Source organism: Scatophagus argus, chromosome 17 (assembly GCF_020382885.2).
Source record: "Scatophagus argus isolate fScaArg1 chromosome 17, fScaArg1.pri, whole genome shotgun sequence".
Taxonomy (NCBI): domain Eukaryota; kingdom Metazoa; phylum Chordata; class Actinopteri; family Scatophagidae; genus Scatophagus; species Scatophagus argus.
This window is the reverse complement of record NC_058509.1, coordinates 14,497,044-14,740,836: the sequence shown is the minus strand read 5'-3', so window position 1 is coordinate 14,740,836 and position 243,793 is coordinate 14,497,044. Positions and strand designations below refer to the sequence as shown.

At 40.7% G+C, this 243,793-nt stretch overlaps 3 protein-coding genes and 1 long non-coding RNA gene across 17 annotated transcripts; 2 read left to right on the top strand and 2 right to left on the bottom strand.

Annotated features, from left to right (window-relative positions):
* Positions 1–1,066: 1,066 nt before the first annotated feature.
* col9a2 (procollagen, type IX, alpha 2) lies at positions 1,067–126,836 on the top strand. Of its 6 annotated transcripts, XM_046416768.1 has the most exons (35): positions 1,307–1,531; positions 88,698–88,940; positions 102,945–103,032; positions 109,154–109,445; positions 110,956–111,030; positions 112,282–112,317; positions 112,432–112,494; positions 114,500–114,553; positions 114,845–114,880; positions 116,424–116,447; positions 116,584–116,637; positions 116,765–116,818; positions 117,933–117,983; positions 118,069–118,125; positions 118,247–118,300; positions 120,176–120,229; positions 120,373–120,426; positions 120,896–120,949; positions 121,032–121,085; positions 121,224–121,277; positions 121,379–121,432; positions 121,521–121,574; positions 122,408–122,452; positions 122,543–122,596; positions 122,713–122,766; positions 122,849–122,902; positions 122,984–123,055; positions 123,430–123,465; positions 123,615–123,659; positions 124,088–124,120; positions 124,293–124,439; positions 124,572–124,626; positions 124,773–124,961; positions 125,265–125,342; positions 126,077–126,836. In XM_046416768.1, the coding sequence occupies exons 4-35, from the start codon at positions 109,374–109,376 to the stop codon at positions 126,280–126,282; spliced, it is 2,076 nt and encodes a 691-aa protein (XP_046272724.1). In that variant the 5' UTR covers positions 1,307–1,531; positions 88,698–88,940; positions 102,945–103,032; positions 109,154–109,373; the 3' UTR covers positions 126,283–126,836. The 6 variants fall into 6 exon arrangements, with proteins under 6 accessions (XP_046272729.1, XP_046272727.1, XP_046272724.1 ...); XM_046416769.1 differs by lacking the exon at positions 88,698–88,940; XM_046416773.1 differs by lacking the exons at positions 88,698–88,940; positions 102,945–103,032; positions 109,154–109,445 and adding an exon at positions 1,067–1,294 and having other exon boundaries at positions 1,388–1,531.
* Positions 68,297–89,642, bottom strand: angpt2b (angiopoietin 2b). The gene is made up of 9 exons (XM_046416806.1): positions 88,656–89,642; positions 83,510–83,665; positions 82,673–82,794; positions 80,078–80,310; positions 79,437–79,561; positions 76,634–76,735; positions 73,761–73,927; positions 70,789–70,919; positions 68,297–70,555 (listed from the first exon to the last, which is right to left on the bottom strand). Exons 1-9 carry the CDS (start codon positions 88,971–88,973, stop codon positions 70,395–70,397), a joined length of 1,515 nt encoding a protein of 504 aa, XP_046272762.1. The 5' UTR covers positions 88,974–89,642; the 3' UTR covers positions 68,297–70,394.
* A 1,282-nt stretch (positions 126,837–128,118) lies between the features above and the next one.
* col16a1 (collagen, type XVI, alpha 1) lies at positions 128,119–195,993 on the bottom strand. 7 transcript variants are annotated; one of them, XM_046416726.1, is made up of 73 exons: positions 195,648–195,993; positions 194,581–194,606; positions 192,983–193,123; positions 190,108–190,237; positions 179,656–179,724; positions 179,448–179,565; positions 173,424–173,547; positions 172,395–172,676; positions 171,700–171,780; positions 169,172–169,240; positions 164,573–164,605; positions 160,743–160,778; positions 160,591–160,641; positions 160,284–160,316; positions 160,075–160,119; positions 159,478–159,516; positions 159,263–159,325; positions 158,260–158,304; positions 158,061–158,156; positions 157,736–157,774; positions 157,191–157,235; positions 157,032–157,067; positions 156,815–156,937; positions 156,103–156,138; positions 155,636–155,671; positions 155,236–155,364; positions 154,901–154,945; positions 154,493–154,528; positions 154,349–154,402; positions 153,856–153,906; positions 153,626–153,769; positions 152,541–152,576; positions 151,490–151,597; positions 151,014–151,136; positions 150,861–150,914; positions 150,708–150,749; positions 150,275–150,310; positions 150,140–150,193; positions 149,973–150,041; positions 149,825–149,878; positions 149,381–149,407; positions 148,376–148,432; positions 148,047–148,091; positions 147,813–147,884; positions 147,008–147,061; positions 143,853–143,906; positions 143,614–143,733; positions 143,330–143,371; positions 143,173–143,241; positions 142,990–143,034; positions 142,275–142,319; positions 140,205–140,258; positions 140,057–140,110; positions 139,879–139,932; positions 139,742–139,786; positions 139,584–139,637; positions 139,472–139,507; positions 139,323–139,385; positions 139,168–139,239; positions 139,027–139,080; positions 138,877–138,921; positions 136,875–136,919; positions 136,589–136,642; positions 136,425–136,478; positions 136,272–136,322; positions 135,955–136,044; positions 135,796–135,831; positions 135,631–135,675; positions 134,206–134,400; positions 133,910–133,973; positions 133,623–133,799; positions 133,074–133,151; positions 128,119–129,656 (listed from the first exon to the last, which is right to left on the bottom strand). In XM_046416726.1, exons 4-73 carry the CDS (start codon positions 190,181–190,183, stop codon positions 129,463–129,465), a joined length of 4,854 nt encoding a protein of 1,617 aa, XP_046272682.1. In that variant the 5' UTR covers positions 190,184–190,237; positions 192,983–193,123; positions 194,581–194,606; positions 195,648–195,993; the 3' UTR covers positions 128,119–129,462. The 7 variants fall into 7 exon arrangements, with proteins under 7 accessions (XP_046272682.1, XP_046272679.1, XP_046272680.1 ...); XM_046416723.1 differs by lacking the exon at positions 192,983–193,123; XM_046416724.1 differs by lacking the exon at positions 194,581–194,606.
* On the top strand, positions 130,300–131,657 carry LOC124074203. Of its 3 annotated transcripts, none has more exons than XR_006845807.1 (3): positions 130,300–130,418; positions 130,982–131,125; positions 131,521–131,657. It is a non-coding gene; the product is annotated as an uncharacterized LOC124074203 (long non-coding RNA). The 3 variants fall into 3 exon arrangements; XR_006845805.1 differs by having other exon boundaries at positions 130,322–130,644; XR_006845806.1 differs by having other exon boundaries at positions 130,328–130,470.
* Positions 195,994–243,793: the final 47,800 nt, after the last annotated feature.

Below are 243,793 nucleotides of genomic sequence, written 5' to 3'. Positions count from 1 at the left end.
AGATGCGCAGTGCAGTCCAAGGCACAACTTTGTCAGTGTTTCACTAAATTACTGTTGATATTTGTGAGTAAACCCTTAATTTTCATATATTATTCTTCCATGATTTAGTTATTATAAGAAAAATCATTAAAAAATTTGTAGTTAAAGAAAAAGTAGTTGTTTAGTAAGGTGTACTGATTAGGTGCAACTAAACTGAAAAGAGATATCTGCAGCCAGGTTATTGCAGAGAACTGCCAAATGATATCAGTAGGCAACCCTACAATTACTGATGTCCCTCCAGATGTTTTTGTCAGCACTGAATGAGAGGAAAAAAAAAAAACATGCAGGGAAATTACACACAGACTGATCTGCAGAACAACAAAGGCGAGAGTGTGAAGTAGACTGCTGTATGGGTTACAGATGGATGGTGGCCAGCCTGAGAGAAGAAAAGAGAAGGTGGTAAGTAGAAGGGAGAAGGAGTTGGGTAGATGTGTTGTGCATCAGTGAGGTGAGAAATTGCAAGAGCTGCACAGATGGCGTGCTCTGCACCTCCATCAACCCTCCCCTCGATCACTCTTCTTTGTGCCGGCACCAATGCCACATGACATGACCTACAGAATGCCCCCCCCCCTTCATGTTAACATTTATCATTGCTAATCCTTTACATTCTGCTATAAACATCTGCATGCACTGTGACCTTAGTATGGATTGAAAAAACTGGGTTTGAGTAGTGACAAAAACAGTGCAGCCACAACTCAAAATTCAAAAGAAAATCCTAGAAAAATTATTACAGTTAAGGCTACTTGCTTTTTGTTCTGAATAATTTTCACAGATAATATTAACTGTTTTTCACCCATCCTAATTTCCTTTTGTCAAGATGAAGACAGCTCGTAACATGAAGAAAATATACACAATGATGATATTTGCTTTTAATTGGATTTTCATTTTTCATGTTTTCAACTGTCACCCTAACAAACAGTCTAAACCCCTTATTTTGTCCTCTGTCTATTGTATTTACATTGCGTTGTGCAATTACAGTTTTCGTTTATTTGTTATTTTTTTAATTGGAGAAACAGCGCCCCTCTGGTCGTTTTTGGTAAATGTCTATCAGCTTGTTTGGCAAAATACGATAGTAAGCTAAGTAAGGAATAATCTACTTGAGGAAGTCATCACAACCAGTGAAACCAGGTGTAACCGGTCCTTGATTAGCCTCTGAACTTACTAAGACAGTTGGAAATGTGAAAGGAACTTAGCATCTTTTTTGCCAGTGAAACCATGGAAGGACCTAGCAACGTCAATCCAGTGAAACCTTCCGGTGAGTTAGCCAGCAAGTTTTAGTATTGCTGATAATGTTAGCTATCGCATCCTGGGATCTGCAGAGCTAACGTTACACTGGACTTGTACCCAGGTAAAAAAAGATGACGAAGTCTGGAAACAAGTGGAGAAAAGAGATGGACACTTGCGGTGCAAGACCTGAATTGCAGTGGAAAATCATACAGTGATTACTGAACATTTTGCCACCATGAAGGACGATGGTTGTCTTCAAATACTGGTAAGTGAAGCTAACATGCGCTCCCTCTTGTGGGTTTCCTGGCCCGCTGTGGCTCCTTATGCATACCGAGATACCGTGCTCATGTGGTACTTTGTATTGAGTAAAACCTAATGTACCTTGCCTGTTGTAATAGCTTGGTCTTTGCATGCTAGCCACACTTAAACTCAGCACCACGGAGAGGGGCTGGCGAACTAATTCGCTAGATTTACATGAAGTTGTTGTCAAGTCACCTTGCGTGGTGTGTCATTGTTGTAGCTTGTGCAGAGGTGGTGTTGTTGCTTGTTGGATGTTTTTGAGTCGTGCTTTGGGTGTAAGTTGTAGTCACATGATGAAGAGTAGCAGTAGTGGTCTCATCATCCCCGCTTTAAATTGACATACAGAAAAAAAAACCTTATTGCGCAAACCACTATGATTTAGTAACATTTATACACATAGTGAAATAACTGCCGTATCTGTCATACAGTATAGAAATGAGATAACTCATTGGGTATGAGTTGTACTGTACTGTACTGTATGAGCATTGTTAAGTCACATGAGGAAGAATAGTGTTCATAGGTGCTATTTTAGTATCTAGTATAGATAGGAGGGATTTGTCAGCCAGATATGTACTATTAGTAGTACTAGTATATTTGATACACTGCATGAACTGCCATACTTTGATGTCAGCTTGCAGCCTACAATGCCTTGCATAAGTTCCTTATTTGACAGCGGTACACCTTGGAATGCAATTTGATTTTATTTTTATATTCACCATTTGATTACCACAACGTGCACAGTGCTTTGAAGATAAACAAACAATAATAACGACAAAAAAAAAGCAGACACATGTTGGATGAGTTTCTCAGTAATTGCCGATGAAAAGCACTGCTGTAGCATGATGCTGCCGTCACCATGTTTCGGTGTTGAGATGGTGTGCGCAGGGCGATGTGCAGTGTTTTGATTTGAGTACGTTCTTCCATGTGTGCTCTGCCCTCAGGGCTTTCTTTCAGCAATGGCTTCCTTCTCATTACTCTTCCATAAAGGCCAGATTTGTGGAGTCCACGACTAATAGTCTTTATGTGGTGAGATTCTCCTTCTTTTCCATCTCCTTCAGAGTAATGGCGTCTTTGCTTGTTGCTCTGATTATGCCTGCCTGGCCTGTCATTTTAGTTGGACCCTAGATTATGTTCTCTCTGTAGATTTGCTGTTGTGCCATATTCTTTCCATTTTTTTCATGGTGGATGTAATGGTAGCTAATGTTATGAGGAATATAGAAAAAGGGAATCACTGAATGAATTGCATGGTGCAAAATGCATAGTGATGAGAATGAACAATATCATGAGCTATTTCTTATGGTTTGTCAACAACTCAAGGAACCCTTAAATGATTCTGTTTCCCATGTTATACTGGTGATAAAATCCATACAGGTTTAACAAAAAGCAATCAAAAAAAAAAAAAAAGCTACAAAAAACTCCCTCGTCATGCCGCCTGTCCAAACGATCATGCAGCCAATAACAGTAGGCAGTATCTACTACAATGCGGAGGAAGGTATAGATTACCCAACCTCACTTTCCCTCCTCTCTTTCTTCACACTTCCTTTCTCCCCAGGAGAAGAACAGATGCGTAGGCAGCACTAAAGCAGCAGCTGATTGTGTTTGTGATGTTTATCGCTCCCCTAGCTGCTGAAGATTTACAGTAAATATCTCTTTTATTGCTCGCACAGGGCCCTACATTTACACTAGTGCACCGATTCTCTTCCCACATACCTCTGGCCACCCACAGTTGACACGAGGCCCGTAACCACAGCTTGTATCTAATGCCACATGCAGCCCTGGCTTTAAACGAGGCCTTATGTTATATTATTAATTGCAGAATCTCACAATGACTCATTGTAAATGTACCCAGCTACAGTTGTGACAATGTTGCAATTGTACCGGTTGTTCCATGAAACACTGTTCCCAAGAGCTCCGTTACAGCTGCTTTCTTTTTGAAGTTTGAACAAATGCATGTGTAGCTTGCCCCAGAGATTCATGGGTGCTCATGAATGTGGACTGCAAACGGCCAGCTACAAGGCCTAATGCTTGCAGTGTTAACAAAAGAGAAAAATAATTTGCATATCAGCCCCATGACTTACATCTGTTCCAAAAGGTAATTGATTCTTTCTTGACCCATGCAACTTTATTAACAGAACCTTTTTGAAAGTTACCAAGGACTTTGCACAGTTGAACCTGGATTAAAGAATTTTAGGACTCGGACAAATAAAATCAGACAATTATAAAATAGTACCCACATGAAATGAAGTAAAATACCCAACAATAAACATAAGGGTACCAACATCAATAATAACGGATAGGACATGAGTGGTAGAATTTAATAAAAGGCTTTTTTGAAAGAATAAGTTTTGAGAAGAGAATTTAGCAAAGTTACTGATTCTTAAGTCTCGGGTCTCAGGCAGGGCTTCCAGAGCTGAGGAGCCCCTTACTGAAAAACCATTTAATCTTTAGCGAGCACTTAGCTAACAGAATCCTGCTGGAGGATCGATGACCGCACTCTAGCTCATAGCTAGGAGCAGCAGTTGAGCAATATAACTGGAAGGTTAGATTATTCTTCATAGTGACTGTTGGATGGAGGATGATATTGCAGAACAAAAGGAGACCATTGCCTTAGTTGTTACCAGCATTCATCCCACTCCATAAATAATGTCTTTAAAATCCTGTTGTCTGTATTTAGGGTAGGAATGAACTTGTATTGCAATTTTCACGTATAAAATCCGATGGAAAAAGTTATGAAAGATGCAGTATATAAGAGTGTTCAGTCCTGGTCTGGTGTACTGAGAGGCTGCTGAGCCCAGTAGCATTGCCCACTCATCCAGCTCCAGTCATGGTGCCCGTTTCTAAACACGTCCCTGCCAGCATTTTGCGCTGAGCTCCTCTGTCCTGGGCCTGAAAAACTCCCCCTTTCAGTGTTGACAATAATGTGACACCAAAACACCCCCTGTGCTCTGCACTTCTAGTCTTCACCACTAGCTGCATGGCTAACTGAGCTATTTTTTTATTCTTTACTAAGCCCTGAGTGTTTATGTTCTAACTGTGTGAGCAAATATTTATATTTTTTATTTTTTATTCTATTCTATTCTATTCTATTTTTTTTTTTACTTTTATCTTTTATCTTATTATTTGTGTATATTTGTACATGTCAATTGTATTTTTGCACAGTCGTTAAAAGGAGTGTTGTTTTTTTCATTTCACTGTGGATGCACATCCACATGTGACAAATAAAGAATTCTGATTCTGAAAAAAAAAAAAAAATGCAGTTACTGAACTATCATATTGTTTAAACCATTTCAGTACAGTGCATTTAGCAACATCTGTAGAATGTAATACACATTTGCCAATGTACCAGCTATGGAAATACAGTATCTTACAATGCTATCTGGTAGAAAAAGGAGCCACTGAGGATTATGTGGTGAAATCAAGGCGCTCATCTTCCTCTTGGCATCAGTTCAAGATAGATTTCTTTTCGTGGATCACCCATGTTTTCATTTCATGCTTGTGGCCATGCTCCCACTTCATCACTACCCCCTCAACCAGTCGGCTGTCGTACCTGGCGAAGCACAGGGGGATGAGTTGGGCTGTGGTGGTGGTGGGGGTGTTCACATAAAGGTGAATGATACGGAAACTATCTGTGCCAAGTGGAAGAGAAATGGTAGGATTTGTTGATGGAGAAAAGGATGTAAGGTGATGGAGGTGTGATGGAGGGATGAAGTGATAAAAGAATGTAAGTTGGACGAAGGGGGATGTGATGGAATGGCGGCCTCCTGGAGTCCAGGTCAACTACTGAACTCTAAAAGCACCCATTTGATCATGTCATGTCAAGGATGTGAGTAGAGCGAGAGAAGGAGGGAAGGAGAGCTGGGGAGAAAGATGGCACAACAGCCAGAAAAAATGCTCATCGTTTGGCACCGGATTGAGTGATCTGTTTCAGGAACTGGTGAGCACATAAGTGCGTGTGTGTGTGTGTGTGTGAGAGTGAGTGTGTGAGTGTGTGTATGTTTGTTACCTCCATTTCATGCACTGTCTCGCGCCCATAACTCCTTATGGGTAGGTGGTGTATTGCTAAGCCCACGGATTTGACGGACGGCGCATCAGTGAGCCGCATCGATCTGGGAGGTTCGGTGGAGGGGGCTGGGGGCTGGGGGGGGGTGGGGTTTGGAGTTTGGTTGTCACAGACAGGGAGATGGAGGATGGTATCAGGCATGCAATCTCACAGCCAGGGACCCCAGCGAGGAGGGGTAGGTCGGGGCCATCCATCTCTCTGCATTACCCTCGGCCACAAGGACATTAAGCCAGAGGGATAAGGGTCTGTCTGGGGGTGTTTAGAGCTACGCCTGGTTATCTCTCTGTGGGGACCACAAGGCTAGAAGCCAGTGTTACACCCAGGCAGATGGGCAGTTTCACTGCTTTGAAGTCTGTCAAAGTATAGGAGGCGAGGGGGCCTGAATGCATGGTTACAAGGCCTTTACAGGCTTTTCTCAGTTTCTCTTTCTTTTCCCCACCTTTACATCCAAACAATTCAGTGGTATATAAGATTAATGTAGAAAGAGAGGATAACAAGTCATTCAGCTATGGAGCCATTGCCCTGTGAATGACAACACATATTTTATCAAAAAGATTTTAGAGAGGAAAAGGAGTGTTGCTCTTTTTAAATTCACATATCAGTGCCCCACATTCTCCACAGGCTGATTGCTATTTGATGAGAAAGCAAAGACAATCTAGTCAAAAGCTGGAGTTCTTGGCAGAACAGGGAGCGGGGGAAAAAATACAGTATAATGAAGAAAGAAGCTGAGAAGTTTAAAAAATTTAGACACAGTCTGCAGTGACACATTTAATCATAAAGAAGTCTTTTAGTTCGTGCTTCTGACAGGATTATGCTTTCCAGTGCTAATTTTCGTTTCACTTCCACGGAACAGTCAAGTGCTCTAATTTAAGGTCATGCAACACCAAGCATAAAAAGTAAAAATAAATAATTGTCTTAAAGTCCCAGCCTTGAGTTGTAGCTGGCCGTTTGCCCAGATTGAAATATAACTTACTCTAAAGTTAAGTAAGAGTAGAGTTTTAAATTAAAAGTCACATGAGCAGGTTTGACTTTGAGGTCTGTCTGTGGGGAACGGCTTAAAACTAACGAGTCCCTCAAATACTTCAGCTGACAACAGAAGAGCTGGATGAATATTCAACTTAATGGACTTACAGTAGGGACAACTGCTGATTCATATAGGCTTCAACATTTTGTTCACAATGAAGATTCTTACTGCATGTAGCAGGAAAGTTATGACTTCTATCATACAAGTCCCAAGTGCAGTTTCAAACTATAAAACTGCTGCCGACGTGCAGCTTTTTCCAGACTGTGCAGACAAATGAGTAAGCGAGGAAGACCACATGGTGTCCCTGTCGCTATTGAGTCTGAGGCCAGTCTGGTGTGATAAGAGAGAGATAAAAGGAGAGCTGATGGGGCCTTGAGGACCATCTAAATGAGACGGGGATACAAGTGTGATTTGCACAGTGTTTTTCACTCTGAAAGGCTGTCTGGCGGTCCTCTCTGCCTGGCTGGACACTCCCCTGGTGCCATTGTGTGAGACTCATCCGATCAATATTTCATGCTATCAGGCTCAGTCATTACTGATTAGAGGACATACACACACACACACACATACAGCTACCTGTAACCCAATCCACAGACGTATCAGGGAGAAAGGCAGAAATATGAGTATTTAATAACAGTTTTCTGAGTATCAAAAGCCAACTAGCTCATTCGTTATTGACCCTGTGAAGTTTAGATATTTAACATAAGATATAATGTAGATCTAATGATGTACATGGTCTACCAGTGTTTTTCACAAAATAACTCAAAGAAATAATATAACTAAGATTTGTTTGATTTTTTTTTTCCTCAGCATCACATTACATCACAATGGTTTGTTGAGTTATAGCACTTTGCTGTACTTGATAATTAAACATGAATCATTCTGCCAATCAACAACTATTTCTACAATGGGAAAAAGGTATTACTAAATACAGGCAAAATAGACGCAGATTCATTTTAATTTGCATGTTGCTGTTTGTCAGACAGACTCTAAAACATCACTGTGATAAACCTCTCAATACAACTGCTTATTGAGTTTGCTGGGACATGCATAATAAGCAACAGATGCTGAGTCTGTGTTAATTGTGATTATAAAATTAATAATAGGACAGAGGCAACAGATGACTCTTTTTTTATTTAGCTAACAAAAACAAAGCAAACATCAGGATCAGTCCAGCATCATGTGGTTTGGTTGGGTTGTTGTTGAGATGTTGTCAAGTTTCAGCAACCTGAATTTCTTTTAAAGGCCCAGCTGGTGACAGATGTGTTGAGGAGGCCATCAGGGAAATGTCGGCTTCCTTTTTATTACTCTGCTTCTCTGTAGGTTTGTATGCATTCCAAAGAGTTTTTTTTTCCCCTCCACAAATTCAAAGTGGAGTTATTTGACATGACTTGGTGCTGAACTTTCATTTTGTCGGTTGCTTCTACAGCGACACAGGGGCTCACGCAGCAGTTTAAAAAATACTTGTTTTATGGTTTGGTCACATCTTACCTATCAATGGTGGATTACGTTATTTTCACCGTATCACCCACACCCAATGAGGACGACAGCCTCTCTGCTGAGTCTGCCTGATACACAAGCAAGCACTCAGACAAATGCACACTTACTTCACATTCATTCATACACACGAGATACACGCACACACTGTGAGACTGAGTGGAACAGTGGCCCATCCATTCCTTTTTCATGGTGAATTCCACTGGCTGTGAAGGGACTGTGTGTGTGTGTGTGTGTTCATGGTGGGAAGTACTTTATGTGCAGTTTTTTTTTTTGTTTGTTTTGTTATGTTTTTTTTGTCCTTGTAGCAAGCTTGTGTGTGTGCCTGCTGGGTGTATTTACTTACCTCACAGTGTCTCAGTATGCATATGTACACACAGCTGCCTCCGTAACACAGCTTGGGTCTGTGTGATCCAAAGGCAGTTTCAGAGCTTTGATTTCATAGAAACACAAGGGGATACTGGGCAGTCAGGAGACCCCAGCAAAGCCAACACCAGACCGCCTTGGTAGGTAGATATGTTGTTTGGATAGAGCTGAGGCCACTGTTGAAATCACCAAACACAGTCCTTAAAACTGTGTGCGTGCATATTCATGCTCAAGTTCTACTGTTTGCCCTCACAGAATCAAGGATATCTGCCATGTCAATAAGAATTTGAGCAGCCAAGTTTTTAATGGGAATGTAATCTTCTGCCTATTTGTTCATTCTTTTTGCACTCAATATTTAGCTTGCCTGCTGTGATTCAGTAAGGAGAGGAGCAAAGGATGAAGAAGAATGTTGTATTTGATCACCTGAAGGACAGTTTATTAGTAGGAAAGAGGTAATGCAATAAGGAAGGAGAAAAGTAAGGAAAAAGGGATGGAGGAAAGAGGATGAAGGAGGTAACGATACAATGGAGATGAGCAAAAGGAGGGAAAAAAAACTCACACAGTTCACAGTTCTTCAGTGCCTCTCTTGACATTGTATTTCATCCTATTCCAGACCTTCCACCCTTACCTTTTCATTAATGCTTTTATCATGGCATTGCATCCCTCTCTTTCAAGCACTTCTATGACACTCAGACACACACACACACTCACAACCAGAAGCAATGATCCTTTCCTTGGCCTCTGCGAGACCAAAGACCTCACTGCTAGGAGATAACGAGTTCCCCTAGAAGAGCGCGCGAGACAGGGTTGAAGTGAGATACACAGAGATGAGGCCACTGATAGGGGGGAGAGAAATAACACTCAACAGTGCATGACTCCCCAGTGTTCCTGTGACTAATAATGTTGTCCTTAAGGGGATAGTCCTCCTTTAGTTTGTCTTTCTCCCTCCCTCTCAAGGATACACCCAGCTCTCTCTCTCGCTCTCTCTCTCTCTCTCTGTGTGTGTGTGTGTGTGTGTGTGTGTGTGTGTGTCATTTTTGCACTCCTATTTAACTCCTGTTTCTACTCACTGAAATAATAGTAATAATTTCCAGATTACTTTGAGAAACTTGGACTCACTTGCTTTGGGGAACACTGTGTTTGGAGAAAAGAGATTCGGTATTCAGAAAAATTGTTTTGCGATACTGTATTGATTCTCAAAAACACTGCTCAATTGTAATTAAAGGTTTACATGCAGGGCAGCATGGTGGTGCAGTGGTTGGCACTGTGGCCTCATAGCAAGAGGGTTTCAGGTTCGAATCCTGGTCTGGGCTGCACACAGCCTGACTATTGCCTCGCAGAAAGCACTGAAATTGCCATAAGCGAATCAGCAGGATCATATGTGTCCCACCCTTTTTCAGATCCAGCACCATAGCAAGCCACCAGCTAAAACAAAAACAAGACCTTCTCAAGCTACAAAAACACAGGTTGATCACCAACAGTGTCACAAGGGGGAATGATAGATTTTCAGAAGGATAACCAGCCATCTCTGCAGCACTCTTTTCACTAGAGGTCAAGAAAGAGTGAAAAGGATATCGTCACACTGAGCGAGATTGACATCATGCCGAGGAAGTGCTCAAGGCACTTAAGCCAAGGAAGGAGGCCACCTTAGTAATGTCAGAGGAGAGCATACTCGTTCTGCTCGAGATTGCACCACTTCATGCCAAGCTTGTCATGGGCACAGAAGAAAGCCTGGATGACACACAGAAGGTGACGGACATCAAAGCTGCTATAACACTAGATCTGGGATAGAGATATGCTAATGAGAGGAAGACACTGTGCTTGGCATCAGCTCTTGATCCTTGATGTTTAGAAAGTAGAAAGAAAAAGTAGAAAGTGACATATTTTGTCATTGGAGGGAACTCACTCCAACGAAATTCATGCTCTGCATTTAACCCACCCAAGTGACGTGCACACACACAACAAACCCGGGGCAGTGGGCGACCGTGTGCAGCGCCCGGGGAGCAGTGGGGGTTAGGTACCTTGCTCAAGGGTACCTCAGCCATGGACACTGGTACGGGGAATCAAACCAGCGACCCACCGGTTACGAGTCCGATACCCTAACCGCTGATCCACGACTGCCCCGATGTTTAAGGATTTTCCCTTTCTCTCTGAAGCCGAGGCCAATGAGACCTACTCCAGAATTCTTGATGTTGTGGTGGTTGCCTTAAAGAAGCAACATTTAGTGAGTTAAATATAATTAAATAAACACATTTGGCTTTTTTTTTTCATTGTATACCGGATTATGAATAAATAAAGATGACTAAGATTCTGGTGACGATATAGTTTTAATAGTTGGCCTTTTACACACTGATCAGCCGCAACATTAAAACCACCTGCTTGATATATTGTAGGTCCCCCTTATGCTGCCAGAACAGCTCTGACCTGTCAGGGCAGTAGACACAGGACCTCTGAGAGTATTTTGTGGTCACCAGCATCAGAATGTTGAGAGAATGCTGTGCATTGAGGGTGGGAGGTTGGATTCAGCTTATTCTGGTACATCCCACAGATACTCGAGCAGGTTGGGATCTGGGGAGTCTGCAGGCTTTTGTTGTGATTCTTGAGACATTCCTTGGCTATTTTCAAAATGTGACGGGGTGCATTGTCCAGCTGGAGGGAGGCTGCTGCTGCTGACATGAAAAGCCGCTGCCACGAGGGGAGTTGTGTTTGGTCTGCAATGTTTGGGTGGGTGGTGTGTGTCAAAGGACATTCACATGATTTCCAGAACATTGCATTGTAAACATATGATTAATGTTATTCATTCCACCTCAGTCAGAGGTGTTAATGTTGTGGCTGATTGTTGTTTGTGTTGTATGTTGTGTGGTGTTTTTCAGCTGAAAGAAGAGGTAGACAGTCTGGTGTTCAGACTTTGTGAAAAAGGATGAGAGGATATACTTTGCTATGTTTGAATTTATGTTGGGTATTACAGTGTTCGAGCATGAGTCTGAGTGGAATGGATAAATTTGTTGTCCATTTCCCAACATAAAGCATGCAGTCAAGATGCACATAAGTGAGAAATTTGTTTTAGCATTTTTACCACAGTTTTTCTCTGCAAGGTGCTACACATTTAAGGATTCAGGGTTGTTTATTTGTCCTTGTGCGACACAAGATTGCACAACGAAATGAAAGTTTGTAGTCTGTAATCCCCTTCATGCTACACACACAGTACCTATAAACAGATGTTTCAATTTAGAATAAAATAGGATCAAATCTAACAAAATATGCAGGTATTTATATAAACACATACACCAGTCTTTCCTCTCATCTCAGCACCGTCCTGATGAATGGTCAAAAGGTGTTGTGGGTAGTGACTGTCACAAAAGGTCCACTGGTCTCAAATGTCCTCTCCAATGCAAATGAGTGAATTGGTCTCATAAGTAATACATAAGATACTCAAAGAAAACTGCGTTGTGTACATCTGTCTTGTTGGTTTTCAATCATTGTGAGATTCTAGTGCAAGTGAAGACATTCATGCTTTGACTTGGATCCCAGCCTGATGAAGAATCTGTGGGATTGACCGGAATAAGCTGAATCCACCCTCCCACCTTCAGTGTACAGGACCCAAAGGATTCAACATTCTGATGCCGGTGAGCACAAAATACCCCCAGAGGTCCTGTGTATCTTCCCCAGACAGGTCATGGTTAAATTCATCTGTCGCTTTGTTTATAGTGTGTTTTGTCTCTTTTTTTTTTTTTTTTTTTTTTTTACACTCCAAATAGGAGTGTCGGGAGGTGGAGAGATCTGTAACAATAACCATACAAAATATACTTTATTCCTTCTTATTTCATCTGTACCTTATATTTTTACCGGTTGGTGACAGAATAACTACACACTGAGAGATAAGGTTTATATCCTCTGTCCCTCTGGGAAGCCACGGTGAGTGCAATCACCGCAGCTCGGTCAGCTGTCCGAGTTGACGATGACACCTCAGACACCCACTGATTTTGCAGTATATACACGCAGATGACAATATTGATAACTTCAGATTTTATAACATGTTGTCAGAATTAAAACAAACTTTTTATGAGCCATAGACCTCTGCAGAGGAAATACAGCTTTACAGAGCACAGTTTCATAGTGATATAGTATATAGCTGGCACTGTGATGTATCATTTGCTGTGGTTGTGATTGATAAATGTTACTAGTATGCTCGCTAAAAAGACAGTTTTTCAGTTGTCTCGTATACTATCTTATGACTTGTTATATTGATCAACAAATAGCACGTTTACAAGGCTGGTCTGTTCTTAATCCTGCTATTGTTTATCTCCCGTGTCCTGCAAACATTTCTCTGAGAGAATGGGGGGGTTAAGGTAAACTTTACAGCTTGAGTTGTATTAGATTCCATCAGATTTTATAGTTGTACCTAATAAGAGTTTCCACTGAGCAAATGTGTAGGAGTGTAGTGCAAAATGGAAGACAACACTTTTATGGTGCTGTTTTTGGCTGAGAAGCTATTTCTGGCACCAAAGAATTCCAGCTCCGGTCTGGTCAAAAGTGTCTCCCGCTTTACAAATACTCTTTCAACAGATTTTGGTCACAACTGTTTATTGTCTCATTCGGTCAGTTCAGTGTGAAGTGAGTCATTTTGGAAATTGCTGCTCTGTGACGTATATTGTTTGGATGCTGAAAGATGTGATTAATTGTTGGCTCACCTGCTGCCGTTCCCGGCTGGATTTGCACTCAGTTGGAGTTCTGATTCTTCTGTTTATAGAACACACAGTACATTTCTCCAGACAGACTCTTCTGCTTGTTTGTGGTTAAGGAATTAGTTCTTAAATTGTTGGACTATTTTTTCCATGCAGTTTTCTCTGCCACAAATAAAAGTAAAAGTAAATGCATGGGAAACCCTGACAGAAATTCTTATGGTACTGCTTTACATAATTGTGTAAATTTGGATACATTAGAGCTTAAGTTGTGTTTAATGTAGAAATGTTAATACCTTATCAAACGTTCTTTATTATTCATGAAGGGTCAATGAAAAGGTATCATTTTTTCTCTAACTACTTGGCATAAAATATATTGGTTGTTCAGGATCGAGACATGCTTAGCGATGTTATGCATGTACCATGTTCCATTTGCATGTGGAGATCTGACAACGTGAAGAGGAGCTTATCAATACTGGATTCTCCAACTAATGAAAAATGTAATCAGCCAAATTTATTTGAATATATTTGTTTTTGCCCAGGTCATTGGCAATTACTGGACCATGTATATATTTTTAATATAATTGAAATTAAGGACACTTATGTACAACCCCAGTATATTTTAGTATTTGGAAAATGAAGGCATGCTCCGCACTGTGGTATTTCTTGTGTTAACCAAGACTTCTTGTTTTAAGGAGGAATTTTCTGTGTAAACAAAAAAAGGGAAATTACATGTGAGTAGAAAGTACACACTTTTTTTTGCTACTTAAAGCATACTGTTATGTTTTAGTTAGAGCACAAGTGTTTTCAATCTTAAATTACTGTGCGGAAAAGCAGAGCGTGGTCTGAAGAGACTTTTCTCCTGAAGAGAATGTATGAATGTGAGAGATCCACAGTGGAGTATGGCTTGTACAGCCCGTTACGTTAACAGGTGTATCATCCTCTTTTAGGAAGAACAATGGTCGACATCTGGTTTTCTGACTTTGTGACACGAGAGCTCAGTCAATAGATGCAACTGGAAATTATAAAGGGGTTGCAGTTGTAATTTTCCACTTACTGCTGAGACAGGATTAAATATGTACTATTGCTTTAAATATTAATATGTGGCTGGAACAAGCAGTGTGGGACTGTGTGATACAGAATCAGAAAAGACCCCTGCGAGAGTGTACGCTTAAGAAAGGGTATAGGAATTTTCAGTTCTTTCTGTGTTTAAAATTGTATATGCTCATGCTGTGCTTTAGATCAATCACAACCAGATGATAAGCTAAGCTGTGATTTTTAAAATAATAAAAAAACGGAGCCTTTTCTTTGATTGCACTAAGGAGTCTGGCAGAGTAAAACCTTGATTTGAGCTGCATTTGAGGCTATGTCCTTTCACTCTCTTTTTGAAGCATCTGCTGTATTTGAGGAGTAAATGGTTATGTCTACAATTGGTCCATGAGGGAGAATAAACTTAGTTACTTACTCCACCAATATTAATTTTCTTCCCTCGTCCTTTAGTTTGATTTTATATAAACCTGTTTTTAGTGTCTCAGTCATACACTTGTTGTCGTCAGGGGGTCAAGCCTTTGGCTGAGCGGTTAAGAAAAGAGTTTTCCTTTTGTCTTGGTTAAGTGTGGGGTTTTATTTTATTTATTTATTTTTGGTCTAAAATGATCTGAACCTCTGAGGCAGCAGGTCCAAGGGAAATCACATTCTGTGGATTAGTTTCAAATTTCCCCCAGTCCTCCGGCAATAAAAATTACATAGATCAAACAGATGGTAGCACAAAAGAAAAAGTGGCTAAAAACTAGGCAAGGTGACTTTTTTATATTGCATTAAAACACCCTATCATTGACATTGGCCAACTTTCTATGTCACTCTTAAGCTTTGGAGTGTTGTTGAGAGACTTGGGGTCAAAGTCACAGATGCCTCGAGGCATTAATTTACACTTCTGCCAATTTAAGGTGTTCCTGATAGTGGGCTCAGCTTTAACTTCTTATAGAGCTCAGAGACTTCTCAGGCCGAGAAACAACCAAAATGAGCAGCATCAGGTGGCTGGTTGTTTATACGATTAGGTCCATATATATTGGGACAAGTAGAAATGTTTTGGCATTTGGCTTCTACACGCCACCACGTTGAATTTGAAATGAAGCACTGAAGATGTGAGTGAAGTGAAGACTTTGAGCTTTAATTCAAGGGGTTTCACAAAGTGTGGCATTGGCCATTTAGTAATTGCAGCCGTTTTTATACATACACTTCCTTTCTGGTGGCTCATAAATGATGGGACAAATGGCTGACAAACAGTTCATGGCCAGGTATGACAAAGTAGCATAATTACAAATATAAAGATTATTTTTAATACTTGAATGAAAATCCTTTGGACCCAATGACTGCCTGATGTCTGGAACCCATGGACATGACCAAATGCTGAGTTTCCACCGTTGTGATGCTTTGCCAGGCCTTTACTGCCTTTTTAAATTCAGGTGTTGCTTGTCGTTCTTTCTGCCTTCAGTCTTGTCTTCAGTAAGTGAAAAGCATGCTCGGTTGGGCTGAGATCAGGTGACTGACTTGGCCAGTGACGAATGTACCATTTGAGAAACCTTGAGAAACTTTGGTGGCCTTTGCTGTATGTTTTGGGTTATTATCCATCTGCAGTATGAAGCGGCATCCTATCAGTTCTCATCATTCGGCAGAATCTGTTTAGCCCAAACGCTTTGGAAATCATTCTGCTACTTTTAATAACAGTCAGGTCATCCATAAACGCCAGTGATCCAGTTCCATTGGCAGCCACACATGCCCATGCCATAGCACTACCTCCACCATGTCTGACAGAATATGTGGTGTGCTTCAGATCACGATCTGTTCCTTTCCTTCTCCATACTTTTCTCTTCCCATCATTCTGGTACAAGTTAATCTTGGTTTCAGCAGTCCAAAGAATCTTATTCCACAAGTGGGCAGGCTTTCCTAGGTGCGTTCTGGCAAAGTCTAATCTGGCCTTTCTGTTCTTGAGTGAACCAGTGGTTTCCACCTTGTCGTGAAGCATCTGCATTTACATTCATGAAACCTTCTCTTGACTGTAGACTTTGACAATGACAGTCCTACCTCCTCAAGAGTGTTCTTGACTTGATGTTTTGAAAGGGTTTTTCTTTGCCAGTGGTAGAATGCTGCTGTCATCCACTTTAGCTGTCTTCCAATTGTCTTCCATACCTTTTGCTGGTGTTGTGCTTGCCAGTTAATTAATTCTGTCTAAGAATATTACAAATTCTTGTTTTGTCCACTCTGATGGGTTTATTTTGTGTTTTTTTTTTTTTTTTTTTTTCCAGCCTAATAATGCGAAATGTTACACTCTGAACCAACTCCAGACCTTTTCTCTGCTTTATTTGTCATGGACTAACGACGGAACGGGCCATACCTGGCCATGAACTGTTTGTCAGCCATTTGTCCCATCAAGGAGGTGGGTGTATAAAACGGCTGTAACTTCGGAAAGATTAATTCCACACTTTTGTCAAACCTTTGAATTAAAGCTGAAAGTCTCTGGAGGTGTACTGTTGAGTGAGTGGTTAGGTGATGGGAAGGCAAAACAGCATGGACTACGAGCTCACCGTATTATTTTGGACTGCTAGGTGTAAACAGGAAAACAGAGAAATCTGATTACCAACATGGACCTTAAATCCACACATCAACAGCTTCATGTGCTTAAAGGAGAGCTGTTTTCTGGCTTTTCTTAAAGAAGAAGTGGAGGAATAAATTTACTGTATGATGTGTTTTATTTTTAATTAAATGTTTAAATATCCTCAGGAACAGAGCTCATACATCCTTTCCATACAGTTGTTAAACTCAATGCCATGATGAACTGTAGCACCACAGGGGAACTCATTGCTCTGTGAGAACCTCTGGTAATGATATACTTGCATTTAGCTCACTTATTGCATCTAAATTAAATTTGGGAAGTGTGAAAGAGTGCAGGAAACTGAGAATATAAACTGTGTTTATGGAGCTCTGAGTGGTGTACATAGTTCTTAATGGTATTTCCTCCAGCAATCATTCATTTTAATTGGGTAACTATAGGGCCTTAATGAGCTTTAATGTTGTGAATGGCTCTGCTGGCGCTGGAGTACCTCTCAGCTGTCATGTGAGCGTGGGGCAAGTTTTATCTCCTGCTTCAAACTGTTTATGTCACCTTCAGAGAGCTTTCGTATTTGTATGTTAATTTCATAATGTCCTTAAAGGGCAAAGCAGCACAGAGTCACAGTGGGCAGAAAATGCAGCTGTGCTTCGTTCTATGTGTTCGATTCTCTCTCAAACACATCGGATGCTGTCAATGGAGACATTTTGCTTTTGACTGCTAATAGGAAGGGGCATCTGAAGTAACATCACTTAAAGGGATATTGCCACAGAAAAACGGTGCAGCGTTGGAGATTTTCTATGAGGTCAGGATGCGGAAGTCTTTTCCAGAATCTTCTTGGCTAGTAGGAAGCTGATGTGCTATCGTAATACTGTATGATATACAGTTTAAGTGTCTTACTGCTGCAGACTACAATACCCTCCGTGCCATTTAAAGCCAAACGCTACCTGATAAAGGTTGAATTCAAGATTCAAGATTCAAGAGTCTTTATTGTCATTATGCAAGCATAACGAAATTTTGTGCAGATTCTCAGCTTCAAAACACACTTATAAATAGAAAAAATTAAAATTGCACACCTTAGAAAAAAAATATAAAAATATAAAATGCAAAGTACAAAATACAGAGTGAGGTAGATAATACAGAGTGAGGTAGAATATTTCTGTACTTAAGATTTCTTGGTCATTACAAAAATTGAGGTTAAAACACCAAATAAAATAATGTGCCCGCTTCCATTTAATTTAAATAGCTGTCATCACAAGACTTTAATGTGAAATGCAGATGCTCTTATAGTTGTATAATGTCATTACTTACCTCAGAATAAGTGTGTAACTTGTGGCAGGTGACAGTGAGCAGCCAGGGACCAGAGTGCATGCTGCTGCTCATGAATCTTTACAGGCTGCGCTGCAATTTTCCACCAGCGCTGTATGTCATGCTTTAGAGAGCTGTTTCTGTTTTAAACTGTAATGGTCCCTGTCCTCATCTGAGCTGTTGCAGCACCACAGAAGATTTCATTTACTCAACGTTTGTGGCTATTTAAAGAGGTGACATTTTAACAGTCTCCATGTTCAGCTTAAAGTAGTTTTGCACCTCCTGCTGCTCATTCCTGTTTCTTTGGTTCAGTGTATCCTGATTGGTCTGCTCCTTTCTCTTTTACAATTGAATCTAACACTGTCTCAATTATCTTGGATGCTCTGTAATGTGAACCACTGCAGGGCTTTTATTGGGAAGACAAGTTACTGACTGTAAACTCTTAATCAGAAATAACCTGACTACATACAAGTTTAAGCTATGTTAGCATATTTTTGTCAGCAGAGCAGTTTTAAATGCGCAAGGTACGTCACAAGTGAGATGGTGAGGTTGCCTATGTGATGGAAATTCAACATGACGTGACTGAAATGAGGTGAAGTTTTGCAGGGGTAGTTTTATTCATATGCAGAATGTGCTTTCATTGAAAGACCACTTTCAAAGCTTTATGGGAGATTGTAGCACTTAAGATATTTTTATATACAATTTTCAGACTTGAAATGAGGCCCAGTTGCAAGATTCAAGATAGTTTTGTCATACACACAAATGTACAGTATTTACATCTAGTGCAAGTGGGAGTAGGATTGTCCAGTTTAATGCTCACTGACGGATGGCCTGGGGGAAGAAACTTTTCCTCATCCTCTCAGTGTTGGTTCTCAGGCAGTGGAACCGACGGCCTGATGGCAGCAGGGAGAAGAGTGAGTGTTCGGGGTGATGGGGCTGCCTGAGGATCTTCTCAGCTCTCGACCTGCATCGTTTGGTATAAATGTCCTGCAGGTCGGGTAGAGTTGTTCTGATCGTCCACTCAGCTGAGCGGACTACCCTCCTAAGGGCCAAGAGGTCTTGCTTTGTGCAGCTGCCCATCCATGTGGTGATGCTCCCACTCAATATGCTCTCAATGGTGCAGGTTTAAAAGTTCCTGAGCACCTTGAGGGGGAGCCCGAAGTCTCTGAGGTGTCTGAGGTGGAACAGACGCTGCCTGGCCTTCTTAACAGTCCTGTTAATGTGCAGTGACCAGGACAGGTCCTGTGTGATGGTTACACTGAGGTATTTAAAACTGCAATTCAGAGAACAATTTTTGCTCCATGTGACTTAAGATTTTGGCAAAAAAACACACAGTGCGCTGCTCTGGCTGTGGTTATTCCAAAAAGTAATTTTTCCACACAAAATAAAATGTCCTCGTGGTCATTTGACAGACAAAAACCAGACCATTTTTACACAGTGCATAGACATGTCCTCACAGAAGTCTGTCCTGAATCTGTTTCACGTAAATGGGCGCATATTCAATATAAACCTCAGATACAGTTAGCATTTTTCCTCATAATTTAAATGTGTTTCTTTCAACATGACAAATAATTTAAGCTGACCAATAAATAAATGAAAGGAAATATAAAAATTAATTTTCCCCTTATGTATACCTTTGCATAAAAACATGTATCCAGTAATTACTCTGCAACTAATCTTAAGTGACACAATACAGGGTAAACCAACTATGACTGCAACCATGACTATATGCTCTTTCTGTTTTTGTCTGAGAATTTCATTATTTAAACTGAGGACAAATGCAAAACTCATATGAGCTACAGGACAGCAGAACCTTTGCAATATGAGAATATGTTTTTCACATCCTGTATGCACAAAACATGTAAATTCAGGTCTAATGTGGACAAGATTTATTTCACATACTGGTTTGACTACTGCCACACCTTGTTTGGATATACACACACCCACACATTATTATTCTCTTGTAAATATTTCCACCATCACCATCGTCTGATGTCCACCTTATGGAAGTGAAATAGGGGACATTAAACAAATCTAACTCTTAATAGGAGGGTACTAGGGGGAATAAAAGACTCAGACCCATAATGATTTAATGGAGGCATTGAAACTTTCCCTCCCTCCCACATTTTTTGAGGCATGTTCTTCACACTCTGTATGTGATGTGCACTCTCGATGCGGGAGTCACTCTGTTAATAAAGGACAAAGTGCTGCGTTTGCACGGGCCTTTGATACTAGCTGAAGGCAGCTCCCTCTCCTGGGTGAGGCATTAATAATACAGAGGAGAAGATCCAAGTGGCGATAGCAGACTTGTCACTGTTTAAGCTCTGAGGAGGTCTGCGGTGCTGCCACCCACTGCAAGGCAACCTACTGTCACCAAGCAGCCGCAGTCCACTTCTCTCTCTCTCGGTCTGTTCTCGGAGCAGTTCGAAGTTAGAAACTCCATCGTCTCATTAAACAGTTTTATGTGGAAAATGCTAATTTACTTTTGGAATTTTGGAGACAGATGTGCATTGTCTCTGTTGTTTTCCCCATACAACTTTTTCGGTAAAATATAAAAGAAACTTTGTTGTTTACACATGTTCCTGTGTATGTCCATGTTGCATGATTTGCAAATATCTGAAAACCATTTTGCAAGTCCACAACTCAAACCAGCATTAGTTAAAAGTATTCTAAATAGTGATATTTATCCTGAAGCACCTGTCATTCTGTGTTATTATAATAAGGTGTTATTGACTTTAGCATGCTGTAGCTATTATTTACATGCCTTATACTGTGTTTATAATAGGATGCAAGAGGGAAAAGTCATTTTAATTAGGCTGATGAGCTCTTAGACATCACTCTGTGCGTACATCACCACTGTGGGAGATTTAAACTACTTTCAGTAAGACTCTGGATTATGTACCGCTTCTCTAAACGGTGTGACAAGACACCCCTAAAGTTTAGATTTCATTTAGCAGCATGTGGTCCCTTTTGCCTCCAGAAACATACCTCCCATCCTGCTACATCCCACAGTTTTTACATCTAAAATCAAAGGCACACGCAAGATGCTTCCAGGTTACCTTCTTAAATTTTTTTCTCCACTTCATTTGTTTTAATTGTGGGTGATGAGCTAACCTCATGGAAGTCAAAGAGTGGAACTTGTGATGCATTTGATTAAGGCTGAGAGTCAGATTTAGGGTCTGGCAGGAATGTGACTAAAGTTTCCAATGTCTTGTTAGTTCAAATATGAAGGCAGATTATTCTTACTATGGAGAAATCAGAAGATGGTCTGGGAAAGCATTTACTGTTTTCTCAGGGAGAGGTAGCTCCCTTTGTAGCTTTGTAGAGGTGCAATGAACGGAGGTATACTGAACCATGGAAAATTCTGTTTTTGATGGACTGTTATTGTTTCTTATTTCCTTGGAAGGTCCATTTCATTTTTATGCTTGTGTAGAATATGGTTAAAAAAAAAATCCTTAGTTTGTGAATGCGAATCAACCCCTTACCTCCAGTGAAGGGAAATCTCAATGCTTCAGCACACGAAAACATTTTGGACAATGCTGTCCTTCCTTCTTTGTGGCAACAGTTTGGGGAAGACCCTTTTCTGTCCCATCATGACTGTGTCCCAGTGCACAAAGCACGGTCCTTATTTAATGTGAGGTCATTAAAGTAATGGTCAGGTGCCCCAGTATGTTTGTCTGTATGGTATATGTGAGGATGAGCTTTTTTCTGCCTCCTTTGAAGATGTGCTGTGCGTCTCCTCGAGTCTTGTTACTTTGCTGAAAAATTAGTAACTGAAACATGCAGAAGAATTTTGTGGGCGAGGCTTTGCAAAACCAGAAGCTGAGAATGTCAAACACTCCTTCAGTGTCTAGAACCCGAGTTTGCATGTTTTTCATCTGTGTGTATCTGTGAGTGTGCAGGTGCACACCTTTCCTCGTGCACACTTTCATGTTTTTTGATATTGGTGCATGCTGAATCACACAGCGTTGTACCAGTGCCCCTCTGTTGTACAGGCTCTCTGATATGCCAGTCATGGATGAGATAGTTAGAGACTTCAAAGTGGCTGAAAGTAGCTCAGAGTCAGCCTCAGTCTTTAGGCAGGCAGGTTCAGGTTTACCTGACAAGCCTCTTAAAACACTTAATCCTGTTAATTCACAATGTAAGTCTGTTTGCCACACAGTTCTCATCCACAACTAGGAGCTCAGCCACTGCAGAGTTTGTCTGAGACAAGTTAAGCTGGAACGTCTTCACAAGGAACATTACCGGCGTGTCTGTGTGAGTTTGTGCGTACGAAAACACAGGAACATCGAAGATTATTTTCGGACAGGGATATTTTTGGATATGGCTCTGTGGGCTTTTTAATTAGGGTGCGGGATGACACAGCGACAAAGGTTAAAGTGTGAACTTACAGCTTTGTTATGAGTCTTTTAAGCCTTGTTTGATGAATAATTAAAAAAGAAAAAAACTATAGCTATTCTTCATAGCTGCTTTTTTTTCCACATAGAGTTCCACATAGACACACATAATTAAGTTAAATGTTAGCAAAGGGGAAAAAAAAACAGCTTTTTTGTTTTGTTGCTTTTCTTATCAAAAAATTATTGTTCCTCTGAACGTGTGGAGAAAATAAGTCTCTGAATACATTACCTTTGGGTTCATAATAGCAGGCAGTGATGTTGATAACAGTCCATTTTTACTTTTTACATTTTTTTTTTCTCTCATGTCTTCATTCACATTTATTTTGGTGGTGGTCCTTGGCAATTAACAATCAGGAGTGAGCTTTAAGTCATAGCAGGACAACTAACCCTGTTCTAAAGTGGTGTGGCAAATACAACAGGATCAACTTTTTATCTGTTCTCCTCCCATTCTTATTAAATTGTAACAAATCATATGTGTGTCTGTTTCGGTATCACAAATTGGTTCGGGAAAATGATTTATATAAGAAACAAATGCAGGTGTGTGTGCTTGTGTTTCATATGTCCCTTCCAACATGTTTTCTTTACTCCCTTCCGCCCAAGATGCAGCTCGCCTCTCCACCAAGGGTATTTTTAACTGTATCACAGCTGCCCCGGCCATGAGTTATGGCGCTCTGTGATTCATTGAGCGATTCTGATGAGGTTATGAGCGAGCCAAGGACAAAGTTATCTCTCCTCTGCCCAACAGAAACATAGAGTTTATTAGCCTTCCAAGCAATGGACTTTTTTTTTTTTTTTTTATCTAATCCTTCGTTCCTGCACATCACAATGCCACTTCATACACTACATGCATTGCTTGGCAGAATACATAACGTTCTAGTGAGGCAGGAAAAAAAAATGCAAAGAGGAAAAATCCATTACACTGCTGCCTTGACTCGTGGAGCCTATATAGTGTAATTCATCCTGAAGCTTGTTCAACTCAAAATGGCCTTATTTACAGAGTTCCATTACAACAATGAGAGCAAAAGTGAGAGAGGGAGACTGTGTGTGTGTGTGTGTGTGTGTGTGTGCATGTGCATGTATGCTTGCCGTTCATAGGTAATCATGTCCAGGGTGTGTAATTGAATGACTGGAATGGCGTGTTGCTCCTTCCTCTATTATCCCAGCTGAACCAGGGGCAGAGAGCAAGAGAGAGTGGAAGAATCGAACAAGGGAACCTGGGGCTGGTGGGTAGATGCATGCAATTGAATGATAATTTGTCTGTCCGGAGAAGCAGATCAGTATCCTAATTCAGCTGTATAATATAGTAGCTGCAATTTAAACTCTGCTGTCTTCGACAAGCCGTCATAGCTAAAAACCCTGTTTGTGGTAGGTTCTGCTTAAGTCTTACTATCCTACATCAAGGCTCCCTAACACGATTCCCCTTGTCAGCCTATGTCTGGAGGGTCATGGTTACCACGTATTGACCAGTCTCAGCAGAGTCACATCTGCTATGTTGATATATTTTCAACTAGCCTTCTGTGGCCAGGGCTGCAGGTTGAGCAGTAGAGGGAGTGAGGAACCTGAACTGGAATGAATATGAACTGTGAGAGCTTTGTACAGTGTCAGAGTTCATTATAACAGGAAGATGAATATTAACTTACTGAAACAGAGGGATCCAGGGACATACTGCCCCAGGAGAAGATTTTCAGTTTATAATTAAGTGCATCAATCTGGTGATTTTGAGAGTAAGATTAAGAGGCTGGATCATAAATAAAAGATGAATATAGATAAGAAATTGCATAAAATACAAAATGTAGAAAATAAAATCTAACTTTGGCTCTGCTGCCTGGTAATTAATAGCTGTACTGTTACTTTGGCTATACGATTTAAAGACAAGTCCATTACTTTCCATCTTGATTAAGTCCAGAGTTGTAACTAGGTCAGCATACAAAGCAGCACTCCAAGTAAGTTATTAACATTTTGTTGTTTGTTTTGTTTTGTTTTTATGTGAGAGAGAAACAGAGCGAGAGTTCATGTCTTTAATGAAGGGGTACTTGTTTTGCTGCAGTTTAAATACTTTTTGGAGCAATTCATCTGTTATTTACCTTTAGATGTCCCACTACTGTGGGCAGACGAGAAATAAAAGAAAAGCAAAAGGAGATCTCTGATCTGCTTCCAGGGTATGGGTATCAAAAATCCTCAAAATCATAACTACATTGTTTGATTGCTCTTGGAAAGTCTATCTATCTGTCTGTCTATAAAAAATAGTTGAAACTATGCCATTCACTTTTAAACTATGAAATGTGTTTATGAACTACACTGTCAGTGCGCTGACCATGAGCATAAGATGATGGGAAGATGTAAATGTCTCAACAGACTGGTTAGACCACAGTATAACGTCCCACCGGACGGGCAGGAAAAAATTGAGTGTGGGGGGGTGCTCCCCCCATTAACCAGCTGATGTGCCCTTGAGCAAGGCCCTTAACCCTTGTATGTTGCATGTGTGTGTGTTTCATAAATAAAGTAACTTAAAAATATTGAGACAAAACTACTGTACCATGAGTGAGTGTCGTGTATATGGGTTCATGTGCATGCATACAAGCACACATATACGCACCAACCTAACTTATGAAGCAGAGGTAACTTGTAATTCATCTGTTCCATCACTGTGATGCATTTAGACTGCATACAAATCTCACACACACATGCATGTGGATACAAGTTGTCACGCACATACACTTGTTTGCCCCAGGAAACAGACCGTCCTCCACTGTCTGTTTATGAACTCATCTGTTTGCTGCAGACAGGCTGTAGACGAGGACATTTACAGCGTGTTGCGGTATGGCCACATATTCAACATAATTAATCTGCTGTCTAATTTGCCCTCAGCACTTCTGATGCATCTTGGCCCCTTGAACAACAGTTTCATAACGTATCATAAAGCTCTCCATCGTTCACAGCCATCGTGCTTCATTTGTAACCTTTGAAGCTCTTTTTGTTGTTGTTGTTGTTGTGAGGATTTTCAGAGCACCTACACAGTGCTGAGTGTCAGCTGCTATTTGTTTCAAAATTGATTGAAATAGAGCCTTATTAAGCAGAATTATGTAGAGGAGTTGTATCAGAGAATAACAATCTGAATGTGTCACACATATCCTGAAATAATGGAACAGGAGACAGACAACCCTTGCGGGCTTCTTTATGTGCAAGCTGCATGCAAGAGCATAAACAGACTTGTGTGGATGTGTATTTGTGTGTTGTTGTATCAGTATGTAGGGTCCGCGTGACTCCACCCTCAGAAACCTTCACTTTTCACCCTGATGGGAGTCCGAGATCAATAATGCATCAGCCAACAGATGGGTGACTGTCCCTCCTATCATTTGTTGCCTCTCCTCATCATTTCCCCAGCCAAAGTATTAGAAAACAAAGGTGAAAGAGGGAGATGGAGACAGACAAAGACAGGATGACAAGAGAGAAATAAAAGGAGGGGGGGAGGGTGTTCATGAGTACTTCATCAGTTCTCCAGGGGTACTTCTTCTACTGCTCGGAAAGGACTGAAAAGTTTGACTTTTTGTTTTTGCATCATGATCAATGCATGGTGGTATTTGTGATTGGAGAACTAAATCAGTTACTAAACAGTATAAATGACTTCCAAGGTCTTGTTCTTGCTTCATGTTTGTCTGATTGGATCGATTTCCCTTTGGCTATTTTGTTGAGGATTATGTTAGCAGAGCCAGATACCAAAAAGATATTCTCAGTGAGTGTAAAGATCAAATGACGGTTTTACAAGGACAGCTCAAACTTGCAATAGAAGTTAAGTGGGAATTCACTAAACTATAATTCTGGAGACGTTTTAGAGGATTCCAACTCTGGCCAGCAAAGAAAAGCGCTTTGCTGTGCAGAGCAGGCCTCTCTTGAGGATGGTGAAATCTTCCCAGTACATCATGTGGTTTTCATACTTCAGCCCATCCACAATGTCAACCACTAGTCATCCCTCAGGATATCATGACACAGCTTCAAACATCCCAGATATGCCAGCTGCAGCATTAATGCAGGCAGATTAGAAAGGAATGTGAAGGTAGACATCAAGCTCAAGTTTCAGCTTTAGCCAAGTCTTGAAGATCTCTGCAATCCTCACTGGGTCTTATTTATTTGCTTCTCTGCATTCCCATGCAAGAAAAGCAAAATATTTCATATCATTTATTGATCTGGTTGATGCATGGACGACAGTTCGTAAGTTTGTTGCTCCCATTTTAAACTGTCAAAGCTTTACAGTTAGGTTTATTGTGGGTTTTGCTGCAGTTCACTGTTAAACAAAGACATAATTGATAAAATGTGTTGATGTGTGCTGTGTTGTTCCTTAGGCTCTGTGGGCCTTCTCCTCCCCTGTGTTATTCACTGGTGAGTCAACCACAGTCCATCTGGGTACACAAAGACTGAGGAGCCGCACTTCTACACCTTTGTGACCTTAAAGACACCCAGAGTGTACTTTTGTCAGCACTTAGTTAATAGCTGTTTTGTATGCTGTTGTCAGGTGTCACAAAGGTTTTGTGTCTTAACAGCTGCCTACCCTCTGCTAAGTGCATTTACGAAGTACTGTGCTTAAGTACAATTTTGAGTTGCACAATATGGACAAAAGTAATGGGATGGGACTGTTTTTCAGGGGTTGGGTTAGGCTCCTTACTTCCAGTGAAAGAGAATCTTAATGCCTCACCATACCAAGACATTTTGGACAATGTTATCCTTCCAACTTTGTGCCAGCAGTTTAGTGAAGGTCCTTTTCTATTCCAGCATGACTGTGTCCCAGTGCACAAAGCAAAGTCCATAAAGATGTGGTTGGATGAGTTTGGTGTGGAACAACCTGACTGGCCCACACAGAGTCCTGACCTCAACCCCACTGAACACTTTTGGGACAAACTGGAACAGAGCTTGCAAGCCAGGCCTTTTGGTTCAACATCAGTGTCTGACCTCACCGTTTTTCTGCTGCATGAATGGCCGAAATTCCCACAGAAACACTCCAAAATCTTGTGGAAAGCCTTTTTAGTAGAGAGGAAGCTGTTATAGCTGTAAAGGTATCTCTGTCTTTAGAATGTGATGTCGTCAATGTCCCTGTTGGTGTAATGGTCAGGTGTCCCAATACTCTATATGGTGTACTTGTATTTCTCTGCAGTGACTTTAATGTTCATTTTAGGCAGCTTTATTCCTATACTTCACTATATCTCCTAGGTAAATATTGTACTTTTTACTGCATTTGGGCGTGGTGGAGTGATTAATGCGACAAATGCTCCCCCTCCTCCACTTAGCTGGCTGATGTGCCCTTGAGCAAGGCACTTAACCCCCTCTTTGCTCCCTGGGTGCTTGATGCAGCCCACTGCTGTGTGTGTTTCACTGCATGTAATTTGCCGGGTGTTGCATGTGTGTTCAACTAAGGATGGGTCAAGTGCAGGAGACGAATTCAGTGTTTGTATGTAAAATATATATATGATTCTTCTTCATTATCGTTTTTGATATAACGAAACATGAAGTGTTCCTTTATTGGTTGAGAAAGATATTTTTATACATTAATTATATTTGTTGATAGTAATGTTTTGCTGTGCTAAATTGCCATATCTTTTATAAACCATACCCCACTTTCTGACCTCGGTGTCACAATCAGTGAAGTGACCCCCCCACTCAATTTACCTGTAATCAGGTATGATTAGTGTAATAGGTTAACATGAAACACACTTCTATTTGAGTTAAATATGGGAAGTGCAGCATAAACAAACTCTACTACTCCCTGCACTAATTAGCAGTCATCATCCTTAGATTTCCCAAAATGTATAAACATAATCAAAAAGCTCAAATTTGAGTATGTTGGTGAATGCATCAATCAGTGTAATTTTGAGGATGATTTCCCTATATATTTGTTGATATAGCTGAACACAGGCACATTTTAGTATCTATTTACAAAGTTAGTTATCAGAATTTTTTTTTTTTTTTTTTTTGACTCTTTTTTCATTGTATTTCTTTTGTGGCCAAGTGTGTGCTGCCATGAAAATGTTTCCCTGTAGTCCTCAAGAGGCATTTTGGAAAGATGAGAAAGAAATGGGAGAGAGAGATGCAGGATGAGAGTCTCACACTTAGTCGCACCTCTTCAAATAAAGGAAATTCTCATCAGAAAACCTTGAACAACTCGAGTTTTCTGAGCCATGAGCAACAAGCTGATTGGTTCCAAGTTTGAGATTGAATTCTCAATACACGCCCCTGGCACCAGCACCTCTGGCTTCATATTCGGCCTGGATATAGTAAATGTATATGGCTATCCAAGATTAGACATTATTTGAATTTATGTAAATGCAGGCTGCTCTCTTATGCAGAATGGGGATAAAAAATGGAAGTGCTCAGGCAGGGGTCAAGCTTTTGTGCTTTGTTTCACCGGAGCAGGAGAGGTCCACTTGTATGATATGAACTCACGTAATATTTTACTGGGTGAGTATGATCTTAATGTAACCTCTCCAAACACTCACCCAGAGGGAGTTCCTCTGCTATGCTGTCCTTAGGGGATTTGTAGCCCTTCAAATGTGTTTCCAATTCAATGGCACTGTCAGACATCCATGAATGAATCTGAATGAGTATGTAACTATGTTGCACTCCCCCGTACTGTCCCTACCTCATCCATTTCCCTCTGCTGGGGTCAGATAAACCAGTTTCATTTTTACATCTTGCCCCCCCTCAACCCACACCTTGCTCTGTTGATCTTTCTCCCTCACTTTCCCTTTCATTTATAAAAGGGAAAAGGTGCGTCAGATGTCAAACTTTTTCACCATTTTTGAATTTATCTTTTTCAGTGAATACCTGGGGCACATGGACTCCTTAATACTTCAGTTTTGGAACACCCTTGATGTGCACATTTGTGACTTTGTCCTTTTCTCGTTGATTTCTATGCCTTTTTATCTATTCGCCCACATCTTGCACTGGCTTGAAACACTGCTTGAACTTTCTGTGTTTCTTGTGACTTTTTCTCCCTGCCTGTCTGTGCCTTTGTGTTGTCTGTCTGTCTCTCTCTCTCTCCCTCCCTCTGTGTGTGTGTGTGTGTGTGTGTGTGCGCGCACGCATGTGTCGTGATTCATTAGGGTTTGGTGCAAGCTTTTTTTTTCTGGGCTTTTGAGAGCTGTGGAAAAATATCTATAATTTTTTAGATAAACGCTGGTTTATTAAAGGTCACACAAATGAACAAGAATGTGGCTTGACATTGCAGCAAACAGAATATTTTATTTATGATTACAATAATATCACACACACAAGAACTCATTTTTGCACAAGCACGGTACACTCACAGATGCACATGGCCATGGGTGAACATATTCTCTTTTAGCAGACTAATTACAACTGGCATGGTATCAGTATTTTCACCTTCACAGAGGTCTAATTTAGTCATTGTGTCTAATTGACTCCATGCTAGTTAATGTAATCTTGTTCATAACTATGCCAGGGGGGGCTGTACTGGTCACATTACACTCAGTGGGACATGACCTGAAGTTATGTGTGGCTCTGTGTGTCTATGTGGGCTAACAACCACAGGGCAGCTATATAGCAATGTAAATTACACCCCCAATCACAAAGTCATGCTGCGATGTGCACACAAACCCAGACACCCTTCTCTTTCCCCACAGGCCATGCCACATGTTAACATGAGTAAACCACCAAGAAATCCACAGCTGAGGTGTCTGGTAACGCAACAGGAAGCCAATTAGATGGCAAGTTTTGCATATGCCCCTCCCCCACCATCTGACCACTTTTTGAAACAGACAGAGCGATGGTATGGTAAAATGTAAACTACAAGAGAAATAGTGGGAAAGGGGTAAAAACACAAGGATAGAGAGATGACAGATAATGCAGCAGCACCCATAAATGAGAAGGGCTTGAAGGACAACAAAAGACAAATGCTTGGATTAAATTTAGCTGTTTATCATATAAATGAAGGGCCGTATTCAACTGAGCCAGGGGATAACAATCAATCGTTAGACATGCAGATCTGTCTCCATTTCCTTGCAAGTGCCAGCCATCCACATAATTCCACTGTGTGTCACATGCAACTCTGCCTGCATCTGTTTGCTCTGCTATCTAATGTCCCGCGTTTCATTTCATCACATCTGACATGCTCAATAAGAAGGTAGAGGTGTTTTACTTTCACCAAACTCTGCTTTTGAAAACACATTTTCCTCTTGTTTATATATTTTACTGGATAGGATCCAGTATGACTCAAAGGCTTGTTCCTGTCCAGGACCTATATAGCCCCAGCAAATGTGATTTGTGGGACTATGATTGTAATTGTAATATACAGTGGTGACACCTCTGGAGACATGGTAGCTGTGCGCAGCAGAATCATCAGTCCATTTACTACGAGCAAGCAAAGCAAAGTATCCCAGCTGCCCTCCCCATCCACACTTTCCACTACTTCATGTAAGATCCCAGGGCATTATCAGGTTAGATGCAGTATGTAGTGTTGTATTCTAGTTTAACGTGCTTGGAATATGTTCAAAACGAAGGGTCAGTACAGGTTTTCATGGGTCCAAGATGTTTGACCCGACCTGTCCTGTTTAAAACCTGAACCTGACGTGCATAAATATTCTAAAAGCTAATTTATGTCAGTTATAGAAAGATAGTCCAAAGATGATTTTCTAACCAATTTAATATATATGAATCAGATTTCAGAAAAGTATAGATTTTCTTTACTAAGGAAACTGATTTCCTAACATATTCAGCTATTCAATCTGATCCGCTGAAGTATTTGACATATTGACACACCTTACCTGCAATTTAAATGAAGCCCTGACCTGCTCAATTAGACAATAAGACCTATGACCTGAGTCAGGTGTAGTTTGATACAACCTCGCCTGACTCAGGTCATAGGTCAGGTCTCGGTTCCTCTAAACAAAACCTCATCTCAACTTTGACTACTTGTAAGCACAATCTAATTTTTTTTGGCCACCAGCCAAAGCTCGTGATCATTGGAAAAGACTGGAATATGAATTGATAAATCAAGAGCTCCACTTCCTTCTTCCTCACAGCCATTAGTTTTCACAAACCCCACTCGTAACATTTACAAGCACCCTCAGTAGTTATGAAGCTCCAGAGTCGACGGATCATATTGGTTACTGCGTTTGTGAGATGAAAAACCTAGTCTCGCTGAAGTCTTTGTAAAGCCACCAATCCCAAATATTCTCTGACGGTGGTGAACCTGCTTCATTGCACAGGAGACTAGTGCTGACTGAGGTGTCAGCTTAGACACATACAGAGAAACACTGTCTGATCAATAGCTATTCACCGTTTCATTGCTTGGCAGGCAAAAACAAAGGTGGATGGAATAACAAGTTTCATTGTTTTGAGTGCGCACACGGGGCGGCAGTATCTTCCCACCTGACTTGCATCATCAAATATCCCTAAAAGAATAAAGGCCCAAGTGCCTCTGCTATTCTTGCTTGAACCAGCTCCAGTTCCAGCTCCTGAAGTGACAGAACAGACCCTCCATTTTGCATTTTAGAACTTACTTATCCACTGTATTCCACTAGTTTACAGCAAACCTCATCTTCCCTGCTGCTCATCCCGTTCATGTCTCTTGTCTGCCTGAACTGTTCCAACATACCTTTTCTCCAAGCCTGCGCACTGTTACTTCAGTGGCTTAACAATTACAAATCATACTCAAAGTGCCACGAAGGGGATATTATTGAGGATGAATGAAAGAGTGCTGCCTTAGAAGTCTGCTTTAAACTTCACTAATGCAAGGATAAGGGATTAGTAACAATTCATGCTAATGATGCACGACAGGGACAGGTGATATGTGACCTCCGCAGTACTTGATTATGGGTGAGATTTTATGAATTGTGTTCTTTAACAAAATATCCAGGTGTTAAAAAGAGTACATACCACACTCACACAGCATGTGTTTTGATAAAAATAGTAATGTCAGCTTTACAGCAATACTGCTCTGTGTGATTGATGGGTGCTGTACCTGCACACTCAGAAATGTGAATGCTGAGACATACTCTCTAACCTGCAACGCTACCCCTCCCGCTTCCCATTTCCTTCAGATGCATCAACTCTGAACTCCCAAAAAACTTCTTTTTTTGTGACTTTGCTGTCTGCTGAATACAAAGTGAAGTGATTACACGGAGACCTCCCACTGCTCTCAGCAAACTGCTGCTTCTGTAACTCTCACTGGCATGGAGGCTTGGCACCAGCTCTGCCTGGGTATCGTGCCCCCACCCCCTCCACCCCCTCGTGCTGTCATTAGCACACAGGCCATGTCTCACTGACTGCCAACCTTTAGGCAGTGATTCCATCTTGTCCTGATACGCAGTGAGGGAGTGCAGTAAAACTGCCATGCTGCCAGGCTCTGACGGCTACAAAATTGCAGGAAGGCTGTGAAAGGGAAAAAGGGGAACAAAAAAATTACAACCTGCCTGGCACAACGTCAAGAACGACGGGGGACTGAACTCACAGAGGAACTACTTCACCTTATTTTCTTGTGTTGGTGTTGTTGTTGGGAGTTATTGATGTAATTGGCCAGCCTAAGGACAAGGGGAAAATCTATAGTGGAGGAAGATTTTCTTTCTCTCCAAAATGGAGGCATCAGTGACGGCAGCCAAGTTGCACTCATGTGTTGTAGGTCATCTTATTGATTGTAAGTTAACGATAATTGGACGAGACTGCTCTCTGTTGTTAAGAAGAGACATGGCCCTTAGGTCTCGCTTGTCCCTCAGGTAGTCCTGCTCCACTGGTTTATGGCCATCAGAGCTACAAAAATCCAAACATGTTTCTATCCAATGCTGGCCGAATCATCTCTCTCTCTCTCTCTCTCTCTTGCTTTGCTCTCAGCTGATTTATATTTTAACCTTGTGTCCTCATTTTCTTTTTCAAGAAGCAGACAATATTTAGCAAACTGATCACCAGCAACCTCTATTTGAAGTCTTTAACTCTGCCTGAGGGCAAGCTGTGTTACATTTATAAAAAACAAGTTTTCTAGTCAGATAAGCCTTGATCATCAAGAACACTTTCAACCTGCAATGCTTAAATGCACTAATTATATGACCACATGTTGTGGAGAAGAAAAAACCTGTGTGAGGGTTCAGGCAGCCTCTGAACTTAGCACCAAAATCTTTTTTTCTCAGATAATTTGCATATGTTTGCAACTGTAAGATACCATAACCTCCAAAAGACAGTGAACAAATGCAGAATAGGAAATCCACAATCTTTCTTCTTCTGAAGCACTTACCCCACTTAGCATACACCAGAACAAGAGTTTCAGCAGACCAGCAGCTCCTGCATTTAACATGATCTTTTTATTATTTTCCCGTCTCCACTGTTGTCATGTAGAAACAGAACTAATTCTGACTGTGCACTTTTAGGATAAGAATGAAACAAGGCAAAATGCTTAAACATTTTTTACGCTTGGCTACGGTAGAACTTTGGTGTAACCATCAAAGCGAAATGGAACCAAGTGCAATGTAAACAGACTTCGTGAATAAATAATGATGTACATGGAGACAAAAAAATAATGGAGATAAAACCATGGAATCTTTGTGGACCAGTGATACGACTGCAGGCTGTTGTTTATCAATTCAAATGCATAAAACAAGTGTAAGTGCCATATTTACATTAGCAAATTAAGTACACACATTTGGATTTCAACACTCATTCAGTGTACAGATTAATTGCAGTTTCTTTACTAATAGATATAAAAGTAAATGAGACAGTTAACAGTCAATCTTTTATCACCTTTTTTCTCACAGTATTAGCATGTGTTGTTGTGATGCCACCAATGCTGATGATATTGGCCAACTCATTATAAAAGTGGTGACTGGAGATCTCTTTTGTAGAAAGAGAAAGCAAGCTACCACTGTGGCGAACGACAACCACACACATCTGCAAAGCGCCAACAAGGTGACCTAGAGGCTACTACTGACAGTGGTGTTTACGATTGTGCCACTAATCTTAACCCCTCATGTTTACTTGGGTAGTGGATGGAAACGTGCGCCAAGCTGCACTTTCATTGGACGGTTTCTGTTCACATCCGTGTTGTATTTGGATGGAAACATGACTACTGTGCGATGCTCACTGCACTATGGTGCTAAGGTGATAAGCACGAGAAGGAAATGTTGTTTTGGGGATCAAAACCTTTGATGCGTGACATGTACATCTCAGCCACAGTGGACACCATGATAGACTACAGAAGGGCATACTGTAAACAATCCTCCAGTTTGTCTTCACAGTACTGCCCTCTCATGCGTCCTGCTTGAGTAATAAAGGCATTTTTCATGTTATTTCGTTAAATACAGTGAAATGCTGATTCATAATTACTAATGTCATGGCCTCCACTGACAAAATGGCAAAGCCAGTTTTGGCCTTACGTATCCTTTTCACATATTACTAATTTGATCTCCCATTTTCCTTGTGTGAAAAGTACTGGTCTACACTTTTCCTCCGTGCTATGAATTGTGCCAAACTTTGATCAAACACGACTGCCACCAAGTCAAATTAGCAACTGTAAAATGATAGGACTTGGCCTCGTTTCACTAACTGATAAAAAGGCAGCTTCATTCGGATCCCAATCCCTCTGTCAAAAGTAATTCCTGTTCTCATTCCATCCCTGAATTTAGAAATAGGATGACTCACCTTCTTCTTTCCGACAACTAAAATCTGTTCACGTCTGTACACGTGCCCGCGCACACACACACAAACACACTCACACACACACAAACAGGGCTGTAATGGGGGATAAATGCAAGTAAATACTTTTTTTAAATATCTTTACAAACACAAAAGATCTCTTGATCACCTTTTTATCCTATTTTACTGACTATTTTTAGAAGGGAGTCAAATTCAACTCTGTTTCACTGAGCACTACGTGACGGTTCTGAACGCAGCCTCACCTGCTCCCCCTCTGAAGTGTTGCATGGCACTTGCTCTCGCCCTCTGCTTAGCGGACAGCGTGGCCTCAGTGCTTGCAGGCTGATCAAATCAAAGTAGTGTGGCGTGCGCACACACCAACCAACATGAACATCTGTCAGCTTTTAAGACGACCTCAAAGAATAAAAGACAAACTGAGCTAGAGGCTGCTAAGGGTAAACAGCGCTTGCTTGTTTATCGGTTAGTAAGATGAACACACGCGTACAGAATGCCCAGCACTCGTTGAAATTATTGAGTGTGAAGCTTAATGAGCCCAATCAGGCTGTTTATTTGCATGCTGCTGTTGCTGGCTAGTGTTAATCAGCGCTGATGGAGGCTACCTGTCTGAACGCTATTGTTCACATTTGGAGGTTGAACAGTTATGTAAATGATTTTAGCAGTTGACATTTGAAATCCAGCGAATGTAAATGTAAAATTGGATATTGATTGTTGAGTAAATAACCATGGTGTTATACCCCATATACCCCGTTAATATAGATGTCAAAAGAACCGCCCTGCTCTGCCTTTGATTAGTGTAAACAGGCATTTGCATGTGAATCCAGTGTAGGTGAAACCATGATGATCTGTAACTAAACTGTTTATCAGCTGAGTTAGTAGTAAAGGTTAATGCTGAACATCTATGAGCTAACAGCATAGCCCAGAGGTGCTACAGCTGCGAAGAGTGGCTTGGGAGGAGGAGGAGGAGGAGTAAACTGGAGAGGAACAGCAGCAGGCCAGGTAGGAGACAGCTGAAGAGCTCGGAGTGTTTACCAGGCAGCTACACCTCACAGTCCTCCATATCAGGAAAGGCACTGGATGTTTGTTATACAAAATTTTTGCAAGAAAAACACAGATACAACTGCTACACCTAATATGTGTATTTGGAATATTTAGCTTTAGTAGTTCTAGTCTTGTAGACCAACATGGCCAATTGAAGTTCATAGTCAATCCACCTTTCTTATAACTGTGAGACAGCTGCCGCGGACATTTAATAACAACAACAACAATAGTAATAATAATAGGCCTGTGGCGGCGTTAACGCGTTAACGTATTAGGGCTGGGCAAGTCGAGTAATTTGTAATGGATGGATATGTGATTGGAAGCCAGTGGAGTCGCTGTAGGACAGGTGTGATGTGGTAGGTGGATGGGGTTCTGGTGATGATATGTGCTGCTGATATTCTGTACAAGTTGGAGCTTGTGGAGGGTTTCCTGGGGGAGACCAAACAGAAGGGAGTTGCAGTAGTCCAGCCGGGAAGTGACAAGACTGTATACCAGTACAGCAGCGGTGTGAGGGAAGGACGCAGACGGTGGATTATTGTGGAGATGGAAACTTATTTAAAATTTATTTACAGTTTGCTCATCCATGTTTCTTTTTACCACTGTCTCTCTATGCGTTTCAATGGATTAGAGCAGCAAGGACTGGACTTCCCACTCTTCTTTTCGATAATACAAAAAGTTCTCTTAAGTCTCCACATGACCTCTTATGGAGCACTTAGAGAGATAATCTGCTGTGGAATTACAGCCTGTGCACAGAAAAGAGGGAAAAATAATGTCTCGTAACCTTATATTATTTTCTGTCTCCATTCTCTCTTTATTATTGCTTTGTTGCCAGCCCCCTTACCTTAAGTATCTCTTGTGGTCTCGTCTTTCTTCACCCATATCTTCATGCCTCCCCAGACGTGTACCACACTGGTAATATACTGTAGAACAGACCTGGGCACAAAGGGCCGGTGTGGCTGCGGGTTTTTGCTCCAACCAACCAAGAGCACACAGTTTGACCAATCAACTGTCTGAAGACTGAGATCAGTTGATTAAATGAGTCAAGTCTGGTGTGCTGCTGCTTGGTTGGAAAGAAAACCTGCAGCCACACCGGCCCTTTGTGGAACAGTTTGCCCAGGTCTGCTGTAGAAGGAGATCAAAAGAAGAGTTATTTATGTTCCAGTGCATATATTATTACTGGATATTGTGTTTCTCAAAGGGCTTTACAGGGACAGGAAAAAAACAACTCACTGACTGTACACACACTAATTAAACTGGATGATCAACAAGTGATTGATAACAAACATGTCACAAATAATAACCAGTCTGCTTAATCCATAGGTTGGCTTTTGTTAGGTCAAATGTTTGGTTGTTTGTTTTTATAGCGCTTTACATAACAACACACACACCAAAAATGTTTTGTCTGTTCAAAATGTGCTTTCTTCCTTGGCTTCAGAATTCTGCTAAGCCAAACTGTGGACAGCATAGCAATAGCTGACCGTGTAGCTTCAGTTTGTGTTCACACACTGTTGATGGTATGTAACTGTATTTCTGCAATTTCTTTCCAAGGTACAACACAAGTAACCATTTAGGTTGTCAAGATGTCAAAGTTTTAAACTTAGATTTTATACAGAATGTAATTTTTTTGTTTTTTTTTTAATTAGCAACCTGCACACAGTGCTGGTACATAAAATGTCACTGCATACAACTCATATCTGCACAGCCTTTGGTTGAAAATCTGATTGGAGATTTGTTTTTTTTTTTTTTGTTTGTTTTTTAAGCTTTGGTACTCCTGAAACTATCAAATGCAGGCTATAGTATTGTTTTACTTTCCTGTCGTCCAACACCACCACTGAGGTACCCTTTAGCAAGGATTTCAGTTGTTTCAGTTGGAATGCTCAGTGAGCGATGGATAAGACAGTGGTTGTACTGGGCAGGTGTAAACATGTAACTGTGTGAATGTGATCAAACTAACAGCATTGTTAGTTTGTTCAGCATTGTTACACCCCCAAAGCGCCAAATGAAGGTAGATTTTCCTTTTGACAACTGCATACATTTTGGATTTTTTTCATCTACTAGTGAAGTTGGCCAGTGAGTGAAAAAGCTGATTTTGGACACTAGCTGTCAGTCAGACTCCACTGAATACTTGAAGGTACTTTTTTTAAAAAATGTTCTTCTAGTGAACAAGGCCATAGTGTCCTGATTCTGTTTCTCCAGTGGTGAAACTGCTCAAGGCTGTTTAGCTGTGACTCCCAGCACCTCCTGTGTCCTGACATTCAGTTGTTTATACTCACACATCACACTGTTCTATTGTTTTTTTGTTTTTTTTTTAATATGGTGAGAGGGAGAGAGAGAGAGAGAGAGAGAGAGAGAGAGAGAGACCGGATTATTGCAGAATTTCTCTTCATCGAGAATGAATTGTACTATAAAGGTAAAAGTATTGGGGCACCTGACCATTACACAAACAGGGTTTTTGTTGACATTGCATTCAAAATACATAGACAGCTTTGCAGCTGTAACAGCTTGGAATGTCTCTGTAGAGCATTTGTGAGGTCAGACACTGATGTGTGATGAAGAGGTCTGGCTCACAGTCTCTGTTCCAGTTTATCCCAAAGGTGTTCTGTGTGGTTGAGATCAGAGCTCTGAGTGGGCCAGTCAAGTTCTTCCACACCAAACTCATCCAACCATGTCTTTATGGACTTTGCTTTGTGAACTGGGACACGGTCATACTGGAATAGAAAAGGACCTTCACTAAAGTTGGAAGTTGGAAGCACAGCATTGTCCAGAATGTGTTGATATGCTGAAGCACTAAGATTTCCCTTCACTGGAAGTAAGGGGCTAACCCAACCCCTAAACAAAAAAAAACTAAAAAGCCCTATTAAGAGGTGTGGCTGGATACTTTTGTCCATATAGTGTATGTGCATTTATGTTGTGTGACGGACAGTATGCTGGTGCAGCCAGTATTTGGTTTTGCTCAAGATAGATGCGGTTTTAGAAATCAGTTACTAATTTATGAAACCTTCGTTATTTGTGTGAGGGTTTGGGTTATAATTTCATTAAGGCCTGGCTGGTTGCACACAACATCCTCAGTTTTTTCCTTAAGTGTGACACAAAGAGCTCCTTGGCTGAAACTTTTGTAAGTTAGAGAAAAACTTCAAGGCATTCACTGTATCTGGTATTTTGCAGCAGTAAACTTCTACAGTTTCTATGGTGAGCATTTGTGTGGCAGAAGCAAAAAAAAAAAAAAAATCTAATTGGTCAGTGGAGGTAAAAGATCTGGAGGAATACAACAGAAATGAACTGAAGAGGTCCACCCCAGAGGTCAGAAAACATCAACAACAACAAAATGACAACTTGTAACAATAACTTTTAGAATTAATTTAAAGTTAAGTTATAGCTTATCTGAAGTAACAGTAAAGGTTAACTGACTGGCTGATGGTGAAAGAAATCTTTGCTGGAAGTTGTTTGGAATAAAGATGCAGTCTTTTTCCTAGCAAGTTATTCATTTCCTGGTGTTCCTGTTTGTGGAACAATGTTCTCTTGAATTAATTTTTTCATGTCTAGCACAAATGCCCAATTGAACTCAAGGATGAACTGATTAGAATTTGGTGGTCAAAAGTTAAGGTTGCTGTGTCCTCACAGTTTTTAGATTTTAGACAGATTCATGTCTCAGTAGGGCTAAAGGGAAATATTGTATTTTCATGTCAAAAATGCTTCATGACTCACCTCTCCTCCCCCTCCCGTCCTGTGAACACACCATACATTTCATCTCTGTCATTGTCTGACCTGAGATCAGAGGTCTTTCTTTTATGCCACACATCGTCATCCTCAGCTCTCTTTCTTTTCACATCTGACCCAGCCGTCTGGGTGCTGCTAGCAGGATGTGAGCTGTGGCGGAGGTGCTCAGAAGAGCTGCTTTGCCGATCAGTTTGAACATGGAGAGTGTGGGTCGAGTGTTTGCTGCTGCTGCAGGTGGTCTTACCTGCATAGCCTTGTCTGACCCTCTTCCTTACATCAGTACCTCTTATAGTAGTCAGCGTCATCATCACAAGCCATGTTACTCTTAACCCTTGATGAGACGCAGCTCTGAGTGCAGATGTTCCTACATAGCTGCATACCTTCTCTGGAACCTCCTTCTGTCATTGTGTGACTTTTGATAGCCCTCATCTTCACCATCAGCAGCCTTTCTCTTAATCCCTGAGCTGAAGGGATGTGTGCTGACATTGTGTTGGAGGAGCTGGGTTGTTCGTCTCCTCACAGCAGTGCTGGTCAATTTGTAATTAGTTGGATCCTGGCTGCTGCTGGTGTGGATGTACATGCAAAGCGTTTCCAGTTGTAAACCTAGTTTGACATGTAGAACAAAGTTGGAGTAAATATTGTGATGTTATGTATGTCATTTTTGCCTGTAAGTACAAACCATTCTGGAATACTCATATGAAAAGGCAATGATGCTGTGGGTTCAGGTTAAAGTAGTGGAGATTTGAAGTACGTAGTAAGTAAGTAGTAGATTTACCAAGGTGACTGTTTTTAACAGCTATTTTACACATATGTGTACAGTAAATATCTTGGAGCTATTTTAAAAGCCTCCAATTACACAATTATGGCTCATTGACCTGAGATTTAATTTCAGTTGCACTAAGAGCAGCAAAAATGTCAAGTGATGTACAAGAGCTGAAATGGTTGAACTGTGGAAGAAATCCAGCACAACAGTTTCATTTGCAGTTTGCAAGTGCAATTTCACACAGTACAGAAATGTCAGAAAGTGTCGGTGTAACATCAGTGTCAATGTGACACACTTACTTGGAGTTTGCACACATACACGCACACACATGGTTTATGTTTTCATGCCCTATGGAGACATTAGATAGACTTACATTATTTCCCTGAACAAACATATTCTAACCATAACCATTACTTGCCTAAGCCTAATCTTAACCCTAAACTTAACCTAAATCCTCAAAATCAGCCTAACCTTAAAGGAATAAGGAAGGTGACTCCCAGCATGTAACTGTGTAAACAGATTTTTGTCTCCACAAGATAAGTAAAACATATCCACATACACACACACACACACACTACACAGCCCATATCTGTAATCCACTTGAAATTGCAAAATACTCACTACAGGTTAATGACATGAGACTGAGTCTGGAATTATTTTTGCCGTTATCTACCTCTGGCTACCTTTGGCAGTGTAATTATTTTTCTGAACACTAGGAGGATCCATGTAATTTTGGCAATGTGACTGGGCCATTCAGACTATTTAAGATTGCAGGTCTGCTTATTAAAAGTCACTTTTTCTCACATACCCACTCCCTCACTTTGCGTGCTCTACTTTGAGAATAGTAAATGTACTTCAACTTCAGATGGAATATTGTAAAGTGTATGAGACCTTTGACAAAACTAATGTACCCTTTGATTTCTATTTAATGACTCAAAGAAATATCATTTTGTAATATCACTTATCCGTGTTTAGATATAGTTGGACAAATATGCTATCTCGGCTTGATACAGTCTCACAAAAATGACAATATGAAGTCTTGATAGAATGTCTGACTTGGAAAGATAATTCCTTTAGCAGTTTGGCTTTCACACTTTCACATGTTTCCAGGGACACTGAGACAAGTTTTTCATGGCCCATTGGCCTGATCTAATTTGGTGGAAGCGAACACTCTATGTCTAAATTTGTCACTGCGGCCACCAAGGTTGGCTCCAAAGGATGGATCAGTGAGCAGCGCCCCTGTCTCCCATATCAATTTCAAACCAAACCCTAAAAATACACCCAATTATATAGAGGAGAAGGAAGTGGCTATTGTCGCTTTCTATAGATTCTGACCCCTAGGTGTCACTTGGATTAGATTGTGTCGAATATAGAATGTCCTGGAGGGCTGGAACGCATGGAGAAACGCTTGATTAAATGTCACTAGCTATAGTGTACGTCTAACATATTGCATAATTCGCATAAGAATCCAACACGTGAGTCATCATCAGAGCTTAAACAAGCAGTCAATTATCCTTTAGCCTTTTTATTTCCAGTCCACCACTATTAAATCAACCAGGAGCCTTGGGAACTCGCACAAGAGCGATGCCACTTCCTTCTCGTCGTGCAAGTGTGCAAGCTGTGTACTTCAAAAAATAAAGACCAATTATGTCAGCACCTCCAAGCGCCTGTTGATGCCCCATCCTCTCTTCTGTCAACTGACTGCCTTTCAGGGCTGTCAAATCCACCCGCTAATCAGCTAATAACACCAACAATTGGTAATTAGGCATCCCCAGAGTAAGCAATTAATTATCGGTTCACAATGTGCCTTCGCCTTGCTAATAGTTTGGTAAAAAGACATCCTGCTTGATGTTATGTTTAATAGTCATAAACTTTTATTGCCTCTCAAACACTAAGAGTCAATTACGTAGGCGAGTGAAGATGCCTGCTACAGACCCTGCTGGGGAGAGAGGTTGATTAAGGGTGTTAAAGGCCCTGCAGATTTAAAGGGAGGGATGGAGAGTAAATAAACAGAGAGATAATTAAGGATTGGCAGAAAACAACAAGTGTTATTTTCTGTCTCTGTCTCAATATTTCCATATGTGTTTTCTCTTAACATCATTCTCTCTCTTTCCCTCTTTAATGGCTGTTTATTTATTATCTGTACATTTTTGGAGAAGATGGACTATTTTCTTGACTGTCATATTTTTTATTACTTCCCAGTGACTGAGAGCTGAAAATCGTTGTGAGGTTTACTGGCTACTGCTAATGGTCTGGTTGATGGCTACATTAGAGCCCCATTTGTCTTCTTAGCGTTTTAATGTACTTCTTATGCAGTTTCAGAAACTCTTTACTTCGTGATTCCCAGAATTACATTCACTGTTACTGTGGTTGCCGGTTGCCAATGCCTTTGCAAAACTATAGACAATACTGCTTATAATGTTTGGATAATTTTCTTTTTTGTAGGTCACGATCAGCAGGTGAAATAAGAAGTAGTTTAGCTTTTGAAATCATCCTAAAATCACATATTTACCATCACAAAATCATGTGGTTGGTTTGTTTTCCTTACGTTGCTACAACACTAACTGCAGCAGAGTTGGCTTTGCAATGGATCGAAACCCCTTACAGTCTGATTTCATGGTCACACCAGGGTGAGATTTTTGTCTTTGTCTGAACAATCAGCACAGTAAACACAGTAAAAAATAAACAACAACAATGATGAGAGAACAAGGATGTTTTACAAATCATGAGCCTCAGTGGTGTAACAGTTGTTTATTGAACAAAGGATGACTTTGTTGTAAAAAGCCTGTTAATACTTACTTGCAAATAGCTGCAACCTACTAATAAAAAGTAAAAGTAAAGTATAATATAACATTTTATTCAAGTTAAATAAAAAATAAATAATTCTCCCTAACAAATGCAAAATAAATAAATAAAAATCCATTAAGTTGCAGGGTTTAGAAAATTACTTGTACTTGAAGTGTACTCTGCATGGATTCCATGTTTGCACCCCACTGTTTCTTTCCTTGTATCTCTGATTTTACGTGTTTAGGTGACACCATTGCAAATTAGTTATTTGCAGTTAATTTACTTTAATGTAAATGTGCGTATACTCCTAATAAGCAGTGCAGCAGTATGTGAGCAAAAGTTGACATGACTTGACATGACATGATCTCCTAGCATGGGGAGAGTTTAGTGCTGTTTGTTCGTTATGCTGATTGCACGTGGTACAAAGGACTGGTTGTACATACATGTTGGTTACCAAAGGTGAAGGCTTTGAAAGACAGACACAAAGTTTCTGATGTTACTGTGTTGTACAGAGTATCTTGCAGCTTCTATAATCATCCGCTACTTGCGTTTTATTTGCTTTCCCCTTATATTAAAGAATTACATGGTCATGCACCATGGACAAGTACATTAATAAGTTTGGAGTTGATAAATTTAAAGCATACATAATGTACATGTATATTGCTGTTATTACAGAATCAACTGGAGATACAGCCTTTGGCCATAAATTGACAATCAGCACGTGCATAGTTGAGAGTCTCCAGTTGTACAGCAAACAAAAATACACACACACACACATCTGACCTGTCTGTGTTACAGGTCAACATTCCTCGGTCCCACTTGCGCTCAGGCCTGAAGCAGATGAAAGTGTTGGAAAAGGGGACTAGCAGAGTGTTGCTGCACTACTCAGCACCATTAGTGGTCTGTGGCTGTGCTGTGATTCTTCCCCTGCTCGCATTGAGTTATCCACCTCCTCCATCACCCCCTGTCTCAGCAGCATAATGTGGTCTGGGCTTGTTGTGGCATGCAGCACAGCGGCCTGCCTGGTCAGCCATTAATACTGACCCATTTCCAGGCAGCTCTCTGGAATTAAAAGATGGGAAAGCACGTGGAGAATTCTTTTCGAATTGATTTTTGATTTGTTTTGAGGCTGCAACATAATCAGTGTTTCACAGTGTTAAATTTTCATCTGTGGATTTTCTGTAGGAGAGTACTTGAAGGCTTTAAAGTCAGCAGTACAGGTGTGTGCACGTGCAAATGCGTGGGTGTGTCTCCCTCTCTCTATGTTAAGTTTGTAGTTTTTGTCAGTGTACTTACTTTCAAAACATTTTTCCTCCTGGCGCTCTGCAGGCTGTAGAAACTCTTCTAGAGATTAGTCCTGTGAGTTTCATAATGCTTTTGTTGCCTTTAGCCCCTTTTCCCCCTTTGGAAAAGATGCTATTTGAGCCTTTCTTACTTTTGTTGCAAGGTATTACTTTCAGTAGTGTATCAAAGTTCATCTAATTTGTCGTCCCAGTTTCCCTTGCAGCCGTCGGTCAATCATTGGGAAAATGTTTCTGAAGAGCTTCAAACATGAGAGAGGAAATGAGCCGAGACGGATGTGCCCAAAAAACACACTGTGGGAGATGGAAGCAAATGAGACAAAAGCAGAAATCAGGTTGGAAAGATGTGAGAGAGCAGAGAGGGAGACGGAGGAAAAGAGATGAGAATGCAGGTGAGCTACAAGCATACTGACCTTCCCCCTCGCTGTCAGAATAAAATAAACCCAGCACTCTCTGCCCCTCTAGCTGGATCAGACTGCCGGTCCATCAGCTGTCCCATTAACATGTCAGAACAAACAAACTAAACAAAAAACACAAAGCGCCAGTGAACAAGAGGGTGGATGGATGGATGCCTTAGCTTGGAGGAGGATGGCTCTGTAGTGAGAGATGTACTGCTGAGCATTGTGGATCTGTCATCTGTCATTTCTCTATTTCTTGCTTTTGTTTTTCTCTCTCTGTCTGCAAACAATAACACAGCCGTGCACCAGCACCCAGAACCAAACCACGGAGGGGTTAGGTGGATGGGATGCTATTCAAGAGTTATGAAGAAATGTCTCCTGAAATGTTATTAGAATCTTGCGTCTTTCAGTCGACGCGACACTGAAGTGGGTCACGTTTTTGTGATCTTATAAGCAGCCCTAAATTATGCTCCAGCACTCTTCCCCCGTCTCATCTGCAGTTCACAAGGTGCAGAGGAAGATGGAGGGAGGGAGCTGGGCTTGATGACTGAGCTTCTGCAAGCCAGGATGCAGATTGTCTATTTGTTTATATGTTTGGACTTTTAATCTTGTCAAGTGGGTTATAGAGCACAGCTGTCGGTACACAAAACCAGTGGGGTGGCTGATCTAATACATTGAGCGCTTTTTACCTCCCTACATGCCCCCCACTCTTTTTTCCTCTGTCTGCCTGGTTCTGTAACACACATGGATCTACAGTGACTCTTGGTGGAACTGTGGGGTACTGTTGCAGAAAGATCAGGGATGCAGTGGAAATGTGAAATCCTTGACCTAGTTCTTCTTACTTGCCTACATCGCATGTCTCTTCTTAGTGAAATCAATGTTTGGTAAACTGGTAGACCTTTTTTCAAAATGAATTGCGGGCGAATGAGACTAGAGCAGCCTCCTCAGTTTGAAAGATTAGCCCAGATCCATCGATCCTGAGTAAGAGAATATTGCAGTAAGCTGGCACTGAGCACAACTGCTTTCATGGATTCTGGCAACTGGGTGAGGGTTACGTCATATGAGAAAAACTCTAACATACTGCGCTGTAGATGCAGGAAAAAAGAACGTTTTTTTTTAAAAGAAATCCATCCAGAAGGATTCTTTCCTTGTAGGCTGGCCTACATGAAACAAACACTGTGCACACCAGTTTTTTGTTTGTATTTAATTCCATCTCCTGGGGACAGCTGTGGGAGATGTATTGTTCGTATAATAAGTCCACAGTGAATGCAGTCCTGGTGAGAGATTTCTTTTACTCCCATACAGTATTGATCAAGTCAGTGCACAGGCAAAATTCCTGCACTGAACATTCGGTCCTTTAAGGCATGAGGTAAGTAAAGCTTTTGGTACATTCCAGGGAGAGGGGGCACAGAAACTCATTGTGTTTCTGCAGCTCAGAAGTAGTTCACTCTCTCCTCTATCTCTGTTGGCCAGAGGTGGTCTGGGGAATTTTGCACTGCCCTGTGGTAAGGTGCACGTCACAGTCTGAGAATTATTTAACTGGACAAACATAAGGTCATTGTTTATGCTCTTGGTATTTGGCCCATTGTTTGGACTCGGGTTTACTTGTCTTATCTTGCAACTGTTTTTCTGCTGGCATTCCACATAAATTTGTCCTTGTCATATGAATTAGCTCCAATCTTCAGGATCTTCCATGAATATTTGTTTCTCAGGAGTCAGACTGTATATAGAGAGTTTAGAAACATTCTGGTTCAGTGCGTCGTGCTGCTTATGTTAAGGCTTTGACATTTTGGGTAGTTAGCTTATGTGCTTCTGTGAGTCAGAAGAGAGGATCAATACTACTCTAATGTCTATTCTGTAGATATGAGGCAACTGCTCATGTCAGGTTCATTTATCTTAGCATAAACAGGGAGGCTCTTGACTAGGCTGGCTCTGTTCAAAAGTAACAAATTCCAACTACCAGACCCACTGAAGCCCAGTAATTAACATGTTATACCTTGTTTATTTTATTTCTACTAAAACAAAAGTATAAAAGGAGACTATTTCATGGTAATTCACTGAAGTCATTGGAGAGAGTTGCACTCGTAAAAGCCTGTGTTGTTTTAACACCTGGGTTTCTGTATGGATGAAACTACATGATACAGTGCGTTAATTAGTGATTTAATGGTGTGTTCGGACAGAAAGTAAACAAATTTCACACGGCAAAATACTAATTCAGTGCAAACAAGCAAATTTGCAACTAATCGCACAAGTTGAAATTGTTCAGGAAAAATGTACACATTGGAAACATAACCACTGCTCAGCTGCTGAGGGCTGGCGAGCTCTGGAGGAGCAGTTCCAGGGGCATTCTAGGAATTAACATTTCTAGTACTGTTAGAGCTCAGGGACTATTCTTAAACTTTTGAGATTAAAAAGTAGATTTATCTTCAGTCTTGCTTATAAGCCTATCTGCAACAGTGGGCCGCAAATGTACCTACTGTCAGATATTTACGTTCTTTAATCTTCACTTGAGGGAAAATGTGCTTTTCTTCATGAATGAGGACACAAAACTTGTGTTAGTAACTTGAGGTGAAAATTAGCTTCGCTTTGTCGGCTCACACTATTAGAGGTGCTCGTAATTGTTGTACCAGCACATTTAGCATCCAGGTATAAGGGTGGTATCAATCTTGTCCTTTAACTCCTTGCAAGAAAATGAACAAACATATTTCCCATGTCAAACTACTCTGTTAAAAACTCGTGTTGTATATGGAGCTATATAATTAAACTCATGATTCTATAGACTGTACACTTATCTCTCAGAGCATCTTTTTTAACCCCAAGAACAACTGTAACCCAATTCCTTATGTCACAGAGAACAAAAAGTATACATTAATAAATAAAAACTTGAAATGTAATTTCAGCATGCTGAAGATAAAACACCCTGCTGATATGGCGTCGGGAGGGGTCAAGGCAGTGCCACACACGGCAGGGAGGTTGATGAAGGGCCTGCAGCTCTCTGACAACTTATTTCGGTGGGTTTATCCGTCAACCATGTTGATTCCATTAGCTAGGGCCTGACAGCGAGTGGCTGTGCTCCAAGCTCTATCAGTCTCACATCAGAAGCTAGTGGGAGAAAGAGAGACGAAGAAATACGGGGAAAGAGACAGAAACAGAGGTAAATAACGGCTTGTCCTTTTACTGTATGGCTCTTTAAAACGCCCCTCCTGAAGCCATAGCAGTATCAAACGCCCAGATTCAGCATGGGAATCAACAACATGCATAAACAGTCATAAGATTAATAGGAGCCTAAATCATCTTGGGGCAAAATTTCACTCATGAATATGATAACAATGACGGTCAGAATAAAGTTGACAAGGATGATGACAACAACCATTATGGCAGCATTAGAGACCAGCAGCATTAGCCCGGTCCTTCTTGAAGTGGGTCAGAGCTCTAATGCCTTCTTTGTGAATGTGACAAAGTGTAAAGCGACTGCTGCTGCTGCCTTGTTATAGCCTTTTCCCACGCACAGCCACATAAATCTCCTCCTCATTTACTGCCCACACGATTGAAATTCAATTCCCCGGAAACTGGTTCCAAAAAGACACTTCAGGTCTGGCAATTTATCGGTTTAGGCGATACCCATCCCCCATTTAGGCTGAGCTGAATGAGATCTGGGGAAAAGGGAAAGGGGTCAGATGGACATATTTCATCTTTAAACCAATGCTCATATTTTTGTCTGAGCTTCCCCACTGCCTTGCTGTCTTCATGAGGCACTGGATGTCTGAATTTACTCCAAGTTCCAAATTACCTTCCATCTGTGTCGCCTCTTTTCCTGCTCTCAGTCCATCAGCCTCGACTTGTTATTACAGTTTCCCCTCAAAATGTGCTGGGGCTGGATCTATCCACTGTAATGATGATGGAGGCCACACTAAACAGGTCTGTGTTGTCTGTCACAGGCAGAGGGGCAGCTTTAACTACGAATAAGGGGGCAAGATGACTGAGGACAATGAAACATTACTCATTTGGGAGGTAATGAATTTGAACATGATTAAAGGTCCTTTTTTCTGTCGAGCTCACACCCAAACAGTTCAAGCTGGCAAGAACTGTCTCAAAGTCAGGGTTTGACAGAACAATTTGTATGATGCCTGAGAACTCATTATCTTGAGAAAGCTAATTAAAGCTTTCTGAATGGTTCCTTGACCTGTGAAATCTGCAGGCCAGGCAACCGTGAGAGGAGACAGAACAAAGTAGAAATCTTGATTAAAACTCAATAGAAACTCACTACTGGGATTGATTGTTTAAGCTCATTCCACTGGGCATTGTAAGACCTAACTGTAGTTTGAGCAGCAGCTATTCAGAGAGGTCTTTATGAACAACACGTTACATCTGTGAGCCTGGCTTTATCGATTATTCAAAATTAGAGTGCCTGGAGAAGAGCACATCGCAGGCTACTAGGATGGAAACTGTTTGATTTAAAGTCAAAAATCAAAGGCGCAGTCAAAGCACATTCAACTCTTTAACTGTCATAGACAGAAAAAACAATGGAAACTCTTTTTTGTATTTCTTTTCTTTGCTGCATTTTCTCAGTTCAAGACAAAAATAAGATTTTGTTTTTGTTTCTGATCTCTTTCGTTGTGTAAGTGTTGAGGGGTAAAATATATTTTATAAAAACTTTTTTAAAAAGAAAAATCATGTGCAGTTCAGTCTTTGTTGAACCTGGTCAGGCTTAACTGTGTGGTGTACCACCACAGCAGCAGTTTTCTTTGGGTGATGGAGCTTCTTGTTGTGGTTTCCTACAAACCATCGGTGACTTGTTCTCCTGTGAGTATTCATGATACACTTCAGCATTGACAAATAAAATGTAGCAGTTAAGCTGCACCTAGTGATCAGAGTGGTCAGTGTCCACAACTGTTTGTGTGGTTAAATTTGGCTTTGCATAATCATTATTGTCAACCTCTGAAAACTCTGTGTCACATGCCAATAACAATACTTCCTTTACTATTAATTTACATTTAAACTGGAAAGAAGAGCGTGTTTTTGAAAAGTTGTGCTGATTGTTGGACTTCTGTCGGGTATTAATTTGCACCATTCTCTTCAGTGAGCCCACTGAACTAATCAGAAAAAAAAACCTCACAAAGAGAATATATGCTAAGAGTGATTTTTCTGGAGCTAATCTCTGGTTCTGATAACTGCAGGGCAACCTGGAAAGATTTTTTTGGCCCAATGTATTTGAACTGAATGCATGTTGAGTCAGGCACAACTAATTCTGCAAAAAGGTATCACAAAATATGAGCTAACAGATTTGTAAGAAGTCCAAAAGCAGCTTGAGGTGTGTGATCTGTAAATATCATCTCTTAGCTGCACTGTTGCTGTGCACTATAGGCGTTTCTGTGATTTAATACACTTGAAACTGCTAGAAGGGTCAGTCATTCTTTGAGCTGATGTGTCATGAGAATTTCACTTCATAGAGTTCATTCCAAGGTAAATCCTTCCCAAGTGAGAGACAGATGATGTTTTATTCAGAGACAGCCTGCTCTGACATTTTAAAAACAGTGGATGTATGAGTGTGGATGTATGAAGCAGCATAAATGCAGTGATGGACCTTGCCAGAATGTCCATACTTTCAATTTCTGCATTACGATTTGTCTTGAGACACGAGATCACAGCCAGCAGGAGCGACTGGGAAAGGGCAGTGACGGCAATACTCTCCTTGACCTTGGTTAAATAGGGGTAGAAAGGAGGGACAAAGGAAGCGAAGAATGAGAAAGTAAAAAAAGATTTTTATTTTTATTTTTTTCCTCAAATGTTGAATCCCACAGGTGTTCCTCTTGTCTGACCTCAACAAAATGAAAGAAAATGGGCTAAACTCATCTCGGTGCCTTTAGGAAATTTAAGTCGAAGAAAGAGAGCAGAAGGGAAAACGAGGTTAGCGCCCTCCCCGGAATTAGAGGCAGTGTTCCCCTGGCTGAGGGCTTTGGAAGACGCAGACGTTCACTCAGGGGATTGTCTGGCAAAAACACTGGGATCATGATCTGAGATACAGTGATGCATAAAAGATTCCATCTGCTGCTGTGTGCTATCGTTTCAATTTACGCTGCCTTAGTTGCAGAACTTTTGTTGTCAGCCAAGTAGAAGCTAAGTAAGATACTTCTACCAGGTATATTTCATATTCAGGCCTGAATGCCTTGAAAGCAGAATCAATAACTGTTAAAACTGGGGAGTAAACTGCAGGAAAGCTGTTTGTCTGTTAAAATTGCGGACTGTGAAATCCATTGAATGAAGGATGGAAACATACCCAGAAAAATTTCATAGCCTGGAGACTCAGGGGACTGTGTTGAATACATTACTCTTTTTTGCACACTCAGCCTTCTTTATTCGATTTTCGCATCTTTTCTTATCGTATTTATACTGTTTTTATCCTCTCTCTGTCTCTCATCCTCTCTGCCACACACAAACACACACGTTTCTCTGTGTGACGAGTTCGAGATTCATCCAGGCCGGCGGCTGAGCTTTATGTGGTCCTGGGCTCCTGAGTTCCCTTCAAATGAGTTTTTCGATTATGCTTCTCCTCTCCATCCACTGCAGGGCTACTCCCTCACAGCCGTGTGGTCATGTGTGAATACTAAAGCTGTCTGGAGTGTGTGTCGACGTCAGTATGTGAGTGTGTAAGAGAGAAAAAGAGGAAGGGGCTTTGCTGCAGGCTTGCATGCTACAGTAAAACAAATAATTTGGTAGGTTCTTTTGTTCTCTAGGACTATACATCTTTTACTGTGCTTGTTGCCACTTTTTCTATCTAAGAACCCGGCATGAGGACTGGAATGCCCCCTGAAGAGTAAAGATGAATCCCCTAATACGGAACTTTGGCACAAATCACACTCACACATTGATCATCGTTCTTCTTCATCTTCTTTCTCTGATCGTGTGTTCTGATCCCTGTCCTGTTATACGACTTATTAGCATCTCTGCTACAAACGCTGCACATAACTGAGCTCAGTACCATGGCATTAATCATGGGGCTACATTTGCAGACACAGAAACTTACCTTGAACATCTTCTCTTCAGGCATTGAGGAATGCTAATGAACCCAATTTTTCTCTTCCTCTTCTTCTGTTTGACATGCCGTTGTTTCGAGATCAGTAACTGGACAATTGAATGAAAAAATAGAGAAACATTAATATCTTTTTAAATGAATTCCCAAAACGACGGTGATCGCTGCAAAGCATTGTCTTAAAGTTCTCCAACATGGCAGATATTCTGGATGAGGGCAAATCATCTACGCGCGAACAAGCTGCTTCACAAATCTTACTCATAGTATTGAAGAGTTCTGAAATATGTCATCACAGATAAATTTAAAGTTCATCAGCCTATATTTGGCAAGATTTTCTCTGATCATTATTGTCTTATGATCCCCCTCATAGTATTTTTGTTATTATGCAATCACAGATAGTGTGACACAGACAGAATAACTAAGCAGGAGTAGACTGTGGCGATTGGTGTCTGTGTGCACACGTGTACGCGTGAGAGAGCATTACAGAGGGGTAAAAAGATATGCCAAGTGTTGAATAATGGTTTGGCATGTGTGAAAATGAACACAGTGATTGGGATTAATGACCTTATGGGAGCCTAAAGTGGGCATAATGAGCTGGAAAAGGCATATTCTAGATAAACCCGCTGGAATGGTAATGGAACAAACTGCTGGAGTCGGGGCCCAGTGTTGAGAGATATCGATGCTAGATTTAGACCTGATGGATTTCATTTCTGCACACCTTAGGGTAGTGAAACTCTCTGATACTGCATTACATCCAGCTTTTCTTATACTCTTGAGCAGCTCAAGTGTTATGTTGTTAGGCAGTGACGGCTGGTATAAATGGACTAGTGGGGCTAAGCCCTCCCTACGTTATGGAAAGATGATAAAGATGAGAAAGTCATTGTCTAAATAACATACAAAAGATTGTTATACGTTTAAGGTTTAGTTTTAGTGAAACCTAAAGTGGCAACAGAACCAAATAGCTAAAAGAATAACACAAGATATCTCTAAATGGGCTAATTTTATGCAGCGCAAGCGCATCAAATCTGCTCTTACTTATTTTCAGGGTGTAAATGACTGGCAGGTATCATGTTCCGCCCTCGTTATTACTGACCATTTGGGCTGTCTTCATGTAGCCCACAGGCCGATTCTGACCAATCAGCAGTGAACCGGCGCCGGTTAAATGATTGACAGGTGTTGTTTCACGCCCCGTGATTTACTTGTCATTTGGGCTGATTTCATTTAGCCCAACACCGCTGTAAGAAGAAGAAGAAAATGGTGGGCACTAACATGAATGAGGCGGATCATCTTCTTAATAATCTGTTTTCTTCAATGTCCTATGAAGAAAAAAATTGCCAAAATGGTGCATGTGTGTGTACGTTTTTTGTTCTTAATCAAAGATCATTACTTTCATCCACAACCCTTCACTTACAACACAGTCTCCCAAAAAATATATACTTAAAACGTATAAATTTGTTAGCAGTCAGGCACAAATAGGTTTTGCAGCAAACATGAAGCCACCAGAATTACAAATGTTTAAATGTTCAAATGTTTAAATTGAACATGTGGAAATCAGAATTAAACCTAACATTTGGAAAATAAGAGGCAAACCCACACTCATCCTCTGACAGCAGCCTGTTGACTTTCTGTGTAAAATATTCATACAGAATGTATCTATATACATTCTGTATGTGGCAACTAAAGCATTATTTATATTTTTTATGGTTACTATAATCAGAGCAATTTAAGGTTAGGATTGTGGTTGAATGTTGACAGTTAGTGCTAACTTGAAACACCAGATTGTATTGATTTTTTTTTTCTTTTTTCAGCATTTAACCACAACCACCATTTAGATTTAGTCTTAGTCTTTAGATGAAAATGTTTAACAGTTTTAGGCACATTTTTAGTCATTTTTTTCTTTTTTCTTTTTTTTTTCAACTAATTCAGTTAGGCTAATAAAGGTTTTCAGATATCAATGGCTAACCAGACTGTGAGTGCAGCCAGTGTTGCACAGAGGTCTGATCGTACCTTCTGAAAAGGAAACGAGAAGGCAGTGAGCACATTTCAGTCACAGACGGAAAACTTGCCACATGTTGAAATACCCAACTGCCCAGTATTATTGACTAAGACTTGCAAATTTACATGCTTAGTTAACATTAGGACTTACAGTTAGCGAACTTACTGATGCATTAACAGCAGGTTGGTGCATCTTGAAGTGTACTACTGTTTTGATTTGAAAAATCCATTTTGATGTAAAGTTATTGCCTTGTTGACGATTTTTAGATCAGTTGTTTAGTTGTTAAATTGTACAGAATACATAGGGAGCAGGTCAAGAAAGCAGAGGACTTTGAAACCAGAGATTAGAGTTTGTTTCTTGCATACCAGAGGTTGGAGATTTAAACTGGATTTATACTTTACTGTGCACTATTAGGTTATGGCCAGGCTAATGGATGCTACTGCTCAAGGTTCCATCAGTGTGTGAAATCCACTGCTGAACTGCAAATCTAAAACCATAGGTATCAATGGCGGGAGTCCTTTCAACCACATGCACCTAGCATACATGTAGCTTTAGGATGTGAATCTATTTTGTATAGGTTTCACTGAGAAGATGACTTAGGATTATTTTCAATGCATTGTGGTTTTTATATTTGGCAGCACGCTGTACAATGCTGTCAAAGTTGTTTGATGGATAAGATTTGAAAAGCTGCCCTTTGGCTTCTTTTCACTGTCTTTCTCCGAGTTTGGACCTTTCTATGAGGTGTCTTCCTTGGTTTGTGCTGCCGGCTCTTGGGACAGATGTCTCTGGTTGTCGCTCACAACGGGTTTCCGTGGGGGTTCAGAGAGCCGGAGGAGGAAGCAGCATGGAGAGTAAGTCAAGGGTTTCAAAACTGGCCCTCTGGGGGGGATCGCCTGTTTCAATCCGAGTGGTGGTGGTGGGGAGACCAAAGGAGAAAAGGAAAGGATGGACTGGAAGAGGAGGAGTGAAATGAAGGGTGAGGAGGAGTGAAATGAAGCAAAGAGAGGGATTTTTGGTGAACATGTGTCATGCACAGCTGCTGTCTTGGTGCCTGCCGGCATTGCTTCAGGCTTTAGGCCTCAACTCTGGACAACACAATCCGCAGGGGGTCACGTTAGGAAGGAAGGCGAAGATTCTGTGAGGTTGGTGGCACAGAACAGATTGAAGCCATGAGACAATAATGAGGCTACAGGGTGATGAAGAAACAGAGTAATAAAGAAAGAACATAGTGATCAAGTCACACACGGAAAAATGTACCGTACTAAACAGAATCCCTGTCCCGACATTCTGATCATACACATCTTCATCTAGTCCCCCGAGAATATTAGTATATGATAACTTTTGCTCCTTGAGTTCCGTCATCAGTATGAGCCCACAGGGACCCAGCCAGTGAATTTATTCGGCCAGGTTAGACAGTGGTAAAGGAGATGACTCTGGAAATAAGTAGAAGGCTGTTTAGGTAAAGCTTCAGTTGCTCTCCCAAAGGTCCTCTTGATCATCACACTAGCCTTCTGGGGGTTATGAGTCAGTTCAGTGCTCCCTTGCTCCCTTCACATGCTCATCATGTCACCAAGAGACATGTGGGTGCCAGAGACACACACACTCTGTTCCTCTGCTTAGATGTGATTTTCCTTGACATCTGAGTCTGTCCTCATCATTCATGTGTTTGCGCAATGGTGGTAAAAGACTCAAGTGTTTGTGTATGTGTGTGCACATGTGAGCAGCTATGTGTTTAAGTGCCATATGTCTTACAATGTTGGTAAATGGTTCCTCCAGCTCTCCAGGGCCTCATTCGACTCTGACAGAGAAACGACCATCCCGACCGTGAGGATAAACCAATAGTCCTTACAGATGGATGTCCATACTCTTGGTGATGAAAGGACTTTTCGACCTACATCTAAACCAACAGTGCATGTGGGGGTTGGGGAGTCAACGCTGTTTGAAGAGGGTTTTGTTCCTTTCACACAACTGTGAGGCCATAAATATACTTTAAAACCTTAAGACATTTCAAGTGGGACAATATGTGCTTAATGCATAACCAAAATGGAATACATTTGCTTACTGATAAGTGATCTGTCCTCATGTTAAAAGCAATAAAATCAAAACAAGAAGAATCACTGTTGTTTTAAGCAGATTTACGGCATACACATTCATTGTAAAAAGTGGTTAAACACATCTTGTGATTCTCCATAGTTTGTTGGAGAAATAAAAACATACAGATTTTCTTAAGGATCCTGGATTGACTCATGCAAATGGTGTGTGTGCTGCTTTACAGCTGCTTTTACGTGAGATGGAAGGAAACTTAATGCTTCAGCATACCAAGACATTTTGGACAATGCTATGCTTCCTACTTTGTGGCAACAGTTTGGTGAAGGCCCTTTTCTATTCCAGCATGACTGTGTCCCAGTGCACAAAGCAAAGTCCATAAAGGCATGGTTGGATGAGTTTGGTGTGGAAGAACCTGACTGGCCCACACAGAGCCCTGACCTCAGCCCCATCCAACACCTTTGGGATGAACTGTAATGGACACTGTGAGCCAGGCCTTTTGGTCCAACATCAGTCCCTGACCTCACAAATGCTCTATTCTATTGCATGAATGGGCCAAAATTTAGACAGAAACACTCCAAAATATTGTGGAAAGTTTTTTTTTTTAGTAGAGTGGAAGCTGTTATAGCTGCAAAGCTCTCTGTGTATTTAGAATATGATGTCAAGTCCCTGTGGGTGTAATGGTGAGGTGGCTTAGTACTTTTGTCTATTTAGTGTATTATTAGCTTTTTACTAGTTTAAGTCATTGTCATTAAGCTGCTCACTCTCCTCCTGCTCCAGCATGACAGAGCACACAGTTTTCTGTTTACATTTTTTCTCAGATACTCGCATGAAACCACCTGGAGGAAAAAGTGTTTAAATTGTGCAGCACGGAAAGTGTTATTGCACTAATGTAATGTAAAATAAATCTAATTAAATCTACAATCCAATTCTAGCTGATGTTTTCTCAAAAACCTCTGCATCCAAAACGAAATCAGACAATCAAACATGGTCATATATTTGACCCAGTCTGGCCCTCTGCCCCCTGTAAGATAGAAAGAATGACTACATTTGATACTTCTGGATCCAATTTTGTGTTTGTTTAACTTGAAATAACATCTCTTCATAAAAGGAATAATGTGCATTGACCACTGATTCACCCCAAGTACTGCCAAAGAAAGCTTTTGCTGGTTTTTCAAGTTGTCCTTTATGACTAAATTGATTACAGAATATAGTATTTTTATACAGCCTGTGCTTTGTTTCTCCCAACATTTTGGTGTTTCTTTTGTGCCCTAGACTACACAGCATATATTTATACAGTTTATTTTTACATACAGGTTGAGTTTTCCTAACAAAATGTTAATTATAGTGTTACTATTGGTATGTTTAGAAAAACAACCACTCAAGAATCTATATTATTGTAATTTTTTAACCATGATGGGTTCTTTGAGATTTTACTTACATTCAGTGTATTTATTCTCATTTCTTCATAGATTTACCCAAAATACGGTCTCATATGCTCAGTTCTGAAAGCCCATGAATAAGAGAATTATCAGAAATTTGACATAGTCATCACCAAAAAAGGCTTTGAAATCTGATTGACTGTAAAAATGTAATAAATCAACGTCCTTTTTGAAGGACAGCACCTAAGATATTGGTTTATGGTTTTTATTTCAGGACACTGAGACTGTTGATTTCTTTCCAAAAATAGGTGTACAGCCCAGTGTGGTGAAATTAAATTCATCAAATATGCTCATGCAGAGTTTGTTGACAAACTTGATTATATTTACTGTGGATGCACATCTCAGAGGTGTTAGGCAATCCATGTCAAACACATCATGTTTGTCTTTTCTTCTCTGTTCGTCTTCATGTGCCCTTGGAGAAACCCCAGATTTCTTCAAGACCCCACCTCACCAAGTGCTCTATCCCAGCACACACAAGCAGAACTGAGCAGCTTGGAAAATGACTGATACTGTGTGTGTGTGTGTGTGTGAGAAAGAGCGAGAGAGACTCGTTGTGTTTGTTGACCCACTTTCATACATTGCGAGAGAGAGAGAGAGAGAGGTAGAGCTGTAAAAGTTTCCCCCTCCCTTCCTTCCTCTGCTCTGCCTCCTCTAACTTACTCTGCCCTGGCATCCTAAGGATGCAGCGGTGGCTATGGCAACACTGCAGCAGTGAGTAAAAAAGAGGAGGCTTCTTCTTCTTCTTCTTCTTCTTCTAATTTGCTGCTTTTTCCCTTTCCTTGCTATCTATCTTTTTTTCTTTTTGTCAGCTCAAGGCTGTGTCACGGCTATGCATCTAGATGTTGTCTTTATAATGACAAAGATTCCTATCTTCTGATTTATTTAGCATGCCCGCAATGGGATTTCTTCCAGCAGTAAGCTTCTCATTTGGCCTAATTTGGATCAAATCAATTTTCTACACAATTTTAAAGGGGGCTTGTGATATAAAGGCCAATGGTAAAATCATTAAAACGTAATTTCAGCAAACAATATCTTTTAGGAGACAAACACATTGCATCACACTGCTCACTTAACTGTATTTGTCATAGCTGCCCCTAGAACAGGATGCTATTAGGATGCTGCCCTGTGCACCCTGTTGATGTTAAAGAATCCTGTTGTTGTGCTGTTGACTTTCTTTTCAGCTTACTCCCAGTGCCTAGATAACACCTCCTCTGGCCCTGTTCTTCCATTTCATTCTTACGTGTGCGTGTGCGAAAGTGTGTGAGTGTTTGCCTACCATCTCTTTGGCACAGTCCCACCGCCCCTGCCCAGCAGTTTGAAGCCGAGGACTCCTGGCAAAGACAGAAGGGCTTTTGGGACCGGCAGCCGTATGAATTTTTCATTCACTTCCCTCCGCCAGCTCTCACCCCCTCTTCTCCCTTTTCTCTCGCTCTCACTAGACCTCTCCCTCTCTCCCTGACAAGCATTGTCTCTTGCCCAGTCTGCGATAGCACACCTGGTACCCGTACAGGCGGGGGGAGTAAACACGAAAGCGCACACACACTCTCACTTGCTCAAACACAGCATGTAGCCTGCAGACAGAGTAAACAGCTCCTAGACAACAGCGCTTGGTATTCTACTTTCCAGTGAGTTTTTTTTTTTCTTTGCTTTCCTTTTTTCCCCCCTTTTTCCCGATCCTCCACTTCTTGTCGAGGTCCCTGAGGCTGCCCATGTGGAGAGAGGGCAGAGGAATGCAGAGGCATCCTCTCTGCAGCAGAGTGCACACACAAGGCCCTACAGAGGAGAGCGAAGATGAACACTCAGCACCACTGCGTCAGCTTTCGCGCAGCCTAGCTGAGCAGCTACTCACAAATCTGTCATTTGTAGCTTAGTGTTTACTTTGTGGTCATTCGAAAGGGGTTGAGGGATATTTAAAGGAGGAAGCCATAAAAGATTTAGTAATTGAATCCTAAGCTAAGCTGCACAGATAAGATGGACAGATGAATGAGTAAACAAGAAGTAAAGAATCAGAAAGGTTTTTCACTTCTGTCATCTACCTCACACATAACTTCTGCATCTGCGCACATACAGCAGAGAAAGAATGACTGTGTAAGGCAACCTGACATGTCCTTTTCATGGGCTAGAAAATGGAGCTGTCAAGTGGCGGTGGCACAACCTAGCCATTGAACCCGGACAGATTTCTCAAGCGGAATTGCCTATCAGAAAGCGGTGGAACCCTGAGGCCATGACATTTTAGATCTCAGCTCCCGAGACATTTAAGATCTCAGCAGGTGACATGTTACCTTGGTCTGCTGTCTGGTGCTTGGATGTATATGATTTGGCAGGTCCTAGAGCTCCAGGTAATGTCAGACATGCACAGATGTTGTGTTATGTTATTGTGAAATGAGTTTGCGTCGGGTGCTTCTGCGAAGGCTGCGGAGCTCTGATGGCGGGGCTCCTGTTTGCGTCAATCTTAGGAGAAAGTGAAAATGGTTGCCTCCACATGCTCCTTACGCTCTTTGAACAGTCAGAAGATTCCCTTGATCAATTATTGATCAAAGCCATTACAAAGCTTTGAGAAAAGTCACAAGTGTGTGGTGATTTGCAGCGTCCGTGTGTATGCGAGTGTGTTGCTGTTAGTGGGGCAGGGAAAGGCTGGTAGAAAGTGAGGGGCATACAGAGACAAAAAGATGAAGAAACAAAGCTATGAGAAAAAGAAAGAAGTGAGGCACATGTTTCTATGGCTTCAGAGACAAAAATGAACTACATTTGAGCTATTCTGAGGTGTTTTCAGATATGAGGAAAGGAATTGCATGAGTTCTTTTGGGGAAAGTAAATGTTTCAAAGCTTTCTGTTTTTTTTTATTTATATATTGTGCTACACTGTTTACTGAAACTTTAAAACTCAAGGTCAGTATTAACATGGAAGTCCACCCTGAAACACATCTTAATTTGAACTTTTTAGGTTTAACAACCTCCATCACAGATTGCTGTTCTCTTAAAACTGGATATCAGAGCAAGAACTGGTAGTAATAACATCGGGCACTTTTGTCATTGGTACATTGACACAGAATTTGTGACTGACTCCTTGTTCCTCCAGAATTTTAAGACATATTTCACCTAAATGAGTTTTATTTGAATGTAGGGCTGAACCGGAACATGTTCTTATATTGCAGTAAATCACAATGGGTGCTGTCATACTGTTGTTGGATTTTTTCTGTTATTAACAGCATGAGCAGCTCCTGTACTTGTAAATCAGATACTGCAGCGGTATCTCTCTGCTGGCCAGCTCGAGGAGACACATGCTCAAGTTTTAAAATTTGAAATGAAAAACTTAGTGTCATGGATCTAGTAATCATGAGTTTTCCTATTAATTCAATAGGAATTTGACAATATATAGTGGTGGAACTGACACATACTTTCTTCAGTGGTGGGGAAAACCAAACAGTCCTGACTTAGAGTAACAGTATCATCAGTACATGGGCCATGAAGGTGGGTTAGGCAGATAGACAGCATGTGTTTGGTGTTGTTTAATTAATAAGAATATGTCTTTACTCTATCTTAATTACTTCCTCATGATCTGTTTTTTTGTAAACAGATTGCTTTTCTGTTAAGCATAATTTACCCAATAAGTATGTTCTGATTGACAGGATTTTAATGGATCATGGCCTGTTATAGACTGTCTTGGGTAATTTAATTCTCAAATGCATATTGTCAACAGGTGCTCTGGTCCCAATTTTACCGAGAAATCTGTCTGAGTGGGACAGGGGCCAGACGTATCTGCCAGAGGAAATGAAACATAAGTTTGCAGATGTTTGTGCCGTACAGGCTGTGCCTATAAATGCCTTTGATATGTAAATGGTCTGTAGTGGAATTTATGTGTCATTAATATGCAAAATATTGTTGTCAAGCAAATGCTCATGTAAGGTACATGTAGCCTAATCTGATACATTAGGAATACAGAATATATAACAGTTCGGAAAAGAGAAAAGTAGCAATATCAGTTAATGAATACATGAATATACCATTAAGTAAAAATGCCAGAAAAACACTTGAAAAACACTCATCAGACACTTGCAGTCTCTCAGAAGTTGCTGGTTGACACCTGTTGGATTCAAACTGTAGATGTATAAATGCCTAAGCACGAAGACCATGCATATGGCAATTCCCACACCTACTGCAAGCCACTGCACAGGAAAGCAAAACGTTGAGGGAGGATGTATGCACCTCCCACATACTTCAGACCACAAGCAAACACGACTGTCTAGAGCCAGCCCCAGGTGATATGATAAAGTGGAGAAGAATTATAAGCCAAGAAACGTAATCTTAATAATACAGGCACTGTTTGTTGAGACCAGTATCACAGTTTGTGTGATTTATTTATGCATCTATGCATTTGGCCCCAGGCCTCATAAGGGATTGGGCTGCAGCTCTGCAGCTGAATGAAACTAGTTAGCCCTGGCTTTGAGTATTTTGCATCTTTAGAACTGTGTCCTTGTTTGTTGTTGTAGTATTCATGTTTTTAAAAAATTGCTGTACATATATGGTCTTCAGACAGAAATGTGAATTGGCAACACTGACTGAGTTGAGCTGCAAGTTGCTCCTTTGATTGTACAGATTTACAAATATGTGCTGTTTATGCCACTTTATATTTATCTTACATTTTTCCTTTCTTTATCATGTCAGTTTTTCAAAATATTGTCATTAGGGTTTGCTGTAATTGGCCAAGAATAGCTTTTTAATACCTCTTGTTTACAATTTTCAGAATGAATTAGCTTGACCAGCCATTGACTTCAGCTCAGCCAACGCCAATTGCACTTTCTTGGAACCTCCAGAGACAAAAAATTAGATTCCAAGAAGTGAGCGCAGAAACAACTTAACAGCCTGTGAAGGTGGTTTTTAAGTTCTGGTCATGAACATCCAAAACAGAAAAGTCTGTTTGCTGCACATAATGAAATCAGAGCAGTTAGACATTAGTAACAACAAGTGATGATTGTCTCCTGGCCTGTTCAATTATGATTGGCAGTTGTAAACTCAGACACCCATTATGTCTGACCACCATCAACACACTGACACCCATTACAAGTATTAGATGTTATGAAGAGTGTCAGGGACTCATAATGACAATTGGCAGTTTGCAGAGAAGAATCAAAGAAAATAATTAACCTAGCAGAGCTGATGGTGGTAAATAAATTAGAATGCTGACAGATCAGTAAAAGTTTTTGTCATTACTGTGACTTATTCAGTATCTCATCCACACGTGTTTTGACATCCGACTATGTGATTGTTGTCAAGCCAATTAATTCATTTTGAAAACTGGATGAACATTTGCAAGAATCGAAGAAGCAAAACCTTTCGCACTGTTGAAAATTCTGCTCTTCAAAAGAGGAGAAACATGTCCTTTTAATTTCAGTCCCCGTGAAGTTTTTTTTTTTAACTTATTTTTTTTACTTTTTTAAAAAAAGCCATGCATTAGTGAGGGACTGGGGTTTTTTTTGATTGAATTCTCATCTGTCTAGTGATGTGTGTTTTGGACTCTGACTCAAGCTGAGTACTAATGGCCAACTCAAGCCAATTACGGCAGTAATTGCACAGCTCACGGCATTCGGGCTTATGAGCAGAGAAACGTGTTCTGATTGGCCTGGCTAGGTACTGAACAGAGAGGGACAAAAATAGACTAGTTTGGCAGGTATCCATTTGTGTTTGTGGTACTGGCTCAGTCTCAAAAGTCAGATTTGAATAGTTTCTACTCAAGAACAAAAGGGATGATTATTATATTCAGACATAAAAACTCTTCACCTAATGAAATAATTACCAGCCGCTTAAATCTAAATGAACAGCATTGTATCATACAAAGGCAGTGGCTTTAGCTGTATAAGATCCTTGTGAACCTTTGCTATAGGAAGGCTTATATCCTTCTGTAAAGATTTCTCTCACAGCGCCATATTTTCCGCAGTGACACTGTCAAGACTGTGATGGCTCCAGAAAGTAGCTTCTCTGTTTTCTACCCGCATACTAGAGAACCTGGCCAGACACTCTGCCTGAGAGACAAGCTGCCATTTCCACAGACCTGAGCACTGAGGTACACGCAAGGTCACCCACACAGAATGCTCTTAATGCACACATATACAGATTATATATCTCTGTATGTTTTTACTGTATGAAACACAGAAAGAAGCATACGGGGGTGCATGGTAGCATTTACATTTACCTTCATTGTGGTGATGTGACTACATGCGTAGCATTAAGATGGTGACCGCATCCATATACATGATTAAATTATTGCCTAAAGTTGGCATTTCTCCCTGCCTTGATTAATAAATCACAGTTGCACTCAGGTGTCAGGAGAGCACTTTTTTGTGGAATGCCTGATAAAGCTCACGTGAGAACCAAATAGAGACAATAGATTTCCCTTTATCTTCTAAAATAACACCGGCAGCGTTCTCTGTTGTTTGGCATTGTCAACAAATGGAATTAACAAAAAAATAATATAGAAAAATATGACATGTATGAATAGGTAATGTATGCACTGCTTCAACAGGAGGCAGTGGTCTAAAAGTTTTTTCCGTTCTAGTCCTTTGGGTGTAGGTGTTATGTTTAACTGTTGTTGAGTGCGGGTGCATCCTTGCGTTTGTATTTACTACAGCAGAACTGTGTATGTTGGGATTGATTCAAAGTAAATCACAGTGCCCGTGTTCATTGTAATGAAGAAACATGTTGATCAGTGCAACAGTGTGGCTCACTGATGGGATTTTTAACAGTGGAATGTAACTAATTAAATTTACTCAAACATTGTACTTTAATACAATTTCTTATACTTTCCTTGGGTATTTCCATTTAGTTATGCTTCATGACATTTTGATATTATTGATGAATATACCTGCAAGAAGCTTTGAGCTGCAGCATTAAACTGATGCTTACATATTGATGCATCAAGAGTTTTTATGCAGGGGTATAAATCATTTTGCAACTCTTCTGCATAAGGAGTACTTAAAGTATATTTTGATGCAGCTTTGGCTATAAGGACAGTACTTGTTAAAAATGATTAATATTTTGTTTTTTTACATGACATTTGTTTAAATTCTGCAAACTATAAATTCACTGGAAATGTTTCCTTTTAAAGACAGGACTGCCCTGTAAAACAACCTTCGAATTCCTTGAAGCGCTGGCTCAACCAGATTCTGGAAACTTTTTACAGGGCTCTTGGCCCATGCTGACTTGATAGCATCACACAGTTCCTGTAAATATTTCGGGGGGACATTAATGCGTCTGACTGCGCATTATCCCACTGGGAGCATCCATTTGAAAAAGAGTAGGCTGTACTGATAAATGGTTGAACTTGGGCCACTCCAGTCTGTGAGTACACCGTGGAGTTCAGTTGGTGCTCAGTCGGTGCTATATGATGGGATTTGTTGAGCAAGGTGACATTTTTCTTGTTTTAAGTTTCTGGTTATTTGAGCTCACATATTATATAGCTTTATCTTCTATTTCTTAGTGTATGTGCTTTATCCAAGTAGGCTGTTCTGAGACATCCCTGTGCATATCAATGTTGCAAGGTTACATTTCTGGCCTGTCAGCTAGCATGAAGACATCCTGCCACTTTCCTCTGACCTCTTTCGTATTATGATGCATTTTTGTACCCAGAATTGCTGTTGCTGTCAGAATGCCTCCTTTTTTTTTGTTTGTTTGTTTTGTTTTTTGCTGTTATCCCCGTCAGACTCTGTAAAGCGCAAATACCCCAGTGTGGCGGCTGTTTGTCAGATGCTGGAACCGGCGCCGTCTGTAATCATCATACCGTATTTAAAGTGACTTAAATCTCACATCTTGCCCATTCCAACATTTAGTCGAACAGCAACTGAGCCTATCAACTCTGTCTGCCTGCCTTATGTCTTATTTACACATCACTCAGTCTGGGAAGGCATGCTGTTTGCATAAAAAAGGGAGGTACGATGTGAGAGTATTTTTTTTCAGAAAGACAGAGATGAAGGGAGATGAAAACAGAGGGAGGGATAGCCTCTGAGCTGATGTGACAACAGAAGTGCTAGACAGCTTCACTGGTGTCAGTTTTTTCTACGTATAATTGGATCCCACCCTCAGTAAGAGTTACTGTACGCCTCATTATGCGGCAGTCAGCTTTGACTTTGATTCTCATGACTACACCAAGTTTCTTGATAGACAAATATCTTTATCGAACAGTGTATTTCCAACCTTTTCGCGTGAGCCACGGATTGATTAGAAGCGCTTTTCCTTTTGAGAGATTCTAATGTGATTTTCCTGCCTAATGTCCTCTGTAGCCTTCAGTCAACCATCTGCTGGGAAGGGAGCACATGGTAAAAGATGTGTTAATGAACGCGTAGTTATATAATCCAGACCTGTGGTGGAGGGAAAGACATAGAGACAGCGAGCGGCAACCAGATCCACATCTCTCGCACAAGAGTGAAAGGAAAAGAGATTCTTTGTGCCGCCAGTGCCCCCAAGTGGCCTAAGGTGGTAATTTTCCCTCCTTCCTTTCTTCATCTTTTCAAACATGACATGACAACTGCTGCTTCGCCTTTTCTCTTTCTATAAAGAAAAACTCAGGAGACATAGGAGCTGATGAATCGCACGTGACAGGCTGATGTACAGATGGTATTGCTTTTTCGATGACCACTATTAAATGGGCTGCATGCTGACACAGTAAACCACAAAGCAAGGATGACAATTACAAATCAGTCCCCAGCCCTCCCTCTTTTCCTCCTCCTGCCAAAATGCCATACCTGGCCCTTGCCCTGGCCAGCCATCATACCCCTTATGAATAAAAGACACTGGAGCAGGAGTAGGGAAAGACAAGGACTTATGGGAACTTGGCACTGCCTCCTCGTTTTCTCCTTTCTTTCTCTCCCTCTCCTGCAGTCTGTACATTTTTCTTTCCCCTCGACTGCATTTATCTGTCTGGCTGGGTTGGATGGTAAATCCTCAGGCGAGGTTTAAAGCACCAGTGGAGCAGAAACTGCCCAGGTTACACTCCATTCACATCAGTTAATATACAGCAGGTCAACATTTATGAGAATATGTGCATCCCCATCACGTCCTCTGCCCTTTCACCCTCCCATAAACACATTCCTGTTTCTCTGTCTCACTTTCAGTTCAGCTGAATTGAGATGCTGTACATACATAACTGTTTGATTAAAAAGATAATAATGCTGACATAGAATGCAAAAAGAAAAGGTAACAAAACAGCAGCTTAGCTTAACATTCAAATCATATTATTAAAAAACAAAAGTTTAAAAATATTTTTTTCACTTAGACACTCTGAATTCTAATTCCCACCTTAACAGGGTATTGGGAAGTAATCTTCTTTTCTTTCTTGAGAACAGTTGGATGAGAGGGTATACGCTTTTACATCTGTCCTCTAAATGTGAAGCTACAGCCAGCAGCCAGCGAGCTTAGCTAAGCACAAAAGCAAATTACTCCTACTGGTAGCTGTGAATTTCAGTACATTATGTTCCATACCTATGATATGTACGAAAACTGAATCTTTTCATTACTGCCACACACTCATGCACACACAGCGGATTGCTAGGTAGCTTACAGCTAACATCTGTACAGTTGGAACATTGGTGTTCAGGATGATTAAAACAGTGAGTACACAAACAGTCCAGCAGTCAGTATTAGCACAAACAATTCTCTTTTTTTGTCTGAACTCAAATTGGCTTAAACAAATTAGCTATAATGTGTTGCATAGTGAGCTTTAGAGTCCTGTTAGGTCATAGTCAGGCTGGCTATTAGCCCTGGCTTCCCGTCTTTATGCTGAGCTAATATAATTGCCTGCAAGCTCTATTTACCCTATACTTATCAAGTGGTATTGATCTGCTCATTTAACTGTCAGTAGGAAAGCAAGTGCTCTTTAATACAATTTCCCCATTGTTTGTCAGTTTCACATAATCATATTCACTGTATCGGATTGTTCCGCTACTTGATTCAAATCCTTAGACAGAGTAAAAAGTGAAACCTTAAACATTTTCACAGCAGAAGGAGAATTTTACATGTGTTTTGAATCAGTTTTTGTGTGTATGATTGGGATCCTACTAGAATCCTAAACTAAGTCTTTAGTTGGATTGAGCAATGCTTGTCCCAAAGACATGGAGTTGTAATGGTGGACCTGCCAAAAAAAGAGCTCAGGCATTATGTTATTTATATTGTGCATGAGGAGCTAATTAGAGAGTTAAGAGTCAAATCTCTCTCTCTAGTAAGAGTCTATTTTGGACGTTTCTTTTTTTGTAAAAATTGTAAAATAAACTATTACACCAAAAGGTAACCACTGTGAAAATTAGTATATTATATATGACATAGATAATTCAAGTCTCCTACCTTTTTTCCAGATCATGGCTTGCTCCATCTGCAATATGTAATTATAATTAAGGTCGTGCATGACAGACACACCTGTGTCCTGTCGGTTACCTAGTGTTTTAGCTTGTTTGTCCTTCAGTACCCCGAAGAAGACTGTCATGACCGTTATGTCAAAATACACCAGAACTGGTATACACAAAAATGCGGGTAACATTGCAATACAGTTCGAAAGTTACTACCTCCTTGTCTCAGCCTCTGTGCCTACAAAAAATCCATCTAATAAACAGGGACTGGGACAAGCAGAGACTCTCGTCTGCTTCACTGGACCTGAACACAACCATTTCATCTGTTGAGCCAGCAGGCCAAATCAAGTGGTCTTTATTAAAGTCGCTTTGATGGATTCACCCCTGGCCTCCCCTGCTGTGATCTATTGCCTGCCCGGCCCTTGGAGGTCGTAATAAACTTGTTTAGCAATGGGGTCACTGCATGCCAGCAGTGCATGCGAGTATGTATGTGTGGCTTTAGGCTTGTATAGTTTGTGGCTCAGGCATATCATCACTGCCAGAGTGTTATATATCCATGTAGCTGCTGGTGCTGGATCCACTTGTGATGATATTTGTAGTTATCTCACAGATTCTAGCATGATTGCATCATATATTTATACAGACACATTTAAGCAATGGTCAGGTGCAGTAGCAGCGCTGTTATCCCTGTGAGTAGTTTTACTATCATGAGCAGCTCCTGCATATTTCCTAATAGAGTAGTAAATCAAAGGTAGTTGAGCCTGGGAAAAGCCTTCAACGACTCAGTGAAGCTATGAAATTGTATTTTAAAAAAAATAATCACAATAATTTCCTGTTTTGTTTAGTGTTTTTTTCCATAATGATAAAGCAAATATGTTTCTCTTGCTTAAGTATCTCTGAACTGAGACTGACTTGAATGAACAGGACTTGTGATAACACCAAGGCATGGCTCACAGTTCATTTACGCTCAACATCTGCAGTTGTATAAAATTTGCAGTGAATGACACTGGGGAGATACGTCTTGCCAAGAAGATGAGATTTTTAATTGTTCTATCTGCCTTTCCTTCACTGAATGAAGCGCAACAATTAGCAGACTTTGTAGACGCGGCCAGTCCATGTCCTTGGGTGTCGTCTTCCAGTTAGCGTTGGCTGCGCTCCCGGCAAACACCAGGACATCCAGGTCGTTGTTAGCCGAGGTGAAACCCATCCGCTTCCTAATGGGCACCACAGGGACTGATGTTATTGGATGATTCATCAGATCAATGGCTGGGAGTTCTCATCCAGCATGTGTAGCTTGTTGCAGTTTATGTAGCTTACGTGGTAACAAGCACCTGGCACTGTGGATTAAAACCGATGCATGATTTTATTGTTTTAACAATGTATAAATTGAATTTACAACTTTGTTCCCAGATGTTTATACAAAATGTTTGATTCTGAAAGTAAATCACACCAGTGAAAGTGTATGATGTGCTTCTATGAGCAAAATCTCCCACAAATAAAATTTTATGAGAGGCGTGCCTGGAGAGAATTGGGTATATTTCATTGTGGAAAGCCCTTTGGAAGATTCAGCAAAAAGGGCAAAGTCTGTTATTGTTGCTGTTCCTTATGGTGTTGTTTTTATTACCAGTGGTAAACCATTGAAGTCACTGTGGGTTATCCTACCTTCTATTCTGTATGGATTGAGCTACAGTTTTAACCAGGCACTAATGTTTTATAGTCTGGTGAAGCTGCTGGAATAAAGGTACAGTCAGGGTAATGCGTAGGACATTTTTAACTTAGACATTACATGTGTCACACATACCAAGGTCCACTTTAATAAAGCATTTAGTGTGGGAATTAGGACTTCATAGAGAAGAGTTTAATTGGTTGACTTTCTGTAAGCCATAGGAAAGGCTGTGTCTGTGAATCACTGTAGTTTGGTCATATAGCTTTAGAAAATATATTTACAGAGAAAGACACGACACTTTCCATATTTTAATATTAAAGTAGGTACTGTGATAAAGTATCGGTAAAGGTTTATGAATTTGATTTAATGTGGGGCTTGAATAACTGGTCATGTGTAAGTGCAGAATTTGATGTGCTGAGTCATTTTTGTCTTAAGATAAACAAAGCTCATACCCTCTGCCTCCTCCCTCTATCGGCCGAACGAATATAGTCTGAATGCCTTTGTGTGGAATTTCTCACCCAGGAACTTACTGTGTCTCTGCACATGTCCACAGACAACTGCTTAACTGTCCCTCCAAGATCCGAGTCCAAAAGCCCGAACCACAACAGACTGATTTGAATGTCCTCCAAAAATATACACTTTCATGGATACTGTTCATTATATTCATCCCAGGTGACATTTCACCTGGGATGAATTCATCTTCAACTTCATCTAACATCATGCCATCAGAAGTTTGCCGGGCGCACCATCATAGTTGTCATGGTAGCCATCAGATTTGGACCCTTCCAATAGTACCACTTAATGCCATTGTAGCGGACCACACTGGATGAACCGGGGTAATATATGCCATTCAGGTTGGATGGACCACAGGCCTCAAACCACCAACCTGCAGAGGAAATGCGTCAGTGAGTTCAAGGGAAAAAGTCTGAATTAATTGAATTCGAGCTCGTGAAATGCAACACCCAAATGCACAGCTGTAAGTCAGCAGTAACTTTATATTGCCGCAGAGGGAAAATGAAATGCACTTCAGGACATTTACAAGGGGGTGGTTAGAAACATTTAACGAGATGGGTTATAAGGAAAGACAGATTGAGACGGGGGTTAGATGACGCTGCGTACCTCCAGATGCGAGCTGAGCGCACTTGCAGGTGCAGCGGTCGTTGTCTCTGTCCTTGGTGCTGAACGGGGTGCCGCCGTGGGTGAGGCTGCTGGTCCGTCCAGCTGTGCCACTGAAGCGCTCTGCATGAAGGCTTGATTTGAGAAAGCAGAAAAAAGCAATTCAGCCGCAGGCGTTCCTGTTCATAATTTAAACTTTGTTGGGCAACTTTGCTTGTTGGAAGCTCCAAATGGCAGCGAGTGGTTGCCGCCTGAGAACTGTTTGAACTTCACTTTCTCTGAAGTCAGCTAATGTTATGTCTGTAAACTGAACACAGCACAGTCGTGTTTACCAAATCGGCGGGTCTGTGATTCCTTAATACTGCAGGATAGCAAAGGGATGACAGAGGCATAATATCTAACTTTGTGAGTCCAACTTTCTTTGGTTGGAGCTGCTGTTTAGGAGACAATTTGCAGTTTACTTTTAATTTTTCACTCTTTATCTGATTTGCCTCTGGGCCCATCTGACATTAGACTTGAATTTTATCAAAGGCAGCAAACAGACAACATCTTATCAAGGGTAGCGTGCAATGCTCTTCTCCACCTTGTCATTTATTTTGTGTATAGGGGTGTAGTTTGGATAAAACTCTTGCGTATTCAGTGTTGAAAACCTGTATAAATAATCTCGAAGATAATAAAGATGAATAAAATAATCCAAGAATATAAAATTATACAAACCTGTAAACCAGTAGAGGAGATCATAGTCTTTTTAGTGCATGTACAATGCTTTTTAATACAAGGTACCATCTCCCCTAGGCTTCCACTGTTGCCAAACATCAATACAAAAACTAACCTAAAGAACTTCTCATTATTTTCCCACCACGCTGTGTTCTGTGAAACAGCCCAAACAGTCTGAAAGAAATCTTTGCCCAAGTTAAATTGATTTGCTCAATTATTTTCATACAGCGGCCCAGCAGAGGTTGTGTGTGTGTGTGTGTGTGTGTGTGTGTGTGTGTGTGTGTGTGTGTGTTTGTGTGTGTGTGTGTGTGTTTCTGTGTCTGTTTGTCCATCGGTGTGTGTGTCAGTTCTGGTTTGAAGAGAGTGGACAAAGGAGGTCATCCCTGCTGTCTGGCCTCTCCTCTGCCCTGTCATTCTGTCTAGTTAGTACCGGACTCTCCCCTGAGTTATGTGACCCCCCTCTGTAGTCCAGGGCACGCTGTCTGTGATGACTAAATGAAGAATCCTCCTCTTGAATTTGTAAGTTCACAGGGCAGGGCAACACATCATGAGGGCCGGTAAAAGGAGAGTTTGAAATGACAGTGCTGGGGACGGGAATAATGATGGCACAGCAGACAGGCTGGAATAATACATGAAGGGGATATTTTGTTAGACAACTTAACTTTTCTCTTCATGATGAGCTGGTGATGTGCAGCCTTTTTTTTTTTTTTTAATAAAACAAACAAATTAAACGGGATGGGATATCAACTACAGGTTACATGATATCCTGCCAACTCTTCCCCCTCACCAGGGCATTTGCATTAGCCGTGACTTCCAGATGTATTAGTTCAGCTGCTGCGCCAGTACCGCAGACCACAGGCTAATCCCTTTCAAGGTGACTGTCTTTTTATATTGTTATTGTATCTTTTAAGGACAAATATACTGTTACATTAAAAGAATCGACTGCTGTTGGTTTTACTCTAAAAATTGGCTATTCTTGGCTACCTCAAAGTGGAAAGTGGTCTGTCATGCTGATGATTAATGTGTGAATAATGTTACAGAGTTTTAGGTGAAGACCTCCATGTTGCTCTGGGGAGCACACTGGATGCAGCTGAGGACGAGGATTGCTTTGGCTGACTGTCTGCATAGCACCACATCCCCAGTTTGGGAGTTACAATATAAACGCCCAGCTGAAGCCAGTGTCTTCAGCATGCTAGTAAAGCTGGTACATATTGAACTAGTTACACAGTACATGATCTCAGAGGTAGCGAGCTGCAGAGTTGGTTATATTCTTCAGGTGCTTCACCTCACACGGTGTAGCCTGCAGCGAAGTTGTGAAACGTTCAGTTCATCGTGCTAATTATGTGGAACAAACTCAGGCAGATGCAATTTGCTGCACTATTAGGGATCTTGGAAGCCATACACCCACATATGATTATGATTTGTCATTTCTCAAAGCATCAGCCTCCATAAACTTACACAAAACAAGGGCAAATTCATATGAATTCAAGTGAACTCTAAACTATTTTATTTCTGTTTGCTTCAGCACACCCACACATAATCTTGTTAGTGATTGCAGGTTTACCGGGGAACTGTGTTTGAGTGGTCAGGTCCTGGCAGAGGCAGGTATTGCCATGCATTCCTGATAAACTCAAGTGGATGTGGTTTCCCTTTGGGGATTTTCAGGGGCAGCGGAAGCCTTGGTGATCGGGAAAGGAAAAATGGAACGAAACGAAAGTGGCTGCGTGCCCTCCGCTGAGCTCATCATTCTGAATGACATTCTTAAAAATGGTCCAAGTGGTTCCTTAACTTCAGGGCTCGAGGATAAGAAAGCTTAGAGAATGAGAAAATAGGAAGGAATTTGAACTGTTGATAATGGTTTCTAATCTGGTGATATTGAGAGCCTTACACCCAGAGGGAAGGCAATGACTTAAAGGGTGTTACTGATTTGCAATTATGCCCTTCACAATAGACAGCTCTAATAAAACACTTTACTGAAATTAAGCACCTTCTTTATAGTCCTTTTCATGTCTGATTTCTGACAAACTGAAAAAAATTAAATTGGAAAATTTAATTGGAGACCTGAGTGTATAAAAAGTGTTTAAGTTAAGTATTTTGTCCTATCATGTACTGATTACTAAACGCTTCTTGTAATGGGATTATTTAATTTATTTAATTCAAATGGTGCATTTGGATCTGAGCATTACACCATTACAAGCCAGATTAAAGCCTGGAAATTTAGTTCTAAATTTAAATTATATATCATACTGTCAGGTTACCTGTAGTTGTTGTCCTCTCCGTCTATGTAGAAGTGGCCGTAATGTGAGAAGGCTTCGTTCCCTTCCCTGTCTTTCAGCTGGACATGCAGGCTGTATTCCTGAGAGCTGGTCAGCTTGTGGATGATATCATTCCCCAGCCAGTGTTCCCCAGAAGGCTCTCCAAAGCCCTGGATTAGACATAAAGAGAAACAATAGAACAGCAAAATATTCTTATGAGGAGGTTGATTTTACCAGGTACCTTCCAAGTATGTTTTTTTTTTTCTTTTAAGTTAACATGAAAATGGACCTCATGATGAAGTTACATTTATCATTGTGATGGCCTAAGACAGCCCACTGAGTTTATGAAGTGAAATCCTCCACTCCCAGAGCAAAAGGGTCAGTCGGTTGAGATTTTGATTTGGCTTAATATCCTACCAATGGTCCATCTGTGCCTGAAACATTTACAGGAAAACTGGCTCTGTGGACTAATGCACTGTTTAAACTTCAGAGCTTGACAATGAATGTAAATATTCTGGTTCATTTATAGCAGTGGAAAACATTTTTGATTACTGATCATTAATGCAGAAATATAGGAAATATATTTAGGAAGATCTGTGCAGGTGAAACAAAACAAAGGCAGATTTGCTTCATCAGTATTTCTTTTCTTTTTTTTTTGTGAGTTTACCAGCTACAACAACAACATGAAGTACAATGCTCTTTTTCATTGGTTAGATATTTAAAAGAAATGCAAGGATTGCATGTTTTTGCTGTTCAGAATTGTCATAAAGTACGTCTCATCCATCCAACCATCCATTTTCTGTAACGCTTTATCCGTGCACCAGCTGACAGTGGGCAAGAGGCGAGGTACACCCTGGACTGGTCATCAGTTCGTCAGAGGGCTGACAATCACACACGCTTGCATAGGCACAATGTAGAGTAGCCAGTTAACCTAGAGTGCATGTTTTTGGGACTGTAGGAAGAAACTGGAGCACCCGGAGAAAACAAACGCAGGGACAGTGAGAACATGCAAACTCCACACCGTAGGGCCCAGACCTGAGTTCAAACCCAGAACACTCTTGTTCTGAGGCACCAGTGCTAACCACCACGCCATCATCCCACCTGTAGGTCAGAGTCCTTCATGTTATCATGAAGGGGGGTGGGGTTTATGATCTATGCTGGAGTCTGCCACCAGGGGGCATCCAAAATGTCTTGACTTCAATTTTGGTTAGCTCTCATGTTGTCTATCTTTATATACAGTCAATGATTATAACTTAAGCTACTTTAGGTTACTTACTTACTTAAAAGTTCCAACAAGCACTGAGGCTGTTCTGGCAGCCTGTGGTATCCCCACACGTTGCTGAGAAACGTTATGTTGGTTTCTTTTTGAATTTCTACGTTACAAGGAGGATGAATGTAAAGAAAGAAAAAGCAAGCATATAAACACAGCATTAAATAAAAACGGATACAGCGTGCTGTGTGGGTATGATGGGATGGCTTTGACGAGAAAGCGTCACTCCAAAGAAATGGCGGTAACATTCTATTCGGACAGACCCCTTTAAAGTAGGGAAAGTTGCTGATTAACTGGCAACCCCATGTGAGTGGTGCATTCACAGTGTGAAAAGACCACATGAATTTTAAGAGTGCATGTGTTTGCGAACTGAGTGAAAAAGCATTTGATGACTTAGATGATGATTTAGATGATTTAATTACAGTTACATGGCAGAGCAGTGAACACTGTAGATCCGCAGGTGTTAAGAATCCATTGTTCAGTCTAACAGGAGGACATTTTCTTCTTGTTTACCTGTGAATTTGAAGTCACTTTGTCTAGCTGTCAGACTCCCCGTTTGTTACTGGTCTTAAGTGAGAGCAAATATATAGTGAGAGCCTTGGTGCATTTATCATTTGACCTGCAGACCTAGGTGCAACATTTGATCAACAATGACCAGCATTCCTGAGAATATGGAGTGTGGACTGGGGCAGTGAAGCATTTTAGTACATATGTTATCTGCCATCTACAGATAGGCAGGCCCCTGCGCTCCCATGCCCCCACAGAAACCAAATATTTATCATTCACTTGTAAAAATATTGTTCTTGAAAGAGCTTTTTAGTCTTTTTCTTGCTCATTCCTGTTTGCAGTCCATGCATTTTATTTCCAATCCAAGCTGTGGAAATTGATTTGTTGGCATGGGTGAGAGACAAATTGCTGCTCTGCTCAATCCCAAACTAGCCTCACTCATTTGTTCTGTGTGTAATTGAACTCAGTCAAGAGGGCTTGCAAGCATATGTTTTTCTCTATTGCAGCAACAGGATATTGATTCTATTGAGAAAACGTTGTGATGAGATTAAGAAAAAAAAAAAAAAAAAAAAAAAAACTAAATTTAGGTCCAAACAAAACAAAAGCAAGAGGTGTTAAAACATGCGTGATTCAGCCAGTGGACTGGGGCAAGTCTCCAGTAATCCCTTGTGTGCAGTTGTATTATATCCAGTTTGTAATTGGAAATGATGTTGCTTTCATCACCACGCACTCATTTCCCTATGCAGGAAACCTATTGGGATCTAAAAGATAGATACAAACAGTAGTGCTTTGTGGATCAGTAAGTATATGGTGTGTGTGTGTGTGTGTGTGTGTGCGTTTGTGCATAAGCGTGTGGGAGTATGACAGGAGAGGGAGTGAGAGCAGGTGCAATAACAGGGGGGTGGTAGAAAACATGAGGGCGGCCAAATACAACAACCGCAGGTCACCTGGGATCACAAGCTAGCCAGTATCCCACGCCTCTCCGTGCCAAACCACCCGTGGATCGTTATTGGAACCTCCTGTCCAGTCCTGCAATGCTGATCCATACTACCTACCATACTACTGGTCATGATGGACCCTGACCTTCTGTAGGACTCACCATTTTGTAGTCCCTCCACCCGCGATGGAAGTCAACAGAACCATTTCTCCGATGCTGCAGCACCGTCCACCCTCCACCTCTCGTCTTCATATCACAGAACACCTTTGGAAATAAATGCAAATTACAAAATGCTTTTAGTTCTTAGGGCCACATGGGGTACAGAAATTAATGTGGTGGGAGAACTGAATGAAATGATGACATTTTTTATTTTTTTCACACACATGATAAACAGTTACTTCCTGCATTTAACAACATTGACTGATCTTTTTTGTCACAGTAGAACAATGGATAAACGCATTGATCTTTTTATATATTTATTAAATGGATCGAGTTAAAATGTGTTAAAATTCCCTGAACTGAGGTATAATTAAAAATTAAAATATTATTTCGAAGAAAGAACTGTATTGTTAGCTTTTCTTTTTCTTTTTTTCTTTTTTAAATAATCAATATATTATATTCACATTATTTGACACTGAAGACTAATCAATCCCAGCTGTTGTTCAATAAACAGAGATTTGTTTCAGGATGTCACACCTTACAGTATCGTAGTGTTTTACATCTGGAATTTGGAGAGAATAGTGGCAAGAAATGACAAAGTAATAAAACACACTGTAGCCTTTTTGTTATATGAAGGAGACCTTAGAAGCTTCAGGAATTGGGGGCGGTGGGGGCAGCATTTCAGGGTGTCATGCAATGATACGACCCAGGTGGGAAGGAAAAACTAATATATTTACATATTCTCCAGTGCCCTTGAGTGGGGGTTGAGGAGGAGGAGGAGACATCTGCGTTTTCGGTTACACATGTTGTTTTCTTTCATAGTTGACTGTACATTTTGCCATGTGTTAGATATGTTTGAACTAACAAATAGGAATGAATTGCACTCATTAATCTAGTGAGATGATTTAAAACATGTTAAGGCACTTGTTTTACATATTTGTTTTACATATTCGGGTTGTTAAAGTGGACATATTCCCCCTTCACTAATTGCCTTAACTGAAGTGTATTCAGTCTGCATACCTTTAGGTAATGGGGGGTGGGTGCATTGTCAGATTTCTCAGGCGCTATGTTTAATTGTCATCTTAGTTACCTTAAATTATAGGTATTGTCAGTGACATATCTAACCCAATAACAATAACCTACAATGGATAAAATATTGATGAAACAAAATTGATTGGCTTGGCCTGTTGCTTTAATGTTGTCCACCAAATGACCGCCTCGACCTGTCTCGGGGGGTCATGCAGTATAGACGCTGGTATGTGAACAGCATCCCAAGAGCTCTCTATTTCGACATCTCAACTGGCTGTTTTCTGCTACAAATGAAATGAGAGTTTCCAGCTCTTTCCCAGAATAGGAAAGCTAAATCAAGGTCAAAAGGCACTCAGGTCTTTTATCTCAGAAAAACAGAGTAGATTGGCAATATTCTGTGATTATCCTCAGGCACATTAAGCCAAAGCTCTGGCCTTAAAGGCATCAAACTGAAAATAGAATTTCTCAGTTCAAGTCATTTGCCAAATGTGGTCATTACTCTGATTCAGACCAGGTCCAGATTTAATACTTCAAATTCACTTACTGTTATTAGCCAGGAAGAATTCAGTTAGAGCCAAAGCCATTACAATAAAATGCAAAAAGCCAGAGATCTTAAGCATTATTATCATTTTTTAAATGATTGTGCTGTGTTTATTATTTGTAAAGGGCTTTCAGGGGACAAAATCATTATTTCACAATATGTGTCCAGAGAACAGCCCTAAAGTGTTTAATTTCATGAACCCTGCGCTCAAAAAGCATGCAAAACAGACTTAGGAAAAATTCTAAAAGAAACTGATCCAAACTATAAATTATTTGGTTTGTAAACACTATCATTATTCACAACCTTGGTGATTAAAAGTTAGCTGGAAGTATAGATCTCATACAGGAAAATCTGCATTCCGCACGTGTTTATGCTTTTTGTCTTTTGTCCAACTGAGAAAGCCCACTTGCTGCTTTGGAAATAGGGCAATTTGTATCTGCCCCACTTTTACGCAGCCGCCCAGATTGTCAGCCACATTGGAATTAGATGGCATAGATTGAAAGCAGCAATGAATTGGGGAGTACCAACTTCCATCAGTGGAAATGTACATTGGCCCCAGTTGGCAGGAAACACATGGCACTGTTGCCTAACACCTGGCTGTCTTGCCCACAGGAAATGAAGAGAAAGAACATGGGAAAACAGAGGCGATAGGAGAAAGTGCCAACCAGCAAACTAGACTGAAAGTAATGAATAACAAACAACAGTTTCACTGTTATCTGTTTTTTATTTCTGTGGAAAGCTCTGAGAGTGAAGATCTCAGCCAAGAATGCTAGCTATGATTCAGAGAAAGAATAGGCGTGCTTGACTTAGCAAGGACTAGCTATTTCAGGTCAGCAGTGCTACCTCCTAAGCTTTTCTGACTTTGCATTCAGCCGCGCACACTCACTCACCATGAAGCCTGCAGGGCATAATGCTCCTGTTACTTATTATTTTAGCTCTCAATAACCCAGCGTGGCATTTCCATCTACTGTGGTACAAAAAACTCTGCAAATTACCATTACATCAGACTAGTTTGTCCTCCCAGTGTTTACTGCGGTCCAAAAAATAATGATAACCTGTCTGAATGTCATTGCGTGGTGTGTGTGAGCAGTATATTATGCAGCCTGGTCAAAGTGAAACGATTCTGGTGTTAAATGTGGAGAAATGGATGAAATGTCTGATAAAAAAAAGTTTCGTGTCACAGTCAATCAGGTGATATTTGGAAGAAAAGGTCAAAGACCTTTAAAGCCTTGCTACCTTTACAGTCTGGGTGGAGTTAGGGAGGCGTATGCTATATATTCCACTCTCTGTCACTCCAGATTGCAGGATCTCCGCACAGTCCCTGAAAGTAAGTGGCTCCTCCTTGGGCACATTGGAGATTTCTGCAAAAAAACCAAAAAAAAAAACATGCAGGCATTTATCTGCAGATGGCAACCTTATGGGTTTTGCACACAAATCCCAAACCCATATGTGAGTTCTCTTGTTATGTTAAGCTCTGGCTTAAGCGTGCAATGTCTGCGGTGCATGCATAACAAGCTGCTGTAGGTGATGCGTCTCTTATAAAATGGTACTTTTCCAGACTAAACCACAAATCCCATGCTCATTAATTGAAATACAGTAGATGCCTGGTTTGGTTAAATGAAATTCTGGTGTTTATTGATGCTATTAGTCTTTTTTGGACTTAGTAAATGATGAATCACATTAACGCAAAAGATAATTGTGTACTGCATGCTAGTGTGTGAGTGCTCAGTCCTGTATTTCATGTTGACCTATATTAATTAATCTCTTAGGCCTACAGAAAATGTTTTCTCATGTAAATGTTTATGCACTATTGTCAAATAACTGATGTTGGCCAGTACAATTTGTTCTCTTAAAAACAGCAAACTCTTCAGCCTTACCATTGCAGTGGTTGACCATAGCCAGCAGCTGCTGAACAGTATCTGTTAGCACGGCCTGCTGTCTTTGTAGTAAGGTGCTGTTGAGCGTGGAGCTGCCCAGTTCGCCCTGGAGCTGACCGACCAGTCCACTCTGCCTCTCTAGAAGCTGTTGAAGCTGCTGCTTTTCACTCTCCAAGCCCTGCAGCTCCCTCCCATAGCGAGCCTCCAGGGCTAAGAGCCTCTCTTCCAGAAAACTACCAAAGCGACAAAAAAAAAAAAAAGCTGTTTTAAAGACATCTTCACAGTGCATTCTGAAGACATAATGTCATATCAAGTGGTAAAATACATTGAATGGTTTAAGAGAGTGGCTGCAGGTAGAAAATCCATTCATGCAGCATTCACCTTTCACAGCAGAGGGTGCACACACTTGCACATTTACATGAGGATGACTAATTGACATCAGGGCAACAGTCTCTTGGGCCAGCATCATATTAACACCTGTACTGCAGCAGCATTCACAGATGGGCCTGCATGCTAAGTCTCTCAATCATAGCCATGAGGCAACAATCTGTGTGTGTGTGTGTGTGTGCACAAGTGCCATGCCCCCACCTCCAAATGAAGATCATAAATCCCTGCAGCCTGATCTTTATGGCTTTGACTAACGATGCTGCAGCAGTAATTTATTGAAACAATCCCGCCACCCAGATTGAACAAGCTACTTGTCAGTCTTGTGCACATGCAGCCGCTGCGCTGAACATGTATCCTCAATGTCCCACTTCAGGCAAAGACTATGTGTATGTGGCCTGAAAGGAATGCCAGATCAATCCAAATCATTTTAAATGTCACTTTCATTTCATATTTGCTTTGTGGGGGTGGCGGGGGGCAGACTCAATAAAAGTGGCAAAGCTAGCTAATAAATTGCTCTCCATTGTGTGTATTTTACGTTGAGGAACAGTCAAAATGTGGAGCGTGACTGTAAACCAGCACAGTGATGTTTAAACAGTCTGAGAGTTTGACAGAACAAACATGGAATCTTGGATCACATTGCATCCTGGGCAATTAAACTGTTATGCTTATGATCTTGTGTTATTTAATATGATTTTAACATACATATATATTGCTATTAGACTGCTCTCACAGTATCTCCACAAAATGCTCTGCTTTTTGCCAATAGTATTTTACATATAAAGCCCGTGAAAACAAACATGTCTGTGTGCTCTTTATAGTTGGCTGCAGTTCAAATCCTGGCTGCCTGCCCTCAAGGATCAGCAGCAGTAGCCCCCTACCACCACTGCAGTCCTTTTTTTTCCCTTTAATTCCACAGTTGCCTCAACGCAAATCTACTGTAACATTTCTAATTTCACGCATCCCATCATGGTGTTTACCCTTGTAAAGATGTATTCATTTATTTTCATGTCATAGCCATGTCACCAACTTGAAGGACGAAGGCCAAAGGGTACAGAGGGGACAAGCAGGGCCAGATGTGTAACAGGTGTTGGAGCTGGGGTGCTGTGGTCTCTGAGTCACACCTGGTCCAGCGATGAACAATCAGATACAAAGAGAGAAAGCAACCAGTCTTTGTCACACTGCCAAGCACCCTGGTCTTAACCCCTGCTGGCCTCAGTTTGACCTTGTGTTCCTCGAGAGAAGAATGGGAGACTCCTCCTAACATGCACTGCTTATTCACTGGCTAACACACACACACATACACGCATTCTTACACAATACATGGTATATTGTTGTTAAGTGCCCCATTTTTTTGGAACTGCTGGAGTCATTCAGCATATTCTTTTCCAGGGCTACTTGCCTACATGTGCGTGTACATTTACAGTATAATACACTTTTGAAGGACTATTTATTTTGCCACTCGGTGTAGCAAAAAAAGTGGCTTCTCCTGAGAAAACATTTCTTTGTGAACAGGAAGAGATGCGTTTCCTAGAGCAGCCACACCTGGGGCATGTTTCTTTTGAACACCATGTGCTCCAATTTGCTGCGGTTTCAAGGTTGAATGACATGTTTCCTTGAAACAGTTTGAAACACCGTACAGTGGGTTTTTGTTTTCTCTCATTTGGTGTTTGTGTCAGAGCTTTTGTCCAATCAGTAGTTTGGCCAGATCCGTCTCCACAGACCTGTCCCCACAGCGCTGTGCCAGCAGTGGAGAATACACAATCAGCAGTGACATGTATAGACGGCACTGTATTGAAGGGCAGTGCGCTTGTGTAACGCAACAGGATGTTCGGTGCACCACCGTTTCTGTTTAAATACACACTTTGCTGCATTTGGCCCAGCTCATTCAGAGTTGGTAAAGTAAAAGCAGCAGCTAAATAAACAAGGAAAATAGTGCCATCTACAGTAAGTAAAGCCTCACTAACAAACAGTCCAAACTAAAAATTTAGCATTGCAGTAAGGACAGTACTTGACTGACAAGTGACCCCTGGGAAGGGAGAAGCAAAAACAACTGCAGAAATGAATGAATAACATTACCTTGTGATATCCATGAATGATGAAACAAAAAGAGGCTCTTGAATTACAGCTGAAACCAACGTCATGGAGACGATTTTTTTGAAGTGTGTGTGTGTGTGTGTGTGTGTGTGTGTGTGTGTGTGTGCACGCCACCTGTTTTTATCACTGAGGCGTGAGATCTCCTGAGTCTGCATGAGAATATGTTTCTCCAGCCTGTTAGTGAAGAGCGAGTATTCGAGCAGCTGGATCTCCAGGCGACTTGTCTGATTTAACACCTAGCAGTTGATTAAAAAAAAAAAAACAACAACAAAAAAAAAAACAACAGTATCACTTCATCGCAGTATGTACAAGTTGAAGGATGGATTGATGAAAAGATTAAAAAGTGGTGGTGAATAAAAAGGGCATTCATCGGGTGAATTCATTAAAAACTATGTTGAAGACAAAATGTCTCACTGCACATCACGAGACTCAGAAAGCTCCGATTGAAAGCTTTGATTTTACAATGAAAACTCAAGTAAGAATTATCTCATACACACCTGTGACATGTTTTGAAGTTGCAGACTGAAACAAAATCTTGAACAAAGTGACTCAGTTATTTGTACAGGTTGTGGCTTCGTATTGACTTTGATAAGAGTAAAGGAAAGCATGAGGACCAAAACAGCTCAATCTGTAATAACAGCTCTGTGGCATGATTGAAGACACATCTGTGTTGTGCTACTGAGTGTTATGTTTTAATTGGCTTGTTGTCAGACGCCGGGCTCAACTCATTGTGACAATCAGAGCTTGAAAAACGAAGTACCAGCTGTTTTAAAGCAGTCGCCACCACCTTTGGGCATGGTTTCTCAGCAGGTAGCCCATGATTTACATTTAATTAGCTAATCAACAAGTGACGTTATTCGTTTTTGCGCTCGTGTGACCTCTGCAGTCGTTCATTTGGATTGGCTGCACACAAGTTATCTCAGGTTCACTCATGCTTCCTGATGGACTCACCTGGGTCTCAACGTCTGTCAGTTTGCGGGTCTGCTCGGCTGACTGGCTGAGGAGGTTGGTTCCCATCTCCAGCATGGCGGCTGTCTGGGTGTGTACTGCAGTTCTCTTCATCTCCTCCATCCCAGAGCGCACATTCTCCTGGATGAAGTTCTCCAGCTGTGTGGAGAATAAGCAGACTGTGAGAATATTATCGAGGATGCCGGATTCCCTTGTTTCATTGTGGTGATAATCGTATTTCAGGAAGTTATGTCCCTGTTCACCGATAGCTTGATGCGGTGTGAAGGCAGCAAACTTTTTTCAGATCAGTCTTTTCAGGTACCCTGATGAAGTTATGGAATAAAGTATCCTGAGGGTACTTGCAGTGTCCCATCTATCCATCCATCTGTAAGTCTACCTCAGGCAAATACCAACCCTTACATTAATAAAAACAATTTGCTGTGTATATGCGCCTCAATAGGGTTTCAAACAAAGAGCAGTAATGATATACACCAAAAAGCTGAGATATTCAAGAGGAGATACTCATGTGCAGAGAAATAAGAATTTTGGGCAAAACCCAAACGTGTTGCAGCAGAAGTATAAATAGGACGGCATCCATCATGTTCCAATAAATAGATTTTTTTATTAATGTGGTAGGCCTGAGTAAACGACATCTGGAAGACAAATTCAGCTTTTCCTGAACATTGTTTGACGTTTAACGGGCAGTGGCCTGTGCCTTGCAATAAAGCAAATTAGAATATCGAATAATAATATTTATGACTTTTCTGCGGAGAGATCAGACTTTACTCGTTAAACCACATGACTGGAAAATGAAGTCTCAAAGGAGAAACCATGCAAAACAATCCAGCTAATGAGTGGGTATTCACAAAAATCGAAGAGAATTCAAATGAGACGATTGTTTTTTGGCTTTTTTTTTATTTCCCAATGCAACTGCACAGTTCAGAGAGGAATGGGATTATGATAATGCATTACCACAGGAGAGGGTTTGTTCTATTTTTTATCCAGTATAAAAATAAATAAATAAATACTGATCCAAGTGGGCAAATAGAGATGAATTGGCAATTAAATTGTTTTCTTCCTTGTAATCTTTCTCTCTTTGTCTCTCACTTCCTCTTGATCTCTCTAACTAACTCCCTCATTCATTCAAACGCTCCCATTTCCTCCCTCTTGCTTGGTAAATCCATCTCTCACATTTTGTTACTTTAGGACAACTGAGACAGCAGAAAAAAATCTCCTCATGACCAAAGTTATGAAGAGATTACCAAGCGGATTAAAGCCAACTCCAAAGAGGAACTAAAGAGTCCTGCATCCTAATCAGCCTCATGTATTGAAGCTGCTATCAGCTGCCAGGCCAGTGAGGTTCCTATTACAGCTTTCTGTGACAGAGCTCAATCCAGAGGTCTTGATACACTCCATCTCCCACTGCCAATTGCATTAATTGCAGCTCTGTCACATGTTGCACCATGTAGCCAGATAAATCACATTTGGATGTAGTGTAACTCTGCCTTATTGTGTCATAGAGTGACAGAGTAGAGACTGGTACTGAGAAAGTCACAGAAGTTGTAGCACTTGATATCTCAATTGTTGAGCCAATAGACACATTTATTCCCAGTTCCAGAGGAGAGCGGGAACATATCTTCTATCAATGTATAAATAGGCTCAGAAGGATGGCTATGATTGTGAGGAACAGTGATGCGTTTTGGCAAAAAGTGGGATTTGATTGGTGTGTCCGTGCAACCCATGTAAATGTATTTTTCAGAAGAGATAAATGCGTTCTTGGCCTTGGAGGTCACTTGACTAAAATGATATAAACATATTTTCCCACTTACTCAGATAGCTTTGGTTTTATTCAAGTTTTATGCACCCAAATACAATGGAAAATGAGATTGTGTTTGTGTTGCCAACATCATGAAAATTCAACAGGAATTTCATTTTCAGAAACTATAGATTCTATAGATTTTCAGAAATCTATAGATCTAATTGGGGACAGTTTTGTATCTAATTTCTCTTGAAGAATTTGTTCTAATGAAAATAATCTGGGGATTATCCAGAGTAACCAGGTAACTTTTTCTTTTGATTCTTTTAATTTTAGAATTGTTTTCATCTGGCGTTTCATCATGAATAGTGTCATGCATCGTAGCACCGTGCCAGAAGCGGTACAAAAAATATCAGTCAATCTGGGTGTCATGTCTCCACAACAGCCAGTCGGAGCTGGAACCTATAAGACCTACTCTGCCTTCTGCAGAGTCATTTGACCTGGGAATGAATGCCGATTGTACCTTACTCCACTGAAGACAAAAACCAGATGTTAGTGGGTGTTAGTGGCAATTTCTGTCCTCTGTGAAAGATATATTGGATGGGTAATATGGTAAAAGTATGCCAGCTAAACCTCAGCATGTTACGAATTGTCATTTTGAGCATGTCAACATGTAGACAGTATAGTTAGCTCAGTGCAGTTCTGCAGAGCCACTTGCATGGCTGTAGGTGCATAGTCTGATTTAAATACCATTTTTAAGTTCTGTGAGCACCAGAAATGAAATTCCAATCATCCCTGTCATATTAAATGCAGATATCTCAATTCCTTGTCCAGAAAAAAACAGTTTCTTGCCCCGATGCCCCTAGAATTAAGTAGGAACGTTTATTTTGTACTTTGGAACCAACTTACTTTTTACGCCGTGTCTCAGTCAAAGGTCTTAAATTGAGACTTCAAGATGAAGAAAATGGGTTAATGTTTATGGAAAGAAAAGAAAATAGAGAGAAATTGGGATAATATGATTAATGTGGGTGACATACTATAGTATTGGTTTAATGAAACATTACTGGACCAGGAGAGGGTAGTCAAGCCTTCTTGATCTCGATGCAATATCTCTGCATTAGCATAATCCACAGACTCCTTTAAAAGCACTAACAAAGGCAAGCTTACATCCCTTTTGCCAACCCTTCAGGGCAGCAGAAGGCAAAAGGGACTAGACGGGAGGTTACGTTGGGGGTTAGAACAAAAGAAAATAAATACTAGTTTCTTCTTGGAAACACCAAAGAAGGAATCTGGAACATTAGTCCAGTCTTGTACTCATGTATTTGGAGATTCCTCTGCGGAACATGTTGGATCAGTGTGTGTGTTCCCAAGTTTGTGTGTGTGTGTGCGCCAGTGTGTTTTTTTTCCAAGGGCTTTTGGTGGAAGGCTCACAGTGAGAGTCATGCCGTCCCAGGGGAGCTTTGAGTGAGATTGTATAAAGTTTCACAGACACACTGACATAGACACACACACTCACACACACGCTCACATTTGCCTCAAGCTTTTCCGCATTCACATCACCAATTTCTCTTCCAGCTTATGCAGATATTCTTAATGAGCTCCACAAGGTGCTGAAAAGTATTTGCCATCTGGGGTCAAAGGTCAGTATGCCCTCGTGCATGTCCAAAAGAGCTCTCAGGGTCGTGCTGTGTTTAGGAAATCCCACCTACAGCGCCATCATTTATGCATTACTATGGCCTTGTGGGGGTAACTTGTTGAAAGGTTGGATCTTTGTGTTCATTCCAGACGTGATATGGAGGAAGTTTGGCAACAGAGCAAGGTATGTGTCAGCAGGCTGTTTTCTGTAGGTGGAGGTGATTTAAAACTGGATCTCCTTCCTGACCACTCATATCACAGTCTGGCTGGAGAGAGAGAATGAAAGAGAGAGCCTGCATGCTGCCTAGAATATACCCATACTGTGTGCAATACGTGATGCTTTTGTATTCTACAATTTGGACTGTGCTCTGTAGAATGTATGCATGAACAATCTACTGCACGCCTGAAGTGAAGTGTGTGCACTCTTTCACTCTGTCTTCCCTGCACTGTCTCTCAAACACATATACACATACAGTGTGGCCTCATGGGATACTTCCCATGGAAGCTAGGTCTCCAGTTCATCGACTGAGCATCAGACAGAGTGTCCACAGGGGAATTGAGTGTGTGTGTGTGTGTGTTTTCCTATGTGCATTTCCGAATGTGTGTTAAGAGAGCGTGAGCAAGATAGACGAAGAGTTCGAGATCTGATGGTCGACAAGTCAAGGTGTGAGATGAGACACATTCATCATCCCAGAGGTGCAGAACAGTCCACATAGAAGCGAAGGGGATGGACAGAGAGGAATAGGATGTCAAAAGAAAAGAGGAGGCTGGGGAAAAGAAAGGAAGGGAAAATGCAGACAATTTAGTGGCGAGCGAGAATAAGGCTAGGAAGTGATAGCAGCACAGGAAGAGCTTTCGCAATCATAATACCCCATTTTCGAATTCTGAAATAAAATCAACATGTTTGCCCTCGGACGGCCAATCTAAACACTCAACACAAATGCTTATAATCTGCCTGAGGATTAGTGTATACCAGAAATGTTCTGTGGGTGATAGAGACAAGAATAGACAGACGGGTGGAGAGGGGTGGCGTGTCAGTCAGTCTCTCTCAGACGATGGCCCAACACTGATTCTGTGCCCCGATGACCTTAGCAACGAAAACACTATTGTGAAACCACTTTTAATCACATCGTTCATTTTCGGTCATAATCATAGCTGAATGGAATTGCAAAGGCCAACAGCCCAGAGAAGAGACTTACTGAAATGTGTCTCCAGCAGATAAACTTTTTTTTTTTTTTTTTTTTTTTTAAATCAGCTGAGTTTAGCAGGGTGAGTTTTTCAGTGGGCTAAAATATGAGTCAAGAGTGATGTTTTTGTGTACTTGTTGCCTGTGGAGAATAAAAATACGTAATTTAGCAGGTTTAACCATGTGGGATACATTTGGCGCTGTTCATTTTTAGCAAACTTATTTCATCTTGTCTTTCTCCTCTCGCATGCAACAGGGAGTTCTGGCATCCCAGTGGTCTTAAATACAGACACACACTCATACACTATGTGTTGTCACGGAGCCAGATATGCGTACAGCAAGCATCCCGGAAATCCCAGCTAAGCACTGACCTTATCAATGATGAAGGCTTTTCAACAATCGGATTGAATCAGATCAGTTTTTTTTTTTTTTTCTCCCCCAGCATTTTGCTTGAAGGACTGCAGGATAAAATGCGACGTGTGAAAAAGACAAGAAGAAGACAGTGTTACCCCAGGAGAGAGTAGAGAAACAGGAGAAAGTGGTTGTTTTAATCAACAGTTCAGACGCCATACCTTCTGTAACCACTGAGTGTTATTCTCCATTGCACTCTCCAGGCTCTCCAGCTTCCTCTCCTGCCAGGAAGGCCTCTCCTTTTGGGCCTTGCCCGGCTTGGATTGGCTCGTATCAGGCTCTGCCTCAGGCGGGGAGTCCCTCTGGAGGGTGTTGGTGACCTGGAAGTCCTTCAAAGGATGGCAGTTCTCCACCTCAGGGAGGATGAAGGTGTAGCTGCAGGGGCCGTGCTGCACGCGGTGCTGTTGGCGCTCTGAGCCAATCGCGGCAGCCAGCAGGTAGGCCAGGTAGGCGAGGGTCAGGGCCAGCAGGCGGCCCATGTCAGGGGGACAAAAGGGAAGGGGGAGGGAGGGAGGAAGTTTCTCCACTTGGCAGAGCAGAGAAGTGGGTCAGGTGAATTTCCCCTTTGGTCCTTTATCTCTTCTTTTTAACTTTGTCTGTCTCTCCTTTAAGTGTCCCTCAAGACTCTGTCTTCCTAGTGTGTACTCAGTCCAACCCCTGCTGCTCCTGTCTGTGTTTTATCACTTTCTCTACTCCTCTTTTGGCTGGTCCTCCTCTTTGCCGATGCTTCCAGTAGTCTTCTGCAGCCCAGTTCCGCTGTTCCTCGTGAGTGCAGACAGAAAACACACACAGGAAAAGGGGATTGCCTCCTATTGTAACTCCAACACTCCACAAGCCAGCGCACGCGGCTCAGTCCAGGAAACCAACAGCAGGCTTCCTTTTCAACATTTATCTCTCTTCTTAAAAGTTGCTTTCCTCACCGACTTCTTTTCAAGCTGCTGGAGTCCATGCGTTGGTCCGGGAGAGGAGGGGTGGAGTGGAGAGTGGCCTGCTTCAGGATGTTGGCTGAAGTGGTAAAGCTCTTAAAGTAAAGAGAGAGAGTGGCGTACCTCTCCACACACACATGCACCTCCTTAGCACATAATCACTCAACCACCCTTCCCTCTTTCACTTTCTCCCTCCCTCTTACCACACTCCTGTTTGCAGGGGTTAGGAGAGGAAGCTACAAAAATACACACTGCCACACTGCTGACAACAAGAGAAAGAACTAGGAACTTTTTGCTCCCTCCCATTATCTGTGTTTTTTTTTTCTCTCTGTCTCTCTGAAATCCAAATGTGCTTTGGCATGGCCATATTTTATTGAGTACTGCACAGACATGTTGTGTTACAATTTATGCATGAAGATAAAATAATAAAGCACACTATTCTGAATGAATGGAGGAAAGACATCAAAATGTTTGCAAAGAAATATTTTAATCTTCAGTTACCAGATTTTTCCAGACCTTTTGACCATGTTGTTCATAGGCTCAGGCTGTGCGATATGGTCGAAGGCGCAGTTGCATGTATTTTGTATAGTATACTGTATAGTCTACTATAATGTACACTCCTCCATGCAACTATCCTACATTACAAATACAACATCTATAGGCAAGTTTAAAAATTCAGTTTTTATTAAAAAATCAATATGAAATCAAAGTGTTAGTTTAGCGGGTAATTTATCACTTTAATGTAATGTAATGACAATGGTAAGAACCATAGAAGAAAGAAAGAGAGTTTGTTGAATTCTACGTATTTGGGGTTTTGTTTTGATGAAGAACCTCATGGCTCCAGCTGTGACTTCAGGTTTCCTTGTATTTTCTTGTTTTCCCTGTCTCCATTGTGTTGTCTCCTTCTACCCTACCTATACATGTGTGTGTATGTGTTGTGGGTGTTGTCCCTGGATTATTGGCACCTGATGGATCTCCACACCTGTCATCTATCAGCTCAGCAACTAAAGCTCATCTATCAGTTCAGAGACCAAACCAACAGTCTTCACCAGATGGAGTGGTAGCCACTCTCTCTGTGGACACGAGTTATTACTCGTGTAATGTGTTTGTACTTTTTTAACCAACGTCTATTATCCTGTGCCAGTGCCAGCTTCTACCACCCACGCCATTTCAAAATCGGATCCATCAGCCTCTGCCAGCCCTAGCCATTCTTCTCTTAGTCTCTCACTTGCTCTGCTCTGATTTCCATTTATATTATAATAAACTCTCCATTCACATCCACCTGTTCTGTCTGTGTCCGTGTCTGAGTTCAGTTAAAGCTCAGGCTGCAGTATAAAATGTCTCGCTCTGTCTTTCTACATATTGTTGTTGGCTGAACTGACTGTTTTCTCTGGTTTGCCAGATTTGTCCACAGGTGTCAATGGCCAAGTTGTGGTCATTCAGTCTGTATTTACTCAGTGTATCTCATCAAAGTCAAACCTAAATTTGAATTCCCCTCGTGTTTTGTGGAAGGAAATATTATTGTTACCGTCATGTGCGAGCCTGTGTAGTGTTGGCTGTTCTTTCAGCTGTAATTTAAACAGTCTCTAGAAAATTTGGCAATTTGTAGGAACCATTGTGCTGTTAAGTCTGTCTTCCAGTTGAATCGATGAAGCTAGCAAAGTGGGCGAATTAGCTCCCACTTGAAAAGCGGAAAGCCTAGCATGCTAACATTTGTACTAATTCCCGCTAGACATTACCTTGTGTTCATGTTAGTTCAAATGCTGAGTCACTGTCCAGCTGCTGCACACTGTGTTCTTGTGGTTGTCACACATCATCAAAAGGAGAGACATCTACCTGCCGTTATCCATGCTTCCACTGGCATTAAAGGTAGATGCAAACCTGTCAGCAACAGGTTGTCCCACAAGCTCAGCACTCCATGTTATGAACCATGACTCAATGTAGGGGATGATGAAATCAAAGATAGGTGTAAGTATGGGCTAATAATGTCACTAACCAGATAAATGTTTCTGTGGTAATTTAAATACCAGCAATATTACAAACCATCTTTGTTGTCGCCGCACACATTTATAGTGTCAGCCAAACCTGCCTGTCTGTCTCTTACCATTTCCTCCGTTTACACAATTATTGTTCTATTTATATCCCTCCTATTTTCTGATGCATCTTAAATGCCTTCCTGGCCTTATCTTCCTCTGTGCTATAAAATATTCAATAGACACTACAGCACAGACTGTTGGAATGGATGTAGTCACAGCAAAGCACCAAACTGTCTTTCAATACATCCTACTTCTTTTCAATACTCTCCTGTGACAGTGATCAAGTACCACTGACTCAAGCAAGCAAAAATAAAAATTCTCCACGGATAGCAAGAGAGGAAGTTGGCCTGTCACACATCTGACATGAAGGCCGTTTGCTTCCTGTGATCAATACTCCCAAAGAGAAGCAAACCAGTATTAGACTTTCAAATTCAACATTTTTTCTCTTCTTTGTTTTCATCTTTTTTCTTCTGTTTAGTTTTTTTGTTCTTTTGTCTTTTTTTTCCTCATGCTAGTGTTGCACAAAGAGATGTGTGTGCAGCAAAGAAGTCTTAATCTTGCATATGCTTTTCATGCAGTCTTAACCCTCATCTCCCAAGCATGATGAGCATTCCGCACTGCCACTGCTGTGTGGACGCTTAATGACCCAGCAGATTTAAAACCCAGTGTGTGGCCCCATCGGTCAGCATAGCAATGAGTTGGATCTATAGTGATATGCATCAACTCATATCCACCCCGCCCATGCAAGCACAGCACTCTCTTTGCAGATACGGCACGATAGATTGATTTTCATTAGTAAATTAAATTCATTGCATAGATGATGATGCTGATTTCACAAGCATAGCTGTCAGCGTGTGATGTTCTACTATGGAAAAAAAAAAAGAAAAAAGAAAAACAAAGAATGTTTTGCTTCAGCCTCAAACTACGATGTGGTTTTATTTTATTTCGCTCAGCATTTCCTTGTAGACATTGGTCAGACAAATTGACTTGTGTGTAGATAAAATAAATGACTTCCAGCTACTATTCACAGTCAGAAGTATCCCCTGTAGTGTCTATTCTTGCCATGGATAATAATCGAATGTCGCTTTATGCTCAGTGCTGTCCCACAGTTGCGATAAGCTGGAAACTTGGATATGAGCAACAACGTTTTCCCGCTGAGCTGATTTATGCACAAACAACACAGCATGCATGCTGCCTTTTTGTGTTTTGTGTTGATGATATTTATATGTGAGACTTGTGTAGGGTGATATAAAAGATGGATATAGCAAGTGTATTGGGTAACAGGACTCAACTAAGAAATGTTCTCGTGCAAACTCACTGACACTTCAACATCCAGAGGGAGAACTCTTAACATTGTTCCCCTTGTGGCCTCTTTCTGGAAAATAAAATAAGCACTCTCACATTTTATTGCACTTAGTTTTTCATAAAAAGACAGACTGAAGAGGAAGATGGGATTTGATCGTTTTGGCAGGAAACGGGACCAAGCAGAAATAAACTAAGCGGCAATCTAAGCAGGTCACGTTGGGAGAGCGATGTCTCGTTGATTAGTTAAAGAAATGGATTAAACAATCAAATTGCCCGAGGTCTGTTGTGTGTCCAGACATACAGTATGTATCACATGACTGTTTCCGGTGTTAAATCATAACATGAGAGTAAATATTAAACAGAGTCTGCTTTCGGTTACACAACTGAATTTGAGCGAAAGTGAAAAGTAGTTGTTGCTGGGTGCTGAGAGGAGTTTGACTACAGTCCAGAATTCTTTCATAAAACAAATAATCTGCTCGTGAACCAGGCCTACGTCCCATTCTAAAGCACTGTGTAGTCTCGCACATGATATGTATCTGTGCATGCAGGTAAGCTGAACAAATGGGGAACACAACCACTTCAGCATGCTCTCTTCTCTTTCTCACATGTATCACGTAAACAGTACATGCGTATCTTTAGCCATGCTTGCACCGTGGCCCCAGGGATGGCAATGTCATTCTGATCTGTTTGCTCCAGACTAAAATAAAACAACCTGATGCTGCCTTGTAATTTTGTACAGACATTCAGAGGATGAAGAGGATGAAGCCTTCTAATTTTGATCCAATGATTTTTTTATTTATTTATTTTTGATTTTTTTGGTGACGTGTCCTGACATGAATCCCAAAGATGTTGGTTTTGATAGTGTTGTTGAGTATAAATAAAAATCTCAACTGATGTATTGGCACCAAATTGTACAAACTTTGTGATCCACTGGCTTTTTCTCTATTGCACCATCATGAGGTTTTATGTGCAATATCTCCACAACTATTGGTGCTTACGTAAAGCCTGACAGAGCCTTTAGCATGGCTGTAGATACCAGGTTGCTCTGTTGCGGTCCATCATAGCGGATCATTGTAGCCGATGCTTGTGATTCCACAGATCTGCCGCAGTGCGTTTTAGACATGGCCCAGAAGCGTCTCTCCACTCTACATTACTGAAAATACACAGTTTATTTTTGACGGAAACAGATCAAGCTGGGCAGGAAGTCAGGCACAGAAATGGCAAAGAGAATCGAGCCAACACAAATTAAATTAAACACTATGTGCAGACTCCTGATTATATATCACATCAAAACAGACCAAAAAAAGAAACTTCAGCTTTGTAGCCTACTTATCCATGGTAGAAGCACAAAAATTAGGGAAAAAAAAAAAAAGACCAAATCCAAAATGTTTGAGTTGGTCAGGAAAATCAGGCATGCAAAACGCTTTTCTTATGAAAGGCTCGGTGGGATATGAAGCCCTGTGGAGGATTTAACAAAATCATCTCACAGTGGGAAGGTGACACAGCCGTCGGTGGTGAATTCAAGCTGCTAGTCTTGTTTGTTTATTTGATCATAAAAGCATAGAGCTGAAGGTTACACTGTATCAAAAAAGTGACTGTTACATACTTATTCATATGGTCAAAACGTGTACACATTAGTCAGGACACTGAAATGTCCTTCACGTGATGAAATGTGTGTTACAATAAAAATCTGTGTTGATATATTTTCACATCAGTCGTATGCACTATTTTAGGACTTGTCAGAGAAACTTAAAGGAAACAGCTCATCTGAGGTTAAGTGCTTTGTTTATTGAAATGTACATTTTAAAGATAAACACATTTCCTGCCACATAAAACAAAGTATGATGTAAAAAGAAATTTCCTGGGGCCCATAAGTCATACGGTGTTGCAGTTTAACACTTTCCCAGGGGGAACGCCGGTTGTTTAGTTTAGTGTCTCCTGTCAGGCCAAGGTATTTCCCGCTGCTCCCCGAAGGCCCTGAATCAGTCCGCCTGCTGGATTTGAAGGTGACATTCAGTCTCCCCTCCCTCCGGTCTGAGTGTAGCGACTGGGTTTCTTCCTCGTCTGCACAACTTGTCACCCAACCCTCTCCCCTGAGAAAAGAGCTGTGAAAGTGACCGAAACAACACAAATGATAGAGGAAAAAACAAGAGAAATGGAGAGCAGTTTGTTTATTAAAGGGGTTAATTGTTAAATAGGATCAAGGTCAAGTAGTTTATATTTTGAAGCCAAACTTGCTGAGAGTCTTCGCGATGCTGAACCCATCCCTAGCCTCTTGCAGTGGGACCCATCACTCCACACAGTAATCTAAACCTTCCTCCTGGGCAGGGTGGAAAGACCAGAGAGAGAGAACAGAACTGCTCCAGATTCCAGTGAAAAGTTCCTCCTTTAAAGGCCCTTCTGAAACACTTAACGCCCTCATCTACTCAGGCTGTCACTCACAAATGACCGTCTGCTTAAGACCTGTTTGTTCAGACCAGTAAAGGAGAGAAATGTGAGAGGTGCATATCCAGCTCAGGCAGCTCTGTTGCTATATGCAGTGGGTTAATAATGATTATGATAACAATGATGATGATGTTAGCATAGTTTTACTGCCTCGATCCCCTCATGCTGTTTCTGAGAGAAAGAGGCATCCAGGCAACAGAGAGCCCAGGGGAGCTGTTCTGAAGAGAAAACAAAAGCTTAGCTCCACTAATTTGAGCTGGAAATAAGATGATATTGAATGAACCGTATCTGACAAAACCAAAGAGTGAGACAAGTCCTGCCATAGTCAGTGTTCATTAGAGACATGCAGAGCAGCTTAATCTCCTGATGTGTGCACTCCTTTGTGGCACAAATCTCTTGGGCAAAGGTGCTTGAAGATGACATAATCACAAACTGACAGGTCCAGAGCAAACAAAGCTGCACATTCAGAGCTGGAGACTGAGTTGTTGCTCAAATGCCACGGAGAGTGATTCATCCGTGGACCCTTTTGATTGTGCACACAGTGATACGTACTCATTTCCATGGAGACTAAACAAATAGAACAGTTATTCCTCGTTCCTGATGAAGAACAACTTTACCTCACCTGACCCGTTTATCAAAGCAACACAGCTATTCCAGAGAGGAAATTCCTGCTTTGGCAAGAGAAATCCAATATTTGCCATAAAACCTAACCTTACAGCAATTAAAACATAAAATGTAACTGTGTGTAATTGATTGAGGCTGATGCAGACAGAAAAAAATATTGGCGCTGACAAATGGGCACTTGGGAAATAACAGATTCCAACTCCAGCATTCAGTCAAATGTTAAAGTAGACAGACAAGAGTTGTGAGAATGTAGCTCTCAGTGTATGTCTATGCCTGCCAACCACTTTACATAGACAATTTAACAGCCCTAATAAAAACAGGAACATTAAGCAAAGCGGCTCCAGATCCACGTCTGTCTCTCATTGACCTTCCTCATTTGATCCACTTCTCTTGAATGAAAAACGTTCTGAGTTGGCTTTCACTTTATATATTTCGCCATCTAAATTGCTATTCCTATTTGTCTGTGACACATACAGTCTGCTATGTGAGAGCTGCCTGTTACAGAGCCCAGAGACCATTATTCATAGCAAGCTGTCTCTTGTAAAAAAAAAAAAAAAAAAAAAAACAACCCGAAGGAAGCTGTTTGAAGCCTGGGCACAATTAATTAGAGAAATAGACAGATGAATCCTGTAATGTGGTGTTTTTTACTACTGTTGTTTCCTGCCCGACGACTAAACGACTTGTGCAGAATTTTAACAGAAGTGGTTTTGATGTTTAGTAAGGGTGTGATAATGGCAATGAATGAGGTAATGCATGTGTATTAACAGAATCAAAACTGTAAACCATTATGAAAATAATCTGCCTCGTGCAGTTGCAATTGCAGTTTTTGTCACCTTTATTCCTTGACTGTTTCATGACTGTTTCCATTTTTATCTTCCCTCTAGTTACAAAGGTTTTCAGTGGCTCCACATATATGATTTAACTACAAAGACCTGTAATGTGCTTCATATGTGATTTCAAACTGCAGTGTGTGTGTGTGTGTGTGTGCATGTTAGGAGGCACCTCTTCTGTTGTGCAGCGAGATTAGGTAATACAAAGCATTTTATGGATGAAATGTATATTGGAAGCAGCTGCTTTCCCCCAGCTGTTCTCGCATTGCTTTTGTTGAGTGTTGAATATCAAGAAGTCCGCACCGATAGCCAACCGTTGGTGCCTTCCAAGCCAGTGAAAAATATTGGCTTACAGGTATGCAGGCTTGAGTCTGTTTGCTTTTACTGAATGTCATTGAAGGTGAGTTGTTTTAGAGTGGCTGCACTGTCCAGATACTGTTGCTGTATCAGATTACAACTGGCGTGGAGGCACATGTGTCACTGCTTAGTAAAATTATAGGGCTATTAATGTCCTCTGTGTTTGAGAAAGAACATGTAAACAGCCTACACACTGTGTATGGCTTTGCATGCCTGTACTTACAATATGTAGCATGTGTTCCACATGCAACATGACCTCTGCACCCTCACACACTCAGTAGTCAGTTTCCTTTTCCTGACAGCAGCACCTGGGTGCAGTTTTCAACTTTGCACTTTTTCACCCCGGGGGGTATCCCTTGTTTGTGTGTCTTTGTGTACGTGTGTGTTTGTGTAGGCATGTGCATGTACGTTTTAGGCCCCTAGTGTCCGGTTCTGGGAGGTGGTAATATGGTCACTGATTGGACCTCATTAGTGTGCAGCCTGTTGGGGGACTTGAGTTCCTTGCCAGTGAGTAGTTCCTTGCCAGTGAGAGTTTGTCATTGTGAATTTATGTTTTGTTTCTGTTAGAGTTTTATTTATTATTATTATTTTTATTAATCGTTTTTTTTTACTTGCAAGTTTCTCCATTTATAGTGCTTTGCATAAAATGGCAAAGAGCTGTAACTCCAGAAACATTACAGTTAAGATATTTTTATGCTGGCTGTAAAACTGCATAACAGATGGAAACATTTAAGTTCTTTAATTTTGTGCCTTTTAATGCTGACTGTTTATTTAGCTTAAATAATGTTTAAAAAATGTACATAGATTATTTTGCGCTTGGATAATCTTTAGGAATGCAAAGGAAACATCGTGGAAAGACCTTTTGTTGTATGTATATACAAACAAATGCTGTTCTTTCAGCTCTCTAATCCTTCATTGTTACATGTTTTCCATGTCCATATTATTATAAGCCTATCTGTCTTTACTTTTAAATATGGAATTGTAGGTGCATGAATCCACTTCCGAGCCTGATCACAGTTAGCCTACCGTTAGTCTCTTTCTGTTAAGCTATTGAACCTAATTTTTAGCAGCACCTTTTCTTTTTTCTCCCTTGTGATTGGATGAGTGGGGTGCCTCATTTTGTTATGTGGAACAACAGACTGCTTCATCGAGATGCTGGTTTATTAAAATGGGTATTTTTCAATTAGAGATACAGTTAAGGAGAAAAGGAAATTTAGCTTTAGCCAAAGCTAGTCATGGCTTGACATGGCTCCTGTATTAAAGTTAAAATGCTTTGAGAGTTGAAAGTGTAACATGCAGCCTGTTAGCCATAGAAAACAGAACATAAATAATACTTCACTTTTCTGTATTTAAATGCATTGAGACATTCAATTCAGCTCAATTCAGTTTTATTTATATAGCACCTTTTACAATCAAAATTGTCTCTAGGGGCTGTACAGAAACCCAGAGCCTGAACCCCAGAGCAAGCAGACCACGGCAAAGAAAAACTCTCTTGGAAGGTGGTGGAAGGTAGAGGATGCCTTGTCCAGATAGCACATTTGCAGCTGTGCTGCATTTAAGTATGTTGTAGGCCTAAAACTCATCTCCATCTGATGACGCATGCACAAGTTGCATATGGGATATTTTACAATCTGACACAAACATACAGGATCATCCTGAGTGAATCTCACTGAAGTCTTCAGAATATTATGTCCCTCTAAATTATGGTTTTAAGGCTTCATCTGTTTCCATTAGACTATCCATCACACTGGGGCTCGCTTAGTCGTGGAGCAGTTTCATCAAGCTGGAGAAATGCAAATGATTGTTAGAGATAAAGCAAAGACTTGAGAGAGAGTAGAGAGAAATGGCAATGACAGTGAAGGGAAAAACCCATGCAGATAAGTGGTTGTAAACGAAGGAATTAAAGAGAGGGAACCAGCTAGAGAGAGAGATGCTGCTATGACCTGGGGGGAGATAAAATGTGTGGACAAAATGGGCGAGCAACAGGAGCAGTGGAGAGACCGGGCTGAGAGAGGAGTCATTTGGACAGATTGATGGTGATGAGGGAGGGCTTGAGATCCCTCCAATACTGATAACTACTCACGACTGCTATGACTCAGAAGATGGGCTGTGTGGGCTTCGGTGTGTGTTTGTTTTTTCTCATTTACTCATTTCACGGTCCCTTGCTACAATAGTAGCCCTGGAAAAGTGGCCTTGACATCAGGTGTAGTCCGAACAGTATTAAAACACAATGTCGGTCTGTTTAGACTTGCATGAGCTAAAACACCAATTTCAGCACCGTCTCGGAATTCAATTGTAGTCCCCGTGTTGTCTGCGTCAGTTTGAATTAGGTGGTAGTTGAAGGAAGGAGAGAACTGTGGTGAGGACAAAGTGTCCTAGAGATGCAAGTAATCATGGGTTGAAACACAGAATTACACACAAATGTGCCCTATAATGGAAGCTCATTATATTGACTTGTGCTATGAAATTGTCCCTGTCCCCTCTATCAAACATGTTATTAACCCCTCAGTTTCTTATCAACGCTGATTGAATATTGTCTTTTTAATTGCGTGTCTCTGTTGTATGAAACTATTTTTTGCTCTGTGACCAGTTCTTCTTTTGTAAGATCAGGGACATAGGAAATTCATCACTTAAGCAAACCGTAGACTTTGTAATTTTCTCGTTTATTGTGAAGAAAAGTAACCTCGCACCATTGTGTTTGTTTGTTTGTCCAGGCAGTCAAGAACACAAAGAAATTGTGTTTTCATGGCTTCTGCCTCTAATGTTCCAGCTGCTTTTCTCCATTTTTTTTTAAATTTAGAAAGCCTTTTTTTTTTACTTTGTTTTTATAAATGTTGCATCTATTATGCTGCTCAATCAATATTACTGAAACATGGTATATATGATAGCCCACTGACCCAGAAACCATTGCATGCCAGGCCACACAAGTACCAAACCAAATGGAGGTGTTGAAATAAAATGTTGTCAGCAATATGGATCACTGGTCACAGAGGTTTTAATCAAACACGCAGTGTAAGAGGAAAAGGTATGGAAACCCTGAGCAAAATGTCAGTGACACATGCACAGTGTGAGAGCTCTGAAGGTTGCATGTTATTGGGAGAAGAGGGAGGAATGACAAGGAATGAAAGAGTGGGAGATAAAGAGATGAATGGAGCTGGACACGAGACAGAAATGGGAACTGGTCAGAGATAACGCAAATGAAGACAAGTAGGAACGGAGAGAGAAAAAGTTCACAGAGTCCAAAGAAGGAAGAACTTTAAGAGAAAGCAAAGCCGCAGGTTGGGGGTTAAAGCTTGAAAGCAACGAGTCTTATCGTACAAGATCAGCCTGAGGGGCAATCCTCCACAGTGGAGTCTGGACAAGGAGAGGAGGAGGAATTGATGGGAATGTTACAGCTGGTCTGTTTCTTTGGAACAGAGAAGAGAAATAGAAAACAGAAGAGATGCAGCAAGTCTGATGCTCATTTTGGCTCACTGTGTTCCTCCCCAAGCACCTAAAGACAAACATCCAACAAGAAATGAAAACACTGATTCTTGTTCTTCTTGTGACTTTGCAGTATGTGTGAAGTCCTGACTGAACTAAGCCATTGCTCAGTGTAGAACACGTTCTAGCTTTCATTACCATACACCACGGGAAAAATCAGCATCAAAACCTAAATACTGTTTGATATTAAGCCAGTCGCTGTAGCATCTGGTGTTACTCAAGAAGTCTGAATGTGCTTGTGAATGTATGTCTGCTGTCTGGGCAATGTTGGTTATTATCCCTTTTTAATATGTTGTGGTTAGAAATGAAGTGTCAGACAATGGCAGCATGGGATCTCACTGAAAACGTGATGATCATTTTGTGATTGCTTGTAGCCAGGTGTGTTTGTATAAAGGCTTTTAAGTTTGATGCACAGTATTTTATATTTGAGTGTGATGGTTTCCAGCTGTGCCCTATTTGTGCTTTATATGATACATTACAAAGTAATCACTTCTAATTAAATAAGGTGGACCAAACACGGCAGAGTAGTTGCAGCAGGTCCAGATGACTAAACCAGAGTCTCCCGTCCCTCCTGTGCTAATGGAGACTGTATGCCATTGGCAGGCCTAACTGAAAATGTGCATTTTATTGGATTTTTTTTCGAGCCGTTTCAGGCATTAACATTAACAGAATCTAAGTCACATGGCAAAAAAAAAAAATAAATAAATAAAACATCTGACATTTACAGCGAAGTGCAAAAGTCTTGTTCACTTAATTACACCAATAAGCCCTGTGACTTGCTCCCTTTGTGTTCTAACTTTCCTAAAACTTCTGTGAAAAGTCTGGCATCCATCAATGCCACAAGTAGCTATATGCAGAGATGTCACTTTTATTTTGTGATCCACTATGTTCCTAAATGTGTACAACCCACTGTAACCTGCATTAATTGATTTTTGGTCACTTGGGAGCAGCACAACACGCTGTTCAAACAACCTTATAATTTTGTATGATCTTACAAAATGCATTGCAGACATGTTAATTAATATTTGCCTATAAGCACATCCAGCTGACAAAGTGTGACATTAGCATTCATTTTGGGTCGTGTTACTGACCACTAGCTCAGTCCAATATTCTCTTCTTTTAGCACTGTCCTGGCCTCTTCTAACTCCTGAGGGAAATGTCTGGCTCTGTAACTCCTGAATGGTAGATAGATAGATAGATAGATAGATAGATAGATAGATAGATAGATAGATAGATAGATAGATAGATAGAAAGATAGAAAGATAGATAGATACTTTATTGATCCCGAGGGAAATTCAAGTTCCATCCATTCATTAGGTTCACAAGCTGCCTGCTAACATTGTCTGTTTGTGTGTCTGCTGTTTGTTGCTGGGCAGAAAGCATACAGATCTTTTTCACTAAAAACAGCTGTAAATGAGGGTGATGTGGTCAGACCACAACAGGAACTGTAAAGTTTTAGGCCATAAAACTAAATCTGGGACCTGAAAAAAATGCTTAACAAAATGCTTCTTGGAGCTGAGAGGAAATGGAGAGGCTGGTGGTAATTATCTCTGGGTTTGTCATTATGGGCAACCCTTTCTCATTACACATAGTCAGTTCATTGGTAATAATTAGTGCAGCTCTAAATTTGATCTGATATATAGCTGAGATGGTGAACCCTTGTTGGAGCAAATATGTATGAATTTAGAGTGTGTGTGCTTGTCAGGGGTGCTGTTGGGGGACTGAAGGAGCCCTGAGCTTGACAGAAACGCTAAAACATGCCAGGGATTCGATATTTATTGCCTGGATTTGCAGTATTGATGTATATATTTTCTTGGCAACAGCTCTGTGTGTCCTTTAATTTACCTCATAGTATATTGGATTATATCTGTCACTGCAGGCTTAAGCATCCTCCCAGTCGACCGTCTTATTCATCGGAACAGTCGAACAATTAGCTGAACCGTCTTGGAGTCATTTGTTCTTTCGAAACGTGTATGACAAAGCTAGAAGATGAACAAGAGATTGTGTTTACCGCTTGTGAAAATGAATTAGGCGTTGCTTTATTCTTCCCTTAATCCAATTCTGAGCTGATGTTGTAATGTCACAGCAGGCGTTCAGATTTAATTACAGTTCTCTTTAACAGTTTAAATGTAGCATTGTTAACAGTTCATTTGTGCATGCCATCCAGATGTAATACAGTAATTATGCTATGTCTTTGCTATTTAACAAGTTTATATGTTAGAGCTATAAAGCAGAAATTGACAATATCTACGCATGAACCACGTATACTAAGGAACTTACAGCAGCCCATCTCTGATCCCTTCGGAGAGGATTGGAGAGGGTCCACAACAGATAAAGCTGTTTTAGAGAATATCTCTCTATGTTTATGTTAAGTCCTCTATTTTCTTTTTTCCTCTGTGTCAGACCAAATATGCAAATATTTTTATCTCATTATCTCTGTGTAGGTATCAGCTGCTTCCGTCTAAATGTGGCCACATACACAGTCTGGTGTTGGAGCAGCTTAAGTCCTTGTGATGGAAACACTAACATCAGGTAAATCTCAACTCACTGACTCATCACCAGTGGTATTATTTTCTGTGAAGCCATTCAGAAAACTGCCAGTCTGATTCTTCAGCTCTGTTTTACATTATCTCGCTCACAGCGGCTGTATCGCTATCATTTTTCACACACGTGTACAAGACGTACTTTATGTCCAACCCCATTTTAAAACTGTATCAGGCTCGACTTCACAACAAGCTAAGCATTATATGACAAACAGTTGCTTGTTTAAAAGTTTTGCAGATCACCTGTTTGAACTTGTTGAAACATGTCAACTTAAAATACGACGAGCCCCCTTTAAAGCCTAAATGCACAAAACAAAATTGATTAGAGCAAACCTGCGTGGAATTCTCCTGCCTTCTGTAATGCCACAGCACTGCCTCACCACAGTAAAATCATATTCATCTCCATTTGTACAGTGATGAATCCATCCATCCATTTTCTATACCGCTTATCCGTCAGGGTCGTGGGGGAGCTGGAGCCTATCCCAGCTGACTACGGGCGAGAGGCGGGGTTCACCCTGGACTGGTCACCAGTCAATCGCAGGGCCAACACACAAAGACAGAGAACCGTACACTCTCACACACACACACCTAGGGACAATGTAGAGTAGCCAATTAACCTAACGTGCATGTTTTTGGTATTGTTGGAGGAAGCCGGAGTACCCGGAGAAAACCCACGCAGGCACAGGGAGAACATGCAAACTCCACACAGAAGGGCCCAGACCGGGATTCGAACCTGGAACCCTCTTGCTATGAGGCGACAGTGCTAACCACTGCACCACCGTGCCGCCCACAGTGATAAATAAATGACATAATTAAAATAGCTTTGAGCAATATCAATGACAATAAAGATAATTAACAAAAAAGACACATCATCTTTGTGGGACAACATCCAGCATGGACAATACTCCTTTTCCTGTCCCAGTCTTGGCTTGTTTTGGATTCAAGGCTTTTTGAGACAGTTGGTCAGCAATACATCATGGATTTATTTTTTATTTATTTTACATTACTTAAATGAAGTTGACAGTTTCTGTGCTGCTCAGTTGTCAGACTGACAACATTTTTTCACTCATATTTCAAGAGGAGGGCACTGCAGGTCCAAAACAGCTTCTTTCCCTGGATTTATTTCCTGGCTGGATGTAGAAAACAGTGTAGACAGCAAACAGTGGGGCCCATTATGTTAGGGTGAGGGGAGTTTAAGTTTAACTTATTGGTTCTTACATGTATGGAATGGGAAAATGCCTGTCGCTTTATTGCAGATTTTAAGGTCTGGCTCATGAGAGAACAAGAGACATTATTTTGCACTATAGATCTTACATGTATGGTGATAGGAAACTATTTTCAAAAACAGATAAAGTGATTATCCTCAAACTCTATAATCAAAGCTACTATGACAGTAATTCTTTTCATGGATGTGCAGGAAAACAAACTTATTGCAACTTCCTCTGAAGTTGCAGAAGAAGATCAATAGGTTACCACCCTTTTATGTACAGGCTAAATATGCAGCCATGTAGCAGACAGTTAGCTTAGCTTAGTAAACCAGCAGGAGGCAGTAGGCCATAGCAAGCTTAGCTCTGTCCAAACATCAAAAGAATATGTAACAGCATCTCTAAAATATGTTAATTAGTGAGCTTTAGAGTGGTTGGCTTGTGGAATTTGTTACTTGCTCAGGCTCATGCTTTTCAGTGTTTAAGCTAACTGTTCGCTGGCTCTGGCTTCATATTTAGAGCAAATATGAAGGTGGTGTCAGCCTCCTCATCAAACCCTTAGAAGTAAAGTTATTGCTTCCCAAAACGTCAAATCATTCCTTCACGTGTGACATCAGGGTGCACTGGCCCAGCATGTGCAGTCTAACATATGGCAGCTTAGCCTCAGTCCCACTGAACATAATTTACATATAAATGTATATATTTCACTCAACATAATCTGCCAGTTTCCACTGTACATCTGCAACACATCTATTTTGATAACTTAGATTTAATGTGTCTTATTTATTATGTTTGAAGTTTGAAGAAATCTCACACTCAGTCTGCCTAGATAGGATTTAAAGCCCACAGCTCCATGCCAGACCACCACCACAGGCCAATATATTTCACAAATTATGTTTGCTGAAAACAGCATTTCATCACCCCAAAAACTTAAATCAAATTCAGGGGAGGCTGGGAAAACTTGTGAAGGGTACAACTAGAGTAGGGTATCTAGCTCCCATAACAATGTCAGAACATGAAATATTTTTACATATTAGTTAATACAAACATGTTCAAGGAATAGTAGCAATCTGCTGCTCCTTCAGCCCTCATCCCTTATTGGGCTTTGTTCCAGTATGTGAATGTGTGCCGTGCTTTGATGCTTAGAGACAGCTCACCTACATCACACTGGGGTCAGCGGCTGCTAAACGGTGTGTTTTTTCATCTCCGCAGCCGTCATCGCTTTGTCAGCCTGTTATTGTGGGCCAGTCCTCGCTGTGCAGCTGGGTCTCGCCACTACATCAGGTTCAGCTCAGGTGGCGGCCTTGGTGAGAAGTCGGATCTGACTCTCTCTGACTTTGTAAATGCGCTTCAAAGATTGGTGTCTTGAAAGTGGTCTTGCTGTGGGAGGCAGATGAAGATTTTCAACTGAGTCTTGTAGGAGTGAAATCGTTGAAGAAAGGGGAAAGAAAGTCTGAGGGAATGTGTGATTGCTTTGTGATCGACAACCAAATCACACCACAAATGGCCTCATTTCCATTTTACACATCAAAGAAGCTTTTGCCTCCGACTGACTGGAGACACTGAGAGAATAACCACAAAACACCCCAATGAATATGTTTCATACCAGACTAATATACTCTGCCTGTATATCATCAACCTGTCAGTGCATGTCTCTCCTCCCTGTGCTCTGACTGTAAACTTTTTCAATGGAAGGCCTGACACATTACGGGCCTCTGGGTCAGCCTTAAACCCTGCTGGGTTCTTAATGACCCCCTCTGTTATCGCTTTGCTGCTACCCCTCACACCTGCGCTCAAGAATAATATTTACCCTGTCTGTCATCATTGTACAGTGGGTGTGTGTGTTTGTATGTGTCTTCCTGTCTTTGCGTCAGACTTTAATGATGACTTCCATTCTCCCCTTCTCTCAGGTGTCTTATTACAGCGAGAATAGACTAGCCTGTCTGTGTGAAACAGATCTTTCTCAGGAGAAGTGAGAGCAGAGAGCTGAACACCAACGCAGAACCAAAACCTCCCTGGTCACTCATAATATTTCAATTAGGCGGTACTTAAACTGCATGAGCATGTGTATGTACGGGCTTGCTTTGTTCTGTTTTGTGCATTTGTGTGGAGGGCCAGATAATAAATGGGAGGTTATGCATGAGGTACGGATGTGTGATGATGACTTACAGGTTCGAATTTGGGTGGCATGTTGTTTCATGCATCTGTCAGTAAGCTGCGATGAGTATGGTATCCACTTGATTGCTTTCACTGAGAAAAAATAACAGCTAAGTCATTTTCCTCTGAGAATTTAAACATGAGCAGGGAGCAAGAGACAGGGAGAGAGGGATTCAGAGGGACAGAGGGAATGGGGAGAGGCCAGTGTTTTCTTTGTCTGTTTCTGAAGTTTGAGGAGGCTGGGGGATTCGTTTGTAATGAGAGAGACAACAACTGGATGATGATCCTTTTCAGCTTTCACCCGTGAGAAGATCAGAAGAGCAGGTTTTTGGAAACAGACGCGTTTTCAAGCATTTGATCTCTCAGTTTTTTCTGAAATTCGATTCGCCTGTGCTCTCACAGTGTTCTGAACAGTTTTTATGTGAGAGATTTTGCTGTGAAAATGCAAAATCAAGTAAGAAAGAATTGGTGCACTGTGGGAGATATTCGCCAGAGGATGTGTATCATGCAGTTGCCTTAAAGATTTAGTGGTTTATGTCCACTGAAGGTGACCTGATTGAGTTGTTTAAAGCCATAGTTTAACATTTTGGGAAATGATTTGCCACCTTCCAGAGAGATGAGAACATTGACATCGCTCATGTGTTTGTCTGTTTAGTGTGAAGACATAAGCAGGTCAGCTAAGCACAAAGACTGAACATAAAGTGCTCAGTTTGATGTAGTAATCACCATTTATATTCCTTTTTAGCAGTTATATACTGCTTTAAAGGGTTAATGAGATCCAAACTGAGCTCTTCCTTGATGTTGCAATTTTCATCTGCCTGAAGGAAGTGACTCATAAGCATTACAAGAAAATACAGTTTCATCATTTGGATTTGCAGAAGCCTGCTGACATTCTAACTTTTCAAACATACTTGGTGAAGAAGTGGCACCGAGGCAAACACTTCACCGTTCACTAGAGCGTAATGATTCAGAAGAACATTAACAACGCCTGCTTGCACAATGCAGATTTGGGGGACTCTTTGTGGATGTGACTACCAGCAGCACTAATCTTTTCATACACAATCAGCCTGATCCCGTGAATGCACAGGACATGGACATGAAGTTTATGGATAAAAAAAAAAAAAACATGAAAATGATGGCTTCAGAAATTAGTTCAACCAATAAATCCCCAACACATTTTAAACAAAAGGGGCACACAAAGACAGGCTTTTACAAGATGTCTGTCATCTGGTCCATCTCCATTCATTCCTGTAAGTTACAGTGCCTATTGTACTTCAGTGCCAATTTTAACTGTCAAAGATTGCAGCACTTTTCAAATATTTCTCAAATACTGTTGTATTATAAACAAAACTAATGGTGAAGTTGTTGTCAAACAGATTAAGTTCAGTTCAGACCTCCAAGGTGTTTTTTTCCATATTTCATTCTAATTATTCTATCTAATGACTATTTTTTTAAATAAATATAGCAAAAAAGAGTTCACTGAGCGGTTATTAATATTTAATCATTTTGTGCAAAGTATGAAAAATGCAATAAAAATTCTGAGTTCGAGTGTGATAAATGTGGTAAGTAAAAATGTGCAAAACAAATACACCATTGAGTTGGCTTCCTAATTTATTTAATGTGGTCTGTTGAGATTCCCCATGGCGTGCTATAAATCTCAATTTTCTAATAAAGGCATCTCTTTTCAGCATCCTCAGTACTGTCTTTGTCATCCCTGAGGACAACAAATGCATAATCCCCAGTTGTAACAGTGGAGGCCTCAAAAGCAAGCAAGCTGCTCTGCAAACTGACATCTGTTCATTTGTATTTGGTGCCATCTAGTGGGCACATATGTAATTGCTGTAATGTGATGTCTGTACAATAGGGGTCACTATAAGGTATGTTTCACATTTTCATGAGTTTTGTTTACTCAAGCCTGGCCGCTTTTGATTACTGTGGGAACTAACCTGCTGTTAGTAAAATGACCACTAGATGTCAGTAAAAGAGTTTGAATGGATCACCAGTGAGAGGTAATCAGAAACATTATTTGCTTTCTCTTAATTGTCCTTTTATGTCTACAGTTTACAGTCATGGCTTTTGTTGACAAAGTGAAAGTGCTATCCCCTTCCTGATCAAATACCTGTCATTTACATGCTATATCCTCCAAGTAGCTTCCAGTTCCTCTCCTCCAAGCATTGCAACACTCACCTGGGAAATATTAGGAGATTTTTATACCTCCATACAAATGATATCCTCAGGGTAAGAGGATATCACGTTTGTAGAAAGAGACAGAAGCGAAGGCAGAGAGAGAGAGACTTGTGTTTAGGTGTTTGGCACAGTTGGCTTTACATGCAGTTTTCATTCATTTGTCCACTCCCACGGTCTTGGGAGGAGCTTGATTGCTGCTCAGACCAACTGGCTCCAGAACTGTGTAGAAAATATGTTAATTATTCATTAAGCATCCAATCACTGTGCCAGAAGCTGCCTGTTCAGCGCATATTCAGAGAGTTTCCTCCCACCCCAAATCTGATGTGAAAACCTTAAGTGTGGAGATGCTGTGTGTGTTTAACTATACATAGGTGTGTGTGTGTGTTCTCCACAGAGTTGATGGGTGCATAGTGTATTTTTCATCTGCTTTCAGGAGTCGCCTGTGGGGCAGGATTACACCTTTCTCTCTCTCTCTCTGTCCCTCTCTCTCTCTCTCTCTCTCTCTCTCTCTCTCTCTCCCTCCCTCTCCCCCCCTCTCTCCTCTTCCCTCTGCACTCTCAGTTCTCTCCATCCTCTTGAGTGGATTTTTTCGGGGCAGTGCACATAGCCCCCGATCACCTCCACCACCAGCACCACCACCACCTCCCCCCTCCTTCCTCTCAGACAGCTTTGCTCCACCAGTTCTGCGCTGTGCTGGCCTGGAGAGGAGTAAAGGAGCGGAAAGAGGAGCGAGCAGAGAGGACTTGGTGAAGCGAGGAGAGACGGACAGGGGAGAGGGACCATGGCTGCTCTCTCTGCCTTGTTGAAGACCTGGGTAATACTCCAGACCTTGTGCCTGGCTCTGGCCCAAGTGGTGAGTGGACAGGGGAGGTTGAGACCTGCTTTATTCTGGGGTTCAGTGGGGATAAGGGCCCCTGGAGTGGGCCGATGAAAACTGGATATCATGAGGATATGTTGTAGGTTGTGTGGTGTCTTGGTGCTGGTTGAAGTGATCAAAATGCTGGAAGTTGAACCAACACAAATCTGTTTGTGGTGACCATCTGGCTTTATAGCATGCATGTAAAAGATGAGCTTGTGGAGACAAATTGAAACCGGACTATCGTCTGTGGATTATCATTCTGATCGTGTTTGGACACTCTTTATCCCTTTAATTAAACTGAGGAGTGAAGGCAACGATTTGTTATTCTATGGGTTACTTTTTTCAGCCAAGAAGATTTTTATCAATCAAAGAATGGAGGAAAACATTGAGGATTTTTTTTTCTTTTTTTAGTTTTTATGGGCAGCAGCCATGACAGAGATTGAAATCAATGGGTGCTGACACTCATAGAAACACACACACACACACACAAACACGCACACACTCAAGCTTTGTCCCCTGAGCGTGAAAGCCCCTATTCAAACACACACCTACATGTTATCTACTGGATGTCTGACAGTTGTCGCTCCTAAGGATTATTCCTGTTTTTTTTTGTACATTTTTCTTCAACACAAAATTCAAAGTTGGATTCAAAATTGTGTTTCTTTTTCTTTTCTTTCTTTCTTTTTTTTTTTTTGTTTTTTTTTTATCATCACCTAATGGACTGGCCGACCCACTGAGATGATTTTCAAGACAGGCTCAGGAGACACTTAGATGGGGAGAGGGGGTGAGGCGGGGGTGATGGGGGTAAACAGTGCCAGTCTCATGACCCCTCCTTCCACATTCCTCCTCAGTCCTTTGTTTTTACCTCTTACCTACAGCAACACTGTCCTAATTTTCCTTATTTCTGCCCTTTTTTTTAGCTTTGCTTTTTTTGTGATAATTTCATACCAGTTGATGTCAACAGATACAATGCAGTAACCCACCCAGAACTGACCAGTTTGATGCAGGTCTACCCTGCATCATATAACAAGCTAACAGATATTGTGTATGTGTCATTTAGTATTACTACGTTATTTGTTGTAATCTGTACAGCACATCTACACTTTTGTCTCAGGCTATATCAGAATCAGAATCAGAAAAACCTTTATTGCCAGATAGGTTCCACCTATGAGGAATTTGTTTTGGCATCAGCATGAATTCTTGGACAGTAGTTTTTCCAACACTGAGTTAATGAATTGAAGTTATGGCATGCATAGTTCTGTATTTCAAATTTGTTCATAAAAATTAGCTTTGATAAAACCTGATTTTCAAATGTTCTCTCTAAATTTCACTGAAAGAATTTTTTTTTTTTTTTTTTTTTGTCACTACCATCATCTGCAATTCATGTTGCCACTGGATATTACTGTTTATAGTATTTTTGTGATATCTTTACACTAGTTTAAGATTGCTTTGGATTTGCGGTTGTTATGGCTTTACTTGAAATGACCATCTGTCTGTATTTCAGAATGGTCCACCTGGACCTCAGGGCCCGCCCGGCCCACCAGGCCCTTCTGGCACTCCTGGGTCAGACGGCATTGATGTGAGTATCCACACAGGTTTGCCTGCCAGATTTGTCACAAAGACCATCATTGTGCTGGAGAAATACCAAATCTGTGTTGCTCTGCAGTACTGCAGGCTTACCAGCAGAGGGCACTGTGAATGAAAACACATTGGCACAAAAGAGCTCTGTTCCCAGCAGAGAGAGGGGTCTTTGAGAAGGGACCCTTGCTTCAGTCCAGAGTTTGTGTCTCAGTAATGTGATACATTTGAGATATTCTCAGGCTTAACTCCTCACAGGTTGTGTAAATATGTTGTATGTGGAGGCTGCTGAGCAAGTGGAGCCAGAAACAAACTGCCTGTAAAATCCTGACTGTGAAGGGGAAAACTTGGTGTCTATTCCACGATCCCAGACCAGATGTGATTAGATACATGTTAAATTCAAGTTCAGCTAATATGTTTGAACTATTAGTAAAAGTCTATGATCTTACATTTAGCTGTACAACCTTCATTATATGCATCTCCCAGACATACTCTGTGTGTATTTTGACTTGTCACTGATAGATTGCTGTGTTCCAGCATTTGGTTGCCACCAGCTGGGACAAATTAGTATATATAAGAAAAAAAGCAGTGCTTCTTGGTCCTCACTGGAAGGTGTAGCCTGCTCTTCAATTTTTACACTGTGGTTTTTCCCTTTTGGGTCTCTGCCACAGGTAAGGTGGGATGTCAGTGTGATGAAGAATCCAGCCTTTGTAGAAAAACTCTTGGCTTCATCTGAAGACTGTTTACTCCATAATGGAGCCTTTGAACATGTGCCTCTGGAAGAATATGATTTTAATGCTGCAATCTTTCATGAATGTTGCATTCAGTCTCTGCATTATTTATGCAGAGTTATTGACCATCTCAGTAGCAGTATAATTTTCTCAACTTATATCCTATCTAGACAAACACACAGGCTTTTTTTCTATTAACCTTGAATTAACAAGGCAGTTCACATGAGGTTGTAAACCTATTTTGCAAGGCCAGGTCATGCAGAATAACAAGTCTCAGACAAGGCATTAATTTAATTTATTTTTGTGATAATCTGCACAGTGAACCACAGGGCTTACAAGCATTGGATTTATTTATGGGTAGTGAAGAACATTGTTGTGATAATTAGACACAGGAATGAGTAAAGTCACTTAGATTTGTGAATGGGTTTATTAAGAGGTCATGTTTTGTACTATTTCATATGTTCAGATCCCATTTTCACCAAAATAAAAAGGTTTAACATCCCCCCTCTGTCTCTCTACAGGGAGATAAAGGACCTCCTGGGCCCCCTGGTCCACCTGTAAGTTTGTACTGTACTGTTTGTTAAAATTGATATCGCAAACGCTTAAATGTTTGAATCAAATCGATTTGGTTAATCCATGACAATAGTGTGTGTGTTTTCTTTTTAATGTAGGGACAAAAGGGAGAGCCAGGAGAGCCAGGTCCTGATGGAGCACCAGGAGAGAATGGCATCGATGTAAGTAAACTGACTGATAATTAGTTTTGTAGTGTGTGTTTGAGAGAGAATGAGACCCAGAGACACAGAGGGAGAGAGAGAGAGAGAGACAAAGAGAGCAAATAAAATAGAGAGGGGGCTTTGTAAATGCTAATGAAATGATACCAAAAAACTGTTTCCCAGAAGAAACATTCTGAGCAGCTAAATGTGAAAACAACTTAATAAGGAAGAGGAAAAACAAACTAACTGAGGCACCAAATGTTGTCTTAAAATCCCACAGGAATGGCAAGATGGGACCTAGTGACAATGTAAAAGAAACAGAATTTAACAAAACTGCCATTTTTCCAATGAAAACACATGGCAGAATAACAGCCAATTACATGCCTTCAGGAGCTATTCTTCAGTTTAAAGAAATGTTGATTGTAACTACAGAGGCTCAAGCTATTTTATTAAGTAAAAGTGAAGCTATGATATAAATAGTTTTTTTTTTCTTTAGGATATACATACATATCAAATTGAAGGTAAACAAAGGTTCAGGTATTTTATCTCAAATTACACAATAAAAAAAAAATCCCAGAAAGAATACTAGGATGATAAACAAGTACACTGTAATACTTTTGGTCCTTCATGTTTCTAACACTTGTGGTACATGCACAACAATGCATATAATAGAGTGACATGAAATTCATTTATGCTAACGGGAGAGGACTATTTAAAGACAGAAATTAACCACTTTGCGAGTTTGCTTTATGTTTTGAAACTGTCCCACTTTTGGGCCCCCACATTGCTGGCAGGAAGCCCTGCAATGAAGCACTTATGCGATGAGAGAGAAAAATTTTAGCGATTTCATTTGACATTAGCAAGGCAGCTAACTGAGAGCTATGGTAACAGATGGTTCAATACACAGAGCAACAAGCTTTTAACTCATATGGTGCTAAAAGCAAAACACTCACCAGCATTGTTCAGTGTCCGGCAGATCAGTTCCCACAATTTGGTGTTGTTTGACACTCAAAAATAAAATAAAATAAAATCAAATGTTGACATGGGATGAGAAATGTTGATTGTAAACAGAACAATTTATATATAATAAAAGCTCAACAGAGTGCCTTTAAATCATTATAAAGCCATTAGTATTCATCCTTTGTTTTTAGCTTTAATTTAATATTTAAAACATTATAAATATTTCCCATTTCTCTGTGCTTGTTCTTATTGTAATGTCTAATAGCTCATCTCTCCGATTTACGATTTTTAATGAAAACAAGGTCATTAAGCTACATTAGGCTATTCTACATTTATTTTCACATTACTTATACAGAATACCCTTCTGTGAGCTGAGTCTGTATTTTCCTCTGACAGAAATATTGTCATAACATTGCACCGCTGACCCTTGAACTCCTAACTAACAGTTTATTGTCTACACAGTGATTTAGTATTTAAAGTTTATTTCACCGTTTCAGTCAGATAAATGAGGTTAATTTACATTATGTCAAAGCAATTATCCCACGCTAATTACACCTATTCAATCTCTAGTAATTACAGGTAACGAGGAGTTTGAGATAAAGACAAGCAGATGAGTTTAAAATGATTTCATGGCTTTGGGGCACGTCAGTTATCGATTTACCTGATATTAATTATGGTGCAGCTTGTCTGGTTCCAGCCGCACTGATGCAAGTTGCTGCTTCAGTCTTCAGGCTGGAGGGCAGTTGAGTGTCAGTGCCTCTTGGTCACATGCTAACAGAAGCACACACACACACAAAGACACACACACATGCATTCCTCAGAGATTTAGCCAGTAATCCGCCCTGGAATCTCGATCTCAGGTTCGTTCACTAATTGCTTACAAGAACAGTGTCAGCTTCAATCAAATGTGTGATGAGCCCTATTGTAGCCGTGTTGTGTTGTATTGTTGAATTGAGATCACAAATAGCCTATAGAAAGTGCTAACTCATGACTTTCCGTCCTTGGCTTTTGATGTCTATATATGCGTCTGGCGTGCTGGCCAACATTTGTTTCTGTCTGTCTCCAGGGTTTGATTGGAGCAAAGGGCGATCGAGGTCCCGTTGGCAGTCCTGGCCCTAAGGCAAGTACCTAAACCTTTCTATCTGAGGACAGATTTTATATTTCACAACAGTCAGTTAGTTTTATAATCAGAAAATCTCAGGGTCACATTCCCATTATTTGAATGAATGGGACAAAACGTTGAACTCCCACATACAAAAGAATAAATAGAAGAATTGAATGTTGTTTTACCTTCAGTGTAACAGTGGACCTCATGTATGCTGATTCTGTGGCCTGAGGACCTTATCCTCCTCATTATTAACTTGTGTAAGGTTTTAGCTTTAGTTACATTATTGTTTTCTGCTCTCTGCAGGGTCAACCTGGACCAAGTGGTGAACCTGGACCTCCTGTAAGTAAATTATCTATCACATTTTTTGCCATTAGAAAGTAGGTATGATGAATAGATATGTAACTAAGCACTAAATTACCTACTTGGGATGGATTTGGCTTGAACAGGAAGTGGGTCGTGCTTAAACCTGAACAGAGTTGCGTCAGTCTGATGTCGCTTTAAGCCTGAAACTGATTTGGGTTCATCCAGAGCTGCTGTATTTATTATTTATAGAACAGCCTCAAAATTCAGATTCAGATCGATGTTTTTTATCATGAGAGTGAGAATACTATTATAGAATGAAATTTTAATCTTGACCAAAATTCAGCCACCCAGTGGGGATTTTCCTCCATCACAAGTACAGATATTTTACTCTGCTGATACTTGTACTCGTATTAATCTGCTGTACTAGATACTACACTAGGTCATCAGGAGAATTAAAAGAGTAAAGAACAAAATTCTACAAAATACTGTATAATTTTGCCTTTTTGAGCCCTGAGCAGTTATACAAACAAAAACTCTTTTTGATAGACCTGGTAACGTGTAAAATCTGGAAATTAAAAAGCAATTATAGATACCGGATATAGTACAATAGTATAAAGAACTGTATTTCCATCAGAAACATAGTGGAGTAGAAGTATAAAGAACCACACGACAGTACTTGAGTAAAGGCACTTACTGTGTATCTATATAAGGCACAGTACAACTAATTACAAAACCTTGTATCTCATGAGGCTGTCATGATAACTTATTAAAATGAGTTATGACGGGATGAATTAGACATTGTTTGAAGCCAAGTCGGTTTCCTAACAAACACATTGTAAGCCAGCTGGTCTCATAAGGCAACCTCCTGAGTCTTTTTCGCCATGCCCGAATGCCTGACCAGCTGTGCCCCCTTTTGGGTTTAGTGGCATATGCCTTGTACAGCTGACACCGCTCTGAATAAAGATGAAACATGCTATCCATGATCCACATTTTATGTACGTATTATCATAAAATGCAACTACTGACTTTATGCACACTAGACACGGGTCCAGTTGATTCAGAATTGCAATGTAAGCACACCAGCACATCATCTGTAATACACTCTAATACCACTAGATGGAGCCTAGTTTCCGTCTGTCAAACATAATGCAGTATGTTCAAACATTACCCTCAGTAAGAGTCATTGCGTCATGGGTGAATGCAACACTATAGGTTAAATCCTTTGTTTAGCATTAACATGCATCCTGTGTGGGGGCTGTTTGTACACTCAGCTGCCTCACGCTGCAGAGACAGGAGATCCTGTCCTGTGGGCTGCCCAGCATCCAAGCAGACTTACTTACTCAATTACTTTGTTTATAATTAATGCCAAGCAAAAGACACAGTAAACATAAACTGATTGCGTTCTGTGTCTTTGTTCTCCTTGAGCTCTGTTTACCCTGCGCTCTGACACTGTACACATGTGTTGCTGAGTTGCTGCTGCCATCATTAATTGTCTTTTGCAAACTTTAATTGTTACTTTGACAGAGTGGTTCCACTTGTTATACAGCAATTTAACCAATTGTCCTTTCTGTCCTCACAGGGACCTGGCCTTCCAGGATTGTCTGTAAGTAGCATGTATGGTGTAATAGAGCTGTGCCTTTATTATTTAATGCCTTTGTTTTGAGGCTTAGAAATAATTTTGTGGCGGGTGTGATGCGTACATATCGGTGTATCTCTTGCTCTTGTGTGTCTTTGTTTAGGGCACTCCAGGGCCGATTGGTCTTCCAGGTGAAATCGGACCAGTTGGACCAAAGGTAGGACACCAGCCTCAGTTTTATATTACTGCCCTCATGAATTACAAACGTCTTTTGAGCCAGTTATCAGCTGCCAAAACCTTCTACATTCTCAGCTCCTCTTCTTTACTTTCTCCTCATTGTTTAGGGTGTCGTGGGATCACCTGGAGCTCCGGGACTTCCTGGACCTCCTGGCAAACCAGTAAGTGTCCACACAAGACCGGTTGTCCATAAAATATCTAATCTGTCACCCTTCTCTCTGACTTTTTGATGGAACAAAGATGATCTTGGTGCTGAAATGCCAATGGAAAACCTGAGATTAATAGGTTGGAACATCCTGTGTACATATATAACATGCAATAACAACACACAACACAATCTACAAACAATAAAACTACCCCATGTTCTGTTCAGATATTCCTGTTATTTTGTTCACCCTCTGTGAATCTGTAAGCTCAGAATTTCTTGAGGCAGCACCAGAGATGCTGTACTACAAGAAGTGCCATTAACAACTAATCCTGATATTGATATTTGAAAAGGGAAAAATACTCTAGGTGTACTATGCAGCTGCGGCATTGCATCTAAATAACTTTAAACATGGCCAACAAATATCAATACATCTGCAATAAACTAATATTGACTGATATGCTTCTCAGCAAATGTATTGGTCACGGTGAATAATTTCATATGTGAACAGACTGTGAGATAAATGAACCATCAATCTAATTTTAGTTAATGTACTTATTGTTGAAGTAGACAAAGTCAACATCACACCTACGCATGCTATTTTGAAGGGTGCTTTGTTGTGCTAAACCAACAGCAACTAATGTGTTTTTAAAATGTACTGTATGGAAACAAAGCACAGTCAGAGCTCGCTGCAGATCGTACAGATCCCAACAGACGCTGAGTGGTGAAATAGCACAAACAGTTTTGAGCGGTACACTTTCAAGTCTATTTTCCAATGGTGTATGTATTCTCCTGTGTGCATCTCTGAGTGGTTCCAAGAAGGGGAGGTGTCTTCATTGAGAGTGATGCTCCCAGCCCAGGGGAGTGTATTTGTTTAGCTTTAGTGCTGTCCTAGGGTAAATAAACCCCCATTAGATCAGTGGGTTGTCTGATCTGACTGTTGCAGGAATACATCATCCCGTGTAGAGATACTTTACTTTCTAACTCAATCTATAAACAGAGAGAAGGAAAGATGGAGCGAGAAATAGATGGAGAGATAGTGCTGGCTCAGCTCGTGGCAGTAGAGGCAACTGTGACTGGGTGACTTTCTTAATCTATCTGTCTTTCTGTTCATCTATCTGTCCATCTAGGGTCCTCCAGGGAAGTTTATTGGTGGAGAAGAAGGCAGTGCAGACTTCCAGGTAAGATCTAGAGACATGCCCTTTCTTACAAATCTGTTTTGTCTTTACTTTTCATAATCCGTATATTTTCTTCCCTCCACAACAGTGTCCTCTTAACTGTCCAGCAGGACCTAAAGGCCCCCAGGGACTGCAGGGAGTCAAAGTGAGTAGTCTGTCTGGTTGGTTTAAGTTGCCCTGAAAGAATAAGCTTTTTTTCAGTGTCAGTAATTATGTTGCATTGTAGAATTGTTATGACACCCTACTGACTGATTGTTGCCCTCCAGGGACACAAAGGATGTGCTGGTGTTCTCGGAGACCCTGGAAGCATAGGAAAACTGGTAAGCTGCACAATCTTTGCTAGAATGGGCGCACCCACGTACATGTTGTACAATCTTGCAAACTCACCCACCATTCAGGACCAGCAGAGGCAAGGATTAGCTCTAATGAAGCCCCCTGAGGCACATGACTGGCACTAATCTGGCTGCGATTAGTCAGGCCTGGCCCTGGCCCTGCAGTCAGCATGCAGCAAGCCAGATGAAAAGGGTGGTGAAGAGCCAGGTACATGAAGGGGAGGATGAGAGAGTCAGGGTTCACTCAGCCCTCTCACCTCGATGTATTAAGCAGAGCTAATGAGAACACAGTGGGCTCCAAGGGAGCAGCTAGCCAGGCACCAGGAATTAGCCTCTGATCTTCCCACACAAGGAGCCTTAGATGCTCAAAATACTTAACGCACCAAGTTACCTCTCCCCTCATGCAGACCAGTAATTTAGACCTGCAGTGACGCAAGATTGCACTGTGCTGCTGCTCTCTCTTTTTTCTTCTTAATGACCGCCAGCATGAGCTGTTTACATCGCTACTGGCTGTTTAAACTAAAACACAGATGTATGTATGTGTGTGTTGTATTGTGATTATGTAATGTTAAAACAGGTCGAGTAGTGACCAAGACCAGTACCAGTAGAGTGTTAATAATAATGTGTTAATAATAATACCATAACACTAGACCATCTAAAGCTTTGTTTTGGACAGATTTTACTGGCCTTAACTGGACAGACATGACATGAGGCTTGTGAGGATGAGAAATGAGATTATAATGCCGGCAGACCAGTGACATTAGCTCATCATTTATTTTGGTTTATTTGGTTTTGCTTGAAGCAATACCACTTACTCGTCTCGAAGAATGTAGCCGGAGCCAGTCAGGAGGCATATAGCTTAGTTTGAAAGTTAAGACTGAAAGCAGTCTGGCTTTGTTCGAAGTGAGAAAAAAACAAAATCTCAACCAACACCTGGAAAGCTATCTAATACGTATTTCATTTGTTAAGTTGGTATACAAGCAGAAATGTTAAAATGATCCTACAGGGAGTTGTCGGTATATGTATGCTGTAATTATTTTGTAGCAAACAGTTGCACTGATTTTGGGGGGTCTTAACTCTTTGTTTGGCTGTCTTATTGTGACAAGTCTCCAGGAAGTCACTGGCCAAGCCAATGAATAGTTAAAATGTGTAACTTCCAACAAAACCACAGTTTGCCATTTTTAAGTAAGCTTTAGGTCTTTGGCCACAGCCAAGCTAGCTGTGAGCAGTAGGCTAATCGCCATCTGTCTCCTGCTTTTCATCTAAGTCTCAGAATGAAACAAAATAGTTGTATTTCTCAAAACGTCAAACTGTTCTTAATTCTTCATAACACAGATTAAGCTGTTCAAACTGCCCCAGCTTCAATAGCCATTTGATGATTGTCATGTAACTAGCTTATGAGAGGCTTTGTGTCAGTTTCAGACAGTTCAAGTTCAAGTGCCTTTAATCATTGCAGACTTGCACACAACGAAATGTTACCCCGCTGGTGCATTCAGCATAACAACACAAAACACAGGACATTCAATAAAGACACAGTAAGCATTTTGCTTCAGCTGGCTGCCTGATTTGAGCTAGATTTTTAACAAGCTTCACCAGCAACGTATCAGTATATGAACATTCCAGACCAGTTTAGACATCAAAAGCAACCAGCATGCAAACTGGCTTCAGCTGGCTTCTGGAATTTCTGTCCAGTTCAGAGTTTCTTGGATGAGACTTTATGAACCTGTACGCAAAATCATACCCTGTACAGCTTCATGAAAGTGTTTGAATGTGCCATAATTGGAAGCAGGCATCTGTGCAATAGAGAGCAGCACAGAATGAGAATAACTAATCAGCCTGTTCTTTTTTTCTTTCCTCCACCAGGGTCTCAGGGGAGACAGAGGTATCTCTGGGGAACAGGGTATCCCAGGACCCCCGGTATGTTGTGAATTCAACTTTTTTATTAATTGCTTGGCAAAGTTTGAAACATAGACTGATATTGTGTTGATTTTCACATGGTATTATCTTGATTTAACAGATCTTACTCTGTCTCATCATGTTTTTCATTGCTTCCCTTTAAGGGTCCAATGGGTCTGAGGGGTTACCCAGGAATGATGGGTCCTAAAGGAGAAGCAGTGAGTGCCACCATTTTTTTTTTCCCTTTGTCACCAATAACTTTTTTGTCCTCTTTCTCTTTGATTACAAGGCTGTTCTCATTCCTAGATGAGCACCAAGGAGGCACAGCCAAACCTGCCCCCACTATACAAACATCATCTATTACCAGCAATGGGGACATATGGAAATGATGCTAACACAAATCTCTCCCCTTCTCTAATGAGTTGGGGTTGTCTGGGTCCACGGTGCCTCCATCTGTAGTTAATGATCCGCTGTAGCCATCCGTCTTACTGTTAACATTAGCCGCGTTAGCCAAGTTAGCGGCCCGGCTTAGTGCCAAAGCAAGAGTGGCTGGCTCGCTGTGTAGCTCCCATTAGTGAAGTGAGTTAAGCGCTAATTACCCCTTTATCACAATGAATAGTAGGCTAGTGTGACTTAGCATCCTCCCAGATCTGAACTGACTGATGGCACTTTTTTGTTTTCCCGCAGGGGCCTCGTGGTTACAAGGGAATCAATGGGCCTGTAGGAATTCCTGGGCCCCCTGTAAGAAAACACACTAACATGCTCAAACAGACTTGATTACTCATAAAAACAGGTACTCTAAGCCTTTCTTTGTTGTTTGCAGGGTGAGGAAGGGCCCCAGGGACCACCCGGAGAGCCAGGAGAAAAGGGAGACAAAGTAAGTGACTCTCCTCATGTTTTCCCTTGAAGTTATTGTCAAAGCAGTGGTGCATGATGAAACATTTCTCAGAACTTGAATGGGGACAGTGATCTTGATGTGCATTGCAAATACACCAGTGCTGTTTATTTTCTGCAGGGCAGCCGAGGCATCCAGGGCCCACAGGGTGCGGTTGGCAAAAAGGGAGAGAATGTGAGTAGATGCACTTTTGTTTGTGCACTGCTGTTGTTTGTTGCGGCTGTGCTCAGAGTGTGCCAAATGAAGTCCACTGACTCATCTGCCTGCTTTTTCAGGGTCTGCCGGGTATTGATGGAAAAGATGGCACACCTGGTATTCCTGGAATAAAGGTAAGTGTTGCCAGCCATTATTACGATGAAAAAGATCAATCTTAGTATAAGATGGCAGTTTACTCTTCTTCTCTTCTCTTTTCTGCAGGGTGGCCCAGGCCAGGCTGGGATGCCTGGTCCTCCTGGTCCTCAGGGAACAGCGGTGAGTGATCCTTCAGTGTAGTGGGGCAGAAATATGTTTGTTTGAGGATTGTTCAGCAGTGCCACTGAAGGCACATGCAAATAAGCCCATCTGTAAATGCTTGTTGCCACTCAGACCACGTAGGGGGTCAATTTGTTCTCTCATTTCAACAAAGCGATAGCACAGACAGGGGAAACCAGCGTCAAGTCGCCTGTAGATCTTGGTATGTTTTGTTTTCTGGGATCTCGTCCAGGTTAAGAGTGACCCTGTGGTCCACGTTGTTTTAGAATTTAAACCACCTTGAAATAACATTTTCTCTCCCACCACGAGTGATTTATCACAATCAGACCAGTGTGAGTGTGTATGTCAGAGTGTGTGGTTATGTTTGTGTGCACGTCATTCTGACTAAAGGGTAATGGAGCATAAGATGCACACTTTGCTGTGTGGTCATTGCGGTGACTGCAAACTCAAACACCATAACTTACTCTATACGGTACTGTGATATACCATCTCTCTCTCTCTCTCACACACACACACACACACACATACACTCACAAAATCAAAGAAACCTGCTGCAAGCAATATGTCGCACTGCAGGTTGAACTATTTTCATTATTTGTATTTTTTTATAAGTATTTTTTCTTGAGGTATTAGCTCTACCAGCACCCAGTACCAGCACACACGATCTAATACTAATATCCACATTCATTACAACTTGCATTTTCAGGTTCACTCTCTGTATTTCAAACATATGAATTTGCATTCTACTGTCCTAATTCAAGATACAGATGCTTTCCCACAAGCTACTTCAGATAAAAAGCTTACATTTTTACTGCTGTTGATTCTGTCTGTAGGGATTGCCTGGCAGTCCTGGGACAAAGGGAGGACCTGGAGCTAAGGTAAGCCTTTTAAAAACTCTTAACATTATATTAGAGTCACTGCATTTTTCTGGTTTTAATTGTTTAAATTGTCATCTCCTCCCTTGTCAGGGTGAGCCTGGACCTAGGGGCCACATTGGCGTGGCCGGTGCCCCTGGACCTCTGGTAATTCGTAAACATATGCATAAAATATGGTTGTTTTGTAGACAAAGAAAGATTACAATTGTTTTCTTATATTGTGCAGTAGGATGAATAAATGTACGTTGACTGCAATCTTATAGGGTGAGCCTGGTCTTCCTGGTGAACCTGGTATGGAAGGAGTTCCTGGACCCAAGGTATAAAACCAGAATTGCTACATGAAAGTGCTTGAAACTGCAACAGTGATCCAAACATACTCACCTCACTTGATTTCTACAGGGTGACAGAGGCCAGCGGGGGGAAGCTGGGCCACAGGGAGTAGTCGGAAAGCCTGTGAGTTGCTTCTTTGCATTCTAAGAACTCAGTTTAGCTGCAGCTGTACGTTCCTGTGTGAATTCTAATGTCTTTTAACAGGGAGGCAAAGGAGAGAGAGGACCAATTGGTGTTCCAGGTGCCCAGGGCCTGAGTGGAACTAAGGGAGATAAGGTCTGTGTGTGTGTTTGTGTACATGAATAAAGACCTAAATGTGCATCATTCCCCAAATTCAAACACTGTTAAACATATTCATACAAGGTTCATAATAGTTTGTTACCCAAATGTGTCCATTGGGGGCAGTGTTTACCCATGAATCAAAGCCATGAATCCACACTAAATCACTGAATGAGACAAGCAATATAAATAACCAATATAAATGATAATCTAAGCATCCTCATCTTCCATGTTTCAGAGATGAAACATCTTTCTTACTTTGTGATCTGGTGTCACTGGCTTGAATCAATATTTAGTCTTTTTTTTTTTTGGAGGATATATAATCTAAATTTGACCACATTTATATGTACTCAGCCCATCTTTCTTTGCAGGGCTTCCAAGGAAAAGTTGGGCCAAAGGGAGACGTTGTGAGTAGCAATTTTACCCTTTTAAGCTGGATTATCATAAAACTGTATTATGTTGTTGTTTGTTGAACTTCAGCTCCATGCGTACACATATTTTCTATGATCACCCATCTATGTCCTCCTCTTGATCTTAATCTCTCTGTTGCTTTTAGGGTGACCCCGGTGTTGAAGGATTGGCTGGTGAGAAAGGTGAAAAGGTAAAATCATTACCACAAGGCATAAAGCTGTTTCAAACTTTTTTGTTATAAAGAACCACGTTTCTAAATAAAAAAAAACAAAAAAAAAAAAACACTGAAACATGCAGGCTTTGGATAAGGTTTAAACACTTGGCTCTGAAGGCATCAAAGCAAAGTGATACATAGCAGAAAATATCACTACCATATTGAAGTTAAGAAGAAGAAGAAGTCTGTCTTTGAATTTGCATACAAATCCCCATAATAATCCAGATGGCAAATGGGCTATTTACATGACAGTGAAGCAATGATGCACGTTGGCTCTTTGAAGCAGCATTTTTAGACGTTCATTTACACAATTCATTCTTGAATTATTGCTCAATGAGTGTCTCTGAGGCAGAAATGATAGATGGAAGTGATGAATGTGAAAATCTCTCTGTTTGTTCTCACAGGGTTTGTCTGGTGAACCTGGGCCTAAAGGACAGGTGAGGTTGTGTTGTGCTGAAAATTTCTGCATGGTTCCATAAATGTATTTCCTTCCTTCAATTGTTCCTTTTTTTTCTTTCTTTCCTGGGTTACTTTTAACATCATCAGTTTTGATTGGCCTTTCTTTACTCTCCATTAATTCACTCTTCCTTAATTCCTCTCTCTTCACAGCAAGGAATTAGGGGTGACCTTGGACACAATGGACCCACTGGAGATCCTGGCAAACCAGGAGACCAGGGACCACCAGGACTGCCTGGTCCTAGGGGACTCAATGGAGAGCGAGGAGTTCCTGGCATGCCAGGCATTCAGGGTCCACCAGTGAGTCCAGTTCCCCCTCGATCATGTATTTGTATAATGTATAATGATGTATAACGCATGGAAAATGTTGATAAATGCATGTAGTGGGTTGCTGTCTCTTCGCAATGCTTAGTTTCCTCTTCTTCTCTCGAGGGACGTGATGCATCTGACCAGCATATTATTGAAGTGGTATTGAAGATGTTGCAGGGTGAGCATCTAGACCCAACTATTCACTTTTGATGTCCATAGTGGAGATCAGATTGGCTCATTCCCCTGCTTTCATCTCCTGAGCAATCAGTTGCCATCACCAAAGGTAATTTAGTCAAAACGATGATGCTGTCTCTTCTGTTATAGAGAGGCTAGCAGCAGTGGCGGTGAGTGCCAAGAGGGCTGTGCTTGGTGGAGCAGGTGTAATGGGTCCACCTGGGCCTCCTGGACCTCCAGGGTCACCTGGCCCTCAAGGGCCACATGGCCTACCGGGTGCCCGTGGCATTCCTGGCATGATGGGAGGACCTGGACAGATTGGAAACACAGGACTCAAAGGTAGAAATAAACAAGAATCATAATTGATCAGAATCAGATTTATAACCATGTATGTTTACACATACAAGGAAATTGTCTTGGCATAAGGTGTGAACACAAAATACAAATACAGAATTAGAATTACAATATGTACAATAAGAAAAAGTTAAAATCTTTCAGAAATATTAAAAAGGTTAAAAAAAATATATGAAATGTGAAATGGCTGAAAATTTTAAAATGGAACATCAATGCATTTACATTTGATGACTACACAATACAGCTTTTAAGGGTACATCTGACCCTATGCTCTTGTGTCTTCCTTAGGAAAGAGAGGACCAAAGGGAGAAAGAGGAGATCCTGGTAAACCCCATCCAGGACCACCAGGACCTCCAGGAATAAATGGTAAGATGAAATCTCCCAGGCTTGTAATAATCACCAATATTTAAGAAGAGTATGGGTACAATAAGGAACTGAAGGACTTGGCATTACAGCTCTTGCCACAGGAAAGGCTGCTCAAAGGCATTTTAAAAGCATCATTACCTCAAGCCATTTAACAGATGTTCTTGAATGAGAATGTAATAGGATTGCAAGAGAAGAATTGACAGTATATATATTTTTACATACACACACTGAATTTGTCTTCTGCATTTGACCCATCCTTAGTTGAACACACACATGCATCACCCGGCAAATTACGTGCAGTGAAACACACGCAGGAGCAGTGGGCAGCATCAGCGCCCGGGGAGCATATTGGGGGTTAAGTGCCTTGCTCAAGGGCACATCAGCCGGCTAATGGGGGGGGGGCAATTTTTTCACATTAATCACTCCACCACACCCAAATTTTTCCTGCCCGTCCGGTGGGGGAATCAAACCGGTGACCCTCCGATCACAAGCCGCTTCTCCAACCTCTAGGCCACGGCTGCAACAGCAAACACGAATTCAAAATTAGGAAAATGGACACTCCTATGCATGCATACACTCAGCTTCAGTACATACATACAGTACACAAGTGGAATCCAAGGTCAGAGTGGAGCTGGGAGAGAACTTCTCAACATGGACTTCTGTGTAGTTAGCCATCTTGACCCCTAGAAATCAGTAAAAATCCTCATTTGACATTGAACTCTCTCCCACCTCAGGTCCTCCTGGTGTTGATGGCGTGGCCCGAGATGGCAGGCCTGGTGAGAGAGGACCTCAGGGAGCAGCTGGAGAGGCCGGTTACCCTGGTAAGGCGGGTCCTCCAGGCCTCCCAGGCTTTTGCGAGACAGCGATGTGTCTGGCTGCATCAGCATACACCTCCCCGAGACTACAGGAGGCAGGAACAATCAAAGGACCCAGTGTTTAGAGACCCGTTTCTCCATCAGCAGCTCATAACACCAGGGAGAGAGAGAGAAACGAGGAAAGGAGGAGAGAGGCCACTCTTCTGAGCAGGACAACATCGAGAATGAGGAGTAGGGGACAATAATAGTGACTGGGTGTATAGCACCCCCCCGAAACTGACAACCTGAAGTTTTGACAGGTGGGACATACTCTTGATCTTAATCCACCACATCACCATGACAGCAGCAGTTCACAGCCACCCACATCCCTCTGTGTTTTTGGATGATGTCAATATCTGTCCCATCCATATATCCCAGCCCTGTTCCAGCAATGTAAGAGGAACAGATCTACTGTATTTTACATCTACATTTACCATGGTATCTATGAGCTGAGAGGGGCTGGAAACCAAGTGTGGTGAAAGGTGCTTTACTTTTACACCGTGGTCACTTTAAAAGGTTTTACATATGCAATATTTTGTTGGTTGAGAAGTATTTTGAAGTTTTAAAGTCCTGCCTCTCTTGAGACATCACAGCCGATGCCTTAAAAGTGTACAAAATAAATGAATGATTGAAGCCTAAATTTCCACCAAGTACTATAATGTATTGAATTTTTTTTTTTTTTTCATCTGTAAGCTTGAGTGAAATCCCTGATTTACCTCATGTGTACATTGCCCCCTCCTTCCCCCAACAATCCCCACTTTCTACCCAAGTCTCATTTTAGAAACTAACGACTAGCTTTATCTCTTCCTCTTGTTGCCTGGCAACAGCATATCCCAATGGGCACTCCCATCTCCCACAATGCAGTGCTGTAAATCTTTGTAAATGTGTGTTGATTATTATGTAGAGAAAAAGAAATGGGCTACGATATGCACCAACTAAAATCCTGTGTTAATGAATTCAGTGAGTAATAAAAAGTTCCTACAGATATAACGACTTTTTCTCAAAACGGATCAGTCCAAATGTGCTTCTTATGCCACTGTCAACTTTCCACAGGGTGTCAGCAACTTACTGACTGATTTATTTTCATCCACAGAAATTATTTATTGTTCTTTATATAATCATCTGTAAAAAGGGTTTTTTTTCCCGGCTGTTCAGGTCAACCCAAAACAATAAAGAAGAAACTTTTATAAAATGTAACGTTCTTCTGTATCATATGCGGATGGGAATGAGTTTCTTTAGTTTGGTTCTCCTCTTTCACCACCTTTTCATGCATATAAATAAACTCCCAAGCGTCCAAAGCTGCAGATGTTCAGCTTCTGTTGACAATTTCAAGGCCAAAAGTTCCCATCAGACTGCAAAACTGTACTAGACTATGGAACATAATTGTTCAAATGCATATGCCCATGTTTCTTGGAATGAAAAACAACCACGCTTGTTCAATTTCAAAATGCTTTCAAAATGAATGTGTTTTTTTTTTTCAAATATTTCATAGTATAACAAATGTAAGGCACATGATGGGTTTGATAACAATACCAAAAACATATACACAGACTGGAAAATTGATGGACACACAGAACAGGTCAACTAGGCACAGGTGCAGGGACCCAAGGGGTCAGGGGCCAATGACTGCTAATATTTCTTGTTGGAAAGTCAGTGAAACAAGGCACAAAAAGGTCACAGAGAAATACAAAACCTCAGTGAAGAGACCCAAAATGAACAGAAAGACGAATGAGACAGAAAAACAACTACAAACAGATGCAAAACAACTTTACCTTCTGTTGGTTTGCTTCTCGGTAGGAGAGGTGGGGGGGGCCTTATACACATCCGAGCCCAGGGTTTCATAATCTGTCTCTGGGTGGACAATGGTATTTTAATAATATCTGATATAACACAAAGTGACAATGATAAGCACATGATATAGCTTCTTTGGAAAGCAATTTAATTCAATTTTAAGTTGAACATTTCCCATGAGTTAGACCACTGCTCAAAGTTTAAACTGATGATTATAAACTACTCAAAGTCTTGCATCACAAAGGCCAAAGGTTCTCAGATATAAAAAGTAACACATAACAACCACAAAATACAGTAACATGTAACATTAAAAAAGCTGTTTGTGATGCTTTCACAATATTTTCTTAAGCTTTATGTGATTGTGAGGGCTAGGTGGCCATGCTCAGTGTTTCATTACAGTACCTGTGGTGAATGGGCTGAATTATTGCTCATATTTTCTCAAATGAGTGCCTGGTAAAAGCAGAGACATGGCTATTACAGCTACTTTGAAATACAAAATGAGATGAGATCCTTTAAAGTGGTTGCATTTCCAAGACGACTGGAGTTAAAATGACACAAAATTAACTTTAGCAAAATCAATTCAAAAACCAATATGCTTTCTTGTGTAAGCACAATTTTCTCCTATAAATAAGTCTTTTACTTATTACTAAACATGTCAATCCATTTTTAAAGCTTATACACCTTAGAAAAATACTGTGGCATTTTTTGCTGTCTTATACCCATTAAAAATGAAAAATAGGTGGCTAACCATGTGTACGCTTTTTTATCAAATCTGATGAAAAAGTATAAAAAGCCACTATATATAAATATAAATATATACAAAACAGTCAATCCATCAAAGAGGGTATGAATGCAAGTTTTTGACATCTGTTTCTACAGAACTGAAATATATTTCTCTGGATATTCTCTTACAAGTCAAATTCAAATATGTATCACACCATAGGCACTGAGACAGAATATTAGAAATGCATGGGACGCACTCGGAATATGATTCTCTGTGAAAAGAAGAAAGATATGAGAGGTGGAAGCAAAGTGCTACAATAATTGTGTGTATTGTCTTCCTACTGAGTTCGGCAAAGAAAATGAAAAAAAATAGAAGAGGCCAGAATTAATCAAGGAGAAGAAAATACAGGTTGTGATTCTTGTCACCTCCCCTGGGTTGTTTGAAAATGCACAAAAGGAACGAAACAGAAAAAAGAGGCGAAACCAAAATAAGAGGCAGTAATATAGCATTGAATTGGCATTCAGAGTGAAAAAAAATGATGCAATAGAAACGAGCTGCTGGTGCGTCTTTGCAAGCCTCATTTCAGTGGAGCCCTCAGAAAGCAATTGTGGATTTTTGCTTACAACTACAACGGAAAGTAGTAGTTGTAATCTTGTGGTCAGATTTATTAACTTTGGGTCATGCTTTTTGGCTTCATGTCTTGTCTGTACTGTCTTTGCTTTAGTCCCCTCTGCCCCTCTTCTTGAACACTCTACCAGGGGCCCTTGACAGGTGGGCCCTTGGGGCTATATTCTACTTGATGGCTCATACAGTCTCCAGGATTACAGCGTCCATCACGTCCCTTTGTACCAGGCTGCCCAGGACTGCCTGGGATTCCAGGAACACCCTGCTGGCCAACAGGACCTGGGGGTCCCATTTTACCATAGCCCGGGGGGCCTGGGACACCTGGAAGAAAAAATGAAATCACTTAACCCTAAAAAGTTCATTTTGGGAAATGCTGTACACTGTTGCATGCTTGCTTAACAACAGATAAGAAGATTGATATCACTCTCATGGCTTCCACTAAATATGAGACTACAGTCTTTATAGTTCACCTTATAAGAAAAAAAAAAAGCTATCTTAGCTCTCATAAAGCCACAAATTGTCATTTAAAATCTTTGGTTTTGTATGGATTAAACATACAAAATGAGCTAATGATTTTAAGTGAAGTTGGTAGTTGGATTTTATTTTATTTTATTTTTTTTATTTTTTTTGTTTGTTTTTTTTGGTCAGAGCAGAGTCTTTCTGCTAAGCAAAGCAATGCTAAGTGACTTTTTCCTGTAGCATAACATTTTCCATACAGACGTGACATTGGTATCAATCTTTACAGGGCTCTCAAGTCTCACGTATTGAGCGCGCGATTTCAACCATTTCTCACGCCACACCTTGTATTTCTCACGCAGAGAAATTAGCAGATTAACGTCCTTTTTTTTCTTTTTTTTTTTTTACAGTGGAACAGGTAGGAATCAAGCCGGTTCCCCCCTGAGCTCAGAAAGCGCCTGCCACGCACCAGCCGATCAAATAGAATATAGCTACCGAACAGCCAATCAAAAATAGCCTTGCTGTATCCGGGTAAGATTTAGGTATTCCTACTACAACAACGTTACAGCTAATGACACTGATCTCGCTACTCTGATGATCGACGCGGAAGAGGACGATGTCCTATGAGTACAGCAAGTCATCTCTTTTGATTTCCGCTGCTGGGCAACACTGTCTCTACGTACAGTCTTTTTATATTAAATGCATTTTTGTCACTCAATTGTTTCTTTTAGCAGTTGGCTTGCAAGCTAGTCATGCTCCACTAGCATGGAAGCTTTAGTTAGTTATCTATCCTGACTTTCGGGTGTTAGTTTGCAGAGGTTACACTAGCAGTAGCTCGCTAATCAATCTAGTAGTAAGTAACACTTTGCCAAGGCTGGGATTATGCACATTTTATGTTTAGCTTTAGCTCTCTGGAACCGCCACTGAATAGTTTGTCTGGTAATCAGTAATGTTAGCTAACAGTTTGTCTTAGCTCAGGACTCATTATTCACAAAGCTTTTCTCTTATGCCACCAGTAAGAGCAGGCTACTTCTCAACTAAATAAATATAGTTTTTTTTCTTAAGAGTAATTCACGAAGCAGTTGAGACCCACTTCTACTAGGACTTTGCAAACTTAATGAGCTTGACGGCTATTTAATTATATTTTATCCAGAGAATGCATAGTATTAATTATTGCATTGTCTTCAAAGATGTCAGGGAAGGCAAATGAGCATTCTTTCATGCTTCCCTCAGAAGGATCAGCTCCCTAAAAAGGTGGCCAGGTTAGAGAAGGAGACAGCTAGGCCAAGAAGTCCAGGACATCCCCTACAAGGACCCACTAAACCAACTGCCAGGTAATACTTTCAAGAGTCACATAAGGAAGAGATAAACCTGTGTGCTCATTTACCTCAAATATACTTTTGGGAAGATTGTTGTTTTGAGTTGGGTGATATCTTTGATGTGATGGAACAGGCATAAATTGTATGTAGGCTTATACATGTAGTCTATGGATAATATAGCATGCTTACAGAGGAATACCTTCAATCGCTTGCACTTGCTGTGCATATCTTGCTGAATCTATGTGCACTTACTGTTTGTCTAGTTTTGAGTTAAAGTGCTGATTGCTAAGTCAAATTGCTGTGTCTCTACCTGATGCATTTAGTGAATAAAAAGTGGCTGTGATTCTGAGATATTGTGTAAACTACATGTACTTAATTTGCTTTATCTCTTTCTGTTCTCTATCTGGTAGGAGAAAAGCTAAATGTTGGCTTCACCACCGGAGCTACCCTCAACCTGCTCCTTGAGGGACAGGACATGGATATCCCCATGCCCCAAGATCCCACCACCTTTAAAATTGAATTGAATAAATATTTTTATTTGTGTGAATTTGTGTTTAATTTATTTGATCAGACCCTTGTCCTCACCCCAACTAAACCTCCACCAAAATCTCACTCTGAACTCAGTTCAAAACTTGAGAGCCCTGCTTTACATTTAATTCTTGGCAAGAATGAAAACAAGAGCATTTCCCAAAATATCCAGCTACTTCTTGGAAAGCTTATTTTAATCCATCTGTAAAAGAACTCTACTAAAAAAGGGTTGACATTTAATGCTGGAGCACCAATACATTATATAAATAAAATGAAGGACTTGGGTAACAACATAAGGCAACTGCATTATAAAATACGTCAAGAAAGAAAAAAAACAAATAAGAATCTCTAATAGATGATATTATTACCATGAATATTATCAATAGAAATAGAGGAACAGTTAAACAAACTTTAAACAAATCATACTTTGATCAATGAATGTGAGCACAGTTGCATGTAGCTACTGCTTTTTAAAGCTGTGTTTATTTGTTTTTTTACTGTTATTCTAAAACTGGACAGGTTTATTTGTTTTAGACTTATTTATTGTGGGGGGGGGGGGGGGGGGGGGCAGAGAAGAACAGGTCAGAATTCAGTAAAATCTCCAAAGATGATTTATTTCTAGTAAGATAAGACTATTGTGAGCAGCCAATTTTCCCTCTGGGCTTTTTCAACAAAAACTACCTGTCAGTCCAAAATAAATAAATCCCTCCATGTAAAGTGATGTTAATTTATGTTAATTTGCCTATTTGCAACCAAAGCTATCTAATGATAATGATGATGATGAAGGATTCTCAGATGTTGATTTGGGTGGTATGAATTAGCCTTTTAATTTTGAGAACATGTAAAATGATGAAACATTACTTTCATCATGCTGGTAATTTAGTAATAAACAACAAATGAAAACTTTTTAAAGTAATTAGCATTATTTATGTAGCCGACCACATAAGTTAGCTAATTCTGCCAGAAGGGTTTAGCATCAACTATAGTTTGCAATTGTTCATTCATTTTGAGGAAGACTGCATACCATAGTGCTACAACAAAATATAAATAATTAATTATAAGTAATTGTATTATTATATTATAAATAATACCACAAAATAAATATAATTTGTCAATTCACATGGTGATCGTGTTGTACCAAAACCATACTGTTTGGTAAACTGGCCAAAAGGTTTTAGCTTTAACATATGATTATGAATTAAATGTTTTGTGTTATTGCTAGTTGCTAGTCTGATGAACGGAAAATAGTCCTGTTCTCTTCACAGTAACACAGCAACAGTAACACCAAGATATGCTAAGGAGTTGCCTCTTTGCAGTTTAATTATTGCACTCACTAATGGTTGTCCTATATCACTGATTCTCAGCTAAACCAAATGACTGACCATCAGAGGCCACTATATTATTTACTGATCAATGGCTCAGTGAGGCACATTACCTGGTGCTCCTGGAGGTCCTATATCTCCCATTTCTCCCAGACCCTTCTCTCCTTTCTCTCCTTGTGGTCCTCGTGGTCCTACAGACAGAGTGTCACATATTTTGACAACATGACAGTTTATGCATCCATCCATTTTCTATACCACTTATCCATCAGGGCAGCGGGGGGCTGGAGCCTATCCCAGCTGACTACAGGCAAGAGGTGGGGTACACCATGGACTGGTCGCCAGTCAGTGACGGGACTGACACACCAAGATAGACAACCACATATGCACACACTCACACCTAGGCACAATGCAGAGTGGCCAATTAATCTAATGTTGAGATTGTGGGAGTAAGCTGGAGTACCCGGAGAAAACCCACACAGGCACAGGGAGAACATGCAAACTCTGCACTGAAGGACCCAGATCGGGATTCGAGCCTGTGATTGTGACACTACTAACCACTGCGCTGCCCTATGACAGTTAAACAGTTTACAATTAGATAGTGATGACACTTTATGCACTGTCATGGTGCTTGAAAGATTATTGGTATAACGGACAAGACTCACCTGGGAGCCCTTGGCCTCCTGGCCGCCCTTGTCGGCCGATCTGACCTGGGAGTCCAGGTGCACCTGGGGCCCCGGGAGTACCTGGTGAGCCATCTTTCCCTGGGGGCCCAGGCCGACCTGGGGATGCCACCATCTCTACTGGCATCTGCATGCGAGACATGTAGTAGGCCATCCTCTCTGAGAAGGGTAAGCATGCAATAAAAACAATGATTCCACCATGGCAAGAAGAGAAGAGACAAACAGTCACATAACAATGTGCATTTCAACAGATTAACACATGCTCTCACCATCAAAAATCTTGATGACCTGCTGGCGGATGAAGTTCCTGATTTCATCATAATTAACTACAGCCTGTTTAAGAATAGAGAAACAAAGACAAAATACAAAAGGCCAAACATTAATCATGTAGATAATGAAAAATGTCATTATTTAGTGAAGCAGATGGACTTATGAGCACCTTGGGCCATTATACTGTGTGTCATCAAGTCTTCTCACAAGCAAGCTTGATATCGCACAGTTTGGAGCGTGTTAAAAGATAAAACTTCAGCTAGAGTGCACTAAGGGTAATGAAACTGTATCTCACATCATTTCCTGGTGATCCTGGTGTTCCAGGGAGTCCTGTAGGGCCCTCTGGGCCTGGACTTCCCCTTTCCCCTCTGGGTCCAACTGGGCCAATCATCGGCTGTGCATCCTTGGAGTGGTAACCTGAACCACCAGGGGGCCCCGGTCTACCTCTCTCTCCTGGAGGGCCCCTCTGGCCTGGGGCCCCTACCTCTCCCTGGGAGACAGACACACACACACAGACAATATCAGTGGCATAGAGTGGATGAGATGAAACTGGCTAATCGTCCATCACACCTTTCTCTTTTTTTTATCTTTGCACGTTTACAAGTTTCTGGCATTAAAATACTATATTTCACTGGCTATAGCATTTATTACTTATTAAACTCACTAAAGCACTTGCTTGGAAATTTTATTCCCTCTCTTGACAAGGGTTGGATATGAACACTGACACCACTCTGAATGTCTGCCATTAAATGTGAAGCAAGCTTGGAAAGTTAACTTAGCTTAAAGGAAGTATAAGAACAATGAAAAAGATGTAGGAAGGTAAAAATAAAACACCATCCACCATCCGTGGCGTCTTCTCATCTAACGCTCAGCCACAGGGTAAAAGGTTAACTATTATGTTCTTTGTTTACTGCTTTAATTTGTAGCTATTTTTGAGAAGCATATTAAGATTATTATCATCCCATATCAGAGAAGAAGAGGCAGCAGTCCTTAAGACAGGTTTGGTTGCATCTATATCTCTTTACACACAACAGAGCCTGCCATTCAGGTTGTTTAAATACGCTAAAAAAAACAGCCCCGCTGCATTAGCGACAGTGATTTATCGAGGACAAAGCAGCCCATAATGGACGTCTAATGTTTACACGTCACCGACAGACAAGCAGCTCTTGAAATAGAGAGGAGGGAGAAGAATAGGGGAGTCCGTTCTTGTCTTTCTCCTCTGTTCTCCTCTTCTGTGCAGCTAAAACCCTGACAATGCCATCCTGTCAGTGTGACAAATAGCCTCATCTAGTATCTCCCCTCATGCTTAATAGCATTATCCCAGAGGCTTAGAATAACTTTATCACTGTATCCACCTACAGTACTGTAAGCCTGTGTCTATGGAGAGATCCAACAGGCTCTATAGCAACACAGGGCTACCGGGCAGCTGGCTGAAGAGGGGTGAAGTGAGGTGAGGAGGGAAGACGGTGTCCGTGGGTGGGTCGGAGAGTTAGTGAACTGATGACTCTGTTAAGTGCAGGCGCTGAGAGGGCAGAAATGGAGAAAAGTAATCGTGTTCAGCACCATAGTGTGCTGGTGTAAGTCTCTCTCAGCTAAACGGAAGAGAAAAAGGGTGCATCTCATTGAATTCAAACGGTCTGCTGAGGTAATGGATGATTGATGCTCTACTCGACAACACACATTCACATAATATACTGTACCACCCTGAGTCAACTCTTACTTTTTGACCTGGCTGCCCGATGTCCCCTGGGAGGCCTGCCACCCCCTGTCAAAGCCAAAAAAAAAAAAAAGAAATATCCATCAAAAGAATGAAAAATATACACCACATCCATCTCTCTCCATTATACTTTAATGGGGACAAACACTACACCCAGACATTACTCACATCTTTACCAGCAGTACCGTCACTGCCTGGCTCTCCCTAAAAGACAAAGTCAAAGCAGGAGAAAAAAAGGTTAAGTGAGATTTTTTGGCATGTTAGCATTGTGAATGACGTTAATTACATTTACTTAATTTTGTAAGACACAGGTTGAAAGGTACTAACCATGGGCCCTGGGTGCCCAGGTGGTCCTGGGGCTCCTCCCATCCCTGGAAGACCCCTCTCACCAGCTTGGCCCTTATCTCCTTTTATACCCTGCATGGGAAGATGGAGCATTCCAAATCTCTTCTGTTGCTTGCACGTTTTGGAGCAGGGTGCTATTTATTTGTCATCTATTTGTTATCTCCAACACGTTTTTGGTTATTCAAACATCCTGCTTCCCTCTACGGAATTTTAAATATTCAGCTTTCCCATTTAAGGTTAAGGTTAAGGTTTTTTGTTCATTAAAAGTATGATCACGTGTTTAAGAGCATTTTCCTTACCACCCCTGGTGAACCAGCAGGTCCTGGTGGTCCAGCTGGGCCTGTAGGACCCTAATGAGGAAAGTAAACATACACAATATTCAGGTTTAACACACTTCATGCTGCAATATCAACAGCTCATGCATGTATGAGATTAAACTGCAGTGAACTTACAATGTGGCCAGGTGGGCCAGGTCGTCCCTGGGCTCCTGGGGTACCTGGATCACCCTGGAAAGTTCACAAATTTACTGTAACATTGACCTATTGATGCTGATACTGATGACTGATATATAAAATCTTGCTTTGGGCTTGCATGCAGATTATTATGTGCTGCTTACATCATGTCCCGGTCTGCCTGCTGAACCAGGTGGACCTGAAGGTCCAGCTTCACCCTGAAGAGATTAGAGAAGTAATGAAAAGGTAACAGAAGAAGCATTAGCAGAATACATCACACTTTTACAAGTGGAGACTGAAACAATGGGGTGATAAAATCTAGACTTTTGCGATAACAGTTTTCATAATTTATCTTTTAACTTGGCCTAATGTATAAGCAACAGACAGCAAATGTAAATACACAAACAGACATAGACAGCGTGCTAGTGAAGCAATGAGTTGTTGGCTAACCTTCTGTCCGGGAAAGCCAGCATGGCCAGTTTTCCCTTTGAATCCCTGAGGAGAGACATCAAAGAGAATGAGATTGGTACAGTATCAAAATTCACAAAGTCGAGCCTGCCAAAGAACGGGCAGACGTGTCTTTGAAATCCTGAACACCTGCTCTGGGTAGAACACAAACTGAGACACAGAGAATGAGTAAGAGAAATAAAAAGGAAAAAGAGGGAGCTACTCATGTGAATATCGCTATCTATGCTGTGTTGATATACACGGCAGAGACAATCTAAAGATTAGAAATTTCAAATTGGTTCACATCACCACTGATATCTACAACATTAGACTTAAAATCTAAAATGAAAGTCACAACCACAATGTATTCTTCATGAATCCATCTCTCCATGAAGTGCTTCAGATAGTCTTTGAGTGAAGAAGGTTTAGTCAGCAGGTTGATTTGCGTACAAGTTTGCTAGTTGTGAAACTGAATGTGAGCCATGGTGATACAATTTTAATACACTGCATAAAATGCATGCTTACCAAAACAAGCTGTTTGTGAAAACCAATGAGGGCACTGCTCATGTGCAAATTTGCAGGAACATACATCAATTTACATAAATAAATCCATGTTTCAATAAAAGTCTATAGCAATACCACTGCTCCTTGAGGAAGCACTCAGACTTTGAGCAAAATGCTATTACATGTGAGATGGAAATGTCATTCATTTTGAAGGTTTTTGGACATAAACCAAAGTATTGGAAAAAGTAAAAATCTGATGATGGCACTAGAGGGAAAGTTAAGTTATCACTTGAGTATATGACTCAAAGTCATAAATATGAACCTCAATGAAAAGTCAGGGGATCCCCAAATTCACTAAGACACAACAACCACCACCAATCATGCCTGTACAGGATTTTGTGCCAATCCATCCATTACATGTTGAGTTATTTTAAACTGGCTAAGTGACCACTGACTGTTTATAAAGAGGACAACATGACAGCCCCCCAAAAGTGAACTCAAAACATCCTGATCAGCCCCTGGTGGCCTGCTGCAACATATGACACAAATCCCTTCTCTGCTTTAGCAGAATGGACCAAACTAAAAACTCAATGTACAGGTCTAACACTTTTTTCCCAAAGATGTTTTTTTTTGTTTTTTTTTTCATTTTAGGTAGCTATGCTGATGTATATTTAAGTGATCAATTCTCTGATCAGTTTGGTTTTAATTAGTTATTCAATGTTAAAAAAAAATGGGTTGAAACATTATTGACAGCTGAGACCTGCTTGTGATTGGGTCAGGCAGTTGTATGGGCGGAAACTTGATATTTTGTTAGTTAGTTTAGTTAGTTAGTTTTTGTACAGAGTAATGATGTCAATCTTCATTTATATAGCACCTTTCTTAACTAGGCTACAAGGTACTTGAACAAGAAGAATAAAATACAATATAGATTGCAGGAAGTAAAATATGTTATAAACAAACAACACAAAAAACAAATAAATAAACTACATTACAGATAAGAGAAATTAAAATTCAAATTAAATTTCAAAACTAATATTATACCAGACCATAATACCAGACCAGTTAAAAAAACAAAAAAACAACAACAACAATTAAAGGAAAAGTCAGTAGTAGGTCAGGAAAATCAATCCTCTAGGATTGAATGTCTGAATGTCTGTCTCCAAACATGTCAAGGCAACCTGACCAATAACGGTTGAGCTATTTCACTCGGAACCAAAGTGGATGATTGACTGACAAACTAACACTGTCATCCCTGGGGCCATGGCTAAAAATCTCAGATATGACTTAACAAAACAAATGTAAATGCACACTTTTCAGAATAAATACTAAATAACTACTTCAAAAAAAGGATAAAAAAAAATACATATTTTGCAGTGTTAAGATCTGGTTCAGATAACATTTACTGTTCAGGATATACTTCCCATGTTGAATTCATGTTGTTTTCTGAACTGGTAGATATGAATTCAAATCAGGTCATGTAGATGTGAGAGTTCATACTCACTGGGATTCCTCGTGGTCCTGCTGGGCCTGGAGGGCCTGCTTCTCCCTGACAATAAACAATAGCCAGGGCCAAAGATCAGCTATTGGTCTTCAACTATACCGACTATAGAATCATTTCAGTGTGTGGGCATGTTGGCCAGCAGTAACTCACCCGCAGTCCAGGTTTCCCATCTTTTCCATCCAATCCTTCAATACCAGGGGGGCCCTTTCATTGCAAATACAGAGAGTGCAATACAGATATGTCAGAATGGGTCAAACTTAGATAATATGCAGAAGTATAACATGCATATACCATCAGTCCTGGAGAGCCTGGTGAGCCTGGGGGTCCAGTTGGTCCCTGAGATCCTTGAGCACCATCATTACCCTTTGAAAGCAGGAATGATTAGCGCAAGAAATGATAATTTTAAATGCAAATGAGAAGTGGCTAAATGAGTGATTTGTACTCACTTTTTCACCTTTGAGCCCCGGGGATCCTTCCCTTCCACTTTTACCAGCGATACCTGGTGGACCCTAGAAATACACAAAGTAATCTACAAGTCACTTTAACTACTCCCAAGACATGAATTTACCATAGCTGACGTAAAATGGTTACATACTGGTGGTCCTGGGAAACCTGGAGATCCAGGGAAACCCTTGAAATACAAAATAATAACATATGAATACATGTTTAATTTTCTTTGTAATTTTTCTAAAGTGAATAATACACACCTGATCTCCTTTGGCACCAGCAGCCCCTGATGGCCCTGTGTCTCCTTTAATGCCCTGCAGACACAGAGTAGCTCTCAACTATAAAGTCTGCAATAATAAATGAAGAAACCAGGCTGTAAATATTGCTTATAGAGTAAAATTTATAGTGAAACACTGACCGCTGAGCCAGGCTGTCCTTGGTAGCCGGGGTTACCAGGAGGACCCTGCAGAAGGGCAGGAAATGTTAGCCAGTGAAATACAGCACTAGCTGCTGATGCACTGTATGTTACACTACAGTGATGGTGTGATGGCTTACAGATTCTCCCTTCTGACCACTGTTTCCGGGGGTCCCACGTTCACCCTTCAGTCCCTGACAAATACATATAGACAACTGATCAATGTCGATCCACACATCAGTGCAAACACCTATCCATCCATTAAAGCTGTTGTCAGTCTCATAGTTCCTTCGTAATGAGGCTGTGGAAGTAACTCACAGGCAGTCCAGGCGGTCCCATGGTTCCCGGATACCCGTTTGTCCCTGGAGGGCCCTGAGGTGAGATCATACCAAATCAATCAAACAGGGAAGGCAGCCATTTTCCTACATGATATAATTCCATGAAATTTGATTGGCAGATACTTTACCTGCTCGCCCTTCATTCCTGGGAGGCCTTGTGACCCTCGTTCACCCTGCTGACCCTGAGCATGATGGGATTGAGGAATGATTAGAAAGTGAAGCAGATGATGTGATATGTATGTTAGGGAGAGAGGCTCCCCTTGTGGAAATGAGGCAAGGACAAGGCAAGTCAATATCAAAGAGGGGAAACAGCTAACTGGCTTGCACTGTCTCTCTTTGGGACTACCTACATTTGATTTTGTCCTCTCCTTTACACCTCTGTGAGGCGTCAGGATGGTGATATAGGTCTGTGATAGCCAGAGGCTGAACATTGCCTGCTCAGTCCAGTGGGCCGGTGAATTCAATTGTTTATTTATTTATTTATGTTGCACCCACTCAAATGATACAGATTCCCAAACGTTGTTCCCCTATGCTTTATCCCATCCTTCCCTGTTGTGTTGCAGATTCAGGTGCACATTTGACCAAAGCTGCAGACATCTGCATTAAAGACCCTGCCCTTTCATCAAACAAACCCAAAGACCAAAAACAAGTGACAAAACATTGGGAACACATTACAGAGTGACTCTATGATGTATTGAAAACCTATATTTCACAGTCTGTGAATTGAATATTGAATGGTGTTTGGACATAAATATTAATATGCATGTGCAAGAGTGATCTGTTGCCTAGCAACAGCAGCTGTAAGCAGAAGACAGATGAGTGCTGGAAGAAAAGAGAAAGCACTTTTTTTTTTTTTTTTTTTAAATGAGAATATCAATGAAAGCTGGGCACTTGTAAAAGAAAAGACCCACATTACTGTAAATTGGTTACAACTGAGAGTAATAATTAGCTGTTAGCATGCTTAGTCACGTGAAGGATAAACAAATAACACTGAACTTCAAAAAATGCCAAGAATATCACTGTGAGATAGATTTCGTGGTATGACTGGTTATTAGGATGATTAATGAAGGTTATAATTTAGAGAAAGTAATTACTAATTGGTCATTCTGAGGAGAAACTAATTAGTAGCTGATCATTGTGAGCAGCTCTCGCACCACTGAATACGAGTAATATATTCGACAGCATGATCCTCTCCCTGATAAACACAACAACCAGACACACCACTGCCCACCGCAAAAACTACTGTAACACCTACTATTAAGTGCTGCAACGCTGCAAATGGATTCCACGCAGCACTCAAACAGCTCATCCATTTACCATTTCTACTCTCCTGAAACAATAAATCTGCATGAGGAGGAAGAGGGGGAGGGCGGCTCTGTCTGCACAGCAGCCCCTACATCACTTAGACAGCAGAATAATTGAACAACTGGAGAAAGAGACAGCCAAACTGTTTCTTCATCTGAAATAACTTTCACTAAAGAGTGAGTGAGGGAGGACGCAGAGATGGCGAAGACAGTATAATCAAGGGCTGCTTGACTGAAACGTGAGATAATCTGGATTTGAAAAGGCGAAAATAAAGAGATGAGTAGATTAGATAAAGATGTTAAAATCAGAAGTGAAAAGTATGAAATTGAGTACCGTTACTTAAGTATTGTACAATTCTGAGGTACTTGCCATGTTACTATTTCGATTTAGTTCTACTTTATTTATCTTGTTTTACTACACTACATTTATTTGGCAGCTATAGTTAAGATTAAGATTTTAGATTAAAAAACAATCTTAGATCTCCCAGCCCCCAGTTGTTTTCAGTTAAAGAGAGAATTTTCCCATAAACCTCTGTGATGAAGTCATGTTAATAATAGCCTGATGGCCGAAAAGGTAAAGTCATAAAATATTTTACAGAAAAGCACAAAGATGAGAGATAAATTAAAACTTGCATGGCAGAACTTTGTTTATTCGTCTTTCCCGCCCAATTATTTATCTCACAGTCCTACTGATTTATTTATTTTGGTGACCTCTGAACTTTGGCATGATGTCTAGGTTTGGAATCACTGCATAGATACAACTACTTCCATTTAACTGATAATCTATCTATACATATCTATATATCTATATATAGATATATAGAGAGAGATATACTTCACCAATTAAAACAGAATGGAGAGGGATAAAAAGTTAGAAATGTGAATAAAACTTACAGGTAAACCTGGTGGGCCCTGAGGACCTGGGAAGCCTGGTGGTCCCTGTGAGCAGAAAACAGCAATGGAAGCACTTGAGAAACAAGATTAGACAAGATCCCAAAACAAGACAGGACTTAAAATCCTTTTACACTTTTGGTTAAAGAAGGTTACTTGTTCCTGGCAGTTAAGGTAATACTGCTAGCACTGTACAATAGCTAGTGTGTGTTTCTGTAAATCATTATTTAAGAGGTTAGTGTGATAAGCCACAATGGGCGACATTTTCACTGAGACCAGCAGAGGGTACTGGAAAATCATGAAAAGTGTCAATCACAAGCTCCTCTCAAGTCACTTCCAATCTTACGTTCTGTCGCACCCTAACAGTGGTGCCCTAACATATTAATAATACTGGTCAAACAAAATACATCTTTTCCCTTCACAGTATCGACAAACTGTTTAAACTTTGCAGTGATTAGAATGCACTTTAAAGTTTTCAAACATTTGAGCATATTTGCAAGTTAGAAAAGTGAGATGTCATCAAAGTGCTGGAAAACTTTAAATCAGAAGGCACTGGAGGAACATCCACACAGAAGAAGTCCACATTTACACATTTGAGTCCTGTCATTAACAGGGAAATATGTATCTTAAATCAAAGTGGCAAAATATTCAGGCTTGATCCTGGAATGGTTCACAGGGAAGGCACACTGCTCAGCCCTGAGGTTTGGCTAAACCTCACCATGTGTCCTGGTATTCCAGAAGGTCCTCTCTCTCCTGGTGTACCCTGTAGCAAACATAATGAAACAAAGGTGATCCTAAACTCTGTAAAGTCATTTGCACACTTGGACAAAGGCAGACAAACACACACATTCTCATATCAGATTAACAGTATCCAGATGAGGAAAAACAGTCACAGACTCACTGGCTCTCCCCTCTCTCCTGGGGATCCAGGCATTCCTGGAACTCCAGGTGTTCCTGTGCATAGTCCATCCTATGAAGCAAAGACACAACATGTCAGGAAATGTGAACATGTGTTCCTGTGAATATGTCCACGGAATATGACACTGATCTCAACTGACCACTGGTTGTGTTGCCTGCTCTCTCTGCAGTCTCTCCAAACACTGGAAGCAGACAAGAAAACACATTATCAGAGTAATGCCTTTCTGCTGGCATGTCACAGTGATAGCTTCTCACATCAAGCCATGCATACTTGAAAACAATGCAAAATGAATGATTGCTATTTTGCATTCATCAGAGTACAACGGCAAACACAGTGACTGCACTATTGGGGATGTTTCATATGAATCATAAAGGGAAGCTGAAAATGTTTCGACAAGAAACTCTCAGTCCCTCAAAGTCTCACCCTGTCACAGCTGTCCAAGGGGGTTACACCAGGCTTGCCCATGTCTCCTTTTTCTCCCTTGGCACCAACCATGCCTGGCACCCCCGGCAACCCTTGGGAACAGCTCTCACCACAGCCCCCCTGAAGAAACACACACACAGAAGTTTTCATGCCAAAAACTGGCATAGCAAAAAGAAAGGAAAGTCCCTGAGTGCAGTTAATCCCCTTTCCCTAATAAGCATTTTCACTCATGAACTTACATCGCCATCTCCTGCAGCAGAGTCTTGAGGCAGCTGATGTGGTCCAGTGGGGTTCTACAGAAGGGGCAGGGAGACAGACATTAATATTCATTTACGAATGTTACGGCATCAGTGATAATAATTAAAGGAAACTCTAAATGTTAAAAATCTGAGCTTTTTCTTCAACAAAGCTTCCCAATCATCTTCTCCAAACACATTTCAACGTCTGTGTGCAATGAGGTATGGTTTCTTTTGAGTTCCATACATATTCATGACCCAACACGATGATGACATCACCTTACACCAAGTACATAGTAATTCCTTCCTTCCTACATGTTTGTGTATTTACACGGAAGAAGTGGAGAAAATAAGTGCTTTAAAAGTCAATGTGGATACACTTATTTGCCTAATTTTTAAATCTTGATGGACACTGCTGTTCCTCTGTGCAATGTATAGATGAACTGAGGATGAATAGGAGGATCTCTTGAAACTAACTGGGAAGAAAACTCTTTTGACAAATATTTTGTTTTGATTATGGTGTATTTCTAAATTTGGGGCAGCAGTTTGCAGTTTGATTGATGGCCATTGAATTATTTTTAATTTCTTACATATAAACTGCAAGAACAGCATACTGTACAAATTAGAACACAGCGTCATCATCAGAATATAGTTTTAAAAGAAACTAGCAAGAGACCTTTCTGACGGCAGATATTTCTCAGGCACCGGCACACTCATTACTTATTATTTACACCTGTGTTTGATCATTAAATTTTGCAATCACAAAGGTCTTTTGCTCTAACAATAGCAATAGACCTTTGGAAAGACCTTTTAGATACCAACTCCTTATGTACTAAACTAATTAAACACTGCCTCATTTAGTTATTTCACGTTTTTTCTTGGTCATTGTATTAAGTGGTGACATTCAAAGTCTGTTATTTTTGTCTTTAATGCAACAGCACACAATGTCTGTATCACAATTTTCAGAGTCAGTCAGAGATTTGTTGAAATCGCACACTTTATCATCAAAAGCTAAAAAACCTGGTACAAACTGTCAAAATCCTCCCAAGCAATATGTCAGCATAGAACCGCCTTTATCTGTACACTGTCATGACCAGATAAATTACTGAGGTGGCAGAACTGATGAAGATGTTTTGGCCCACATTCAAGAGGCTTGTTCAGTTTAGATCTTAAGTTTTGTTCACAGCACAGTCTCAATCTAAGATACCTATGAAAAATCCAACTTTTTCCCAAATATACAACTTGTGCTTATTCCACCCTCACTAAAACCCATACAACCCTGTGTCTATAGCGATTAGTCTCTCCAGTAGCAGATAAACACCTGAAAGTCTAGAAATCCTTGGTACCCAGAGCTCCAGAGAGCTTCGGTCTATACCAGAAAAGTTTACAATTTATGGAGCAGAACATTCACAGAATTGGCTCTGCCCACACATACTGTGCAAACACAAACACACATACTGGATATGTGCAAGTACATATAAACAAGAAACAAATACCACAATGGAGTTAACTCCACTTATTTATAGCAAGATATGAAATAAAATTGCTCATTCCACAAGCCCAATCACATTTATTGTGAAAGGTGGTCTGCTCACTCTCAAAGCAGTGTGGGACCCTTTCCACTCAGAGACCCTGTCAATAGCACCTGGCCTGGTTTCAAAGTCATTACAATCCCATTCGACACTATTCAAACTGGAGCCATTAGCTAGAAAGGCTATTTTATGCTCCACGGTATTGATGTTGCTGGTCGCGCTTAAAATTAGGTTCTCTGTAATGATATGTCACTGTGTAACGTTCAATTCTGCCACACTCTGAAGGGATCTGCAAATTGCTAACTTTGTGATTTCTTTGAGCAACAAGCTGTTATGTTTCCAAGACAAAGCTGTTTTGGTGGGAGCTTAGAACTGTGTTGCCACGATCTGCACAACCATGAAGGAAAAACAGGCACTGAAGGGTCAATCTACCATCATGAAAGGGAAGGTTCATCCCCAAATAATTTTTTTAAGTTCATATTTTCAAAACTTTCCATGTATGTACATATATTTATTTATGATTTTGATGTGAACTGTCCCTTTAATGTCAAACTAAGTCTGAATTGCATGAGCTTGAATACACAAAGGACAGATTGTGCCAACTTTTCCACTGCAGTCAAACTTCTGACAGTGGAATAAAATAGTTAGCAGTTCTTCAATACAACCCATGAATACATTAAAAATATAAGGATGATTGCTGTAGTCATTTTAACAACAGAGGTTCAATCAATCAATCTCAAACACCTTTCTGCACAAAGTGTCTATAAGATCAGTCAGAAATCTTTTCCAGAGTGCTCTTAAAGGTGACGTTCCCCTTGGGTGCTGGCAGGAGATCAGCAATTGATGTTCTCTTAATGAAATTAAGCCATCAAAAGACTTGAAAGAAGCAGCACTGACACCTCAGAAAAACAAAAAACAAAAAACAAAAAAACAACTCCACAGATAATTTATCAACACTCATTTTTCCCCTTGTCCTTGTCTTTACTTTAAGTAAACTAGCGCCGTCTACAAGAACACAAGACATTCTGAATTACAAACAGGCCTGAGGCCAGATGTACATCAGGCTCAAACTCTGCATATGCATGTGCAATGTTTATGCAAAATCCCTGCACAGTTTTCAGGTAATACATCCCAGTCACTGTGAAATATGCAGGCATATGCACAGTCCTTATGTCCACTCCCACAGTAATCCATAAATAGATATGTGTGATATATGCCGTGCTTGTCCCGGCATGGGCAGCATCCTTTAACAGCACAACAGCAACACTTGTGCTCAATTTTTCTGATTTATGTTAATCCCTTTAACCATGATACAATAAAATTATGATTTTAGCACTAATGGGGTTAACGTAACACAACTATAATTTTTATTTCATGGAGTTGCGTTTAAATTTGGAAGAAGTGAAATTAGTGCCAACATTTAAAATGCTTCCTTGTTACCTTGTGACTCAGTTTAGTTAACTAAAAGTACAAGATCTTCTTTTTTTTAAATAAATACCAGTTCCTGACAACTCCATTTGCTTGGTGGTTTTGCTTCACTTAAACATAAGGCCCCAGAATCAGTAGATACAAGCCACCTCTCCTCTTTTTTTCTCTAATTTTACTTTTTTCTCTAATTTTACTTACGATGTATCCAGGCAAACCCGGGTTCCCCGGTAGCCCGTCGTTTCCAGGGATACCCTGAAAGAAGGAACTGAGGTTGAACTGGTTTGTTGCCAGTTGAGGGCTAGCCACTCCTATCTCCACCACAGTCAAAGGATCAGGATCAAAATGACCAAGCCGGTTCCCTCTTCTGCCATAGCTTGTGCAATTTTAAAAATCTCAAAATCTGAACTAATTCAGTAATCTAAAGAAAACAAAATCCAGTCTATATTTATATTAAGTACTATTTTACTGATTATTACTTTGTCAGAGACATGACCTCATTCAGTTACCATCACCACTGATGTCTTTGGTACACCCCTGACTCTTGCAACACTTTATTTGAAGGTCTGCTTGAATTAAAAATTTTAGATGTTATAAAATGAATCAAACTGGTCCTTAAATAGATTTTGCTACATTTTTTAAGTTCATATTTTAAACAGAACCTTCAAATAACTGTTCACATCTTGACAGACATTCCCAAAGCTTGCTCAGTCCCTTCCCACATGGGTTAAAGCTTGAAGCACTGGGTTAGTGCATATATCATTTGATCTAGGTTTTCAAATTTTTCACATTTTCTATGCTTCATTTTCTACATGCATATTAGGAGCTTTATTTACCCATCAAGTTGCAAAGCATGTCAAAGCATTGCCTTTCTGAAGTACCCCAAACACCCAAGCTGAAAGTCTACATCATAAGTATCTTGTAGCTCAAACCAGGCTGATGGAGCAGCTACTGAATTGAACCGAACAGAAACCCCCATCACCACCCAACTGCTCCTCTCTCTTACCTGTGGTCCTTGGATTCCAGTAACACCCTGAGGCCCAGGTGGGCCAGGGGGCCCAGGAGGTCCTGGGGGGCCCTACAACACATAAAGGAATGGCCATGAACGACATCACACATTCACAGTAAAATAAAATTCAAGAATTCTGTTGTTTTCCAAAGAAACTTTGCAAGGTAACAATAGAAAGCTTGCAAACAAAGCCCAAGTTATCAATCAGGACTGCTGGTTGACAGATCAGACCTGAGGGCCGGGCTGCCATGTGTTTACTGGAGTTCCTGGAGCTCCCTGGAAGGCAAAAGTAGTCAAAATCAGAGCAGCACCCGTGCTTGCACAGACTAGACTAGAATAGAAAACGTGCACAAAGTGGTAATAAGAATAATAACAATAAATGTGGGGAAACAATTACATATGAACATTTTTTTTCAATATGTCCCCTGTGGAGTCATAATAAACTTGTATTTAATAATCAGTGTGTATTCAAACTCTTTTTGTGGGACAACAGTTCTCTAGATTAATCTAATTCCTTTCTAATTCCCTATTTCAGTGTGTGCTTGCATGCGTTTACTCACAGGTCCGCCTATGCCCATGTGCACTGGGGTTATACAGTTGCACTCTCCAGGATCACCCTAAAATATACATCAAAAAAGACCCATTAAAAAAGAAAAAAAGCTAAAGTGAAGCTCCTTGCGCAATTTTAAGCACAGGCTGCAAAAACCGAGTCTTCATTCAACATTAAAAGTACTGTTAGAAAGTCAGAACTCTTTGAGGTTTCAGGACTCTTTTGTGCAGTTTGGTAAATCTTGAAATCATATGCATCACAAAGACACTCTGAAATAATATGAACATTCTTTTGTGAACTTGAACTGTTGCATTACATGGATTTGTCCCTAAAACCTTAATGTAAGAACACAATTAAAGTGTTATTTTTCTATGACACAGGAAAAAATACAATTCTCCTATCATCTGTAACAGGAGGAGCCTGCATAATATTCCCAATTACATACCTGCTCTAACTATATTCCTCTAACATCCAAGTCAGGTTTTTATGATATATATGAACTCTCCAGGATAGCTCCAGATTCAGTATGAATATGTTGAATTAAGATTCTCAATCCTCTGAAAAATGTTACCTACCGGCTCATTCTCTCTTTTTTTATCTTAACTTTTTTTCTCTACAGCTGTGGGCTCCTGTCCCACATCTCACACCCCTCCCGACCCTCAAGCGCTGCCTCCACCACCTCTTCATCTCTCCCACCCTCTCAGTGACAGTCTGGACTGGTGGCTCTGATGAATGCAGTAATTAATAGTCTCACACACTCTCTCTCTCTTAAGGCCCCCAAAACTCCTCTTGTCTGGCAGCAACAGTACACTCGTCACCTCCGCCGCTACTCTACCCGTGCCCCGCGGCTCGTGTGCATGTGTGTCTGCTTACGTATGTGTGTTTGTGCGTGCGTTCCTTTGAAGTGAGAGTGGGTAGGGGTGGGGTTGAACCATCTCTTGTGATTACCATCTGTTCCCCCCCTTATATTTAAACCCCTCCAGATCCCTTCATCTAAACAAAACGGTAGACTTACCTTGTCCCCCTTAGCTCCATCAAGTCCCTGCAAGTGAAGGAGACAGCACAAATGCACACACACGCACACGCACACACACACACACACACACACAGACACACACACAACAAACACTTAGTTACTCTTGCTTTGTTGTTCCAGGAGAAAGCTCACGGGGCAGTGAGCTGAGCGTAGATCAGGGGACAGAGGATGAGATGGGAGCAGACATTGCCTCTGTTAGGGATCGAGGCATACATCCTTGGTTACAAATGATGCCTAAATCAAGGACAATTCCCAAAGAAGCTCAAAGAAATTAAAACTCTGAACAGACATTAACACAGAGGCAACTTGCATCTGAAATTTCTTCAACATCTCTTCAAATTGTTGTGGCACATGTGCATGTAAATGTAACGAACATGCAAATGCAACACACACTTAAGACAACAAATGAACGAGACAACTCACAGGTCTACCATCAGCTCCTGGCATTCCTTGAGAGCCCGGCACTCCATCTCTGCCCTGTGGTCGAAAAAGTAAATAGGAAACAGTGTCTGACAACGTAACAGCATGTCATTGTATGACCATATGCAAAAAAGATGCATTTATGTCTTACTGGGGGCCCTGCAACTCCAGGGCCCACAGGTCCCAGTGGTCCTGCAGGCCCAGCTTCTCCTTTGGAGCCCTATGATCAGGAAACATGCAGTTTCATTGTTTCAGACAAAATGAGATACATTTCATTCCAGCAATAAGTTGTGTTTCCACCTCTCTAATTTATGCTACCTTTTCCCCTGCAGGGCCAGCAGGTCCAACAAGTCCTCTGGCACCAGGAGGTCCCTGCACAAAACACACATATTTGATGTAAATCTCAACATATATCTAGAAAAACAGTACTTACGTAATATGAGAAAAACTTACAACAAGTCCTGGGAGTCCTCTTGGCCCCTCCTCACCCTATTAGATAAACAAAAGAGACAAAAACAAAAAGAAATGCAGGATGTTAGATGGTCTGGTAGAGAAAAAGAGTAGATATTTGGATGATGGGTTTGGGAGGAAAGTCAACATATCAACAAAGCAATGAAGATACCACGGTGAGCCAAATGGTTTGAGAGAGAAGGGCCTAGGATTATTTTAAGATGGTTATTTACAACCTTGTGACTTTATTGTTTGATCTATGAGCAGGGAAACTCTGATATCATGGGTGGATATGGTGTGCATTACTGAGATCACAGCAGAACCACATCCATTTAGGAGCTGTGTTTATGTTTTATATGACAGAGCTGCATCCGATGCCAACATAAAACTTCTTTACTGATCCAGATGTGTTTTTTTAAGGACACATCAGCCTTACTTGTGGACCTGGAAGGCCGACTCCCGTAACTCCAGCTTCTCCCTACAGGAGGCACGGGAAAACAGAGATGAGAATATGTTAGTGATTCATGAATAGACACCGTCCTCCGCTTGTATTTATAAACACGATAATACAATAAATGGATATTCATACCTTGCTTCCTTTGGGACCAGTGGGCCCCTGCACACCTGGTAAGCCTGGTTTTCCCTGAAAAGAAAACATGTCAAATGATCGTCAGCAATTCTCAGGGTACAGAGAGCCAGAAGTAAATAAATAAATAAATGAATAAAAAGGCAAATCTCTCACATTTTTGCCAGGTTTCCCTTCTCCTGCAGGACCAGGTTCTCCCCTCTCTCCTTTGGGGCCTGGGACGACTACAGCATCCCCCACTGCAGAGTTTGAAGAAGGACAGCTGGTACAAGCATCACCCTGAGAAAACACAACAATTCAAAACCATGAACCACTGACCTTTTACAACATTCAAACTAAAGTTAAAAAAAAAATACTGTTCCCGTTTCGCAAATTCATTTTTAACCAGTGGAAACAATCATTGGTCCAAAAATGGAATCAGTGGTATCTACAATATCACCTGTAATTTGATGTCAGAGACAGAAGCTGGATGCACACAAATTCAAAAAGACAAACCAGATCTACATGATCTGTTGAAAGGGATAAGGACTGTGCAGAATATATGGCTGCAGTAAATGTCAGTATCAAATTAGTTGGATTCAAAACAAGGACCATCACAGTTGATCTGACTGAACAGTTCAGGTTCTCTGTACCTTCTCTCCCTTCAAGCCTCTAAATCCATCTCGACCAGGCTCTCCAGGCAGTCCTGGGGCTCCAGGAAGTCCGTCCATTCCCTTATCTCCCTGCTCTCCTTGTTCACCCTGGTAACAGTACAATATGATGATGAGAGGCCCCAACAGTGAACTCCATGTACTGCAGCTCTCAGAATGCTTACATCAAAGGTACTCTGTTGAATTTCTGACCACTAGGAGTGTTACAGCATTATATTTTTTACAAATGGCTCCTGTGTTTGCACTATTAAATGAAGCAATGTGCCAACAATGGCAGTTGAGAAAAAGAAAGGTAGCGAGTAAACATAAATGTAAATAATGCAGGGTTTAAAATATTCAAAAATCGACTTCGCATGGTTTTGATGAAGAAAGAATGCCTTCAAAATGTTTGTTAGACCTTGAGGATACAAACAATGAGTTTTTAGTGAGAAACTGTAAATTTAAGCATAACAATTGTTTGTTTACAAGAAAACTCCACAGGGTAGCTTTAATTTTCTCCTGCAATCTGTTCTGAATCTGCACCGTTGATATGAAAATAAAACCTTATTTTGTTATTGACTTAGTTGAGTTTCTTGTTGAAGTCCAAGCAAAGTGACTGTGGGAGAGCCTCAGTGTAATTTAAAGCAGTCTGGCTCTGTTGATGGCAGATTTATTTCCCAGTTTATTACATATTATTCAGCACAATGTGGGGTGACTTTCCTGCAGACATCCTTGCTCCCAGTGGATGTCAAATTAGTTAAAAAATTTTGACTCAGATTCTAAAGGCCAGTGACGACTCCAATGAGTCTGTTTTCTCCAAGTTAGGACCGTTTTGGGTACGTGAACAGTGAGTTACTTAAAACCACACAGAACGCCCAGGAAACGTTGATTAATTGGTTTAAAGGTCCTAGTTGACATCAAAGCGTTTTTATGTGGTGTGAATTTGTTGCTGACTCATTGGTGATGTACACAGTGCGTGAAAATAGTTACAGTAGACCTACATAAAGCAGCTTTTTTATAGACAAGATCTATAACAAATTTTAAGAAAACTTACCTTTTCTCCAGGTGCACCGGCAATGCCTTGTGGGCCCTGTGTAAGCAAATAGATGGTGATTTACAAGTGCATGCAGGTACATGATGCACATGCAAGGTGCCTTACTTGTGCACACACCCACACTCTGAAGTACAGTTATCTGCAAGTGTACTGTACAAGCCTTACCAACCATTCAGGTAAAAATAACTGTTGACATAAAGCTAACCACAGAGGCACACAGCATGTAATTGAGAAGGGTGACAGAAGCCAACAGAGATTTATTACCCTTACTGACAATTTTGTGGTAAGAGGAGAATCCCCGCATATCCTTTTTGTACAATCAGCACTAGGGGTTTATTCCCCCTGGGGGTGAAAGCTTTCAGCACCTCACACTTTTCTCTCATTCAGATGCCGCTTAATCTGTTTCACTGTGGCAACAAAATAGCAAGAAACTGCTCTGGTTTTGTGGAATTGAAGATAAAGACCTAAAGATAGAGATAAAGATAATTCTGACCGTGGAGGTGTATACAGTGTAGGCTCCTGCTGTTTAAGTTAACTGTTGAAGGATTGTATCAAATGATGTTTCTGGTTCTGCAGGAGCTTGACTATAAGATATAGTGCTGTTCAATGTTTATTCAGTTAAACTGGATTTTTTTCCCCCAGGTTTTAAAGAGTATAATAAACAGTAAAATGCACAAAAGCACAGCAACATGAGCAGGTACAAAGAACAAACAGTTTCATAAAGGGCATTTAGAGAGCATGATACGAAACTTTTGGCTACTGTAAAGCTGAGACCAAGAAAAACCCTTTGTCACAGGAAATCTGAACAATGAGACAGAATCTGACAATTCATATTGTGTGCTCCTCCTTTCGCTCACTACAGTGAGTTCAAGGACGGCATCTGTCATTTTTTTTGAAATTTTGACTAACCTCCCTGATTTGCTTCCAATGAAAGCAAGGCAACAATGCAAACGCACACACAAAATTAAAAACTAAATTAAATATCTAAGACAAACCAAATTCCAAATTCTAAAAAGCTGTCTGTGTACTTTTGTTTTTCTCTATATATTTGTTCTGGACATCTTTTTCTTACACAGCAATCTCACCTGTTTGCCTTCTGCTCCAAGACCTGGTGGTCCGGGTGGACCTGGAGGGCCTGGTTCGCCAGGCTTGCCTCTTGTTCCCTCAGGCATTTTGATGCCCGCAGGTCCACTACCAACCTCAGCCGGCTGGCACAAACCACACTCACCCTGGGGAAGGATAGCGAGTCAGAAGGGTTAATCTGCATGAAAATCAAGCTGAAGGATGTAACAGCAATACATATGTCTATGCTCACCTTTTCACCCTTAAGGCCTGGAAGACCAAAACCAGGCAGTCCTTGCTCTCCCTGTCAGAAGATGAGTATAATATTAAACTAGCATGCAATGACATAAAGTATTAAATGGTGCTATCAGAAAATATACACATATAGATGGGTGTCGGAGCAATGTCACAGTGCAATGTCCTGCATAAAACTGAATAAATGAAAAACATATAAAATGCGTGGTAAAAAAAAAAATACAAGTTCAACTCTGAACAGTAACTTAACTGGTTTCTAGTGCACATGCTTTACATCTAAACACTGAAAATGTCCACGTATGAGCCAACACAACAGTGTGGCAATGAGATTACCACCATGCATTACGAACACTTTCAATTGTTGTCTATACCTTGTACATAATATTCTAACTTCTGCAGTAACAACAACAGTAGACCTTCTTTACTCTAAAAGCATTGAGGCTAAAATCCAGAGAGCTTCACAATAAAAGTTTGTCACTGTATTATCTTGCCTTTGATCCTTTTTGACCATCCTTGCCACTGGGTCCCCTCGGTCCAGGTTTTCCCTGTCACATGGATACATTTCATTTCACAACGTCACTGATTCAAGATGCAATGCACCACATGCTGTTCCAAAGAGCTGACTCTGAACTTACCAGTTTACCATCAGCTCCTCTGCTGCCTACACTACCCTGCAGACAAAAAAAAAAAAAAAAAAAAAAAAAAATTACTACAATATCTGAATTTCCCAAATTGATAAAAATGGATGGTTCTTTTCAATTGGTAATTCACTTTTCATAGTGAGGAGCACCCTACAGGCAGCCATGTCAAATGATTCTGGTTTTTCATTACCTATGCTTTTCACTAATAAGTTCCCTGCTGAGTAAAATCCCTATGGCAGACAGTTTTGGGCCCTAAAATTAGCGCACTGCTGTGATTATCTTCCTCATGAAGTCTATTAAGAGCCCTATTTCAGCAAGCGACCAAGTGAGCTCCCCTTATGTAAGCCTTGTCTGCTATTGAGGTCACCTACTCTCAGTCTTGTTTCTTTTTATGTTACTTACCTTCTCTCCTCGAAGGCCGGGTAATCCAACATTTCCTGGCTCCCCCTGAGGAGCAGAAAAAGTGAACGATACATCATTTTAACGAAGGTGCTTATCATTGCTCGCCCATGCTGGCAAACACACTTAGGTTAACAAAATCAGAAAATAGACATATAGTCAATAAAAAAGGCAATTACCCAATCAGTTTCCTTTTACCATGTGTTTTATACTGTATATTGTTTCTTTTCATTGAGACAAAAAAAACAAGACTGCTTGTTGTTGTTCCCAACTTCGTTGTGTTTATGAGAATCTATTCACCAGCAGAACCACATAAAATCTTATGAAAGCACACTTACTTGCTCTCCTTTCTGTCCAATCCCAGGCTCTCCCTTCTCACCCTTCTGCTGCAGGGTCTGGGTCATGACACTGGGGACGAAGTTAGCGGGTAACTCCCCAAGAGTGGGGCACACAGAACATGGCTCTCCCTAAAGCACGTACACACATCAGAGGAAGGTCAAAGAGGGTCTCCAAGTAATTAGCAATATAAGGACTCATTCAAATAAGGTCAATTAACATGGGAATGTGTGTGCCAAGGCATGTGCAACTAATGCTATACAGAAGATTATGTGTACAAGCTCAGCAATAAATATAATGTTTAGTTCACTAATTAGGGTACTCCATCTAGCTGGCAGCTGAATAAAGTAGTCTAAACAAGAAATCGTTTAACCTCAAGCCTAATAAAGACACAGGGCTGACCTTTTCTCCTTTGGTGCCATCTGATCCTGATTCTCCCTGCAGAATACAAAAAACATCCATGAAGGCAGATTAGTTTCAGCTCACCCTGATGAGGGAGTTTTCTTCAAGATGTCCCAACATGGCACACCGTGGTACAGTTAGGCTGATGCGGGATTATATCAACAATGCGTGAGTGGGTAGTTGTGGGAGCACTGACTCGAGCAGACTGGCATTCATGCACATGTGGTTATAGACCTACTAAAGTGGTCATGTGTAGGAGGGCTGAATGTGTGTGCGTGCACTTTGGTCTCTTTTTGTGGAGTTAACTTAAGTTAGTTTGCCTGCATCTGCTATAGGAGAAAGCCTTCTGCACTGCTGATGTTAGCATAGCTGAATGTGTAGGAATGCAGATCGGCCTGTATAGGTCACACTTCCACAGAATATGAATGAACCATAAGCTGCAAATGAATAAGGGAGAACTTAAATACCTTCTGTCCTGCCTTGCCGTCTGCACCTCGAGGCCCCTGGTAATATGGGGAAAGAAAAGAGAAGAGAGAAGCAGGGATGAGCCAAAAGTACAAGTGTTGTTAGTTCAACTTTGTTAGAGTGAGGTCATATCTCCCTCTCCCTCTCTGTTGCTCTACCTCCTTCTCCTTATGCTCTAATCAAGTATGACAGATGGATGCTGACATTATAGGAAATCGTTGCAGAGAGAATCTCATAAGGCTCTAAATTTATATACTCCCCCCCCCCACAAATTATTCTCCATTTCACCTGCTGTGGTAGATGGGATACTGCCGAATGAACAGAAAGAGAAACACTATGTTGAGTCCTGACTCACCAGAGAGAGTGAAAGACGTGTTAAGATTATATTAACAAAATGACCTTTGCCTTGGAGAATAAACTTTTGACAGTATATCAGGCTTTCTTTCCTTGAGCTGCTGCAACACGCTGAGAATTACAAGTGCAAATACAACCCCAAGGTAAAAGAAAAAGCCATACCTTCCGTCAGAATGATAAGAAAAATAAAATATATACACTATGAAACAAATGCTCAAAGTTCAATCGTCAGCAGCTCAGACCGTGTCTGCGACTCTCTAATAAAACATGTAGCAAGATCGTAAAAATGTTAAACTGTACACTCAGGGCAGGTTCAGAATACATTACAGTTTGACATTAAGTTCAGGCGGTCGTACTTACAGGCAGTCCTCTCTCTCCTATTCCTGGTAATCCAGGCTCTCCTTTAAGACCTGGTTTTCCTTGCAGAGCCACTGTGTTACCTACGTCTGCAGGCAGCACAGGGCACACTTCACATGGGTCACCCTTAAGATTGAACACGAGTCAAATAAAGTCATATGTGAATAAGAGAGCACAGGGTCATGCAGTTAAAGAGATTAGAGACAACACTTATGGATACCTTCTCTCCTTTAAGCCCTGCTGGTCCTCTTGGTCCCTATGAAAATAGCAGAATCCCAGTCAAACACTGATGTATCAGCTCACAGTTTGAATACTGTCAATGCTGGAATCTCATGCATACATTACTGAATGTAAATCAGTGTTTAAAAGAGTCTCTCACTGGATCTCCTGGTATTCCATCTTCTCCCGCAGGTCCTGAATCTCCCTGTTAACGCATATCACTGCATTTGTCTTAAGAATATTGTTACAGTTAGCCCAAAAACCATCCTTGTTTTTAACTTGTCTACCATGCCATTTTGATACCCTAAAAACGGTAAGAATCTGAAATCTCAGAAGATCAGCTATCATTTAACTTCAGTGACAAAATAAACCACCCCAAAAATGGAGTTATGATGTAAATATGCTTGTTTAGATGAGTGGTTCCTGCAGTCCTATCAGTCCTCATCCACCATGTTCCAAATAAGTTCATACTAACAAATTGCAAACTGGAGTCAGTTTCAATATTTTTTCATACACTATAGTAGACACAATTGCTGTAATTGTGCAACTACCATTCGCAGTGGCTGAAGCCAGATGTTAAATCCATTAGCTATTTTGACTGTTTATCCATTACTTTTACTGTATTATTTAATTACTTTTAGTGAACAATCCCTGTTGTTAACTGTCTAACAATCTCAAAAATCATGTCCCAAAGATTGGACCCACCTTTTCTCCTTTTGCACCACCCGGTTCACCAGGAGGACCCTGTCAAGGGAAAAAAAGGTACATAAATCTTTTCAAATACCTTTCTTCACACACTTTTAGGCCTCTGTCAAGGGCAATGCTGCACCAAAAGAAGGAGTTCTGCTAAGTCCTGCCAAGTGCCCTGAGCTTTTGAGAGCAATGTCTAATAAAAGCACTTTTTGGTCTGAGACCATTTGTAAGACAAATGTAAGGCCATTAAGATAAGCAACGAAATGACACCATCCAGTGAGTGCATATCAGCTTCTTTTTCTTCTTTCAGAGTTCTTAAATAAATAAACACACTTACTGGTAGGCCTGGCTTTCCAAGTCCCGGGGGGCCTGGTGGTCCAGGCTTACCTGGCTCCCCAGCCAACCCTTCAGGACCCACCGAACCTGGGGTACCCTGGAAAAGCAAGTTCAACACAGCTCTATTAAATCCAGACTGAACTGAATGCATGTGACAGACAGGGTGATGGTAGAAACTCTCAGACTTAATGCAGACAGACCTTCTGTCCCTTGGGGCCAACTACGCAGATGGACCCTGCTTGACCCTGGGAAATGGTGACAGACAGAGAGGAAAGTGACAGCATCGTACAGGTCAGTAACATCATCAGTATCAACCCAGTATAATCAAACAAGCTCGACAGAAATCTATTTCCAAGATGTCTTCATAAACCTTTTAGACACTTGTTGATTTCCCTCATCTGTTTGACATTTTACAATTGGAAATAGAAAAAGGGAGAACTTTAGAGCCTGTAAGATACAGCCTATTATGTTCAGTGGTGCATATGCAATATTTTCTGCCTGCCTGATTCAAGTCACATCAACAAGCACATTCATATTCACAATGTCAGATGGATGGGAGGCTTAAGAAAATCTATCCTCCACCAAATCCATCTGTCCACGACAAGCACTTAGCCTGGTGAAGAGCTAAATGTGAGAGTGTACGGTGCCCAAAACCAGGGGAATATCCCAGAGCACACACACGTTGTAATTTGTTCCTCAAAACTTTTCATGCGTCTACAGGATCACAGCTCTGAACAGGGAAGATTATAAGGTTTAAGTCTTCATGAATAGGCGGCTGCCTGTGTGAAAGACGAACAGAACAGTCAATGAGGCAGCATTGATTGTGCAAGCTTTGTTGCTCTAGCCTAATCTAACAGGCATTAACAGCCGACTTAACGCCATGGGAGAGAGGAGGGGGAAGCACAGATATCAATGGGAGTCTGAGCTTAAAGAGTAATACCATATAAGTTTACTGAATATCCGCTCTTAGCCTGATAAAACTGGCTGTGTAAGTGGATGTGTGTGCGTTTGTAAATGCATGCTGACTTTAGCATTTGTGCTATTGAAAATATATAATTCAAGTTAACTGTTTGACTTAACCTCAAAGCAATTTCTATGCCCAAAAGGCATGTTCACTGATTCTTATGGCAAAAACTCTATAGGGCAAAGCAAAAGAGAACAAAAGGCAAAAAAGAAAAAAAAAAAAATCACAAAAACACCTACGTCCTTCCCTGGAGTGCCTGTGAGACCCTGTGGTCCAGGATCTCCCTTCTGACCTTTTTCTCCCTAGGCAGAGCCAGAACAAAAAAAAAATGAAGGTGAGAACCATACAGAGTAAGAGACAAGGGAAAATAACAAAAGGGTTAGAAATTAATTATATGAACATTAAAAGGTCATATCTTCACTATTCATCACGGAAAGTTTCTTAAACCTTTCACCTTGTACCCAACTGCTTCGCCCCAGTTGGCAGGCTGCCCCTGTGGAGAGAAGGGATGGAGACAAGGTCCAGATCAATGACCTGGCTCTAAAGAGACATCACACCCACACCACTGGAGCATAGCAAACAACACAGCTACACAGTGACCAGTCAGCAACCCATGTGGACTACCAGCTGGACCCATATGCTCCACTCACACACATCCTGAGAAACAATCAATATTATGCATGCAATCATACATATATATATATCTATCTATATATAGATAGATATATATACATATATACACATAGTTTATTGATCCTGAGGGAAATTCAAGATAGAGATATCTATATCTATGTGTATGCATGTATACATAGAAACATATGCATGGAGACAATCACAGAGACCTGCACACATAAATCCATGCACACACAAGCTTACCAGTAAAAATAAACATACAAAGCACACACTCATCCCCTTTACATAATTAATACTGGGACTGGATGCTTGAAAATTAGGTTTTGAATAGAGATCAAACTAAATAGTTGAAGGGTTAGTAGGGCTGCAAGGCAGTGGGATGTGATGCTGTAACCTAAAGAAGAAAACTGGCACTCACTGGCTCGCCTCTCTCTCCCTTCTGGCCCTTGGGTCCCTGTGTGCACTGAGGTTAGAGACACTTGGTTGGCATGTATTATGACAGACCACTTTCTGGCCATATTTCAGACTCATAGTACACTGCATGCCAAATAACGAGACAATGCCTCTCTGCAAAAGGAGGCGCACTATGCGAGAGAGAGAGAGAGACGCAATGGAAAAGTTACTTACTGGACCTGAATGGGAGCCAGAGCAGCCGTCACCCTAAGATGGAGAAAAGAAAAATGATTGCTTGTGGGTGAGGAATAGAAACAGTGAGCACTGAAGAATGCCTATCAATTAGATGGTGGATTCGTCCACAGAAAGCATCATATTAGGTTACAGAGCCATCGAAGTGTGGGTATAAGTGTGTATGATTATTCAGCGCTGGGCATGTCTGGACAGATGTGATGACACACATTCCACTGACAATAGTCTCACCGCACACACACACACACACGCAGATTTGTGTCTGTATGCTTTGTCGTCTAACACTCACCGGGTCACCTTTTTCCCCTTTCAACCCGGAAATTCCACCAAGATTTACAACCTGCAACACATATACACATAGTGTTACACACTGTGCACTGTTTATACTACTGACATGTTCTAATGGAAAGATATATAAAAGCAAAGATCAGCGATCCTTACATTTTCTTCCCTATTCAGGAGTAAACAACCACCACACTACAGACAGACAGACACAGACAGAGAATTATTATCATTCTGTATTTAATATTCACTAAAGGAGCTGTGTGACTGAGTAAGAGGAGGTTTGTGAAGGGAGTTAATGGGTTGTAGTTTCTGTTGTCACCAGGTGGTGGCACTGTTACATAAAACTAAACTGTGGGCTGAATCCCTGTGCTGCTACAGTACGGAGTTAAAAAGGATGAGAGGTGGGCAAGTGTGCACACACACACACACATACACATTCAGATACACACGTGCATACACACACACGTCTCCCATGGGAGACGGAGATCAATAGGAATGTCTGATTCCCACAGCAAAGGACTGAGAAGACCAGCTGCTCCTTACAGGAGGGCACAAACACTCACATATGCATACACACACCAAATAAGGATAACCATTATAAATAAAAGAAGCATTTTTAGCAGAAGCGTGTAATTAAAACAGAATCCCTCATCCAGTGTTTCTAGGAGTCACACCAGGAAGTTTGCATATATTGAAGCAATGACTGAGATTGCTGTGATGATGAAAGCGGGTTAGTAACAGCACAGAGACAACGTGCAGTTCTCCCTCTTTTCTCCACACCCCTCCCTCTTACGAGCTACAAATCTATCAATGGCTGGCTCGGCCAGCTGCAATGACGAGTCACTCTTTCCAAGCTCCTGTCTGACCGCGGGCTTAGCCAAATCCTCACATAGTTGCACTTAAAACCTCAGATGCCTTTGTTGTTTGTTCTCTACATTGAACTTTGAAATGAAAAAGTCTCGAAGCTGTTGTGCTTTATGAAATGTCACTGAAGTGTCCTTGCCATTGAGCTCACTGCGGTGTCATTCCTACTCTTAATAAAGATTAATTAACTTAGAGTCTCACTGTGAATCTATGAACACTAAACAACAGTGTGCATTGTATGAAATAGCCACAGGTTTAGTTTTTGTGGCCTTTTTTTAATGTTGTATGAGATGCAATCATGATGAGCATTTAAGCTGTGTCAATCTCTCTCTCCTTCCTCTCTCTTCCTAGTTCTTCCTTCTTGTTGTCTCCTTTCAGTCAGACTTCTCTGAGTCGGACTATCGGCCGCCCAGGGACCACTCTCTTCCTCTCCCTGCTGTTGGTGCCTCATTCCAGATGTTTTGGAACTGGATTTTCCTCCTCCAGGAGACTGAGCCTGTCGTCTTTTCCCTGTCTCTCTCCCTTGAGTTCATGTTGTCTCTCTTTGCCTCTGTATGTGTTTATTTCCTTTCTTCAGTCTGTGTGAATGGTGTACCTGAGCTTAGCCTTTTGTGTTGTTTTGCAGTGTGTCATTTTTAAAGGGTCTCTATGATGGAGAGGATGTTGCGTGGCCCAGGTCCTATTTGTTTGGTGGCACCTGGAAGTTGTCTGATCCATATTCCCTTCTCTGCTGCTCTTGGCTGTTGTCCTCTACAGACTGTAAAGCCAGCTGATGCAACTTTGTGAGAAGAACTTCTAGCAATAAGTTAAAGTTTCAACTGAGTGGAATCTTTTAATGTACATTAAATCCCTCTATTACGTGAGCTCACTTGCTGGCAGTACAATTCACAGACTTTAGTGAATGAAACATCCCTGTCCAAAACTTCTAAGGTTTAATCACTTGAATGTGAACGTGTGATGAACATGTTTGCACATTTGCAAACACATCCTGCATCCTATACCCTACACAGAGCTACATTTGCATGCATCTGAGGTCATGTTTCACCTGACCTGAAAAAGTAAGTCCAATATTCACTGGGCTTTTAGCTTTGGTTTGGTCTCTACCAGCTTCTAGTTCTTCAGCTGCTAAATATTCCATTAAATTCATCAGCTGGTCACCAACTGTCAAACGGCTTGGATGCTCTGTGGAGATGAGGGAACTTTCGCCACTGGTAAAGTTACACACAGTCGTTTTATCCATTAGTAATATGCAAATATTTACTAGTGCAGGTTTACGTCAGTTATCAGTATGTATAATTGCTATAACAGTACAAAAAAAGTATCGTGATTAGTAGTATCTCATCAAAATGTTTAACATCCAAATGAATAGGCTCACTTTTTGACATTCAACACTTTTTGGCAAGACCCAACACACACAAATAAAAATCTAATATGAGTATAAACACAAACTTTCAAAATATGTATAGTCAATTATATTTGGGCTTTAAGTACCATTGTCTCAAAAGCATGTTACTTCTGATACATGATCTAATACAAAGAAAGCTAGTAGATGCTAGGATTCACTTCTGGAATACCTTGTGTGTTATTTGTGTGTGTGTGTGTGTGTGTGTGTTTGAGGTTCCACACCATTCTGTAACTTCCTAGTAGTGTTCCTAATGAATTCAGAATTGAACATTCAAATGTGGCTGAAGTATGTATGTTTTAGCATAAAAATTCTACTCTTTGAAAGCTCTTCTAAAAGCTGTTTCTTGATGTACGTTTCTGCATGACGATGTTGCTGAACATCCCAGACTGCCAAAAGTGCTCGCCATGATTGAGACCTGCAGGGTGGGGCTGAACCACAGACAGACACAGACACATACACACATAGAGCCAAGAACCGGACATGCAAAGCCAACAGGGTAAAGCATGCACCTCGGTAGAATTCACACAAAATTTGGCAGTGGCACACCTTCCCCCTGGGCTTTGTGCTTTTAAATGAAACCTCCATGAAACAATGAAAATATAATGTTATATTTCTGATTCACTGCTTTGTTCTTGCTAAAGCCACTAACCCTGACCCCCCTCGTCATTCACTCTGTAGATCATGTGACCACTACTGCTCTCTCTTTGCTAATGGATAAGTGGGAGTTTCCAATTTTAAAAGCCCAGAAATTGATGCAGATGAATTCACCCTTTAACATATTCCTGCTAGCTGGAACTGAGCCTTTTGACTCACATAACCAAGAAGCCACTGATGGAACAAGCTATAGAAGAATGGTCAAAGCAGCATGAAATGAAGAATGTGATGGAAATTGGTTTCTGCCTGAGCATTAGGATTGTGCACAGATGGTAAATCTACCCCTTATTCAGACCATTTATTACTTAATCAGATTAATACACAGACCTGCTAGGCATTTTTGTTGGTATTTGTGTCGTAGTGCATAATATCAGGTAGTATTATCAACAGATTTTTATGGGTAAAATGCCTATTTTTATCCTGAAAAATGTTGCCTATTTAATTTGACCAAATTAAATTCACACAAAGGAAGAAAGTCACTTTTGTTTCTTTGCAACTGTGTACCCCCAGTGGCAGGGCAAGCTGTGTGCTCCAACCCAGGTAATAACCTACATTCAGGAAGTCAGGGGAGGCGACCAGCTGCATTAGTAAGCACACACAGGAGCAACATAATGAAGCGTCTGGAGTTCTGTATTCTATTTGTGAACAGAACATGCCTATTGTAGGTGAATGACAAAATTAATAGGCAGAAGCAACTCCCGACTGAGACTCTGCGCATAATGAGGTGTAAATCAGTCCTCAGTCAGTCAGCAAGCTGGAATGAGGGAGGGAGCAGGACAGAGAGATCGACCATTTCTCTTTGTAACCTGCATAACTTGTAGACACACGACATGAAGATGCACAGACACATGGTCTGCACATTGCGTTCCTATTTGAATTTCAGCAGCACATACATGCTGGAAATCTCTTTATCCTAACCTGCATATCTTTGGACTGCAGGGGCCTGAGGTTTACTGTGTGGTAATCATCTTGCCCTGAGCCACTGTGGTGTCCCACAAGTCTCCTTCTAAATTCAATACTGTGCTGTGTGTATGTTGTGGGAGTGAAGGCTTGTGAGGCTTACTTTGTCTGCAAGATCTTTGGATGCAAAAATCTCCTGTTGGTTGAAAGAAAGAAAGAAAGAATATCAGGCCTTTTTCTCTTTCACCAGAACATGACCTCAATATTACCACTATTGCTGACTTCACATACAAATGTTTGTACACCAATGCTGGCAATTTACAACTCACAACTGTCGCTGAATGCAATAGTTTGAAGGCCATTCACAAAATATTATTTAGTGTGGTTTTCTCCCTTGTGGCAGCACTGAAACCTACTTCTTGCTCAGATTGTATCAAGAAATTAATCTAAGTTTCTCAAACCTTTGAGCATATAGTTTATATTCCCAGTCATTGGTAGCTCTGCTGCAGTATGTAGTAACTGAATCTCTTGAAGATGGTCTCAGGAATGGTAGCAATTGCATTTGAAAATATCTAATTATATCAACATCATATGACATCTTTGGCACAGGCAATCTCTTGTTTTCATGTGCAGCAGCTCCCTCTAAACCTTGTTTCCATTACAATTCATTGCATCAGATACACAACAAGGAAAGAATAAACAAGAGCCATCTTGGTTTCACACATGGGTCATTAAGAGCTATTCTTTATGTGAAAAATGAGATAAAAGAGGATTACGTGACACAGGGAGAAAAGTACTGCATCTCTTGAGCCCACAGGCAAAGGAAGAGATGGACCCTGCTGTGTACAGTTACAAATCAGACAATAAAGTCAACAACATGGAGGAAGGAATGGAAAACTTACGGAAACAATTTGTACAAGTCAGCAATGAAAGAAAAAGGAAGAGTTTTAGAAAGGGGAGGAAGAGAGAAGACATTTTACAGCTGGTTTTGGACTTCAACATAAGAAGTTTAAGTAGAAACACACTGAAATGAGGGAAACTGGGTCTTCTGAGAATTAGATGACCTTTCAGATGGAAGCTGGGTTAAAGCAAGAAATAAAGTTTACAGTGCTGGAAGAAATGCAATAGTGTGGGCTAGATTTGTCATACCCCAGGAAAGAAATAACTGCTGACCCACACAGGTACACAACCAATGGCACACATGCATCTGCACTAAACCTAATTCAACAGGTTGTTGCAAAGACAAAGATCGTTTAACATCACCAGAAGATGTGGCTGGTTATCAAATGTAGATTAGTAGGTAAATCCCATAATCCTCACTGACCAGTGCTGTACAGATGAACCTTGTTCTATCCACAACTATGTTGGCAAATTTTAAATTCTAAAGCCCACTAAACTGAGTAGACTGAATTTTGAGGGTCATGAAAACAATAAAACACATGGTTTGGTTTTGGGTTAAAAAGTTCACTCAGCATTAGTATCAGCTTGAGTGAAGAGTTGGAACAAACTGTGACAGAACAGGAATACATTACAGTCTAATCCAGTTTGTGCGGAATAAGGTGGGTTTTTCCAGCTTTAGTTGGGAAAGAGCCTCATTTGCTGTCTTACTGAGAGTAGATGAAAGTAAAGTTTACTTGACATGTACAATATCTCATTTATGGAATTGCAAGGGAACAATCAGAGACTTTGGAAAGTGTTTTTTTTTAAACCAGATTTTGTTACCATCACATAGGCTACCTGTTTCCCCTTCTTTCATGTCTTTATGTTAGGCTAAACCAGTGCTTCTCAAATAGTGGGGCGCGCCCCCCTGGGGGGGCGCGGGGCGATGCCAGGGGGGGCGCGTGTGACCCTGGGGAACATGCTTTTTTTGCCGTACCAGAATAAAGTGTAATTGCACATCCACTACAGTAGTTGGCAGTGGCGCTCTCATTGTCAGAGTGTGCGCAGGGAGTATTAGCTCTATGGTGTAGCGGCTTTTTTGCACCAAGCAGGCGATATGAAGTGCAGTAAACGAACCCTTAAGAGACAACATGAAGAAATTTTTAACAGGGATGAGAAGAAAGGCGGAGAGAGACGAAGATAATGAGACAAAAGTAACTCACCCGAAAGCTAAGACGAGGAAATATGACGAAGCATATGTAGCGCTTGGCTTCACTGTGACTACAGTGGGAGACGAAAGACCGGTGTGTTTACTGTCTAAAAATGTTGGCAGCGGACAGCATGAAGCCAAATAAATTAAGGCCCCACTTGAAGACATTACATCCCAATCATGCTGATAAGCCGCTGGAGATTTTTCAGCCAAAACGTGCCGAATATTGCCAACAATCATCCCGCTTTGTGAATGCTACTTCAGTAAACCAGCGAGCACTGTTAGCATCCTATTATTACATATTATTAAATATTATTACATATTATTATTACTATTATTTATAGTCACGGCGGGGGGGGGGGGGGGGGGGGGGGGGGCGAATTGTTTTCTACTTGCTGGGGGGGGGGCGCAACAGAAAATAATTGAGAAGCACTGGGCTAAACTCACTGAATGCAGGCGGTGGCTTCACATTCAGCATAAAGATATGATGCTCCTATCAATTTTTTATTCCACAAATTTTTCTTCCTTGTCAAAAACTAACGCCTACCCACAATGCAACTCAACTGTTGCCTGTTTGGTCGGAGATTTGGGTGTTTAATACTAGCAGCAGTTAATGTAGCTGTGAGCTGAGATAAGGAGCAGGATGAAGACATCTACCAAGGTCACTGTTTTCAAATGCCAAACACCAGATTTATTTTTATTTTCAAAGTTGTAGTCTTCCTTCTAACTGATTAAAGAATTTCCCTTCAGGGATAAATAAAAGAATTCTGATTCTGATGCTGACTCAAGTGACATAACTTGAGGCAGTTTGGTAGGCTTTGTGGAGCTTCTTCTATAGCCGCAAAAAACACTGAAGCGCTACCTTTGTTTCCAGAGATTTTCACATGTAAAACTGGACAAAAATTAAAGGGATGGGGCAATGACTTTAAGCTATGGAGTCACCAAAGGAACATTTCACCATCAGCTGACCCTAGTTTACCTTTCGCCCACTTCATAGCCATAATGTACAGTACTCCCATACACAAAGCGCATGGAATTCCACGTATGCTGAGATTAATATGCTGTCACTCACTGAGGCTTAGTGTAATGTGAGCAGTGCTGTGGCTCAGCAACATCTGGCCTGCACACTGGAAACTTGGATGACATTGTTCATTTACTGTGTACAAAGCTAACATACATTTTAAATACATACATATTAAAATAGAAACTACTCAAGTCAGTCCGTACATGTATGTGCATGAGTCTATGTGCTTGTGAAGCAGAGCAAAAGAGAAAGAAACACATAAAATGGGAAATGAGGACAGAAATGTGCCTGGGCTGTTTTCATGGCAGTTATGCATCTGGAGGATGATTGTGGACCTATTATTATGCCTGAAATATGGCTGCACAATATACAGTTTCAGCATCAACATTGTAATGCGGCCATATGTGGAGGTAAAACTGCAGGGCATGCGATGGTGGCTGAGGCAGATAACTCATAAATGTCATTCTGCAACTTTTTTGCTACTTGGTCAAATATTCCAAGACTAATCTACAGGAAAAATTTGTTTGTCTTCCACCACTGAGACTAGCATACATTTTAACAGTATTATTAAGCAGAAGCATTTGTAGGTTCGGTTTTTTGTTTGTTTTTTACCTTTAAAGTGGCCAAAATATCTGGTGGAAGTATTTTTTTCATATCCCATTTTATATCGCAAGGGAAAAAAAAGTTTTGCAGTCATTCTGGAATATCGAAGCATTAAAGGTAAAACATGTTAATACACGTATTAAAACAGTCAGTGTGCAACAACTGACAGGTGAGAGAAAAAGACACAGTGAGGTGGTATGCCTTAGTGATTGTAACTGTGTCAGGTTGAAGCCATCTATGGGATTGATTACTGTGTCCTGAAGTCTGCCAGACTCTAACGTAACATCAGAACTCCACGAGATAAACACCAGTCTCTAATGAATAGATAATTGCATGTGGATCCCATTAATATGAATGTTGAAACAAGCAGGTGTGGAAACAAAAATAAATTGGCATCACATTATAATGGACAAACTTCATGTTTCAGACAGCACTGAAGCAACCATGAAAAACACCATGGAAATTTGTGGAGAAAACTGCTCCGATGTGTTGCATAAGGCTCTATTTGTCATGCATTCGGCAGTGCCCGCCAACACTTTGAGCGATTGCTACCAGCAGACTCAACTGAACTGAAGTTATATAAAACTCAGACTGCAGCAGAGTAGAAAACCTGTTTTCTACGGCAGAGTTTCTACAGAGAGGGAAAACAACAATGCCATTTGGTTTAAGTCCTACAGACCAATTTTTTGCTTGCCAGCAGGAGCACGCAATACAACTCCAACTCTCCAAAGAACAAAGCTGTTTGAGGCCAAGCACTTTTGTGTCTGTCTATGTCTGTATCTGATGGAAATCATATGTTGTAATAATTCATGATAAAGGGGTCAGTGCTTGAAGATTCAATAGCACTGTCCCTCAGTTTACTGGATTTAAGTGTTTGTCAAATAACCAAAACAGAAGAAGTGTATTGTCAGTATATGGTATTTCCTGTATTGAAGTTTGTGTGTGATCACATTTGTTTTGCATTGTTTATATCTGATCTGCAAGAATGCTAAAATGTCTGTCTGTGAGAATTTTTGGGCAATGGGTAGGTGTAGGCTTTGATTTACCTGGTTAAAAGAGTTTTCCAACAGGTCATTTTCAGCAGCACGGCGGCTCTTGGGTGCATCTGGTGGGCACTGCAAACATACACAGAACAGCTAATTTATGATAACGTAAAAGAACACTGGTGATTTCCAACCTAAACCCTACAATTCTACTCTGGGTGAGAAGTTAAAATCAGACATAAAAAAATTGCCCTGCATTTTGTACCTCTTGGTCCCGCTTTAGTAAGTATGTAAAAGTTTTATTTACATGGCAGCTTTTAAAACCAAATTTCTTCACAGAATACAAATACAGGAAAAATAAATAGCATACAAATGAAACAATATACACAACAAATAAAAAAAAAATAATGATCATCATTCATATGTTCATATGTAATTTGTATTACCATGTCACTGTACAGATGCAATTAAAGTATATAGTTTCAAATTCAAAGGCAATATCTCCACTATATGATTCGACATAATGTTGCAACTGAATGTCTTCTCCTGTCTTCCATCCTAATCTTTGACTCCAGCTGAAACTGTAAATTTGATGAAAATACAGTAAAATACAACATTTCTTTGCAGCATCCATGGATGCAGGTGAGTGTCTATATACAAGCACATGCTCATCCACCCTGATTTCAAATTCAAAGACAGCTTGGAGGGAGCCCTGCAGCAACCATGCCTTGAGCAAAGAGAATAGTTTTCATTCTCTAAACTCTCTAATTCAGACCATTTGGTTCTTCTCCCAGAATATGCTACAATTTCAGACGTCTGAAGGAACTTCGCACCCTATCTTTATCCTTCTCATAATTTAATTTGGTAATGAATACGACATATGTGCCTGTGCACACAGACATGAGCACAGACACCCTGGAGAAATCTGAAAAAAGGTTGGCTGCACAAAAATACCTTCAGCTTAACCATAAACTCAATAAATGTCTGTTTGCACTTCTTCCCATCACTGAACAATCACCTGCTCTGTTTTGCCTACATGCCCAAAAGAAACATACTGCTATTTAGGTCCGGTGAATCTGTTTTCTGTTTTGATGAGACTTTTGTCTTAGGCCTGCACACAATAAATACAAAGAGATACAAATTGGAGGAAGAGGTAGACAAGAGACAGAAAGAGAAATCTACAGAAGAAGAAACAGTGTTGGAAACTGCACTTCTGAAGCAATACTTTCAATTAGTCACAGTTTTGGAGTAAAAACAATAATATCACGAAAAAAACAGAGATGATGTGATATAATTGCACACATTGGAATTACCCTTGTCAATCTGTAGTCTTAATACATTATAAATGTATCATGCATCATGCATGCATCATGAATGTGCTAAAAATGGCACTGTGCTTAAGAGAACCTGCCATGTCAACATGGCTAGTGGATATTCAGATATAGCGACCGGTTGTACTGAAGCTGGTTGTTGTGAACTTCAGAATTCAAAAATGTGAACTATGAATGTGAAGTAGCTTATTTTAATCTGTGAACTAATATTTGAGCTGCCTCTTGTGAAGTGTGAACTCAACAAAGCTAATAGCCTATGTTAAACAAAGCCTCTGAAGAATATGTTGTTAACTAACATGAGATCACGTAAAATGAGAAATAAATGAGCATAACACAAGTGTTGACAAATGCAGAGACTGTTTAGGGTGTTTTTTCTTCTTAATAGGCAAACACAGCTTCTATCTACAACTTTTTGTGAAGCAGCATCAACAGTTGGTGTTTTAGGGTCACAAGGGAAGTTCAGATTAGGTTTAACTGATGAAAGAAGTTGCTCCAAAGTGCTCCAGAAGATTATTCAGTGTACTTCTTAAAGAGTGGAGTGGAAGGCGCCTGTTGACCGAAGTTATGATTTGTGTGAGCCTGAAATCTCTAAAGAAATCATGTTAAAACTGTGGGAAAACCCTTTCCTGTGATGATGTTCCAAACCCATATCTCACCATTGTCCCATGTTAGGATTGGTGTGGCAAAGTGGCCATCCCGTTAAATAGGTGCCATTTGAGCTGGCATGAGAGGTCCAACTCTCTGGTTAAGAAACATCACCACTGCACAAGAATCCTTGTGAAAGTCAGTGAATCTGTAACAGTTACAGGACTATAGCACATGAACACCCCGCATCTTGTTAATGCAATGATTTGATGTTTTTGGAAATAAACTTATTAGGTTTCTGGCAAAGAGCTGAATAAGACTGATATGACTCTCATGTAAGTTACTTATACAGTTATAGCTAGCAGGCAATTAGGTACTTAGCACAAAAACTGACAACAAACCAGTTGGCCTGTTCAGAAGACAATTAGCCAATCAACACATGTAAACCTGTCCAATTAAGACATTATTATATCTAATTAATGTACAAAAATATACCAAAACTGAGAATTTTCACACGGTATTGCGAAAACTCAGGTTTACCATTATTTGCATTAGATAGGATTGTGTAGGACAGAATGACTGTACAGCAGATGTGAATAGTCTGTGCACCACAAAAAGTGGTATTGTGTTATTGTTAATCATTGTTTATCAGTTAGTATGGGTTGCCAGACTCACCCGTGCCCCAGGTATCTCACAGCAGGCCTCCTGAATGGCGAGGGAGGGGTCACAATACAGCATCAACTGCTGAATGTCCATCTAAGAAAATGGGGAGAGAAAGAGAAGGCATATTTAACATGTAGGTGTCCTTAAGTCCTATGGGTTGTTTATGTAATGATGTAAATAAAGTTTGAATGAGGCAATAGAAAAGGTTGAAAGCCAAATTAATTTCTCATTTATATAAATTATTAGGAAAGCACTTTGTCAGGAGCTTTACATGTATGTGTACGTGTGTACGGGCATGTATGAACATCCTCCCTGCCCTTGACAAAAGACCCTGCCTGCTTTCTAAATGAGCCAGTTAATTGATCACCAAACTAAGTGCCTGGATTACTGGATCCATTCAGTGTCAACAGGCTCACTACAGGCCCACTCACCAAGTCAGGCCCCACACTTGTTTAATCAGGACTGACTGAGATTGCCTCAAAGAAAGCACCACATCAGGGGTGTAGCTTATGATCTAAAATACCCACTCATATACCCAACTATGATTACAAGCATGCACACAAGGAAAGAATTACATGTTTCAGTACAAAGACCTTTATGGAACATTGGTTCTCACATACATTTCACTGTGTCCATACACTTAAAAGTTCATGAAAATTCTTCTCTCATTTCAGTAGTGTCCTTTTCAGTCCTGGATAGATCCATACCTGCACAGGCCTAGCATCTGAAGCCTTAATACCCAGCAGAGTGTGTCCATCAGTTGGCACATCTCCACGGGGCTCCAGGGGTTTGGTCTCAATGGAGCTGCAGTCCACATGGAGAGAAGCAGCTTCGTGCTGCACGCTGAGGGCCACCTTGTGCCAGCGCAAGTCCATCAGAGCCTCCACCCCCTCACCAGCGAAGACACAGCTCACCTGGTCAGCTGTGGGGTCTACGCCCCTGGCACGCAGAGACAGGGTACCATCGGGGCCATTGAAGTCTACAGAAAGCTGCGTTATCGGGTGAAGATGTGAGGGTTAGGGCACAGACAGGAGTTGAGTGGGAGTATAGTGGTACAAGAATATGCACAGATGCTAATTAAAGACCAAACACTGTGTTCAACATACCAAAGCACAAGAAAAATTTAGCTGTCTGATTGGTAACAATGAGTAATAAATACATGCTGCTACCACGTAACAAAGCTGTAGAACATAGCAGCAGAGATGAAGGAAAGGAGAAGACATATTAATTACACACGCGTGCAGTACAGCCGATCAATCACTCCTAATGAGGCAACTTGGCTTCCATCCATCATACACACTGAGTATTTAAATCTGGCCTCAGACTCAGACTGATTATGGGGACTCTGAGGGACTCCAGCGCTTCATCATGGAACACACATGAATAACAATGAAGGTGAATGAAAGAGGAGAGCAGAAGATGATCGAGGAAAGAGCAAAGGAGAGATGGGGAATGGGAGATAGGGAGATCAGATGAAGAATAAGAGAGGACAAAAGACACGTGGAATGAAAGCGAGAAAGAATCGAAAAGGTGTCACGGGAGGAAATAAATCGAAGGGGAAAGTGGATGACTATGCAAAAGAGAGATGAGAGGAATGAGTAGACAAAAGGCAAGATGAACAAAAGGTATGAGATTGAGAAAGAGAGAGCAAAGGGAAGCAGGGAATGAGACAGGGAAGAAGTAGAAATGAGAGGAAATAGACACAGGAGGGCACAAAGTGTGAGAGTGAGCTGCACCTGTGGGTATCCCTGCTGATCAGATATCTGGAAGAGGTAGATGGTGTCTCTCAGGGCAGCTTTCTTTAACGCCAGGGTGAAGATCAGGGTGAACTCATCGGGTATGCCATGAGGAAACACCTGACTGGAACACACAAGTTCAGAAGGGTCAGGGGCACGTCACTTCTCAATACGTGGCAGCTGAGGAACACCCAAACTAAATACAGAAGAGTTTACAGTGGAACTCCAACACCAACTTTATCCAGAAATTTCAGTCTACTACACCCTGGGAAAACAGTTTAATATCGTCCTCTGTCACTTGAGGACCTTTGTCAAGAAAAATAACCCAAGATTATCTTGGCTCGGGCTTGAAGACTGCAAATTTATAACCTCAAGCTTGTGTGTCAAAATGGAAGTACACAGTGGGTATTCAACCAGAAGAAAAAGGTGACAAAGAAGCTATACATGACACTGAACACCCCATCAACTCGTATCCCTTCCCTCTGGTTACAGGTCTATAGATGAACAATGTTGGCCAAGTTACTTGAAAAATGTGATCAGGTATCAGCAAAGCTCTATCCTTTAAACAACCCCAAAGCCTCCTGCAATACCACATGAGAACTTCTTCATTTAACGTGTGTGGAAATTGTGGTTTAAAAACACTGCTGGATGTCACTCTTGGACAAAAAAGACCATCTTGACACAAATGCGACTGCCAGCAAGAGAGCTAACATCACAATGAATCAAGCTTTTGACAAATTAAAACAACTTTTGGGTGCATATACCTGTCCTTTAGTCCTACCTTTGATGTTTTGATCAGTGAGGGTGAATGACAAAGTAATCTTATCTCTGCTTCCTGTGTGACTACCTTTTTTTCTTTCCCTATTTTTCCCCTTGCTGCTTTTGTCCCCACACTGTGTGACTGTAGCCAGCAGTACAATGCAGAGCCCGTTGCGTGTAACCTCCTGGCATTCATTTTCATAGCAGATACAGTCCGGCAATCCCCATCCCTCAGTTTTGGTCAAGGGCATCTAAGGGCACAAATATATACACACACACACATACACAAAAATATTCACTGAATGCATGTGAGTAGATTTACTGAGAGATGAATGGTTCACAAACAAGCCCAGTGAAATGCAGGCTCACTGAGATGGTGAACGCTTTGAAATATTCTCTCTTGCTCTTTTCTTTCTCTCCCTCTTTGCACAAACACACACACACACACACACACAAACACACACGCACACACACACAATTGTTGATGCTGGCAGCTGGTTTCCCACTCCTAGAAGTGGGCTGACATTGATTTATGACTGAGGGAAGATCCAAGGGAAAACAGCCAACTACAGGACATCAAAACAAAGAGAGGATGAGTAGAAGAAAAGGTGAGAAAGAGAAAATGTTAAACCTGGACACCAGGAGGGATACAGAGAGAGAGAGCGAGAGAGAGAGAGAGAGAGAAAGAATGAGACACACAGAGAAAACTATGGGACCAACAAATTATGGGTTTATTGTGAAAAAATGAAAGCTTCATATCAGCTAATCCCCAAGTATGTGTGTAGAAGATATGAAGATGGAAAGAGTGTGTGTGTGAGTGACAGAAAAACAGACAAAAAGTGAAAGAAAGAGACATCGATGTTGAAAACAGAGTTGCTTTGCGGCCGATAAGTGACACAAGCTGCAGGGCACAAAACCACTCCAAAACTATTGACTTTAAAGTTGGAAGTGCATCACCTTGGCCGATTACAATCAGAGTCCTGGACAAAAAAAACAAAAGAAAAAAAAAACACAAAAATCCCACAGACACACAAAGATGCAGTAGGGAGATAAATCACTCAGTATAGGTCAGACAGATTCAGATCTAGCCTCTTCAAACTCTGAAAGAAAGTTACTTCTGTTTCTCTTGTTTTGTTTTCTTTCCTCAAATAAAGTCAGTGGAAGCCATAGAGGCACAGGGGAAAACGGGAAGAGGAAATCTGGTGTTGAAAAAGCAGATGTCTAGTTTAAGATGGAAATATCACCTGGTGAGGTATATGCACCCTTATACCCAGTTCTAACTGAACTGGAATCAATTGCTTCCAATGGAGAGGGTTTCTATCCCTCAATACATTACACACTAGAATGAATTGAATTTCAAACAGCTTGAAGCTGAGACATAAAAGAAAAAATAAAGCCCTGGTGGCAAAATGTTGTTACACGGTGCAGTTTTTTTTTATTTTAAAAAAAATGTATGTATACAACTTTAGAAAAAAAAAGAAATGTACAGACAGCAGCACATATACCAATACAATTCAATTATATAGCACATTTTACAATCAAAATTGTCTCTAGGTGCTTTACAGAAACCCAGAGCCTGAACCCCCGAGCAAGCAGACAGTGGCAAGGAAAAACTCTCTTTTAACAGGAAGAAACCTTGAGCAGGACCCGGCTCACAAGGGAGAACTATCCTGATAGTCGGCCAGGCGAAGGGGGAGGGTGGGGGTAGACACGAAAGCACATACATGCATAAATATACTTTGGATATGGGAATTTATGTATTGCTGATGGTGTCCTGCTATGATTCATATCAGCAGCGACAGCACTGGTCAAGCCTTATTCACCCCAGAAAGGAAGGCTAGTCTATAGCCATGCAAGACTATGCTTAGTCTTAGATATCAATAGATTGTTGCTAAATGCTAATATCAGTCTGATAACATACTCAGAATGACAATGGCAACATGCTGACGTTTGACGTTAGTAAAACCATGTTCATTATCTTAGCCACTTGAGCGTGTTCCTAAATTTACATATACTAATTAGTAAAACAAAGCCAAAGCTGATGGTTGCGGCATTAGTTTCATAATTATTTAGTCTTAAACCAGGTATTACATTTTATTCTGATTGTAACATGAATGAAACGATTATTTTCACTATTGACTAATCTGTCAATTATTTTCACAATTGACCAATTAATCATGTTGTTTGTAAAAACTGTGAAAATTGCTCATCTTAATTATACAGAGCACACAGTGACATTGCCAAATTCCTACTTTTGCTCAAACAACAGTCCACAACCCAAAGACTCTAAGGTTCTATAGCAACAAATCCATTGATGAATGTGGAACCAGCAAATTTTTTGCATAACAAATAATTTATAGTAGGGTAGTTAGTGAGTATAGCTCACTGACTACCAAATGAATCTATACAGGGCATGACATTTCATAGCAATCCATCCAATCTGGAGAGTCAGGAGATCACAATAAGTAATTTTATTTCCTCTCTGTGGATTGTGAATGTCTGTATAAAACTTCATGGTAAGCTATTTGAAAGTTGCTGAGATATTTCACCAAGTGGTGTGGAACAACCACACAACTGACCAGCACTGTCACTGCATTTCCTAGAGCTATGCCAATAGCATAGCTAAAAATATGTCAGTATTAGTTGGACAAGCTAACATCCCCCCGTGCCGATGTAATCTGAGATACTGTATCTTTGTAAAAAGTACCAGCATATCATAGGTGCCATATTTACTCTCCAAAAATAAAATCAGTGCTCTGCTCTTTAGCTTTTCTGTTATTCACCTCCTACATGTTGGCATCAATGCCCTCACTTTTGCACTCTTTTTCTTTGGTTGCTTATAATTTGGTTGATTTTTAAGTGGAAATTAATTCTACTATTGTGTTTCCCAAATGAAGCAACAAGCTGCTTATTGTATAAAGAGTTGTAGTGTTCAGTTCATGCCTCTCTGTTCTGTCATGAATAGCTGTGATTTTGGCCTCATGCCATTAGCTCAAAGACTTGATTCCCGTGTCTTTCTCATAGCATAGCCATATATATATATATATATATATATATATATGAACAGGTTAAAAGAAATCACATATTCTGCTGGAATTAAAATGCATATGACCAGCTGTGGTTGGTGCCCATTTCACTGTCAGTAAACATCTGAAAGATGTGAGAGACAAGTAGCTTCATCTGACTGTCACTCATCTGCGTCTGCTTGGATTAGCTGAATGGATTAGCCTCTGATACAAAGCACAACGCTGCTTCCCAATTAAAGTACACGTCTCACACTTCAGTCAAACTCGCCAGCAATGAATTAAAAAGCTGCTTGAGTGACAGGGAGCCTGTGGTGGATGGACGCCATGTATTACACAGTTTCAGAAATATAGTATATACTCTGGGACTGGAAAAGATGCAACCACATGCACATCCACACACACATTCATACTGTTACTGAGAGAAAAAGCCAGAGAACAAGCCTGAGGGTTTGTTCTGATGCATTCACTTATTGCCTGGATTTAAACCTTTAACCCTCTTGTTCCCTCACCACTACATCCCTTAATCGCCCATCTGTTCTCCGCCTCCACTCTTATTTTCTAAATGCCTGAAACCCTTCCATTCAGTGCAAGTTAAGTAGGCAAAAGTAAAAAAAAAAAAAAAAAAAAAAGAAAGAAAGAAATAGAAAAGCAAATAATTAAAGACAGGGAACATTATGACTAACTGATGTGAAGAGATAGTCCTCTCTGATTCTGTCTGCTTTTCGGTGAGACACGAAGACAAAGGATAAAAGGAAAGAGTAAAAAAGCAACCTTCTCCTCTGATTCTGTTTAGTCAATTTGAGAAACATGGACCAAAGACAGTGAGTCCTATGTATGGAGAGAAGCAGAAAAAAAGGCAGCCAACAGGCAAGGCTGATGTGCAAACATTGATTATTTTCTGTCTGAGTTAAAAAGAAGTCACTCAGGTAGCATTCTTCACTGACAAAACTGACAGCAAAGCCCTCGATGGTATCAAAATTTCAATAAACACTGCACCATAACAAAATCCCAAGCCAGCAGCAGAGAAAAGACAGAGAATGGTGTTCCCTTTCTCTCTCTGTATGGTTAGAGGCAAAACAAAAACATCTTGGATTTTCCTCTTTGGCTCCAAAGATACTGATTTCCTGAGAAGTGACAGTTTTTTTAGTCTTCCCCACCCCCTTCTCATAAGAACAACTACTCTATAAGCCTGTGACAAACAATATTTGTGACACTTTCAGAACAAAATGTCTCTACCGAAAAACACTGTTTTGTAGACAGATTTATCAGGCCTTCAAGCAAGTGGAGCTGACAATGCTGGACAGAGTGATAAAATACTCCAGGCTGACCCAATTGGCAAGTTCTGAAAAACTGCTTTATCAGTGGATAGAAGAAGCTCAGCCCCACCAACCAAAAAAAAAAAAAAACAAAAACAAAAAAAGAGGACCAAAAAACAGCCAGCATGTAACCCTAATAAGCACTTGTCACGCAGTTCCAAACACAATCTACACCCAAGTACTGTGTAATAACAAGAAAATGCAGTAAAGCATAATTACACCATGTCAAGCTGCAAAACCATGTTGTGCAAAGAGGCCGTGCTCAGTTGGATTTTATGGCAGCAGGTCTCTTCGCCCAGAAACAAGTTGAGAACAAGCTCAGACTCTCAAATACGGCTATTAAATTCATACCCTTGTAACTATTATTTGGTAACTATTTTTTTTTTTCAACTGACAAATGCATCATGTCAAGTAATTAAGGCATCACTCCTACAGTTTTTGCTCAAGCAAATAAACCCGACATTTCATATGAAAACTACTTTCATTAAGTATATGCGGTCACAACCGGAAACCCAAAAGGTTGTTAGAGTTCAGCTTTACAAGCCAGTGTCTGTGGTGAGGGAAATGAAGTGGTATTTCTGGAAATGCAATCAGAAATTGACCCATGGTGCAGGGTTTGCCAAATGTCTGCTTTTATACATGATCCATTGGACAGCACTGACATGTTGAGTAAGGGTTCAGAGGCTGATTAGCTGTAGGGTGTTCAGTCTTCCTGCCTTCTTCTTTGTTCATACATGGCATGAAAAGCGAGAGCCAGTCAACACAGGGAGCGGATAATCCAGCAGAAAATTCACTTTATTTCACTTCCTGTAATACATTCTCTGCCACCTAAAGCTGCACACTGGTGTGTTTGTGGGAGATGTATTATTTTGTCTGGAGGTGCTGGAAAAAGAGCAAGTGAGGGACATGTACTCTAAACTTACTCTGTGGGGCGTAGGAGTGCGGTCTTGCCCAGGCGGAGGATGACGGGTCCTCTGGGGTTGCGGATCTTCTTGACATCTGGACTCTTGAGCAGGGAGAATCGCCTCACCAGATTAAAACCTGTCAAGAAATGGCATATATCAGCATCCACATCAACAAAACTCTGAGAAGGATATGTGTCTGTTTGTGGTTTTTAGCTTGTGTTTTTACCAGTGATATTGTGCCTGGTCGTCTGAGGAAACTTCCATTCATCCACTTGTAAGAATGGGCACAAAACATCTGTAGAGATAGTTAAAAAGAAATACAGTCAAAAAAGGGAGTATGTAAACAGTAAAAACCCTAAAATGCACTATAAGTCAAGCATTCATGAGGGCACATCAGTCTCTGGAGAAACTGTCCCAAATATCACCATTCACACTTATTGCTAGGGCAAATGGACAAAGTTTGCTTGAGAGAGCAGAGGCAACTTCAAACATACACACATTTGAGAATAACAGAAATACTGATGTAGAAGGAAAACAAAGGGAGTTCGCGGGGTTGAAATAGAGTGGAAAAAAAAGACTGTAAAACACAGAGAGTCAGATGAAATGGGGGCAAAGTTGTGCAGAGAGGAACACAGCCCAGTCTGACAGGTTGTCGAGCACCAAGCTTGTCTGTCGTGGTAGCCTCTGTTTGATGGATATGTTCTCACCCTGTCAGGGGAGGTTGCAGAGAAAAGTGTTGCCTGTCAGAGCGATGGGGAGAGATGTGAGATGTGTAGAAAAATCGGGTTAGTACAGGTAGACATGGACCCTGTGAATCACTGTGATCTGCAGTTAATTGATCTCTTTGGGGCCAAGGACCTAGGCCCCGAGGCAGACGTTCTGCAGGGCGCAGTTTTTCAAAAAGTTTTTTTTTTTTTTTTTTACTATGACTGCAGAGAATCTGGAAGCTGGTTATGCTCTGTGTTGTGTTAAAACACAACCTAATAATTTTCTCTGAGCCTTGTTGCTGTCAGTAATATTTGAAATCATTTATGAGTGAGAGGAAGGTCAGATATTTTAATTAAACCTCATTCAGCACCTCCCTTCATGCTGAAGTGATGTCCATGTAGACCAGATAAGAGCAATCCTCTGAAAGAGTTTTAGGAGTGATGTTTAGTAATGTAAAGTAATCTTGTGTAACTTCCAGAGATAAGAGAATATGAGTATGAATTGTCTGTTTGGGATCCCCACACTGGGTTCCAGTGTGCTACCAGTATTTAGAGTAATGACAGTGGCCCTTTTCTGTTTATTTGGCATGGGGAAGTTCAGTTTCTTATCCTCTTCCTCATCAGCCATTCCTAATGTCAAACTGAGGCATACTGTTAAAATTCAACAAAGCATGATGTAACCACTGTTACTTGACGAAATATGTATTTTTACATTTAGATTTCATACCATCCTAAAGTTAATGCGTGTTGCGATACAAGAACAAAAACATCCTCTAACCAACCTGAACATGAACTAATGAGATGCTAACTTTTTGTGTGGGACTGAAAGAAGCTTTAGCCTCGACCTTTCAGCAATAAATCATGTATGTAGCTATCGTGAAAGAACATTCTTCTTTTAAAACAAGTCAGCTGTAAAGATTAAAAAGTCAGCACGAGATAGTAATTTAAACCAACTGATAGAGGTTTAGTCTTAGCATTAGCTTGTGCTAGGTAATTGTGCTACTCTGGCTTACTTCTGTGTGAAATTGAAGTCAGGCATAAAAACAGTAAGAAAGATGGATGGGGCTAACAGTTAATTGTTTATGCACAAACAAATGGTGTAATCGGATGTAGTATACCTATGAAGGTCATATTGATTGTTGTTACTAAAGTGTAGAAGACAAAAGAATGAAGAAAAAACTACTAGACACCAAAATGTTATTGGATTCAGTGCGACAAAGATGCTGAGACAGTCTTTTCAATGAAGCGCGAAGTGCACTGCATGGTGAGTAGTCCTGCAGCATGCAACAACAGCACACTGTCGGTATTTCAAACTACAGATTAACTTTATCCAGGCTAATCGTCACATCAAAACACAAGGAAAGAGCCTAACATAATTACTCAAATAAAAACATCCATCCGATTTTAATTAAGAGTTAAGAATTTAATTTCATGGAAGTCAGTTCAAGAAAAAATTAAAACCATCACCTATTATCAAGTTCATCACTTGACACCGCACAGCTGCTGGGTTAAAAACGCAAAGACCGAAACCCAAAACCCAGCACATTCAGCTTGTCTGCCTGCAGTGTTTCATTCTCTTATTGCTGTCTACAAGTACAAATCAAAGTGTGGAAAAGAGATGTCAAACAGTGGTGTTGTTGTGGGAAGCTGAGAGAAACTTGAGATTAAAAGTCAAACAAGTTGCATGAATTGAAAGTGACTCTTGAACAAAGTAGCACATACAGTGAAAAGTACAGGAAATATCATAAACAAGTTTAGAGTCTTCTGAGCTCTTTGAAACTCTTGCATTCTATCTTACATCCTTTTTTCTTTCTCTCTCTATCTCTCTCTCACACACGCAGTATTTATAACCTTACTTGTCCACCCTGAAACCTTATCTGCTAGCTCAGCACAAAGCACATCTCTGCAGTCTCACAAAGACACTGCTGCCTTTTAAAGACACATTCATATTCACACACCAAAGAGCTTATCTTTGCATCTCCCATCTCAGAATTTCTGAAGTCAAGAGATGGCAAGATCTACCTGTCCTTCTTTTCCTTGCAGTTTACTTTCTTTTTTCTTTTTTTTTTTTTTCCTGCTCATCACTGCCCCATTTCCATCAGACAGATTCAAGATGAAGGCTTTGTCAGGAGTAAGCATGGCTGTAGGGCAGCAAAATGAAAAGTTAGGTAACAGAAAAGAGAAGAAGGTGGAGGAGAGAGGACTGAAGAAGACTGAACATGAGAGCAGAGAAGAGAAGGGGAAGTGAACAGAGGGAATGGGAGAAAAGAAAGGTGTTGCTTGACAAAAAACAACTTGCCCTTAGCATCCAGACCATCACTTTAAAGAGTATTTCATATTTTATTTCATTTTTTTCTTTTTTGAGGTGATATTAAGAATGGCTGACTGTGGGATCGAGTTACTAGTGTATTGGTGTGTGTGCGTGTGTGGTTCTTTTTTAAACCCAAAGACTGCATCATCTTTCCTCTGGCTATTTTAGCACATCTTGAACTCAGTTTGATGCTCTACATTGCATAAGTTTCATCAGTGTGATCTTTATATAATACTTGTGTAGCTAAGCATCCTTCAGCAACTTTAGCGTAGCACTAGCATTATGATCACACAATACAAGATGTTAACTTGCCAGCACGACACTTTAGGATGCTAACATGTAAGCAAGAAGCTCATGTGTTGCTCAATACGGCTGAAGCTGATGAAGGGCATCAAGCAACTTTATGCAAATTAAGCTGATCGCTGATCACAGTGAAAACTGATCAAGGCAACGTGATCGAGAAAGATCATCAGCCTTCTTTGTTATGCTGTCATTCATGATTCCACACCCATCTACCCTGATACCACCCCCCCTGTGAAACTGTAAAAAAAGATGTGAATCTGACAACACAAAATCGGCAACTGAAAAAAATAAGACAAATATTGAAATATATATGAAAGTGAAAATTGAAACAATTTCAGAACCATATATATATATATAAACTGAAAAAAACATTTCCTGCACTTATTTATAAGTTTTAAACTTCTCAGTTCATAACCTTCTTTTGCATATGGGTAAATGACATTGGTGGACAGTGTTAAAACACCCATTACCACCTTTAAAACTGTGAGTCAAGTTAAATGCTGTGTTTACTTGTACCAGGTTTCTGCTCGTGCTCATGGGAGAAACAAACTGTTTGTACATTGCTCAGAGGATGGATGATATTTTAGTGAACTGTTGCACACTCAGGCACTTTGGCAGCTTGGCAGAGGACACACTGCGGAACTTGAACCCCACTTCCTCTCAAGCTGTGATCAAAGGAAAGCATTTGCTTGTTGACAAGCTAATTAGCACATAGTATGAGTGCCACTCCAGGATCGTGCTAGTAGCTGTATGTAGTCCTAAAGAGACTGGATGGTCTTGGCTGGGTTCACTTCCTCTTTGATGGGTTATGTTTGAGTCTTGCCAAAGCAGGTAATGATACTACACTGGCAGTCATGCAGCACACTGCTGTGAGTGTTCCTCCAAGTCTCCACCTTCTCAATGATTAAAATTAGTAACTACTTCTTGATGAAGACACCTGAATGATCTGATATTTTCAAACATATCAATATACAGAAAGGGAAACTCAAATATAACCTTTCCTCAAGCCAATGACTGGACAAATATCTACCACTCAGGCATTCATTATGACCAAAGGCACCACATGAATAGTGTCAGCTCAAATCTAGCTGACCCACTGCAATATCTCAGCTAAAGTAAGCGATGTGTGACCTTTCTTGTATCGTGACTGATATTTAACAACCTTTACAGGGTTTAGGAATCAATGGTCTTATCTGCCATGCCTTGTTGTGGCTAGGGTCTAATGAAACCAACTGACTCTGAGTTTTATCTCTGTTTTTGTAGAGGCAAACACTGAGCATGCTTTCATTAAGAAGAAGGGGTCAGAAGTGTCCTCACAGTGTCAGAATGTGTGCTGTGTGGATTGTAATAAGAGAGGGTAGGGTAGTTATTGAATGTGCTTTACAATGTGGTATTCCCAGATAATTGGACTGACCTGCTGATCAGCAGAAAGTAAGACTCAAAGGGAGAGTTTTCCATTTCCCAGAGCAACTGAAGTACATGCAATATTTGGGAAAGACAGGGGCATGCTGGGTAAAGTCGATCACTATTCAGTACTGTGACAGGACTTATTATAAGTCCATGTAATAAGCATTAGTTAGTACAATAAAGTTTTAATAACAGCATCATAAACATGTTTAGTGTTAGATTTAGGCTTTTACAATAACCTATAAGAAATTTGTTAACAACCTTGATAAAAGTCTTACCAAAGGGCTTGAAGCCATGTATTCCTGCTCACACCTACATTTCTATGTAATTTGTTATTTACTTTTTATCAATCTTCGTCAAATGTAGTGCTCAAGATGGGGGCTATGAAAAGCAAAGTCTGATAACAATAAGTTGATAAGAAGTGCATAATAAAGTGTTTATTAACCTTGACAACACATTGTTCTCACTTCAAATCTGGTAGCCACAAAAAGCTTTGTTAATTGTTAATAAATGCATAATAAAGAATGTATTAATCTGTATACTTCTATAAATGTGTTCACAATGCTAATATAAGCAAATATAAAAAAAACTTATAAGACTTTTATCAATGACTTTTATCAATAAAAAACTCATTTTTTATTTGTGCTTACAAATGTCTTATAATGTAACTATAAACATGTTTATGCTATTATTATTAACATTTATGTAGTCTAGTTAACACATTATAATGTAAATAAAGGAGCATCTTATAAGAATTTATCAAGACGTAATTACCTTCTAACGAACACTTATTACAAAAACCTTAATATAAGCCAATGATTCAATGCAGCCAGTATGTGGTGAACATCAGGGAGAAAATGAACTGAAAGAAGGACTAAAAAGAAGGAGGGATTCAGATAGAGAGAGAGAGTGCATCTATCTTGCCCTCTCGGCCAAATGAGGCAGACAGGAGTGAACATTCCTGGTTGTTTTCCAGAGATAAAATTGCAGCACAGAGGAGTGGAAAGACTTAAAACGCTGCACTTCAGAGGGATGAGCTCACTCATTTTCCCCTTGTAGGCCTCTGGCCCACATTCAGTACAATCTGAAGCTCACACACATTAAGACTAGACTCATGACACATGCAAATTTACAAGCTTTTCACAACAATAAACATCACAGGACATGCAGGAGTCTGCGCACTTCTCAAATTAAATGGGCTGTTTTCATCCTGTGTGTTTGTGCAAATTGCCCATATGCACATATGTAAGGCTGGAGTTGATCATCCAATAAAGGAAACTGTTTGGTCAGCTCATCATTAAACATTAATTGCAAACATTTTTAATTTTTGTCTGACCACAGTGATCCCTTGTGGGTCATTTTATGCACTGTGCAATACTTCAATGTGACTCAGTACCACTTTACTGATGGTTATCGCTTGTTCATTATGCTTTTTGTAAGCAGTTCTGATGAAGCTCTAAGTGCACGTTTTTCTGTGGAGAAGAGACAACGCAGGACAGGTTCATTCATGAAGCAGCAACCCTGAAGCAGCTATAAGTTTTGTTCAAGCTAATCTCTCTCCAGTATTTTTCAGGCACTGCCTGTTCTAGTCAACAAACCAGCCTAATCTGCAATTTCTTAAGGTTACTCATCAGAACTCAGCCTTGTCAGTCTGCTGCCGTCCGTTTATCGCTAAGGGTCTGTCTTAAATTCTCTAAAATAAAAAATAAAAACACAAATATGTTGTGCACTAGTAGGGGCAATCTGGTTATTGTCAAGAAGGTCAATGATTATGGTCAATAATCATTGAAACAAAATCAGTGTATTCTTCATACACGTAAAATCAGGGCACCACCCTGTCACCAGGGACCAGTAGCCAAATTAATGAGTGGGAAATAACAGTCTCGTAAGGATGGATGAAGGGTAAATCTGAGCACTAACTGTTATGAAACCAGCTCTTATCACAGGTATGTTCACAATAACCACAGACAACGACAAGTTAAATTATGACAGGTTTTACTAATCAGCAACAACCATCCCGAGATAAGAATCACTTTGTAATCCAAGTTTATCTACACAGATTCACTACTAACTGCAATGGGTAACATGGCTACAGCAGTGAGGATATATCCATACATGTACATATATATATAGGTGTACTGGTCAGGGAGAGAGTGTGTGTGTGGGAATGAAAGAGAGAGAAAAAGGTGGCGGAGTCACATAAGTGATGTCAACAAGAGCCAAGATGACAGCAGAGTGACACGCGGAGCATGTTCCTCGGAGCCAATATGGCGGCTGCCCACGTGATATGGCTTACGTGGCAAGCAAAAGGACAAAGACAAAGACCCTCGAAGGTCATGTGTCTCACAAGGAGATTCGTGATTGCGTGCTCAGGTCTTAGGGCAGCCTCAATGTAAAGGTGTGAAAGTGTGGGGGGAAGAGACAGGGATAGAAAGAGAATAATGAGCCCAATAAAGACCACCACCTCAGTTTTGAGTCCCACACTATCACCACACAGTAGCAGAGTCAGTAAACTGAAGTTTATATGGCCAGTTATTTAACTGGTATGTGTGCTCACTGGACTGGTAAGGGTGGCGATCTTTAACACAATAAATGAATGCAGCACTTGCAAGTTACAAGTCATAAACAAGTAACTATAGCTTATCCTAATAATGCCTCTGCCCAGACATAAGTCTCTTATTGTTGAGTGCTCTGATTCTTCAGAGTTTGAAAAGTAATAATCTGCTTGAAGGTCCACAGCACTGTCCAGGACGGGGTGCTGACGGTCCGTTACCTCGCTCCTCTGATGCGCAGTATTGATGTGTTCCTCAGCGGCAGCGGGGAAATTCACCGGTGAAGAAAATAAAAACTAACTTTGTTTCGTCCCTGACAAAGTTGGCGTGCGGTCCTTGTCACCGTAGATCAGATTACCGTAGAAGGAAAACAAAAAGGAAGAACAAAAAAAAAAACACAGCAGTCTATTTCTCAGCCCGCGAGCTGAAGACTGTGACCCGGGATTTTAAAAGTGATGGTAGTCAAACGTATGAAAGCGACCATGTTGTAGAAAACCTAACAGTCCTCCACTGTACGTCGTGCGTATAAAAGCAACATATGAGGGTTGTGGTACCTTTTCATTACCTGAGTGACTTCAGACCCCTGTGGAAATGGCTGAACCACAGCCAATGTCCGTGCCAGGTCTGTGTTCAAATTCTGATTTTACCACTAGGTACACGTCATGGGGGGGAGTCTCTAACGGTCACTCTGGTTCAGGCTTTTGGGGGGACATGTAGGCCTCTCTATTGTTCTCCTAAGCACATGGTCAGAGATCTACATGGTCAATGAACCATTGCAAACAAAGAATTATGACTCCTCTCCTCCTCCTCCACTCCTACCAACTCTATGGAGCATTTTAACATATTTTAATTCATTGTTTACTTCTGCCCTGCAACTTAACTGTTCACTTTCACTTCTCACATTAACCCTTATTTCCAGCAGCAGCTACAAAGCTCTGATAAACCTCTTGCACAGCACTGTCCGTCATCAAACAGCGAAGTTAGCAACTACCTGGAGAAGAAAGTGGAGCATTTAGCATATTGAAGCAGACATTTTTCACAGAGGTTTGTGCAGACTCAAACAGAACTTGAATAAGAGTGAATACTGGATAAGTAAATAGACAGATGTTTGCTGACATGATGGCTACAACAGTTTTACAAAGATAAGTCACTGTTGTGTTTGCCGCTACTTCTGGAAACCATCTGGCTGAAAAAATAATGCAAAATTTGTCACATTTTCTATGAATCAAACAACTCTATTTCCCGATATTTCATTGGTGTACACCTAAGTAGGCCTTTACTTGTGATATCCCATTCCAACATCTTTTTTCCACAGTCATTGCACTGTATTAAGAAAGTCTTATAATTGCATTTTAATCAATTTCCATTCCACTGTCAACTGTATATGAATCAATACTTATTATTTGGATAAGTAAGATACTAGAGTTTGTAATCAGCATCATTATCAAAATAACATTTATTCTCACGTCCAGACAGCATCATGAATATCTGTTTTTGCCAAAAGTTGCTTGTCTCCTTGAACTTCTGTTTCACTACAACAACTCAGTGGCACCACAAAACATACAACTTAGCTCACAGCCACACCGAAGCGAAGTGAGTCAAAACAAATCAATAAATAAATCCATTACTTCAGACTGCATAGGGTCTGTGGTGAAAAAAAAACAACAACAGCAAAAAAAAAACCCATAAAGATATATCAGCAAGATTTTGCCAAAATACTTCAGGAATTTAATTTAACTATGGGGACTGGTCTCTCTGCCTGATACTCTGCAGAAGTGCCTTGCAATCATTCAGCTTGACTCTTCAACACTAGTTTAACTTAAACCTGCTTCCCTGCTGTAATGTCAGCAAATTACCAGTAAGTTGAGATTTGGATGAGTCAGACGAAGTGTGATAGTGTGTGTATGTGAGTGTGTGTGTGTGTGTGTGTGTGTGTGTGTGGTGCTTGCTGTGACAAAGTGTTATAGCTGCACTTCAGAAAGCACTTTCTTCCAACCACCTGGGGAAAGGACTCAGGGGAGCTGCAAGCTGACTCAGTCTCATCTGAAAAGCTCTGACTTGGGTCTCCCACGAGGGACCCCTCCCCAACCTCCACAAACCTCCCATCAGAGCTCCACGAGCTATGGAGGATTGCTCGGCCCCCCCCCCCGAGTGATATCACAGAGTCGGCCCTTGAGAACACACTGACAATGTGATGAGTATGACTGAGCAATATAAATAAATAATGCAACAACAAAAGAGATTTCCCTTCACCTCTCTCTCTCTCTTGAATTCTTGTGAGCCTGTTTCTATCTGTCACACACATGCACACGCGCACACACACACACACACACACCTGGATACAAATAGAAACATTTGCACATTCTCTCAGACAAACTGCGGTTTCAACAAGGTTGCAATCTCATATATGCACATACGGACAACATCATAAAAACTCATGTTTCTCCTGCACAAACACACAGAAACCCAGAATGATTGATAGCTCATGAAGGGAAACACAACCGCATATAGCAAACACACACGCCTCCTTGCCACAGCCTAACCTCACTGCCATCTACAGCCACCAGCATCAAACGCAGATGAGCTGTAATTACAGTCCATTTTCATTGCAGTCTTGTCATGCATACAGAGAACATACAAAAAAATACACACACACATACACACAAACAGACAGGCACAGTTCCGTCAAATTCAGATGGTTTTCAAAGCGTGACGAGTTGGTCAAGCACACAACCCTGAACTGATACTGTGGGGAAAAAAAAGAAGTCTTTTTGACTTGTTTTAGCATTTAAGTGGAGATACATAGGACTGTTCTGAAAAGGAATTAGTTGGGAGCAATTTGTGGTTTGTGGCCATTTAAAATTTTTCATTCACAACTTCATTAATGTTGGATAAATAAATTAAGTAGAGCTCCATAGTGGCTATAAACATGATCTAGTTATTTCTTCTTCCATCCAATTTGGAATAAATGTTCGTTTTAATCTTACTCTGAATCTTATTTTTGTTAAAGCAGTAGTTTGACATTTTTTGTAAATATGGTTATTAGCCGGCAAGCAGTAGAGAGTCCAGCCAGAACCTCTAAATTTGTTTTTGTAGGATGATGATGGTAAATCATGAGTAGTTAATGGGCATGAAATGCAAACAAATGTTTGTGATATGTAAAATGCAAGGACGGTTTGTGTTAGGGTGATCCTTTAGGGCTTTAATGTTGCTTGAATGTTTGCTATGACAATGACTGGATATTCAACATGACTTGACTTCACTATCCTAGAGAAAAATATCCCCTGCTGAGGGGCAGATTTGGTTATAGGCTAGATGTTTTTCCATTTCCAAATGTGTGCAGAACGATTTTTCTGTTAAAGTAAGACGCTTTCTACAGCAGGGAACAGGAAACTCACCTTGCTCTGATGTCAGCGTGTCACATGATCCAAAGCTGAGGGCCAACAGAGTCAGAGAGCAGCAGAGAAGCCACATGGTGTCACTCCTCTGACAGCACCTCACCTCACCTCACCTCACCTCAGACACCAACTGAAAGATGAACAAACAGAGGAAGAGAAAGTCAAAAAAGTCAAATCCTTTCCACATTTTGTCAGTATGCCACCCAACCCGCTCATTCGGCAGACAGCTGCACATTATGCTTGACTCCTAAATAGACGTTGATGTATATTTATGAGTCAGTCACAGTTGATGTGTTAATTATGTGGTATGATGCAGGCTTTGTTAGTGGCATGTGAATTAAGCAGAATGTCCCTCATTAAGGAGTGTAACTCTATAAAGTCTGATCATAGTCATTATCCTATCCATCTGGTTGGCCTTTGACTGGGCAGATGCTACACGCACACACACACACATGCATGCAAATATGTCTGAGAAAGTATGCTTAAGCGCACACATGATCATGTCTAGGATATTGTTTTTTAAGTTAGAAAAAGGATTAGTTTAAAAAACATTACATTTATATTTATGTATATATACATCTGGAGATATATCTTGATGGAGAGATAGATACAGATATATATATATATATACACTTGTGCAAACAAATAAATTGTGCATAAATGCAACATAAAATGCACAATACAAATGATTTACATGCAGGCTGGTTGGTCCAGAGTCAACAGACAATGGGGCCAAAACACACAAACACATCTGGAGACTATTCCACTGGAGCCATGGTTGTGTTGCACCAGATGCTTCCACGTGGCCCGAAAACAAGCACACACACATACAGACGTGTTCCATTCATTTCCTGGAGGCTTAACTACCACCTAACCATAACAATAAACATTACTTGCCTAATCCTAACCCTTACCTTAACCTGACCCTAACCTCAATCCAGCCTTAAAGCAAGTCTTCATCCTAATATTTAATGATTTAAGTTTTGGAGACTTGCATTTTGGTCCACACAATGTGACTGTGTAAACAGATTTTTGTCTCCACAACTACAGGAATATGCATACACACCCACCCAAAAACACACACACAACTGTGCACAGATTAAAATGTGTGCCATGTCTAAACAATCACGATATTCAGTCCCCCTCTTACTACAACTCCTTACTCATAAACACACACAAGAATGCACACACATAAGCACAAGCCACTGCGGCCAACTCTGACTCGTATAAACACATCCCAGCTGACCTGGACTTGCCCTCAGCATGTGTGAGGACCCCATAACTCTGCAGTGTTTACAGGTACAGCAGGGCCCTCAAGGCAGGCAAGCGAGCAGACTGTGTCTCTGTACACACACCTGTCCTGTCTGCCAGGAGAAATGACCCCCACACTCCCCCGGGGGTACACAATGTGGCACTCCTGCCCGGCCGAGGACACGGTGTGAATACCATCTAGCCTGACCTGACTGCCTGCAGCTGTCTGCTAACAGACAATGTGGTGGAGGACAATAATTCAAATTATGTTCTGAAATAACAGGGACAGCTTGACATGCCTCACACTGTGAATTATACATTCTGTTTTGGGCGGGAGTGGTTGCTTCCTTCGTTTCTCACATTTTAAAAGTCTAGGTTACCATTTTTTCAAAAAGAGCAAGATGCTTGAAAAATACTGCATAATTGTACTGTGATACAATTCATCTGTGTGCACAAGTGTTGACAACATGGACGCACACGGATTCTTTATGCAAAGCAGCTTCAAGTTAAACAGCAAGAAGAGTAGTTTAAAAAACTCTCCTGCAGTTGCATGGGTGGAGGGTTAATCAAAGCCATAGATGGCTGAGTCTGAGTACTATAAAACTGCAGCCATTATTAAAGGCTTCATGCCACATGATCATAATAATAAGAAAGTTCACACAGTACATAATACAGAATGCATCACAGCCGAGGAATCACAGGCTGAAGGAAAAGTTACAGCTCATTGCTATTATTGTCTGGCCATAATCCAAAACAATTTAATAGGCTTCTTATTATGTGTTGCCATGGACGTCTCTCTTTCCTCTTTATTCTTTGCACTCCATCTGCAGCTTCTCGGCCACCCAGCTGGCTATAGCAGATAAAGGCAGTAAGGGGTTAGGCCACTGGGCTTGGCGACTGGGCTGGCCATGCGCCCGGTAAGCAGGACTGGTAGTGATCAGGTCACAGAGTACAAAGTCAGAACAGGAAGGAAAACAATGACATATTTGAACGTCTTCCAGCACTACAAGCCCGACAACTAGAGCCGGACAGAAGTGCCGACCGACATGCAAGTTTTGTTTGTTTCAATTTATTTACAACAATATGTCTCCTGAGCTGCTCAGTAGTCAGGAGACACCAAACCTATTGCCTATTTTCTTTTTCTAGTACAGTGATCAGTTCCAGTACGTTTTATGTCTTGAATACATAGACAAAAGCGGCAGTGATACTGTCATGTAGTACAAAGGAGGTCATTTGTGCTCAGTGCTTGGAAATTTTTGTTGCCGCACATTTCATCATCATTGCCACTGCAACAACTGTCCCAACACAAGCATGTATAGAGCAATACACTCTGACAGAGTCAAATGAAACATGTCCTTTCTGTGACCAAACAAGAGAATTGCTTTGACGTGGGCGATCAAATAACCGTAAAGCAGTAGCCTACTGCTTAGATTACTTTGCATCTGTTTAAATGGGATGTCGCAGCACAAACGTGTCAGTCATATGATATTTGACGGTCCACTGACTGTCCAGCCAAGGTCTTTCTGCAGACTGCAGCAAGAAAACTGATGGACAGCTCACGCTATGATATGCAGGGGTACCTGCTTCCAGTCTACATTGCTCTATCTCAGACAAACAAACACACAGTCAAAAGTAGCTTTGGAGCTGGGCTGTGAAAATGATCTTCTGATCTGTCTGTCAGGTTGTGATCCTGACTGAATCCTTGAGAGAAGGTCTTTTCTCCGCAGAGGGTGTAGGTAAACTTAAAGTGGACTGGGATGCAGCCCTAAAAGACAAAAACCTACATAAATAAGTAGGTAGACGTGCACGAAGGCATTCATTGGCATACAAAGACATGATGTACAGCATGTGTGCCACAGAAGTTAAAAGGGGCAAAGATACAATACAACAAAGAAACTCTTAGTATTGCTGCAGGAAGTAACTATCATGTTTTGTAGTGCACATCTGTAGAACATGTTCGTGTACACAGAGCTAACAGACTGTGGTCTGTAGAGAAGGGCAACAGCTGTCTGCATGCAAGTCTGCGTTTATCTGCATGCTCTGAGCAAAATGCTTACACCAGCATGCTACCACGCTCAAAGATGACATGAACCTTGTGATGTTTAGCGGTTCTAAAATAGCTTAGCATAACTTACATTATTAGCATGCTAACATGCTTACTAATTACAACAGGCTAGGTGAAAACTTTGCTACAGGAAGTTAGTGCTTCACAATAGTAATTAGGATTCATTCCTTGGGAGCTCTGACAGACTGATAATGCCATCCATAGAGTGATGATGAAAAAAATGAATGAAAAGAAAATAAAAAAATAAAAAATGTCTGCTGGATTATCTGCATTAGTCAACACACATCAGACATTAGTATGCCGCCATCTTTACAGACACTCCATGAGGTCATTTTTTTCCAGACACTGTAGGAGGTATCCTATTTCTGTTCAATGTTTTTCAACAGTCAGCAGCTTCTCTTTGCTGTAATTCAGATGTCATCATTGCCATAACAGCATGTACACGTACACACTTGGCTCCTGGAACTTCAGATGTGCTCCAAGCCAAACCTGAAAGTGCATTGCAGGCCTGTTACAACAGGGAACAGAGAGTGAATAAAAGTAACTAAAGATTCCCTGAGGCTTTGGTAGATACTCCAGATATCCACTGACCGGGAGCAATGGAAACTTGCAAACTAGCAGAGGAGCCTCATCACTCACAAAACAGACTGAAGCAAGTTGTTACTAGTCTTACATTCTGGGCAGTGTTCAAGACCTTTGCTTAAATATTTGTGAATGAGAAAAGGAGGGTCTGAACATGAGCAGCGAGTGTTGAATACATACAATCCTCCCTGTGCTTAGTGCTGCCTCAAAGCTCCACGGCCATGGACACTTTTAGTCCACTTACATAAGTAATGATGTGAAGTGACGCCAACTCTGACGACATGAACTGGATTTTGCCGCAAGCCCACGTTATGCATGGCTGAGTCAGCCTTCAGCGGTCAGATGACCCGCTGCCTTACTTCAGCTTTACTTCACATTTCTGATAGCTTTATGCTCATGTCACTGACCAGAATAAGCAAAGAGTCAAGTGGATGATACACTTAGCTGCAGGCCCATGGCAAAGGCTAGAATTGGAAGCAGTAGGAGAAACTGATACTGCACAGCCCACAGCTAAACACTGCATGCAGAGCCTGCAACAGGTTAGGTAAGCATGGACACCAATTTGTAAAACTTACTAATTTTCCCAGGGTCTTAAGTGTTGCTGTAAGGGAAAGGGAGAGTGTCAGAGGAGACACTACATACAAGGGTATCAACACTTTTTAATGTCCAGGGTCTTTGTGTTTTTGTTGAAATCACCTCTCGAGAAAAGATCTGTTGAGTACTACGAGGAAGCAAGAGAGAATGACGCCTCTAATTACTGCGATAAATCTTAGCGTCTCTCAAGAGGCAGATGTTTGATGAATTAAACATATGACTGTGGGGGTGGGGGGAGGGCACACAAAACTTTCAAGAACCTCTTACAGGATGAGACAGAAAAACCAGCAAACAAGGGATGGCTGAGTCATGAGGAAAACAGATGTGACCGTGGCATTCAAACATCTTTCTTTTGCTTCTTCCCAGGTAGAGAAACAAAGTTGTTAAATCAGTGCAGGACTCTGCTCAGACATTACTCGGCCTGCATGTAGGAGATCCAGAAGCAGTGCTGCTCGGGAAGCTTTTCCCTGCCACAGGGGTTGGATGCAAGCCACAAAGATTTACAGTAACAACTCAGCCTGTGATGTGTTGCATTAAGGCCTGGCTTAGATACGAAGGGAAAATCTGCATCACTTTTGCCAGCAGCTAGACCAGCTAAGTGGTTTAAAAGTTTCCTGCAAAACCCAGCAAAGAAATAAAACATAATTACCATGTGTCAGGCCTACTCAGCAGATGTAACTTTAATGTTCTCTACTGGGAAAGTTTATCATCATCATCATTTTATGGTATTTTATCTCCAAAAATCATTGTGCTTTACTTTAGTATCACAGAAAAATCCCACAGGGATTTGCATTGTATCTGTGATGTTTAGTGCAGTGAGTTTGTGATATTTATTTACTCATCTGCTGTAGTCAAAGTACTGCCAGGTAAACCGTATTAAGCAATCTCAGCCTACTGCAAACCTGTTGGAAAAGTTTTACTGCAGTCACTTTACAAACTCCGCTCTTACTTTAACTTACTGCCTTTGCTGCAACGTTGCTCAGAAAACAAACGCTTTTCTACGTTTCAAGCACCGCTAACGCGTCCATAAAAGTCCATAAAAGCATACCTTCAGCTACTGATAGATCCACAAATTTGCGACCTCATTAATCCGTAAATGAATGCGTGTATAAATCCGGGGACCAGATTGGAAGTCTTGTGTTGCGATGCAAATGCAATTCAAATGTAATCCAGTGTGGCTTTTTTTTTTTTTTTTTTTTTTGTGTCCCCCCCCCTCCTGACTTTTTCTTTCTTGAGGCTTCTTCCACGGAGAAAGGAAAGAAGAAAAAGTTACTGCAGCGTTGTCCGCGTCCAACTTTTCCCCTCCCCTCTCTCTTTCCCGCTGCTGAACACTCCAACTCCCAAGCCTCTCTCTCCCCACGTCTTTGCTATCTCTCTCGGTTTCTCCTTACTTCCCGTGTATTTCTTAACTCCCCCTCCGCTACTCCTCTTCCTCTCTCTCTCTCTCTCTCTCTCTCTCTATGGGAGATCCCGTGTGGTGACATCAGCTTGTCCACAGAGCTGCAAAACGAGCCCGGGGCGTCTCTCTCACTTCTCTCCTGAGCACTTCCAGGCCTTCCCTCTTTGCCCTCTATTCCCCTACGATGACCATCACCTCCTCCTCATCCTCATCCTCCCTCCATCTCCCCCTCACCTCTCGTTGTTTGATTCATGCCTTACTGGAGGGTAAGGAAGACTTGTCTCCGTTCTGTCTGGGTTGAAGCGCTGTTTTAAAACATGAGATGGGGATAATGGCAGCAAGGCTGGTGCGTTATTGAGAAGAATTTACTCCATTAAACTTAATGAACTTACTCATCATACTTACCTTTGATTGACGGCCAGGTCCACAGCTTCCATATTGTTTTATCACTGGGTTTTATTGCATCCAATCCATAAAGTGGCCCTCAGTTGCAGCTCCTGACCATTCAGAAACACTCGTCGTAATAGCCACATAAATTTCACCTTTATTGTCAGTAAGTAAATAGTTCAGGAGGCGAATAAATATCACTTTGGCATTTGATTTACGTGTGCCTCCCTCCTTGCTGAGGCTGGATAGGCACTGAGGAGCACTCCCATCTTCAAGATATTTATTTCTGTCCTCTGCTCAGAGGTCAACTTCTCTGTCATGCCATTATCTTTCCCTATCAAATTAGCTTTCACCTCTAGCTCAGAATGGGTGTAAATAGTATAAGGAATGAGACTCAGTGCCTCTTTTGACCTGTGTGTGAGCGGAAGAAGTTTGTGCTTCCTCGGTGGCCTCTGCAGCTGCTTCAGTAAGGCTGCAACCTTTGAACTACATGTTCACCAGGATGTGAACTTTCTGAACTAACTGATTCGGCCACTGCCTGTGGGTCATCTGTGTTTGTGTGTGTGATGGTGGCACAATAAGTGGAAGCAAAGAAAATGCGAAAATATAAGCACCCCTGAGTAGTTTCTATGGAAATTTAAATGCCAGTAGTTTGCTTTAAAAACAATAACAATTTGAATTTATGTGGTTTGAATTCCCTCTTTGAAATTTCAAGTGTAGCAGGCCATGTCTAATGCAAATTCGAAAACTGGACTTTGCTTTTGTGTTCACAAATTCTGACCAAAAAATTCAAGTGCCTGGGGTTTGCAATTCCTAATCTGAACATATCTTTCTTGGCTCCTGTGACTGAGTACAGAATGAACATTTTGAAATTGTTTGAATTTGAATTCTTTTTTATATATGTATAATTTAACCCAAATTTTTGGATCAGAAATTAATTCAAATAATAACAAAAACAAAATAACAATTGTGCAGTAAAAGCAGCTAAGAAAGGTGAAAGAAGAATGTTTTGCAGGGATGTGACATAGCTATGCTGGTGAAGTGGAACTTGTGGGGGTGTTGGGTGGATACCAAGTTAGGATGCTTGAAATGCGAGTGATTGCGCAATGCATGTTGACAGATGTTTAACACATTTGCTACTGCTAAATTTACTTTTGCACACTTTACAGATCACCTCGCTCGGATCCGCTGCACTGACTGTTTGATACTGCCAGATAACACACCTACCGATGGAGGACCATCACTAGGCTCACCAGCATTCTCCTTTATTTTGTTTTCTAAACCAATGTTGGAAAATAGGACATTAGGACATTATCATTGGGAGGACAACAAAAAAGTTGTCAGAATGACACTATTTCCTATGGTGGCAACTATACTACTAAGTTAGACATTTACAATGGAGCTAACTATGGGGCTTGTTTGTGAAAAGCAAACTAGCTGTATAAGCATAAATATACTACGTTTTGCTTATAGTTTGTGCTGCTCCTTTTCAGTTTGCGCGTTCTAGAATTTGTACAAAAGAAATATTTATAAAAACACATTATTTGTGTTTGGCAGATACCATATTCAGACTTGGCTCCACCCCTACTCTGTCTGAATGTGGCACAGGATGTGACAGAATGGAAGTATTTGACAGAAAAGAGAGCAGGTTGGGATGGATTGGCACATGCTTTTGTCCAGACTTTTATGGTTATCAAATGATGCAGTGACCTTAGTGGTTACATTTGTGGTTTTGAATGAAATGTTCAGTAACTTTTGGATAAGTTGCCATTAGATTCCATTCACGCTGAATGGGGATAAATTGTAATAATATTTGTGATCCTTTACTTTACCTTAACTTTTAATCTCATGCTATCATGATCATCATATCATCATTGCAATTTGTGCAACACATTGGTTTATGAAAGAATACTTGCAAAACTAACAGGAGTCCCATGTCAATGAAGACATAAGCATATTGCTGTTCACATTTAGCTCAGAGCAATGTTGCGAACTTGAATTTTCTCTTTGAAATTTGTGGACCTCAGAATAAATACTTGTGTTTTTTGGAAACTACAGCTTGAAATTAGCAACTGGAAAACTCAAATCACCACAATTTGAAGTTAATAGTTTACAAATTAAATATTTTAATGCTAAATATTTTGTGGTATTTCAATTTCACAATCCTCTATTACAATTCACTATTCTCATAAGATTCCAGCTTGTCTCATCCCCACACGACAAATACCGTCATTGTGGCCTGACATCCAGATTCAGAAGATACTCTTGTGCATCTGGATGAGATGCACAAGGCTGTAATGTACCTGCATTGAAAACATGTCTGGGTCAGCATCAAATGATCAGGACAACTGCAAAATAGTTGCATAGCAACATAATAGTAACGGAGTTTGCAAAATGAGAGAGTCCCAGGAGGGGCTGAGGTTGGGGTTTAGTTGTGGATCACACGCATCTTTATCTTAAACCTAACGATGTAGTTTTTGGGCCTTAAGTTAAGCAAAGTTGTGTTTCTTGTTAAGCACATGTTAGAAAGGCTTTCTGGCTGGAAGCCTTTCCTTATGGACCCCAGACACTAAAGGTGGATTGAAAATTTTTTGAAAAATCACAATTTGACAGGCTTTTTTTTTGCCTATATTGTGTGCTGTATTAAAGGTTCAATTATATTGAATGAAAAGAAAGGATGCCTTCCACAAAAAAGCCCTTTGAATGCATTTCCCTGACTAAATGGTAAAAGAAACCTCAAAGCTTCCATAGATACAGCTATCCAAAGCACCTATTGCACTAGAATATGCCCCTCTCACATGAAAACATTCACTCAGGTACACTTCCTCTTTCCTGCTTGACAAACATTCTTTCATCATAATCAATTTGTAGCTTTTTGCTTGATCCACTTTGTCATCATCAATAAATGTCATTGATTGAGAAGCAATGATAAACCTCTCTGCCATAGATTTCCGCTTTATAGTGCTCAGTTCAAAGCTTGCCAGTGTGGAGGAAAATTGCATATAATAATTACCAGACTTTTCCTTCAGAGGTGCTATGAGTGTTTGTATGCGTGTGATAGGGAGAAAAAGAGAAAGGATTGACAAGAAAGATGCAATTATTTTGAAGGTCTCTGTATTATACATGAAAGGATGCTGTTTCTGAAGCCTCCTGAGAGCTACATACAAGTAACAGATTTGTCTTCGCTTCCAATTCTTCACAGCTTCTCTATGCATACAAGAAAATCAGGCCACGCAAAGGCATGCAACTAGAGTTTCAATGAGAACTGATGTAAATGCTCCAGTTCACATGCATATGAGCTATTCATACCCTTGTCTGGGGGGACTAAATTGTGATGACAACCCTGAGAGACATGGTCATAGATGCCTCATCATAAAAAAGAGGAAACAAAAAACAATAAAACAAAATAAAAGATTGCCGTGAAGGATAGACGACTGAGATATCATCATATAAATTCAGGGCCTTGGGGGAGGTATGGGAAGATATTGGGTTTGTCTCAAATCAGTCTGTGCTGTTGTTAAACAGACTGACAGGGAACACAAAGCTCCTGAATATGGCCTGTTGGTGACTGGTCTGGTCCAGCTTTTACAGGCTCAGTGTGTGCATGCATATGTGATGGTGTGAACTGTTACAATCCCACATACTGTGCGTAGCGTGTGGGTTTGGCTGAGCTCCAGATCATGGCAGGGGAGCATCTCTGAAAAGGAGGATCAATGAGGCAGTCAACCAGCATAGTATGGTGGTCTGATAACGTTCCATGATTTACGAGATGAGAGGCCTTGCTCCAACCAGCTTTATTCTGTCAGCACTCAATGTTTTGCCTTACCTTCTGTTCAACTTAAACTATGCTCTGCCCTTCTTTTTAATGCACCTGTTCCATATTGGCTCATAGAACGCAACTTTCAAAATTAAGTAGGTCTTTGCAATTTAAGCTCTCTCAAGTTTCTCTAATTAAAAATGAGCAGAAAGGCATTTCAGTCTGATTACAGCTGAGGACTCTTGAGCTATCTGTTGCAAACAAACATAAAAGTATCGATTTTTTTTCTACGGGACTTGAAAGGATGGCACCTGGTGTAAAGCACTCTAGGGGTTACTCCAGGACTGGCCAGACTCTCGTCACAGGTACCCCTAGTTAAGTTAGAGGCATCAAGGGAAATGGGGTCCATATGTGTGTCCACATGTTCCTTCTCTCTATCCAAGTCTCTCCATCTTCATTTTATCCAGCTCTTCTCCTCAGCCCTCCCTCATCCATCCTCTGCTAAGCTCACGCCTCCTGCATCCTATCCTCCACTACCTCCTTCATCAACAGCTGTAGTCATGTTAGAGGAGGACTCCACCCCGCCCAAACCCCACCGCTTTTTCTCTCCCTCAGTAACTATGTGAGGAGAGGGGAGAGGATGGATTCTGGCAGTGTCTTTATTGGCTCAGTTTTTTCCACTGCATGCTCCCGTGCTCCCCTAAGAGGATGAGGGATGGGGGAGCAAGGAAGCACTGAAAGAGGGGAGTAAAAGGGATGGGTTTGTGGGTGTAAGGGTGGGCGAGGAAAGAAACATGGAGAATGAGAAAGAAAGAAATGAACATTGTCTTTTCTTTTCTGTAACTTTTTTTGCATTTACCTGCAAGTTGCAGTCAGTGAGCCTTTACCCATGCAAAAATCAGATGCACACACACGCGCGCACACACACACATACAGCCAAAGAGAGGATACAGTCAGTGCACTTGGCAAGTCCCCGAATCTTTTCTGCAGACAGAAGAGTGGATTCTATTTCAAGCATGAGTGCCGATATAAATCAGTCAATCAATGAGGAAAGAGATAGCCACAAATACTTATAGAGGGCAGTGGCACAAAACACAGTCTAGCACACAGTGCTGAATTAGTGTTAGGGATAGCCATTAAAAGCCTCGGTACACTGTTGTGTACGAGCAACTTGGCTTAATACCCAACACTGACTTTTGCTGACTGATAATGTAACCAAGGCTTCAGCTTAGCATGAATAAAACAGTGTGTGTGTGTGTCTTTGTGTCTGCATTATTGCTGCAATAAGCCATGGAGAAAAGTCAAACTGTCTGGCACCAAACTGAAACACTCCCGCTGCTGCAGCAAACCGACAACTTAAGTTACAACATCGGCACACAATGAGCGTACTTCGGATTTAAGACTGAAGCAAGACAAGACAATACGTCAATAAAGTCTAATTTGCCTGTCGTGAGACTGGGGGGAAGCAAAAAATAGAGCACACTAAAAAAAAGGAATGGAAACCATAAAGAAAAGAGTCAAGGAAAGTTTCTGAGGGAGATGGGCAAGGAGACTTGGTAAGAAGAAAAAGTGAGATAAAGATGGAGTAGATTATCTCTGCCACATCCTGCACCATGACGACAAGCATGTGGAGCCTATTTGGCCAACTGACACATATTCCAACAAAAGCACTTCTTTTTTTTCCCCTCCTGCTCTCAGTCTTTCCATCCAGATGAAATGTTCGAAAGGCAGAGAGGGGGGATGGGACTGTGGAATATGCTGACACAGGCTAATGAATAAGAGGAGGAGAAATACAAAGAGACACAAAGAAGAGAGAGACCAACATGCTGTGGAGAGTGGTGTAGGAAATACAGTAGCAACAGCAGTAGTTTTCCATTGGAGTCTGAAAAGAGTTGGCGTCCTCCCCTCATTTGGAACATGGGTGGTCACATGATCACCAGGCCACGTTATCCAGAAGTTTATGGGAGCTCACTCCTTCCAAGACTTTGGAAGGGGAGGGCCTTTCTTCTGGCCAAGTTTTCCGAACATGCTGCAGAAACCTAACTTGCATCCCACAGCATGAGGAATATATTTTCCACATTAAATGTAACACAGAAAGCTCTCTTGTTCAGATTATTCCCTAAATCAGAAACATTGGTGCTCTGCTTGGCCTCGAATATTTCCAATAGTTAATCCACATGTGTATCTCTTGTATGCTTAACTTCTGCATGCATGTTTTTACATGTAAAGTACATGTCAATACATGTTTGTGAGTGGCTATATTCTGTGTAGTTTGTTTCATTCCTGATGTTCACATTATTGTAGGCCATCCAAATTTGTACTCAATCACACCTGCGCAGTCGCTAAGCCAACAAGCCTCTACAACACTGTCAACATTGTGCTGTCCAAAACACACATTTATAGAAGACTGAGTCTGCTTATAGATTCATTCATATTCCTGAGGTTGAAAGAACACACACCAGTATTCCTCCTCACACTGTAAAAAATGTGATTTTATGTAATATTAGAAAAATATTTGACAAATTTTTCCTAAAACAAGACTAAGCTTACATGGTAGAAGATCTGTGAGGCTGTACAAAACTTTGAGGTAAATGCTAAGGCTAGTACGGCAACATGCTCAGAATGACAATGCTAAAATGTTGATGTTCAGCAGATATATTATTTAGCATCTTGTTTTAGCCTGTTTAAAGTTGTTAATTCACTCTGAACGTAAAATACAGCTGAAATTGGTGGTTGATGAAAAGTAGGGGATCTGAAAAAGTCATTTGGATTTATCACCAGGGTATCATTTATGTGCAACAGTGGTGGACCTGCTGACCAGCAGTCTAGCCAACCAACAGACAAACTTTTCCATATCCAATTGCATTATTCAGGATTAATGTAATCTATGCATTTTCTATTTTTTCTTCCTGTCCTTTTTATATTTCTTATGAGGAAACTGAATCAAAGAATGTGAATAACTATAGCTTTTAGCTGATTCAACTGCACTCTCAAGTTGCTTTTGGTCAGTAATTATAACTTCTGGTGGAAGTGAATCTTTCTAACTATTCTGTCATCTGAGGGCCAATTCAGATTCAACTTAAACAGAGTAGTTAGTTTCACAATCATTATCATTAATACCTCTGCTGGTTCCTTGTCAACAAACATCCCTCTGAGGAGCAGTGCTCTCAATCAGTACTTGAAGTTAATCGATTATCGTGGACATGCAAGAGAGCGAAGCAGTTCGGGTGAAAAAAGCCCTCTTCACTTTGCAGTCTCTGTGGACCCAGGAAGGAATGTCGTTAGTTCAAGGGCTGGAGACAGCCAAAGGAGCATTAAGACTTAGCCAAGGTCGACTGTTGACACTCACCTCATAATTGCCCAGGGGCTGCATGGGCATGCAATCAGCTTTCAAATGTAAAACTGCACTTTAAGAGATTACAGAGACACACCTCGAATACTTATTACCATTTAGCATCACCCAAGATTTCCCTCTGTTTATCAGCTCAGAAAGTTCATTCGGGCAAATGTGTGTGCACACGACCTAAACACACATACACATGCACACAGTGTGGAGCACATGAGAAGCAGATACCACAGCAAGTATCTAACTCAATCAATATTAGCGTGCTTCATGCTGTACATGCTTACACACATGGAAGCTTGCAACCCCCCCCACCACACACACACACACACACAGAGATACAGGGTGTTTATGATCAAATCAATACGAACAATATCAGCATTGTGTATTTCAGCTGTAGCCGCAGTGTCTGCCATATGCTTGACTTTTTTTATTTGCTCTATTAATCCTAAAGGGACTCTGAACTCCTCTACAATGCCTACGGAAAAGTTATATTACAAGTGAAGACTCTATAATCGCCACTGGCATATCACTGTAAGTCAAGGTGGATGGATTTAGAACCGCAATCAGCTACTGTACTTCTTTCAGATGTTAATACTAGTCCACATCTCTAAAAAAACAGACATTGGGAATGTAAATCAGCCTCGAGTGGGAGGCTTTTAGGCTAATCGAACTGTCCGCCAGGTAAACGAAGCACACTAGGAGTTCAGGATACTTCTGTCAGCCGATGGTGGCAGGTTTAATGAAAGCGTTGGCTCATTAACATAGGGCTCAGACGGTGGCCCTGTGCTGTCCCTTCCAGGCTCGTTATCTCAACAGCAATCCACCACGTCCATGGCTAATTGGCTTCAGCACGCAATAAAACTTCTAACATTTTGAGAGATCATTAGAACAGGTTTGTGTTTGGAGCTTGCAAGAATGTTATCAGCAGGTCTGTCGATACAAAGCATTAGATAGCTGTGAGTTCACCTGATTTCTCCACCTTAATGATGGATCTTGCACAAGGGCAAAAGTTTGAGTAACAAAGTGATGGAGACACAAACAGGAGGAGGTGCGGCTGTCCTCTCAGCTTATTCTATCACCGTGTTACATCTCACTCAATCTCACTTTTCTGAGTCTTCTGTATTAGTAACACCTAAGAAAATAAAAATAATTCCTTTTGTGCTGTAAGTTCACTGTGCTGACTGTGTGTCAACTGAAAAATTGACAATGCAACATAAACATTTCATGTATAGAAAACTTAAATTACGTTTATGTATTTACTAGTAAATGTGTTCAAAAGTAAACTAGTGCATCAAAGTAAGCTACTTGTGACACATTTATTTAGCTGCTTTCTGTTGTCAGAAAAGCTTGTGGTATCTTATGTCGCCATGTCTTTTCATTTCTGTTAGACTGCCCTGTGTGTCAGGGCATAACAGACAAGATTTGAAAGTGGGTTAGGCAGACTAGCTGCTATATGCTATATTTTCTTTTCTTTCCTTTCATTTCACAAGGAAATAATAAAATGTTGACTAAATCTGTGCCAGCACTAACAAGGGGAGCCTGCAGGACAGGAAAGCTGAGGTGTCATGCTGCCTCTGCCTGAGGCTTTTAGAATCTGTTATAGTGGAATCTGATATTTGGGTGCAAGAATGCAAGAATTACCTCCTTTACATAATCCCTTCCAGTACATCAGCCCTGTGTGGCAAAAGTTCATTTATACATTTATTTGATATGCAAGTAACCATCATCCTTTAACTAATGCCACCCCCAGTTTTCCACAAACGCATTGGGCCTTCTCATCAAATAATCTAAATAATCCTGAACAACAGGATCCTTGCAACTAAATCCAATATATGTGTCATTGATTTATGTTTTCACTGTATCTCAAAAACTTTGAGGAACATGAAACCAGAAATATGTCATAATGCATCTGCAGCACTTCAGCAGCACAACAATAGCAGCTAGTCCTCCATTAGTGTCTACGCTCGATGAGTTCATTCATAGTACCTCTGTGTACTCAACAGCGGTTTGACTGAGCTCGCAGGCCAGAACAAAATTAAGTTACAGCTGCAAGTCGGAACAAAAAAGACTGAAAGCCAAAAAATTCTTTGGGTTGTAACTATGTGAGTAAAGTGAAATGTCATTTTCAGACCAGTAGACAGATGTATTTGTTAACACTGAAGTGCATCTGTTGACAACTTAAAAATATGACTTTGTCTGCTGCAAGGGGCACAAATGTTTCCATGCAGTGAAATAGTAACAACAGAGCACCCCCAAAAGATCACTGTGGATTTTTTTTTCTTTTTCTGGACTACTTTTGCATTACTTCATAATATGGTTAGCCTCCCCTCTAATTCATAATGGAATGCTGAGCTCTGACAGTAGCAACAGAGCAGCATGGACAGGACTGGATATCATTGCAAAAATGATGATGTACTATGGATTCAAACATCAGAATAACATTAAACAAAATTGTTATACTTGAATGAATGCTATACATGCTGTGGCAGTGCTGAGGTGTGTGTTTGATCAATCAGACACTTTCAAACGCAAGTATAGTTCCCCAGTTCTGAAAAAAAAAGGTTCCTGAAAATGCTCCTTTGATTATGCCATACTTTCAGCTATTGCTTGCACACTTTTTGCAGTTGTAAAAACACTTCATCATTCCTCATCTTGTTGAAACAAATTGAGTGTTGGAGAATGTGGATTAAATTTCTCTGTCTTTCATCAAGGTGCAGGCAAGCAGCAGCAGGAGATGGTGCATTTCATTTGGCCACTGTCAGTGTGCAGTCTCTCACACACCCTCGCTCTCTCTTTCATATGCATCAGTGGTCCTTGCAATTAGTTTAGATTAACTAGACCCCGCTGTGAGGGAAGCCAGCCTCAGCCCAACCCTTTGCAGCAGAGAGGTCGGCAGGCGATATTTTCAGCTTGAAGTCTTCGCAGTGTCAGCGGTGAGAAGATCAGCTCGTCTCAACAAAGAGACAGTGTGTCTATTTTGCTTCTGAAGGGTGTGTAGCTCGCTCATGCAGATTTGTTCAGGGTAGAAGGCCTGACACAAAGACCTGTTATTCGCCTCCACCTTACTTCCCTCGCATTGTGCTGGTCATTAGGGGGGTTTGGCATTGACCTCTTAACCCCTACAAAGAAGATACGCTCACTATCATCGCCTGAGATCAATGATGGTGTGAGACGGAGAACAGAGACAGGCCAAATAGAGAAAGACAGACAGGGAAAGAGAGAGATATATCGAGAAAGAGACTGTTCCACATCAAGTCCTAAGCTGATCGATTCCCTCCTAACAGGCGTAGTAGTATTGATCGTAGTGTAAGTAGCTGCCGCGCTGTGGCTTACACTGAAGCCCACACACCACTGCTGCAATGGTCCACTGATACACAATAGAAGTTGGTGTTTTACTCACTCTGTTTCATTCAGGCTTTGTCAAATGTTCAAATGATTTAGCTGGAAAAGAGATTTCATAGCCTTGATATGACATGCAAGCCCTCATATGTACACTTTCCCAAATTTACTGAGTAAATAATTTGCCACACCACATGGGAGTCGACACAACACGGGGGGCCTATTATCATCGCAAGTGCTCTCCCACTCACGCTTGTTTGTTGTTTTCATCTGATGACTGTGTGTCTGCGTGCGCGTGAATGCGTGTGCCTTTTGAGCCACACACTTGAAGGGATTTTCTTGGTTTATGATCTCAGCACAAAATCCGAACAAGCTAAACAGAAGGGAAGACAGAGAGATAGATGGAGAAATACAGAGGAAGATCTGTGACAGAGGAGATGCAGATGAGCGAAGGATGGGAGGGGGAAAAAAAGAGGAGAAATGCAGAATGCAGGTCAGGCCTCGAAAGATTACCGCATGAAGGTGGTCTAGGCAGCACAGCTAATTATGCGTGACATTACTGAATAAGCTGTTCCGCTTGCTACATTTTATTAAAGGGAGTAAGAGGCTGCATGCCTTAATTCATTATTCATTGATTTTAATGGATATTTCACTGTGAAAAGACAGGGCCGGAAAGAGCAAACTGTCCACTGGTTCAAAATGTGGCTTTCAGAAAACTTGTATTTCCAGGTAATCAACCTATTGATTTTGAGGAAGATCATAAACAAAATCTGATGTTTTCGGGACTGACAAGAACACATTTAGAACTGTACTGTACAGCACAAGGCAGTGGATGATGTCACTGGGACATCACACTTTGACAAGACGTAAATGTCCATGGGCTTAAGGGAGGAACAAAATGTGAGATGTGATGCTTACAGGTACGATCTCAAGGCAGCTTTGCTCCATTTGTCCAGTGACTGAGGCAATCCAGCTTTACAAATAGCTATAAATGTTGAGCACAAGACAGTCTCCTGTGCCATAGTTAGAACGAATCAGCGAAAAGGGTTTTGTTCTGTACAAGGCATCGACTCAGACCTCCAGCTGAGTGAGCTGTGATTCTAATCCGTTCATTTGTTCTCCCTCCCTCCCTGCGATGCACTTGCCAAATATGTTAATCTACCCACATATGCCAACTTATGTGCTAGAGTGTGATTTTCTCAAGCAAAGACCTGTGATTTAGTCTTAGATACTTTTGGTAATTAAAGCAATTTCTTATATACACAAATACATGTCACAAATACAAATGCACGCATACATGCTTAATCTTCATGCACACATCTAAATTCTCACATATGCATAGGAATATACAGTTCATGTGTGCATACATGAACTGAAATCCCTCTGCAGGGCTGAGCTTTGGGAGCAGCTGTTTTTGTGCATCTCCGGGTTGCCAGTGTGAATTAGAGAGAAGGCTGCACTGCCTCCTTTAAATGTTTCATGATGTTTACCAGGCTGTTTGTTCTGAGAGCAGATCAAGGGCGGACCACTCCCACTGGCACCCACCAAAGGGGAGGGTGGGTGGTTGGGTGGGGGGCAGAAGGAACTAGGGAAGGAAACAGAGGTGGATGAATGAGTTTCTTTAAAGCTCGATTGATGGGTGAATGGATGGATTCAGTGATGGATGCTTAGAAGGATGGATACAGACATACATTACACCAGGATCACATCTTATACGTAATGCACATGCGTTGCTGCCATTTGCTGCATTTGGGCAGAATGCTACTCAGACAGCATGAAATTACACTCATTAAATGTGGTCATTGATCACATGTTTTGATTATGAAAAACCTTACTGGCAGGTGGCCACATACAGGGCCAAACTATATTTATTATGTGCGTGCATTATCAGTGCATACGTCAAGGGGAATGATCAGAATGTACTTCAGTGAATGCAAACTCAGTGCAGTCAGTATAAGGAAAAAACGTTTCAAGGGAATATTAAGGCTGACAGGCACTTCTGACTGAAAGTGCTTTCGTAAAGGACAAAGAAAAGTAAACCTTGATGGAAAGAATGAAGGTGAATTGGTGAAATGAAAGAATGGAGGCAAATAAATGAAAAGGATGGAAGGCAAAATTATGAAATCTACAAAAGTCATCACAGAGAGTGGTGGAAAATGGATGGCTGAATGGTTGGATTGATTCAGGAATACAGACAGACAGCTGCAGACCATATACATACCAATTCTGTCTGTTGCTGGGGGATAATAAACATTCCTATGAAGATGAAATAAATATGACAGTGGGAAGATAGAGTTTATTACAGATTAAGTTCAAATTGTGTGTGCCTCCAAAATGTGAAAGTACAGGATTATTCGTGGTGATGGAAATTCTTAGCTGGACTCCCTGCACAATGTGCACAGATAAGCATTGAAAGCCACATTCAACACATTTGTGCATATACAGAAGGCAAATCAGGTTTATTTCTTGAATCAAGTCTTTAAGGCGTACTGTCCACACTGTCATTGCAAGTAATCTGATTGGATTTGTGTATCCAGACATCATGTGATAACAAAGGAGGCATCAGCAATTCCGAATACGAATGATGCAGCTTTTCAGTGTGAAAGGATGAAAAATTCCAGCTTCAACTATAGAGAGTCTTCCTCCCAAAGTGCCAACAAACAACTCAGCTACTGAATCAGATTAATTACAGAAACTATCTCCAAATGTAACTTGGACTCCAATTCGCAAAAATCGAATTTGTTCTTTTTGGTGTCCAGTCTTTTCAAAATCAATCTGGATTCCAAAAAACAGATTTGAGCTGGTTGTCTGAACAAGGCCCTTTCACCTCTATACACCTGGCTGTAATTGCTGCCTAATTGGCAACATTTTTAGAACACTGTACTGCATACAGTCCAGAGGTTGTCCCTTACCCCAAGGCCTCCACTAACCTCTGCTCTGCCATGTATGGTGCAATAGGTACAAATTAATGGGACATTAAGGGAAAGTAAAGTACAGCATGCCTTGCTCTCTTGCCTTATATCTCATGTTAAATAGTGAACAGGAATCCATTAGTATTCCAGTTTGTAGCCTTATCTTTGTACCCTTCATCCCCTTTTTCTTAAACTGTGATGTTGGCATCACAGTGGCAAATATTTCCACCCCAACCCATTTTCCATCATTCTCAATCCCAAACCTTCTTCTTTCCCTTGCTCTTCAGACAACATTTAAGACGATAATTGACATTCTCAGACAAGATCAGCGCTGACCTGGAAGCGAGCAAGGGGCGTTTAGGCGGTGGTGAAGCTCACAATGCCTCAGCTGTTCTGCCGGTAATTACACCCGAGGCACGGAGATTGGCCACTGCTTATTGAATTCATATCAAATAAAACTTCGGAAAAAGAACTGGCTGATGGGACGGTGTTGCAATCCCACTATCCAACCACCCTCCACACATCCATCCATCCTCCACATCACCCATCTTCCCTCCCTACTTCCAACCCCCTGCAGCTCATCTACAGCCCCGTTTCTCCTAATTCACTTATTCTGTCATATCTGCTCCCCTCTCTGTTATTTGCCAGCTCTTTGCTAACCTTCTTCTGCTCATTGGAAGTCTGGCTGCCCTCCCTCTGTCACTATTTTACCCTTCAATCTTTTCTCTTCACTTGGTCAAATCTCTGTAGTTCTGTTTCAGTTTCTCTACTGGATTCTCTGTCTGCCTTACTCTCCTGAAAGCTGGGGTCTCAGTTATTCTTCTGCTTTTTGCTCTAACTCAGCTGTGATGATGCAGCTACCACCACTCTGCATTTGTCCTCACTCGGCCTCTCACTCTGCCACTTGCTATTTTTCTAACACGATATTCTTTACTTCATTCTGTAATTATCCCTCTGCATCCAACAGTCTAATCAACTCTTTGCAGATTTTTAGTATTCCTTTCAAAGATCATGATTGACACCAAGGAGAATACAGATTACACCATAGTCCTCTCCACACATAATAGCATGTTATTTTAAGCATGGTTGCATTTTTTTTCCTCCCCCTATCTCCTGCACCACAAAAAAACATGCTGCTATTTTGTCTGATTCACTGCCGTTGCTTGTCCCTGCTCCAAAAGTTCTGATGCCTGCCACTTGGGGGAGACATGACCATATGCTTCCATTTATTCACTGATGTGAAACTGCAGGTCCGCAGCCCCTGCTGCGCCTTATACACAGTCCATACTCTCTGGGTAGCGGCACCATCCCACAGGCTCCCTCCTCCTTCTCTTTCTCTCCGTCCTTCCTTTCATCCCTCCATCACCCCCTCCCACACCACCCAGTACTTCTTAAATCAACTGCGATAAAAACACATGCCGGATTGAAATGTCACAAGTGTATCTCAAACTGCCAGAACATTAACCTGTTCACCCTTGGGTGCCTTGCTTTTCTCTGAGTGAGGGTAGGGTTGGTTAAAATGGGGTGGGGGCTGAAGGGGCTTGAGCAGAGGAGGAGGACATGGCGATAGGGAGGAAGGGTACAAGAAGGAGGTAGAATGAACTGCCATTTATTAAGAGCTCTCATAGGTTACAGAGAGCCGGCAGATATACAGGCAGGTTGTAGGGGGAAGACAGATGGGGTAAGCAAAGTAGACCGAAAATCCTCCAATGGCAAGGGGAAGGAGTTAGTGAAAGAGAGAAGAGGGAGGTAGTGACAGCACAACTTTTAAGCAGAAAGGCAGAAATGAGCAGGAGAAAAAGAGATGCAAGAGGGTCAGTTGAACAAGACACACAAAGTCAAAAAGATGAGAAGAAGGAGAAAGGTGGTAGGTGAATAAATACTGAAGGACAGTTAAAAGAGCGAAAGGTAAAAGGTATGGCTTGGAGGGTGAGGTTATGTATGGTGCTGGTAGCAGTAGTGAGCATTGATCTGGAAAGAGAGTGAGTGGGGAAACAGAATGGAGGGAGTGCAGAACAGAGTAGATGTGCTACATCTCAGTGGTGGGGCGATTTGGTTGATAATAGGCTGATAAAACCACCGCCTGCTCTCAATGCCTGTCATAAATCTTTCATTGTTACGCTCGTATCCTCCATCTCCCCTTTTTTCATTTTCACTTGTACAGCCATCTCATCGGCCTTCAACCATACAATACAACCGCCACAGTTGAAACAGGCCAGTGATGCATTTTAAAATAAGCACCATAGGGGGCATCTGGGAAAACAATGGCTACGTCTTCCTGCCAGCAATGGCAAAGCCCACTGTCTTCGAGAGTCAAAGTGGATATGACTGAGAAATGAGAAATGTGAAGCCTTGAGAATTCTTTGCAAACAGTTTGAGAGGGATAAAAAAGAAAAAGGTAGAAATCCTTGACTTTGACAAGCAGAACTAGTATTAATATTGTCTAACCCGAGGATTTGTTGAGCCACATCACGACTTGGATGTCTCATATTTCTCTGTGCCCGCTATGCTTTCACCTCTCCTCACGGAAAATCCTCTTCTTTATTACCACCTACCACTCTAGACTCACCTTGATCCCCCCCCACTTCTTCTTCTTCTTCTCTCATCCTCTTCCTCATCCCTATCTCCTCCTTGTTTCCGTGCCTCCTCTCCCTTGACACGACAATAAATCACAGGGACTGAGAGGGTCTTGTTTGCGTTGGGGGGTAATTATATGTACCGTATGTAAGCTCTCAGGGCATGATGAATTAGCTGCCCTAAATAGGCCACTCCTGACTGACACAGATGGTGGTACTAGCATCAGCCACCATAGCCTAGCTGCAACTTATTGAAACAGGTAAATAGGTAGGAAGGAGATGAGAAAATAAATTGGAAATGGGCTTCTATTGAGCAGCGAGGTTTGCTGCAAGTTTCCCAAATGTAGCTGTTAGCCACACTATTCTGCAGTTACCACCTGAAATTTGCTTCAAATGGGACAAATTTATAGAGCATTCATGTCTAGAATAAACAGAAAGGCAACTTGTCTGCTTTGTTTACAGCTGTCATACATGCTGAAACATAGTGGATGGAATTGAATGCTGAATGTTGGTCAGTAACATTTTATTAATTATTGTCATTTGTAACATGTTTTCAGATTCTAACCATACAGTTCATGTAGGATAATATAGATTAGTAAGAAAGGCTATTCTTTAACATTAACAGTGGGAACAGAGCAATATTTTAGTGCTCTGCAGGAACAAACTGCTGCAGTCAGAAGTCTGGGACAAAATCGCTTTGTAACCTGTTGTTGGAATGCTGTAAGCACTAAAATCCAACACATCATCTTTGTAACATCCATATTGTTCCCACATTCTGACTGAAAAGCTCATGAACACATTGATGTTCAAAGAAAGACTTCACATCATGGGAATTAGGATAATCCAAGGATCATGTGAACACAGGGTTAGAGTCTGAAAGCATTAGGTATTACTGCAGGCCGACAGACCATTTCAGCAGTTTGGTTCAGTCTTACTACATGCCTAGAGCACCACACATCAGAAAAAAATCAACAACAGCAAAAAAGCAAGATGTTTCTCTCTAGGTTTAGACCAAATTGTAAAAGAGAAACTGTTGGACTTAGTTTGTCAGGTTGCCAGAGACAGGCCTCTAAATGATTGCCAGCATTATCAAATGTGTCTGATAGATGTGTAAACAGAAAATAGTTTGCTAAAATGTTATCCATATCAACTTTCTATGAGGCTATAACATGTCACATATTTGATTTCAAGCTTGGTTTCTGCCCATAGGATGAAAAAGAAAGACTTTTTCATGAACATTTTCGAACAATTGGCAGAATTGAAAAAGAAGGATACGTAATTAAATTAATCATTTAAATTAGCTGGTAGCATAATCCTGGTAATATTTTTTACCGTCATACCTTATGGGAACCTTTCAGTAGAATTCAGCCATCATTTTATTTGTAACACCTGTGCTTTTCCCACTATGACAAGTCTGTAAAGCCACTTTAAACGTTAAACAACAAGGGAACCTGCAGCAAGAGCAGTTTGTGTTGCTGCTATTCATTTATGAAGCACCTTTGTGCACAAGCAACAGTATGAAAAATACGGTCATAATGAGATTAAAATTTATGTTTTATTGATTTTTATTGAGCAACCAACCAGTCATGTAATTCACATCCATGTGAACAGAGCAGAAAAGCCTCATCTGAAACCTGGTCAAATAACTATATTGTCTTATCATTATTTTTATTATTATTAATAAAAATAAGGTTATTTTCTTATATCTAAAATCACTGATTGGTTTTTAATATCCAATTCAAGCGCTTAAACATTTTCATTTAATCAGTTTTTATGAAAATTAAAATGAAGCTGAACATATATGATTATTTGGGCATAACCATGGAACACTTTGTATCTGTTTAAAAACATGTCTAGAAGTCATGACATTATGCTGTTTAGCTAAACCAAATTTTGCAGATGACTTCTAGGCAAAGCTGACAAATTACTGTGTAACCACCTACTGAAAATGGCCGTGTAAGTTTAATGCTCACAAATACACACTATATATGCAGAAAAGACCATGTGAAACGGTTCATAATAGGGAGGAATTTCAGGATCAATCTAAACTGCATCATAATTTTTCTTTTTCTGGAAAAAAACATAATATCTCATCGCTGCTTTGCTTGCATGCAGAATTAATCAATGTAAGTAGCTTGTCTAAGAGGCTTTTGGAAGTTTTTAGTGCCAAACAATATTGGATGCATTTGTTGCTTTTTAATAGCAGAGACTTTAGTGAATTAGCATCCATGGTCTCTTGCAGAGAAACATTTTGAACACAAAGTGAGATGCTCATTGACTTCCAGCCAAGAAAAGAAGACTCCAGTATGCCTATAATGGGATTTAAACAAAGACGGAAGTGGGTTGAGGTACCCGCCGCTTCGCGCCAGCCATTGTCATCCCTCAGCTGACAAGTGATGTTCAGTGTGTTCCAAACACCATGACAGAATGCTCTATCGTTTCATGTCAGCCAGCCAGTGGGCAAGGAGGAGAGGTAGCAGGAATAATGTGGCTGGACTGAGGAATACAAAATGAGGAAAGAGGGAGAGATGGAAGAGGGACTGAAAGTGAGGGCAGGGAATGAGGCAAGTAGAGAAAATACATTTATCTTCTGGCATATGAATAATCTCTTTGCCATCCCCTTATACCCTCCCTCACCCCTTCATCCATGCATAATGTTTTTCTTCATCACTTGCAAAGGTGCCTATGAAAAGCTATATGTGATTGAGATGCAAAGAAAGTAAGAAAGGAGAAAGGGTGAGGAAAAAATGCCTTGCAGACAGCTTCTATGTGCCTAGGGAACACAGTACATGTGTACACACACACACACACACACACAGCTGGACATCCCCTAATGCAGTCGATCAAAGTTGTATTTATGGCTCTTCTGATGGTCACCATGACAATATGACACATTGTAGAAATTCCTCACCCTAGCAGCTACACATTTACACACACACACACACAATTTGTCACACATACATGCATACACTCAACCTGACACAGAGGTCAGGATAATGTATTTGTGAGTGCAGCTTTGAGTGTGCTCTCTTGCAGTGTGCGCTTGCTGGTTTTAGTGACTTTGCCTGTGTCATTGCTGTGGTGTTAAATCTGCTTCATCTTACCTTGGGAATGGATATCTTCTCTCTCTCTCTCTCTCCCCTCATCCTTATTGTTTCTTGCTCTCCTGCTTCCCTCCCTCCTCACTTTCTCTCTTTCTCCTTGTCTCATTGGCGCAGGCCTCGTCTCTCAGTGGAGGTGTGCGCAGATACAGCTGGTGTGTGTCATGCTCTGCTGCTTGGTACTGCTCAGTGATGACCACAGTGGCCAAGAGAGCAGCTGGACACATACACACACACACACACACACAGGAGGAAAGTCTTCCCAGAGACTCACAATTCATTCTCCTCATTACCATATTGTCTGTCTCTCAGAGAGAACAGAGCCAGGTGGGGGCGGGGGCAGGATATGCACTGTTGTTTCACCCTGGAGCGCCATCCAAGTGCCTTGGAATAGCTTTCACTGCGATGACCAATGGCACATTTCCATTTCCATCAAACCAGAAAATGCCACGGAAGTAAAGGTTTAAGCCTGAACTTACAATTGCTGGATTAAAGCCTAAACTGGCAATTGTAACAAAACAGCACCAATCACAAGGGCTCCGTAAACAAATCAATCTTAGTTACTATTCTCCCAAGTCTCAAGTCAGTCAGGTTGGGGGATGCTCAAAGGAAAGCAGCGCTGCAAAAAACACACAGATTTCAGCACGTAGGTCAACAGATAAACATAGGAATTGCAGCTCTTCTCTGATGTTTCTGCGGTTTCAAGTTTGAAAATTTCTTGCATCCAAATTGCATCATAAATATGACTTCAGTGGTTGTGAAACCCTGCAGGTTTTAGGCTCTCCTCTTGCTCCATTCCTAGCTTTCAGGGGTAGTGGGTGTTCTGCTATGGGAGTATAGCACAACAGTAATGGTACTATTCAGCTAATGTTATGGAAGGTAGCGGTTCAGTGCCATTTCATTAGGGTTTTACGCACTGTGTAGGGATCCACACCTATATGGACTGAGATTTCATGCAGCAACAGCTGGATTCATCTCGGTTTCTTATGGAATCTGAGTGAAACTGGAAAAAACAGTTATTTTGGGTGATCCAACAGTTTTCATGTAATACTAAAATGGTGAAGAGAAAGACATCTGCTGGGATGAGTTGACATTCAGAACGAGCAGAAACTCACAGTTAAGCCATATTTGATTATGTTTTTAGACTGTCCTGTTGGCTTCAATCAAAATTTGACACAGGCTACGAATTTTGGAAAAGTTATGAGGACTGGGACGTTCACTGCAGGTTCAGGTCAGGTAGAGTCCTTTGTTTTTCAAGTGCTCAAGTCTGCACAAACACAGACTTTGTTCCACACCAAAGCGGCCATAGATTTGTTAAGGGTCATTTCATATGCTAGTCTGTGCACTGATTGTGCCTGGACAATTTTTATCCATCCATGTCTGTCTCCCTTAATCTCTCAGTAGCTTCAGTATTTCCCAACAATCTAAACATATTTATTTAAGTGATAATTTAAAACTCAGTGACAGATATTTAGCCTACCTTTCCTTAGGGGAAATAAGAGAAAAGGAGAGATCTTTTCATTCAGAGGACAGACTAGATTTCACTTGAGGGGATTACGTGTTGGCATTATTTCAATGTGAAAACCCATCAAAACAGTGACTGCACACACTACTAGCCTCAGTGATCAGCCACACACAGCTTTCCCCCTTATCCTATCACTTAACTTCCACTAAAATCTCTATCTGATTTTCTTAATACAATGTGGCTATCCTTCGTCTATAATTAAGCCAGTGAAACTTCAAGCCGCTGATTAAAATCAGGCGACATCCATACTTGGTAAGTGAGTCATTATTATCATTAAAGCTGCTTGGCCATCATACTCACATCTGTGGTGCTGGACCGCATTGGTTTCACTGATGGATACATTTTTGTGTGTTGTTTGCTCATTTGCCCATTTGCCTGATTTAATGCACTGTCAACACAGCCAACTGGGGGACAAAACTCCAACTTCTCTCTTGAAATATAGTTTGAAAAAGAAGCTGAAGGGAGGAATAGGAAATTGTCCTAATTTATTTGATCGACAGGTGTCAGCTCATCACACCCACTCCCCTGTGGTTTCTACTTGCTTGTCAGATGCCTACAGGTAAAGTTACAGAAGCTAGACTTGTTTCTACCACCCACAATATGTTCCTTACTAAGCTTATGCTTAATTTAGGCTTCAGTGTTTCATACACATAAATAACATTCTTTCATTTGGCACATATCTGTAATAATTCATTTATTGTTCTTTTTAGCTATCTTTAGATTTAAAAAAAAAAACTGCCCTTTAACAGAAAAGGAGAACCCAAAATTAAATGGGAAAAGTGACAAGAGATGAGATGAGAAAGAACCACACTACACAACCAATACTGAAAGCATGGAGTCGAAGTTATCTCGGAAATTCCTTCTTTGTTTTGACTAACTTCAAAAACATCTGGCTTTGGGGAAAAAAAAGTGGGATACTTAATTAACAACTAATCTGATTATTAAATCAGTTAATGCGATTCAATATGTCTGGCACATTGTTTTGTTTCGGACAAACACACATGCACTTTCTGTAACCTCTCATGCAGAGATTTCTTTCTCTAACACTCTCAGCCAAAAAGCAACTGTCACTCACAATGACTCTTACTGAGGGATTATTTTAGTTTTCCCCACTTCTCCACTGTTGGCTCACTTTGCAGACGGTGCTTCTGTCAACTATAATCCATTTTTTTTCAGGTCTGTCTTATTACAATACTCACATGCCACATGTACGCTGACGGGTTGCTGTAATCACACTTCTTATCCATACTGGCAAGGAAGCAATTCCTGCATAATAACAGTGAAGACTCACTGAATGAAGACAAAGTTTGTCTCTGTACGTTTTTTTATATAATGAGAGCAGATGCTGTGGGATTCTAGGTGATGTGTGAATGACAAGTTCAGTGGGGATCCGTCTGAAAGGCACTCTAAACACAGTTAAATACACAAAAGGCTGGAAGGGTTGAAGTAGATTATAGTGTTATTAAAATACAAAAGACCAAAACAAAAACAAAGCTCATCACAAAAAGTCAGACAGAGTGTCTCAAAAGAAATAGTAATTTATAATGGTTTATCATCATGCAATATTTGAATCCATAGTTATAAAGCATACACATCCATCCATCAATTTTCTATACTGCTAAACTGTCAGGGTCGCAGGGGGTTCAAGCCTGGTCCTACTGACAATGGGCGAGAGGTGGTGTACACACTCAGTAACAGGACCTCAAGTGACGTATTGGCAGGACAGGAAGTTAAGTCTTCATCTGCTTTGGATACACGTCTGAGGATCATTATTACGGCTTATGGAATCCCTTTTCCCGGACTACGACACTACCAAAGTGTTAAGCAAGAACGAAGCTGAAGTCATTGCTGGTTGCTCTGAGTGGGTTTTAAAGCAAAAAAAAATTATATGAAGTTGATGGGATTTGCCTATTTCTGCACCTATGCATGTAAGTACATTTCATAGGTGAAGTGTTTTGTCCTGGCAATCTCAGACTACTGCTATTTAAACCTACTATTAACTTTGTCTGTGCATTAGGATGCATTTTCAATTCTGATTTTGTCCCTCGTTTCTTTCATTGTAGTTGTACTCTGATGCCATCAGGTCATGGCCAAAAAGGAGAGGAGCAATGCTTATAGTGACCAATAACTGTGCGAGTATGCATAAACTGTTCAGTGTTAGCCATTTGAAGGCATGATAAACATCCACATTGCAGCCTTTATTATAGGCTCTGTCAACTTGGATACACATACACATAACACAAAAACAAAGGCAATACACTTTATCTAGGTTCCCCTGTGTCACTATGATACACATATTTAATCTGGATCATTTTTAAGGCACAGAATTCAAAACTTTATGCAGTAATGGCAGAATCTGTAGCGGATCTGATGAATGGTGCTTCTTGTGTCATCCCCAACTGCATCAGGGATATATGAGGTCCTTCCCTTTCAGCTGATTAAATCTCTGTAGCCATTATACAGCAGTGGTACTGATGTGTGTGTTCCATCTGCAGTCTGTAATTTGAGGGATGTACTGCACGTTCCTAAATTCCTGCACAATTATGCAAACTTTAAACGGTGTGGATAACTTTATTATGGTAAATCATTTGAAATGGCATTGAGCTCAGGCAAAAGATGTACACGGCCTTCTGTGCTGTTGGATTGCTATTATCCACAGATTCCAGGGAGGAAAATGTCTTCTACATGCATCCTGAGCTCAGAAAGAACGCAATGTCACACACAATTTAATTTCTTCATGACCCCCGATTGCATAAAAAGTTCTTTCATTTTTCCTGCCCCGTGATCGAACTTTAGACAAAGTTTTGAGAAAAGCGACTTTATGAGCTGCTCTGCCAGCCTGCAAATAAACAAACAAGAAATACAAGGCAAAAGACATGACCGACCTAACTCTGGAGGGGAAGGTAATAAAGCCCAGACTGAAAAGAAGCAGAATTAACCTTTAACTGAAGGTTGACCAAAGGGATTCCTAGAAATCCTTGTTTTTGATGTCTGAAACTTCTGAAGCAGAGATGCAATTTCCCAGCCTGGGATCAATAAAGTATATCTATCTATCTATCTATCTATCTATCTATCTATCTATCTATCTATCTATGCACTGTCTGAATGCCATATGTACATGTATCAGAATTCTTACACTTGTTGTGATGATAGCTTTTAAAATTTAAAAATTCCATAACAGCGAAAATTAACTGTTAAATGTTTATTACTCAGCGCAGCTCTGTCAAAGGTGCCTTTCAAATGACTAAAAACCATCTACACCCAGAGGTCACGTATTCTGTATCTAATGCATGTGGAAAATAAAAACAAGTGGCCAGTGCATGAATTTGGAGGTATTTTCTGGTAATCACTACTTAGCTTAATGTTAGCTTGAATGAACGCTGTTCTCATTATTTTGCTGTTTTCCAGGCCAGGTTTATCAGGTAAGTTATTTCTGTTTCATGGAAAGCAAGTTGACCAATGGCATTCTTGTATGTGTTAATGCCCATGCTGGTTTAATCATATTGTGAACATTTTTTTCTACAGTAACTGACAGAGTCCAACCCACTGCACCTTAAAAAAAAAAAAAAAACATTTTGGCAATACATGTGCAGCAAGTAGAAAATCCAAAGATCCAAATACAGAAATTCATGCACAAGTCCAAAATGCAAAATTCCTGAATACTCTGAGTATTACAACTCTGAGTGGTATGCAAAGGTGGGTGACCTATAACTCAATGTTGTACCTGTAGAGACAAAGATGGAGCACTGAGACTGATGCTCTTCTGATGTGCTGCTCTGACTACGCTTTCAGTGTAGTGAACAAACTGACTCCCAAAAGTACCAAAGCAGTAGGATTAGCAACTGAATTCTCATCACTGAATTTTAAGCTGTAGTCCCTTACACTACTCACTGCTGAAAATGAATTATTGTGATATGATTGGCTTGTTAGCACGTTACTGCCCAACACTACACAGCAGGATGTACATTTATAATGCTTCTAGTGTGCCATGATGTAACTCAGTAACATTAGAACATATTTATTACTATAGGAAAGAAACAACATGTAGGCTTGATATTTTGAACTTCATTATATACCAACACAGTAAATCAGGGATGACAGGATAATTACAACAGTTCCAACCATCCAAAGAGGGGGTTTTATTCTCCACCCGTGCTTGTGAGGTCCCATTCATTTCACCATTATCACAGTCACAGCAAAACTCACCTCACATGTCAAACTCTTCTTGCCATAAGACCTCATCTGGATGCGGCTACCTCATCAGAGTGCTCAATGATGAAGAACAATGGTTGAATAACTCTGTCATTTCCGAGTCAATAAATGAAATATCTCTTTTAATACAGTCTGCAGGATGAAGGATAGCTGAAACAACAAAGTCAGTAAGAAGACTGAGGTTCTTTCGATATTTTTGGGAGATAAGAGGTTATTAAAATCAATGGGATGAGGAGAGAAAAATTCTGAACTGAATAGTTTGAAGAGACTGCAATTTTTTATTTTAACCTCTAGCCAGAAGAAAGTTGAATCCAAGATCTCATAGCCGTCTCTGTCATTATCCAAGGCACAAATGAGCTATTTTTAACAGCAAAGAAAGATAAAAGGCTTTTTCTCCTTCTCAAATTCAGCCCTGAAAACCAACATATAATCTCATCTATGTCTTACTCTAATCAAAACAAGAGATCTCCAAATGATTTTAAATAAGTATAATTTAAGTATCTTGAGCATGGGACCATGAGTTCAAAGAAAGAGCTCAAAGAAGACTCAGCTATTATTCCAACGATCTCATGGTTCTTCTCAAATATATTTCAGTTCCGTCTCAGTGACCCGTCTGCAGCAGGGGGCAGCTGTGGTTCAGGAGGGAGAGCAAGTCGCCCACCAATCATAAAGTTGTTTGTTCAGTCCCTGATTCTTGCTGTGGCCATGTTATACAAAAAATACACAGTACATTTACTCAAGTATTTACTTAAGTCCCAGCCTGAAGTACTTGTACCTGAGTATTTCTGGTGGCTTTTACTCCCCTAAATTTCAAATTCTGAACCACTTGTACTCCACTGTTTATTTGAACCCTGAAGTGACAAGCTACAGAGAAGAGAAAAAAAATCTGTCACTCTCGGTTCACACACTAAAAGGCCATACTGAAAATTCGGAGGATTTGAAAATGGGAATCATCTGTATTCTAAGTGAAGAATATGTTGTGTAGATTGTCCAGCAGCTCATCACCACTTGCATACTGTTTGTAAGTAAATGTAAGTATCCCGAACATTGTCTTTTCCTGTTTTTGGCCTCATTAACATGATCTTAAATTTCTCTTAAAACTTTTTTGGCAAACAGTGTATGCAGTGGAGCCTTGATAGAGGCCAACAGCAACTACAGTACTCTGTAACTACTAGCAATCTGTATCAAGGTGTTTCGGATGAAGCAACATTATCAGTTTCAACAAATCATCAAGTGCTTTTTCCAGTCACTCCAGGACAATGAATGTATGTCAAAATTAAAAGCAGACACCACATCAGATACTAAGGTATTCTCATACAAGGACACATTGGATGATGAGCCCTCTGGCATTAAGGGTACTTCTTCTCTTTAATCAATCTGAGGCTCATCAAACTGCAGCCTGTCACCAAACAAAATCAGGCTACCTACGATGTTTATTTATAATTATTTATGTATTTAGTATACCATTTAGGCTTTTCTAAATGTGAATGTGTTATTTACCTGTTTTCATTAGTAGGAATTTGGTCCTGACCCTTGTAACCAGCATCTTCAAGTCAGCATTCGATTCTGCTTCTGGACAGTTAGTTATGTGTCCATTGACTTTTAAGTCCAACAGTACAGATTCTATGAATACACATGGAAAGAAGACAAAATTACAATCTAAGGGCTAAGATGATTCAAAACGTTTATCGTGTATCTCATTCTCTACTTTGCAGAGATTTCCAACACACCTGTGCTTTGCTCATCAGTCCTCTCCATCTGTAGGTGAAACAGAGAGACACAAATGAGAAGATATATTTGTAATTAAACCCTATCCCTTAATATTGGGTGTCTGGTTAAAAAAAAACGACGTTCACTCTAACAATATGTGAAGCATGCTAATTATTAAGTCTTTCAGAAAATGCAAATAATCTGGCTGCTAAATTATAGTGGCAGTTAATGGCTAACTCACAGCAGGCCAAGTCCATCGATGTCATTTTTGCAGCAGGTCATTCCTTTTTCTCTGCAGTGTGCAGCCATTGTGAGAGCACTATTAAAAAAAAAAAAAAAACAACTTTATTTGGATGAGAAATCATTATGTAAATTTAGAAAATAACACATAAAAGCTTCTTTATGCACTGTTTAAATTACTTATTTTACATGACACATTATAATTAATGGCCTGTGAGTTTTCAACCAGTTGCCACTCGTTGATCAAATAAAAAGAAATCAATCAGGGAAAAGCTTAGAATTCTTTGAAATTATTCAAAATCTATGTTGGACAACTGCCTACATACAAACATTGTTTGTTTTTGTTTTTTTTTGGTTTATTTTAACATGCAAATGATATCTGCACTGGACAGAAATGTATGGAGTCATATCCAAGTTAAATAATCATAGATTTTACAACACTATGATGAATTATGTTGGTCCAAATACAGACATCCTGAAACAATACAGTGTTCTGTATTCTCTCATACAGTCTGATCCACTCCATCCCAATGACTGATGTGGATAAGCCAATGTAAAGAGAATCACAGCCACGCAGTGTAACTGCCACATCCTTTGTCAATATGCTCCTCCTACAAACAAGACAAGTTCAGACTCCTTTCCAGCAGGAAGATGATCATCCACTGTCAAAGCCATCTTCTTCTGCCCAGCACTGTGTTAACTGACAGAAGCTCTCAAAGTGAATATGGAGAAATTGTTAGAAATGTGGCAGAGAATGACAGAGGACTATATGAGAAATGTATTTGAAAGTTCAAAAAACTTGTGGAAGAGAAGAAAAAGATTTGGGTATGGCAGGCAAACTTCCGCATTAACGTTAACAACCAATGTCCAACCTTACTGTATTTAATCCCTTCCCTTTAAACAAGATCCCTTTAAGCTACTACCGCCATCTGTGAAGATTGTACCGCTCCCGTAGCTCTGCAGTTTGCCCAGTCTGTGAAACATGTTCTTGAAGGCTGGTTGCTTTACTGTCCATGACTAAACTTGATCCAGTTATTAACTAAATAGGCTTTGCATTCTATGTCTGTAAGTGTTTCCAGTCCTTGGGGTCTTGTTTATATTTTCTGGAGGGGCAGACTGTAGGATATGCAGTAAGATCTGCGTCACTGGGGGATAGTAGGATATTCAGTTCTCAGTTTATTCGTGCTATTTGGGGTTTGTTGTTTGCTGGTTTAACACAGTCCTCGCACAAAGTCAGCATATGTCTGAGCTCCTGTGACCTAAATTGAGGTATCTATAAGAGATATAGGGGCACACACCCATGCTGACATTATTTTGGGCTGTTTTGGTAACCATAAGCTTGCATTTATAACCATAACAATGCTGAACATGGAGACTTTCATCAGTCAGACGTCCGTAAAACAATAATAATCATAATAACAAGCACACCCCCATCGAGCAGGACTGATTGGATTCTGATGTGTATTCCGTGCTTTGTGTAGCAGCAGTACTCAGCTCTGTCTGTACAGGGTTCTTGATGGATCCAGTGTAGCCTGCCTGTAAGCCTGACACAAATCTATCTAAACTTTACAGATCACACTGAACAGTGACAAAACAGCGGTAAATGATTGCCTTGGCTGTGATGTCCATGTCGGATATCAGGTTAGGTTAGTATTCATGTGACTTGTGACTGATGTTTTGTAATGGAATGTAAAGCAACTTGGAGCTCACAAACTAAGATTTGCGGACACCTCTAAACTTAATGTGCAAAAATGTGAAGTCAGCACAATTCTGAAGATAAGGGGAAACATATCTACATTTCTTATCTTTTTTCTGTGTTTTTCAGAATAAGAAAATATCAGACTTACTAGAGGATTCCTTAAAAATGTCATTAGGTACCAGAAGAGTCCTGGGGTCTTGATCTGTCCTTCAAAACAGGCTCAACAATAGCTCTTTCTAAGCAATGGCTCATTTTTGTTGTCTTTCACATTACACCAATGTGAGCATGACAGCCTTAAGGACTCGAGGACTTTTTAAGCTGCATATTGATGACCCATGGTTAGCCTAAGCCCAGGGCTACACGATTCACACTTCTAAAGCCTTGGGTTAAATGAATGTGTGATTAATGTTTACATTACAGAATGTCCGCTGACCACTCCTATTTACTTTAGATAGAGCCTTATGCAGGATGTTACATGTTACTGGTTGGATCTGGACAGGATCAAGGTCCAAGTGTGGGTCTTGGCTTAACACAGAATACTGGGGTGCCACGTACTTGCAAGTCCACATTACCACGACAAACCCTTCGTGACCTTCACTGGGCTGGGGAGTGGGGGTGGGGGTGGGCGAGGGTGGCAACTGTGGCACATTACGTGAAAATCAACTCTCTGCTCCACCAGTTTTACCTGCAAAGATGTTGAAGAAGATGTGGAGAGGTGCCTTTGGGAGGTGATGCTGAATATCTGGACAAAAACAGAAAACTGTGAGATGGAAAGACAGCATTTTGGTCTAACTGACTGGAGAAGGATGTCGACATTCAAAGACGGAGCAAATAGAAGCGCACAATGGGCAAAGTGAAAAAGACTACATGCATCAAGGACTATAGTACACATAGAGGAGGTATAGATCTACACAATCAGTGTGTGAACTGCTACAGAACTGGTCCCAAAAGTAGTGATAGTCAAGCCACAGTGTGGTGCTACTACAGGTACATGTTGTTGTTCATACAGAGTTGATTCATTAATTCATTGTGTCATTATTTCAGATCCTGGGGGCAGCCATGGCCTAGACTAGAGGTTGGAGAAGCGACTTGTAAATGGAGGGCTGCTGGTTCAGGAAAAAAAATTGGGTGGGGGGGTGTAGTAATTAATCAATGCTCTACCCCTCCATTAGTAAAACAGCTGACTTGCCTTGAGCAAGGCATCTAACCCTCCAACCGCTCCCCGGGCGCCTGACATGGCAGCTCCTGTGTGTTTCACTGCATGTTGTATGTGTGCTCAATCAGTGATGGGGTAAATGCAGAGAATGATTTCGGTGTATGTAAAGATATACTGACAATAAAGTTTGTTTTAGAAGAAGGAAGGAAACAGAGATGTCTTCACCTTCCAGAGTTGCCCACAGTCTCCTCTGGTGCCACGAAAAGAAACCAAGTGGCCACATAAGGAAGTCAGCACCGGGTAAGGCAAACTGTGAAGCTGCCAGATTTGACAACCTACACCATTTCCCCACAACACAGGCAGAAAATACCAGAGACGCCAAAGATGTAACGGACGCACTGCTTGCAAGAAATGTGGCATTGCACTGCATATCAAATGCTTCACGGTATACCACAAACCACAAAACTACACCCAGAAGAGACAGTATAGAGAGTAGGTTGTAAGAGGAAAAGACTTTCTTTAAGTATTAATCAAGTTAAATGCCTGAAAAGGGAAAACACACATTTTTGGTGTTATAGTTAACCATTCAGTTTCATATTAGCAATTGTTTTACCTTAAACTAAAGCTATGAGGAGTTATCCTCATTTACAATGTTGTCAGGATGTAGAACAAAACAGTTAACAGATAACAAAGTACTTTGGGTAAAAATTAAAATACAGAACAAACATGCTATGGGTGAATGGAAATGGAGAAATAAATGGAGCATAAAATTAGAAAAGAAATGACTATGCTTGACTATATTAGGAGGATTGTGAGCAAATGTTTTTGGGCATCAATAACCACAGTGAGAATAGTGAACTGACAGTGCACTGTTTTGTTTTGTTTTGTTTGTTTGTTTGTTTTTAGTACATTTAAAAAGTTCTTAACACTGATGTTGCAAGTAAAAAGTTGCAAACATGTTTACAACATTATGCAAATAAAAGTGTGACTCACTTAACTTTACAGTCTCAGAGTTGCTGGTTCTCATTTTTTCCCTAATGCTCCAAACTCATTCTCACCCATGTCTCCCCCTTTCTCCTAAGGAGGGTTTAGGAGTAACAACTCAGCAACAACAATCTCAAAAAGACATATAATTGAGATCTTACTTCTTCCTTAAGAGTTAAAGAAAATCCTATTCTGAGCAAAAGATTTTTCCTCTGGGTTTTTCTATTTCCAGCCATCCCAACTGGCTTTGTCAACAGCTTACTAAAATGTCACGACTGCTGTCTTTCTGCTTCTTCTGCATCTCCAGTTCTCGACCAAAAGGTTTTCTCTCCTCCTAGTAATCATCAGCCATGCATAGGAAATAAATTGACTTGTCACTGGACGATTGCTTTCGTCTGGTTTGCCATCTTTTCTTCTTCCTTGCCTCTGCTCCGTCCAACTACCTCCCTTGCCTTCTTTCTTTTCTAAAGATGTCTTTTTTCCAACTCTCTTTACCCTCCTCTTATTTATTTTCTCCTCCTATCATTTTGGTTATCATTTTCTTTTCTGAATGTGTTCTTTGCTTCTCTATTACACTCCCCCCTTCTCTCTTCTTCTTTCTCTCTTTATCCTCTCCTCCTCTCTCCCTGGCTGTAAGGTGATGTATGGTCCCTGTCAGCGCTGGAATCAATGGGATGCCGGTTGTTTTAATTTAGCCTGGGAGCCCAGCGGATCCACATCCTCAGCGTCATGGAAGAACGATGGCAGTGGCCTTTCTCTCCTCTGTTTGTACTCCCCTCCCTCTGCCCTCCCTCGATCGCTGCATTGATCAACACTTAGCTTGCGTTGGACAAAACTCCGTGGAGGCCTGCATCACCTGAAGGCCTAAGAGAACAACTGAGCTCACCTCTTGTCTGTTAACATGTTCGGGATTCGCATCAGCACCAAGTGATGAGATGCCTCACAATCTGAGATGCCTACAGCTTAAGCATGTTAACATTCAAGAATGGTGATATGTTACACATATTTTATGCAGCATACATTTACTTTGAAAAAACAAAACAAAACACATCATTCTCCACTCAATATTTCAGGTTAACTCATTGCATATGTGCTTAGACATGGCGGTGCTGCTTTGTGGATCTGGCTCAAGCATGCAAAAATCATTCTGATGGACGGATAAACAATTGATAATGGGCTGAAAGGTAAAAGGTTGGACAAGCTTCATTTGAGCAATGATCTGGGGCTCATCAGACACATTTCTCTTGACAGCTCCTCCTCTCCTTCTGTCTCATATCATTTTCCTCCTTTTCGTCATCTCCCCTCCATCGCCACCCATCATTAATACAAATCATCTCTCCTCATATTCCCTAATGGCGGGCTTGAGCGAAAGCCGTCACGCAAAGCTCACATCGCGGGCTAAAGTAATTAAAGTGGCTGCTTTGAAACAAAAGGGTGAATGGAGGCGAGGTTTGGAGAAAATGAAAGAAATGTGCACAGAAAGAAGGGAAAGCAATCAGGGTGGTGGGTTCCACCACAATGGCTCTGTTGATGAGAAATGTGCTGTACACACGGGTCTTGTATTATTGGGTTTTTAACAGATGTATGCATGACATGACACGAAAGGTTGGAGGGGTTTACTTTTTGTTTGAGCGGGACATTTGTATTTGTATTCAAGAAATACAGAAATAATAGAACAGTTTGTTTAATAGAAATGACCATTGTGAGGGCTGTAAAGTCATGTAATTTAGTTGTTTCCTCTGACTTTTTCTTTTCTTCTCTAATTCCCTCATATTTAAAATTATTCACTCATATTTCTGACTTAAAGGAATTAAAAACATACAGAAAAGGCTGACAAAAGTGATTGACAGCCTGTGCTCACACCATTTGGTACTAAAACTGACTCATCTCCACACAAAAAGGGTAGTTGGCTTGGTGCTGGCTATCAGTAATTAAGGTGATGCTAGTATTGTTTTATGCTGAGAGAAAGAGAATACCGTAAAAATAGTGCCCTTCACCAAAGGTTTATATTTTTTTCATGTCCTTCACATATTCTAGCAGACCTGCTATCCTGCATGCGTTTGACATCAAAGTACACTGGTGACGCCTGTGGGGTTAATTGTGCATGTGCACAGCTCAAGTCTAACAGCAAGAGGCAGCAGCTTCTGGCCTACCAAAAAGCAAAAGCAGAAGGAGGAAAACCAGAAGAAGAGGAAGAAGAGTTTGATCAGTCATAGGGCTGGATTCACTCACCTGCCTGTAATATCATTTCAAGAGATTGAAACTTCAATCATTTCCCCTTAGATCCACCTCCTCACTTGGGTCTGCAGTGTTTTTTTTAACTAATGTAATGTTGCTGGTATGATGTCAGTATGACTACCAACAGTATATGTTTGCTGCAAAACATGCTCGTCATGCAGAAAAATAGGCTGCTTGTGAATCTATAGATGACGTGTCACTGCAGCTGCACATGAGCAGTGCTGCTCTGACAGGCTCTATAGCAACACTAACATGTTAATGTGGGCATCAACATAAATAGCAAGAGGATCCGCGACACACGGACTGGCACAGACAGTGTCCTCCTACAAGTGACTATGAGGTATTTAGGTATACACTGATATACTGATGTTACCAGTGCACGTTTCTGTCAGTTAGCTTGTACAACAAACCATAAGTAAAACACAAAAAAACAACCCTGGTTCCCAATAATTACACTCATACTATAACTAATTTCTTTCCCTAATTGAGTTTATTAGCAAAATGACAGTAACAGAAATGCCTCATTTATTTATTATATTTATTCCCGAGCTGACTTAGACTGTTACGCAACAAAAGCATTTTAATTAGATTAGAATTAGGGAAAGAAATGATTTTGGTACAATCTTAAGTAAACACATCCTATTTCATCTCCCAAGCCATTTTTGATTTTTTCAGTAGTTAAACATAACCATAAAAAAGTTGAATCGTGCTTAAGTTGCTACAACAAGGTAATGGAGGGAGAACAAAGTTAATACATTACACAAGTTTTGCATATAACAAACAGAGAAAACTTACAAATTAATATCAGCTGGATTTAAATTTTCATAATTCTGAATAACAGTGTAGAATTATTCCAGTACACCTTTTCACCCATATCCCAGTGTCTGAAAGGTTGTGAAAAATGCCAATCAAGTTGACCAGGAAACATGAGGAAAACACACAAGTCATGGCACAAAGATGACAATAAAGAAAGTGACAGGTTCCATCGAGTGGAAATTAACATGGTGGAACATGACAGAGTGAAAAGAGGAGGGTTGGCGTGACTTACAATTGATGGTTTTAAGATAAGGGCTTTGAGGTGAAGTCAGCGTGGTGTCAGAGATCACCTGTACTGCTCCCTCGTCTGCAGTACACTCCATTTAACATTACAGCACTGTGAATTTGTCAAAAGGAACGAGGCAGAAGAACTGTTAACTGTTATTTGAAGCTGTCAGCTTGGATCTGTGTTGTTCGATGCCTCATAGGGCTCTTCTGTCTACGACAAGAATAGAAAGATGTAGGTGGCATATAAGGAGGGAGAGACACCCAGAAAGGCAGATCCAACATTATTTTGAGTAAGAAAGATGCTTTGCTCCTGTCACTTTTGACAAACAAGTAAATAATAATGTTCATTTGAGATTCAATTTCAAGGCCAGAAAAGGATGCAAGGATGCAGTACAGCATATAAACACAAACAAGACAAAGTGCTTAACTGCAATACCTGTGCTTTATTAGCACTTTAGGAAATTCACTGAATGAATTTTCTGAGAATGAAACAAAGTGGAGCCGAACTGAAGAATTAAGTAGGTAGGTAAGTCATGAATATACAGAAATACACATAAACACAAAAACAAATTTTACACGATCCTGGTTCTTCCACCTTCCCTCCTTCTTTGTAGTTTTGCAAAGAGGTGTTCCCTGCTCCCTGCAGTCACCATTTGTGACACAATTGGAACAAACTTTAAAGCACATAGCAACCATTAATAAAATGTCAAGATCTGCATGGGCCAGACTTTGTGCCAGAAAGTATAGTACTGTGAAAAGTCTTCTTGTGTTCTAATCTCCTCCAAACAGAATAATGTGCAGACTAAAGCTTGACTAAAACACTATTTGTTCAGCTCAGTTAATCAAAATCCTTTCCACTATTAAATTAAACTGATGAAGACCTCTAAATCTTGTGTGGGGGTTGCGTGATAATGCAAGAACATCTTCAGGCTGCTGTGGTAGTCAGTTTGCTTCAGAATACCAAACAGTCCAAACAATCCAGAGTAAAACTTGCAAATGTCTGACTTCTTCAAACTTCTTTGTTCACTTCTAGATTGATTTTTTGTTACCATTACACATATTTAGTTGAGAAACTAAATCTGCTAAATGACAAACCTTCTGGTTGAGTCTGTTGTCTATTTCAAAGTGGAACCAGCGTCTGGAGTGATGTGGGGAAAAAAGACAATCCATCTAAAAGATAGCTAGCAAGAACATTACATCTGCATAGATCAGTGCTGTAGCCAACACAAGAAACAAAAGTCAACACAAATAAGTCAAGGAAATCTGATGGAAGACAACTGTGAACAAATTTAATTTCAGTACTAAACTGAAGCAAGCTTATGTCATAGCAATTGTTCTGCAGAGTGCATAGATGGCTTTCAGTTTGCTTTTGTTAGGTAATTTTCCCTTTATAAACCTGCAAGGTTGCCAGAGTAAACGCAAGCTCCAACAACAGCATATTTAACTAAATGCTTTTTCTTATCAGACCCGGGCTGGTGGACACTGACAATACCTAAACTTATGGTCTACACTGTGTTGAGAAGACACGTCAAACACAAGCTTTGACAAGCTGTCATGAGAATAAACCTTCCCACACCCCCCCCCAAAAAAACAGCAACAAAAGACTAGAGTGAAGAGGGTGCAGAGGAAACACTGGATGGGGCGATGGGGGTATCTGACTTTCCACTCTGCCGTTACCTTGGAGACAGGACAAAGGAAAATACAGACCCACACATATGTCTACACAAACATACATGCTCACCCAATCCCATAGTGCACCAAAAGTGGAAAGAGGGGGCAGAGGAGGGGGTATTGGGCAGCCTGACATTTCAAGCTGAGTTCCTGCTGCAGTGTGGAAATGTCATATTATTCGGCCAGACACATCTATCAAAGTCAGCAAGAGTTTTCTAACAGCAGACAGTAAAAGAATTATCACTTCATTACATCACCCTTTGTGTCTGGCTTTCTCTCCAAGTACCATTTCCTTTATACTTTTTCCACAGACACACTGGAATGCCCTCTAAATTGATAGATATTTGTAGCTCTAAATAACTTGATCAATAAAACTAAACTTCACAAGTGTGAGAAATGCTGGCAAGCACTTTGTTTTTCCTTGGTTTGCCAGTATATTTAGTGGATGGAGATCCCAAGTGAAACATATAAAGACCATTTAAGAGCCTGAAAAGAGTCACGACTACTTTTGTAAAAACATCGCTGTCTAGGGAGAAAGAGAAGTGGAAAAACTGGAAAAGCAGTGGGTGCATGAGATAGTGGTCAGATGAACACAAATACACACACACAGATTTGCCCTCTGGGTAGTCAGAAATGTCAAGAAACACATCATGCTGTCAGTCACTGACTCAAAATGGAAATAGTACAGTGTGAAACAGGAGCTCTCTGCCTGTCAGATGTACCACCACAGGACACAGCATCCAGAGCACAGCAGTGGCCCTACGGCTAGCAAACAGTCATAACAAACTGGGACTGCAGGGTGTGAGCACTCCTCCAACAGCCACCACCCCTCCCTGAGCCATGCCCCTCCCTCCCAGGCATCATTATGTCCGGGTTAGTTACTTAAAGGCCATGCGCTCCATTTGGAAGGGACAAAAGTGCTTGCTCGGACACAATGTGGAATTATTGCAGAGGAAATGTTGCGCCTGCTGCTTTGCCTAAAGGCATGGATGTGTTGGTCAGCAGTGGAGCAGACCACCTAGAGCAGTGCTGATAGAAGAGGAGAGGAAGAGAAGCTTATGAGGATAATGACAAAATCTACAGCCCCCAAATCTAGTGCTGAAAAAAAAAGAAAAAAAACAATGTACAATGAGTCAGTGGCATTTAATATTATTTTTGATTGAATTCTGAAGGACATCAATAATCCAATGTATGAAATTGCCTGTAGCAAAAACTCCACAGGGCCTACCCAGTATCTCCCTGTTAACTCAGAAGGAAAATAACATCTTTCTACTGCAAAATGTCTGTAGAAAATAGTAGTGCATCGTTCACGAACTACAATCTGAGTCAGTCTACAGAGCTGTAATGCGCTTCGGTTGAAAGTGTCATTGCCATGCTTGCTTACACTGAAAGATTACAGGAAACATTTTTCAACTGGAAAAATTGTTCACATCTTCTTGTTCTAGAAAATATTGTGTTCTCACTTGTTTTGGCAGAGGCAGCAGAAATTAAAGCTTACAAACAATGCCCATTATGTAGTTTGGCATTGTATTCTTCTTTTCCTTGTTCAAAAATCTAGTTGACAACAAAAATGATCTAAAGCTACAAAAAGATAGTTTAGTAAAGCACTTTAGTCAAGAAAACATCAGGTCCAAAATTAAAAACCTCAGTAAATGCAGGTAATCCTTTTTCAGGCATAGAAGTAAAAGCAATTTGTTGCATTGTTTTGAACATAGGTTTGTCAACCATTCTCTTAACAAAATGTAAGATACAAAAGTGAAACCAAAATATTTGATTTGCCCCCTTGTGGCCGGCTGCCCGCCATGTTAGCAGAAGGAAAGTAAAAACTCCAAGTGCACATCATGCCATTCACATGCCAACTTTGTGGCCACAGTTTGGTGAAGGAACTTTTCTATTCCAGCATGACTATGTCCCAATGTACAAAATAAGGTCCATAAAGACATCATTGGATGAGTTTGGTGTGCAAGAAATTGACTCGCCCACACAGAGCCCTGACCTCAACCCCATCCAGCACCTTTAGAATGAACTGGAATGGAGATTGTGAGCCAGGCCTTTTCATCCAACAGCAGTGCCTGACCTCACAAATGCTCTACTGCATGAATGGGCAAAAGTTCCCACAGAAACACACACTCAAAAACCTTGTGAAAAGCCTTTCCAGAACAGTGGAAACTGTTATATACCTGCAAAGCTGCCTATGCATATAGAATGCAATCTCATTAGATAAGATAATCCTTTAAAAGTCCCTGTTGGTGTAGTAGTCAGGTGTCCCAATCCCTTGTCTATATAGTGTAGATCTTATCATGCTGGTCTATGTTTAAGTGTCCATTTTTCCGTTAAGTTTGCTTTTAAGTAGCTATTTAGGCTATAATGGGGGTCAAACAAAGATCTGGGTATATTGTTTAAAAATGACAATACCAGTACCAATACCACTATCCTTGAAGTGACACCAATATAAATAGAGTACTTTATTAGATAATTTGGCACAGAAATAGAATTTTGGAGGAGGGACAGTCATGAGCCATGAGAAAACAGTCACTAGTGATTACCCAACCACTAACTCAGCCACTGGGTTTCAGAAAAACTATCTAGAGATAACCCACAAAACATGCCCAATGGGCTTAATGCAGTGTATGGACTGATGTGTTTTTTAATTGTGTAAATACAATGCAATACACTGCAGATTCTTTGACCAGTGCAATGTCTTGTTCAAATTGATGAATTGCTTTTTTGTAGATTAACCAGATTTTAGTACCCTTTCACTTAGTCAGTGTCATTTTAGCACTCATTTGACAAGTGGTTATGAATACATGATCCATAAAAGCTTGAGAGGTCAGAGAATCTTTTTACCTCAGTTTAACTATTAATGCATTTTATAGCTGGGTTCCGAGTTGCTCAGCGAAAAAGTGCCACAGGTTCTAGACATTTGCATCAGTATGGATAAAGCAATATAATGACATGATGTTGAATTTCTTGCTCAGCTGAAACCAGTTCTCTTGAGATTGCTCGCAGTAAAAAAATACAATATCATTATCTGATGCAAAATTAAAGTTGACACAATGACAAAGTGGGTACAAAAAGTAGATCTGACAGTAGACATGATGACCTTTGGAATGAAATGTACAAGTATCTGAAGGTGGACCTTTCCTGCAAGGCGTTGGTGAAGGACAGTACATGGCCACCTGCATGTGCAGCAGGTTGGGAGTTTAAATCCCAGATAAATTCATAACTTGTCTGTGGATGCCCTTGCCTGTGTAATCCCTGTCGCCAGGAGCTTGGCACTGTGTCCTAAATATGGTTGAGAGGACTCTCCCCAGCTAGCCATAAATCTACGACTTTAGCCTCCAAGAGAGCCAACATGAGCCTCTCTCTTCCTTGTTATCTTTATGTCCCCCATCGAGAGAGCACTGATTAAAAGGTGCTCGATTTAAAGTGGCTTTCCTTTGTCTCTTCCTCTCCTCATTTTACATTTTTCTCATTCATTTTCATAAAGTTTTTTTTTTTTTTTAATTCTCTGTCTTGAGAGAGAGAGAGAGAGAGAGAGACATAAAGAGTAGAGGGAGAGGAGGGAGGTGCCTGCTTTTTATATGGCTCTGCTATAATTATATAAGTAGGTCTGGGGAATTCATTCTCAGGTTGTTGAATACCTATGTTTTGGCATTCCCCTTGACGTCTCTACAGACGCACAGTATTTATATTAACAGAACCCATTCTTCTTGGATAGGTCCAGAGTTTTAAACAATAGTAATGATAAAGAAATAGAACCAAAAGGGGATAATCTGGAATTAATGAAAAACGTCCATTTATGGACACCTTGAAGGGCATTACTCCACTCATACGATGGTCACTTACCAAAGAAAAATAAGGTTCCTATCCAAACAAAACTTTGTTCAATACTCCACTAAATAGGATGAACCTTATGATACCACTTGGTGATAGGAAAAATTTCTAGTCCACTCAGCTCACAGAGCCCTTTGGCTCAGCAGTGTGCTGGAAAGCTAATATTCTGCAAGCATGATTCAGATTCAGTTGTGTTTGGATTGGAGCCTACCAATAACAGACAATGCAAAACAGTTGTCACTTACAAAACAATCGGTACAATGTCCTTAACCAACCCTAACCCACCTTCGCAAATGTGCATCCTATCTTATACCATGGTTTCATAAATAGGGCGAATGGATCATGAAGACTGGGTTATCAAACTGTAAATTTCAAATCTCTCATTTGTTTCGTGCTTGTCATAATCATATATTTAGAGTTCATGCTATTTGTTTTTTAACATAATTATGAAGCCAATATATTAATTATCAGAATTATTATTATTATTTAAACAGCTGGATCCATAGAAGGAAATGGGTTGTGGCAAAATAAATAAATATTAGATCAGTCATGCCACAGTGTTAGCATTGAGCAAATATTGGAATTGATTCTATCTCATTCATCACAAGACACTGTTTAATTTCAGGAGAAATGCTTGAGAATCACATTACCCCCCCCCCCCATAATCCATTTCAGCCCTTCCAGAACCAGGGTCATATTTTCAAATTAGTTCAGACACCATGACAGGTTGGTCTCAGCAGCAGTCACAGCAACACCTTCCCTGTTGGGGTGACACCGTAGAGTTTAGGGAGAGTCAGAGGAGGAGGACAGACAACAGTGAGGGAGTCATGATACTTCATTAAACTCGTACACTTGGCTGATTCCTCTTTTCCCCTCCCTAGACTTCCATTCCGTTTCTTCACCTCACTTCACCTCAGTTACCCTTTGCTTCTCATCTTAATGTTCCTTGCCTCACTTTATTGCCACCCCGCAACCCCACCTTCTTCTTCTGTCCTTGTACCCTGTCCACTTTGTCACATTATATGGTATGTTATATGAAGCAGAACATTCCAGTTCAGAATATGTCAAAATCAGGCTTTCATCACAATAAAAAGACAGTGTGCCAACTCATTAACTTTTTGCAAAATTGAGGGGTTTTTTTTCTTTGTTTATGCCATGCTAAGAAAATCTTTTTAAGAATCATTTTATTATCCGTTTTTCTAATGAGGATGAATTTTCCAATCACACATTCTTGAAGGTCATATAAAGAATGTGTGAGATTTGGCCCTCTATTTCCCCTATCTTTCAACTTCTCTCTATTTTTTACAAACTCCTAAAGAATTCTTTTTTTTTAAAATTGTAAACAACACTGTCACACAAACATAAGAAAAAAAGAAATAAGAAATAAAATGTAAATAAATAAATAAAATACCAGATACATTTCATCGTTTATAAATCCACAGATACTATAAGCAAAATTACTTACTGCTCTAAATTGGAAATTGGCAATAAATTCCAGAGTTTCATTGACAATGCCTCGAACTGATACGTTTGTTTCCTCTTCAGAACTAGATTAAGTCATTATGCAACATACAGTTGCTTGCAAAAGTATTCATACCCCTGCAACTTTTCCACATTTTGTCACGTCACGGCAACTACTGAAAACAAACTACAAACAATATGTGCATGTACTGCATTAAAATTTTAACCATATAGTTTTGTGTCTAAATATAATGCCATAATTATAATTATGCCAAAATGGCGGTAGTCACCAGATCAGAGAAACAAAAAAAAAAGGAGTCCGTTTTCAAGGCTATAAAATACAACTTTTTTGTCATTTAGTTCCTTTTGAAACATTTTGAGAAGCCAAAAACTTGCAGATGTGATTGAACGTATGTACTTACTTGAAGGGACGAAGGGATTTACATTCAGTACATTTCAGAAATGTAATTCTTAAATATTCAGTGCTCCTTTGTGCACAACCCATACCTAGAGTTCGTTGTGCAGAGCTTCTCTATTTATTGCAGCATGCTACAACAGTGCCAACTCCATCAGCAACCACATGAGTCTGCCACCGGACTCTCTTTATGTCCTCTCTCCATCTCTTTCTCTCTGCGTCTGTCTCTTTCTTGAAACCAGCTTGGCCCAGGGAGCACATTGGCTCGCCTAGATAGTTCGCCTCTTTCTCAGTGTCTGCCTGGCTGCTCTGCTCTAGACCCCGGGGCTCTCTCCTAACTGACTGGGCATTTCTCCACATGACATGTCCCTTTGCAAGACATGCCCTTCCTCTCCTTGTGAAAACAGCAGCCCTCTAACCATGGAGCACACTGATGGACACCACAAAGACAGGGAGGGAGAAAGCTTTTATCAATGAAATGGTAAGGAAATGCATACTGTGAGATAGAGAAAAGAAAAAGGAGGGTGCTGACAAGGTGATAATCAAAGCGATGTTTAAAAGAAATACAGTGGGGTTTTTTTTTCATGTTAATAATCTAAAAAAACAGCCCTCCACAGCCACTTTGGTGTTTTAGTCTTGCAACTTAACTCAAATTCACTGGCCTTTCTAGCGTTTATGGCTGAAGCGGCTCATAACATTCATGAGTGTTTACAGCTCTCTGACCTGAGGGACAACTTAGGCATTAATAAGCCACTGGAGAGGCATGAGATGTATCTGCAATGTATTCCCTTCTCTGCTGGCAACAAGACCATCCACTAAACCCTCCCCAGTCAACTGTGCAGAAGAGAGTCTAATGGTAACTCACACAAAGGCAGACCAATTAACAAACAAGGACAGAAGACAGAGAGAAAAGTTGAATGTGTCTTTCAATTTTAAGGTACTGTGGTTCTGGCTGTTCAGAGGCAAGTAAACATGCTCTCATAATGTCCACTGGTTTCAGTTTAGTTTCCACGTGGACAAATCACAGTGTCATTCATCTGTCATTGGGCATGCTATAAAAACAAGCATTTAATGGTGGCCTCTGAGGCATTTGATTACTTCTTATGACCTATGCAGGCCCCACAGAAGCCTCATATATCATAGATTATGAGGTTCTGGAGAATAACCAGGTAGTTTGTGCCTGTCTAAATCATAAACATGGTAGCATGGAACAAAATGAGAATTTGCAGAATGTGAGGAACGTGACGGTGTTCCAACTCATAACTTCAGTTACATTATCCTTTAAGATAAGTATTTCCCTGAAGTAGCAACAAAACGCACAAAATATAGCTTAGACTGATGAAAATGCTGTCGGTTCAGCCAGTATTAGCTATACATAAATACTGACCTGACAATGGATCTAGATCACATATGTCAAACTGGTCCACAGGAGGGCCGGTGTGGCTGCAGGTTTTTGTGCCAACCAACCAAGAGCACACCGTTTGACCAATCAACTGTCTGAAGACGGAGATCAGTTGATTAAATGAGTCAAGTCTGGTGTGCTGCTACTTGGTTGGAAAGAAAACCTGCAGCCACACCAGCCCTCCTGTGGACCAGTTTGAGATGCCTGATGGAAAGTCACTCTAACTATGATAATTAATCCTACAGGCAAGATGAGTAACTGTATCAAATGTCAAGGCAATATAAACAACAGTTTGTTTAAAAAAAACAAAAACAAAATGTCAACCTCATAACAGCACTAGAGGAGATGTCATGGGATCATCATGGCATGTAGGATTCATCCTCTGGGGACCATGACTGCCTGTATGAAATTACATGTTAATCCAAATGATAGTGTTTAAGATATAACATTTATATACACACTTATCAGCCAAAACATTAAGTGAAGTGAACAACAACCATCTGTTAACAATACGATGTTCTGTTGGGAAACCTTGGGTTCTGGCAATCCAGTGGATGCCTCACCCCACATTTCAAAAAGAGCTCAGAAATGTTTCAAGAACCACAGCAACAGACTGCAGACTCCCCAGATCACAACCTGATCGAGAATTTGTGGGATGCACCGGAATAAGCTGAATCCACCCTCCCACCCTCAATGCACAGGACCCAAAGGATCCAACATTCCGATGCTGGTGACCACAAAATACTCTCAGAGGTCCTGTGTCTACTGCCCTGACAGGTCAGAGCTGTTCTGGCAACATAAGGAGGACCTACAATATATCAAGCAGGTGGTTTTGATGTTGAGGCTGATTGGTGTATAAGTAAGACTTTCTCACATTACACTGCAAAATGGAATCACTTCTTTTTTCATTGCATGTTTGTGATGCCTTCACATGCGGCAAATCACATGTCGTTTCAAATTATAGATCGAATATGTCCAGATAGCAGTTGTCTCAGCAAGCTGTTTGAAGCGCAATTTTGAAAACAATGGGCGACAATGACATCAGGGATATGGGGCAAATCTCCAGCCGATGTAATAGCTGCCAGTAGGAGCTTCTTACTGTGAAAAATAAATAGGTGATTTCAGATTTCTCATGGGCAATATTGGCTATGTATATATACAGTATATATATATATATATTAAAAAAACATGATCGGTTGTAGTCCTTAACTTTCTTCACTGAGCCTTCCATGGAATAGTATGAGATATTGTAATATGGCACTTCTTTTCTAGCATTCTATTACTTGTGATTCACCTTTCATGCAAACCACGATTTAAACAATAATTATCTTTATGCTAAGAATTGTCATTGGTTTTCAGTAGTATGAAATATTGAAGACAAAGCTATAATATGATGTTAATAAGGCATTATCTGGTTGGAAATAGCACAACCCCCCCTGAGATAATTGAAGAGAAAGAAAAAGAAAACATTTTAGTTAATGTGCTGTCCATTTGACTAAACCTTAATGTAAACCATAATGACTGTTTAAACACATCCAATTATTTTCCGCACCTGGTACTGCAAAACAAGAAAAAGGTGCTTGGTTTTTGCAGCCTAAACAAAAGCATGTAGAAGTGTCTGTCTCATTTTCACAAAAGCAATTTGAAAAAGGGTGTTTAGTAAATTTTCAGTGATGTGCTATTTGGTCGCATATAAAACAGCACACATGCCAAATTTAAAAAATTGTTACAGCTATGGGCTTGTCTTAGTCTTATGTTGCCAGATCAGGTTGTTGAGAACTGCTGAATTTCGAATCCATGAGGCCCAAATTATGCTGACTAAGAGTTTCAGTGGATAATGTTATTTTGAAACATCCCAACCAACATAAGCAGTTTATAAAATAATGGTTTTTCATCAAATATGGCTCAAGGAGGATGGCAGAATCAGACATGGAACAGCACAGCTTCTCTTGTGTGAAATACTTCATTTGTAGCATTATATTTCCTGAGATGATATCAGGGTTTTGGCAGGTTAAAGCAAACTGCGGCACTGTAAGTGGCCTCTCAAATGAGCCAATCTGGTTTTCAAGGGGTTCTATTCATACAAACTCTGCAGACTTGCTGGGAACCCAAATGTTACATCAACCCGCTGGGCTCGATCTCATAGAGAAGCGCTTAATTGGTTCCTCTAGTGCAATTATGCTTGAAGAGTGGGGCCCTCCTCTTTGGTTTTGTATTTTAAAAGAACCTGATGATCATCCTGGTAAGGCAGAGACAGGAAGACTTCCCTGCTGACATTGGCATGGAAAGCATGAACAGCTGGCTGGTGAGCAGTGCTAAATAGGATAGCTCAGTATCCAAGCAAATTTTGTTTCTGAGTAGTAAAAGTGTCATCCTAATCCTACTCAAAGAAGTCATGTATTAATGATACATCTGGTGTCTTCTCCTTATTTCTTACTGTTTCCCAGCCTTCGTTTAGTATTTCATCATGTGGATAGTTGCTATTACATAAGAACTGTTCAGAGGCATGAACAAAGGAACATGTATGGGGGGCCATATCCGTGCTAATCTGCAACAAATCATTTAAGTTTTCACTGTGCTTAATAATCATCTAACCTTGACTTAGCCAATTAAATGTGATAAATACAGAGAATAAAGTGTATCAGGTAGCAACACCTTCAGCATTACAGTCTAGTTGAGGAGAAAATCTAAGAAAGAAAAAGATAAAAACACCCTTGTATTAAATTCTACATATATAGACAGTATTCACATGTCCCTTTTAATAACTTGGTTTTGTTTGAGTTGCAGTGTGTTAAAATGTACCTGAACTCCGGACCCCGCAGTGGTAACAGTAACCAAAGCCCTGCAGCACAATAATACTGGCACTGCGATGACTGCGATGCTCATGATAACTCCGAGGCTCATGCAGACAGAGGCAGGCACAGTAGCAGAGATCACATTAACTCTTTGCCGTGGTGGGAGAACAGGCTGCAGACCTCTCAGCTTACACAGGTCTAAAGGTGTAGGCTTACATTTTAGGCTGTAGAAGCTTACTTTCTATTTTTGAGTGCAAAATGTATATTGATGCCACTTTAAACATTACACATATATATGCACATTCCAGTGTGTGAAGAGCAGCAAGAATTGCAGCACTGACACAAAATGAGAAAAAGGTGGGTGATGACAAGGTGTTCACATGAAACTTTTCACTGGTCTCACTAATACACTAACTGAATTTGCTTAGCAAGCAATAAATTTACCTTTTGTTTGTATCTACAGAAACCAGCCAAAACGTGTGTTGTAACAGAATTCCATTGCTTTTGAGATTATCTCACTGGAAACATTTTCTGTTCTGTGTACTTTTTTTTGCAAGTTGAAAAAGCTATTGTGTTTCCTTAATAAACTAATTTCAAACACCAATTTACATTTGAAGAAAGCTGCTGATGAAGCAGGACCACCACCAGCTGCTGCAGGACTGCAATACACAGCCAAGAGCAGGGGTGGGACATTGGACGAGAAACATTATATCTAGAGAACAGGAGAATTTGTATATTTTGTTGAGACTATTCATGTAGGTTTCTGTGGCAGTGTAAGTTATAAAAAAGGCATATTTATATGAATGATCACCCTTGAAAATCAATGAATGATAAAATCTTACCTTCTGAGCTTGTCCACCATTTGAGTTGTATACTCCGCTTAAAACAAAAGACATATTACAGCCGTGTTACTGTGCTTCTCACTGACAAATCCGATAATTACTGCAAATGTTAAATTATATATTTTTTTTATTTTTTGCAGTGACATGCACAGAATACTATAAACTGTGTTTATTTTTACTCAAATACAGGAACATTCCACAGAAATAAAAAGCCTTAGTTAACCTTAGCAGACAATGAGATGTACGTATTTGAGTCTGGAGTTCACTAAGCTTCACAAACTGTCTTAATATTTAGTCTACCAAATAAACAAAGCAAGCTAACCAAATTTCAAGATAGAAAATAGTCTCAGACCTATTTTTCTTACTAAAGAAAAAAAACACAACCTTCTAAATTCAGGTGTCTTATTTTTACTGAGCTAAGACAAACTTGTTAACTCATCTTAAAACACACTTCATTCAAACCACACATAATCAAAAATCAGAAATTCAACAAAAGCATCTCGGTTTCATTTAACATCCCTGGAGTCATATTCCTTGCCTAAGTCACTCTAAATTAGCTCAGTCTGTATCCCATGTTGTTAACTAGGCCCTTCAAATGGTGGCTGTACAAGTTGCTCCTCAAAGCTGCTGTGGAGCTTTTGATGGTATCTCTTTAACCCTTAAGAGAATATGGTTATGAGGTCCTTCTACAGAGGTGCAAAGTTTGTACGGCTACAATTCCATGGCAATTGAGCAAACTCGAATCTGAAGAGGATGACTGAGAGATAAGCTCAAACAGTTTGATAAGTTTGAGGTCCACAACAATGAACACTGTACCTCAAGGATGTTGCTTGGATTAAAGGAAATAAAAGAGGCACTAACATCTGTGATGGATTTTTGTCGGTTAAACTGTGCAGTCCCTAAACCAGTCCTCAGAAGATCTGGACCTAAGTTGCAGAGATGCTTTCATGCAGAAGCATATCTGTACCCTAAAGCTCTTTTAGCTTGTTTATTAATCCAGTTACCATGTTTCCCTATAAAAAATATATCGGTCTTCATGAAGAAATCAGGCCAAGAAATAAAAACTGCTTCCACTTTCACTAGCATCTGCAGGTCAATAAAAAATAAAACACTCTTTCTGACAGGTTACTCTAGGAAACTAATTAA

Excerpts from the sequence above, each read along its gene's own strand:
- col16a1 (XM_046416726.1), bottom strand. The coding sequence starts at position 190,183 with ATGTGGCTTCTCTGCTGCTCTCTGACTCTGTTGGCCCTCAGCTTTGGA. Across the intron at positions 154,529-154,900 it reads CCGGCCTTCGAGGAGAGAAG|GGTAGTGTAGGCAGCAGAGG; the intron begins GTAAGTAACATA and ends TTTTGTCTGCAG. Across the intron at positions 147,062-147,812 it reads CTGGAATCCAAGGACCACAG|GGTATCCCTGGAAACGACGG; the intron begins GTAAGAGAGAGG and ends TCCTTCTTTCAG.
- angpt2b (XM_046416806.1), bottom strand. The coding sequence starts at position 88,973 with ATGGGCCGCCTGCTGGCCCTGACCCTCGCCTACCTGGCCTACCTGCTG. Across the intron at positions 82,795-83,509 it reads TGACAGACGTTGAGACCCAG|GTGTTAAATCAGACAAGTCG; the intron begins GTGAGTCCATCA and ends ATCAACTGCTAG. Across the intron at positions 79,562-80,077 it reads TATGGTCAACCACTGCAATG|AAATCTCCAATGTGCCCAAG; the intron begins GTAAGGCTGAAG and ends GTTTTTTTGCAG.
- col9a2 (XM_046416770.1), top strand. The coding sequence starts at position 109,374 with ATGGCTGCTCTCTCTGCCTTGTTGAAGACCTGGGTAATACTCCAGACC. Across the intron at positions 109,446-110,955 it reads GCCTGGCTCTGGCCCAAGTG|AATGGTCCACCTGGACCTCA; the intron begins GTGAGTGGACAG and ends TCTGTATTTCAG. Across the intron at positions 112,318-112,431 it reads CTGGGCCCCCTGGTCCACCT|GGACAAAAGGGAGAGCCAGG; the intron begins GTAAGTTTGTAC and ends TTTTTAATGTAG.